The 223705-nt window shown below is 44.2% G+C and overlaps 3 protein-coding genes and 4 non-coding genes across 9 annotated transcripts; 2 read left to right on the forward strand and 5 right to left on the reverse strand.

Annotated features, from left to right (window-relative positions):
• The first annotated feature begins 101616 nt into the window (after window positions 1–101616).
• On the forward strand, window positions 101617–102293 carry Crh (corticotropin releasing hormone). Its single transcript, XM_051197238.1, has one exon. It carries the CDS (start codon window positions 101679–101681, stop codon window positions 102240–102242), a length of 564 nt encoding a protein of 187 aa, XP_051053195.1. The 5' UTR covers window positions 101617–101678; the 3' UTR covers window positions 102243–102293.
• Window positions 102294–104416: 2123 nt separating this feature from the next.
• Window positions 104417–143715, reverse strand: Trim55 (tripartite motif containing 55). 3 transcript variants are annotated; one of them, XM_051197133.1, is made up of 10 exons: window positions 143359–143715; window positions 142638–142810; window positions 135186–135351; window positions 132451–132546; window positions 125247–125480; window positions 124963–124985; window positions 124712–124836; window positions 123560–123801; window positions 122002–122289; window positions 104417–104646 (listed from the first exon to the last, which is right to left on the reverse strand). In XM_051197133.1, the coding sequence occupies exons 1-10, from the start codon at window positions 143524–143526 to the stop codon at window positions 104524–104526; spliced, it is 1638 nt and encodes a 545-aa protein (XP_051053090.1). In that variant the 5' UTR covers window positions 143527–143715; the 3' UTR covers window positions 104417–104523. The 3 variants fall into 3 exon arrangements, with proteins under 3 accessions (XP_051053090.1, XP_051053111.1, XP_051053100.1); XM_051197143.1 differs by having other exon boundaries at window positions 104523–104646; window positions 122037–122289; window positions 143359–143714; XM_051197154.1 differs by lacking the exon at window positions 122002–122289.
• An 11126-nt stretch (window positions 143716–154841) lies between these two features.
• Window positions 154842–154914, reverse strand: Trnaa-agc (transfer RNA alanine (anticodon AGC)). Its single transcript has one exon. It is a non-coding gene; the product is annotated as a tRNA-Ala (tRNA).
• Window positions 154915–155038: 124 nt separating this feature from the next.
• Trnay-gua (transfer RNA tyrosine (anticodon GUA)) lies at window positions 155039–155127 on the reverse strand. Its single transcript is given in 2 exon segments — window positions 155039–155074; window positions 155091–155127. It is a non-coding gene; the product is annotated as a tRNA-Tyr (tRNA).
• A 360-nt stretch (window positions 155128–155487) lies between these two features.
• Window positions 155488–155580, reverse strand: Trnay-gua (transfer RNA tyrosine (anticodon GUA)). The gene is made up of 2 exons: window positions 155544–155580; window positions 155488–155523 (listed from the first exon to the last, which is right to left on the reverse strand). It is a non-coding gene; the product is annotated as a tRNA-Tyr (tRNA).
• A 316-nt stretch (window positions 155581–155896) lies between these two features.
• Trnar-acg (transfer RNA arginine (anticodon ACG)) lies at window positions 155897–155969 on the forward strand. The gene has a single exon. It is a non-coding gene; the product is annotated as a tRNA-Arg (tRNA).
• A 9832-nt stretch (window positions 155970–165801) lies between these two features.
• On the reverse strand, window positions 165802–222750 carry Dnajc5b (DnaJ heat shock protein family (Hsp40) member C5 beta). Its single transcript, XM_051197225.1, has 6 exons — window positions 222627–222750; window positions 204720–204956; window positions 194052–194178; window positions 176363–176576; window positions 173138–173309; window positions 165802–166124 (listed from the first exon to the last, which is right to left on the reverse strand). The coding sequence occupies exons 3-6, from the start codon at window positions 194168–194170 to the stop codon at window positions 166030–166032; spliced, it is 600 nt and encodes a 199-aa protein (XP_051053182.1). The 5' UTR covers window positions 194171–194178; window positions 204720–204956; window positions 222627–222750; the 3' UTR covers window positions 165802–166029.
• Between the last annotated feature and the right edge of the window lie 955 nt (window positions 222751–223705).

Genomic DNA, 223705 nt, shown 5'->3' on the forward strand with positions numbered 1-223705 from the left:
CCCATGTTTGTTAAGAATCCAAGCTCCAGCCTCAAATGTCCAGGCAGGAAACGTTCATGAACCTAGCCAGACCCGCAGTTAGCCATGGATGGGAGGGTACAAAGTACCATTCCCACACCTGCCCAACATGACAGTTCCTGCCAGTTTTCAGGGTAGCTCATTCTGGCTCTTTGTAGTCTTTGGCTTTATAGTTTCCCTCTCAGAAGACTTTAGAAATACTACTTAGTAATTATGGGTTAACCTGAGCCTTAAATAACTTCCTAAGGGATATGCTAATATATTACGACTGTCTTGTGGAACCAGCACTTTCTTGAAAGGAAACCTGGGTAATCCGTCAGTTTTCTGGCGTGTGTGTCTGTCTGAGTAGTCAAAATAGTGTGGCAAGTGAAAAAGAATAGTGAAAGAAACAAAAATCAAAGTTAGAAAGAACGGGGAAGATGTCATGGGAAGCTCGGTTTTTAAATGTTGATGGCTGCAGCCTCAGAGCTGAAAAACAGCGGTGTATCTGGAAAGCCATGGTTTCCCAAACCAAAGATGCTACAATTCGGAGCAATATAGAGCCATCTCAGAGATAAATGAGGAGGGTTGCTTTGGAGATGATGCAGGAAATGATTCAGAAGCTTGTCCAAAAAAATTCCTTTTTAAAATATTCATAAATCCCATTCACATGCATTAGCCCGAGGCTATTATTTGATGGCTTATTTGTGACTTATACTAGTTGTCATGGTACAAACAAGGGAGCTCTGTGCCCAGAGTTATATGTGCATGGTGTGTGTTTTTCAGGTCTGAGTGTACATGGCAATCACTGCCTGCATTTTTTATGATAATATATTTTATTTAATTTGAAACAAGCTTGTTTTACATGTCAATTCCAGTTCCTTCTCCCTTCCCTCGTCCCCTGTTGCCCCCAACCCCCATCCCATCCCCTTTCTGTTCCCCAGGGAGGGTGAGGCCTTCCATGAGGGATCTTCAAAGTCTGTCATATCATTTGGAGCAGGGTCTAGACCCTCCCCCATGTGTCTAGGCTGAGAGAGTATCCCTCTGTTTGGAATGGGCTCCCAAAGTCCATTCGTACACTAGGGATAAATACTGATCCACTACCAGAGGCCCCATAGACTGCTCAGGCCTCCTAACTGACACACATTCAGGGAGTCTGGGTCAGTCCTATGCTGGTTTCCCAGCTATCAGACTGGGGTCCATGAGCTCCCACTTGTTCAGGTCAGCTGTTTCTGACCTGATCTTGATACCTTTGCACATCTCTCCTTCCTTGGTGTTTATCACTGCCTGTATTTTAAGCAAAAGTTGCTTATTCCCTTTTCAAATATCTGCAGGAAATTCTTCAAAATGAGTGGGTGGATGGGCCAGGCAGGTGTTCATGGGTGAAAACATTTGCCACTCAAGCTTGAGGACTTGAGTTCAAATCTCCAGAACTTGTACAGCACTAACATCTCTAGTCACAGGATTCTGTGGGGGGGGGGGAGTGAAGGTTGGAAAATCCCCAGAAGCTTTCAGGCCAGGTAGTTTGGCATCCACAGTGGTGAACAAGGGGCCTTGTCTCAAATAGAGTAGAAGGCAAGAACTCATATGTGAGATTGTCTTCTGACTTGATGTATATGCTATAGTATGCATATACCCACATTCCCACATACAAATGTGTGTGTATACATTCATATCACACACACACACACTCACACACACATACACACACACACACACACACACACACACACACACGTTAAAAACATGAGAGCTGGGCATGGTTGTATATGCCTGTAATCTCAGTACGGGGAAGCCAAGGCAGGAGGGCCACTAATTTTTCTTGACTACCTAGTGAGCTTAGGGCCAGCCTGGTATATATAACAAAATCCTACCTCAAATAAAACAAAATGCACATTCCTTGACAATTCATACAAAACAGTTCTGAGTACTGAGTGTGTTACTACTCTGAGCAGAATGGCAGTTTGGAAGCCAAGAAATACCACAAAGTCACACCACACAACAAATCTCACATGAGAGATTTGTTGGGAGGCAAGAACCCAGGAGAGTGGCAGCTGCCTGTGCTCTGGACAGAAGCAGCAGGAAACTGAGCAGAGGCAGGCTTTATGTAGGGTTTGGGGAGTGGGCAGAGCTTTCCAGAGTGGCCTGGGATTGGTGGGATTTTTGTGACCCATCTTGGGACAAGCTCAGGGTTTGTGGGATTCTGTGGCCTCATCTTGGGCCTTTCCCCTCCCCCCTGTAGGGCAAAGCTTGGTGGCCTGCTTCTTGAGGGGCTAGAAACTGCCCTTATGGCCCTTATGACTGTTAGAGTAGTCAGGGGGCAGGGTCTGTTCACTAGTGTGCCTTGAGGGGCTCACGCTAGACTCAGAAACAGGATGAGGTGATGAACATAATCTCTGTCTTCTCCCTTTGCCAATGGTGAAGGATATTTTTGTCATTACAGTTAGTACAGTTCTTACATTCTATACATATTTAGTAAATAGTTGTTAACTCATTGACTTCGTATATGCTGAATGGTTCTGAAAAAAAATGTATAAATTAATGGATCCCACAGTTTGGGGATCAAATCCAGGGTCTTCTTTATACTGTGCAAGCATTCTACCATTGAGTACTCCCGGAACAATAAAAACATTTTGAGTGCTGGTGTGGTGTCCCAGGGGATCACTGGCTGCTCTTCCAGAAGACCCAGGTTCGATTCCCGGCATCTGCATGGTGGCTCAGTCTTCTGTAACTCCAGTTCCCAGAGTTCCAGTGCCCTCTTTTGGCAGGTACCAGACTTACAGGTGGTACAAGGGCACGGGATAGTCAAAAACACTCATATGCATAAAATAATAAGATAATGATTTAAAAATTAAAACTATCTCAAGTAAGTAGAAGCTCGGTAAGGTTGTGAATCATGCCTTTCTTTTTCATTTTTGTGTTTATTCCAAATAGGATAGTGCTTAGTACACAGTATGCACTCAGCAGTTACCTCTCTTTTTTTCTGTGGGTGTGTTTCTACGTGTGTATATGTATGTGTGAGTTATATCTACCTGTCATCTATCATATACCACCTGAGTCCATTTTGTGTTGTGTATGTACATGTGTTTAGGGCTGACCACTTGGAATTGCATAATCTATGGGAAAAATTCTCTCCTTAAAAGCCACTGATTATCTGTAGCTCTTCAATTAGGGGTACACCCTTGTGAGACCCTCCCCCTTCCCGTTTGCACTGGTATGTTGACCAGTATGACCATTGTGTGGGTCCTGTTTAGGTAATCATACTGGTGAGAATTCAAGTAAGTTCTCTAGGGTTCATGATCTTACCAGCCATGGATAGCTGGCTAGATTTAGAGCGTCAGGCGTGAACCCCATCCTATGCTAGGCTTAGAGCATCAGGCATGAATCCCATCCTGTTGGGTGGGGCTTAAGTCCAGTGAAAAAGCTGTTGGCTACCACCAAGATGAGAGCATCCCTTCTGCACCGCTAGGGTAAGTTGAGGGCTGGCTCTCATAGTATCGGAGGGTGCTAACCCAGCTGCCACACAGAAGAGCAATCGGTCGTAAAGAATCTTATGAAGCACAACAACGCTGTCCTGGCATGCTTGACTTTCTATAATCCGGGTGATAGGGACTGAACTCAAGTCCTCATTGTCCGGCAAGCACTTTGCTGACAGCTCTGTCTCCTAAGCCACCCAATGGTTTTTTAAATGAATAATGATGACATAATTCATTCTAATGACACCTGACAAAGCCAGGCATTAATACCCATATATAATGAGTGGAAAAATCATGGCATTTAAGAAAAGCCAGAAGTCAGTGGCCAAGCCCAGAATAGAACCAAGGTCTCCTGATCTACAATCTGATGCTTTGTGTCCTCGATCACACTAGTGCATTAAAATTAGAACTGATGTCCCACCTTTCTGCGAAAGATGTGAACTTTAATTAGGTGCAGTCGCACATGGTATAGAAAAGGCTTAAGACCATTAAATTTCCTAAAAATGATAATGAATCAGATTCTAAAATAAGCTTGTTAAATGCTGTTCTTAAATTGAAAAGATAGTAGCATATGATGAGTTTCTTTTCTGCCATGGGAGGTGGGTGTCACTTTACCGCGTGCCTGGCAAGGCCTCGCCAGGCCATGCCTTCCTTCACATCGTTCCGTTTCTCTGACTGTCCACTTCAACTCCTTCTTGGCATTTGGAAATTAAATCTAATTCTCAAATGTTAGTGAGTTACTTTGACTTTTTGAGTGTTTTTGAACAAGCTGGTTTGAAAACAACCAATCCCATGACATGCAAGTGTACAATCAGATCATTTTATTTCATTGGAAACACAGGTTAAAATTTTTATGAGTGAGTGGTTGATACCTTTAGTTATTAAAAAGTATTTTTTGGATTACCTATGGATCTTAAAGACAAACTGTACTAAAAATTTCAGATTTTCTAGCTTCAATAAAGCCTTTATTATTTATACTAAAATATAGTAAAACCTAAGTAAAGTATAAACAGAATGACCCAGGAGGGGATAGGCTAAATTTGTGCCTAGTCACAGGTGGTCAGTCTTGGATTCCTCCTTAGTCCCTGACTTTAATTCATAGGGAAAGAGACATGAAGGGCCTGACATCTTATAAAGAAGGAATTAAGCAAGCAGAAATTATCCACTAGAAGGACTTGGAGATGGTTGGAAGGAGACTAAGACTAAAGGTCAGGTGGTCTCCTCGCTGCCCTGTTAGTTCTCAACCTCGCCAGATGATGAGTCTGAGTTTGTCTGTGTGACCACAGGAACCGTTAAGAAGCCTTGGGACACAATGCGCCGCAAGAATGCAGATGACACATCAGTTTTGTTGTTAGTTCATTTTCCACTGTATCTTTTTCTGCTGTCGGGAATAGGGAGGCAGATAGTCAAGTGGCAACCCATGTTATTTCCCCTCCCCTAGCAACCCTATGTGGTTTCCATGAGAGATCAACTACTGTGTGTTGTGACGGGGAGGGTGAGGGCAACAGAGAGGAGACGGATGGAATTAAAGATGAGAAAGTGGACACGAGCCTACTGTGTTGTCTGGGTGATGCAGTCAGTCCCAAGGTGTTGCTTTCATCATCTGTGACTCAGAGAATGGCTGGAGCTGGCCCTACCTCGTGCCATCCTTCTTCCGGACCCAGCCTTATGTGACGAAGGGACAAAGGACCTTCCATAGCAATCAGTTCCTCTGCCGATTCTGCCAGACTGCTGTCCAAGTCTGCAAGAAGATGATGTAGCAGTTTTGTTGTGTGGATCTTCAGGAGTGTTATATTGTTACATGATACATCTGGAGAGGGCGCTGATAGGGAGACAGGCAGAAAGTGAGAGAGAAATAGGAAGATGACTCTACAGCCAAGCATTCTCTCTGTCAAGTAGGACAAAGAACAGGAAGCAAACATATTTGGTGGTCCTTGCCTCTAATAATATAAATGATGTATTGGTCTGTGTACTATGCTAAGCCCTTTAAGGCTTGCATCTCATTAAAATTTTAAGACTCCATGTAGTCATGTAGTAGGTTGTCTTAGGGTTTCTCTTGCTTCAGTGAAATACCATGACCAAAAAAAAAAAAAAAAAAAAAAAAAAAAAAGAAAAAAGAAAAAGTCTAGTTGGGGGGGCAGGGGCAAGTGTTTATTCAGCTTAGGCTGCTATATCATTGTTCATCATCATTTGGCTTCTCTAAGACAAATGGCCATTGCCATGACTTAGATATAAAACGGTCTGAAAGTTCATGTGTTGGAGGTTTGTTCGTGTATAGTTTATTGACTCCTGAGAATGTTGGTCTCGTTTCTAGTTTAATGCATTGATGAGTTTTGGGCTGAGTAGGCTGTTAGACCGGAGGGCCTAAATGGATGAAGTAGACTGTTAGGGGACATATCTTTGAAAGTCTTTTTTGTGCCCTGGCCCTGGCCTGACATACATTCTGTCTTTTTCCCATTTAGTTGCTACAAGACAAGAAATTTCCCCCCACCGTGTCTTCCCACTGTGATGTCCCTGACTCATCAAAGCATTAAAAATGAGGGGAGGGGTCAGTTAGCCATGACTGAAATCCTCCGAACCATGAGCCAAAAGAAAACTTTACTTATCTTGAGTCTCAAGCCATTCTCGATCTTCCAGGGGAATTTGGCAGAGGAGATCCCTAGGTGTGGATTCTGAAGATCTGAATTCATACTTCATGCCACAGGAACTAATTTCCAGAATTAGGACTTTGTTTGCCCAGGGTGGTTGTGGCACTGTTGGAAAATTACCAGGTCTTTATTTTCACACCTCTAGATTGTGTTATGCAGTTGTCATCAAGTTGTTACTTTAATACCACAGTCAATCATATATAATGGCACAGCCAAGCACACCTGACATGCTCATTAAAACAAAGATCACATTTGCATAATCGCTGTCAATAGAAAGGCCCACACTCGAGGCAGCTGGAGAGCTAATGAGGTTTGTTCAGGCAACAGTACCTTCCTCACAGTGCCTGTGTCTCAGGAACCTTCATGGGACTCTACAGCCTCTCCCTGCCCTTCTCGCCTCACTTCTTGTAGAAGCAGCATTTACACTAGAGTAGTTCACTGGAAGGGAAGTTTATGGAGGGGGATGGAAGGAGTAATCAGGGAAAAAAACTGAAGCTCGTGTGAGACAGTGCCGTTACTGAAACAAACAAACAAACAAACAAGAGTATTTAAGTGGCAGTGTTGCTAACTACGGAGACCCGAGGACACATCCCGGAAGGGCTATTATGTGATATAATTTCTGGATTCATGTGTTTGGAGAAGGAGCGATTTACTAAGGGCTGCATTTCAGAGCAGAATGGAGTTCACAGTTCAGGTTCATCACAGTAGAACAGGTGAAATGTCCAAGACCCACACTCTGATGGATGGCTGGGGACAAATAGCATAAGAGGGCCAGGAAATGCTCCCTGGTTTTCAAGACTCCCAGTGGGACATCTCATTTGGTCATCCTCACCCGGATTCTTGTAGATCAGACTCTAAGTCTGTGGTGAGCAACCTGTCTTAGTTCACAGACTAACTAACATCAACATGGAGACCGAGATTCGAGCCTCAGTTCTGAAGACCAAGCAGGCTGATGTTCTAACAGTACATGGGACACTGTCTTACTTTGTGGGGAAGAGAAAAGCTCCAACAGTCAAGGGTAAGACTTGTGGGTAGGTCTTGAATATCTAGTAGGACCCTGAGTGGCACATAAATATTCCAAAATTTCCATAACCAGAAGAATTCAGGTATAAGTCAGGGAGACTGGGAAATCAGACACTTAGTATTATGAATCCCCTGCTGGAAACTTTTAAACTATCCAGTGAAGGTAGGGTCTTCCATTTTAAGAGTTTGGCCTACCCTGGGGCAAGGCTGGCTCTGCTGTGAACGGTAGAGATGTAGATGTGAATTCTCCTGCAATGGGGGCAGGGACATAAACACATCATCCGTGCTCAAGGAGAGGGGTGGGGCAAACTAAACATCTCAACAGTACTGTTCATCAGTGAAATCAACTGCTTTGTAAAACAGGCCAAGTGGAGGGTTGCAATAGAGGCAGCTTTGCTGGAAGGGCATTGAGCATCTTTTTCCCTAGTAGTGGGAGCTACATGTGGTTTCTAGCTTTCTAGATGGCTTTATTTCTTACCTACTGATGCCTTACCACACTTCCCGACAATCCTGCTGCATAGCAACCATCTCCTGGTCTCTCAGAGACTCTCTTGTTCTTCTCCCAAACAGTTCCATCCGAGAAATGATAGCTCTTCATCAGCCATGGCTTCTGACCTCCAAGGTTTGCACAGGTCGAAATGTCTCAAATGGGGGGAGAGAGTCTCTCTCAAGGTCTTCTCAACGGGAGGGCCTGTCCCATCCTGTTCACTGGTGAACTTCCGTTACTAATCACAGAGCTTGTTATGTAAGTAAATGACTAGAGGCTAGTGAATGAGTGAATGAACGAATGTTCAGGAGAACTACCAGGGAAAACAGGAAGGGCAGGGGGTATGATTTCCGAAGTAATTTCATCATGTTCAAGCACCTTTCTAAAGCAAACTACCTCACCAACAGCAACCACAACCATTGCCCATTTGATCCATGTTATGAACTGGAAAAGAGGACCTATAATGCCAAGGAAAGCACCCCCCCCAGCCCTCCACTGTTTGAATGAAACTACTGACCTTCTCTTTGTGAATTTAGTGCAGTCTCTTGGACATAGAATGTGTTCTACAAATGTCACTAAGTAGTAAACATCCTTGTAGTAAGGCAGCTTCATGCAGTTGGTGTTTTGGCTTTTGGCATAGTATATAAAAAGTCCTAGATTGGTTGAGATCATGAATTATGAAGAATAAAGTCTTCACTGAGGGTATTGCCTGTAGATTTTTTTTGACAACTTCTCATTAGGAGATATGATAACAAGACTCCATAGTAGGAAAAAAGACCAGACTATTATCAAACACTAAACTTTCTGGTGCCTTGGTCTTATACTCAGCCTCCAGAACTGTGAGAAATAAAATTGTCCTTTTTATAAATTACCCAGATTCAGGTATTCTATAGTAGTAGCAGCAAAAAAAAAAAAAAAAAAAAAAAAAAAAAAAGCCTAAATCATCACCTGGAATACCACTTAAAGACATCCTAGTCTATTCATCATTATTACTATGCTGTGCATCAAGGCCACTGGTCCATGGACTGACCTCCAAGTCACTGCTCTGATAGTCTAAAGAACTTTTCAAGATATACCACTTGCTTAGATCTCCCAATAGGCTACCTCCTCCTAGGAGTGAATCTTGGAGATGCTTTGGCCAGCCTTGCTTCACCCAACTTCATCTTGTTTTGTACGTAGACTTGAGCCAATGGCTTTCTGTAGTTCAGACCTCGTGTTCAACAGAGTGAGAATGTGGTCCTTTGAAGACTAAAGTAGCCTCCTGTTTCTTAGCACAGTACATTTTCTACCATGCAGTCTTTCTGCCTTGGTTTCTGCTATCTTATTCTGATATGACCCAGAGAGGCCCCTAGGAATGAAAGAAACAAATGGTATGTGACCGCTCATTCAACTCTAACAAAACTAGTTATTTCAATTAATTAAATTCTTTCTAAAAAGATCCAGGGTATAGTCAAAGTCTGGTGAATCCAACAATAGTGTCTCTCTTTAGATAAAAAGCCTTTTGACCATCTTTGGTCCATGGAATCATATTTGAGAAATGCTCATGTATTATCCGTGGCTAATGGTAAGATAGTGCTGTGAAGTGAAGATTAAAGGTCAATTGTCAAATGTACCTGTTTGCTAAAAAGTCTTTTGACTATTTCTGAAACGCTTTGAACCCTGAGAAGTCAGAACTGTGAATCATTAGAAGCTCCTGTTGGATGGTGGCTTCCTTGAGGTACCAGTCTGAATGTACTGAATTCTGACTCGCCACTGTTCCTTTGTTAAACTGTCATTGATGTTGAGAACGACAGTGTTCATTGTGAAGAGCTTTGGGGGCAATTACGGGAAAGTACCAAAATCACCCATGAATTTTGTCACTGCCAAAGAGAGCCAAGTTACTGCTTTCACTGTGTTGGGTAGGTATGGGTAGACTGGGCGATTAGGGGGTGAGGTGATAAAGCCGTCATTGTCAGAAAGGTAATGGATGTCACATTTTGAAGAGCTTGACTTCAGGCGCTGAATCTAAAGTTATATATTGAACAGGAAAGAATTTTCACTTTTTTTTTTTTTGTCCTCCAGGACTTTTTGAAGTTCTAGAATCTTAGAAACGAGCATTAGAAATGACCCATCCAAAGTACTTTTCAAGTTTCCTGAAGATTACCATGGCAACTAAATTACTTCATGACTAAAGGAAGTACGTGTAATGATGTTTTTCCTGCCACTCACAAGTTGCTGTTTATTAACGAGGAAATGCCAGAGGTTGAGACTACCATGCTCTTTGTGAGGGAAGCGCATGAACAGTCTCAGGAGGGGGTGGATGTCCTGAACAAAATGAAGGAAGTTTGTCAAGAGCATCCACGTACTTCTGTAAGTGCCTGGTAATGACAGCATGAAACCGTGGGACGCTATTGCTCTCTGTGAAAGGGACACAAAGGAACAGTTTTACTATGGGCTCAGTTTGGGGATGATTTGGTGACAGCTTCTTTCTATATTAGAAGATTTTGAGTATACTTACGCTGTATCCTTGAATTTTATATCCCACCGGGTGATTTTTTTTTTCATGATCTGAAGGTGGACACAACAGTCTAAGTTAAGCTCTACCCTCCTACTATTCTTTTTCAAAAATTTCTTTTGTTTCATCTATCTGCCAGTTGGATTCATTCTGACAGGAACCACTTGTTGATTATAGAACCCAAGCTCTGTAATGTTTTTGTTGCTTTTTGTAGACAGGGTTTCTTTATGTAACCCTGGCTGTCTGTTGTAGACCAGGCTGGCCTTGAACTGCCTGCCTCTGCCTCTGGAGTGCTAGGATTAAACTGGTGTTTTTATTGTTGAGAGATGTTGGTATTTGAATGTCAGACTGACAAAGTCTGACACCTAAAAGAAACCTTGTGCTTATAGGTAGTAACCCTGTTTGCCCTGACAACTCTTTACCTACTCTTGTCTTCATGCAATCTATTTTAGACTTCATGCATGTCTATTTTAGGCTTCCATAAATGCAAACAAACCTGTTCTTTTGTGACTGGTTTCTTTCATGTTGTAGCATCAATACTGTTTTTTTTAATGAATTTCCATTGTTGTACTATACTACATTTACCTGCTTACAGATTGATGGGCATGTGTACCGCTTCCATAGGTAATGCTGCTATAAACATTTGTGTATAAAAAAAATCTTTTGAGATGTGGATTCCTTCCAGACTAATGTGGTTTGATCAAGCCAGACCGCCTGAAACAGAGTACCAGGTGATTCTACATTCAAATCAGCTGGACAAAGCAGCCTTACAGACTACAGCCAGGATTTCTGAATCTTCTTCGAATCCCCCATGACAGCGCCCCTTACCAGCAGGAAGTAGTTTGGAAAGAACGACGCCCAAATTCCCAAATGTTGTCTATAAATGTTTGTTTTCATTTAATTGGACTTTGTTATATAAAATAATTTAAAAAAATAAAAAAAAAATTCTTTTGATGGTGTTATAGAATTGCATCCTGAGGCTTCACTTGGAGTTTTTTTTTTTTTTTTTTTTTTTAAGTGAAGACTTTTCCTTTGGCATTTATTTGTGTATTCTTGGAAACCCTGTCCATTGATGGATCCATTAGGACTGGGGAGGCCTTGTTAGTGCTTTGTCTGAGTCTGTAATACGGTGACAAACTCTGTAGAAACTTCTGAGTTGTTCTTGTCTTCCTAGATTTCTAAAATTCTTCTTAAGGTATTATAAGAAAATCCAAGAGAGGTAAGATCACTGTTGCATTCTTTTATATGCTATACTTTCCCATAAGAAACTAAAAGTGTAAAGTTCTGCATGGATATACTCAAGTCCTATTTTAAGTAGGCAGAAAAAGCACATGGGCTGGAGAGTGGGTTAGAGAGTTAAGAGTAATAAGTAAATATTTCATCGTCCAAAGTCCAGCAACTGTGCGTAGCAGCTGATGTAGATTATCAGAGAGCCCAGGCTGCCTTCTCCTAAGAATCTGGGCCAAAGCACATACAATCCCGTTTGTGCGTAATAGTTCTACAGATGTTTGGTGTAAGATGAGTATCTGAGGTGAGCTGTACAGTGATGTATAGACATCTTCTGTCCATTGTTCTGTCTGGGAAAAGGAGCAATGCACCAAGAATGAAGATTATGAGGTCAGCTGCCTTGGTTCCAATCTGGATATCATGTGCTTGGGTCTCAGAAGCAGAATTTTTTGTTGTTTGGAGACATGACCTTGTTATATAGCACAGGCCAGCCTCATTTTCCTGCCACCTAGGATTATAGGCAAAGGGTACCACACCTGGCATCAGGACAGGGCTGGGCATACAGAGAGTCTATAGCCATCAGCCTTGTGGACAGGAGAGGCAGGAAGGAGGCTCAGAAGGGGTGGGGGTAGGTAAGGAACTGAAATGTAGGCTCAGAGGTCCAGGGAAGCCTGGGCCCACCCCTTGAGGGACCCTGGTTACAATTGCAATTGTCCCTCAGAGAGACCCCAAATCTAAACCCTTCGAGCTCCATCGTCATCTGCCACTTGTCCAACAGTCCTGAAAGAGGTGTGTGGTCTTCTCAGTCTCTCTGCAGCCAACGGTGACCAAAGTAGCTCCGAATCATTTGGCAGGAGACCATTCCCTCAGGAGGCCTGCTGGGTACATTTTCATATTCCTCACATCCACGTCCCCTTTCAGCATCTAGGGAAACTTGGGTATGTCGGTTGCTTAACCTTCATGAAGGTTCAACTTCTCATCTGTAAAGCAAGCTTATTTCAAAGGGGGTTTTGTCAGGGTTTTGCAAATTGTAATAAAGGCTCTAGTAGGATGCCTGGCACAGAAGAAAGCATATTGTAAATGTTAATATTCCCTTTAGGTAAGCCACAATTACCAGCAGTAGTTCCTTTAGTGGAGAAAGGGAGCTACCATCTTCACTTCATACGGTTAGTTCTCGCTCTAGGAGAAGGTTGTGTCAGCCCTTTTCAAAAGACATCATAATGGAGCTACTTCATGTTCTCCCCCCCCCCCCCCCGTCACTTGGTATTATGTGATCTATACTGCTCGAAGAATGTGCTGATGACCTCTGAGTAATAGGATAATAACAGCCCCTAATAAGCGGAAACCACAGGGAGCGATTACAAAGTGATTTGTAAGTGACAGGATTATGTTCCTACTGCTAGTGCACTCCTCGTGAGATAATATTTAAGGATGATAATTAAGGGACTTGGTCTTTAACCCTTCAGTGATTCATAAATGCTCATCTCTGCTGTTTGGTAAGAGCCCCAGTGGATTTTTTAGGGCCCACTGGAGTATTCAGTTCCGTTAGTTTTGAGTTTTTCAAGTTTTCTTTGAAAACCACTGAATATATCAAAATAAAGTCCTTTAAATTCCATTCATGACTGAATTTGAAAAGACTGCTCTCATCTGAGAAGTGGCAAATTAGTGATGCTAACGCTGCTTCAATTGAATTATCAACCGGGGAGGAATACTGAAGAGAATGGGGTGGGAGGATGGGAAGAAGAGAACTTGCTAGAAATAAGACTGGTTACTTCCATTTGTTCACAGGAAAATAGGAATCTATTGGTACCTATTGTACCCGAGGCAGAATGCTTGTCCTGAGATGAGTAAACCCAAATCTTTGATCTGAAGAGCTTATGGCCTCCTGGGGGCGTGGGAAGGAGGAGGCAGAGTGTGGGGAGAGACAGCCACCACCATGGTGTGTACCAGGACCATTATTACAGGAGTTATAGTAGGAGCCCTGAACTTGCAGCCATGTGAGACACCACAGAAGTCCCTGACCACCACTTATAGAGCCTGCTAAGAACACTGCAGGACAGGTTCCAAATGCACTCAGAGAGGAGACTGGGGCTCTGCTCAGAAAAGCAGATGCTTCATGTGATGCCGGATGCAGGGTTAAAAGAGAGGAAATGCCAATCAGGCAGGGGTCCAGAAACCATGGACCAGACTGGGAATGATAAATAAGTTGAAACCCAGAATAAATTGAGATAAAATGGATAGCCTAAATCTCAAAGTAAAATGTTCACTCTTCTCTCATTTAATACACTGCATTTTATTCCTATAAAAGGGCTGCAATGTAACATAAAATTATGTGCTTAAAGCTTCATTTGCTAGAGTATCTGTGTCTAATTTGCTTAATTTTTCTGTAAGAAATATCTCAAAAGTATGAGGCCAGCTAGTCTTAAAAACCATAAACCATGTGTTTCCATTAGAGCTCCCATGAAAGAAAACTATATAGTGATGAGTGAAGAGCTATGCTGTGCCAGATCCAACCCCGGCCCATTCCCCAGAATTATGAACAGCCCGACATATACTATTCTTGTCTTTTACAAAGACAAGGATATACAAACATAGTTATACATCTGTACATTTTATATAAATGGGAACATCCCAGATATATTGCCCTATACCCTGCTTTTTTTTTTTTTTTTTTTTTTTTTTTAAAGATGGGTCTCTCTGTTATTTAGCTTTGAGATAGTAACCCTGGGACTCTGTGTAGACCAGACTGGCCTCACATTCAGAGAGCCTCCTGAGTGCTGGGACTCTAGTGGTGTCCACCCTGCACGGGGCAGCCAGCAATGTTTACAGAACTCTTTCCTTGGTGACGTGTTCCCTATGCCCTGTACTTTCTGAACAACATGCTCCACTGTGAAGATTAACCACAATTTATTTAGGTGTTCCTCTTGATGCATGTTTACTTTGCCATTTTCCAGATTGCAAATGTCAAATTGCAAAGTGTGTCTGCAATTATACCTGCAGATGCATCTGGACACTTGTGTAGTGAGTGTCCTAGAAAGAAAATTACTAGGTCAAAAGGGACCTGCATTTTAAGTTTTGGTGCATTAAAACAAAATGTATCTGAAGAGACTGTACCAATTTATGCCCTCTTGTAGGTTTCTTTTAAGTTGATTGTCATTTCTTTCTGTCTGCTGCTCCCCAGAGTGTCCCATCTTGGGCGGCTGGAGAAAGCCACCTTAAAGACCCTGTACTGAGTCACTTTCCCAACAAAGCAAGATCGTGTGAGGGCAAGAGCTCATGCCACTGTTGGCCTCACTTCCGGGACTGTCTTCGGCATCTGCTGATGTGGCTCTGTCTGTGGCCATTATAGCGATGTGACAGGCTATCTGCGTCAGACGGACGGAGGAGAGGAAGAGGGCAGACCTGATGGTGGTCCTTGTGCATATTTAAAAGCCATTTAAATAGGTTTCTTTTTATCCCCTTTTCCTATTGATGATAAAGGTGAAACCATTTGTCTCATTTCCAAATCAAAGCTTCCTAAAGTAAAACGGTCAGAAGGGCAAACCGACCTCACAGGGTGGAGTAGGAGCCGAATCTACCTTCCGGGAGGGAAATACTTCAGACTTAAGACTTTCCCACATTCCTCTGGTTCCCTAGCCACAGAATGTGGCTCTGAGAGAGCTTGGTTATATTAATTGAGTTGGGCAAACCTGCCTATGCGGGTAGCACCATTTCTTGGCTGGGATCCTGGACATTATAAACAGAGAAGGAATCGGACAGCAGTATGAATTCATTTCTCTGTTTTCTGAATGTCATCATGATGTGAGCAGCTGCTTTAGCTCTACCACTGGGACACCCCCACCATGATGGCTTAAAATGACCTACCTACCAACTTCTATCTAGGGCTCATCAGTGACAAAGTCGGAGTATACATGATATGCAAAAAGACATCTCAACATCCACAAGTTAAATTAGCTGCCATGCTTTGTTCTTTCTGAGATTCCTGTGTAAATTTGATTCCATATGAGAGGCTAATAAAAGGAGGCATATGGGACCTGTAAGAGTCAATAGGGCTCTGTCTTTGTGAATAGACTGACCATTCATGTGTTTAGTAGAGGAACGAACTAATAGGTTATCTTAATAGTACGGCCACCACAATCCAGTTTAGCTAGACCTCCAGGACACTTTGTCTCTTGCTATGTAATGCCCTCTGCTGCCTCAGAGTGCCACCAGCAGCAAGTACAGGAACAGATGAGCCCCTTCAACTTTGTACTAGAATCTCCAGCTAAAATAAAACTCCTTTATTTATAACATGCCCAGTCTGTGTTACCAACAAGAGGAAAGATCGCTCTTCCTGAACAATCATTTAGAACTTGAATGTGGCTAAGAGGTGTGGAAGGCACAGAGGTCCTTGTGCTCACAGATAAGTACTAAGGGAACCAGGAGAGTTAAACCCACAGGGTTGTCTCCTCAAAGGGAGAGATGCATAACCTGTTTTCTACTTCCTCACCCAGACTCTTATCATGAGCTTATTGTTCTCAATCTATACAGCCCATCTTTATGGAAGGTGTCACATGTAGTCAATCTATAGAACCCATCTTTATGGAAGAGGTCACATGTACTTTACAAAGAGTTTTAGAATAGTCATGTCTTAAGCTTTATTTGCACACAAAATTAAGTTAATTATCATCAGGAAATTTTTTCATCAAACTGAACTCTGATTAAGTTTGCCTAAAACAAACTAGTTAGGGTCAGACTCTCAAATGCATCAATACTGGCTACTGAGTTATATGGAACCGAACTTCCTTCACTGATCAACACTCCTGGTTTTGGTGGCCTCAGAGGGATCCCACTTCCCAAAAAAGAGTGGAGATGTTTATGTATCAAATGTATTTGTGTTTTTTTACAAATTTACAAAACAATGAAAAACTTACATATTATAATCGGTAATGATTACCAAGATTCCTACTATTGCCGTTCTTAAAAGACTGACTTTTGTTGTTTTTAATTAAGTGTATGCTTGTCTACACCTGGGTATGTGCATGTGAGTATAGATGCCTTCAGAGACCAAAGGCATCAGATACCCTGGAGCTAGAGTTACAGATGCTTGTAAGCCACTGGCCATGGTGCTGAGAACCAAACTTGGGGCTTTTGGAAGAGCAGGAAGTGCTCTTAACTGAGCCATCTCTCCAACCCACTACATTTTAATGGAAGCTCTCAATTGTTTATTAGAGTGTAAATTGTATTTTTGCAGGGAAGATAATATTTTTTGGATAGTTAACAATGACTAAAATGTGTAAGATTTGCACTGCTTCTGAAAAAGTTGGCATCAAGAGTCACTGTTGATTCCAGAGGTAGAGGCAGGGGATCTCTGTGAGTTCAAGGCCAGCCCAGTCTACAAAGTGAGCTTCAGGACAGCCACTATCCTATCTTGAAAAAGAAAGGGAAAAAGAAAGGAAAAAGAGTCGCTGTCATTGAACATTTCCTATGACGACCCACACTTGCATAACCCAGTCCCCATCATCCTGATCAGTCAGTTTCTCTGGTCTGAGGTCTCATTGACTTCATGACACCAAGTTTCTCAGTACCTAGATTAGTAGGTAGCCTCAATTTTATAACTTGGGGGGTCCACTAAGAGGGTCCCTTAGAGGAGTCAGATGAAAACAGGAGAAGACACGTTCTACTTTACAAAGATGAAGACAGAAAGATGTAGGCATAGTGAATGGGTGGGTTTAGTACTGAAATGCAGTAGCTATGGTTACAAGAGGGTCCTAGAGGGAATGCTCATGTAAATTGGAATAATTAGCTCTCTGGGCTGTGCCGTTGTATTAAATGGCACAAAGAGAACAAGGATCTCAAGACAAGTGTTACAGGGCTGTCATCAAAGGCCAAGGATAAATCAAGACTGGCCTTTCCAGTCATTTTCCCTTTGGGCACACACCACAGAGGGCTAATGTCCTAAATTATCTATTTCTCGTCACATGGTTTCGCCTGCTGCCAGACTGCATGGTGTGCTCAGAGCAATGACAACTAATTTGGCAGCTCTGACACCTCCCTCCAGAGGACTGCACTGAATGACACAGCAGTGAGAGACTATTGACGATCAAAGTCCAGGAAGTTCAGAAAACTTGCCACGTGCCTGGATGAAATCCCTCCTGTCCCAGAGGCACAGAGCCCTTGTCAGGAGAGCAAGTCACACCAAGTCTCTCTGGGACGACGGCAGGGAGGAATTAAAGACTGCCAGAGTTTGAAGCGTGGAGCCAGGCGATGTGGTATGAAGTCTGAGGACATGGGGGGGGGGCACACTCTTTCGGAGGCTGTCTGTGTGCTGCAGAATAAGGGGTCTCTCGTGTTCACTTTCCCCGACAGCCATTCAGAGGACCACAATTCCCTCACTGCGAAAGGGGGGAGACACAGGCTTCAGAAGAATGGGCAGAAACATGATTTTGCACCAGGTGAATGAAAAGCTAATTGACTTTAGAAGTTTAAAAGTCTAGGCCAGACCTTGCAGGCTCCAGATGATGGAGGACAGAGGTAGTAGACAGAGGGAGAGCTGAAGAGATGTAGAGCGGCTGCCAAGGGCCAAGTCTTGGTCTGTGGTTCTGCTGAAGCTGGGGTCTGTGACTCGTGTTAGCATAGAGGGCCATTGGAACCATGTGTGCTAACCCCACCCTTCACTGTCCCTGGGATAGCTGGTTCTGCCCCTCACTGGATACTGTAGCAGGAGAGCTGGTCCCACCCCTCAGGGGAGAGCTGGGAAAGATGGCCCTACCCTTCACCACAGGCGTAGACCTCACCTGGGCAGCACACTAGAGCTGACCCCGTGGCCATGGTCGGCATGCACATGAGCCAGCACTGAGGGCAAGAGAGCAGGAGAGCTGACCCCACCCCCAGTCTGCCATGTGCTGCCATGGGCCAAAGCTTCCCCACCCCCAATACAACTTGGAGCATGTAAGTAACATGGCCCCAGGATCATGAAAGTCAGAGAACCAGTCCTGACCCTCACACACTCAGAACCCCGTCTTGACAGCACACTAGAGCCAACACTTGCTGCTGGGAAGACCAACCTGCAGTAGCTCAGAGAAGCCAGAAAGGAGGGGTAATGTCGGCAGAGCTGCACACACACCGGAGACTTTTTTCTGAGGGCCAGCACTTCATTCTTCATTTCATTTTTCTCTCTGTTGGATGCTCTTCTGTTGTCTTGCATTTTTCCTTTATCCCCTTTATACCACCCGAGACAAAGATTTCTATGCAAGAAAAGATCACCTCGTAACCACAAATTACACGTTCTCCCAAAACAAAATCTTTATGCAAGGAGAAATCGTGAAGATCACAAGTTTTACTTAGAAAGCCACAAGTAGTTAAGAACACATTTCTTTGTATTAACTTCCCACCATAACATCTCCACCCCAAGGCAATGATTCTTTTATTACTGATTAACAAAGTATTCAGCAAGCTAAGTATATGTGAGCCATTTCCTTTTGTACTGACAAGAGGCTGTTTGCAGCTTCACTGCAGCAGATTTCTGTTCCTAGTGCTACTCAAGAGAAACTTTAAATGAGTGGTCAACTAGCCATCTATTTCTCTTCACACACAATAGGGCCATTTAATTTCCCATTACAACTTTTTTTTTTCAAGGTGCACACTGGGGCCTGTGATTAATTCTGTAAGTTATGTGACCAAGGAACTCAGCCCTAAGCTTGGGTGCAGGGACGTAATTGCTTTCTTTGGTCATCAGTTCTTCCACAGGCAGAATTCACAGGTCTGTCACGCATGAAACTTCTTTGTTCTTATTTTCTAACCTCTGCAAATTTCATGTCTAATGAATGTTCTAGGGGAGACTCTGTCTCAAATCTCCAATCAATCAATCAATCAATCAATCAATCAATCAATCAATCAATCAAAAGAGCAATTGAGAAAGACACTAGAAGACACTAGATGCTGACTTCTGGCCTCCAGATGATTGTCTATACACCAGGCACCATACCACAGATGCACACGTGCACACACATACATACGCATGCGCGCGCGCGTGCGCGCGTGCACACACACACACACACACACACACACACACACACAGAGGCACATGCTTATACTCACAAATACACAAATCGAACCATTTCTGTTCCCAACCATTTCAGATAAGTTATTTTAAACTTGAGAGTGAAGAAGAAACTGCTAGAACCCAACTGAAGACATTTTCCACATACCTGACTTGTTACAGGCTAGCTAATTTTTAAAATGCGCACTTGCAAAGGAAATGGTGGGAGAGGCTCTTCTGTGGACAAAAAGGGGAGAGCTACCAACATTGTTTGTAGGTGTGAAAGTGACACTTGGTGAGTGACTTTCAACTCCCTGTAATACTCATAGGCAACTTTTCAGTAGTCATGTTCGCTGTAGGCAGGAGTTGGCGATGAAAGACAGCCTTGGTATGTGTAACATGGAGAAGCAGGGTGTTTGTATGACCTGAAAGTATTTGGCAAAGGTGTTTCTCATGACCATGGTGTTTTCAGCATATATACAAACATTCTTCCTTCAGGAAGAGCTTAATTCATCTCTACTTTCTGATTTTGAGTTTGATTTAGAAAATTCCCTTTAAAGAATCAACTACCTATGGGGGGGGCGTGCATTTTACAGTGGAGAACAAGGTTCACATCACCAGGAGTGAGTCACAGCACCTGTCAGGATGTGATGGGGTGAGGACGGCACCCCTGGGAATTCTCGTAAGTCAGAGGCAGTCATGAAAGAAATGTCAGATAAGCTGGATGAAGAGACCTTCACAAAATATTTGATCCGTATTCTTCAAAAGTGCCAAGGTTATGAAAAGGAAATGAGAATGGGCTGAGAAATGCACATATTAGTAGAGGTCAAGAAAATGTGATAACCGAGTACAACACAGTACCCTGGATTAGATCCTGGGAAGGAAAGAAAACGACAGAGGAGCCCCGTGAAATGTGCCCAAAGTCATAGTGTCCTTAGTGGTGCCGTCAAAGTTAATTTCTTGATTTGGTAAATGTAATGCGACGTAATGTGTTGTCATCATGGAAAATAGAATGGACAGAAGCTCTCTGGAGTATCCTTGCTAGTCTCCCAGCAATGTAAAAGTGTGCTAAAAGTTTCAAAACTATAGAAAGAAAAAGCTTGCTTTGTCTTCAAGGCCAATGAATGCATCTCCCCAAGCCGTGGTTTTCATAGCCCTTTTGGTTGAGAGTGATGGTTACTTCTGTTCATTCCACACAGAACAGAGTCTGAATGTGATACAACATGCTTGCAGTCCCAACAGTGTGTGGCTGAGGCAGGACGACTCTGAGTTCCAGGTCAGCCTGGGCTATTACACTGACTCTGAGTTCCAGGTCAGCCTGGGCTGTTACACTGAGAAAGTGTCTCAAAAAACTAAGCAATGAACCAACTAAACAAAAGTGTGAGTGGCCCCCCAAGGCCTGATGTCAGCAGGAGTAGCAATAATGAGCCTATGGATGCATTCTATATTCTCTAACTGCCCACCACTCTTCCAAACTAGAAAACAAATGTGTTTTGTTTCATTTTTTCCCCCTTCTATTCAACTTGATTTGCAGGAGATTCTGACGTTTAAAGATTTTGAAATGATTTACATTCTCTATGCAGATGTTTTTGTTTTAAAAACTTGACACTACTTTGATTAAAAGCGAGGAATAATGCCATTTATTGTTGAAGATTACGGTGTGGAATTAGTCCATTCAGCTTTTAAAGAAAGGAACTAGCAGAGTTTGCCCTGGGCCAGAACAATATGTTTTTCTGCTTTTGTCCAAGACTGACAAACACGGCTGGTGTCAGCTGATGAAGCTGCTGCTTCCATCAGCTACTGGAAACATGGTTGGGGGTGGGGGTGGGCTTCAGTGAAAAGCCTTACACTCTTTGATTACAATGGAAAAACTGATTGCAATATATATGAGAATGTGTTTTTAACAGGTGATTGTGGAATTTAATAAAGAGGGAATCGGAGAGACTTATCAACACTGGAATACAAACTAAAGAGCAGATTGGGGCATGTTAAATAAGTTTAGAGAGCCATGTCCCTGTTTTCTACCTCACCCCAAGTAGGCTGATATTTTCCCCCATTACTTCCCGAAAGAAAGATGATCTTAAGCTAAATGAAGAGGATATCAAGATGCCCGTAGGAGCTTATAATAGGTGGCTGAGTGAATTTTAATTCAACTTGAACTTAAAAGTACCATATTAGTTCTTTATAAACAATACCCTTAATAGCACAAAACCTTTTCAGGTTTGGTTTTGGTTATTTTAGACAACTGAGAGTCATGTTTACCACCCACCACCAACAGCGGTAATAAAAACCAGGAAGAGTATGGGAGATGTGTTGGTTCCAGAAATAGAACTGTGGGGCTGGCAAGACGGCTCAGTAGGTAAAGGTGCTTGGGAAAGGTGGTAACTGAAATATGATCCCTGGAATCCTCAGGAAAGTGGGAGAAGGCAACTGACCCCACAGAGCTGTCCTCTGTGTGACTGCCACACTCACACCATGGCGTGAATGCCCGCCATCCTATGTGAGCACACAAACACACTGTGATTGTTGTCTAGAGTTAGTCCGTGTAATTGGGAAAATATTTTCTGTGTGTTAAATGATTCCTGGAGCTAAATGAAAAGGAAAACTTCAACTTCAGCCAGTCTCTGACTGAACATTCTTTCTCAAAGAGGTAGACTTATGTAAAACCTTGATTTCTCTTCATGGTTGCTTTTGTTCTTCAAATTGTTATCACCTTTCTTTGAGAATACATCTTCCTACTAAGGATATGTTGCCCAGAGCTTGGGAACCCGAGTGTCACCCATGGGCACCCAATGCTAGGCAGAGCTTGGGAACCCAAGGGCACCCAACTGGGCCTTTTAGCATTTACTTCTGAGGTGAGGGTTGAGAGCAGGTCCTACTGTGGTTACCTTGCAATCCCCAGGGATTCAGGCCAGGCTCACAGCCCTAATAAACGTTCCCTTGCGGAGAGCGAGCGATGTGGCCAGTACCCTGAGCATCCGGGAGACCCCTTTAAAAGGGCATGCAGGTTGTCAATCACAAGGCTCCTTCCCACAGGGTGGCTGAGCACGATGCCTGGCTTCCATAGCTTGTGGCTGACTTTGCTTTCTGAATCATCAGGCGAGCTTTAATAAATCATAAATAATGGTATTACCATAATTTCAAATTCTAGTTTGCTCAGCATTTCTCTAGGACAGCCATCTTCTGTTTGTCTTCAGACCCCCAGTACTTTTAAAATGTGTTGCCTCTTCCTGCACTGTGTGTATGTATGCATGTATGTATGTGTGGAGATGCACATGCACATTTGTATTTGTATGTCAGAGGCCAATATCATGTCTTCATTAAGTGCTCTCTACCTTCCTTTTAACAGAAAGAGTCTCTCACAGAATCTGGAGCTTTCTGATTTGTTTGAACTGCTCTCTAGCAAGTCCTAGGGGTCCTTCTGCCTCTGCCTCTCAGAGCTGGGATTATTATATGTGCATGCCTGAATAATAAGCACTTACCGAACTGAATCACATTGCCAACTCTGGGTCTCCCTGCTTTTGAAGATGTAATTTGTATTTGTCACACTAGAAACTGTGACAAACAAAAACTCGAAGTTATACAATCATTCATTTCAGCCCAATAATAAATTTTTCATGCCTTATTACAATTAATATTTTAGTGAGTACTTTCCAAAGTATCAAAAACGTCGCATCCTTTGACATCTTGGTTATTTACTTTAGCAGGTGCTTAGGCTTTTCATGTCTGGGCTGCCTTCTGGCTGTACTGTCATGCTCTTGGGACATCTGTGTGTGGAAGACCCCCTGGAGATGCCAGAGCCCCACTGAAACTCTGGCTGCTACCTGCTGGAGTATGGTCTTCCTCCAACTTGGCACACTTTGTCTACCCAGACACAAGTATCTGATGCCTCCCAGAGAGCTTTGGAAGTAACCCTCTCATAGAAACCTATAGGACACCAACTGAAAGCAACCCCAACTTCCATCTCACAAACTCTCATGGTTTTACATAAAAGTCCATGCCACAGTTGGGAGGGCTATAGGTAAATCCACACTGCACTAAAGTAATTTTTATTTTTCTAAGTTTTTACTCCTAATTTTGTCCTTTGAGAGTTTCTACTATTTATCACGCTGTATTTTGATTTACTCTGCTTCTCCTCTCAATTTTAGCTACCTTTGATCTCTAGCAAATCCTCTCTTCCTTGCTAGCCCCTTTCTCAGATTCATGGCTTTGGTTTTGTCTTGCGTTAGCTATAGTCTGTCAGCACACCCTATGTCCTAGAGAGGCAGGGATTCTGATGTTAGAAACTTACATTAGTTCTTAAATGGAGAGACAGTTGCCAAACATCACAGATCTGGTAAGTAAAGAGACTGGGGATGAAGTGCTCTCCCGACCAAACTTAGTAGCATTGCTTGTGATGTCTAAGTCCCTGTGAGTTGTTACTATGTTGCCCTTGCATGTGATGCTATTATGTCTCTCTTGTGAGTTGGTAGTCTGTCCTACTTTGTATGTAACATCTATATCTCTGTGAATTGTTACTCTGCTGTACTTTACATGTGATGTTACTATGTCTCTGTGGTGAGGTATGACTGTTGTACTTGCCTGTGATGTTACTATGTCTCTGCGGTCAGCTGACACTCATAAAGAGAACATTGGAACTATGTGTCTGACATGTTGCTCCATCAGCAGAGGGAAGAAAGGACACTGGGAACTACCCTTGAAGGGATCATGGAGATGGGAAAGGAAAAATAAGGGACAGATACTACAGCGCTGACAGGGGTAGAAGCCAAGGATCTATACCAGGCTTTTTCATTTGGGCCACCAAACAGCTCCCAAATCCCAAAGAGCTTCTTATTGGTTATGATTGCTCTGCCTAGCTTAGGCATGATTCTGGCTGGCTCCCCCTCCCTTCACTTAAATTAACCTGTTCCTCTTTATCTACCTTTGCTTCGGGGCCTTTTACTTTCCTTTCCTTCTGTATATATTACTTTCACTGCTTACCATGCCTGTCTGGCTGGCCCCAAGAATCTCCCCTTTCTCCCTCATTCTCTCCTCTCTTCTTTTCCTTCTTCTTTAGCCTAGAATTCTCCTTCTAGTTATTCTCTCTGCCTGCCAGCCTTGCTTATTCTTTCTCTGCCTAGCTATTTGTTATTCAGTTCTTTACTAGACCAATCAGGTGCCCTAGGCAGGCAAGGTGAACAAGGTTACATAATTAAACAAATGCAGAATAAACAAATGTAGCATTTCTTAAATAAATATGCAAGTAAAATAATATTCTACAACAAGAACCCTCGAGTCAATTTTCTTCACAATTTTAACCAACGTGGTCCTTGTCTATGTGGCAGTTTCTTTAGAAATGTCTGAGCATATCAGCCAAGATACTGCCTCAACACGGTGTGACTGGCTTTGTTGACTCCCCGTGGGAGGCTCATCCTCTCTGAGGAGTAGGTGTGGGGTGGAGTGGGGAGGAGGGGGGAAGAACAGGAGGAGGGGAGGGAGGAGGAACTGGGATTGGTATGTAAAATAAAAAAGATTGTTAAAAGAAAGAAAGAAAGGTCTGGGCATGGACCAAAAGGTACAAAGTAAGCTCATTATTAGACACAACTGTGTGAAGAGCCAAGCAAATCTGGAGATGCTTTCTTTATGCTCAAAATGTCACCTTAAGGTCATGGATCCATCCGTCCATCCATCCATTGAATTGTCATCTAGGTTCAAAACAGTGACAGTCACAAAGGATTGCTTTCTCGGTTTCTGGTTTTGGTTTTTGCTTTTTTTTTTTTTTTTTTTTTAGATGGCTCTTTGTCAGTTTCCTAAATAGCTCTCAGAAGCAACATGGCATCACTAGATGGATTAGCGGCTTCCCAAGAGTGTCTGAATTGACCTTTTGGGAACAAAATTGTGTAAAAGCAAGCTTTGCCCTGGCTTCCCTTAGTCTGCGTGAGCCCTACTCCCTGGGCCCTCCCCTTCTCTCTGATGGTCACTCTCTGGCTAGTTGTTTTGTAGGCTGTTGTTCTTGTCCCTTTGCTTAGGTTCACTCTCCTGGGTTAAGACATCATCCTGTTGCCTTCTACATCTGCTGCAAATCCCACTGGCTGTACAAGGATTCTGACACTAAGCTTCGTGGTTGGAATGTGAGTTCTGCTTACTGGCTGTATGATCTTGGGTGCATTTCCTAGCTCTTCGGTGGCTTCTGATTGACCTGCTCTCACAGTGCTATTGTGCCTGGAAAATATTAAGGATACTAGGAATTAACTTTAAATAAAAGACAGGGAATGAGTGCAGATACTTGCATCTTGTAATCAGTGACAGCTGACGGACAGTGCCTTCTCCTTGGACTGTGGTTCTTACTCCAGAGCATATCAACTCCTGACCCCCTTCCCTTTACAAGATGTCCATCATTGTTTCCCAGATCCAGACTTCTCAGTGGAACGCAGTCTGCTCTGAGGAAGTGCAGTGAGGGACTGCATGAGTTCTGAGGACTTTCAGATCGGGATCACACGATGGCTGGAATTCACGAGGCATTTAACGTGAGTAATGGCAGCTGGTGCAAGAGCGTGGATATGTTTGAAGGGGCCAACCCAGGTGGGTCCTCAGCAGATGCGAGCTTTCTGTCTCCAGCTCGACACACTTTGAGATCAGTTCTGACAGGAGCAAGAGCTACTGACCTTTGCCTAAACTCTTGTCATACTAAGTCTGAAGAAAACGATGACATGTTTAATAACTCAGTTCATTTACCTTGGAAAGCGCAAATGTCCATAATTAGCTCCCAATTATTCAACATGTGGCTTCTCTTTCTCCCCATCCCTTCCTACTGTCTGAGAGTTGATAGCTCTATGCCAGGCAGCCAAAATCAAACACATCTGTCTGTGTTAGTCACCTTGTCTGGTGTTGTGCAAAAAGGCCCAAGGACAGTTTAGATGGAGGAATTATTTGCTCTGACTCACGGATTTGCAGGTTGGACTCTGGTCTTTGGCTATGGTGATTCTGATCTGATGCGGATGCAGAGTATCATGGTGGTGGGGGCATGTGGCTGACGCTACCAAGAAGGACAGGAAGTGAGGGAAGGTGCCGGGATCCAGGCAACAGTATCCGGGATCCAGGCAACAGTTATACTGTAAGTGATCTGCATCCTCCACAGTATATACTGTAAGTGATCTGCATCCTCCAAGAAAGCTGCTCTTCCTGAAGTTTCCACTCTAGCTGGCATTTCTAGCTGGAGACCAAGCATTGCAACGGAGCTGATGGGGAACACTTCATATTTAAGCCACAATCACCACACAGAGAAAGGAGTTTTAAGAAACTGTAGCCACTGAACAAAATAGAGTCTGGTGTGGTGATATATTATTGATGATTTATTAAAGCTTGCCTGAGGATTCAGAAAGCAAAGTCAGCCACAGGCCATAGAAGCCAGGCATACACCTTTAATCTCAGCAGCCAGAAAGTGGGAGGTGGTCCACACCTTTAATCCTCAGGACTCAGGATTAAGAGGTAGATGGATCTCTCTGAGTTCAAGGCCACCCAGGTCTACACAAGATTGAATCAGTCTGAAAGAGTAACAGTGCTCATGTTTTTAATCCCAGGATTCATGAGAGATATTTAAGACAGGAACAGAGTCAGCATGAGGCATGCTGAGGGGAGGTCACAGTCTGAGGCTTGGTGAGAGCTGCTGGAGACAGGATCAGCCCACTCAGCTTGAGGCAGGTGGCAAGAAGCTAGTGGCCAGCTGCTTTGCTTTTCTGAATCCTCAGTCACGCTTTAGTAAATCATAAATAATACATCACTACAGTCTGGGTTGCAGCACCTGAGCTATAGGTGACCACCTTCTTTAGGCCTCCCTGTTGATAGGTAGGAAAGCCACTACAATGGTATTTTGCAGTAGGAGGTAAAATGGGATTAGCTCTGCAAAGGCAATATGCTATCATCAAGGGGGCAGGGTAGGCAATCAATGATGGAAAATTAATAAGGGAGACATCTGGTATAAGGAGGGATTCCAGCTAAAATGACCTGCAGACAGACCAGGGAGATCCTGGGCTATGAGAGAGGGCGAAGGAAACAGGACCACACACAGAGAGCCTGGCATAACTGGGTTTTATAGGGAAGAGCACAGATCGGCTCAGGGAAGGTTTAGTAGGACGTCAACGCGCTGGAAGAGAGCTTCTTGTCCATCTCCCGAACCCCCACCAGTTTGAATGTTCTTAGCCAACATCAAATGAAAATTATCCTTCCAGTATGACAAGCATCCTTAAGGAGGAGCAGTTCCTGGGCTGGTGCCACTTTCCTGCGATCTTGAGCCTCTTCAGGTGCCTGGGATCTTTCAGAGAGGAATCTTAGGCCCCGGTACTTACTGTCAGCTTCACAGATTCTTGCTGATTGCATTGGACTCTGGCAGTGTTTATAATCCGAAATCTTATTTGTTGATGATTCTTATTATCATCGTATTTCTTATGCCAGGCTTCAGCTGTATGATATAATTGCAATTGCAATCTTAAAAATCTTTACTGCTCTATCTTAGTATCTGGACAAAATCGTTTCCATTTCCCCCCAGTCAATGCACCACTGGCTGAGCTTTGCACGACTTGTAACAATCTGCTCTCTTTGTTTCTTGTCTTAACATGAGCTTTCCTAAGATGGTCTTCATTTGATCCTATATTTTTTTACATGCCAACTGAATTATTAATAATTTCATAACCACAACTAACTAATACAGAGACTTCTGTTATTGGTGGTATTTTTTTCTTTTTACTCTTTAGGGTTTTTGGGGGACCCACCTCCCAGCTCTCAGTTAATCACCCATGGAGGCTTAATTCTTATTTATAAACACCCAGCCTTAGCTTGGCTTGTTTCTTGCCAACTTTTCTTAAATTAACCCCATCTACCTTTCGCCTCTGGGCTTTTTCCTCTTCCTACATTTGTATATCTTACTTTCACTCTTACTCCATGGCTGGCTGGGTGGCTGGGTTGCTGGGTGGCTGGGTGGCTGTGTGGCGGGGTGGCTGGGTGGCTGTGTGGCTGGCTGGGTGGCGGGGTGGCTGGCCAGCTGGCCCCCTAGCGTCCTCCTTTGTTTGTTCTCTTCCTCTTTCTTTCTTTGTTCTATCTTTCTCCTTCTCAGGTTTCTCCTCCTTTTTATTCTCTCTGCCTGCCAGCCCTGCCTATCCTTTCTGCTGCCTCGCTATTGGCCATTCAGCTCTTTATTAGACCATCAGGTGTTTTAGACAGATAAAGAATCACAGCTTCACAGAGCAAGAGAAGAGATATCTTAACAGAGGGAGCCAGTATAGGTTTAAAGAGAAATCTGGCACTAGGGAAATGTTCAGAGATCCATAAAGATGACCCCAACTAAGAATCTAAGCAATAGTGGAGAGGCTACCTTAAATGCCATCCTAGAGCCTTCATCCAGTAGCTGATGGAAGCAGAAGCAGACACCCACAGCTAAGCCGTGAGCCGAACTCCTGGAATCCAGTTTTAGAAGGGGAGGAGGGGTGAGCAAAAAAAGTGAAGACAGTGCTGGAGAAACCCATGGAGACAGCTGGCCTGAGCAACTGAGAGCACACAGACCCCAGTCATAAAGCTGGGGAGCCAGCATTGGACCTAACCAAGCCCTCTGAAGGTGGGTACCAGTGAGGAGGCCTGGGCAGTCTATGGGAACTCTGACAGTAGAACCAGGAAGTATCCCTAGTGCACAAATGGACTTTGGGAGTCCATTTCCCATGGAGGGATACTCTCTCAGCCTAGATACACTGAGGAGGGCCTAGGCCCTGTCCCAAATGATGTCACAGACTTTGATGATACCCAGTAGAAGGCCTCACTATGCTTGGGAAGTGGGTGGGGGTGGGTTGGGGGGGTGATGGGGAGCATAGGAGGATGGGAGGGAGAGGGAAGGAGGAAATTGATATGTAAAATAAGATTGCTTCTAAATTAAAAAAAAATGCAGACATGGGGGGTGGCTCAAGGGCCAAGAGCATCTGCTTCTCTTTCAGAGGACCTAGGTTTGACTCCCAGCATTCACATGGCAGTTCACAACTATCTGTAACTTCATTTCCAGGGGATCCAATGTCCACTTCTGACTATAGACATCAGGCACACATGTAGTTCACAGACATACATGTAGGCAAAATGCTCATACACATAAAATTAAATAAATCTAAACCAAGTTGTTTAGTGCAGATATTTTGGAAGGAATGTGACAGCATTTGATGGAGTATGCTACCCAAGATTGGAGAAATACAAAACCAAAGGACACCACAGCCCATGTCAAAGGTCTAGCAAGAAGTTTGATCCTATTTTTAAAAATGAATTTACTTTTATTGATGTGTATAGATGTGGTGGTTTTAAATAAGAGTGGTCCCTGTAGGCTCTTCTATTTGAATGCTTACATCAGGGAGTGACATCATTTGAAAGGATTAGAAGGTTAGGAGGCGTGTTCTCATTGGAGGAAGTGTGTCACTGGACATGGATCTTTGAGGTTTCAAAAACCATACCAGGCCCAGGTTGTCTCTCCCTACTACCTGAGAATCATCTGTTTCTCCAGCACCATGCCTGACTGTGAGCTCTCATGCTCCTTGCCATGATGGTACTAGTCTAAGCCTATGAAACTGGTCCTACATTTAGTCCCTAGTTAAATGCTTTCTTTTTGTGAGTTGCCTTGGTCTCTTCTACACAACAGGACAGTGACTAAGACAATATCTGTGATCAAACTGGTCTGAATGTACACACATTGTACTGAGCCCCTGGAGACCAAGAAAGGACATTAGAATGAGAGTTACAGATGGTTGTGAGCCACCATGTGGGTGCTGGGACTGAACAGAAGTCCGTTCCAGAACAAGAGCTCTTAATTATTGAGCCATCTCTCCAGAGCCAGGACCTCATGCTCTGAACTCTGAGTAGGCTGCTATGACTCAAATGTAGGACCACTCCATTCAGGAAGCCCTCCCTAGCTTTTCCATGACAGCGTTGAGAATCCTTCTTCCCCTGTCTTCCCAGAGTGTCTTAATCGTAATTCTTAGAAGTTGTCATTCATATGACTCATTCTGAGTCCCAGGCAGAATAGCACAAGTGACTCATTTCTCCTAGTTTGAATCCAGCAGGGGAGGCAAATGGGCACTCTTATCAACAGGGGGAGTAGGTTCTAGGTATTAACGACAGAAGACATCAAATGTGCTTCCGATGCTATATGAGTCTGCATCGTTCCTGAAGATATGGTTGGTAGCTGAATATTGTATGGTGTCAATCTTTGAATACTGTTGGGACTCCATCACCCGATGTTTGCAGAAGTGAAGGGTCCCTATGCTCAGTCTTAAAGGTTTATTCTGAGTAGCATTTATTGTCTTTTGCTGACATTTTTTTTTTTTCCTTATTCTATCTGGCCCTCGGGATTCCAAGGACAGAAAAATGTTGACTTCTTTTTAATCAATGGCTTTTTAAATTATTATTAAGCTGAAAGTCTTTTAGACAGTTCATCCTCTCCCTCTGTTCCCCCGAGGAAGGGATGCTAGATGATGTCAGCAATGGGAGGGCCTCAGACTATGTGGCAAGAATTCAAACCCAGCAATTACACAGCTAAGGGCCCCTGGGCTTGCTGGAACTCAGACTAGTGACAAAGAGGAAAAAAGTCTGGGTGAGAGGTACTTGACTCATACTGAATGCCTTGGCTTCACAGGTCACTGTGGGGATGCCAAATACTGCTTTAATCGTGCCCCGTGTGCTGAACTTTCTTCTGAGAATCGAGTTTAAATTGTATTTTTTAGATGGAGGGAGAAAAGACGCTGACAGGCAAGGAAGTTTGTGTTTAAGTGCATTTTAGCAGGCACTCTGTAAATCCTGGGGCAGTTCAAAGTGTCACTTAATGAGCACCAGAGTTTCCCTGGAGAGAGGGATATTTTTCATCAAACGCACTACTCCTTTAGGGGTTGGAGTGGATTTGTTTTTTATGAACAGTTATGACTTTTTCATAAGGTGTGCTTTGCTTTCGCCCAGGATGGCATAATTCATAAAGGAAGGTGTAATTACCTTTTCCAGGAATAAACCCCTTTCCAGGCAGCCACAAGTCCCATGGAAACCAGACTAAGTTCCTGGGCAGAGCTTGTGCGATTGAGTGTTATTTTGTTTATCCGCAGTAAACACCAAAAGTTTCTTCACCGTGGGTGCTGGAAGAGAAGAGGGAGATGAAGGGGAAGGAGTCTGTGGTAGGGTGGCATTAGGTAGCCCTTTCCCAAGATAGCATCTCTGATAGCTACCGATCCTTTGGGGCGGTGGTAGGGTGGCATTACTGATCCTTTGGGGCTTTGGGGAGGCGTGGAGGAGCTGTCTCATCTTTTTATTAGCCAGCCATCTTTATAGAAGCATGTCTATAAAAGTTTGTCTGGAATAGTCAAAGCCCTTGTGTTAGTGTTGATACAATGGACTTAACTCAGTCCCTCCTCTCTCCTCCCCTGCTCCCTTTCCCATCCGCCACAGCTAAGTTAGGCATCTCCACCCATTGTCACTCACTTCTGGACCCTTAGCTTGGTGGAAATGTTGAGTGCTGGAGTTGTCTGTCTTTCATCCACCTTCAGGCGTCTGTGCCGGAGCTCCTGGGCGGCGCTTTCCTGTAGGATAAGGATGCAGGTGACCAGACACCTCCCTTCTCCCCACACTCCTCCCTTCTGAGGTCTGAGGTTGGCTCACAGGAAAGATGGCATGGGACACAAGCAGGCAACGTTAACCAAATGATAGTTGGGGAATGATAGTCTGGCAGCAGAAGCTGAAGGTGGGGAGTGAATTAGCAGCTGATTTGAGCAATTTGGTCCTACACTGGCCTCCACTGGGAAGGTGTTTTGCCAGGACTATTTATTATTCAGAGAGATTGAATGAGAAATACACAGCGAGCCTATTGGGAGTCAAGCCCTGTGCCAGATGTTTTATAAACCTAAACTCACTTAGAACAAAATAATTCCTGTTCTCTCTTGTGACACCCATACTTTCCACAACCAGTCACATTATGTATTTATTACACACACACACACACATTTGTAAAGTTACTTTTTTTGTCTGCATGTTTGTGTTTGAGATAGGGTCTTGCTATGACAATACCAGGAGAGTCTGGAACTCACTATATAGCTCAGGTTGACCTTGAACTCACAATCCTCTTGCCTTAAACTCCTGAGTGCTGGGATTACAGGTATGCACCGTCATGTCGTGGTAACCTCTCTTTACCAAGTGCCTGGACTTCACATTCAAAAAGTCCATTGAATGAACAAATGTTCTAGTTAGGACTCTTATGGGACCTATGTGAGTAAAAAGAAAACTAACAGAACCATAGAAACAATCATGATAGAAAAGGAGGTTGGCTCTGGGATCCTTAGCAGCTGCACTATCACTTTAATGATCAGTTCTCCATGATTCTGCCCTATGCCCTGTGCAGGGTGTTGAGAGATTCCTGTTGGCCACCTTGGATTGGGTGTCCGGTCATAAGCCGCCAATCGGCTATATCCAGAAGGAAGGGTGTTAGTAGTATGTATCTCTCAGGGATCTTTCTTGTGGGCAGTAGGGAACACAGTGCTCAGTGGAAGCAATAACTGGATGGTAACCTAAGTGATGCTTACCACGATCCAGTGTTAGAAGGAATAATGTATGTAGACATGTCTTGGAATCCCAGTCTCAGCATTTACATTTATGTGATCCTGGGCAAATTAATCTCTCTGTACTTCAGTGTCCTCACTTGTAGAGAAAAGATCACATCAATGTTAACCATCTAGACGTATCGTGTTAACATGGCAATGCACGTAAGTCAGGTAACACAGAACCTGGCACCCGGAGCACCCGGGAGTTAGCTGGAAGATGGGGCTGCTGCCAGGACTTACCTTTTCTCCCGGAGTAGAGGAAGGAATCCCATAACGACTCTCAGGATAACTAACTTCTGAGAGAGACCAGGAATGCAAATCATGAAACATTTCAAATTCAGGAAGTCACGATTCCAGTAAATCCAAGGTGTTCATGAAGCCACTGAATCCCTACTTGTAACATGTTACTGAGAGAACAAAGCAAATTTAATGTCAGTGTCCATACGGACATGAAAGAAAAATCACTTCTACTGGGTGTGACAGCAAGAGATTTCATTTCTAGGTCAGTGTCTCTTGACTGCATGCAGTGCTGCAACCTGGTACCCACTGGTCTGTGCTAATAGAACAACAGTGAGTCAAGCCATTCAGCCATTGAAGGGTGCTGCCCCAATGACTATGGACGGGTCTGAAGGATAAGGCGATGCTCTTCTAGTCTTGAGAGAGAGACGTCTGGCAATTAGCTGTGCTTGTGAGCCTCCTTAAACCAAATGTCAATGTCTAAACATAGCTGCCCTTTAAAAGAGAGGTGGCAAATTTGTGGGTGGCCCAGTCCTTTGATGTGGCATTGAGGACTGTTTGGAGGTTCAGCCTAGTCAGTGATTCTCTGAGTGAGCAATGACCTGGGAAACACACCTTTCCGCTTTGCAGGGTGGCGGAGGAAGAGCACAATTGAAAGTCTCACTACAGTGTTTACTACGGTTACCACAATTACTACCACTTGTTAGTGTGAGTTTAGAAAAATGGGATGGGTTAGAATATGGAGCCTCTAGACAAACCAAGACATGGTATGAACAGGTTTTTCTACTGGCCTGGTCCCAGAGCCGGGTCAGCCCCAAATAACACACAGAGACGCTGTATTGGATATAAAGCTGTTGGCCTGACACTAGCATTACTTATTGGCTAGCTCTGTCTTAAATATTAATCCATTTTTATTAATCTAAATATTTCCACATGGTCTTACATGTTGACTCTCCCTCTATCTATCCCTGGATCTTCCTTGTCTCCTAGTCCCACCTATCTCGCTCTCCTATTGGCCAATAGGGCTTTACTCATTAACCAATAAGAGAAATATATTTCCAGAATGACATCTCCCATCAAAGACACATATGGAAGTCTGTTTGAGGACAAAGATAATTAGGGGGAAAAACTTTTTAAATAAATGGGTCTATAACCAGTATAATCTACTGATTATACATATAGAGAAAGAGAATCCTGATCACTAATACTAACCTAAAACCGGAGGAGCCATCCAAGTAAATACGAAGGTATTGTGTAGGAAATGATTTCCTTGGGGCTCCGATAGGAAAGACTTCTTAGCTGGGAACAGTCGTGCTTGCCTATAGTCCCAGCACTTGGGAACCTGAAACAGAGGAATGACATTAAGTTTGAGGCCAGCCTGGGCTACAAAATGAATCCAAGGCTTAGCTTTCAAATGGAAATTTGCCAGTATAGCTCCTAACTAGAGTTACTTCAAGCAAACCGGGAAGATAACATTAGACTCCACAGCTTCCAGACTTTTCACCGAAACTACTCTTTAAAACCGGGGTACTTGTATCACAATCATCGAAAGCAAGTGAACACCCCAGGCTGCCGCTCTCCTACACGGCTCAGTTCCAGTGTCCCCGAGAAGAACGCTGCATGTTGGAACCCTTGCTGTAATGTCTCCAGACAGTAGTCTTGAGGTTTTATTTCCTCGCTGAGATATGTAGAGAGACTTTAGCAGATGTTGGAGTAACAGTTGAACAAGCCAGTTTCTGGAGTACGTTGTGTGAAGTGTTACCCGCGTCCATTCTAATGTGGCAGATCCTATCTACACTCCTGGTAGCAATGTTTGAGAGTATCTGTGGTTTCACACCCTTGCCAATGTTTAGCAATGCTCGGTTTTTATTTGGAAAAGCTATCTTATTATTATTGTAATTAGTAGTTACGTAAATAACAATGATGTTTAGTATGCTTTTACATATATATTATTCATTCAGGTATACTGAGAGTTTTCAGGTAAGTTTATTTTTTCCTGCACTTTTCTATTAGTTTTGTTACTGTTTAGGATTCTCTGTGTACTTGATAATGATACTTTGTTGGCTCTATTTTAATTTTCTGGAAATTACCTTGGCTCCTCTGAGTCTTTGTACTTTTGCTTTTCCACAAAACTTTTATATATATTTATATTCCCACTACAAACCTGCTGTGATTTTTAAAAAAATTTAGTTCATAGATTAAAACTGGAAGTAACTGAAATCTTTACAGCATTTAGTTTTCAAAGCTAAGTATATGATCATTCATTTCATTTACTAGGTTTTTGTTAGCACTTTTCAATAAAATTTACAATTTTATTTATTTTCATAATTTTAGGATGAGATGTAGAAGTGATGAATTTATTTTATATCCAGAAGTACTATTATTAAATGCATTATTATCAGTCTTTTGGACTATTGTGACTTTTATATGAGCACGGTTATATCATTAAATAACAGCCTTTGATTACTTTTCAGTTCACTAACTTTTATTTAGCTGTATCTAATCTGATGTTAAATCTACTCATTGTGATTTTAATTCCAGTTACTTCAATTTTCTTCTTAGAAGTGTCATTTTCAAGTCTGCTGATACCTCATTATAATTTTCATATTCCTTGAAAATATTTTCAGGCTTCATTTTTCACATTTTAAACAGAATGGATTTGGTAATGCATTTATTGGACATTTTTTAGTCTGATTATAATGCTTATTTTTTTATGTTGTATCTGCTCTCACTTAGGTAAAAACATGTCTGGCATTATTTCCAGTAGGAACCTGTTGTATGCTTTATAAGGACTGTTTGTTGGGCTATTTTGCTGTATAATTTCAGGAAATGGGTTCTGTCCTTTCAAAGGGGTCATAAATTACATCTAAGTCCAAGTGAAAATTACCCAGGTAAAATGTATGGCTTTCAGCACACGGGAGGATTCACTCTAATATTGGGTTTTGCTCCGTAATTACTACAGTGACCTATTTTCAAAAATAAGCTAGTCAAAAAAGGTTTTATCAGGTGGAATCAGAGTGGTCCATACCTCCCTACCACTTGGCCATTTCTGGAAACTCCCAAAACATCTGCATACAAATGAAATCAACATAAATGGAGACACTATGTTCATGTGTGTGTGTGTGTGTGTGTGTGTGTGTGTGTGTGTGTGTGTGTGTAGAGAGAGAGAGAGGGAGAGGGATAGAAAGAGGGAGAGAGAGAGAGAGCACAAAGTTTCTACTTGGTGAAAATAACTCTTATTGACCTGGAAAAAAATAATAAATTGCCCCTGGATTTTAATGCTATTGTGCCACGTTTATTACCAGATTGTACTAAAGTTTAATGAAAACTTGCTGATATTTTCCCAATAGTGACATGAAAATTTAATTTTAATCATGAATGAAAATGAAAAGAATTTTATTGTGAATAAAAGTGTGCCTACCACTCAGATCACACATTTATATTTTAGAGACTATTATACAGCCCTCTGTTCCATCCATCTCTTGCTTCACAGTCATAGACCCATCTTAGTTATGATGCCTTTCAAAGTTAACTGAAGACGTTAGTACACTTTACCTCTAAGTAATTCAGTAGGAATATCATTAAACAAAATTCAATATTTACTTCTTGAGGTGAATTTCCAAATCATAACTATGACAGTTAGTGATTGTTTTCTTTGTCTTTGAAGCAGGATATCTCTCTGTATGACCCCAGCTAGTCTGGAAATTAGTAAGTAGTCCAGACTGGACTTGAACTCATGATCCTCTTGCCTTAGTTTGGGATTACAGACTGACGCTATCAGCATGCATTGGAGGAAGAGCATTGCCATGGATTGGAAAATCCTCTGAAAATCCTTTTCCGTCATTTCCTGGGAACCCTCAGAGACAAGTATGCTTTCCATCCTTCCAAAAAGCTTTTACAAATTGTTTCATACTATATAAACTTTTTTCTTTATATATATATATATATATATATATATATATATATATATATATATCCAAGTCCATTTAAATGAAAACAAACATTTATAGACAGTATTTGGGCGTCATTCTTTCCAAACTACTTCCTTCTGGTAAGGGGCGCTGTCATGGAGGATTCTAAGAAGATGCAGAAATCCTGGCCGTAGTCTGTAAGGCTGCTTGGTCCAGCTGTTTTGAATGTAGAATCACCTGGTACTCTGTTTCAGGCGGTCTGGCTTGATCAAACCACATTAGTCTGGAAGGAATCCACAGCTTTTCATTTTCTGTGGAAACTATATAAACTTTTTTTTAAGAAAATATTTTATTTTGGAATAATTACAGATTCTAAGAGGGAAGAAACAACATGGAGAAATTTAGTGTGCAGACGTTCCTTGACTTAGGATGAGATTATCCCAATAAACACACTGTAAATAAGTAAATCTCTATTGGTGTTTTGCCTCTTCTTACAATCAGTGTTTGGCTCTATTATTAAAAACAGAGCCATCCTTCAAGAAGACTGACCTCAGTCTGTGATTCTTCAGATTACATGAAGAATGAGCCTAAACAGGACTTAGAAGATGTGGCTTTTAACAGAAGAAAGAAACCTCCAGAAAACAGTGACAGAAACAGAGAGTGAGGATGGCCAGACAGCGTTGATGCTGGCAAAAAGTGAGCGGAGACAGACAGAGCAGAAGGAGAGGACTTTTTTCAGTGACTTCATCTGTTGTGAAGTCTGGATTCCTGGAGGACAGATAAACTAAATGTCATTCTTATAAACGTGTAGTATGTCAGCTGTAGAAGTTCCTGGGTAAAGTTTTTCAGGTCGTTTATGTAAATTATCACATCACCTGCAAATAGTGACAGTTTGACTTCTTCCTTTCCAATTTGTATCCCCCTGGTCTCCTTTTGTTGTCTTACTGCTCTAGCTAGAACTTCGAGGGCTATGTTGAAGAGATATGGAGAGAGTGATTTTAGTGGAATTGCTTTGACTTTCTCTTTGTTTAATTTGATGTTGGCTGTTGGCTTTCTGTATATTGCTTTTATTATGTTTATGTATGTTCCTTGTATCCCTGATCTCTCTAAGACCTTTATCATAAAGGGGTGTTAAATTTTGTTGAAGGCTTTTTCAGCATCTAGTGAGACGATCATTTATTTGTTTTTCTTTCAGTTTGCTTATATGGTGGATTATTTCCTCCCTTTGGTTATTATAAGCAAGTATTTTGCATGCTTTCTCTGGAGTAGTTATAAATAATATTTACTTTTCTTTTTGGTTATAAGATCTGTCATTTATGTTTATATTATTGAACATCTATCATATATCAGTCATTGTTCCTGCCCTTGAGCCTACATCATGAAAAAAAATGCAGTTATTACTCATATAGATCTTGTATTCTTGTCCTAGAATCATCAATAATCATGTTTTTAATAAAGTTTTATTGAAATATGTACCAGGCTTTTTCTTTAGGCACATCAAGCAGCTCCCAAATCATGACATGGAGATTTCTTATTAGTTGCATGTTTGGCTCAGTTTAGACTCATGTCTGGCCAGCTCTTTAACTTAAATTAACCTGATCTTTTTATGTAACGTTTGCCTTGGGCCTTTTTACTCTCCTTTCCTTCTGTGTGTCTTCCTTTCACTACTTCTCATGTCTGTCCGTCTGGCTGGTGAGCTGCCTGGCTTCCGACCCTTGTTCTTTCCTCCTCCTTCTCTCATTCCTCTCTCAAACTTAGATTTCTCCTCCTACTTAATCTCTCTGCCCCCCAGCTCCACTTATCCTGTCCCTGCCTAGCCAGCTATCAGCCATTCGGTGCTTTGTGAGACCAATCAGGTGCCTTAGGCAGGCAAGGTGAAACAGACGCAACACATCGTTTCAAAATTAAACAAATGCAGGATAAATAAAGATAACACACCTTTACACAGTTAAAGTAATATTCCACAACAGAAATCTTCCTCTGCTGCTTGTTTCCATATTGTCTAAGACTGCTTTGATGGTGCATGGCTGAGTTAAATTATTGTGACAGAGACTGAAAGACTTTCAAAACCTTGGGCATTTTTTTTTTCCTTTGACCATTTACAGAAAGTGATTTCTTGTCCGTTTTATATTATCCCAGAACATTGTATTGAATTTAATAATTTGAATTTTTACATGGTCATATGAATATTAGGAAATACAAGTTATTAAAAGAAAAGTCACATCATAGTATTTTTGTGTTGATGTTATAGGTTAAGGTTGAAAAAATATTTTTCTTTTAGAAGAGCTATTTTAGGTTTGTGATTGAAGATGCTGCTCAAAATCCTACTCATTTATTAATATAAATTCCCCATGATAGTTGGTAGCATTTTGAAAGGAATTAATTTATTGTATTTTGAGGGATGCTGCACAAAGGGGTATGGACAATGCATTGGTCTTCTTCATTTTCTCCTTGGGGCCACTTGAATTTATTTTTTGTTAAGGACAGAGGTCAGGCAGTGGAGCCACGCCAGATTACCATGGAGATGAAAGGGGACTGGGAACAAGGGGATATATATTAGACAGTATGCGCAGGATAACATCCGGTTGCGTATTCTGGAGGAATTAAGTTTCCCCCACTTTTATTAGTGTATATTAATTGCTCAAAAGGAATGGGTTTAGTTATGATGCTTTCCAAAAAGAATTTTAAAATATGTATTAATGTTTTCCTTTTAAAGATACACTACTTCCTGCAGGGACCATGACACAGACAACCGAGGTTTCACCAATCAAAGCTTAATTTGTCAGGTTGTCCAATCAATTCTTCAGTCCTTGTGGGATCTGGGTGCCACTGACACTACCCTGAGTCAGCTATCGGGCATCTGGAAACTGGGCATAATCCTCCTGCCTCCAATTTGCTTCTTACTTTTCAACATAAAATTCAGTTCAGTCTGCTACTACCGCTGGGCGGTACCCTTACGATCAGATCCCCTCTCCCGGTTCTCAGAATAACCCAGTTAGCCATTATGGGCCTCAACTTCCCTCTTGCATTAGCTCTTGGGTGTACCGACCCAACACAAATGTGAGGTGAAGTGCAAGACCAGGAGAGAAGTTGTCTGTGTTCTCATTCTCAGATGGATTTATGTGGTCTAATTGATCAGGAAACAAACAATGTTTTCAATTCCATTTTACTGTACACATCAGAGTAATTTCTTGTCAACTACAGTGATGTTAGTGACTTCACTACATGCCTTAGTATAACTATCCAGGGACAAATGAGACATCTGAGAGACAAATTGTTCATTTCATCTGAATCGGTTTGTGTCTGACTCACTTGCCGTACGTTTCTATTGTATCAAGATAAAGGTTCTTTATTTTAGTAAGACAAAAGTATTCGCTTTAGGGATGCTGATGGGGGGTGCTGATGGGGGATGCTGATGGGGGATGGATGCTGATGGCAGATGCTGATGGGGATGCTGACAGGAGATGCTGATCTACAGGCTGGCTATGGTAGCACCTGTGCTTTGAGTACTTTTTTTTTTTTTTTTTTAACCAAGTAGTAACTGAAGTCCTACTTTGTGGCCTGTTTTAGGCAGCTTGAGAGTAGGCAAATGATACATAGGCTACAGAATTCTTGAGAAGACAGGACATAGGTATCTGCAGCACATTGTAGACAGAGTACCCAAGTCCACTGTATAGGTGCCCAGATGAGCTTGGTCTTCCAAGGGCAGTAACCATGATTGCATACACCGGAAGTCAGGGAGGAAACATAATCCTTTAGAGATAGCATTACCCTTTTCTATTTTCTTCATATCTCTTATTTACTGTCTGAAGTGGGCAATTAAATATTTATTTGTTTCTTGCTCATACTTTTGTCTGTTTTCCTCTAAGAACATGATTTATGAGCGCTTGGGTTTAATGTGAGACTACTTCTCTTCACAGTGACACAGAAGCTCAGTGAAGGGAATACTTGTGTGCTGCAGGGGACAGAGAGAAGTTTCTAGAGAAGGTCTGAGAATTACTGTGCAAGAAGAGAGCGCTGCCATTTATGAGTTTCTACTGATCAAAGGGAAATGCCTATTTAATGCAATGTCTACTTCCATACCTTCAGAATGCTGCTTTGTGTTTTGAAGGTTAGTGGAACGTTACTTGTCATAGACCGATTGGAGGAGAGATGAGATTCGCAGCAGAGGGAGCAGCAGCTACAAAGAACGAGGGCAGGCATGGCATGTGGGAGTGACATTGTAGTGTTGGGAGACCCGGCCAGAAACAGCTGGATGATAGGTGGTACAGGAATTTAGGGATCGTTTAAGAGCCTGGTGAGCTGGAGTCTTCAGGGTAGGTGTCTCAGAGGAATTAATGTGCATCATACTTTGCAGTGGTACAGGACACGAAGGAGGGAGAGTAGGGACCACGGTCTGCTTCGGCCACGGACCTTTCCCAGGCCTCTCCTTGTCTTATTACTTGGTCTGCTTCCCTGCCTTCTCATACTGACCACAACTATGCTCTATTCAGGTATTCAAGGGAGATACATGGTGATTGGGTAAAGAAAGAAGGGAAAAGAATCAGGGAAGGAAAAGGACATCTAGGGGCTGGTGGTACATCTCAGGAAGGTGCTTGCAGGAGGCCCTGAGCTCAATCCCCAGAACCCATACGATAGCCATGTAAGCACACTTGCAGAGGCCACAGGATCCCTGGGAGCCACTGGCAGCCAGGGTAGCCCAATTAGCAACTTTCAAATTAAATGAAAGAGTGTCTCAAAGAAAGTGGATAGTTCCTGAGGTTTACACCAGAGGCTGCCCTTTAGCCTTCATGTGCATGTTGTGCGCACACGCGCAAGCGTGCGCACACACACACACATCCCTGTAACACACACATACCACTATACGCACACATGCACCTGTACACACACACCTGTAAACACACACATACATGTATACACACACCTGTACACACATGCACACACACACCTGTACACACACACATACATGTATACACACACACCTGTACACACACACCTGTACACACACACATACATGTATACACACACACACACACACACACACACACACACCCCTGAAATCCAGAGTGCAGCAACACTATGAGGAAATAATGAACTGAGAGTTGAAGGTGAGCGTTTGGCGGCCAGTGGGGTGGGGAGATGGCCACTTGGGAAGCTGATGCTGCAAAGTCATCGTCAGCTGACACCCTGGCCCCGCCCACAGGTGCAGGGATTTTCACCCGACACAGCAGGGCGCTCCTGCTTGCTCCTGCTTCCTCTTTCTCCCTTTCGCCCTCCCTTCTGTACTGCTGGCTCCTCAGCAAAGGAGCTGGGCTCTACAAGTTTAAGTCCCACATGGGAACGCAGCGCTCAGAAGAACAAAGCCTTAGTTTTGTTAATGAATTCTACTGTCAAAACACCAACTTAGCCTCAAGTTTCTTTTTTCTTGCTTCTGGGGACAGCGGCGTGAAACATGAAACCCTTCTCTCCCACTGAGTGCCTGTAGCACTTCAGTTCCACGCGGGTGGCAGCCACCTCCTTCCATTTGGGTAAGATAAAGGGGCTCTGGTGGAGCTGCTGGTCTCATAATGAGAATTACCAGCAGGCCCAAGGAACGGGCCTACAAATCTTTAATAATTAATGGCGAGGAGGCAGAAGGTATGATACATGTATTTCTTTAATATGGAATGTCCCAGTGGATTTTCAGTGCTCAAATTTAAACTAAACAAGGAAAGAAAGCTATATTGTTTTGGGCTTTTGTGTATATCATGCAATCATTTTAGTTTGGAGGGAGATAATGACTCCTTTGGGACCAGAGGGTTTTGAAAATTATGGCTACATCCTGGCTTTGGAGAAACTGCAGATAGTTTCAATAAGGGCTGATGCTATTCATAAAGGTACTGGGGGGGGGGACAAAAGGAGAGAGACAGAGACGCAGAGACAGACAGAGACAGAGAGAGAACACAAATTGTGTCTGTCTTTACCTATCTTTATCAAAAGGATTTGACTTATGCCATTATGGGAGTCTGAGAGGCCCTTACATCTATAGTTGGCAGACTGGAAACTCAAGAGACCCAAGGATAGAATGCCTCTCAAGTGTCTGAATGCCTGAGAACTTGGAGAACTGATGACATAAGTTCAAGTCCATGTCTGAGTTCAAATGCAGGGAAAGACCAAGGCCCTAGTTGGAACGCAAGGCACAGAGAACGAAAGCTTGTTCATTCTGTCTTTTTGTCCAGTTTGGTCTTTGGCCAACTCAGTGAAGCCCACCCACACTAGGAGGGTTATCCGCTTTCTCTACCTACCTATATATCCTCACAAGTATGGCCAGAACAATGCTTAGCTATCCATGCGCTGCATGGCTCATCCACATCGACACATACAATTGACAATCAGAATAATGTTGGATCACACGCCAAGAGAAGGGCTGGCTGGGGCAATTACTCAGTGGTTAAGAGCACCGACTGTTCCTTCGGAGGACAGGGTTCAATCCCACCTGTAACTACAATTCCAGGGGATCTTCTGGCCACTGTGGACACTGCGTACACAGAGTACACAGACATACATGCAGGCAAAGCACACACATACACAGAGGTAAAAAAAAAAACAAGTAAATCCTAAAAAGGGAAGTAGAATGCCTGGGAGACCAGAGGGCTGCCTCAGCGGTTAGAAGCCTTTGCTGCAGTGAGGACCTCGGTTTGGTTCCCAGTACCCATCCAATCATGGGTAACTCCAGTTCCAAAGGACTTCACACCTTCTTCTGGCCTCTGTGGGCACTGGGCAGACATATAGTATACACACATGCGAAAGGAATCATCCACGTAAAGTAAGAAATAAATCTAAAGAACAAAAGCACATCCTTTGAGAAAAATGATAGCTTTGGTTCTCATGTCAGTTAGCGTTTGGCGAGCTGTCCTGGCGGAGTGTAGTGAATAGAACAGCGCTCATAGTGCGAGCATCTAGAAACAGAACTCTGAGGGGTGGAGGGGCTAGTGAGTGAGCCAGCCTCTTCATCCCACGGACCTGAGTGGTGGAACGAGAGCCATACAGGGCTGGCATGGCCAGGCAGCGGTGGAAGCTTCCTTTCAGCTCACGCCTTTTGACTTGTCCATACTCCCTTACATGGCGTGCATGCGTGTGTGTGTGTGTGTGTGTGTGTGTGTGTGTGTGTGCGCGTGCGCGTGCGCGCGCACTGCCTAGCTGTCATCTCAGCACGCTGCCTCTTGTCCTGGCTCACTCTTAGCATTTGATTTGGTGTCCTTGAACCGCAGTTTATTTGTCTATAAAACACACAGGGTTAGTTGATAGTTCCTGTATTTCTAAGACTCCCCTTTCCAAATTTTCCCATCGACCACGAAGCCCAGTCTGGTCTTGAGCGTATGCCTCAAACTCACAATCTGCCTTTGCCTCCTGAGTGCTATGATGCAGGCAGACACCCAGCTTGGAGGCTCTTTTATAATAAACAGTGGTAGAAAGAATCTGAGGATTTCCCAAGAACTTCTGTCTTGTGCCTCTGTTGTCTCTTTGGTCTCATCCCTTGTCTCTGCCTGTCCATCACTTCTCCTGAAGTACCTACGGTCTCTTGTTGTAGAGTGTGCTCACATGGAGTGTCTTATTTTGCCCTGTAGCTCTTATTTGTACCGTGAGGTTCAATTTGAGGGTCATCTCCTAAGCTTCTCAGAAAGCCCCCGCCCTGCACATGTACATAGTGTGCATGTGTGTATACACATGTGTGCATATGTGTGTGCATGTGTGTTGCATGCACATGAGACAGGGTGGCTCACTGAAGTAGCATTTGCTGTTTTGGTTAGGTTGGCCAGCCAGGGAGCTCTGAATTCTCAAGATTCACTTGTTTCTGCACTGACCCCCCATCCCAGTAGTGGGGTTACAGGCACATGTATCATGCCTGGCTCTGTATGTGGTTGCTAATGACCCAAGCTCAAGTCCTTGGACGACAAGCACTCTTAGCCACCGAGCCATCTCCCCAGTCTCAGGAAGCTTTTCCTGATGCTCAGTTGTAAGCTCTCCTGCTGTCCAGTGCCTCCTGCGATCACAGAGTTGGCTATGCTATGTCGACCTTAGCATGCTCTCCCCCTCAAATCTCTGCAGTGGTCAATCTCAACCCTGAATGCCAGACTGTGTACTGTGCTGGCAACAATGAAGAGGCTCAACAGATGTTCAGTGATAATGTAGCTAGATTGCAGACTGGCTAGTTCTGAGAAATGGTCCCTGTGATTTCTTTTAAAAGATTTTAGAACGTGGCAGGCACAGCCAATTTTTATCTTGAGCAAAATAATGGTGGTGTTCCAATTACTTTCCATGAATCGCCTTTAAATATCATTCCCATGGAGTCCTTGCGTCTCCTTTGCTAGTGGGAAGAACACGTGGTAGATGTATGTATTCATACCTATCAATCTTAGGTCTGAGCCCCTATTTGCAACATTAACTGGCACAGAGTAAACCATCTGTGCTGTGAAATGGAAGAACAGAAACAATGAAAGGGGATGTGTGATCAAAGGGGAGACTGAAATCAAGCCGAGAAAGCATCAAATCCTCTGACTGCATGTTCTAACACCTGAGGCACATAGTGCGATATGATCGTCAAAGGACTTAAGAAGCCCTGTCTCCATGGTCTTACAACTAGCAACTCACATGGTACTTCATTTGAAATAACTCAGTTCACTGCCTGCAGCTTTCCGCGGCAGTAACCCCAACCAGTTCAAGCAGTAAGATGAGTCCCCTTGAATAATGATTACATAAGGCTCTGAGTGTCCACACAACTAAATAAAAAAATTCCCTTCCTTAAGTGGCCCTGTGAACGCAAGGCACTCCGGTTTAGATGAATAATCTTCATTGTCTTGGAGGCCCATGTCTAGGCTAGCTCTTGAGGGCATACCTAAAGAGGTTTTACAGTGGAGATCTATCCTGAACATGGGAAGCAACATCCCATGGATTGGTGTCTCATGCTTAATTAAAAAAAATCTCAACATTAATTAATAGAAAGGTAAAAAAATAAAGCCAGCATTCACTTCTCTGCTTCTTCTTTAAAAGATTTACTTATATTTTATGGGTATAAGTGTTTTATTTGCATGTATGCACGTGCACCACATTCACACCTGGTACCATGGAGGCCAAAGATGAAATTGGATCACCCAGAACTAGAATTACAGATGGTTGTGAGCTTCCATGCAGGTGCTGGGACCTGAACCCGGTCCTCTAGAAAAGCAGCCAGTGCTCTTAACTGCCGGAGCATCTCTCAAACCTCATTTCTCATTTTTATTTACTTAAATATTTTTACTTTACATACCAACCCCAGATCCCCTCCCTCCCCTCCCCCAGGCCCTTCCGCCTTTCCACCCCATCCACTCCTCAGAGGGGGTAAGGTTTCCTTGGGGAGTCCGCAAAGTCTGACATAACAAGTTGGGACAGAACAAAGCCCCTCCGCCCTGTATCAAGGCTTAGCAGCATATCCCATCATAGCTGATGAATCCTAGTTTAAGCCTTCAGAATGACGCACCCTCTGCACGTTGAAGGGCTAGGGAGAAGAATGCTCTGTTCACGTTGTAGCTGATGAGCACAGTGCAAAGGAAAGAAGGAGAGATGGCCCCAGGGAAACAGAAACGAGCTCCATGGACAACAGCAATTGTGAATTTAGAAAGGGAAAAAACGAAGGAAAGTTGTGGGGAGTCACAGGAGGCCCCTGGGTGCAGCAGACCGTAGTAACTCCGCATAGTGTCTCCAGTCGCCTCCACCTCACAGACTGCAGCCATGTTATAATACCTTGCCTTAGGAACGCAACGTGTCCTTCGGAAGTGACCCAGTTAGTCTCACCCTCTTCCAGGCAGCTAGTCTGGTCTCCAAGTCTTCTTTGCGGCTCAGCTCTGTCCCTTTGAGAGGGACTCTCAGCTTTTATTGCTTACCTGGAAGGGAGGGGCCTAATGAGTCTGGTCAGTTTTAGGAACTTCCTGAAGTTATTTTGAGTTGTTTACCTTCCCGCTTAAGGAGTTTCCTGCAGGATGGAATCTTTCAGTCATGGAGGAAACTGTTACACGTTATCCTCAGACATACTTTCTGTCCTTCTTGTTTGTTTTTAAGGCACAGTCTCTCACTGGCTTCGAACTTGGCAAGTGAGCTAGCCACCTGCCAGCTGGCCCCAGTGATCTGCCTGTCACTACCTCCTGAGTACTGGATTTATAAGCAGGTACTTGATGTGGGATGTCCCTTTGTCTGCTTTGAATATGCGTTGCTTTTATTGGTTGATAAATAAAGCCGATTTGACCAACGGCCGGGCAGAATATAGCTAGGCAGGAAATCCAAACACAATTACAGAGAAAAAGGAGGTGAAGCCGGGGAGACACCAAGTAGCCTGCCTAAGGAGTAACATGCTGGAGCATTACTTGTAAGCCACAGCCTTGTGTCAATGTACAGATTAATAGAAATGGGTTAATTTATAAGAGAGGATTAGCCGGTAATATTTCTGAGCCATTGGGCAAACAGTTGTAATTGATATTAAGCCTCGGCGCGTTACTTCATAAGCCGCTGCAGGGACATTGAGGGTGGGAGAGAAATTGGTCCAGTGGGACCAGCAAGACACAAAAACATTCAACTGTACATACTGTTACACCAGGGGTACTGGGTGGTTTATGTGTGTCAACTCGCAAGCTGGAGTCATCAGAGGAAGGAGCCTCAGCTAAGGAAATGCCGCTAGTAGATCCAGCTGTAGGATCATTTAGCGATCAGTGGGGAAGGGACCCGTCCATGGTGGGTGGAGCCATCCCTGAGCTGCTGGTTCTGGGTTCTATTAAGAAGGTGAACTGAGCAAGCCATGATGAGCAAGCCAGTGAGCAGCACGGACCCCTCCATGTCCTCTGCATCAGCTCCTGCCTCCAGCATCCTGCCCTGTCTGAGTTCCTGTCCTGACACTTCCTCCGGTGATGAACAGCAATGCTGAAGTGTAAGCCAAATAAACCCTTTCCTCCCCAACTTGTTTTTTGGTCGTGGTGTTTTGTCTTGGCAATAGAAACCCTAACTGAGACACCAGACCTCTTTTTAATTTAATTTATTGATTGATTGATTAATTAGTTGATTGAGGCAGGAACTTAATATGTAGCTCTGGGTGTCCTGGAACTCATGATACAGACCAGGCTAGTCTCATACTCACAGAGATCTGCCTGCTTCTGCCTCCTAAGTTCTGGGATTAAAAGGTGTGCCAACCCATCCCCTTTATAATAATAATCATATTATTATTATTATTATTAAGTGTAGGTTCTGGGGATAAAACAAATCTTTATACTTGCAAGGAATGTACTTTATAAGCTGAGTCATCTTCTTCATCCTACAATGAACACTCTTCCTTTTTTTCCAATTATGTGTGTGCCTGTGTATGGGTTAGTACATGAGTGCAGGGCCTGAAGGGGGCAGAACAGGGCATCAGATCCCCTAGGGTAGGATGTAAAGGCAGTTGTGACCCTGACATGTGGTTTGGTAATCACACTCTGGTCCTTTGTAAGAGCAGTATACATTCTTAACCAATGAGCCATCTTTCCAGCCCCCTTCAAGACACTCTTAAATGCTCAAGACACAGAGCACATATGTGGCACAAAATACGACAACAGCAGCGTATATTAGGTTACCCCTGAGCACACTGAACTGTTTACGAAGCCCTAGTCCTTAATGTTCTTTCTGGGTTGTGTGTCTGCTGCCCATGAAGCATAAAGAAACTCAGAGCTGTTCATAGCCAACTGGGCAAGTGGTAGCTGAACCTCTGCAATGGACACATCCATTGTGTGCCATGGACCGAGGGCACCTGCTGTTCACGGGTGCTTATAAACATGCCCTCAGAAAGGACGGGTGAGCATTTAGGGTGTAGGACACAGACATCAAGTGACTCCCGACAGTCTGTACCCCACCCTGTCTGTACCCGGCCCTCAGTGTCTTTATCTTAATGCTGGTCCCCTCTTCTTTCAGCGTGATGGATTTATTTTAACAAACTATTTCATGACCTATGGGCAGTAGGTTCGGTGCCCATAATGACATTTAGATAGTCTCCCATATGACAAAGTTAAGCTCAGGGTATCGCGACTAATCAAGTCGCGTGGTCACCACACACAAGGACACACAGAAGCTGGGAGGCAACCTGGACAGCAAAACTCTTGGCTTTCTGCTCGCAGTAGGTGAGGGTCTAGTGCTCAGGAAGGAGGTGTCCATGCCTGCATGATCTTGCCATCTGACATAAAACAGAGGCTTGTCAAAAGGAAAGCTATGCAAACAACGGAAAGCCCTTCATGTTGAGGAGCTTCCTCTCGCTCTGATTCTACACATTAGTCTGGAGGAAATCCATCCCATTTGGGGGAAGGTAATGGGGTACTGGGGTGTGGAAGTTTGGGGATGGGTCTGGGAATGTACTAGGGTAGGGCTTGGAGGTGCACACCAGAGCAAAGGGGAAGCGTGCCGGCCGAGTCTCAGGCACAAGCTAAGGCTGGGAGGGGTGAGGACAGTCCCAGTGTGTGTGGAGGAAGGGGCCAAGAAGCAGGTTCTGGGTGAGGAGCACTGTAGAGTAGGAGGTAAATGAGGCTGTGGGTGCCCGAGTTGAAGGGCCAGGGGTCTCCTTGAGGGATACAAAGGAGCTACCTCCACCCATCCTGGGGATCTCGCCCCAGGGTCTGCGTGTGACAAGTAAGCTGGGGTGGGGGGGGAGGGGTCTCTGTACACTGCTGGCAGGCATATGGGCATGTGTACATCTCAGGAATATTCCAGAAATCCCGACCTTTATGATTCTGATCAATTCTCACTGTGCTTTCTTCTAACTCTGAGTCATCAGGATGTGAGGTTTTGGATGGGGAATTCAGAACGTGGCTGCTGTATTCGTCAATGTTCTCTAAAGAAACAGAACTGATAGAATGACTATATGTATATTAAAAAGGGGTTTATTACACTGGCTTACAGGATGTTGTCTGAGTAGTTCAACAATGGCTGTGTCATGAAAAAAAAAAAAAAGACAGAGAACCTGGGAGCTGTTCAGCCCAAGAGGCTGGATGTCTCTTAAGTCTCAATCTGGCTCTGGAGTCTGGAGGGATTCCTGAATGCTGCCAGCCTTTAGTCTGTGTTGGGTTCGGAGGACCCTGGATTTCACACTGGCCACCACACAGGATACGCTTGCCAGATATGAGGGCTAGGTTACAATGGAAGTTTCCTTCTCTCGTGTCCTTTCACGTGGGTCGTCACCAGAAGGTTAGAGCCCATTGTGAGGATGGGTCTTCCTGCTTCACATAATCCGGTTAAGAAAATCCCCCAGGAACACTCCTCCATTGCTGGAGGGAGTGCAAACTTGTACAGCTACTGTGGAAATCAGTATGGTGATTTCTCAGACAACCTACTTCAAGACCCTGCAATACCACTGTTGGGCATATACCCGAAGGAGACACATTCACACCACAAGCACATTTGCTCAACTATGTTTGTTTGTAATAGCCAGATCTTGGAAACAACCTAGATGTCCCTCAACTGAAGAAAGGATAAAGAAAACGTGGTACATTTACACAATGGAGTACTACTCAGCGGTAAGAAACAATGCATCCTAAAATTCACAGGCAAATGGACAGAACTAGAAAGAACCATCCTGAGTGAGGTAACCCAAAACCAGAAAGACAAATATAGTATGTACTCACTCATAAGAGAATACCAGGAACAAAGCAAAAGATAACCAGTCTACAATCCACAATGCCAGAGTAGCTAGAATCCTCTTCCAGAAACAGATGGAAGCAGATACAGAAATCTACAATTAACCAATGGGCCACACTCCTGGGGTACAATCGAAGTGATTGAGGAGTGATAATATGAACAAAGGAGTCAAGACTGTAATGGGGAAACCCACAGAATCAGCTGACCCGAGCTAGTGAGAGGTCACTGACTCAGGTCTGACATCTTGGGAACCTGAATAAGACAGAACTAGACTCCCTTAATATAGATGACAATGGTGTGACTGGGACAATATATGAGGCCACTGGCAGTGGGTCCAAGATCTAACACTAATGCACAAACTGACTCAGTGGAGCCCATCTTATATAGAGAGATACCTTGCCCAGCCTAGACACAGGGGTGTGTGGGGGGGTGGGGAGGTGCCTTGGTCCTGCCTCAACGAGATGATGGGACACACTTAGTGGACTTCCTAGGGGAGGCCTTACTGTCTCTGAGGAGCAGATGGGAGGTGGGGGGATAAGTGGGAGGACCAGGAGGACAGGAGGGAGGGGGAACTGGGATTGTAATGTAAAAAAAAATGAGTAAAATATTTCAAAAATCCCTCAAGCATCTTTGTTTTTAGAATGTTGAAAATGTGGTCAAAATTGTCATTTTTTTTTTTTCACGCCCAGTTCTGGTATGCTACCGTACATGCAAGAAATAGAAAAATTCGCTGAAAAACAGTTTGTGTTCACTGTTAACATTAACTTGTTCACTCACAGCATTTTGAATTATGAGAGGCTCATCAGGCACAGCTGCCTGATTTATAAGAAATAGGGGTTTGAAGAGATGGCTAGGAGGTTAAGAGCACTTATTGCTCTCACACAGGATCTGTGTTTCGGTCCAAGCACTCACACTGGACAGCTCTCAAAGGCTTGTGTCTCCAGCTCCAGAGGGTCCAACACTTCCTCTGGGCTTTGAGCGCATCCTCACACATGTATGCACACATACGAGAACAAAGACACAAATAACGTAATAGAGAAGTAACAAGAAATAAGTGGTTTTGTATAATTGACTCTATGCGGCACACATCCTGCATGTACATCTTCTCTGTGCCCTGCCTGCACGCCAGCCAAGTCCCAGGCATAATCATTCACAGCTGACAGTGCGTAAGAATTAAATAATTGGTGTCAACTTCAAAAGAACACCTTTATTAATGGCATTGCTTGACAAATAGATTTCCCTGTAAATACCAGGTTTCCATAATGAGATGCTTCAGTAGGCATTATAGTTACTAATTTTTTTTTTTAAAAGAATAAGGTTTCTTCCTTCACAAAAAGGAGTTTCAGAGGACAAACATTCCACCATTTTCTATATCACTATTCGTGTGTGTGTGTGTGTGTGTGTGTGTGTGTGTGTGTGTGTGTGTGCAGGTTGTGTATGTAAGGGTTGTGCATTGTGTGAGCATGTGTGTATGTTAAATCTTTTTTAGTCTAGTTGCGCTTTGGAAAATTGTATTTTCAGGCTGAGAGGAGTATTTTCAAGAACATTAAGAGCTTGAGACTTACGTCTATCAAGAAATTAAGCATCTACAATCAAATGGATGTACATTAATGTTTGTGTCTGGCAGATTTAGGGAGAAAATTATTCATTTGACTACATCTGTGTCTCTTATACATTGATATTATGCATGCCTTTTGTTAATTAACTGATTTGGTGACAGTTTATTTTAAATTGTAGGCATTGTATGCGTCTAGGTTTTGAGGGTAAAGCTACTTAGTTGAGTTTATATTATTGAAAGGAAAAAAGTCATTAACCTATGTCTAACATAGTGCTAGATACTATAACAGCCAAGTGAGGGGAAACATGCTTAGGGTGTTTGTTTGTTTGTTTGTTTTTATTGATTGCTGAGGCAAAGCCCCTTAAAGAGAGTGGATTTCCCTGGGTATCTGACTGGCTGGAGGGAAGGTGTCACTGGACAGCATCTGGGAAGTGAGATACTATAGAGTATGTGCACACGCACACATACATGCACGAATGTGTGCCCCCCCCCACTCATGCACACCTCGTGGATTGGCCAGATTAAGTTAATTATCATATATGCTACTTCACTTAAAATATACTCTCAGAATTTTTCTTGTATACAAAATGTTATTAACTATAGACACCACGATGCATAATAGATTTCTTGAGTTTTTTTCCGGGGACTAGACATTTCCTTCATATTGTAAATGAGTAGATTGGGTTTTAAATTTTATACTGTGGCTTCTAGAAATGGCTTTATTTTTAAGGTAAATGGATGAGGTACTCAGGACTATTTTAGAGATAGTTTCTGTGGTGGTTTGAATAAGAATGCCCCTCCCAGAAGCTCACATATTTGAATGCTTAGTCACCAAGGAGTGGTGTTATTTGAAAGGATTAGAAGGATCAGGAAGTGTGGTCTGTTGGAGGAAGTGTATCACTGGCTTTGAGATTTCCAAAGCCCATGCCAGGCACAGTCAATCTCTCTTCCTGTTGCCTACAGATCAGGATGTAGAACTCTCAGCTCCTTCTCCAGCACCCTGTCTGCCCAAGTGTTGCCATGATCCCCACCAGGATGAGCATGGACTCATCCTCTGAACTGTAAGCCAGCCACCAACTATTTTACTTTATAAGAATTGCCATGGTCATGGTGTCTCCTCACAGCAGTAGAACAGTGACTGAGACACTTTGCATTTGCCATGAGAAGATACAGGACACTAGGAAGACACCTCTCTACACAGGGAGGGTTGGAGCTTCAGGTTTGAATGTGATGTGAGAAGGTTCTGTTTATTTGATACTGACTGAAAGGTTAAATGAATTTTAACTCTAGAATTTATGTTTTTATCCTGAAATTCTTTATGTTTTTAGATATGTAAAATGTAGCCAAAGAAGTTAAAAAGAGCCTGGGCTTCCATCAAGCTAAGGAAGCAGGTTGCCACTGTGATAGCTGATAATGAATGCCTACATCTGTGGGAGAATTTAATCTGAGGCCTGGTTTTCTTGTAACCTGTCAGTCACACACAGAAGCATGTATTTCTAAGTTGGTACAAATATACTGTCAGCAACAGTCATAATATCAAAATTATAACTCAACAGAATTTGAATTTTTAAAACCAACCATTATATGTTATGAGAAAGCTCACATTTGTTGTTGCAATTTTCTATTGTTATATATCAGAATAGTGCAGATTTAACTTGAGATTGTTTTTGTGTGTGATTACTAGTGTATTATTTACCTGACAATATAATCTCTAGCAAGTATGGTGCTGTCACAAATTTCTGGGCCAGTTTTCCTTAAAAATAATGTTTTCTTTCTTTCTTTCTTTCTTTCTTTTTTTTTTTTTGAGACAGGGTTTTACTGGGTAGCCCTAGCTACTCTGAAGACCAGGTTGGCTTTGAACTCAGAAATCTGCCTGCCTCTGCCACCTGAGTGCTGGGATTAAATATGTGGGCCACCACTGCTGGCTCCTTTAAATGGTCTTGATTAAACGGTGAAGGAAGAACTTTTGCTTCTGGCAAACTAGATTCCTTTTATTCTTTCTGCCAATACAACAAGACCGCAAACCTAGGTAACATAAACAAAATAACCTGAGAATTCTGAAGGGTTCAAAGGAGAAGCAAACCAGGTAGAAAGTTGGTACCTAAGGATCAGCAGCATGGAAGGTACTTAGGGGTTTCTTCTTGCCTGACAAGCCCCAAGTTTGAAGCGTCTAAAGTCATCAACCAGGAAATGCCAATAGACAAGGAGCACCAACAGGAGCCCCTTTGGCTAAGTCTGCTGCTTAGCCAAAGGATCAGGAAGTGGGACCACTTAGCAAGAGACAACTACTCCACCAAACACTAGAGGAACACAGTGGCCCACTTCAGCCTATGCCAACTGGTTGACCTTCGCCAGAGTCTAACATGGAAAATACCACACAGGTATCACAGAAACTTGGTAGAGAGTCAGGACTTTTACCAGACTTCATCGGCAACGAGGCTATCTCTCTGACTCCACACTGTCATTTAAGGTGGAAGGTGCAGGATATATATATTCTACAATAATTAGAGCAATCACCAAAACCTATCCAAAGAGGTAGATGCAAAACAATATAGATACACTTCAGTGGAATTCTAAAAAATAGAAAAAATTGTTAAGTGACCAACAGGAAGATAGGAAAGATAAAGGTGAAATGAGAAACTAAGATAAACAATTAAAAAACAAAGATGGCTAGATTTAGTCACCACACATCAGTAATTAATTTAGATGTGACTGGCTTAAAAAGACAAACTAGAAAATTGGCAGAATCGCTAAAAGGCATGATTAAGCTGTATATTGCCTGTAAGAAACTCGTGTGACGTAGACCAAAATAAAAACCTTGAAGGGAAGCAGATGCGAAAAGACAGCATGCCAGCAATCAAAACAAACCAGGAGCGGCTGTATTAGAGACACATGTAGTGACATCAGAGACATTACATAATGACAGAGGTGAGCAACCCAACAAGAGACAGACTGGCTAGAGGCATGCACAGCAAACATCTGAGCTGCAAAACCAGTGAAGCAAAAACCTGAAGGAGAAAACAAACAAATGTGGAGATAGTTCTCTGTCAGTGTTGATAAAAAGAAAGAAAGAAAATGATCAAGGTTATAAAAGAACCCAACAAGATGATCAGCAAGCAGAAACAAATTGATGTTTGCAGAAAGCAACCCCCAGTTGCAGCAGAGTACCTACCCTTCCTCCCAGCTGCCTCTGGAACATGTACTAGCCCGTACCTGTGTTAGTCCATAAATGAAGCCTCAACGTCTAAAAGAGTAGATGTCATTTAGTGCTTTTTTCTCTGGCCACAATAGAACTAATCTAGAAATCACAATAAGATAGCATCAAAATATTCAAGCCCTGGAAGCTATCAGCACATGTCAAAGATATTAAAATTAAAAAAAAAAAAGAATGGCATGCAAAGAATGTATCACATAATAATTTGCGGGACACAGCGAAGGCAGGGTCCAGAGGGATGTCTTTTAGCACAAAGAGCACATGCAAGGAAAAGGGAGAGCCTTACCTGGGCAATCTAAGGTCCAGCTCAAGAACCTAGACAACAAAGTCAACACAGACGGGAGAACCAGAGGTTTGATCACGTGTCTACACACTAGCTTGTGCGTGTTCATCCATAGCAGGCTACTCAGAGTCGGTGAGTAGACGGTTAGTCAAATTGTCCTACCCCTGGCCAGCAGCAGAGAGGCCCAGGCCATCTACACGGACAGCTGCATAGATGAATTTCCACAGAATTACTGTGGCGGCAAAAGTTCCCTATGTTATGTCCTGTGTGATTCTAGCTATACGACAACAGTCTTGAAAATTGAGAAATTAGTGAGCTGACTGATGGCTGTCAGAGTTTAGGGAGGCCGAGGAGACAGGAGATTAAGGTGGGGATGATTGTGACAGGGCAGCGTGGGAGATCTTTGTGTGATGAATTGCTTTTGACCTTGACTGTCAAGGGTGTTACATCTCAGGGGAGTGTATGTATCAAAGGCACGTGGTACCACTCTCCTAACCTCATAACTTCCCATAAATATACAATTATTTCAAAATTTAAAAAAAAAAAAACCAAAGCAAGACTATTGCATCTGGTTTCATTTATATTTTCTAGTTAAAGAGAATATTTTTAAAAATTTGGACTTAAACGTCCCATTTTTAGATGTTGTAGTGTTTCTTTATACCTATGAGGTTATTTCCGTAGCTAGTTTGCATAACCGACTCACGGCCTTTTGCATTTTGCCAGCCCCGTGCCAGTCTCTTCGCCTTGGGAGCCTCTGTGTTCTTCCAGTCTGGTGAGCTGCAGGTTAAGTCATGGTGTCGCTATGATAGCTCTTAGGTGAAGAATGTCATTCTAGCTCCCAAGTATGAGAGAGGGATTAGAACTATAATGGTTACTATTTACTCCCGGGTGAAAGCTATTTGGAGCTACCAGTGACATTTTCCTTAAGTGTGGGAGTCAGGAGGAAGTAGTACCAACCTTCCGCTGCCCGCTTCCGGCTTCCGCTGCCCGCTTCCGGCTTCCGCTGCCCGCTTCCGGCTTCCGCTGCCCGCTTCCGGCTTCCGCTGCCCGCTTCCGGCTTCCGCTGCCCGCTTCCGGCTTGCACTGGGGAAATGCGCTGTGGAGGCATGTGTGCCCAGCTGCCTTCCATCCCCAGACTTAGGAGAAAGGATGGGCGGCTCTTAGTCTCCAGCTGTTTACATAAATGGAGGGGAAGGGAACGGAGGACTAAAGTTCGCTGGGGTGTTTTAGACTGCTTGGTTTCTGAGGGTCTTTCATGTCTGCTCTGCTCATCCCCGAACTCAGTTTTTCCAGGGGTTTCTTGTCTGTTGAAGTGTCATTCTCCATTCTATGTGACCCAGAAACAACTTAATGGGGGAGACACTTGGATTTAATCGACTTTAGTCGAAATCAAGGCTAGAGCATTCAGAGCTCCACATTTGTGCTCCTTTTCATGCCTCTCTGATTGGGGTCTGTATCGGTTAATATTGTCGACTTGACTAGACCCAGAGCCACTTAGCAGGACACCCTCATGTGAGGGAGTCTCTAGGTGGGGTTAATTGAAGAGAGAAGACCCACCCTCCATTTGGGCACACCATGCCATGGATGAAGGTCCTAGATTGAATAAAAGGGAAAGCTAGAGAATGGATCCCCAACACTCCTCTCTGTGGACTGTGGGCACCACGTGATTGGCTTCCTCCCAATCCGACTGCCCTTCCTTCCTCACCATGGCAATGGATCATTCTTTTTAATGATGAGTCTCAATAAACACCTGCTTCCTCAAGTCATATCTGTCAGGGAGTTTGTCACCTCAGCGAGGCAAAAACAGTTGCACAACCACACCCAGGGTATTTAGCACATATGTTTCACCCTTTTCAGTCTTGGGAATCTGATCTCTTGCAAAGCAACCTGGCTGTCCAGTGTGTTAAGTTCCCAGAGTGGGAAACACTGCAGTGGCTTGGGAAGGTGAGCACTGATGTGAGGGAGTCCGCTGTAGCACATCTTGGCCTGATTGACCGCTGCTCTTTCTGCTCACCTCTGCAGCTTCGGCTCACTTAATCTTTGCATCGACAATTCTCCAGTGTACACGGATTTGGAAGGTGGTCTTACAAGGAGTTTTGAACTCCTACTATTTGGGTCTAGCACTATTTGGATAAAGCTAAAATTTTATTTTCCTTTTAGTAGATTTTCCTTCATATCTTTCATATTCTATTATTACTCAAATTTGCTGTGAGTGTGTGTGTGTGTGTGTGTGAAAATGGTTTTGTTTTACAGGAGTCTTCAGGCACAAGTGGCGTTTATCAGTGGTATTTAGCATTCACAGCGTATTGGTGGTGCACACCTTTAGTCCCAGCACTCAGGAGGCAGAAGCAGGTGGATCTCTGTGAGTTCAAGACCAGCCTAGTCTACAAGAGCTAGTTCCAGGACAGTCTCCAAAGACACAGAGAAACCCTGTCTTGAAAAACCAAAAAAAAAAAAAGAAAAGAAAAATTAAAAAGCATTCACAATGTATAATGTATAATGTACACATATTACATATTTACCTAGTAATTTTTGGTTATAAAGTCTTCTAAGATGTGTGATTGTTACAGGAGCTCACAAGAGATGATTACTCAGACATAGTTACAGCCAATTGACAATCTTTATTCCAGTTGGCTGGGACTATACTCAGGTATTTGGGACCCAAGTATAGCCCCAAGCATTTAAAGTCAGAGATTTTTAAAGATAAAACCCACATCCTTTTATTTTGCTCAGGAGCAGGGGGAGGTTTTGCTCAAGGAAGCAGTTTAAAAGAAACTAAGTTGGCTGAGGCATCTTAACCTTGGGTTCCTAGAATAGTTAGGTAATTTTCCATGGCCTTCCCTATCAAGGAGATCAAGTTCTAGTTAAACCTGAAATGGCTTCAGCAAGAATACAGGATAGAGGAACCTCTGCAGCGTCTTCCTCTGTTACAGCAGGACAAAATTGTTCCTAAAGAAGATTTGGCTATGAAAAATAAATTTCACATTTGAGGCAAATAAAACTATCAACAAAGTAGCAAGTTACAATGTTTATTTATAAACCACAGTCCTGTGAGGACCCTGTACTTGAGCAAGGAGAAAAAGTCAGACAAGAGACAAATGAAAAGAAAAACTGGAAGGTGTGTCGTGTACAAGAATTATTATTCACTCTCCATCTCCAGGCCGGAAGCCTCAGCTTTCTATCATGAGGTTTTAGGAGCTCATCCTTTGCATTTCCGGGACGAGCTGTCACTCAGTGACTCACAGAGCAGAGGTGTGCAGGGAAGCCACATGGGGTTGTTCTCACCGAGAACAAGACAGCGTGATGTCAGAGTCAGCCCTGGGTAATGCGTCATTCATGCGCCATCACCAAGCAGCTCCTGCCTTGATTCCGAGTCTCAGAAGACTGTAGGTTTCTGGAGGGGTGAATCTGTCTAACAAGATCGTCTTCTGTAGGCATAAAATGAAAACCAGTGTGATGCATTGGAGGTACCTTTACTCCCCGAAGATCTGGATGTACTCAGCTCCTGCCTCAGGGGGATTAGTCACACGCCTCCAAATGTTGCATCTTCTGTGTCAGAAAAGGCAGGCCCCTATAGGCAGCCCACTTCTGAAACAGCCTGTATTTTGATAGCATTTCTTATTTGAATGGCAGGAGAAATTGTAGGGAAATAAAATGTAATGTCTCTAGCCGGAATTTGACTACGTTATAAAGAATAATTCTTTTTCAGAAGGCTGTGTGATTTAAGGGGGAAAGCCTGTTCTGTACTGCAAAGGAGAGTATGAACTTATGGGTTGTTATATAGTAGCGGGAGGTGGGGGGGTGGGGGGGGGTCACAGCCCTGGTTAGGAAAAGTGTAGACAGAAGCCAATAGAGAGGAAATCAAAGGAAAGGCTAAAGGGATTTGAAAGCTATATGAGAATGCATGCCTAGTGCTTAGAAAGTTTTGTTCAATCTGCCACCAAAGGGCAAAGGGCAAGGTGTGGTTTTTCTGGAAGATTCTCCTTCTGCCTGCCTGCCTGTCTCGTGTGTGTGTGTGTGTGTGTGTGTGCATGTATGGAAGACAGAGGTTGCCACTGGATATATTCCTTAATCACTCTCTGCCTTAGACTGAAGACAGGGTCTCTCACTGCCCTTGTCTGGCTGGCCAGCAAGCCCCAGGGATTCTCTGTCTGTCTCTGCACCGAGGCTTTTTATATGGACCTGCTTTTTATATGGATGCTGGGGCTGAACTCATGTTTCATAATTTCCTGGAAAAGACTTTAATGACTGACCTGTCCTCCCAGAACCCTCTCAAATACCTGTTTTTAAAGGCAGAGGGCCCCTGGAGCTGGGGAAATGGCTCAGAGAGTTAGGAGTACTTCCTATTCTTGCAAATGACCAGAGTTAGGTCCCCAGCAGCTGCATGGGAATCTTCACAACTGCCTGCTACTCTGGCTCCACATGATCTGACACACTCTGCTGGCCTCTGTGGTACTAGCCCATGTGCACACAGAGACACATAAATTAAAAACAAATACAAGGTAAATAGAAGGCCCTCAAAAGCCATGACCAATTGCCTCATCTTCTGTCTTCACACAGAATTGTTTAAAGCCAACACAGAAAACTGAAATGTATCCCATGCGTAACAGAGCTTCAGGTGAGGAATGGCACAGAGGCAGCGTATTATCTGCATATTTCCTAACTCACATTCCTCCGGTTTCATGAAATAGGGCTATTCATATTCTGTTACTTAGAGAAGTAGCTTTCCATTGTGTGAAAATCATTCCTGTACTTGGAAGACTTGTTACGAGACTCTTGTGAGAAACCCAGTAATCCACTCCCTTAAAGGTTCTGAAGTGCTGATGCTGACGAGAGCCTGCGGCTTGCCAGCACTTGGGTTACTTAAAGACTTACTGTTGCATTCATTCTAGGAACTGACAGAGGACACGGTGGCGAGCTGGAGTGCTGACACCAGAGAGAGGAAATGCCAGCTAAGTCCTACAGTTTACACACGTACGACAAGAACCAGTGACGTGATGTAAACTGGTGCTAGAACAGAATGAGGTTTGGTTGAATTGAGCTTCCAGATGCCCACCTGTCAGAAGCGCCTTGGAGAATGACCCTGCAGGGATGCTGGCTAGCACCTGTCACTTTTATCGAGCTACAGGCTGTGAGGGATAAACCCAGTTGCTCCCCTTTTCTCTCAGTTCCCAGGAGTGGTGGGGGTTAGTGGAAATACTGTCATTGCCACTAGGTTTGGTTTGCAAGGACAGTGGTTAACATTGGATTGCCCAGGGCCTGGAGCTGAAGCAGCTGTGGGCTACTCAACATGGGTGCTAGGGACTGAACTCAGTCCCCTGCAGGAGCAGCATATGCTTTGGACTACCGAGCCATAGCTCCTGCCCCTGATCAAAGTTCTTCTAATGTGTTTGCATCACTGGATGCTGTGGTGGGCGAGCTCTTGGCCTCAAGGTTTCTAGTATGACAATCCAGAAACTCTGCCCTTGACTTTAGTGGTAAGTTTACCCAAGTCCACACTCCTTTCATTACTAGGCTACAAAATTTCAGCACGTTTCTCTTCTTTCTCACCGAGAACCTGGGTGAAGTAGCAACCATACCACAGTTTGAATGTGATGCTATGCTGAGACTTCTTCCAAACAATCTGGCTCATTCGGTTTGAATTCAGTCTCTCTCAAATCTTTACAACACAGGAAGAACACAGACACACAGGCACACACACACACACACACACACACACACTTCTCAGAATATACAAGAATGGTCTCTAGTTGAACTCCTCATACAGTCCTGGACTCCCTCTTAAATCTCAGGAACTTGGCCCTCACTGTCCACATCCCTATCATCATTCCCCTGCCTCAGAGCAGTTCCAAAGCCTATGAACCATATGATCAGGTTTATGGCACAACGGCCCATGCATCTATCAGTTTTCTCTGTTAGTTACTGAGATCAAATGCCTAGCAAGAACAGGAGAGGAAGGCTTCATTTGGCTCATGGTTTGAGGATAGAGTCTGTCTTGTTAGGGAAAGCATGGGGGCAGGGAGGGATCACATAGGTAATACTGGGAGTGTTTTCCAGAGGGGTGGCCAGCCCAAAAGTTGCCCTCCCAGGACCACTTTTCTAGAGCCCAGAATTTGGGGGGAGGGTGTCAAGGGCACAAGTCCCTGCGTGTAGTTTGTATGAGGGAGATGCTTGGATTTGGACTCACTAACACAATGAATGGCCTTTTCAGACCAAAACACCAAATGTCTTTTGGTCTAGTCAGGTTATCCTTAATAATAAATAGCTTGAGGAATCCTCTGATGTGAGGAAAGAATTAGTATTGGCTTTCCTACTGCTGAGCAGGCCAATGATAATTAACAGCATGCTTTAATTTGTAAATAAAATTTGGAATATGTTTAATCTAAGTGAAAAGTTAATATATGTCTTAATGACAAGATAACCTATGATGCTGAACATCTGTGGAGTTCCCATCTCCTTGTATGAGAGACCTCTTTATATCCTAGCCACGATACTGGAGTTTCAAGAGGCAATGTTTCAAAGCCCATGAGGTTGCTGGTGTCCTTGAGATGCTGGGCCTGAATCACTCTGCTCATTTCCCGTGTCAGTGGTAAGATCATCCTTGTTATTGATGATGGCAGCTTTGGCCTTTGGTAGCTGATGGATGGAGCCTTGGCGCAGGCTTGTGGATTCTAATTTCAATGGATTCTGAGGTGAATCTTTGGATTGATCCTTCCCAGTTGTACAGGCTTTTCTAGTTGTGAGACCTTTCCAGTGTTGTACAGACCTGAAAAGGAGATGATTGCAAGGTCAAGGGTCCTGTTAAGGGCAGAGGCAACACATCAAACTCATTCACTCATTTACTCATTTACGTCACTCATTCAGCAGGACACATTGTCAACAGGATTGAATTGAGGAAATATTACACACAGCAAGAGCCCATTGGCCTGAGCCCTACTTCCAGGGAAGGCAAGTGTCCACCACTACATTGATGACTTTTGTAGAGGAGCAGAGTTACAGCTGAGAATCTAGGAGCATGCCGCCTTGGACCTCTGGAGAGTCGAGCCGGCTTCCAGGTGGGGAAATCTCAGGATGAGTAGGTGCCAGCTGGTGAGGAAGGCATGGAGATCTTGCCTGAGATCTGAAGATCTAGAGCGACAAGGGCATAGTGTGCTGGATTGGTGGAATTTTTGGAACACAGGCGTGGCAGAGGCAGGGGAAGGAGCAGACGTCGTCGCTCTAGGTCTTCAGATCTTGGGCTAGATCTCCATACCCTCATCCCACCCCTTTTCTGCTCCCCAGGGAGGGTGAGGCCTTCCATGGGGGATCTTCAAAGTCTGTCATATCATTTGGAGCAGGGCCCAGGCCCTCACTCATGTATCTAGGCTGAGAGAGTATCCCTCTATGTGGAATGGTCTCCCAAAGTCCATTCATACACTAGGGATAAATACTGTTCCTCTACCAGAGACCACATAGACTTCCCAGTCCTCTTAAATGACACCCACATTCAGAGGGTCTGGGTCGGTCCTATGCTGGTTTCCCAGCTGTCAGTCTGGGGTTCATGAGCTCCCCCTTGTTCAGGTCAGCTGTCTCTGTGGGTTTCTCCAGCCTGCTCTTGACCCCTTTGCTCATCTCTCTTCCCTCTCTGTAAATGGATTCCAGGAGTTTGGCTTAGTGTTTAGCTGTGGGTGTCTGCTTCTGCTTCCATCAGCTACTGGATGAAGGCTCTAGGATGGCATATAAGGTAGTCATCAATGTTATTATAGGGGAAGGACATTTCAGGTAGCCTCTCCACTATTGCTTAGATTGTTAGTTGGGGTCATCCTTGTAGATCTCTGAACATTTCCCTAGTGCCAGATTTCTCTTTAAACCTATACTGGCTCCCTCTATTACAGTATCTCTTTTCTTGCTCTCCTCTATTCTTCCCCTGACTCAATCTTCCTGCTCCCTCATGTCCTCCTCTCCCCCTCCTCTTTCTCCTCACTCCCCCCTCCCAATTTGCTCAGGAGCTCTTGTCCCTTTCCCCTTCTCCAGGGGACCATGTGTGTCTCTCTTAGGGTCTTCCTTGTTTCCTAGCTTCTCTACTTCCAGAGTAATTTTTAAGTATTTTAATTTTAAAGACAGCAGTTTTAATTTTAAAACTTTCTCCCAGCAGGACATTTGCTACAGATACTAGTTAAGCCTGGAATCAACTTGAATCCAGAACACTCTGGCCATTCCTGAGTGGCTTATGGGGTACATGAATACACAGAATCGATGGGTCTGGCTCAGTCTCACACTTTCCTTGCATTCTGGAAGAGAAGCCAGCTGTACAGTTTGGCTGATCTGAATCTTCCGCCATGATTCTACCACAAGGACTGTCCTCTAGAAGCTTCCCAAGAGGGCACCAACAATGATCATGGGGGAAAGAAAATCTCTGTCCATTTTGGCAACCATCCAAGGCCTGAACTTGAAAGATGACATCCAAGACAATAACTTAGTGTGCCTGAAGCTTTACTTGTAGGTTCTTTTCTCTAAAACTTTCCAGTTGTCAAGGACAGGCTGGCATAAGACAAATGGCCTAGATGTGCTGGCTCATCTGGTCCTGGGCCAGAGTCTGGCCAGAGGTCAATGACCATGTGTTCAGTTGTCATCCCGTGGTGAAGGCAGGTAACAGAGCCAGCCTCACAGCTGGCGACATCCATCACCATCTGCATCCATTCCTCAACAAACTCCTCATATTCAATGTGTCCCTGGGACTGGACTGAAAAAGCTCTGAGGATGTAGAAAAGAGAACTTCCTTCACCCTCCCTGATTTACTGCCAGAAAGGGTTAGCAAGTGGGATCTACAGTGTGGCATGCCAAGGACCCAGCAGCACACTGGTGAAGATCTTTTCCGGTTCTGTGGGCTGCCGTTTTGTTGACTGTGTCCTTTGCCTTGCAGAAGCTTCTCAGTTTCAGGAGGTTCCATTTATTGTCAATTAACTGTCTGTGCTACTGGTGTTGTGTTCAGGAAGTGGTCTCCTGTACCAATTCCTTCAAGAGTACCTCCCACTTCCTCTCCTAAGAGGTTCAGTGAGGCTGGATTTATGTTGAAGTCATTTACCTATTTGGACTTGAGTTTTGTGCATGGTGATAGATATGGGTCTATCTACAATCTTCTACATGTCAGCATCCAGTTATGCCAGCACCATTTGTTGAAGATGCTTTCTTTTTTTCCATTGTATAATTTTAGCTTCTTTGTCAAAAATCAAGTGTCATGGGTGTGTGGATTAATGAGAGTCTGGACCTCAGTCTGACAGCTGAGGAACTAGCATAAGACTGAACCAGGCCCCCTGAACGTGAGTGTTAGTGGGCAGGGGGCTGGGCAGACTATGGGGCCTCTGGCAGTGGAACCAATGTTTATCCCTAGTGAACAAATGGACTTTGAAAGCCCATTCTCTATGGAGGGATCCTCTCTCAGCCCAGAAACATGGGGGAAGCCTGAATCCTGCCCTAAACGGTGTGACAGACTTTGATGATTCCCCCCATGGGAGGCCTCACCCTCCCTGGGGAATGGGTGGGGGTGGGATTGAGGGGCTTGGTGGGGGGAATAGGGTGGGAGGGCGGGGGAACTGGGAGTGGTATATAAAATAAGATCGTTCTTAGTTTAAATAAAAATTAATTAAAAAGTAATCTGGCGGACATTTGGATATAGGTACTTTCCATGTACACATCCCTGAGCCAAGTGGGAGGGCTGGAAGTCAAATGGTCTCTTTCAGCAAGCTCTGAAGCATCGCCCTTGGCCACGGAGCTTTGATTATTGCCACGGCACAAGCACAGCCAGGAAGGGATTACACTTAAGTTTTTCCCAGTGGCAACCGCTAAGCCGAAGGGAAAAGAACATTGGCATTTCTTAAAGAAGTGATTGAGATTCTCAAGCCACACTGGGGAGCACGCAGTAACTGTTGGATGACTTGAAAGCTTTTTCTTGTTGGCCTTGAGGTGCAGACTAGATTCACTTTGCTGGTGACAGTTTTTAATTAGGTATTTTTAATGAGGCACTGATAGTCACTTAAGAGGCCTGCGTGGTCTCTCAGGGAGGAAACATGAAGGAAGGGGAATTCTGGGATTCAAGAGAAGTCAGTGCATAGACAGACTTCAGTGTGCATTTAGGAAAACCCCACAGGAGAACGTGCTTTGTGCACAGAGACTTGTCACACACATTAAAAGTGTATGCCGTGGAAACGTGGGACCACACATAGGCTGAGCATGTTCATTTCTGGTTATCTCTGTGGGAAAGCAGCATCAATACTGATGAAAATATTAGGAATACTTTCAAGTTAATTATCGTATGTTTAATGTTTAGAAACATCGTGTTAAAGTAAATAGCAAATGTGTCCTTAAAGCGACAGACCTGAAGACCAACCGCCATGTAACAGGTGGGTCTGTGCCCCTCTGGGGCCATTAAACTCAACCAGCGGCTCGACACTAGCTCTGCAACGACAGCGTTTGCCAGCTGCACAGTGACTTGTCCCAGATAGACTCACTTGTGTTTTTAATCGAGAAGGAGACGCGTTAAACAGCAGCTAAGTTTTCCCCTTTTTGCTTTTCTCCTCTAAGTGCCTGCTTTTGTACTTCCCGTAGTACCGTTCCTTCTGCCTGTGTTGCTGTCTCTCAAGCAAGGACCTTAAGCCAGGCCTGGTGGCTGTAATCCGTTTGCCCCAGAGGCTGAGGCAAGAAGATCTTCAGTTTGAGGCCAGCCTAGACAACACAGTGAGAACTTGTCTGGAATCTATCCATGGTCCTTGTAAAACAGTTGGTTTTGGTGTACAGTATTTGCTTTCTTTTATACCCAATGTTTACCATTAACAATTTCCGCTCTGGTGGCTGGAGAGGTGGCTCCATGGTTAAGAGCACTGACTGCTCTCCCAGAGGACCCAGGTTCAATTTCCAGCGCCAACACGGCGACTCAAAACTGTAATTCCAGTTCCAGGGAACCCAACACCCATGGCAAAACACCAATGCAGGCAAAATAAAAAATAAATAAACAAACAATTTCAGACCTATGGGTCACTTGATGGTGTTGGTGCAAGTCTCTTCAACTGCCGTCTGTGTTTACGAAAACCTGAGATAAAAAACAAAAACAGACTGAAAGGTACCATTACCTTTTTCTAAAGTCTTTAAACGGACAAGTAAAAATCATATTCGTTTTTATACATATATAGATGGTTACAAACTACCATACGTATGATGCCACTGTGTTAGTCATTTTCTGTCAATAACAAAATGCCTCAAGCAATCAGGTTATAAAGAAGAAGGATCTGGAAATGATGGTACAGTCCCATAGCTCCATGATGTCAGTACTGGGAAGGCAGAATTCTGGAGAAGGACTGTGTTTCAGACCTGGCCTACAGAGTGAGGCCCCATATAAAAATAAAATACAGAGAGTTATTTCGCCTTACGGCTTCAAGTGTCCCAACTATTGTCCTTGAGCCTGTTGCTTTGGGGTTGGAATACAGAAGGAAGTCATGGTCGAAACATATGTTGGAGGAAGTCAGCTTAGGGTAGGCAAGCATAGTAACCTGGGTCACTCTTTGACTTGGGCAATTAAACATGCCTCTCCTAGCATCGCAGTTAACTAACTTAACCTGAGGGTACCCTGGGACTCCCTCCTGGATCAGGTTGCACATAACACATGCTTTAAACAATGAAAATAGATTACTCCCCTTAGCAATGGCTTGATATTATCCCATTTCTATCCAAACATCTGAAATCAAGGGAGCCTGTCCAATCAAGTCTGGACTGGTTTTGCGTGTGCGCATATTACGGCAGCTGTATTCTCTGGGTAAGGTTCCAGGGAAAACCCCCTATTTACTATCTTATGGGTGTGCATGCTTGGGGGTTCATGTGATTAAGCCAGGTTCAGGACGGCAAACAACATTACAGTAGATGCAGCCCTTGTCTGTCGCTCAAAGTCAAGAACCATCCAAGTGTCACCCACAGCACTCGGCCTCTCCTTCCCAGTTCCGTGGAGCCCCAGCAGCGACAAGGCTTCTTGGGTACTCCCGCTCAAGCCTCCCCTTACCTTCTCTGACAGTGGCTCTGACTTGTAGTTTCTCTTGGCTTTTTCACAGACCTTCTTGCCATTTTATTATTTGTGTATGCTTCTTCGATTCTTTCAATAAGAAATCACAAACCCAGAGACAACCAGACGCCAGTGAGGACAGTAGTACCCGGTGGCAGCAGGGGGCAAAAAGAGAGACAGGAAGGAGCTGCAGCCCTGATGTCATCTCCCAGGGCAAACACTCTTTGACCTTTTTTTAAAGTTTTTGTTAAATTTTAAGTGTAAGTTTTTATTAGCCACGTTGGGCGCCATTTGTAACGAATACGGGTTTTTCCTCCTGCAGCCACTGGTCTTGTCCCGTCGCCGCGCCAGCCCCAAGTAATGCACAGAGACTCTGTATTTGATATTATGCTATTGGCCAGGTACTTGTTTCTTACCGGCTAGCTCTGTCTTAATTATTAACCCATTTCTGCTGATCTATGTATTTCCACGTGGTCTTTTCTTACCGGGGAGTGGGGCAGGTGTCTGGTCTCCCCAGTCTCTCCATCTTGACTCCTCTTTCCTACTTCCTCTTTCCTCCTTGTCTCCTAGTCCCTCCTATCTTTCTTTCCTATTGGCCAACAGTGCTTTATTATTACCCAGTATGAGAAACATATAGAATGACATCTCCCATCATTGACCTAATTTCCCTGTCTCACCCTCATGCCTTAACGGGAGGGGATAGAACTTGGGCCTCCAGCCTTTGATACTTGGACTTTGGGGGGGCACTCCACCTCTGACTATAGAAGTAATGCACACTACTTTTTTTGTGTGTGAAGAACATTTAAACTATACTCTTGCAGCAATTTTCAAGCATACAATGCGCTCTGATTAGGATAGTTTGCAATATTTGTCTTTTCATTTTTACCCAGATTGCATATTCTTTGAAAGTTTCACTTTTTAATTTTCAAAAAAGTTACCCGGGTCTAAAGCCCCAGAGTATTGTGTTAAAAATAATCTTTTTATTTTATCTCTGTGCTCTCATTATAACCTGCTCATAAAGAGCAGAGGAAGAGCGAGTTCATTTTCTTCTGCCCTCCCTGTTTTCTTGCTTTCTTTATTGGTTCTGTTTTGTTATGTGTGCCGCATTTCCATGTTTTCGTTTCAATTGCTAATTTTCATATTCTGTTGTCTTCCATTTGATTCATGACATGCTCATATTAGCTCAAATAAAACATATGTTCTCATTATTATTTATGAAAAATGGGGGGCTGGAATAGGCCACCGCATGTATTATGAGCATTTCCTTAATTAATATTTAGTGACTAGTTTATTGAAATTAATGGTGTGACAGACTTTTTTGTTTTATGGCAACTCTTGTATGAAAATTACCTCATATTTCTCAAATTATGGTAAATTTATATTCTTCTGGGTATAAAAGGTATAATCACTATGCAATAGAAACTTCAAATCTTGTTTACTTCAAAAAAAAAATTACATTGTACTCTGAGAGTCTACAGGCAGGTAGGAAACTAAATCAAATGAATATACAAATTTGATGTTCCCTTTGAAGACAAAGAACATTAATGAAAAATATAAAATTAGTTATTGAATTAGTTCAAGAAATCACAGAAAAAACTATAGACTTTTCAAAAGCTATTTAAAAAATTCCAACAAATAGCACAAAATATGGATGACCTGACTGTTATAGTATTATCTCCCTACAATTTGGCTGTAATTTTTGTTGTAGAATATTATTTTAACTAGGCAAAGATGTGTTACATTTGTTTATGCTGCAGAATATTACTTTAACAGTGTAAAGTACATTTGTTTCTGTCTTTGTTTAACTTGTAAGAGTGTGTTTAATTATATCAAGATGTGTTGCATCTGTTTCACCTTGTCTGCATAAGGCACCTGCATAAGGAGCTGAACATCCAATAGCTAGGCAGGAGAAAGGGTAGGCGTGGCTGGTGGGCAGAGAGAATAAATAGGAGGAGAAATCTAGACTCAGAAATGAGAGAATGAGGGACTTACCCAGTGTCAAAGCCAGGCATCCATCAGTCAGACAAACAGAGACAGCAAGAAAGTAAGAAAAGGCAAAAAGTAGATAAAGAGAAACAGGTTAATTTAAGTTAAAAGAGCTAGGCAAAAACATGCCTAAGCTAGGTCGAGCATTCAGAACTAATGATAAGTCTGTGTGTCAAGATTTGGGAGCTGGTTGGTGGCCCAAAAGAAAAAGGCTGGTACAATTTTGTTTTTGTTCTTTGAGACAGGGTATCTCTATGTTGCTTTGGCTGTCCTAGAACTCACTCTGTAGACCAGGGTGGCCTTGAACTCAGAGATCCACCTGCCTCTGCCTCCCTAGTGCTAGAATTAAAAGCATGTGCCACTACCTCTCGACTTTTTATCATCTTTTCCTGGGACAATTTTAAGGTATTTAAATAACAGGGCAGTTCTGTCTTCTCTCTTCCACAGTGGAAGAAAGCATATTATTCCTGTTGTTGGTATCATTATTTCTATTATCATAGCAATCATAGCATATCATAGAAAGACTTTCAAGTGCTTCCACACTGGTTTAAAAAAAATAATTTCTTTGATCAGTCTACTATACTTGGAGCAGCTTACTTTTTAAAGGAGTTTATCCAGCTTTCCTTACAATATGATAAATAAAAGACCCAGAGACAGATACAAGTTGATCAGACTTCAAGCTAAAGATCAGAAAAGCAAAGCAGCCAAGCCACTGGCTCTTACCTCTGTCTCGAGCTGAAAGGGCTGATCCTGTTTCCACGAGCTTTCACCAAGCCTCAGACTGCTGCCTGTCCTCAGTGTGGCTGGAGAATCGATCTCCACATGAGTCCTTTTGCCTTTTATGCCTCCCTAGTGCTGAGATTAAAAGGGTGTGATCCCAAGAGATGAGATCATCTTTGTGTGAGCTGCTTCTTTTTAGGACTGGATCACTTTCGTGGAGCTCAGTGTGGCTTTGAACTAACAGAGATCCATCTTCCTCTACCTCCCAAGTGGTGGGATTAAAGGTGTGTACCACCACTGCTTGACTTCTAAAGCTCACCAGTATGGCTGGCTTTGCTTTCTATATCCTCAGGCAAGCTTTTAATAAATCATAAATAATATATTACCACATTCCTTGATGATTGATGTCTCTTAGACTTCAACGTGTTCAATAAAATCCTCAGAGCCCAATGGATAGACTCTGTGTACAGAAAGAGCATGGAGAAGCCAAGCTGACCTCTCCAAGTTTGGTTCCATCAAATGAACAGAAGGAGGTGCCTTTGCCACTGACTGCAATGCATCTTTTACACAGCAGCATCTCCTTAATAGCCTCCCATAGCTACCTAGTGCGGGGAAACAGTTTTGACAATAGGAACGCATGTTATCGGGATAAATTACCTCCTGGAAGCAATGGTACATATTTGGTCTCTCTTGGTTACCTACAATGAGTGAAAAGTTGGCAGAATCATTTATTGCAACTTTACAACTTTCCTGTCATTAAAACAGTCACCCCACCACGAAGCTTCCAGTGCCAGCTGCGTATGCTATGGGATGAGCAAAGGTTTTGGAATAGGACAGAAGCCGCATAAAATCCTGATTCTGTTGTAACTCCCTGAGTGATATTAGGAAAGGTGTTTGAGCCACTAGAAACCTCAGCTGCCTTATTAGTAGAGTGTGTGGACAGCTGGAAGGCTGGAGTCTTGATGGAAAATCTGAGCAATGTCGCTAGCTAAGTCAGCTGGTACACTCAATGCACTCATGCGACAATTGGAGCTGTGTTGTCATTCACACAAACCTGGAGGACTTCTTCCTTAAACAAACACAGAAAGTGCAGCCGTATGTATTATTATAGTTGCAAAGTAGAACCAGAACAAAGCAAACCATTGGTGTATCTGGTGGGAGAAGAGGCCTATGGAGTTGAGAAGACAAAGATATGATAAAAATTGTATCTATTTGTTAATATACTATCTTGTGGTAGTTAATTTTCTGTACCAACTTGACTAGGTCCATAGTCTTCAGATATTTGGGCAAGCATCAATTTTGATGTTGCAAATGGTTTTGTGTGGCACTACCATTTAAATAAGTAGAATTTGACTGAAGCAGCTTACTCATCACAGTGTACACAGGCCTCGTGGAGTTACAAGAGAACTGACTTCTCGCAGGAAGAAGGACCCCTCCTCGCACTGCCTGTGGTCTTCAGCCACCACGTCAGCATTCTTGGCTCCACAGCTGCTGGTCTGCCCCGTGGAGTCTGCACTTGTCAGCTCCCACAGTTTTGTGAGCCCGTTCCTAAAAATAAATACCAGCCTCGTCCTCACGCCATCTCTCTCTTCATCTTCTGGGCTCTGCTTTCCTGAGAGCCCTGAATGGTAATGCTGATTAACACTAATAAATATTTTGTGCAACAGTGAATATAAATTTGTATGAATGCCCTGTGTTTATACAAAGGCATTCAGTTTGTTTGGAGCCTTGCTCCTCCCTCTCCTCTTCGTGTGTGTGTGTGTGTGTGTGTGTGTGTGTGTGTATACATGTGGGCATGGGTATGTATGCTAGTATCAGTGTATACATGTGCATACTGAGGCTTTGAATTTAATCGTATTTTAAAGAATGGCTCTCTCACTAAGTGAAGGCGCTTACCATGGAAAGTAGCAGCCCCAGGAACTCTCTAGTCTCTGCTTCCAGCACTGGGGTGACAGGCACAAGCAGCTGCCCTGCAGAGATTTCTATATGGACACTGGAGATCCCAACTCAGGTCCCCATACTGATGCCACAAGTGCTTTGTCAAATGAGCCACCTCTTCCGCCCCTACTTTTTCTTCTTTTTGGTTTATATTCTAATATTAGGGGTAACGAGGGTTGAATACTCAATATCTTTGCTTAGTATTTGACCTCTATCTTAAGGAAGATCAATAAAACTCAGAAAATAGGAAGTGTTTGGGTAATGTAGGTACATATAAAATATATTTATATGTGTGAGCTATAGGAACCTTCTAGAATAACTGTCTGCTTTGGGAATGAAAGAGTAACGAGGGAAACAACACCAAGGTTTTATTCATCTGTCCTGGGCACAGCATGTCACAGCATGTATCTCTTATGAGCTCCCCAGCAGCTCATGTGTGGATGTTACCTTTAAATCCTGTTTACAGACCAGCGCTGCATCGAGCATGTCCAACAAGCAGCTAGTCAGAACCTGAACTCTGCTCAGCCGATTCCAAAAAGGCTTACACTTTGTCTCCCATAAAAGTGTGTTTTCTCATCCTCACCCCTGGTGGGCAAGACACCTCTCGGAGCCTTTTGGGGCATGGGTCTTGTGCTAGTGTTGTATTTCTGGAACTCAGCTAAAAGTCTAGGACTCAATTAGGACAGAGACAGATCAAGTGACCAGGCTTCAGAATTAGTGCATTGTCCCTCCTGTGCCAAGAGTCTCATTTATGACTATTAATATTGAAAGGGATGAAATGTATCTTTAAATCAGTCATCAATTTCCCCGTGCCTTCGCATTCACTTCAGAACAACCCCTGGGAACATTTAAGGTAACTGGAAAATTCGGGGAAGGACTGAGGCTCTGTGGGGCTGCTGGAGAACCCCCTTTTCCTGGTCTCATAGAGGAAGCTGAGGCAGGCATTAAGTCATTTGCTCACAGGGCTGTAGGATGCAGAGCATCCGAAGTTTAAGATGCACAAGGCTTCAATGGGAACCTCGCATAGTGAGCAGATTCTGGTTCTGTAGGGTGGACCCAGGTCTGCAGTCTGTATCTTATATGTTGCCATCCTGGGGCTGCACTGGGTATGAAGAAAGAACAAAGCATGTAAGTAGACTATTGGCAAGACTTGAAGCAATATTGGGTTTCTCTATTTTTATTTCTTTTTTTCAAACATGGTCTCGCTATGTAGGCTAGGCTGGCTTTGAACTATCATTCTCTCTGCTTCGGTTGCCCAAGCCCTGGGATTACAACCATATAACCCACTCTTCTTTGACAACCACATCTTATTAGGCCCTAGAGTAGGTAGCAATGGTCTAGATTGTGTTCATTAATACTTAAATGAACTGTCAATGTGTTTATTTGTTGATTACGATATGGTTTTGTAATATTTGCAATAATGTCATCATTAACTAAAATTGAAACCATGTCATGGACATCAAATATTCTGACAGGATCTTTATGGAAGTCAGTGTAGATGTTTCCCCCCAAATATGAGGCAGACCTCCCATATAACCCAGTTATACCACTCCTGGGCATACCTGTAGGACTCTATACCCTACCACAGAAATAATTACATGTCTGTGTCCACTGCTGCCCTGTTCACAACATCAGGGAAATAGGAAAAGGATGGATAATGAAAAGTGGTTGCATATAACACAGCAATAACACAAATTGAAATGGCATTTATAGATCTGGAAATTATTAAGTGAGGTAACCTAGACTTAGAGAGACAAATAGACCATGTTTTTGCTCATATACAGATCCTAGTGCTCTCTCTCTCTCTCTCTGTGTGTGTGTGTGTGTGTGTGTGTGTGAGAGAGAGAGAGAGAGAGAGAGAGAGAGAGAGAGAGAGAGAGAGAGAGAGAGAGATTTGGGCCTTGCCAATTAGGCAAGGTTAGTTAGCTAGTGAGCCTGGGGGGCCCTCCTAACTTCACCTCACAATACATACTGCTCTCTCTCTCTCTCTCTCTCTCTCTCTCTCTCTCTCTGTGTGTGTGTGTGTGTGTTCTGGATATCAAATTTGGGTTCTTATTTGATGGAAAGACACTTATCAATTGATCTATCTCCTCAATCTCCCAATTCAATCACCTTCTAATGCTTCATTAAACTAAAACAGTCAAGCCACATAATGAGGCTACCTCAGAAAGCAGTGAGCTTCCTGTCACTAGGATATATTGTGGAGTAGAATATACTGACCTGTTGGGGACCATCACCATCCTCACTACCTCAGGCCTCTGAGACAGGAAATTACTGCCTCTTAAGAAGTAAGTAGAATGTTCAGCAGAGCATCCCTAGACACAGGCTTGCAGTTTTACAACCAGTTAAAGAATAGCTCAGGATAGTCTTCCTGTTGTAGCTTTACAACCAATTAAAGATAAGGTTTATACCACAATCATTCCTGGCACTGACCTTGAGAACTGGGGTTGAGAATATTTTCATAAGTCTGTCTAACTGCCAAGTAGACCGATACACAGAAAACATGACTGATAAGCCTCCTTCCATTTTGAAGAATCTCTGTAGATGGGTATACCATTTTTCCTCCAGTTATTAAAAGTGCAAGTGGAAAAATTGCTTCGTTCAAGTGTAACTCCACTCACATTTCGATCCAAAAGAGATGGGCAGAGACGGGCTTCCTATTGAGCATTTCATCCCTGATTCCAAAATGGAAAATTTTTTCTTTGAGTTCTAAAGTGGTATGTCTTTCATCAAAAGATAATATCATTCAGAGAGGCTTCACTTCTTGTATGATGTGAAGAAGGAAAAGGAAGACTCAATTGCAGGGAATCATTTTTCCCATTGTTCTTGCTACATGTCTTTAAAAATCCTCTGTCATTGTCCTTCCTGTGTATAGAACTATCAAAGTGAGAATGGGATATGGGACGACTAACATTAAGCCGTTATCAGTACCATTGTCTTGGCCAGACTAAATGTGGACATTAGTGTTGCAGTGCTCATGAGAACACAAGGCTCTGGTCTGCTGCAGCCAGCACCACTGGCTGACACCTTTGGACTCTCCACAGTGTCTCCATCCAGCCCCCATTTCCTGAAAGCCAATGATTAACCATTGCATACTAATAGAGGATTCTGGAGTGGTGCAGGGACCCCTCCTACAGATGGCTGGTAGGTGAGGATTCCCACTATCTAATATTCCTAGAAGCTGGTCTACAGTCCCAGGTACTTCCTCCCCAAGGCCCTTTCCTTCACTTACAGTATCCCATCTGCACGAGGACCCTCTTCTTTACCCTTACAGGTGTGTCTCCTAGTAAGTCTCTTGTGCATCTTCTCTTGGAGGACCCAAGATAACACGGGTGGTGGCAGAAATAGGCTGAGAACGCAAAGGGTGATCCGGAAATGTGAAGCAGGCCTACTGCTAGCTCAGAAGGCTAAGGGGACAACTTCCTGTGGTCACACAGGACATAGGAGGTTCTTGGCCAAGGGTAGAGGCCTGAATACTGAAACTTTCACCTGGAGAGACCTAGAGCAACGAGTAAGTATTTAAAAATACCTATTCACAAGGAAGGAGGCAGGCATCTATGGACAGTACAGTTTACTGGTCACTCCTAGGTTGTATGCAGAGAAGGGTATTGGGACCTCAATGAGAACGTGAGAACTAAATCAATGGTGTACAGAGAACCCTGCTCCTGTGGTAGAAGCTGGATACAGATGAGAGTATGTGACTCTCACATGAGTTGGAGAGAGCTAAGGAGCAAGGCTATTATGCTTTCAGGAGTCTGGATGCCACAGTCTGGAATGCTGGGGCATGGGAAGGAATGTTCTGGGTGGGCATTTATGAAGACTGATCCAAACCCTGTGAATCTGCCAGGGTGTCACACTTTTCCTGAGTATGCCTCTACAGCACACACTTGGAAGACAACTGTAGTGGTCTCAGGTCTCACCACTGCTAAACGGGAGCGCATTCTAATTCCTTACCTTCCAGGTGGATACTTGCTTCCTTTCCAATATTTGGCTGTGGACCTGCTGAGACTAATAAAGGAGAGAAATATTGAAGCAGCTTCAGAATTCACTAGAATATACTTGCCACTGAGGAGGACTCCTAATACTAGATTTTGAGGGGGCTTCATTAAGGGAATGCAATAACATGTGAAACCTGGTTCCATCCCCAGAGCTAAAAAGTATGTGTATGTGTTGAGGTATGTAAGTTACATGCAAATTCTATGTACTATGTATTGTACATTAGGGACTTGGCGCCTGCAGACTGTGGTATCCCTGGCTTTCCTGGAACATAACCTCCCAAGATACTACAGAATGACTGTTCTAATGTGAGACAGCTTGGTGTCACATATTAACACACACAAGCAAGTTTCTGCCCTCTCTCCCAAGCCTTTGAAACACGTAGTAAGGTCCAGCCAGCTGTTGGGGAATACTAAACCAGTTTCTCATTGGAGGAGGAGACACCTGAAGTGTTAAAGGTGATTCTGGAACATTCTATGATGGTGCTGTCAGCAATGACTAGAACCTATTACAGAACCAGAGCCTAAACCTGAGCCAGAACCACGGCAAGAGCCTGTATTTGAAATCCACGAGGAAAATGGGTGCTATTAAAAGTACCCTTGTAGGCCCCTCCCTAGCATCACAGGCACAGACACTGTGCAGGACATGAGAACTTTCCCTGAGGCTTCTGTGACCAGCAAGAACCCCCTTGCTGGCGTAGCTGCCTGATTGCTGGGTGCCACCCCACCACGGTAAAGAGCCAGTTCACACCCTACCTAGTGTCTGAGCCTGGACCTCACTCAGGTCCTATCTCTGAGAACAAACAGTGGGAGAGCAATGAACAAATAATTCAGTCCACAAAGATGCAAAGCAAGGTGACATTGAACCCTGAAGAACTGTGAGGCATCATGACTGTCAAACCTGTCCCATGAGGTAAACAAGTCATGGGAATGAGGTAGAGCGTGTGTTAACAATGGTGGGGAATGACCCAGTTTTGGTTTTGTTGTGATTGTTGACCCTGGGTCTCTTTCAAATGTTTAAGAGTGAAGTCTCCATGTAGAAGAGAAGACTTGAGCCACCAGGGAAGAGATCTGGAGGCCCTCAACGTGGGCCTGGGTGATGGAGCCTCCCCACTGGAGGCACTGTGTAGATACTAGGGTTTGGAATGAGGAGGGAGATTACTCCATCAAAGTTAATTCCTCTCCATTAATCTTTTTTAAAAATAAATTTAAAAAACACTCATTTCTCCAAAGGAATGTCAATCTACTTTCAGTGTTTCATTGTATTATTTCTTACTTTCTATTATTCATTTCAGAGGCTTGGGGGAGGGGGCAGAGAGATGGTTCCATGGTAAAGCACTTGCTATGCAAGTCTGAACACCTGAGTTTGATTCACGGAACCTATAGAAAAAAAAAATGCCGTGGCACCTGTCAATAATCACAGCCCTGTTGCATGAGCCTGAAGCTTAGAGACCAGATAGCGTAGAATACAGATAGTGGCAGAAAGCCTGTGTCAAAGCCTAGGTGGAGTTAACAACTAACACCTGAAAGCTGTCCTCTGATCTCTACATGTATGCTATGGCCTGTATATGAACACACACACACACACACACACACACACACACACACACACACACACATGCACACACGCATGCATGCATGTGCATACACCTGTGAGAAACACTGAATTTGACTAACACTGTAGAAGTAGAAAAAGACTAAATTGTTTCTTGAGAGTTACATTGCAACTCCCCCCCCCCATGGGTAAATTGTACCCTAGAGCTGGGTCAGAGCCCCTGGGAACGGTGTCTCTCCATGGGCTTCATCAAGAGCAACACAAAAATTTTCACCATTTCAAAGCTTCCTAGAGTGGTCATTAGAAACCTTGCTCCATCTTCTGCCCTGAATGAAGTTCTCAGGGCAAAGCCCTAGCAGAGAATCACACACATTTCAGAGTGACAGACAGCTCCCTCAGAGAGGCTGACTGCCTGCAGAACCCAGAGCTTGAAAAGGCAAAGTGTTGCTCCAAAGCCAAGCGTTTCTACAGGTAGCATTGTCTTTTGTGGTGCCATGATGCTCAGAATGAAGGTTCTTTCACCTGGCCCTCCTGTTTTTCCTCATCAATCCATGAGAAAAACATGTTTTTAATGAGGCACAGGCTGGGCTGAGACCAAGATGTGATAGATAGCACATGGTAGCTCACAAGGGTACGCAACTCCAGTTCCAAGGGATCTGAGCTTTTCTGGCCTCTGTGGGTAACAGGCATGCCTATGGTACATGAGCATGTGCACAGGCAAAACACTAAAACAGAAAACTAAACTGCAAATTTAAATTTAAAAAGAATCAACATAGGAAGACAACAGAATACCCAGCCTAGGAGTAGCTTCTGGTCTACAAAGACAGACTTGGAGGGATTGTCAAACGGAAGCATTTGCAACTTTAATACAAGCCTCAAAATCTAAGCTCCATCAATTTCTAGAACTCTCTAGAGATTTGCACTGTGTCTAAATATTCAGGTAGATTCATACTAGAAGACTACATTTAGGGTGCTTTATAAGATGTAATGAGCGAAAGCTTGGAAAAGCACATAGTACATACTATATCTGCTCAGCCCTTCAAATCAAGGTCAGAAGTCTGATGGGCTACACATTGAACGCTTGGGACAGGAACTGAGAGAAAACCCAAAGAGCAAGGATGCATGCTTTTGAGTTGCGTGCATCACTTCATGGCATGTCATAATTGACATTTATCAACAATTTTCTTCATCTCACATCTAAGTGAATGTTGTTACAGCTCATAGAAACCATTAGGTTACCAGAGAAAATAAAGACTAAACACCAAAAACATGCAGAGACCCAAAACCCTTCAAAATCTGTTCATGATCTGCCTTTATAGGCGGCATTTCAAGAGATGCCATTCTTAGTGAATATCCATGTGAGATTGGATTGTCATTTAAATGTACTCTGAGAAAAGTCTCAAGCATAAGTGGAGGCACCTTGAGGCCTTATGTATGTCATGGGTATTAAAGTTGAGCAGTTTAAGCTGTGTTCCCAGAGACCTGTCCATTAGGCAATGGGTTCCCCAAGCAGACTGCCCAGCACCCAAGGCTAACAGCAGCATTCATGACAAACATTTTCAAGATTAAAAGAGATGGGAAAGGAAGTGATCCAGTGTTGCTAAGAGGAATAATTGAAGAGTGGAGCTGAGCTAGAAAGGCCAAGTTTAGGTGAACCAAGAAGCAGAAACCTGAAACCCAGCAGTGACATGGGTTCTGTGAACACGGATAGCTCATCATGTCCTCTTTGCTGAAATAAAACAATGCCTTGCGAGACACTGTGAGCTGATGTCTCAGCTATCATAAAAATTGCTCATCAAATGAGAGAAAATTTCAGTGGAAATTGGAAAGACAATTGTGTTGTGATTATATGCACATGAAGCCTATGCCTGTACAGATCCAGAAATTTCCATAATTGAGAGCTTGAGGTTTTGTGAATAACTAAATACTCATCCATCAAATAGATTAGGTCTCAGAACAAAGTTGTATTTGTCTATCGATATCTATGTATGTCTCTTTCTGATATCTTTGCACTTATATGTCAAGGGAAGTACTTAGAAATCATCCATAATATACCTGTATATGTACACATACACACAGAAAATGCATCATATAATCCATGCATTTAGTTACGTTTAAGCAAGGGTGAAAGGGTGATGTGTGTTAAACATTGTACTACAGGGAAAGGTGCAGCATTTGGTCACACCACCGTGGAAAGCACTACTGGAGTTAGGATGGACCAGGCTCAGAATTGGAGCTAGCTCCTATAGTTCATCCCTCTTACTCACTTCCCACTTACCCTACATCGCCTTGAGCAATTTAACAGGAGGGAAAAGAAAGTCGACTCTATGTAGCTCTTGTTTTTCTTACCAATATTTTTGAGCATAATTCTTGATTATTGACCCCCAGATCATCTCAGGGCAGCTTGTCAACCAGATGCAGAGAACTGGCAGAGGAATGTAGACAGTCATACTCTATGTCATCTTATGGTTCCTGGTGACTCAAGAACAATATGAAGGGCTCCGCTCTGCTGCTGAATGTACTTTGTACATTGTTAGGAGAACCAACATGGGTGTGGATGGTTAAGCAGGATACGAAGGAGCCTTGAGTGCCTGGGATTGGCTTCTATGTTTCAGGGGCTCTGAATCCAATCCCATTGTTTTCCTTTACCCATTCTTTAGCTGCTTTCTTACACTAATATAGCAAACACACTATGACACAGTTACAAAGGGGTCTTTCCTACATTGCTGTGTTCATTAGTCCAGCTCCTTCAGGAGGCAAATGCTATTATTATCCCCATCTTACAAATGAAGAAGTGAGTCTCAAAGAGCAATTGTTCAAAGTCACACAGCTAGTAAACTGAGAGCCTGAGTTCTAAACTACCACCAGGCTTGGTCAAGAGTCCACCTCAACTGCTAAACACATTGCTTTTCACATACCAAAGCTAACTACCGAGAAGTGAAAAGGTTAGGACTTTTCACTCAACTGTTAGGGTCCCCGTGTTGAGTGTGATAGGAAAATATAGGTCTTCTTCTAGATAACTAGAAGAAGTTATCCTTCTAGTTCTATCCTTCTCCAGCTCCAGAAAAAAAAAAACTAGCACTACTAAAGGTGTTCTAGTCCATCTCCTTGGGAACCAGAATTCTGAAACCATGTTGAAGCCTCTTAGGCTGTTTTCCCAGCTTCAGACCTGTAGGCTGCATTGGGTTGGACAGGTGAAGAAAGGCTCTTAAAGGAAGATCCATGTGTTCTTTCAGCAATGAGTCTCTCTCTTGATGGGAGATGTCATTTTGTAAATATGTTTCTCGTATCGGTTAGTGAATAAAGCAACATTGGCCAATAGGAAAGCAAGATAGGCAGGACTAGGAGACAAGGAGGAGTCAGGGAGAGGTAGGAGGAAATTCAACATGTAGGACCTAGATAGAATAACTCCAGACTCTCTCTCTGGTAAGATAAGACCACGTGGAGATACTTATATTAATAGAACTGGGTTAATATTTAAGACAGAGCTAGCCAATAAGAAACACTAGTAACAGGCCAACAGCTTTATATCTAATACAGCATCTCTGTGTATTATTTGGAGGTGGCCGCGGCTGTAGGACCAGGCCAACAGGAAAACTGATCATAACTCTCTTTCTCTCTCTCTTTCTCTCTTTTTCTCTCTCTCTGAAGCCAGTAGATAATGAACTGGCTCCTGGTGAGCAAAAACCAGGACAGTTGGCTATTATTACTTTCATACTTTCCATTGCCCACAGGGTCACAGGTACAGAATATGAAATAAAGTCTTGAGAATTCTGGGGCTCCTGATAGACCTCTTCTTCCCCAAATGGGCATCTTGAGAGATGTCATTCTCTTCTTTTGTTATATTTGTCAGTTTGGTTAGTTAGTTGGTTGGTTGGTTAGTTGGTTAGTTAGCTGTGTCTATGGACCATGTGTCCATGATGCCACAGTGTGCATGTGGAGTGCAAAGTCACCACCACTGTATTAGCTCTTGTGCTCTGTGGGTGCAGGGACCAGGCAGGGTAAGAAACTCCTGAACAGCGTCTGGGGCTAGAATGGAAAGCTTGGCCAGCCGGTGCCTGGACTACGTTTAACATCTGTTGTATAGGTGAATCCTAGAAAATGCATTCCGAAAGAAGCAGGTATCCCATAATCCACAGCCATCCCCAACCCGGGCTAGCCTGCCACACAATCTGTTAGACAGCCACAGGCCACCCTTATTCTTCCTGTGGGTGCTATGTGTGTCAGGGGCCATGTTCTACCCCCACTTTTCATCTCCTGCCACCACCCATGGTGTAAGGATCTGGGAGGAACTAAAAAGCTTAACTCTCTCAGTGCCATTTCCGGTGGTGCCCTGAAGACAGCCAAGCAGCCTGGGGCATCTGTACAGTTTAATTTTCAAATGGCCAGAGAACTTTAAATGGACAAGGAAAAAGTATTTTTTGAGGGGGAAAAAAAGAATTCCATATGAGCTGAGAATAGAGACGGCTGAGGTGACTGTGAGTTGCTGTTGGAGGCAGGAAGGGGGTGTTAGTGAGAAAGCTGGGCCCTCACAGCTATGAGAACCCGAGCTGTGTGGAAGCTCAGTTGCTGCTGCTTGAGTTCGGGGAGCAAACTGCCAAAATATGGTGATGAGATGATATGAATGTCAAATCGTCTTAATTCCTCTCTCGCTTTATTTTCAGATGGATTCCTAAATATGCTCAGAGCACATTTTCTCACCAAGCCTGCTACTGTGGGACCTAGGAAACACACAAACAAACAAAAAATTCATGGTCCCTGCCCTCAGGTCAGGTGTTACTAGTTTTATGACATGCTTCGTGCTTGCCAAAATCATGCATGAAGATGCGTACGGTGTGCATTTGAATTGGCCCCTTGCAGCTGGAAGTTACATGGTACCCTGTACATGAAAATGGACACACTATATATAGTACGTAGTTCTTTGCGGGAACCATACAGTGAGGAGAAAGCTCTGAAGTTACATGCCAACAGTGTGGTGGCTTTCACGAATAGTGTTGAAAGAAAACAGACATAAGGCTGCATTGTTTCAGTCACAAAAGAAACATACAGCAAAATATATTTGCACTATCATAAGGCTAGAAAAAGTTACTCTGGAGGAAGAATGACTGTGGGGGGGGGACAAGAGGAAGAGACTTGTGGTGACTTTCTGTTCTAGAGCTAAGTGCTGTTTGCATGGGTGTGTTGGCATGTTACATTACACACTCAACAAGAGCCTTTTTGCTCATGTGTATTTTGCTTCAGTTAAAAAATGCATACAATAGAGGGAAATGGTCATAAGTTAGACATGGAGCTGGTGATTCTCTGAGTGTAGCCACAGAGAGATGTTCTTCCAGATACCTCAGGAATGTAATCAAGGGCATTGAAGAGGATATGAATAAACCCATTAGTAAAATATATGAAAACAAAAATAGACAGTGCAATTAAATAATGAATACAGTTCAAGATATGAAAGGAAAATGGAGGTAAAACTGGAACTGAAAAAAATTTACAAAAACCCTTAGAGGTAAGGTTCACCAACAGAGCACAAGAAATGGAAGACAGAACCTCAGGCATTGGAGTCAAGGTAGAAGAAATGGGTATCCTTGTCAAAGAGAATGCTAAATCAAAAACAACAACAAAAACAGGAACTAAACCCCTGTCAAAGAGAATTCTAAATCAAAAACAAAACAACAAAAACAGGAACTAAACATACAGGTAATCGGGGACACTATGAACTAGGATTAATAGGAATAGATGTTGGAGAAGAAACCCAGGTAAAGGCATAGAAAATACTTTCAACAAAACCATAGAAGAAAAAAATCCTAACCTAAAGAAGGAGATAGCTGTAAAGTTACAAGAACACCAAATAGATTGGACCAGAAAATAAAGTCCCCTCAGCACATAACAAGAAAAACTCTAAACATACAGAACAAAGAAAGAATATTAAAAGCTGAAATGGAAGAGAGCAAGCAACATATAAAGGCAAACCTATTAGAATTACACCTGACTTCTCAGTGGAGACTCTAGTTTATTCACTGAGTATTTCTTCAAACGTTCTTCTGACTTGGGTAAGCAGACGAATGACTTTTTATTAAGTCTTTCCTCCAGACCAAGCAACTTTCAGTGTCTCAGTTGTGCTCAAAATTGTGTTTATATGTTGGGTTTCTTTTCCAGACTCTGAAATCGCAGCTCAGGGAAGTTAAATTGGTGCTCTGGAAAACACAGCCAGGCAGACCCAATGCTAAGTCATCCGGTGTGAGAATATGAGTAGTAGCTAACATGTCTGCTTATGCTGGTAATGCACACTGAAATTGATTCCATAGTTTTGTAACATGCAAATTAAATTGCATCGGCCAGACTTCCCTACATTAAACATCTGACTGGCTTAGATGAGTTACAGTTAGTTCTTTCCATAAGTCCTTCCAACTTTGAGTGCAAGATCCGCGGAGTGTCCAGGGTTCTCCCTCAGTATTTCTGAGAATGCCCAGAGAGTGCTCCCATGTCCCCTAGATGTGCTCAGCTGGCACATATATCTCCCTGCTCCCAGCCACATCGTGATCATCTCACACTACTCACCTCATGAGAGCTTTTCTGATGTGGTCGTTTAATGTGGTCATAGCCTTTTTAAAAAATCTACTTCCTTTTAAAACATGGACACAATGCCTTCTTTTTATCACTGATTCATATTAACACAGCAACACGATGCAGTGGCATTTTACAAGATTTGCTATGGAGAAAAGGGAAAGCTAAACAATATGTCATATCAATAGTTCTTCTTTACATCATTCTGCCCTGTGATCCTTCTCCACATATCTCTCTAGCCCCCACCCTCCCACTCCTGGAACAACAGCTCTCTTTCATTTACAAGTATATGTGGTCTTTTTCTTCTCAAAATAGTTATTCAAAATGAAGGGGAAACGATTGTCAAAAGAATAGACAATATGTTAGTGGATGTAATTATTTCACCTCATGAAATGATGGAATGCCATTGTTGGAGTAATGGACAGTCTCCATTTGATGCATTTACAGTTAGGACACTCTTTCTATTTGGGGTTCCTGCAGGGTGAATAAGTAGGCACTTCTATATATGTGTGACTGAAAAAGACTCACCAAAACCAACAGCCAAGAATAAACGTTGAAGAATCTACTCCCAAGAATACATTCTAAATTCTACTTCAGGAGCAGATGCTTCCAACAACTCTTTAAAATAAGTCTCTCTTTTTTTTTTTTTTCAACCAAAGATACACAAAGAGTGATATACGATCTCATCCCTGAGCAACAAGACAGTGTCAGAATCTATCAAAAACATTGTTTTCCCATTATATTTCCTTTCTGGTTTACTAATGCAGTATTAGTTGGCCTCACTTTAAATGATTTACTTGTTTTTAATTTATGTATACAATTGCTTTGTCTGCATACATGTATGTGGGTTGTATGCATGCCTAGTGTTCCCAGAGGCCAGAAGAGGGTGTTGGATCCCTTGGAACTGGAGAGAGTTGTAACCCTCCATGTGGGTGCTGGGAACCAAATTTGAGTCCACTTGAAGGACAGCGAGTACTCTTGACTCCTGAGCTATCTCTCTAGCTCCCTACATTTATTTATTTAGTGTGTGTTGTGTATGTATGTATGCACATGTGGCACATACATAGCAGCACATACATATGGCACATACATATGCCAAGGCCCACAAATGTAAAGTCAGAGGACCATCATATATAATTTTTAAGATTATCATATAATTGCATCATTACCCCTTTCCTTTTCCTCCAGTCAGTCCCTTCCATGTACCCACTCTGCTCTTATTCAAATTCATGGCCTCTTTTTCTCGAATTGTTTTGTTTTTGGTGGTGATGTGTGTGCTCATGCGTGTGTGTGTGTGTGTGTTCCTAAATACATAAATAGAACCTGCTCATTCCATACAATGTTACTCGCATATATATGTTTTCAGGGCTGATTACTGGATAATCAATTGGGGTGCTCTCGGCCTCCCTTAGTTGTTTATGGTCCTTTGTCTAGGGTTGAGGTCTCATGAGCTTTCCCCATCCATGCTATCCTGTTTGTTGGTGCTGTCCTTGGTCAGCTCATGTTCCAGCAGCCATGTTGGTGAGACATATCAGCTTCTCTGACATTTCGAGGAGACACAATCTCACAAACTTCCTGATCCTCTGTATAGTCTTTCTGCCTTCTTCAATGATACCTGAGCCTTTGGTACACGCATTGTGTTGTAAAAGTGTCTGTTGGCACTGGGCTCCACAACTCTGCAATTTGATTGGTTATGGTTTTCTGTAATGGTCTCCAACTGTTGCAAAGAGAACTATCCCTGGTGAAGGGCTATAACTGCCTATACCTGTGTATAAGGATACATGTTATGAATGTGGTTAGAGTTTATGCTGGTTTAGTAAGTGGCGGTTGTAGGTTCTACTCCAAGATGCATGACTTCCCTAACCCCGGGTAGTTGGCTAAGTTCCTAATACCAGGTGTTATTTCTTTTTCTTGATGACCAAGTCCTACATCCAATTAGAGAGCTGTTGGTTACCTTCAAGTTACACACAACACTAGTGAACACGTTTAGGCTCATTGTACTATGCTGGTTGTTTTCGTGGTTCATAGACACCTAAGTTGGGTAGGACTATTGGTTGCTTCCTTAATTTGGATGTTTGAGTGTACCTTTTGGTACCATTAAAGCTAGTGCCCAGGGAGAAGGCTTTTAGATCTGGTCCAGCTTAGGTCGGAGGATGACTTTGGAGAGTCAGCTCCCTCTTTCTACCATGTGGGGCATTGACATTGAACTCAGGTAGTTAGACTTTACTACAAGTGCCTTTACCTGAGAATCATTTTGCTAGTCCAAGCGTCCCTTTATTGTTGTACCTGTTTTTGTATGCTTATACAAATAGCAATGTTCTGTAACCCTAATTACAGTATGCCGTTGTTATTCCCTTCGTGCAACTGTCTACTCTGGTAGGCGATAAGGTATCTGAGGGCAAAGAACTCTGCATTCATCCTTCTATACCTAGCACATAGTAGGTGTTCATTGTTGTTGCTGTTGCTGAGTTGAATGAGATTTAGCAAAAGAACAAAATTATTCTCCTCAGTGAGCATTTGTTTTCCAGACTCCATCCCAACATACTTGCAACTCAAAGATGTGATTCGAAAACAAAACAAAACAAAACAAACAAACAAACAAATCAAGCAGTGAATGAATCAAACTGAATGATTCATGAAAATGCTTTCCTGTAAAGGTGGAAATAAAACCAACCACCTTCCCAGGACATTGATAGCATCTATTCTAGATTTCTAGATCTTCTTCTTCTTCTTCTTCTTCTTCTTCTTCTTCTTCTTCTTCTTCTTCTTCTTCTTCTTCTTCTTCTTCTTCTTCTCCTTTTGTTTTTTTGAGACAGGGTTTCTTGTGTAGCTTTGGAGCCTATCCTGGTACTTGCTTTGTAGACCAGGCTGGCCTCAAACTCACAGAGATCCGACTGCCTCTGCCTCCCGAGTGCTGGAATTAAAGGTGTGCACCACCACCACCCAGCTCCTAGGTCTTCTTGAAGCAATGAAATGTATGTCATGATTGGAGAGAACTCTCAGAAAATAAATAAAACTCCAACCCTCCTAACAAAGCCATAAGCACAGAGGGGGATGATGAAGGAGATCGTTATCATCCTGGTATTTTTAGAAGTTCTTTGGTGACAGGTCGGGCTTTAGAGAATCGGAAAATGATAAAAATAATCTTGTTATTCCACAAAGGAGGCTCTATATATATCAGGCCAATTTTGAGCACTGGCTGAGAATGTTGAGAAAATATTTTTAAGTGTTGGTGAAATCATAGGCTTTGGGGGCAGCCCTGCTGTATAAAAGATTCATCTTGAGGGGGACGAGAGAGTTTTTGCAATGTGGGTGTCACATGGCAGCAGCAGGGAGTGGTAACTGGGTTTTGCTTCCCAAATTTTCAAGGTAGGAGTCCATGTGGAAGAATTTCAGGAGATGTAGGTAGCTAAACGTTTCCAGTTAGGCCTTTAGTGATGCTCAGGGAGACCTCCTGCCTCTCGACCTCAGAGGTGCCCTTCTCCCAGCTCCACTGCAGGGCACAGGGGTCTAGGACTGCCTTATCTAGTCCATCAGTAGCTGTTGTAATGGACTCAGGCTTTGGGTTTCAGGCACACGTGACCCTTATTTGACAAGTTTCCTTCTGTATATATCCAGCCATCAGACTCTCTTAATTATTTAGGATTACTCATAAGTTAACTAGGACGAAAATGATGTTATAAATAGTTTATTGCATATCTATTAAAAATTGGGGGCTAAGTTTATATATCTGACCTATGGAAAGGAAGGAGAGGAAGGAGCCCATGATTGTTTGAAGCACGGCAGTTTCTTTCTCAGTCGAAACACAAACCTATTGAGAACGAATCCCAGGAGATTCGTGTCAGCTTCCATTTTCGTAACATTTGTCTTGTTTTCCCTGTCTGAATTTGAGTCTTTAAAAGTATTCTGATTGTGTGGCATTGAGTATTTTTTTAAAACATGAATTAAAAATGTAAATGCACATACTAAAGAGACTTTACATATTTTTAGGGAGGGCATGAGGAGTGATTTCTAGCAATACTGAGCCTGTTTCACTGGCTACTGTAACTATGATAAAGCGGGCCTTACTGAGACCAGTGAGACTCGATTCTAGAGCTGAAGCAATATTAAAACATAAAATTGAGAGACAGGTAGGGAGCTGAGAAAAAAAAAATCCCAGATTTATACAATAGAACGTAGGACTGTAGCCTGCCATGTAGGTCTCACTGTGTGTGAAGGTTTGAAGACTTCTGATTCATTTGTTCTGAAGTAGCTGTGGCATAAGTTTACCTGCCATAGGGTTGACTTAGTCTTTCATCTTTCAGTTGTGTAGACTTAGTCATCAAAGCCTCTTTGCAAAGTGCAAGTGTGAAACTGGAGAAAAACACATCCATATATGCAAATGGTGCTGTCCACTCATTCTATCTTCCAAGTGTGACTTGGAGAGGATGAAGAGGGAAAACCAGTCCTAAAGAGTAGTAATGTTCTTTCTCAACTATGGGAGAAGCCATGGAGCTTATACCTGGGTGGGTGGCTTTGGGGAGGGAAGCCGAGGACACATAAAGATGGAAGGAAGAAGATGGGGACCGAGGTCAAATGAAGGTTTTTTTTTTTAAGGTTGCAATGGCCAATTTGACAGAGTCACTTGCAATAGGCAATATTTTCATCAAGAATTGACATAAGCTTTCTCCAGTGCCCTGTAGAGTTCCTGCAAGCCAAGGATTCTGTTATTGAAAAACACTTTGGTTAAAAATTCTGCAGCCCTATTCTCTGAAAAATGAATTCATTGTAGGCAGACTGTGTGGGCCAGCACTCCCTAGAAAAGGAGACGTTTTCTCTGGCAGGCCTAAGTGGAATCCCATCTAGAAATTTCCCTGGGCTCCCCACTCCCCAAGACTTCTCCCTCTTCCTATAGTGTGGATGAGAACTGCGGGAATCGCTCACCATGATGGGAGACAGATGGGAGGCAGATGCTGCTTTGGGACCTGGATGCTTGTATGCAGTGCCCTTCAGATGCTGTACACTAAGTCAGCACTAATGGGCAGGGTAAGTCTCCTGGGTCCTTTAAAGAGAACCTCAGTGAGTGTCCTCTCAGACCACTGGGATTCATGAGTCCAAGTAGCGAGGGCAGCTCCAGTCCCCAGTCTCCGTCAGAGTCCCCAAAGTGCTAGCCTGTAATGGAAGGCCTGCATTCCTAGACATTTCAGCTCTTGCGGACAGCATCTTCCTTACTTTCCTCTATGCGTCTTCACGCCTTAGCTGCAGGGCAAAAGACTGAATGAGTTACATGTTCAAATGCAGTAATCTAAAGCCCGTGCTAATCAGGACACTTAACTAGTTTCACTGAATCTTGTCTCTGAGACTTGGGTGATTGAAATAATTACTTAATAGGGATTTTGAGAAGACAAAGTAAGGTCAAGAGTGAAAACTTGACATTTATTAAAATGATGTTCAAGCGGTTCCCAGTGGCCTGAACTGGCTGGCTTCTGATAAGACAATAGTTTGGATATGCAAGCAGACTTTCTGGAAGGCAAAGTTCCAGGGCGCTCGCAAGGTGAGATGAGCTTCAGGAGCAATTTATGTGTTTTTTCAGACACGAAGGAAGCCTTTGAAATCACCCTGTCCAGACATATTTTGAACTTCTTTAATAAATAAATTAATAAAGAACAGTTGAGAATGTAGTTTTAAAGTATTTCTGATAGAAAGCATGTTTATTACACAATTGTCCCTCAAATCAAACAAAAGGCGATGACTTGACAAATTCAGTTTTTTTGTTATCTAGCATCTACCACTCATTATTAACATAGACATTTAGTTCATTTCACCTATTCCCTATCTATCCTTCCAAAGTAGTTATCACCATGTTTAGTGCCTTTATGGCATAGCTTGGTGCGCACACACACGCGCGCACGCACACACACACAGACACACGCACACACATGTGCACACACTGGAATCCAGTTGGCTTTGAGCTTGGTGCCCTTTCTGCCAACTCAGATCTTCTGCTTCAGTAAACACGTTGCCATTCTCAGAAAGATTTCCTCTCTTTAAAACAAAAGCACCCTAATTTTTTTTTTTTTTTTTTTTTTTTTTTGTAAATTACAGATTCTAACAATTGTTAGTTTGGGGGATGAATCATTTAAGTCAATTTCCCAGTTTCTTTTTAAAAGTAAACTCCAATATTAATAAATATTTTCTTTAAAACCTCAGACAGGTGAAGATGAATGGCTACCTTGCAATGATTCCCTGGACGTGTGATTCCACTCATTTATTCATTTCTGTCCTTTTTCTCTGTTTCCCCTAGAAGTGTCCATGTGTTCCTGTGTGCCTGCACACACTCATATTTCTCTCTGTCTGTATGTTATGGGGAATGTGACTCCTGAGTATTTCGGAGCTCACTGAATGAGTTTGTTCTAAAAGAAACAAAGAGATTCACCCTGGAAAGATCTAAGCCTGCATACACACACCCAATTTTACTAGCTTTCACCTTCATTTCTTCTAACACCTTGACAGTGGGGATTTGACCCAAGGACCCTTGTCCTAGTTGGGCTGACAGCGCTGGCAGCTTCATGCCTGGAGGGCTCCAGCTGCCCATCAAAAAAACACAAACAAACCTCTCTGCACATATATGCATGCCGGGCTGGTATGAGAGAGTCACTGTTTAAGAGAACATTCCACATTTACTGTCTACATTTTTGTTTCCCAATCTACTGCTAGATGGCTTTCCTCAAAAACATTACAACTAGATTGACCAGACTGACAAATCACTCTGCCTCAAGCTGCCTTTCTAGAGTCCAGGGCAGGAACCTGGAGCCTGGAGTCTACAGTGTTGTATTTCTCTGATGTCATCTGGCCCCCATTGTGTTTTACTGGCAGAGACTGGAAAGCAAGACGGGGTGAGAACAGGCTTCCAGGCTTCTGCTTCCTGTTTGCCTGCTGTGGGTGGCAGCATGACTCAGTACCAAAGCTCCAGCTCCTACCAGCAGCCCCACCCTGCCCCCACCCCCGCTCACAGTGCTCCTGAACTACCTGCAGGTTCAACCCCCTGTTCTTCTGAACTCACCTTCCAAGCTTCCGGGGCAGTAGCTCCACTTGAGCTGAGTTTCCTTCCCTGACACTCAACTCCCTGAGCTGGAGGTGTCAGAATTGATGGGAAGCACCTCCAACCCAGAGGCAAGCCATTCCTGAAACTCCAGCCTCTCCTCTCTGCTTCCTAGCCATCCAGGAAAGTTCCCACAGTTGCTTCTCTCTTCTCTTTCTTTCTTTTCCAGTTCCCAGATTCTACGTTAAATTTTCTCTGTGAAGTTTGCCGTTATCCAGATTGACCTATCACACAATCACCAAGCGTGTATATTGCCAGAGCCAGTGGATATCATCTCTTACACCTCGTTCCACAGCCTCCTATGCTGTTCTCCCATGACCTCATGACTCTGTTCTTTCTCAGTTTTCCTTCTCATTCTCGAGCTATCACAGCTCAGTCTCCCTAGGGCTGACCTCTTCCTTCAGCCACCCCTTAAACCGAGGCTTTCCCCAAACTGCCTCCCTGGTCTTTCTCATCTTTTATTCTGTCTTCCCCGGTCCATCAGAGTCGGCGTTTCAGATGCTTACTGAGAATTCTACTCTTAACTGTTCAGACTAGTCTTTGGGACTCGTGCTCCGGTGGACAGCGGCAAGAAGGATATTTCTCTCTGAATGTTCATTAGGCTTTCCACCTTCAAGAGTCCCGAATAAATCCTATCATCTTCCATACTCGCTGCTCCCCTTCTGTGCTTACCATCTGCCTCATTTCCCAAGATGAAACAATGAGCCCCACCGGGCTCTTGCTCCTGTCCCCTCCATACGAGAGTCCCTGTGAGAATTACCACTTATAAAACGTCTTGACATGTTCCAAAGGCTGTGCTAAGGGCTTTATGTAATCAACTCATTTAACCCTCACAACAATACCTAAGAAGAGGATCCCACCTTGTCTTTTATGAAGAAACCAACAAGCAGAATGTTACAGGGCCTGCCTAGTTACATGCACAATGATTCACAGAGCGGAGATTTGAACCTAGGATGGCAGGTCACAACCTTTTGTCTGACATGTTCTCAAATAGCTTGGTGGCTGCCAGATTGCCTTCATCCACTGAAGATCCTTACTGGGGTTTTTGTTTTTAGGATCCTCGGCCCTTGGCCTCACATAGTCAACCTGGAAGTGTTTATTACCATCACCACTTTACCTGCCATGCATCTCATCTAGTCCAATCAACTTGAACTCACTTCCTGAAGTCTGAATCTGCTGTATCATTCCCACTTAGTCGCCAATGCCTGGGCCCTTTAGAGTTGGCCTCTGAGGACCATTCTAGCTTTGCCTGTCAGTTTTTCCTTCTCTGCACACCTTCACACCTTCGTGTATCACAGGAAACCATGCACAGGTTCTGACAACCTGTCCGATGCAATCAATGTCCCGGACTTGCATCTTCCAATCTGCGGTCGCTTCTCTGGGATACCCTCCTTTCTACTCTTGTCTTTTCCTTCTTTCTGGCTTCATCCTGACCACCACCTTCTCCTCCTACTCCACAGAGCTCTTCTCAGACCTCCTCCCTCTCCTTTGCATGGACAGAAGCTTCTCCTCTCTGCCATATACAGATTGCACATCACAAACATTGCTTTCTAACCCATCCTCCTCCATAAGTAGCGGAGGTTCCTTTTCTTCCTCTTCTTTATCTACAGCATCCAGCACAGGGACTGGGCACAGTAAATATTTCAGCTCTTAGTACTCTCTGTCTGTTGGAGTCCCGTGGTCTGAGCCCGATGTAGGGTATTCAGCCAGGCACATATGTAACAGCCGAAGGGTCCTTTCGAAAGACAACCACACAGGGAATGACCTGTCTCAGACTAGGGCAAAAACAACAGCATCAAAACCTATGGAAAACATTGTGACCTGTAATGTGGCTTCAAGGACCCTACCAAATAGCAGAGGGGAGGAAGAGAAGCCAATCTTTCACCCAAGGCTGGGCACCAATCCGCCCCCCTGCTTCTGTCTTCTAAGATAAAAGAATCACTCCGATGCTGTGTAATTGTTTGCCCTCAATATGCGTACTTGTTTTTTTCTTCCTTGTGCGCAGAATTTACAAGTTGCTTTCTGCTTCCCTTCCATTCCAGATAGTCGATTTGAAATTGTAGCAAAGGTACACATTGATCAGCAGCTTTCGATACAGCAAATATTAATTTAGAAACCAATGTGAAGCACAAACAGTGGCCTTTACCTATGACCCTGCAAGATTTTTGAAGGACAGAGATGTGGACCGGGAGATTGGGATCCATCCTGAGGCTTTCTGTAAGCACATTTGTTAATGGCTTGTAACCATTGCCTCTCAGTGGCTGCTGGAGATGGGCAGAATAAGATGCCCAGTGTGCTTATACAGAAGAGGAAGGGGGTTCAAATTAAAGAAGGGATATGGTTGTGAGCCACAAAACTGATTAAGGAGTGCCTGTGCTAAGCTGGCTGCCCTGTCTTCTCTTGTAGGATGAGCACAAATGCTGTGGCATTTTTCATCATCACACCTTGTGGTTAATGATGAAGAAAGAGACATCCTGGAAGGCTGGCACATCTATAGGGACTGCCATACCCCTACCCAGAGCCCCCGGGAGGCCTGAATGATAGGAAGAGAGATGAGAGAATTCCAGCTCCTTCCACATACCTGCTGGGAGATGTGAAGCAATTCACCTACCCATTCTGGGCCTCTGCTTATTCATCTCTGTGAGGTAGGTAATAACTCCTGCATCCCAGCAGGGTTCTGGGATAAAGGATGGGAGGCACAAAAGCAAGGCTTCTGGAAAAGCACAGACAAAGGAAGCTATTATTGTACTTTCCTTGGCCCCAAAGCAGGGAGCTCAGTGCCCCACATTTCTGAGCAGAAAGGTCTGTGTCCAGCTTCTGAGAAGCTCTTCAGCCCAGGAAATCCCCCATAGAGGGTTCCTGATAGCATTCCAGGGGATACCAAGGTGATCTTTAATATTTCATAACCCCTCCAGCATTGATGTTTGGTTATAGCTCATATTGGTTCACAGACTTATTCTTGACTCTTAGTCTAGTCCTTTCCTCAGGGATGTTCTCTGTGCCAGAGAGAGGCGATGTGGAGTGCAGATCTCTCTCTGTCCTTGCTTTTGGAATGTAACTAAGATCTGGTCTAAGTCACCCGGCTAGAAAGCGACAAAGTCAGAAGTACAGTATGACAGTTGGCAACTGCCTTCTGAGAGCTCCACGCCACTTCAGGAAAGGCTTGCAGAGCTTTTGAAGAGTCTTGTTTCTTAAGAAAATCTTTAAGCAAGGATTATGTAACGACTTCCATAAAAATGTCATTTATTTTAGTGTGTTCTTGGAATAGATGGCTTAGGCGAAGAGTATTGATTGATTCTTTGGCACTAGAGGTTGGGGTGTCCAAGACCAAGGGGATACAGTGACTTCTGAGGCCCCTCTTGCCTCTGATAGCAAAGGGTTGCAGGGAAAGAGAGGCCATCGTGTCCATCTCTTTTAGGAGAGCACTGATCCCACTCGGGGTGTGCGGACAGACACATTCATGCTCTGATCATCTCACATAGGTTCCCTCTCTCAGACCTGTCACAGTGGGAATGAGGCTTTGATGTAGGAATTCGGAGGGCGCCAGATTTTCATTTCATTACGTAGCGAAATTCTCCTTCAAAAGCTGAGCAGCACTTTTTTTTTTCCAGAAGAAACCCCTATCTTGTTATGTAATAATAGTTCTCCATTCAAATAAAAAAAATTTCCCCTTGCAATTACTGTTGTTTCTGGGAAGCTAAAAGTGCCTAATGCACACGGCAGAATTTTAGAGCTATTAAGAATTAAAGGACAAAGAAAACAAGTTGGGAAATTAGGTGCAACTCAAAGATAGCTCTATATTTAACTTCATATGAATAAGACTATTAAACCTGACTGCTGCTTGAGGCCATTAAGTCTTTTCTATTATCCTGGGTATGCTATTGCTCAGATCACTCCTAAGATTTATTAAAAAAACGGAGAGCAAATGTGGCAAATCAGACAGCCTTTACTCTACACATGGGCTCCCCACAACCCCCTTTCAAGTATCCATTGGCTGTCAGAATTACAGAGCCAATGTGACCTTTCTGCTAAAGAGGACACACACAGAGCATTAGGTCTCAGACTGAGGAGGTGGGAGGCAAGTTCCCAATGAAACTAAGAGTCAAAGGGGTGCACATGTGGGAACAGTTGTAGCTTTTGTGATGGAAGTTAATATCAAAGAAGCCTTGGAAAAGGAAAAGAAAAAGCTTGTTCCAAAGTTCAGGACAGTCATGAACCCTGATCTGGGGAAACTTCTCTGGAACCCACGCTCCTGAATGCTGGCTGCCTCATTGATTACTGCCAGTTGGGTAACCGAATTTCCAGAAAAGGAAGACAGTGTCTCTCACTGCAATTGGTTCTGTTCAGATCACTTTCTCTGACAGCCAGGCCCAGAGGTCTGCACCGAGGAACTAACAACCACCTTCACCTGACAAAGGAAGGCACAAATAGGCTTGGTCGCCCATCAGTGGCAAATGAGGATTTGGCAGCCTCTTGCTGTAAGCTAACCCTTTCAAGGGCAAGAAATTCTAAACACCCTAAAACTATATAGGTCACCATACCCCAAGATACTCTTCTAGAGCAAACTATCCCTGCCATTTTCCTCACAGACATGGTAAAAATAGCTAGCAGGTTTAACAGTTGCTTAAATGCTAGGTGCCAGAGAAAAGAAATGCAGGCAGATTCCAGATAGCCGCAGGGATCGCTCTGCCTCCAGTGAGCCTCACCGTAACAGGCTGCGTGGGCAAGTCAGTCTCAAGATTCTGGAGGCTTGGTGGTTTAGGACACTACAGAATAAAAATGTAGAAACGCTGAAAATTCTTTCAAAAATATATGTTCAAATTTGCTTAAAGCTGCCCCTTTCCCTTCTTGTGAAACTAGTAACATCCCTAGGAGCCCTATGGGAGGACTTTTTCTTCAGAGCCCAGTAATGTTTGTGAATATAAATGTCTGTTTGGGATGCTCAGTTGGTGGATTTCATTCTTGTGGCTAACTATTATAAGATGATTAGTTCCTACAAATTGCCATTCTTGACAGGAAGTTCACACATTTCCTCCCCGTACCCTGCATCCATCATCTGAGCCTAGAACAGAAACTTCAATGTATTACGATGTAAACAGAAAGGTCAGTCACGTCTGTTGTCACCAGAGGAACGGGGCTTGTCAGAGAAGCAGATGTGCCCCTTTCCTGACGCTCAGAGCCACCTCACCAGGGTCAGTTACTTCTTAACTTCTGGAAAGACAGAGGGCCGGGCAATAATGGCCTTGCTCTTTTCTGAGGACAGGGACAGGCACCCAGATGCCGGATGCTGAGAGATGGCAGTGGAGACTGAGGTGAAGCCCTGTCCCCACAGAAGTCTGGACAGTGTGGTTTGGCTGTCCACAGGTGAAGTGTACTGGGTCCCATCCCTGCCGTCTGTAATTTCTATCACCCTTCAGTGATGTCATGATGTCAGCTTTGTAGAGGAGCAATCCTAAGCAGCAGAAAGTGTTAGTGTTTGTTTGTTTGTTTTACTCTCTGCCCCCAACCCCAACCTGTTTGTTACACCACATTCAGAATGCATTTGCATTTATCCTCCCCACTAAAATGACAGTGCCATCCCAGTAAGGGATAATATAAGCACAGTCCCTGGTAAAGAGCCATGTATGTGTAGAAAGCTTGACTTGCTTCTGAAACAATATCAGGAAAAAAAAAATGAAGTAATGTCCAAGGAAACAAAATAAGGAGGCAGAGGTGGAGTGTTGCTCAGGGTGTGGGAGTGAGAAGGTGGAGGGTGTCCCCAAAGCAGGCTTTGGCAAAACTGAAGGTGCCCTGGGGGTCTGCTGAAATAGGGCAAAACCTAGGGCAGATAACTGGAATTCTAGGTGTGCAGGATTCAAACCGTCCCATCCTCTGGGAAGGCAAGACATCCAGATGTCTGGATGTTATGCCAAAAGCAAACAAATACGAGTTTATAAAATCTATTGCTAGGGGCTGAGCTGTGTCTTCCCTATACCTATGTATTGAAATACTAACCTCCCCTCCCCACCTGGATCTTGGAATGGATTGAATTCTGAGAAATAGCTTTTAAAGAGGTAATTCAGAAAAATTAGGCCAGATCGAAATGTTTGTGCCATATTTTTTAGGTGGAAAGGGGGAAATATAGAATACAGTTGTGCTGTATAGTTATTTTGGGATGGTAGACTTTTGGATGAACTTTCTGTCCTGTATTCATTCAATGGACTATGGAATGTCTGCTTAGGTTATGGAGGGACCATTGCATTAATTCAACAGGCTACAAAGTATATGCTGAATTCATTCAACAGGCTAAGGAATGTCTACTGCATTAATTAAATAGGGTAGAGAGTGTCCACTGCATTGATTCAAAAGGCAAGGGAGTGTTCACTGAATTTATTCCATAGGCTAAGGAGTGTCCACTGTGTTTTGAGCAGGAAAAGGCAACTTATGCAGAAAACTCATGTCCTTCCACACAGTGTACAGTTGTGACAGTGACTATTAAATGATTAATATACATTGCCAAATAAAAGTTATACACACACACACACACACACCACACAACATCTTTTGGTATGTGTATACACCATGGAACAGGTAAGTGAAACTAGCTTACCTGCATGCCACCTTACACACCAGTTCCTATGGTGAGAACATTAAAAACCTACTTTTTTTGCATTTGGGTTTTTTGAACATAAGTTTTACTTTAAAGTCAAAATCATAGTTTAAAAACACAGTATTAGTTCAGTTGCAAAAAAAAATCTGATCTCATTACAAACAGTTGGGGAGAGATAACAGAATGGTAAATGTGATTAGCTTTAGACTCTGACATGATGAGGGATTTTGTACAGTATTGTTGTTGGCAGAGTCTTACTGTGTAGCCCAGGCTGGCCTCCAGCTGTGCTCCTCCTGCTTGTTGAAGGTGATGGGACCACAGATATATGCCGCCACACTCAGCCTGTATTCTTCAGTGTGTTTTTCAGATGCCTCCATGCTCTCTAGAAAGAGGATGTGTGGCTTTGATACCAGAAGAGACATTGAAAGTTACGGTGTTGTTATGGGGACACTGTAAGATATTTATGTTCTTGAGAGCCTGGGTTCTCATGCTGACCTCATCACCAGCTGGGTGAGTTCAGATAAATCACTTAACCTCTGGTTTTCCTTTAAACCAAGCAATCACTTCTAGCGTGAGCACTGTGGGATTTAACAAGATCTAACTTTGGGTAAATTATGATGCCCCACATTTATATTCCAGTTAAGCCCCCTGGCAAGGACTCAAGAGCAATAATGAGCAAGAGAAAACAGTATTCCCAATGGCCCAATGGGAAGGCATCTTAGAGGGAAGGATGTTAGTCAGAGCCCCTGTACTTGTCCTTTCTTCCCTAAGGAACCTCCCTGACATCCCTTGACAAGCTCATAGGCATTTCCCTTTCTTGCTTCCTCTTCAGGATTGATTGACCTGTTTCCCTCTCCAGAGTGGCATTTAAGCTGAAATTTATGAATGGGCAGGGAGTGGGTTGTGAATGAAAGTTAAAACAAAAATCCCACCCCAAACAAACAAACATTGAGATGAATTCCAATTTCTACAAAGCCCCCAGCAACAATAGTGAAGGTTCTGGAGGCCTCCCTATCAGTGCAAACACAGCTTTTGTCCAAAGTGCTATTTAATCATGATTTATTAACAACCGGCATTTTCCCAGTCGACAGGACTCTTTCTCTGTTCTTTTCTCTCAGAAGTAAATCCCACAGTGCATCCCTCCAGCTATGAGCTGACTTCTCTGGAAACCCTCAGTGTTTTTCTAGAGCAGTTATAGATTAGTACAGGCCCCAGTAAAGGTTGAAATCTGCAGCATTATCTGTCCCATTATTTACAGAGAAAATGGCAAAGGAACAGGAAGTTTTGGATAAACAACAGTGGTGTTTGTGAAGCGATCTCAGACCCACGAGTTTGTAAGAGCATGGTGAATTGCAGGATTAAAGGTAACTGCTTCCCACTTAGTTAAAATACCCACTTAACTCAAAAATTGAGAGTGGATTGGTAGGTACGGCATTCCATTCGGTAATAGTGTCAGGCAGCAATTATTGATGGCACTCCTGGTGCACATTTGAATCTGGGAGAAACACCGAAGAGCTAGGGTGCCTTCCTTAACACACTATCATGATTTCACAGCATGGGGAGGTGAAACAAAACATCTTGTTACAGACTCCGTAACTGATTTCCCCCCCAAGCTCTCAACACACGATTTGGAATGCATGCTCCCTCCTCCCGTTTGTAGTGTAGACTCAGAATAGATTGTTTAGTGCACACAGCTTTCCGTGGTCTTCTCAGGGGGAAAGTCCTGATTAACTTGATTCTGAGAGGAGACCCACAGGAGGCCCGAGATTGAGTTGAACCTGAGGTCTTTATTACAATTGTGTTTGTGCCCTTCGTTGTTAGAATAGCTCTTTTCTCGTTAAGAAAAACACTGAGCTGGGTTTCCAAAAGGAACTGATTGGCCTTTCTTCAGATTCACAATTCCTTTATCTGCTCTTGGGAGGACTAAGTGGTTAAAAGCTAAAACCTGGCTGTCCGTACACCACCCTCCCCTGGCTCTCCATTCTCCTCCAGGAAGAAAGATGGTTGGGGGGCATAGTAAAGATGTATTTCAGATTCTGAGATGTTTCTCGAGAGGACAGCCTGACATAAAAGTTAGGTGGGGGTGGTGAAGCATGCGGGGATGTCCAGGCCTGCCCTCTTAATGGTGGGTATTTTCTTGGCAGCACTGCGTTGATGGACCTCTCTCCCTATCTCTTCTTGTCTCCTCTCCCCGTCTCTGTCCCATTTCTGGTCCTTATCTGGCCTATCATAGTAAGAGGTCAGTATGTTTTCCACACTTGGATCATCTCATTCAAGAATTTTTGTCAATGGACAAGTCATAAGAAGCCCTTCCATTTTAGGGCTCGTTGACGTCACCAAGGAGGCGATAAATATCTGTTGATATAATTGGATGTGAGATTCAGTGTTGAAATAGCAGAACTCTGTCCCTCGCTCCTTGGCAGGGCCCTATGATTTATGCAGGAGCAGAGGCAGCACGCAATCGAGCTGTCAAGAGAGTGTCAGCTTATTAGGCAAATGCTGCGTGCTTTCTGAAGAGGGTCGACGTTATAAAACCTCACTCCAGGCTCTGGTGTGGAGAAACTCAGAGCCCAAGTACGTTGAGAGACTGAAGAGAACGGGAAGAGGCAAAGAAAGGGAGAAGAGAAAGGAGAAGAGGAAGAGATCCTGCAAGAAGCATCCCAGGAGAGGTCCCTCTGCAGAGGCAGCAGCAGCGCGGACTCACCTGCCAAGGGAGGAGAAGGTAGGCAGCTCCTAGACGGGTGCCACCAACTTTGTGCTGCCTGAGCTACTGTGGTGAGCCCCGGAGCCAGTTGTTGCCCCTTTGCCGGAGTGTCTGTGCCTGTGCCTGTGCGTGTGTGTCTCCAACTGCGCCTTAAAATTCCAATGGCAGTGGTGATGTGGCAAAAAGCAAAGTTAGACGGCTGCTCATCCTTATCTACCCAATCTGCCACTTACTGCTCACAGTCTGTGTAAAGAATGGCTCCCCCATCCCATCCCACGCCCATCCGGGACCTGCAGGCAAAGGGAGCGAGGGCAGGGATGGAGACAGGGAGGATGTAGCTCTCAATTTGGAAGAAAAGACTGTCCGAAAGAGGGCGAGCAGGGCGGGCGAGAGCTTAAACCTGTAGCGCTTCTCCAGGCTCAGGGAAGTCCGTTTGGGGAATTCGTTTGGGAGATCCTCAGGAAGGAGTCAGGGGCTGTCCCTCCTAGGTCTCCAAAGACGGGTCACCCGCTGGCTGGCAGATGAGTCTTGCGGGCACCTGGCTTCAGCACCGCGGACAGCGCCACCGATGCAGCGCCTGGCTTGTCTGTGGGTGTCAGACAAAACCTGGGTGCACCTCCCAGCTGAGCTAAACTCTAACCAGTCTGCCCTCTCTTTCCCACCTTCTTTCTCCCGCTTTCCCTCACCTCCGTGCTGCAGCGAGCGCCCCTAACATGCGGCTGCGGCTACTGGTGTCCGCGGGCGTCCTGCTGGTGGCTTTGTCGCCCAGCCCTCCATGCAGGGCCCTGCTGAGCAGGGGACCCGTCCCCGGCGCCCCGCGGTCCCCGCAGCCCCTGAATTTCCTGCAGCCAGAACAGCCCCAGCAGCCTCAGCCGGTTCTGATCCGCATGGGAGAAGAATACTTCCTCCGCCTGGGGAATCTCAACCGGAGCCCCGCTGCTCGGCTGTCGCCCGACTCCTCTGCCCTCTCCGCGGGTCGCGGCAGCCGCCCCTCGCACGACCCGGCAGCCGCTAACTTTTTCCGCGTGTTGCTGCAGCAGCTGCAGACGCCTCAGCGCTCGCTCGACAGCCGCACAGGGCCGGCGGAGCGCGGCGCCGAGGACACCCTCGGCGGCCAGCAGGGGGCGCTGGAGAGGGACAGGCGGTCCGAGGAGCCGCCCATCTCTCTGGATCTCACCTTCCACCTTCTGCGGGAAGTCTTGGAGATGGCCAGGGCAGAGCAGTTAGCACAGCAAGCTCACAGCAACAGGAAACTGATGGAGATTATTGGGAAATGAAATGGTGCGTTTGGCCAAAGCGATTCTGCATTTAGCATAACAGTAAGAATAAAAAAAAAAAGTTTCAAACACAGTATTCTGTACCATACCGCAGCTCTGACATCATTCGTTTATTTTTATATAGCTTGAAGCATAGACTATGTACAGGGAGAGAGTCTATACACCCCTTAGCATGCACAAAGCGTATTTCTGTGCAGTAACAAAACAGTGTTATTTGAATTGTTCATGCTTATTTTCCATGTGCAAATACATGGTCCTTATATCGGTATTTTAAGGAAAATGTGAACCCAAGGAGGAAAGCTTTTTGGAAGGCATATGGAAGTTACCGGTTGTTTGTTTTTGTTTTTTTTTTGGGGGGGGATCACAGCAGAAGAGAATTCATTCTCGAGAGGTGACCAGGAAGAAATGTGTAAGCTCTTCGAATCAACTTTTTCTTGCAAATGTTTCAATAATAAAACATCTTTCCAGTCCTTGGTCAGTTTGGTCGTGTACGAGAACGTTGAATATTTATATTTTTAAATAAAATCTGCAAAGGTCATTGTGATTTTATTTGTCCTCTTCGGTGTGTATGTAGGAATGATCCCAGCACAAGGAAATAAAAACACAACAACAAACCTCCTACATCTTATTTTCTCCTAAAAAACGAAAACGCTTGTCAAGTCGCTCACACAGATTATGGGACTGTCCTGGCCTTTTCTCTGTACCTCAGGTTTCTCTTCTGAGATTGAGTTAAACAATTTTAGAGGTTCCTCCAGCCTGTAAAACCTGATACTTTTGCAACTGGAAGATCAGTCACAGTAGAAATTAACATGCAGGCATAATTAGTTAGTGGGCAGGGATTGGGGGGGGCAGGCATGCATCATGGCAAATGTATGACAGTCAGAGGAGGACTAGGGGAGTCACTTCTCTCCCATCGTGTGAGTCCTAGGGATGGAACACAGGTCCCCAGGCCCAGAGGCAAATGTCTTTGCCCGTTGAAATACCTCACCAGCCTTAGATAGATGAAGCTTAATAACACAAACACTTCAAGTAACTAAACATATTTGCTGAAAAGGGCACTTGGGAAATTTTTCTGAAAAAGAACGTTTTAGTTTTAACAGCTACACAAATGTCCTTCATATTTGTCCCTATTGCAATCCTAATAACTGTGACTTGTAGGACTATGCTATTTGCTTCTAAAATTAAACAGCACATCTAATTAGTTTGACAATGTATTTGCCTTTAGTAATTTACTTACCACTTTAAGCATTTCAGCCCCACGATTAGTACTTTAAAATTAATTAATATGAATGAAGATGGTACTTCTCTGGAGTCCCTTGAAACATGCTTGATGGTTGGCTTAATAACAATATGAGTAATTGAATAAATCATTAGGAAGCTAAGGTTTTTAAAAACAAACATTTATTTAAGAGTCCACAAAGTTACCCTTACGTGAGGAAGGCATATCACAGTGATAGATGATAGATAGCTAATAGACAGATGATTGATAGATGATTGATAGATAATAGAGATGATAGCTGATAGATAGATATGGGGTTGTGTATATATTTAAATACGTGTGCAGTTGCTCCACAGTTTCTCTGCTACGGTGGCCACATTAGAAAGTAGACAGTTCCTCCCAGAAAGTCTTCGATCAAATGCCCAGTATATGAATATAACATTATAAGATAAGTGATTGGGATTAGAAAATGCCAAAAGACATGCCCTAAGCCACTGGCCTTCTGGACTATAGAAGTGTGACCAAATTCAAAGAATACTTCTGACTGCACATCCAGTGACCTCTGTAGAAAGGAGGAAGCTCCGCAGAGCCCTTCTTAGCCTTGGTCAATGACCTATCTTGTGCCTATATTTTGATAAATCGGTCAGTTCTGTACTGATACTGAATGTCACCAACCATCTGCAATGCTAAGGAGAAAAGCAAAAAAACACCTGTGCTAAACTAACAAGAAGCCGGTGCCCACAGGAGATGAGTGTAGTGCCCACTTTGTTAATACTTATCACTTACAGCTGTGCTACACACATGCGCCACACCTACACAACCTTCAGAATGTTTACCACGTAACAAAAGTTTTGCATAAGATCAGGTTTCTTTATACCAGTGTCTTCTGCAATTTTTTTTTTTTTCTCGACAAGTTAGGCAAGTCATCTGGAATTGAAGGTTTATTTTTTCTCTCTCTCTCAGAAATCCTGTCCAGAGGTCCCATTCATATGCATCATGGAAGTTCCCCAAAGCCTGGTGTGCATCTCACCCAGACTGCCAGGGGGCAGCAGCCAGAATAAATCATTCATTCAGGGAATTCAACCAGGAGAAGGAGAAGACATGTCGAGATGGCTCAGAGTCAACCCCACCGCCACTCCCTGAGGCTGATGCCTGTCCCTGGGGAGAAGGGGCCTCAAATCCAATCTGCAAAAGAGAAAATGTGGTTGAGGGAAAGGAAAGAGTAGACCTTTGGGGAGTGGGTCCAGACACCGTTCTATTGAGGACAGAGGATGGCAATAATAATTATACGAAGCATAATTATTATTAGGGACAGAGGACAAGCTCTTGTTATCTTAGCTATGGTCAGGAGCCATGAAAGTGGTTCACACTCATGAATCAAAAGGACTAGCAATAAGACATGCAGTGGAAGGGGAACTCTTGATGGGCGGGGCCAGGCTGCTCTACTGGTTTTCCCAAGTCCTCGTGTGCACGATTTACTGTTGTGACAGTCTCATTCGTACAAACGGGTACCTGGGCTTACAAAAACCTGCAGGACTGATTAAAAATCTTCTGAATTTGTCACGCACAGCTCAGTGGTTGAGTGCTTTCTCAGCATATGTAAGGCCTGAGTTCCATCTCTAATGGTGTAAAAGACAGAGAGGGCAGGGTACGGGCGAGAAGACAGGGAGGGGAGAGGGGACACCCCAAATTTAAATGATGCTGAAGCATCATGATACTGCAGGATGTATTCCTGTTCATAATACTCTCTCCACTGCTGAAGTCAGAAGACCTTACCAGATTACACTCATGTGCCACCTAATGCAGTTAGGTGACATCACTGGTGTTTGAGCAGCAGTGTGCACACAAGCACACATACCAAGATGGGGACAACTCCAGGAAGCCATACTGTTTAAAAGAGTCATACATGGGGATATCACTGACCAAACATTATTATGCATATCTTTACATGTGTATATATCCCTTCAGCTCTGCACACATCCCAACCCAGTTTTTGCCAAGGTAAAGACTGGTCTTGAGCAGATCCTGAAGGGCATTTCTCTAGGCATTACAATCTGATAACATTTACATAAAGCCCAATCTAATATAAAGACCCCTAAAGGGATAATTTTGATGAATATCTGGGTTGTAAATTTGAGTTAACTGACGAGCTCGGTCTTATAAATGAACCTCATATCGTTTTGAGTTTGTAAGGTAAACTTAATGGAATGAACGGCCTGCATGGACAAAGCCCCGCAATTCGATTGTGTTCACTCCAACTGTGAAGGTGCCATGGTGAACCTGGCCCTGCACTGGGGAAATGGTCAAGTATGTTCCCACCCTCCACTTGGAAACTTTGTAGCGCCAAAGGCTTTGAAGCAGTGGGGTAGCACATGCACTCAGTTTTGCAGGGCAGGGGCGTGGCTGCAAGGCCAGACAAAGCAGAACTTTGGTAAGTATTCAAACATTGCCGCTACTCACAGCAGTGTTTAGAGGGAAATGAACGCTTGGCAAGCACTTTCCTGGAGTATATAACCATAAATATAGGTTTGAGGTGACATCCAAAAAACCAGCATAGTCATAGTGCATTGTTTGGTTTTAGGATTCCTCTTCCACACCAAACTGCTTCCTGGAAGGACGTTAGTGAGGGCTGTGAGGTCATATTTGATTAAAAGTAAAGCACACTTCTTTCTGAATTTTTTTTTTTTTTAAAGCTGGGATGTCAAGTGAAGCAGGTTATCTTGGTAATGGGTTAGATATCCCCTGGTACTGAGGCAGGAGGCACATGGTGAAGGCAGGAGTTCAAGGACATCTTAAGCTACATAGTGAGTCAAGGCTAGCCTGGGCTACTTGAGATTCTGACCTCAAAAATGAAAAAGAGATCGAGGTGGAGTAGATGTTATCTTCAGAGTCCCACGGCTGATCACACCAAACATTCCCTTGCTCAGCAGAGTCATCTACCCCTAACGCTAACCCAAAGCATTTTGGGTGAGAAGATGGGGCACTCCGCCTGGAATCCTGTTTCTTTTCTTTGAAGACAGTGCCTGCTCCAGTGAGACCATTTCTGCGACAGCTGGCAAGAGCTAACAGGTGTCACTAATAAGGCTAGCTATTTCCTGCAGACGATTGGTATGTTTAGGCAAGGGTGGGTGGCTGACATGTTGTTTGGGGTTGCTTTTGGAATTTGCTGGCTTATAAAAGCTTTTCTAAAGCAAGTATTAAAATCTACTCCCTGTTTCGATGTCTGGCTGCTGATGCTGGTAGCTGTCAAAACCAGATTTAACCATTTGAGGTCGCTGCTCCTATATCCACCGCAGCGCCAGGCATTTCCCCCTCTCAGAGAGGAAAGTGACAGAAAAGGGGTCAGGAGTGGAGATTATCTGGGGAATCTCCAATGCTCATGCTTTCTCCTTGGGCTGGGGACTTTACTAAGCATCTCAGCAGGAAAGCTGGTGGCCACTCGGCTGAGGTTTAAATCTCAGATGCCATTGTTATCTTCAGCTGTTAACTGGACACACACAGGAGGCTCAGTTAAGGAACTGTTACATCTGATTGGCTCGAGGGCAAACCTGTGGGACATTTTCTCATTGCTCATTGCTGTGCGAGGAACTGGCCCGCTGATGGTGGTGCTGATCTGGGATTTTGTCTGAGTTAGGGTTTTTATTGCTGTGAAGAGACACCCACGGCCGAGGCAAAGGAAAACACTTAATTGAGGATGGCTCATTTACAGTTTCAGAGGTTCAGTCCATTATCATCATGGCAGGGAACATGACAGCATATGGGCAGACGTGGTGCTGGAGCGGAGAGTCCTGCATCTTGCAGGCAACAGGAAGTCTACTGAGACACTGGTGGTACCCTGAGCACTCAAAGCCCACCCCACAGTGACACACTTCCTCCAACAAGGCCACACCCACTCCAACAAAGCCACGCCTCCTAACAGTGCCACTCCATGAGATTATGAGAGCCAATTACATTCACACTACCACAGCTGTGTAAGAAAAATAGCCGAGCTGACCAGTAAGCAGCATCTCCTATGATTCCTGTTTCAAGTTCCTGCACTGGTCTCCAGCTTTGGCTTCCCTGGAGGCTGGAATGTAACTTCTAAGCCAAACAGAACCTTCCCGCCTCAAGTTGCTTTTGGTCAGTGTCTTACCACGGTGACAGAGAAGCTAGGACACCAGACCAAGCACTCACTAGCTGGGCAAGTTACTTCACCGTTCTGAGCTTAGTGTTCTCTCCTGTGAAACGGAATGAGCTCCTCCATCATGAGGCTGGGTTACAGTAGCATGCGTGAAACACTTGCTACACAGCTGCTTCCTAGTCAGACACTCCACCTCTCTATTTCCTTTCTCCTCCTTCTTCTATCCCTCTTCTTCCTTACCACAGTGAGGAGGCTCCCCCACGTCACACAGAATGACTTGGGAACTATTTCTGGTGAAGTGATAAAGAACCAGCGATAAATAACCTCCAGTGAGGAAAAACAATTGTATGGTAATTGTATTTGCGTCTTCGCCTTTCCAGAACCAGAGAAAGAATGACTCTTTCTGCATGTGATAATCACGCGGTCATCTATGATGCTCTTCCGTGTATCTCAAGTGGTCCAGCTCTCTATATAATTATCCCAGGGGGGACAGAAACCACCACCCAGCAACCGAAAGCATATATTCTTCTTGTAGTCTTCCCTTTTAAATGGAACCCTGTGCTTTGTGCTCTCTCAAACTTTTTTTTTTTTTTTTTTGCAAGATGGACGCCATAGAGTAGAACAAAGTGTTAACTGCAGCTAGGTTTGATCTGTTTGACAAGAAAAATGAGGGGCTGCTAGGTTTTATTTCTAGGTTTTAACATTTTCTTTAGGTGGCTGTGATGCGATGCGTAAGCTTCTCCGTCAACTTGACTGAGTTTGGAATTGCCTAGGAGATGCCCAGTGCAGGCCTGTGAGGGCCTTTCCAGAGGGGATCATTGAGGATCGAAGTCCAGCTCAGAATGTGGACAGAGGAGTTTATAAGTTGTGGTCTCAGACTGAATGAAAGCAGGGAAAGGAGGAATCCTGCTGGGTACCAACATCTGCCTCTCTGTTTCTCGACTGAGGACTCGATGTGACCAGCTGTCCTGAATTCCTGACTCCATCCTTCCTTGCCATGATGGACTGTGCCCTCTAACTGTGAGCCACAATGCTCCCTCCCTCCCTCGCTTCTTTCCTCCCTTTCTCCCTCCCTTCCTCCCTCCCCTTTTCCATCCCTCCCTCCTTTCCTCCATGCCTGCCTTTTGTCAAGAATCTGGTCACAGTGATAGGAAAGGCAGCTAACACTGTGGCAAAACTGTACAGCCATCATTCGACCTTGTGCTAGAAAACCACGGGGCTACAGATAATGTGACAAATACAAGTCTTCGTCGTGAAAAGAAACCAAGAACTGGCACAAAGAGGCAGAGTGAACGTTGTCTCAGCTCTTAATGGAATTTGGTCAAAGTTCACACGCACACACATTAGAAAGAAATGGTGTGCTCTCCCTCAAATATGCTCTCCAGGGTTGACGGAGCGTTCTGGATACTCGTAAGACAAGATTCTCGAAGGACAGAGAGTGCTCTCTTTTCCTTTGGTATTGTTTTAACGCTGCTATCAAACTCACTTTGAGAAGGGATACGTGAATGTCTGCTTAGGATGGCACTAGCGAATCACCTCATTGCACTGGAGAGACAATAAAGTGGCATGCTCCCACCCAGGGACATGTGCTATGTAGGCATCAACCCTGACCCGCTGTCACCTAGAGTCACTCCTTGCTGATGGAGATTAAGGAGTACACATCCTGCCAGAGGCTGGTGGGCAGCAGACAGGTTAGTTCCGGGCCATGGACTGAGTAGAGTAGTTTAAGGAAAACACGAATTAGTTGCTAACATCAGAAAATCAGGAGCGAAGGTACAAAGAGATAGCCACTGTTCGTTGCTGGTGGGAATGTACAAGAGTATAGTCATTACGGAACACAATAATAGCAGAGACTCACGGAATTAAACATGGGCCAGCAGGATGGTTCAGGGGGCAAAAGTACCTGACCATCTCAGTTCGATTCTCCAGGTCCCACAGGGCTGAAGGAGAGCTGACTTCCACACGTTGCCACACGTTGACCTCACAAGCATCATTGCAATAAAGCTATTCTGAAAATTAAACAGATACCACGTGGCCCAACAAATCCACATCTGCGTATGCGCCCAAAAGAACTGAGAGAAAGAATTTGTATAGGCTTTCCCCACCATGCCAGAGCAATGTTGCTCATAGCAGCCAAGAAGCAGAAGCAATCCCAGTGTGCTTCCTTGGAGGAGGGAATAAGTAAGCCGTGCCAGGAACATAAGTGAATATTGCTCAGCTTAAAAAAAGTAAGGGACTTGTACAGCAGCCAAATTCATAGAAACAGAGAGCAGTTGCCAAGGCCTGGGGCCAGGGGAGGCAGGGTTGAAAGTTTTTGTTTAACGCGTATTAAATTTCATTTCTACGAGACGAAAACTGCCCAGGATTAGTTACGAAACATGAATATCGCTAATGCTGCTGACGTGTACACTAAGAAATGGTGAAGGTGGTGCATTTTACGTCCTCCCTCATGTCTCCCTGACATGGCCTTTTCCAGAGGTGACTCAATATGAAAATCTGCACTTAGAAGTTCTGTGAACAAAGACGAAATGTGTTGGTATGATCTGCATGGCAAGCTGAGCAGTCCCGGACCCTGGAACGGGTGCGTTCCCTCCCACCAAATGCTTACCACTCACTTCCTCATCTTGCAAAACTGGAGCGCCTTGCCTCCCTGCTTCAATGTGGGCATGGGCGGTGCCTGTCATGGAGCTTGCGCTATAGCTAAGCTTGGAGTGGGATTGAGAGGCCGGGGGACTACATCTTGTATTTATGCTTCTGGCAACATGTGTCTGCCGACAGGGCCTATTTTGTCACTAATACTACTTTGTTGATAAAGGTACACAGCTTGTAGTTGGTTTTGCTGAGTGGGGATGAAGTTAGCACACAGGTCTGTACCCACAGCCCCAGCTCACAGCTCTTATTAGGTTATTTTTTGGTAGGAAATGGTTTTTAAAAAAAAAAAAAAAAAGTAAAAATACTCAGTATGTCTGTGAGTGTTTTGGGTTGATTTCTATGTTCAATGTGATGAATTACGGCCCGGGGGAGCCAAAGTGAATCTGTGGCAAGATTGTTGACAAGGAAATCATGAACTGTTGTCGAATTCACTTGAGAGCAAACCCGTCCCTGGGTGCTGATCTTAGGATTCTAATTGTGTGTATGGATGCAGAGAGTATGCTCCTGGCTGGCTTGAGGAGTTATCAGCAGTTCCCAATACCTACCATGTTCCACTAGATAAATAAGCTGAACAGGTGCTGCCCTGGCTTTCACTTAGACACAAGTGTTGGAAGCCACACTTAGGAGGGACATTCTTTTAAGCTTGCCCAAAGCAGAAAAGTGAACTCATCCCCACTAGCAATGAGCAACTCCAGCTGCCTGTCAGCTTCCCAGGGTGTGTGTAGCATTCCCATACTTGCCCTTTGCCAATGACCATTCTGTGTGCCACTTGCCCTTAGCCAAATGGCCACCCTGTATGCCACTGCAATGAAGACATTAATGGGTGGTGATGACTTAATATGCACCCACCAGATAGCATAGTACATAGGAATGTCAATATCTCACTGTGAGGGATCAGTGATGCCGGGCCATTGAAGGGATGCTGGATTTGAGGGGATTTGAATCCAAGTGCTCACACTCAGACTGCTGCATCTCAGTGTCTGAGAGCTGTAGTGGATGCCAGTGAGAAATTCAACCTGACAGTCTGGTCACTGCTATGTGTTAAATGCCATTCTTTGAAGGTCAGCTCAAAAGAATCCTTGCCAAGCTATAACAAAATCCACTTGCCTTGGGGAATGTGGGTAGGAAGAATACGGCTAGACTTGAGGTTTCCAAATGTACATCCAGCTAAGCTGGATCAACTAGTCAAAGCCAGGCATTTGGAACAGCTGTGAGCAGAAATCCTGAGTATTTAGAATGCTTATTCAAAAGGAACAAAGTCAAGCCTTGGCTTGTTTAGCATTTCTGAACCTTGGGTAGCTGAAACGTTATATACTCTGAGTGGGAAGATAAGGACAGCCCAGATGCCTGTCCAGTTAATTATGAAAGCAATCCAAGTATGTTCTGTGGCTATAAGCCTTGGAAGCATCATTGTACATCTTTCATAATATGGGCATCTCTGTTGAGAACAAAGCAAGGAACATGTGTTATCATGAAGCATGGAGCAGGGAAAATTTTACTTAGTCTTCATGAATGCTAGGGAAGAAAAAACAGAGATTCTCCAAACAGCTCGGGAAGGAACACACACCATGGGTGGTGAGCCAAAGCAGGGGGCCTCTCAGCCACGTGGACCCCGTGAGCAGAGTCATCCACTCTTCTTAAATGCCAGTGTGGTCCCCATGACTGCACACTGCACTCTGGGGCGAAGGGCAGAGACGAAAGCAGGGGGCTCCCAGATGCTGTGTGACCCTAAACAAGTAAGTCCTCAGGGCTCTCACCTCAGTACTGAGCTGATGTGGGAATTAACTAAAGAATCTCCCTGGAAGGCTCTGTGCCCGAAGTGAAGCAATGCTCACACACATTACAGGCCCCAGCGTGAGCCGTGGGGTTTGGGGTGTATTTAGACAATACCCCACTTCACTGATACCATGAGATAAAGGTATTTCATGGAAATCATTGAGATACACAAATGAAGGCAAAATAGCAAGCCGGCTGGACGGTACTAGTAAGGGTCTGAAGTTAAATCCGAACAGCAAAATACCTAAAAGTACAGAAAGAAAACTCAACCACCTCTGTCTTAATAACTCCCCCAGAGTCCTCCCCAGTGCCCAGCTCCCCCCAAGAGTCCTCCCCAGTTCTCATCTCCCCAGAGTCCTCCCCAGAGTCCTCCCCAGTTCTCATCTCCCCAGAGTCCTTCCCAGTGCCCATCTCCCCAGAGTCCTCCCCAGTTCTCATCTCCCCAGAGTCCTTCCCAGTGCCCAGCTCCCCAGAGTCCTTCCCAGTGCCCATCTCCCCAGAGTCCTCCCCAGTTCTCATCTCCCCAGAGTCCTCCCCAGTTCTCATCTCCCCAGAGTCCTCCCAAGTGCCCAGATCCCCAGAGTCCTCCCCAGTGCCCAGCTCCCCCCGAGAGTCCTCCCCAGTGCTCATCTCCCCAGAGTCCTCCCCAGTGCCCACTCACGACACCTGGGGAAAGAAATTCATGACATGGTTGCAAACAGTTTATATGGTGTTTGGCTATTTAAATGGTTGCATCCATTTTATTTCTCTGCTAAAGTGACATTTACTGTTTGCTCCTCTGAAACAGAACCTATAATTTCAGGGTTTGGTTTGTCTATTTAACCTTTCAGTAAAACAACCAAGTTGACAATTATCAGAATGTCACTTTCCCAGCAGAGGGGGAAAGAAGTATGAAAATACGAAGAGTTGCAGTGCTGTAAGACAGCGATGCTAACGCGGGACTAACGGAATGGTCTCATTGAAACTTTCTGGCTAAGAAAAAACTTATTCCCTCTTACAGCATTATTCTATATAAAAGTGACTGCATTTCACCATCATTGCTAGGACTGCTAAATCCTGACAATATTATCCAGTAAATAGAGGCCATTCTGGAACACCATCAGTTTTCATTTTCTTCCTTGCAGTGGGGAATTCAGCACAAGGGCACCCTCAGAACAGTGACATGTAAGCTTGATCTTATAAAACACTGAGCAGTCAATCTCAGTAGGGGCTTCTGCTTGAAAATAATTTGATACCCTGGATCCCTCTATTAAATTTAGGGAACACAGCTAAAGTTTCATTCACTTCTGTTTGTTTTGAAACATTAAACAAATCATTTCAAAGAGCACAGGACATATAGTCATACTCGAGGGTAATTATGTTCTTGGTCTCCTGTCCACTTCCTTTCTCTTTTCAAATGTGAAAATAATCTCACATATATAGAATCCTCACACACATATATTTATGTAGAGAAGAATCTCACCTAGGGAAGCTTCTGGCTCTCTTGCCTCCTGCATTTCTTACTCCCAGTCTCCAGTGGTAGCCGGAGAGATGTTTACTATGAAATCATGGTGGATAGGTTAGTCTCAAAGGCCATTTGTATAAAAATGACTTTTTTCTTTTTTACATGCAGCGCTCGGTGGGCATACAGAGCTTCACACTGGCTGTTGGCTTTGGAACGCTGGCCCATTGCTCACACTGGAATGTAACGTGGGATCACTGGGTGGTGTGGAATGTAACAGGGGTTTGGATCTGCAAACAGATACTGCTCTGAGAGCCTAAGAAATAAAGCACACCTCTAGCACAGCCCTCTAACGGTTCTCATCGTTCTGTGCTTTCTCTCTTCATCCTTCCAGCCCCCCTTCATGTTCTTTCCTCCGCTGGGAGCATCTTCATAACATGTACACTTTTATATCCTGGATGATAATTAAGACAGCGAGGAGCTGCATTTCCTTGCTGACATTTTCCCATTGCTTCTGCCTGCAATAATAAGCCCTGAAATTAACCTGCACACAAATCCCTCCTACATGAGGGTGACGATCCTTGAGGTATGGGGGGCCCTATGTCTGAGACAATGCTGTGACAGGGACCACGGAACTGGGGGCACAGAACAGACAACCGTATCCTCTTTGGGCACCTGGATCAGTCCTTCTCAGCCAACAGAGAACCAGTGCTTGAAGTCCCCCCCCACACACACACATACGGCAGAGTGGCCTCTGCAGTCGGTTCTGTGGCAAACTTCAACATATGTATATAAAACAATGCTAAACAGAATTAACTGACAAGAAATTGGGAGCTAAAACCATAAGAAAGACCACACATTAGAAAGGCTAAAATGTGAAGGACGACGCAACGCCCCATCAGCTAATACATAGAGGAGCTGGACCACCCACATCCTAGGCGGAAGCACAAAATCCATAGACTAAGGAAAACAGATTAACAGTTTCTAGTGAAGTTAGCTACACCACCACAATACAGTCTAACAACTCCTTTGCTAGATACTTCCAAAAAATTACTTAAGGGACAACCTTGGGCATAGGTATGCCATGAAAATGCCCAGAGATGATAGCTGATAAGTCAGCTGAAATCAGAGCCCTACAGAATAGGCCACCAGATTGAAAAGTTCGGCTCAGGGACTCAAGGGTCTCTCAATCGCCCTTGCTGCCCTTGGCCCTGAGTAAGGCTGAGGGAAGAATGGAAGCGAGGGGTGCTGGATCCAGGCTGTGACGCTTTCCCTGAGGGCTGCTGTCAGGAATGATGCCTAAGGGTTGTCAACACCGTTCTCCAAGCTTCTCCCTTGCGCCCACCACCCACAAATCATGGCAGTTATAACCTGCATACACGAATAAGGGCCATCTATATACACCGCAGACTAGTCAGGTATGAGCAGAGAAGACGTAAGTTTTGTTATTAAGAACTACTTCATCTTGGAATCAGCTCTTGAAGAAAACATAACACTGCTAAATATGAATGTATCTAAATAGAGTTTCAAAGTATAAGAGACAAAACCCCCCAATAGGTCTGTAAGGTCTATCTAAGTAAATTCTTAAGTGTAATGAATGGTCTCAAAACTCCTCTCTCCGCCATTAATAGAGCTGATAACAGAAAATCAGAATGAGTACTGCAGACTAGAATGCCATCACCAATCAACTGCTGTAACCAATATTTACAGGAAATGGTAGTCCCAACCCGAGATTCTTGTATTTCCTAGAACTTGTATATATATGTTCTCCAAATTGAGTCACACTCTAGGCTGTAAAACTTAAACTTAGAAGGGTGGGAGTATATACAGTAATTCTGTTTCCATAATAGAATGGAATTAGAAGTCAAGTAGAAAAAGAAAATCTCTGTTGTCCCAAACTCTAGCAGCCCTCATCTAAATAACCCATGCATTAGTGAAGAAATCAGTACCTTAATCAACAAATGTTTTGGATAAAATGAAAGGAAAACACACATACTAAATCTTGTGGGGTCCAGCTAAAGCAATGAACTCTAGGGCCTGCAGCATGCATATTGAAGAACTAGAAAGATAACAAATCCATAACCCAAGCTTTCATCATTTAAAAAAAATAAATAATAAGAAAGATAAGAAGTAGTAAGCCCAAGGAGAGAAACGATAAATAACAGAAATAAGTAAAAATAGAAAACAGACCAAAAAAGAAGAAAACCAATAAAACCCAAAGTTAATCAAAAGATTATGAAAATAATGGGCTGGAGAGATGGCTCAGCAGTTAAGAGCACTGATTGGTCTTCCAGAGGACCCAGGTTCAATTCCTAGCACCCATATGGCAGCTCACAACTGCCTGTAACTCCAGTTCCAGGGTATCTGACAACTTTATGCCAATGAACATAAAATGAAGTTAAGTTATTATAAAAGAAAAAGAGATTAGTAAAAGTAGTAAATGGTAAAAATCACTTTGAAACCAGATCGAAGGTGGCAAGCTTATTCACTTGACGGTTTTATAAAACTATAATAATCTTGGGAGGAAATGCAGAGCAATGGGACAAAGTATAATCAAGAAATGGATGCACACAGGTCCGACCAACCACATTCCTAGAGGGAAGGGGGTGTCTTTTCAACAAAGGAAAGGAAAATGTGTTGGCAGAACAAATGGATGAGTATGTAAGAACCAAGGAAGAGAAACAACACCATCAACACCGTCAGCTGTGCCTTACATATTCAAACTTAACCAACCGTACTAGAGCTTAAGAGCTAAAATGGTTTTGTTTTTGCTCTTGTTTTTAAAGCCATAGCATGTAGGCATAAATCTTCATGATTTAGAATTAAGGAAATATTTCTTAAATAGAACAAAAACCAAAACAAAACAAAACCAGAAATCATAAAGGTGGAGTGATAAATTAGAGTTAATAAAAGCTGAAGATAGATTTACACTTGAAAGCAATACTGTTAAAGAGACTAGGGAAATTTGGGAGGTGATCGAATCCTTTTAAATAACTGTGCTGATAGCTGCAAAATGACATGTATTTGACACAACTCATTAAACTGTTCACTTACATGGGGTGAGTTTTAGTGTTTGTGTAGTCAATAAAGCTGACTTTAAAAGTCATACATCTTCACCCACCTCATGTTAGGACTGCCTCTAATGTGTACATCTTGCCTTTGTTCTACTGGGCCACAGTAAACTGAGTTTACAGCTTCACCAATAGGAGGAACATCTTGCAACTACTGAGCTATACATTAGGTACCCAGGGAGACATTTGTAAATCATCATGGAAAGCAGGGAGGTTCTGTGAGAATTTAGTGACAGCAAAAGCAATTTGAGGAATGCCAAGGGTTGTCTGTTCACTGGGCATCTCATCTCATCGTGTTTCTCTGAATGGCTGTCAGACCCAAGTCTATAGCGCCCCCCCCCCCCCGCCCCATGAAAAGATCCTGAAACACACTCTAAACTTCTCAGTACTAAGGCCCGCGCTTTCTGAAGTTGTCTAAATAAATAAAGCAACTCATTCAGTCACCCTGATTTCCTACTGAGCAAACGGAGATGCACACAAACCGAATACCATGTCAGATGTAGCTAGAAGGGAAGTCCTTTACCTAGTCACATTGATCTTTCCATTCCCAGGAGCCCGGCAGAATTTATACATGATTCGAGCATCTATTCTCAGGCCTGGAGAATGGAAAAGTGGACAGTCTATTCTGGGAACAGCAAATAGCTGTAATACGGTAAAGCTTCATCTCTTGTCAGTGTAGCTTCATCTTTTAGTGAGACAGCTGACGTGAAAAGCAGAAGTTTCTTCATACTTGACTCCTGCTCGTGTGTGTGTGTGTGTGTGTGTGTGTGTGTGTGTGTGTGAGTGTGTGTGTGTGTGTGAGCACACACATATGCAGTAGTGGAAGGGGGGGTCCTCTGACCTTGAAGCACCTGCTGTGTCCAGCTCAAGTATCAGCCAAAGCAGCTGCTGAGTTAATCCATCACAGACAGACATTTTTCTGGAAACTTCTGTTCCCCATACAGCTCCAGTTAAGTGCTGTGGACAGATTCTTCCATGGGAGACCGTCACGTGACACTGAGAAGGGAGGAAGAGGGACAGAGGCAACGTCTGTGGCTGCTGCCGCCACCTCTGTGAAAATCTCTTTGCCAAGAGAGGTGTGGCGGTAAACGTCTTTAACCCCAGCCCCTGGGAAGCACAAGCAGGAGATCACTGTGACAGGCCAACCAGGACTATGGGGAGACCCTCTCTCAAAAAAGTTCAATTGCCACACATATTCACAATAAAATGCTCTCTTGGAGAGGACAAGGATGGGGACAGCCCCATGTTAATACTCCGGGTGTGCGTGCATGCGTGCACTTCTGGCAACTTGTCACAAGGGTGGTGAGTAGAAGTGTGTCAGACCTGGCAATGGCTGCACAAAGGCAAAAATGTGTGATGGGTTGACCACATATAAGATGTTTGACAGGACTGAGGGCAGTTGTTACGATTCTGATGTGGTCCCCAAAGTTCATATGCTGAAACTTAATCTCAAATCTCACATGCTAAATGTTTAGGAACAGGGTCCCGGAAGACTATAAAAGTCTGAGGCATTGGATGACTACAAGGAAACATTCTCTTCAGGACACAGCAGGGCAGCTTCACATAGAAACGCATGGTGGCTGTGATGGCATACACAAAACTGTGCAAACTCAAGCCAGGCCAAATCCCGGCAGGGACAAAGGACTTGGGCGCACAATCCCACCTAAGATTGTAGAGCTGTTGGCAATGCTGGCTGCTAGGAAAAAAGTGTGTGTGTTCCCTAAAAGTATAGGTCCTGTTAAGTTGACCACTCTCCAGCAGAAGACCACACATCCAAGAGCACAAGTTGGGCAGCACAAGTTGGTCATAAAGAATTTATAAAATGGGGGGGGGTGCACAAAGGTGGGTGTGTAGGGTATGGGGTGTGAGCTGGGGTATTGGGGAAGAGCTGAGGGAGTGGTGAACATATTGCATAAAACGCTAAAAATACTCAAACAGTTTTCAAAAAAAATTAAATACATGAAAAGCATCAAATGTTATATCTACCAAATTCTCTTTGCATCTGCTAGGCCTATAATAAATATGATCCAGAAGGGTTGTAGACACAGGGACAATCTGCCTCTGGCATCCTGGACACACTAGGTCTCTGCACAGTTTTTGTTGTTATTGTTTTGGTGTTGGGTATTTTGAGGGGGTGGGGCGGGAATAAGGTTATGAGAAGGTTCAACTAGCAGCGTTTAAGAGATAAACTGACAACTGGGATAAATCCGGATTTTGAAAACCATTATTTTCATAGGATGAGGATGGTGGCAATCCACCTTTGTTCCATTAGAATGTAGCACCTTCATTCCCCAGTACAGAGGAAGGCCGATGTCTGTTTTTCATGCCCAGATTATGGTCAAGGGTAGGTTTTATGTGTTAAAGGATATGTGGGAAACACCTGAGGATCGACCATCCTAAAGGATTTGCAGTTCCTAAGGCAATGCCACCCCCTGACCTGACCTGGAACTGTTTCCTAGTGAGCATCAGTGCATTGGAACAGGCTGGTATCACATACAAGGTGATCAAGGGAAGGATAGTAGTTCAGGGAAACATTACAACATGCTAAACGCACACTGGACAAATAGCTATCTGGTAGCTTGGGCTCTGAATGTTGAAGTTGCACCGGACATAAAAAAATTCACTGAGGCCAGGAATTTTCTACCATTGTGAGGTCTTCATAGATCTTTTTATATGATATTTCAGGGGTTCAAGAATGGTATTCAATATGATCAGGTTAGCTTTGCGGTGTGAAAAGGCCTTTTCTCAAACACAAAAGTACACAATCAAGGTGCTTTTCAACAACAAGTAACAACCCACTACATCAAATCCTGCCCCTCCTGCCTCATTCCCATCCTACCAAGCAGGCAGATGAATGTCAGCATGCAGGGACATGAGCTTGGTGAATGGCAGCCATGAAGCATGACACTCCCCTTACAGCCTCAGAGGATATTGTAAGGCTATATGGAGACAAGGTTCCAAACCCACATTCTTGGAAGGCAAACGGAACTCTTAAGATGGTTATTCAGATCCACAATTAGACCCTGCTTCCAAAAACCATGTTGTTTTCTCTCCCTATTTTTGTCCCTGAGCCCATTTCCCGTGATTTCATTTTTACCACAAACAATGTGGACAGAGGTGTCAGTCAGGCAGCTGAAAATATTCTATGCATGCTCAGGATGTTTGAGTGTGCAAAAGTTCCCAGCTGACAGTTAGACACAAGGGGGTGAGGGTTCTGCTCACACAGTTCTAGACACAGCTGTACACATAGAAATCCTGCAGCCACTGCAGAGCAGATGGCTAATTAGACAGAAAAGAGGCCTATCACGGGAGGTTGGGAAGCCAAAATAGCTGAAGTCTTTTAGCAACAGGGATCCTGGACCGCTTTGGGGCTAAGGGATGGGAGCAAGGGCTTAGGCCAGTAGCACCTTTCACTCAAAACTCATGCACTTGAGTTCATGCACTTCCAATATTGCTAAGTAAATGGGTAACTCTCAAAAGATTATTCGACAGGTATGATGTCCATCCCAAAGCAAACCTCACAGCTTGACTATGAGAAATGTAACATGAAACAGAAGGCAGGGATGATTGAACAAAATAGTGGCTTTTCTTTGATGTAGATTCTTGTGGTTACTATGTGCCCATCAAAGCCTGGCTGTTATTCAATGTTTCTAATGGCTGCTACACTTGTAGCATCTTTGTCTCAGAGACCTCCTCTTCATGGGAAGACCCTGAAGATAATGAAGATGCAAAGAGAACCAAGTCATAGTGTGGTGCAGAGACTGCTCTGGACAGCATTCCTGACAACAGAGGCCCCTCCTAGGCTTCTCTGGGTAAATGCTCTCAAGCCTACAGCAGCCCTGCATGCTCCTGGATAGATTCTTTGCTATGTCTTCCTCTGCTGTAAGAGTCCTTGCAAAGCTGAGCACACCTGTGCAGGCATACTAATGGCCACTTGGATGGTTCACGCCTCCTGGCTTACTGAATAATTGCTCACTGTTCTGGGTCAAGGCTCTCCATGCAGGAATAGATAATAGAATTAGTTTCCTTTGAGAGGTGCATGGGCACCTGTAGAAGGGAGCTTGTGGCCCTGAGTGAACATAGTTTTAGAGGACTGAACTTCAAGGCTTGTGGGAAATGCATTCTCTGGGCCTAGAGAAGAGGAACACTATGGGAGAAAATACATGAGATGTTAGTAAATGGAAAAGAAAACATTTCCTACCCATTAAAGCAAATATCAAACACTGTATCTGACTCCAGATGTAGTGGAGAATAAGAAAAGCCAGAAGTGCTAGGCAGATTGCTAACTCCTGTGAGGAAACAAGAAGAAATCTTCACTGGCATCATCACAAATCATTTCTTCAATATCATTTAGACAAACTTTTCATCTTGAGTGGGAGACCTACTACGTGTTCCTTGTAGGGAAGCTGCACTGTTGCTAAAGAAAATAACTGTTTCTCCTCAAGTATAGACATCTCCATTAAGTTTCTACAATAATTTGTCCATCTCATTGGTTTGTTTTTTTTTTTAACCAAAAAGTGGCTCTGAACAGGTTAGTTTATAAACATTTACTTTTGTCATTTTATAACTGTGAATAAAGATCAGGTATAAAAGCATGGTACTCATAACTCTCCAAAAGGATGTCCTTTTGTTACCTGGAGAGACTGGTATCCACTTGAGCAGATACAATAAAAAAAAAATCATGCTGTTTGCTATCCACTGTCACCTGATGACCCAAGAGTATAGACCCACAGATCTGAATGACAGCTTATTAGCCTCACACCTTATTTAGGAATCCCAAAGCTGGGGTGATTGACATTCTTCCTCAGAAAGAAACTATAGATGTGTTCTATCAGCTTTTGGGGACATGCAAACATCTAACTAAGTGATAGAAGGAAGAACTGAACTTCAAATTTTCTTTATAAAAATAAAAGTCAAGCTATATTATCAATTTTTAAGTTATCAAGAGCCCCTATAAAAATGGGGGAAACTGAGTTTTCCTGCCCCCACGAACACAAGTTTAGGAAGTACAGAATCAAGCCAAGACTATCTAGTCACTGCAAGCACATTCCTGAAATCCCAGATTATTTTACAGAGCAAATTTAAACCAACTCAAATATTGGTGATTGCTAAGAATGACTCCAAAGCAGGTGATTAGTCTTTGGAAGCCCAAGAGGAGATCCTACAGGCTGAGGAAGGGCAAGTGAATTTCACAAAGAACCAGAGACACCAGCCAGCCAGCTACTGCAGATAAAAGAGCTTTGCACAGCATGCCTGAGAGTTACAATTGCTTGTACCCCATTCCCTGGGATGAGGTCACCATGGGCAATGGCAGTTCAGATTGTTTGGTTCTTTGTTTATTCTTGGGTAGGATGCCTAAATGAAGCCAGCATTAGAGGATGAGATATTGTGGCATTTCCCCCAGGCAGTGGCTTCCCTCTGCTCCTTAGGATTGTAGCAGGTGTGGGAAAGCATTCACACAGAAGAGCTTCAACACTAACCTGAGAGGTAGCTGCAGGTGAACTAGATTCCTTACCACTCACTGCTGCCTGCTCATTGGCTGCGGCTTCTGCCACTCCTGCTGACTGCACACTGGAATCCTCAGCACCAGGAGGCCCTATTAGTCCCAGACCTTCACTCCCAGGAGTGCAAGGTGGGTTGGAGATGGTTTTCCGGTTTTGGCCTTTATACCAACTAGGGTAAAACAAGGGATCCGTGGTTTCCGTTGCTGAAGGGCCTGGAGTTTCAGACTGTGTGGTCTGCTGAGAGCCAATGGGCACCACCTCCCCCTTAATCAGAACATGGGGTCACAAGTAAAAAAGAAGAAGAAGAAGAAAAAGCAGTTGGTGTCATGTCCCTTTGGGTTTGAACACCCTGAGCTCTCTGGGGATGCTGGGGCTGAATGTTTGCCATAGCGCTGTGCCTCTGATGGGCACCGATGTGCTTCTGTGCTTGCTTCCCACTAGCCCCGATGGGGGAGAGCAGAAGCCCGGAGTGAAAAGTTGCTTATCAAATACCACACACAGCAAGTTATTGATCAAAATTAATTCTGGCATTATATATGGGTCCCCAAAAATGATTTTTAAAAGCCTAAGTCATCAAACCCAACCCTCATTGATGTCTGTCCTTTTCTCAATGCCAATTGTCACTGGAATGCTCACAAGTTCAAGGTTCTGGGGAATAAAAAGTGTTTTATCTTTTATCCTGGATTCCCAAGGAGACAGAACCCAGAATGCAATTCCATATCTGGGTTCTCTGTGGGTTTTGGCTCTGTCAGTAATCTCAACCCACAAAAGAAGAACCAGGGCCCCTCTATGATGAGCCTGCCTTTCCTACCACACTCAGCAACAGGGATTCTGTGCACTGACATGTCCTGGAAGTTAACGCAAAGCCCCCAAACTGAATGGTGGCCTTCTAGAAGCCTAGGTAAGTGGATCAGACACTAATTTCCTAGAATACCTTTAACCACACTATTTTTTTTTTTTCAAACAACAACCAAATGGAAAACCAAGCTTTATTTGCTTGTCCACAGAAGGAAAGATGAAGTTGTGTTTCAGGGTAAGCTATGTGAATTCTTGTGGTTTCTGTTTTCTTCTATTCTGTACAGGAAGTTCAATGTGCTGAAGTAGAATTATCTTCATTTCTCACCTTGTATAATTTCTGCAATGTAATCTGTTTTCATTGACTATGCCACAAAGGGCAGATATTTCCCATGAGCAGCTCTTATTACACACACACACACACACACACACACACACACACAGGCATTCTTAACAGAGATTGCTTTCCTATGAGCAACTTTTATTTTACAGACAGTATCTCTCTGTGTGTGTCTCTCTCTTTATCTCTCTCTCCCCCAGAGATTGCCTCAGATCTGAGAGCATTATTGGTATAAAAATGGCAAGTCTTGCAAAGCAGCTATAACGGCCATGACCCTGTTGAATCACCTAGAGGGCATTTCTCCCTGGCACTGTGGCTGTCCTGTCTTATAGAAGAATAAGTTGTTTAGAGTATTTGGCAACCAGGTAGTTTGGCAGGGAGGGAGGAGGGAATGCTTACCTGTGTCACCATGACATCTGCAGCAGGTGCCACGGATGAAGGCGGTTCTGGAGAGGACACAAGGACTGGTCCAGGGGCATCCTGGAGTTCTGAGGAGAGCTGAGAGGGCTCTGAGGCTTTTTCCGGGCTTTCTTCTTCCCCTGATGACTCTATTTGAACACTTTCTACCTCTTCTCCTTCTGCTGCATCTGCTCCTTCTCCTTCTTCTTCTATTTCTCCTGCTTCCTCTTCATCTTCCTCTTCTAGTGAGAGAAGATCTTTTTAAACTTTTCATAACTGCCGTGGTAGCCATGGAAACAGTTAGTAACTAGCACACTTGGCAATAGTTCAGGCGGGCCACCTGAAACGTTGTGCTTCTCATGTTCACCATGGCAGGACAAATGTGGAGTCATTGACTTGCTTGCATCCCCAGTACAAAGTTGCCCCCTGCCTCCCATACACCTCACTCACAGAGCCTGCTCATATTTCTGTCATAGCCACCATGTCTGCAAGCTCTTGTACAAAACATAATCCTTCGTTATGAAGGTGTGTCTCTAAACTTGTGTCTGTGGAGCTGGTGCGATCATGGCGTGGCTTGTGGTCTAGCCCACTGCTGTTTTTGTATCTCTTTTATATCTACAATGAGTCAAGGCAGGCAGCATTGGTTATCACCTCCAGAGGTACTGTCTCCCTTTGAAGTGTTTCATCGGAGTGGGGATTCTAAGCCAAGAGTGAAAGACACAGCTATAGCTCATGGACCCTATCCTATTTCCATGTGACTTGTCGCCATCTCATCCTCTGATGTTTGATCAAGCTGATGTGCTGTCATACTGAGCCCAGATGTCTTCTGTGGTTTCTTTTTGACTTATCTTTAACCTTTTCCCTTTACACCGCTATGAGTCATACTCAAGTAGAGCTGAAGTTGAGTTGTCCCCATTTATGCCAGTTATTAAGGATTTCATTACCCAGAGTCAAGACCTTGATAATGACATTAAATTGCTATAAAGATAAACAGCCAAAAGCTATGTGACCCTGTGGTGAGGCTGAGTGTCACATGGTTTGCAATCCCTGCGATCACAGATGTCTGTTCTGTTGGATGTTGCACACCCCATTCCTCTCACTCAACTGCTTTCCCACAATGCAATTCAAAACAGAGTCAAATACGTAACACACCTCTGTAAAAATCAATTTCACGTATAATTTTTTCTTCTCTATTGAGGTTGATGGTGAAGTGGTTCATGATCTCATAACCTTGCTCTACGTTCTCCATCTGAAATGCCTTGGATGCTTCCGAGATCCTGCATCAAAGACACTTGTCATTTTCTGTCACTGTTTAAAGTCTGATAGCCTTGGGCAAAAATGAGAAAAACAAACAAACAAAAAAAAAAAAAAACGTGCTGTTCAATCAAAAAGAAAGTACTCACTTTTGTAACAGGGTCTTGGCATTCTGTGAAAGCAAGAACAATAAGCTTATTTGGCTTCTTTGCATGAAGTTGGTGAGATTTAATCCTTCTCTTTGTGACTCAGAATCTCATAGCTGGATTTATAAATGCCACCCTCTCTATTTAAGCAATACCAAATGGACGGAGCTCTTAGTTAATAAAATAGGTTTTTAAATGAAATGGGAATAAAATACTGAAAATGTGGTCACAGTTAATTCTCAGCATCGATCTTTTGGACTTGTGTCCTTGTTGCCAAAAAGCATTACCTGCAAAAACACCGCCATTTCCGGCTCATCCATGAACTGGATCCCCGACTCCACAAGCTTTGAAACGTTCTCCAGGTGATCAGAATACTTTCTGATAAGAGCTCTGACATGCTCCAGTTTCTCCTCTTGTGTTCGGGTGATGGCTTGGGTCATTTCGGTCTTCCTCTCCTCCAGGATGCCATAGAGATAATCAAACTTCTCACACAGGTCTTGTTTCTGCTTCCTGCAGCATTCCTGTTAGTTGGGTTGGCCAATGTTAGCAACTGCTTGTGAGAAAGTCTAGTGGAAAGATCATCTAGACATCTTAGGAGAGAAGAGCATCTACCTACGGAAGATAACGGAGTTTCTTTTCCCTTCAGCTGTCCCTGTAGGTAGACACTAAAGTCTCCTTTTTAACAGTTTGATATTTGGGTAGACAATTAATACAGAGTCATATTGGCTAAATAAATCAATGATCTCTCTGTGTTTATATGTTCGTATCCATGTGTGTGCTGATGCATGTATAAGTGTGTGGGCATATGTGTCCAATGCAAGTGTAAGTGTGTGAACATATATGTGCCAACACATGTGCAAGTGTGTGCACATGTGTGTGGAAGCCAGAGATCAATGCTTTGTGCTTTTTCTCAATTTCTGTCTACCATATTTTTTTTAGACAGTGTCTCTGCCTCTTCAGTGCTAGGATTACAGGTCCCTTTGCTCTGTTAGACTCTTTTTGTGTGAGGATTTGAACCCAGGTCTTCCTGCTTGCAGAGCAAGCAATTTGGCAGCTGAGCCATTTCTCCAGCCCTGAACTTTTGGAGCATTTCATGGAAATCAGAACAGGTTTTATACTATATTTTATTTACACTGTGCAGACTTCAGGCCATATTTGGTGAGGGAAGGTGAAGAAAGACTGTGCTATGTCTTAATGTGTGCACACTTTCTCTTCTTGCACGTAGATACTAGAGCTTCCCACAGGCCTCTGCATTTGGGATTTCCTTCTCCAAACCAAGCAACTGGATGCAGCCATATTCTCTCTTTTAGACTACATTTCTAGTCATGCTTTTTCTGGTATGGATCCAACGCGTAAACAATAATGCTTAACCTTTGCAACTGGCTTTTTTCCACACTCAGGGTCTAGCTTTTGTTTATATCACTCTGCCTACCACTATCACATAACCTGTAGTTCAGCAAAAATCAACCTCTTCCCTTCCTGTCTCTTGCTCTTTCCTCAGTCTGCAATGTCCTTCCCTACATCACAGTGACAGTGTGACGTCACCTCGAAGGCTTTGTTTGAGTACCAAGTGTGACGTCACCTCGAAGGCTTTGTTGGAGTACCAAGTGTGACATCACCTCGAAGGCTTTGTTGGAGTACCACCTCTTACATAGAACCCCCCTGGCGCTCTAAGGCAGATTGTCATTGCTTAACCTTCTGAAATCCCATAATAGTTGACACCTATGGCATGTCTCTGCATCTGAAGGAGCATCTATTTACCAAGCACTACTAAAGGGAGGCAGACGCTGCAAGAAAAGCCCTCCCTCAAATCTGACTCTCACATGCATTGTGTGGCTGATGCCTCGGAAGTCTCTACTAAATCATAACTAATGAACTCTCTAGCTGGCCCAGGCCTTTGCCTTTGCTTTCTCCAGCTCTAGTAATCTTGGTATGTGTGCCAGGGTCTTAAGAGCTGACTGTCTCTGGGCCCAGGGCTTCAGGACTGAGAGCAGGTTGTGAGACATAGTTACCTCACTTAGCTCTCCTGCCCTGAGAACTCAAGTAATTTATGTCTGACACCTCTGACCTCACTATGACCTCCCTCTCACCTCACTATGACCATGTCTTGTGCTCTTTCAGCTTAGTAAACTCTGTTCCCTTTGTTACCAGGCCTTGCTTTTTTCTTAAGTTTACATAAGTTTATCAACTATTAAAACCATAGCCATCATTGGGAATAGGCCCTGGATCTGCACACATCCATGGAGTAAAAGTATGAGCCACAAATACACAAAAAAGGCCTTTATTCCACACCCCTCAATCCCTTTAGATTTATTGTATGTGTATGAATGCTTTGCCTGTGCCCATGGAAGTCAGAAGAGGACTGGATCCCTTGGGACTAGAGTAACAGATGATTTTGAGCCACCATGTGGGTGCTGGTGATTGAACCTAGGTCTTTTGTAAGACAAACCAGTACCCTTAACTACCAAACCATCTCTTCAGCCCTTGTCTAGTTATTTCTTGGTATATGGGTTGGGTTTTTTTTGTTTGTTTGTTTGTTTGCTTGCTTGTTTGAGATTGGTTTTTAATTTTCTTTTGTTTTGCTAGTTGAGGGCTCACATTGAAGATCAGGCCATCCTGAAGTTCTCTATGAAGCCCAGGCTGGTTTCAGTCTTGTAGTGATCCTCCTGATTCAGTCCCCCAAGTATTAGTATTACAGGCATGCTCAGCTTTTTCATGGGGTGGCCTTCAATGCCCTATGAACTGGCCTCAGACTTCTGTTTCTCTTGCCTATCTCTGAGATGCTGGGTTACATGTACACACCGTCATCACCATTCTGGAGGTTCTTTTCCCTTTCTAACCCAACTGCAATGCATGCAGGAGATAATGTAGTTGGAACTGTTTCAATAACATGGCTGCCATCTACCCACTGGTTCATCCAGCAAACAACTCTTACGTATGTTTTATTCTGTCCTGCAAGTCCAGGGATGCAAAAGCAAAGTAAACATAGTTCCTGTTCTTCAGTAGCTCACAGTTTACTGAAGGGAACTGGGGGCCAATGGTGTGATGTAATATAAGAGGCCGAATAAAGGAAACCCACTAGAGATTCATTGTAAGTGTGGAGCATTTAGTGTAGAGAGGATATTCAAGGGAACAAAAGTATTGACTCAGGGGAAACTCCCTAGAAGTGACATGAGACAAAAGTCATGGTGAGGTCAGAGTAAGGAATGAAGGTGGGGAAGGAGGAGACAAAAATCAGAGTGGTGTCAGTCAGGTGTCCAAGTAATCAGACAAAGGGTCCTCTTAGATGAAGACATTATTGGGCTTGCCAAAGTTGCATTAATTTTTAGTTCCTTAGCTGAAAAATCTGAACTGTTACTATAGTTGGGAACTGAAGCCTACCAGTAGCTTTCCAGTGAGGCCATCTCTTACTATGGTACCGTCCATCCAAAGCTTACAGGCAACATGAATAATACATGTGACACTAAGATATAAAAGCTAGCTAGAAACAAACCATGCTAAGGCCAGGCATTCATAAGTGAGAATAAGTCTCCATGTATTTACTTGGGAGCTGGGTGGCTGATCTCTCTAAGAGGGAAAAACAACTACAGTATCATTTAGTTTAGGATGTATCTATCCCCCAGCACTGTGTGAAGGCAACGCCGAAGCACCCAATAAACTCTTGGGGAATAGCGGTTTGGAAGATGATCAAATGGCTACAATATGATTTGCTTGTATAAATATTTGACTCCACTCAAAAGTATCCATTTTTATCCTGTCCCAGAGAAATAAATACTTAAATGTATGCTTCAAATATCTACTTCATCTGCTCCTCCATAAAAAGATACGGAAAGCACTTTATCTTGGGACAATTTTTAAAAAGATGATGTGTATAGTAGTGACAGCTCGAAGACTCTCAAACTCAGAAATGTGGAGATATTCCTGACGCTTTCCAGGCTACAGCATTCCCTTCTCCATTCCCAGCCAGTTTCAGGGTGTCTTCTACAGAAGCAAGACAAAACATCAGAGCCAGTCTAGCTATGTGCCATAGGCATGACAGGAAAATTCTAGAGTGATTATGACTGCCGCTTTCACCAAGTAAGGAGCATAGCTCTGTGTCCAAAATAGCCTGAAGATAAAGCCTCAGCCTGGCCACTTGTCACTGAGCACCTGTGGCCCTACCAACCATTCATGTCTCCACCACATTCCTCCAGCGTGCTTGTGTGGAAATGCAGCTGCATGCGAGATACAGGACTTCAAAAGTCCCATTCCTCTCTCCACCCAAAAAAGAAACAGAAAAACAGACATCGAGTTAGCAATCCTGACCAGGGAGCCATCTTAAGTGCAATGAGCTCGGTGAGTCCACACATTCACTTTCAAGAGTTCAGTTATAAACGCTTGGAGAAGTCCCACGAGCACAGCCAGAGTGTGTCTAGTAAAGGAAGAAACAGACCATTAGGCACAGGCTGGGCTTCAGGCCCTGCCCTCTCAGCCTCTGCCCTGGCTCATCAAAACAACTCAGTACTGGCCAGGGAGATGGGGGTCTCTCAACTAACTGATTGATGCTAACTCTGTTGAATTGCGATATTCCTTTCTGTGAGGAGGAGGATTAAGTGATGTGTCCCATCTAAATAATGCTTGCTATTGATAGCCTTGGCATCAGGGCTTTTCTGGGTCATAGGTGAACAAGGCGGATGCTTGCCTGATCCCAGGCCGTTTAAAACAGAGCATGGGAATTATAGTTAAAGATCTCGGTGTGGCTCTGAGGCAGCCCCTGCTTCTCCACACCTAAACTGATGAGAAAGGGCCATGCTTATTCACACCACATCTGCTTGCTCACACCTGGTGTTACCACATCTGCTTGTTCACACCTGGTATTGCTAGCCATTAAAAATAGGGGACCCACTTAAAAAGGTGGTAAAGGAGGCACTGGAAATTGCCAGTCCTGATATGATGGTTTACGCCTCTAATCCCAGCATTCAGGAGTCTGAGAAAGGCCATTACCACGAGTTCAAAAGCCAGCCTGGGCTACAGAGTGATAACCTGTCACAAACAAATAAACAACAAACAAAAGCCCCCATGGCTATTTATAGGTCCTAGCCCCTTCGAATTTTCCTCCCAAGAAAGTACTGGTCAGTTATGAATGTAGGCATTCAAAACTGCCAGGTATGAATCTGTATGTCCCACACAGTATGCATGACCCTATGTATGGTACTCATTGTACTTTAAAAAAAAAAAAAGCCCAATGGCTGAAATAAATGTGAACATGAGTAGATTAATTTTTCCTCAAAAGAAATGGGTTTTGGACTCAGAGCCTCTGTGTGCTAGAAAGCCAGCCTTCATCCTCAACCAATTTTTATTTTTATCGTAGTATTTCCATGTTGGCTAGTCTAGAACTTCCAACCCCCTGCCTCACCATCCTGAATAGCTGGGATTATAGGTGTGCATCACCAAGCCTGGCGTGAAGATGAACACTTTAAAGATAACCAATATCTTAATGACTTGGAAAGAGTGACAGCATACTCCGTGGAAATACTTACAGAAGTGTGTCGTGTTGGGTGGTGACAATACCAGTAAGAAGGGTGATGATCCTGACCTCAGCTGCTCTCCATACTGTCCCTGACTAAACCCTTTCTGCTGAATTAGCTTGAAACTGTACTTTGTTGGCTTGTTATCAAGTGTAACTAGAGATGGCCGCTTCCTGCTGAGGCCCTGGCTAGCCTCTGTGACAGATGACCTCTTGTCCTTCCTAAACACAGCCAGACTCAAGACTGCAGTGGTCCACTGGACTTTCCACACATCTTTTGATGTCTTTATCCCAGACAGGAAGCCAGCCCTCTCCACAGAGACATCTCTCGGGAGGCTCCTTATTCCCAGGAGGTGGTCAGAGAGTGTTTCACTCAACAGAAGCCACGGGCTATTTATAGACACCAGACTCAGTGTAGCCCCACATCGCAGTGCTGATTCATTGTAAATAAGTAGAGAGAGAACAGTTTCCATTTCTGCCCATTCCTGAATCTCTTAGGCTCCTCACCAAGAGAAAGTATCTCTTCAGTAAGTGAAGCTCCATGTATCAAAGGTAATATCAGTGATATGAATGTGGAGAAGACAGGAAATCGATTTTTAATGATGTCTAAATCTAAGACGAGGTAATGATAACTAATAAAACCTTGAAACCATCCCCTAAAACATCCTCAGATCTGTAATAATAGACTTCACCTTGGTAATGGGAAAGTAATGCCAGGTAAGCATCTTTGTGCCTGTAAGCTCTGCAGAATAAGGGAGATTGTTCCCTTTCATGCTTATAGTAACATGGATGGATCTTAATAACATAATGTTTGGTTCAAAACACAAAGAAGCTACAACGCAATGGCAATAGCATTTGTAAAATTAAGAGGCATGCATACTGTGATGGTTTGGATGAGAACGACTCCATATGCTCAAATATTTGAATGTGTGGTCCCCAGTTGGGGAAACTGTTTTTGGCAAGGATTAGGAGGTGCAACCTTGTTGGAGTAGTTATTGGGGATAGGCTTTGAAGTTTCAAAGGCCTATAGCAGGCCCAGAATTTCCCTCCCTCCTATTCTTCCTCCCTCCCTCCTGCGTTTACTCCGTCCCTCCCTCCCTCCCTGCCTCCCTCCCTCCCTCTCTCCTTCCCTCCTCTCCTCCTCTCTGCTTCCATCTTGTAGATAAGATGTAGACTCTCATCTGCTTCTGTAGCATCACACCTGTCTGTTGCCATGCTCCTAACGATTATGGTCATGGACTCAATCCCTGAAACTTTAAGCAAGCCCCTACCCAGTTAAACACTTTCTTTTATAAGCTGTTCTGGTCATGGTGTCTCTTCCTAGTAGTAGAACAGCCACTAAGACGCATGCATGAAAGATCGCTACATATTGTATGAGAGTGTTCACAGAGAGTCAGTCCAATGTTAGAACTGTTACCTTTGGGAAATGAGGGGTAAGAGAGACCGAGCACACAGTGATGAGAACCCGGTACTGGAAGCTGAGTGTTAATAGCCCAGCCCGCAGCCACAGCTGGGGAGAACTTCCTCCTCCTCAGTGGCCCCATAACGACTGCTATGAGAATACAGGTGTGCAGGTCATGCTCTCACAAGACTTCCTGGAGCACCATCAGCATTTCTGAAGACTGTTCCAGTTTCCACCAAGAAGTCTCGCTAAATAATAGCAAGTGTGCACTTGTGTTGCTGACAACTGATTTGTCTTGTTGCCAATTTTTCCAAAGGAGTTGACTGAGGAAGAACACACACACACACACACACACACACACAATAACTTCCTGAGCAACTGTGGTAAAAATCCACCTCAGCAAGTTGTGAGGTAAGTTCTCTTAAGTGCCAGGAAGCGTTTCAGAGATTTATCAGGAAGGAGGCCATTCTATAGGGGAAGAACAGAACATTGGGGTGGGGTTTCCAGCATATCCCTGAGACAGCCACTGGCCCCTAGGAGTATCAGGACTGGTTCTGATTTCCCTGTGAGCCCACTGACTTACCTCAATAGTTTTACAGGTATCCTCCAGCTGGCTGATCACTCCCTGGACTCGATCGTTGGTTCCCACAAGTACAGCGATGCCATCACTGAGTTCCGACTAATGAGGGACAACAGGACTCATGATATTATGGGTTTCCTAACCATGTATGATCATGGGCTGGTCACAGCATTATCCACCAGGGGGTATAATCCCTAAGGAGGAAACCAGCCCACAAGCTGGAGTTCTCCTGAGACATGTTCTTATTGTGGGTGAAGAAGCTGCTGGTGACTACATTTCCTTTTTAGGCTGGTGGGGTGGCTCAGTGATGCCCTGTGCCCTGTAGTGAGATATCCACCCTGCCCACACCTGTTGCACTGACCACGCCCATTGGGGGCATGGGGACAGATGCAGATGTGACCTGGGGGGACTAGGTCTCGGGCCCCAGAGTCCAGCTCACTCTATTTCCTGGTCAGAGACAGAGAGCATCTGGATGCATCCTTGGGAGGGGAATTTGCATGGTCAGTGCAACAGGTACGGGTTGGGTGGATATCTCACTACAAAGCCCCTCTGGTCCCAGAAAATCTGGTCTGAGGATGAGGCCAAGGAAAGCCAGAACGTTCTGTCATTGTTAATTTAGGTGTGAATTAAGTTGCTGTAAGAGGTAGGTGTGGGTGTGGCCTCATACAAAATCCAGGAAATGTGATTAACCCATCTAAAGACTGAGGCAAGGCTAGTCATGGGAAACCTGGGAACCTGTTGATATTACAAGCGAACTCTGGCATTGTCTGGGACAAGGTTTCATGGTTTTCATCACATTATTGCTGGAGACCTGGATTCTGCTAAAAATATGGAGAATACCCAATTATAAGCCACCAATAATAGTATATTGAAACCGGAGAATTCTAAATATTGTTCATAAGTGAGACAATGTGACACACTCAAATGTGTGACATTGGGAACTCAAAATGAGTTATCAAGTACAGCTCGGGACCAATTTTACTTGAGCAATAAATGCAGTAAATATTTATCTATAGGCCGTATGTATATATACTACAATCCTACTATGCTAGTACAGTGCAGATACATATAAATGTTCACTAGACTGTCACACAAACTTCAAACCGTAACATGCTGGCTGGACTTAACAGAGATATTATAACTTTAAAATTCCTGTGTTCTTTCACAGAGGGATATTCTTTCAGCGTAGACACATGGGGGAGGGCCCGGGCCCTGCTTCAAATGGGATGACAGACTTTGAAGATCCCCCATGAAAGGCTTCACCCTCCCTGGGGAGCAGAAAGGGGATGGGCTGGGGATTGGTGGGGGGGGGCAGGGGAGGAGGAGAGGGAGAGGGAACTGGGGTTGACATGTAAAACAAGCTTGTTCCAAATTTAAATTTAAAAAAGTATCAAAAAAATTTTTCCTGTATTCTTTTAACCCAAGAAGTATGCTTCTCTTCCTATTTACCCTCCCCCAGATGGGATGCTGAACCCCAAGGAGTGCCAAATAGGGACTTGGAAGACCTAGGTCTAGTTTCCCTTTGGCCTTCTTCAGGTTATTGACCAAGACAGGCAGCCAATTTAAACCTGAATTTTCTCCCATTTAAAAGGAGAGATCTAGGCCAAGAACTGGCAAACCTGGTTATGAAGCGTTTGAAAACTATAGTTGAATCTATGTGAGTTCAAGGCAGCCCGGTCTACAAAGTGAGTTCTAGGACAGCCAGGGCTACACAGTGAAACCCTGTCTCTAAAAACAAAAACAACAACAAAAACCTGCAGTCATGTCTACACATGGAAGTTAACATGGAGACTTATTAGTAAATGTGAAGCCACTCTGACCAAAGAGGAAAGGTGTGGGGTCCCTAGTTCCCCTCCCTCTGCCCATCCCATAGATTTCCATGCCTCTGAGGGAAGTAGCCAAAGCTACTTCTACACACAGCTCTGCCACCCTAGCCCTTGGGGGCATGGACAGAGGAAGAATCTAAGTTGAATTTTTAAAACGTTGAAAATAAACAATAGCAACAAATGTAAATCATGGTTACTGGTTGTGACCGGTGTTGTAAGAGTTTGGCTTCCAAATGGACTCTGATCTTTGAGGTAAAATTGGAATCAATGATTGTAAATGTCAGAAACTGAGAAGAGACTGAGCTGGTGACATGTGTAACCCTTGTATTTTCACAGAAGCATGAGTTCTGGGCTCCTGCTACAGGATGCCGGGTGGATGAGCTGGGGAGGAGACTACATTGAGTCAGAATGAGGAGGCCCCTGGGGTGAGGGGCACGGAACATTCAGAGTCAGGCGACTTGAAGACCAGCAGAAGGCACCAATTTCAAGTTGCTCTGTAACTGTATGCCATGGTTAGGACTCTCCCACACCAGGAGTGGGTGAGGGCAATAGAGCCGTTCATTGATGAACAACACAAAATATTCCGGGACTGGAAGGGAAAGCGAAGGCCATCTAATTCTTGTCTGTACGTGAACTCTGAGTCATCTTTAGCAACTGGCACTTGACTAGCCCCGTAGCGCTACTATATATCTTCAGCAGCCTCCAAAGGTCACAGAAAGTGACCCAGCCCTTAGCGTTCTCCCTCTCTGGCCAACTCCACCACCTTGAGAATCGAACGTGAGACAAACTGCAAGACTGCTTCCTGTGGGGGCCATACGGCCTCCCTCTCGCTGGGCTCCCCTCTTTGGCTACTCGGAGCTGCTTCATTTTTGCTTAGAAGGGGCTGCGGAGGAGGGAAATTGAAGCTCCTACCTTCTGCCTCTGGAACACGTGGGTAAGCGGAGCCACCTGGCAATCCTTATGCGCGCCAAACACTTTGCACAGGGAGCAGGTGGGCACCTCGCAGTTCAGACAGTAGATGTTGATGCGTTCCTCCTCATGCTCTTCACACATGGGCTGCTCGGACTTTTTTTCTGGCCTGGGAGGAGATAGGAAGATAAGTATGTATCAATATTTACCGAACCAGAGAAGAGAGGTGGCAAGCTTTGCAAACACACTGGCCCTGACTCTGCCCTACCCCCACCCCCCACCCCAACCAGAAGACTCCCAGAGCCTTTTGTGTTCAATTTGGTGCTGACAAATCTCCCTCTGCCCTGAGCTGGGACTCAGGACCCCAAACGCCCATGTCTAGCATTCGTCAGTTAGCATTTGTCAGATTTTATGGTACGTTCGCATCAGTTCAAGATTTAAAAACTTCGCTGTGGAATTCCTGAAAGTTCAACACTGGTGTCTGGAGAGCCATTCGGAGCTCGTTCTGGCTCTGTGCCCACAGACAAGCCCACAGGTTTCTGGAAACCTTACTAGGGTGGAGAGGAAGCTGCCGGTGAGCTACATCTCCAGTTGAGGCTGGAGGGGTTGCTCGGTGCTGCCCCTCCAGCCTCTTTCCTACCTACAAGTCAGATGATAGAACCCTGGAGACACAGAACCAGTTTGCTGTGGGCGTAGCCTCCTATATAAAGCCCAGAATATTTGATTTGTCCTATATAAAGATTGAGCCTGGGGCCAGCAACGCAAGGGCATTTGCTACCTTCAATCCAGGACCTACATGGTGGAAAGAGAGAGCTGACTTCTATAAGTTGTCTTCTCCATGAACATACACCATTACCCCCCATACATCATAAATAAATACATGTAAAAGTTTTAAAGTTAATGGTGGGGGGAAGTCCTTCTGTATGCTGTGAATATTGGCTCAATAAAACGCTGATTGGCCAGTAGCCAGGCAGGAAATTTAGGCGTCAGTGGGGCTACCCGACTAGAAGGCTGGGGAGAGGAAGGTAGAGAGGAGCTGCCAGGGAGATGCCATGTAGCTATTGAAGAGGTAGGATTCCAGGCATTCTCTGGTAAGCCAGGACCATGTGGAGATACTAAGATTAATAGAAATGGGTTAACAATTAAGAGAGAGCTAGCCAATAAGAAGCCTGAGCCATTGGCCAAACAGTTTATAATTAATATAAGCTTCTGTGTGTTTATTTGGGACTAAGGGCTGTGGGACCAGGTGGAATAGAAACTCCGTCCACTAGTTAAGACTCAGACTGTTAGAAATATTTGAAAATAAGACCAAATTCAAAAGTTTCTCATATTCTCAAATGTAGTTATTTAGGAACAGCTGACTCTAGCCACTACTTTTTTAACCCCCCCCAATGAAATCCCCTTCTTAAAAATCCCAGGGGTGTATGGACAAGGAACCCATTTAGCAAGTGATGGACAGTAGGAACTACAAGTAGTGAGTGACATGTGAAAGTTTTTTTTCAAATGTATGTGTGGATTACATATGTACAATGAGTAATGTAGACATCATTCAGATGTGTAAAGAGGTAGTGTGATGTAAAACGCACTCTCTGCTGTGAGTCATGCTTGGAGATATTTTAACACCTTGGTATTGGTGTGTGGGATCATGTAGCTGCAGTGCCAGATGCAGAAGGCAGGGGGCGTGGTGGCTCCTCTCTACTGTGCTGGGTAGAAGTCATGTCTGTACTGGACACTGGCGGAAATACAGGGTGGCAGAGTTCGAGGTCTTGTAAGGAAGTTTCATAAGTGATAAGACTTTGGAATCGCTGTCAGGTTCTGACGCCACATACGTTCACAATGTCTACCGCCTCCTGCTTCACCCGTTTGGGACTCACAGGAAACATGGCCATAGCGGGAAGACCTCCCCTTCCCAGGCCTGTCTCCTCCAGCAGAATGTAAGCCACCGTGGCTGGTCTACATTTTTGTTGTATACCTGGTGCCTAGAGCAGTTCTTCACACACACAGGAGTGCTCCTGAACAACTTCTGAATGGGTGATAAAATGAAAATGAAAGTGGGGAATCCAGAGCCAGTTGGGACTCTTTTGGAGACTAGGAGTCCTAAGTTGGCCGTTGCCTGCTCGAAGCTGTCTGCACACTGTGTTAACTTGGGCTTTGCTGGAGCCTGGGACATATCTGCTGGAAAAAAAAAAAAAAGTGCAGCCCAGACATGCTAACGCAGCCTGTCTTCCCTGCGCATGTCCAGAGATACAAGCAGAGGCTGTGTCCCAGAGCTCAGGTAATGGAGGAAACATGGACACTGAACATGTGGGAACAGCCCAAAGGTTATATTTTGTTTTTGTTTGTGATTCAATTTACTCATTTTTTTCCATAATACATTGGAAATTGCTTCTTTTATTTATTAGTAGTTTCTGTTGTTTTGGTTTTGCTTTGTTTAGGAGAAACATGGGCCTAGAGGCACCAATCTCTTCTAAATAAGTGCGTAAGAAAATCCTGTGGAGATGTATCCCTGGTGTATAAAAGGACTTTGGGAGCACATTCCCCATGGAGGCAGACTCCCTTAACCTAGAGACAGGAGGGAGGGTCTAGTCCCTACTCCAAATGACTTGACAGATTTTGTTGACCCCTCCTGGAAGGCATCACCTTACATGTGGAGGGGTTAGGGGAGCATGGGAAGGTGGGAGAGAGGGAAAGAGGGAGGGAGGGACGGATGGAGAGAGGGAGAGGGAACTGGGATCGATATATAAAATGAAAAAAAAAATCTAATGAACAAAACCCTAAATATTAAAAAAAATAGAAGAAAAGAAAATCCTGTGGACAACTTAGTAACAGAGTAATTTAGTAACTTAGTAACAGGCAAGTAACAGAGCTGAAACAAGTCTGGCATAGAGATGTAAACCCTTTGTATTTGGTGAGCGTGGCTGAGCCCACGGTTGTGGTTCAGGGTGCAGTGCTGATTGCTGGAAAGTGATGTTCATTACTGCAGGCACCTATAGCTGGTTCTGTCTGTCTCCTAGGTTGCTGGGGCTACCATAGTGTCTGTCTGTCTCCTAGGTTGCTGGGCTACCATAGTGTTTACTGAGGAGTAAGCAATGGGTCCCGATGAGGAAGTTCAGTTAGTCCCACTGTAGCTAAAGAGATCCGAAAGCTTAATTCCAGCTCAACTTCTGCATGTGTTGATGTGCCTGTGGCCTTAAATATATTACTGAGCCTTCGGCCTCAGCTTTCACCCATCTAGGAATAAGATGAAGGGTCTTCTAATTAAATGTGGCAGAGTGACCGCAGGCAGTTATTTGTTTCCTGTGGGAATCTCCCAAAAGAGATCAAGGAAATAAAAAAAAGCATATAAAAGTAGTAAACACAAAAGGTAAGATAACAAGTAGAAAAGATTTACCAAATGCTGAAAATTGGAAATATCTCGACAACAAGGGAGTGACTTCTGATGGACTGCTGGACAGAAGCCTACAGGAAGCTCAGAGTCCTAGGAAGTTTGGAGAACGGCGGCCAAAATCATTAGTAGCACCTCTGCAGAATACTGTGAAGGTAGGGGTGTGAGGGAGGCTATAAAAAGGGTTCAGTGGACATCTTAAGAGATTACATATGGAGCCGGGCGTTGGTGGCGCACGCCTTTAATCCCAGCGCTTGGGAGGCAGAGGCAGGCAGATCTCTGTGAGTTTGAGGCCAGCCTGGTCTAAAGAGCTAGTTCCAGGACAGGCTCCAAAGCTACAGATAAGCCCTGTCTCAAAAAATTAAGAGAGAGAGAGAGACAGACAGACAGACAGACACACACACAGACACACACACAGAGAGAGAGAGAGAGAGAGAGAGACTGCATATGGAAATGTGGTCCATAAAAGCAACACTGTAAGCCTTCAGATAAGACATGGGTCCAAGGGATTCAACCCATGGGGAGTAAAAAGAATTCCCAATTAGAGAGTAGAACCCGGCACCAAGAGAGCTCACCCTAACCCTAACCCTGAAAAACAAAAACAGGAGACAGAACAATAACAGCATCATACACATGGAGTGGGAGGTTGGCTCTCTGGTTAAAAGTACATGTTGCTCTTGCAGAGGACCAGCGTTTGATTTCCAGCATGCACATGGTGGCTCATAACCATGTATAACTCCAGTTCTAGGGGATTCCGTAACCTCTTCTGACCTTCGCAGGCATCAGGCACACAGTACACATAAATGGATATACACATATGTGCATGCAGGCAAGACACTCGCGTACACAAATAAAGTAGTAAATAAATCTAAAATTCTGTGAGGGAACAAACCAGTAACACGATTATCACTGGTGGTAATTAGGAAGTAGGTAGGAGAATTAAAAGTTATTGCATTTGGAGAGAGACAGTTAAGAGTGTGAGACAGAAGGGTAGGAACAGCCCTTCTTAGTAGAGGCCTTATAGGCCTGCTTAAGATTCTTTTAGAATTACAGTATCTATGTATTTCATTCCCGTCGGAGCACTTTAAAAGGGTTGGGCAAATGTCTTAGTCAGTAAAGTACTTGCCACACAAGCGTGAGGACCTGAATTTGATTCTAAGTATCCTTAAAAACAAACAAAAGTGTGGTGGTGTGTGCTTGTGGTTCTAACCCTGGTGACAGTGAGGACCCCTTGCTTGCTAGCCAGCTGTGCTCCCATTTCAGTGACAGATCCTGCCTTAAAAAAACAAAGTGGAGGACAACAGAGCAAGACATCTGGTTAAACACTGGCCCCCACACACGTGCACATATACCTGCCCACGCATGAACACGCACACATACATCACACGCACGCTCGCGCGCGCACTGTGATAATAAAACCCACCACAGTGGACCATTGGGAACATCAAAGGATCCCACCTGAGGCACAGGCAAAGCATCTGAACAGTGTCCAACACACACTACAAAGCCATATCAACAAATTAGTCAATAATAATATTAATCTTGCCCAGCCCAAACTGTGAATAGTGTGTCACCAAGCAGAACGCTAGCTAAGGCCAGGGTTTGTCACCACTCCAGCTGTTCTGTAAGAGGCCGGAGTTGAGTGATGCTTCAAAGTCCATCACAGCAGTGTTTTCCTTTCTGTTGACACTGCCAAAGACTAGAGCTGGTATTAGCTTATTCTGTACACCCAAGGTTATTCTAAGGTGGCTGAATATATCCCAAAGCTTAGGGCTCAGGTCTGGTATGACTTCCCAACTTCAGGAACACCTAGTTTGATGTGACTAAGCCATTTTTTTAAAAAGCAACTACCATGAGAAAACACCCCAAAATGACTTGAGTTTAAGAAACAATGTGAGAATTTTATAATCACAAAATTATCCCTATTCCTGTTGGCTTTTGCCTTCGTGGTAGCAATTTAGCCCATTATTTTTGTAGAATTTGTTCCCCATCCTCTGAAGGAGTAGCAGGCTGACTTCATGGTTAAGGCAAGGCTATGGCTTTGGAGGCTGTCCTGGAACTCGCTCTGTAGACCAGGCTGGCCTCGAACTCACAGAGAGCCTCCTGCCTCTGCCTCCCGAGTGCTGGGATTAAAGGTGTGCGCCACCAACGCCCGGCAAGGATACGTCTTGTAGTTGTACTAACTGGACAAGTTTCGACAAGTTTCCTGTCCTCTAGCTGTCATAGAAAATGTTATTATGCTGATGTTTGAAGTTCCAACTAGGTGAGTGGTGAGACAGAAAAGCAACTGCACTAACTGGAACCCAGAGCCTGTCGGTGGTGGATTTCTTTGTGCTGTTTAAGGAGCTAGCACTTGGAGCTCCTGTTCTGGAATGGCACTATATATGACACTGAAACCATAGTCAAATAAATGCCTTTTAATAATTGGTTGGTTATTAGTTGCCATGGTGATCTCTTAAGGAGACAATGTGTGGTTGAACGTTTTCTTATTTTTGAGGTTATAATATAGTTACACCACGTCTCCCTTCTCTTTCTTCCCTCCAAAGCCTTTTATCTACCCCTCCTTTCTCTCTTTCAAATTCATGGGCTCTTTATAAATTGTTATTACATGCACATATGTATATGCATATATATTTCTAAATAAAACCTGCTCGATTACTCTTACTATGTTTTCGGGACTGACTATTTGGGATTGGGTAACCAATTTCTGTGCTCTTTGCTGGGAAAGACCTCTCCCCACTCTCAACATCGCTTAGTTGCCTGTAGTTCTTTGTGTTTTGAAGCCTCGGGGGTCCTTCTCCACCCACTTCGGCAATGTCTACCGCCATCCTTGTTCAGCTCACTCTTAGACAATCATGGTGGGGGGCAGTTACGGGTGTAGCTTCCAACACAGTCTTCCAGCAAGCTCCCTGATCGGCTGGCTCTTAGAGTCTTCCTACCTTTTCTTCTGCAATGTTCCCTGAGCCCGGGGTGTGGGAACATTTTGCAGATGTATTCATTTCATTAACACAGTGAAATACAAGGCAGTCAGATCTGTAACTCGGGTAACACTTTCCTTCTTGTCAATAGATTTGGAAGCGAGCGAAACAGGTGGCTGCAACATGTCATCAGCAATACTTCCATCCTCCATCCCATCTCTAGCCTGGCGCTATCTAATTTAGCTCTGAGTCTTGAGCAGAAATTAGTGGGCACAATAATCACAATAATTACATGTTAGATTGGTGGAGCAACCTTTCTGCAAAGAGGGCAAGGCATTCACAGCCCTGCAGATGCTTCATAAACACAGGCCCCATATACTAAGGATCACAGGGTCCATTTCTACACCATCTCCATATGGGTACTAACCGTTTGAACTCAAATGACCTGTGTGCCACATTGAGTTAGGGCACTTCACGCCATGCCTTCTAGGAGTAAACTCTGCAGTTTCATCTCTAGGAAAAGGAGCTGTATAACTTATGTGATGTGACCATAAGAAGCCTTTTAGAATGTTTTAATGAATGGATGCATATGACACACCAATCAATCAGCAAATGGCTGCTAAGAGTAAGCACTAGTAGAGAAACAGCCTGAAATGCATTTCCTCTTCCATGTCTGTAAATGAAGCATTATATCTTGCTTTGAACATTCCATTAGAGTTGGTATTAGGACAAATGATGATGTCGGAGTGTTTTAAAATCATACGTATCACTGTTGTTTAGACCATTTTAAGGCAAGGCACCCAGGAACTGGGTATTTTGAACAGTGATGTTTCTTACTTTATATGCATGTTTGTACTGGAGTTTTTCTATAGCATAGGATCTGGACTTACAAGGAACCTGCCATGTGTCAATGTGTCTGAAGTGAATGTGATACAAGGCCGTGGGTAGCATCACACCTCTTTCAACATGACTACCTTTGATAGCACAGAGGCATGCACACCAGCTCCCTCCACAAACAACTCCATCTCATCAGGAAAGACTGACACCGAAAAGCCTCTTAAGGAACAATTAACTTGTGACTAATAACGGACCTGCACTGCATCAGTAGGCTGAAAGCAAATAGCCAAAGTATCCAGTGGGTCTGGCTCTTACCTGGTGGATTCCTGTTTGTAGATATCAATGATGTTTTCCACGAGCAGGTTCCTCTGAAGCCCATAAACCCCATGTCTGTCTAACACCACCTCGTGTCTGCAGGAGGGACAGCGGAATCGACCCCCTGATGCCACAGTGGTGCCTCCTCGTGTGGGTAAGTATGGGTTAGAGGCCTGTTCTTGCCAAGCGAGAGAGAGAGAGAGAGAGAGAGAGAGAGAGAGAGAGAGAGAGAGAGAGAGAGAGAGAGAATTGAGTAATGCCGCACAGGGAGCTTTTTGGAAAGTATTTTCACTCTCTGACACCATACACTACATTGACTCCTCAGGGCTCACTGCAAGTGGTTCTGAAACATGGGCCTTCCCGGATCCACAGCCAAAGCTACACAGTACACCGTCTTCAGTAAGAAGCATTCTTCCACCTTGTGTTTTCCTAACTCCAAGTTTCAACCAGAAGCTCCAACACTCAAACTCTGACCGGTAGCCCCCTTTGAAATTTTAAACATCGTCAGACCATCTGTTGTGTTTTTACCAACGACAGATACGGTTCTTGGAATGAAAACACAACTGCATTGGGAAGCGAGGAAGAAGGTGACAACCAAATCCGGGGAAATGATTCAAACACGCTGGAAACGGGCTTGGAGAGCTCTCTCTAAGGGGACTGGCTTTGATTTCAAACAGGATGGAGGGACACTCCACACCCTCGAAATTCCAGACACACCTACCTGGAAGACGTCACTGGCACATTTCCTACACAGGTTGTGCTGGCAGGGGAGAATGACGACGGGCTTCGAGAACATCTCCAGGCAGATGGGACAGATCAGTTGCTTTTCCAAGTTATCCATGGTCTGCTGCTCTTTGGAGAAAGACTTGTAATTCAAAGAAGCACTCATTTCCTGGCCGTCCCTGAGCGCGCTGCCAGGGGACTGGTGCTCCCGAAGGGCTCCTCCAAGTGTTTCCTGGAAACAATTCCAAGGACCGTGAGATCAAGTGTCCTTTACGTTCCTCTCTATAGAGGACATTGTTGCAGGCCCTGATTCAGAGCGGGTGATGGAGCTGTTTTTAGCAACCCTTGGTCACGTGACCCTGGACTGCCTTGTCCATATAAGCCAGTGACAGGAGGATGGATTCTGACAGGTGACGGAGAGCAGGAGTCAACATTCTTGGCCTAGGGAGTAAGAGAGTGGGTGAGAAGGGGATTACAAGTCCCTTTTAGCAGGGGCTATGAAGGGAGGGCGGTCTACAGCCCACAGTTGTCAACAACAAATGCAAATGTAGATGCCTGGTCTCTGAGCCATGCCCTCCAGGAGCGCTTGGAAAGAACTTGGTGACAGGCTCCTTCAGAAAGCAGCCCTACAGCGTTACTGTAGGGGAAACATTGTTTCTTCAGACTTCAGGAAACAAGCCACCTGAAGTAACATGATGGCAACTTCTTAGGTTCAAGCAAGCATTCTTCAGATCTCCATCCTGACCTAGCAAGGTAGTTGTGTAAAAAGTAGTCATGTAAAAAGCGGCTCCTAATACTAAGTTTTTTTTTTTATTTATTTTTGTCAAGATTGTGGTGTAGGGGAAATTCCAATTTAAAAGCCGGATTCAAGAGCCTATCACCATTATCTACAAAACCTCTTCCTTTTTGCACAGGTTTATGTGTATGTATACATGGTCACAATGTGTGGGGTGAACATGTTGTGCACATGCATGCGTGGGGAGGCATATGGTTGCTTCCTCCATCCATCGCCATCTTCTCTGTAGAGATGGAATCTCTCAAATGAAGCCAAAACTGGCTGATAGGACTACCCAGGCAAGTCATCTTGCTCAGGAGCTTCCTCTATTTTCCATGGAATTACAGGCGGGCAGCCACATCCAGCAGGCATTACGCTGAGCTCTGAGGATCTGAACTTGCGTAGCAAGTGTTTTATCCACTGAGTCATCAACCCAGACCTCTTAAAAAAAAAAAAAGTTAACCCAACTGTTAAATATGATGCTCTCCTTCCTATTTTATCCTGTACCTCCCATCCCACAGATAGAACAGAACACGAAGAAAATCCGTGACAGCCTTTTAAAATTTTAGCTTAGTTTACCACAATAATCCTCAATGCGATAGCAGCTGGCATATGGATGGCATGCTATAATTGCATTTCACCGTGTGCTGGAGGAAGACGATAGTGCCTTCTATAGCTGGGATGAGGATAGAGTCCTATATGCTGCCCAATCTGCACCTAAAATGCCTGTGTATTTTGCCCTTCACCCAAGGTCCTTTTAAAAATGATAGCATCCCTAATAATTTCTGGTCTGCTCTTGCATTATAAACACAAATTCTGACACTTTCCAGGGATTTGTAAAAGTTATAATTGATATGTATTACACATAAAACATTCAATCAGAAAGAAAATGACCTCCTTAGGCAACCTGGTCCCCGGCTCCCAGGGGTCACCATATTGATCCCGAACTTAGTGCGGACACCCGATCGGCTTAGCACACTACAGCCCAGAACTCCTGGACTCTAGTGATCCTCCTGTCTCAGCCTCCCGAGTAGCTGGGAATACAGAGGGTAAAAGTGAGGGAGGGAGGGAGGGAGGGAGGGGGAACTGGGATCGACATGTAAAATAATAAATTAAATAAAAAAATTAATAAAAAAGAAAGAAAACGAGAGAAAACTTCATGACATTTTTAAGTGACAAATTTTTATCTTATATCTCTATGATTTCAAAAATCCCAAACAAAACGTAAAAATCCCCAGTGTGCACTTAGTTACAACAAAGGGCGGGTCATTGTGGCTGGTTGTGGCCAGCCTTGTTCTATATGCATGGACAGCTTATTTGCAGTTTGTAAGCTTGGTTATGCACAAATGCATAAACATCAGGGGGGGGGATCTTGAAGGATTCCCTCAAACTTTCAATATTTATTTAGCAACTGCAGTGAAGGAGGGAATTCATGCCACTTTCCTGTCAACTCACTTCAGCAGTTAGATTCTGTTTACCATTCATTACCTTGGCTATGGAATTCTGAGCTCAACATGTGAGATGATGTCCAGGGGGAGTGACTACCACAGGCACAAAAGACATTGCTATCTAAAAGCAAGCACTTATTAGACAGGATACAAAGCCTGGCTAATCCCACAATGGCCTTCTAAAGACTAAAGACACACAGAAACCAATAGCTTCTTAATTCAAGAAGCTCTAAGTTTCCGAACAAGAGAGCAACGATATAGTCAGGAAACCTCTGAAATCACTGACATGAGTCCATGTTCTACGGCATGTCTGATGTCTGAGGATAACAGCAGTAAATACTGAACCACTCCCAAAGAGCCCAGTATGCAAACAAATATGCATGCCCTCTTCTTCTCCTTCTCCTCCTCCTTCTCCTCCTCCTTCCTAGCAGAGAGGGTGCTACCTATTCAGTCTGAAGACTGATATATAAGTTGACTCTAGAAATAGCCTCACAACCACACCCAGAAGGTACTTGACAAATTTTCTGGGTGTCTTTAATTGTTAACAACCGAGACTAACCACTACAGTTTTTAAATAATAGCATGATCATGACTCACTCGTCAGCAGAAGCGCATCCTTAGGGAGTTCTATCTGTGTGTGGCCATCAGACTGGGTTTACACAAACTAGCTGCTATAGGTGGCCATGTGCTTGGACTGTTGGACATGTCTTATTGTTCCTAGATTGCAAACCAGAACAGCATGCTCTAGCACACAATGCTGCAGGCAGTTATGGCATAGTAGTAAGCAATAGAGTACAGTGAAAAGAGGAGGTAAAGACAGAAAAGACTGGAAGCTGCTCTGGGAAAGACAGTGAGTTAGGCAAGCCTGGAGCAGGACTGCAGATTGCTGAAGACTGTACCAGAGCTGTGCACAGGATGGTTCAATTTATAAAAATAAAGAAATGAATGAAAAAGTCACTTCTTGAACAATCACTTGACACTAGCTTACTACAGTTCTTTGAGATTTTATTTGTATTTTATATATTTGTATTTTATATATGTGAACATATTTTGCTTACATGTTTGTCTGTGTATCATACGCACATCTGAACTGGAGTTCAGATGATTGTTTACCACCATGTGGTTGCTGGCGACCAACCCTGGATCCTCAGAAGAACGCCAAATTCTCTAACTGTCCGTCCATCTTTCCAGGTCTGTTACTGTGACTTTTTAGCTTGTAAACTTTTAATTGTGGACTTCTGTGTGATGAACATTTATTAAACACAGCTGTACAGCTGTAAACTTTCTTGTTTATATCTTCATCATGTAAGCCTCTTCTGTGTTTATCTTTAAGTTGGGAAGTAAGTACACAACATTGGTCTAGACTCTCCCACAGCATCACTACAAACATCTCTGTAAAAGACTTATGTAGGGCATTATGACCAAAGAGACATCACAAAGGGATATAATCTTACAGGGCCCCCAGTGTGCCTGCCCCTGCCCCACCAGTGACCGAAAAGTTGTTGTGAGGTGCTTGAGCAAACCCTGAGGCAGAACCTTTGGTGGAAAGAACCCATTCCTTCTAAAAGAATCCACTGAGTACTTACCACACATCCCTATTGTAGAAAGCCCTGGGACTCAGAAAACTAATAAAAGATCAGGTTACTGCCCCCAAGAGGTCAGGACAATGGAGATCTTCACATGTAAGAACCACAGTGAGAAAGAGCTAATGAAGAGTTTTAGGAATGAGGAAGGCTTCTGGGGTTGGGGAGCTTTTGAACGGATCCATTCAGGAAAGACATATTTGCAGAGACTTGGAGTAACTGGCTTACAGGGACCCTCAGAGCACTCGGGAGGTTTGGCCTGGAGTGAAGAACACTCTACTGATGCATTAGCATCCCATAAATACTATGCTAAAAGGATGTTTTTTTTTTTTTAAATACTTACTAAATCGGGTACCAGAAAGTCACTAGAAGTTTCTCATAAAAATGTTTCCGTGAGCTCAAGTGTGTGGGTGAGATGGATGATAGAGAAGTGACTTGGCTAGAGGCAAGACTGGAAACTGTTGCCAGTGGTCCGGGAGAGACGTCAGAAAGCCCTGGCATGGGGCAGTAGCACTGGGGAGGGCAGGAGGAAATGGACTCTGTGGTTATGAAAGTAGACTCCATGGAGATGACTCAGATGCCCAGCATGAGGACCAGTGATGCTGCCCCGGATGCTACTGTGAGTCAGCAGGCAGACTCTCCCCGGATTTGTGCTCTTGGGAAATAACCCTCACCTAGCTGGATTTAGGTTCTGTCATCTACAACTGACTAGGGTTCATAAATAACTTGTAGGAGAAAATATCTCAGAAACGATGTTAGTTCTGACTTTTGAAAACCCACTTGCATTTTTTTGGTGTACAATCAATTTCCAGCCTTCTCCCTTTGACCCTCTGCTTCATGGGCTTTCCACCTCTCACTGTTTTCTTGTAGAACACATGGGAAGCCAGCTAGACCCCCATGGCAACACAACCAAGGATTGAATAATCTTCACTTTGCCCTCGCCCTCTTTTTCCTGCTTTCTTTCAGAGATAACCAACTATGTGGCCAATTTGTGTGTTGGAAATGGAACACAGAGGTGTGCTCTAGAGAACAGACAGAACATTTAGCTTACTCCCAAATTCCTCCAAGTTTGGGAGCAGGGACCATGCTGGAACTACAGCTTTAAGGGTTTCACGGAGGTGGACACAGCACACAGTGGCCCTGGGGGCGTCTGGACTGTGTGTATGATGGTCACAACCTCCTCCCCTTCTACCCTCAGCCTCTGCGCACATTAGACAGAGCTCTGCACCCTGCAGAGCAATCACACAGGGCAATGTGGCATGGAAGCCCTCACTGATGGTCATTCCTGAGTCCATTAGGCTGGTGGATTCACATGAGACCTCTAATCTCTGAAGTGAGTCTGGTGGGATTCGAGTTCTCAAAACCCTGGATAAACACCTCTAAGTGCCTCTCACATTAAGAGATGACAACAGAAAGGTTTACGATATTTTCCAACCTCTAGCCACCAGGCTTCAGGGGCCAGGGCAGGGCAATTTTGACACTAGCTGCCTAAAGCTGACATACACTTTACAAATTAAGGGCACAGGGCTCTATTAACTGTCTTCACTGTGGGACTAACTGTCCCACTCTACCGGTGGGTTTCAAGATTCCTGGCACATCTGATGCACTGGATGTATACTCGAGGATTCTTGCTACATCTTCAGTTTGACAACTTGCTAGTGATGCATAATTCAGAAAAGCATTGTAGCTAAGTTTCAGCTCCACACAGTCTGAATGTAAAATGCCCGCCCTGGGCCCATGTGTTTGATGACTCCTGGTGCGTTTTTGGAAAGTTGTGAAACCTTTATGTCTAGGAGACGGAGTCTGGCTGGAGGAAGTGGGCCATAGACTGTGGGCCCAGCTCCAGCCCTACTTCCTGTTTGCTTTCTGCTTCCTGTTCTGCCAGGATGTGAAGAGACAAGGAGTCCCAGCTACACAGCCATATTTTCCCCTCCATGACAAGTGGTATCTTTTAAAACAGTGAGCCTTTGTCAAGAATTTTGTCACATCAATGAGAAAACTAGCGTGTGTGTGTGTGTGTGTGTGTGTGTGTGTGTGTGTGTGTGTGTGTATGTGTTTACCATCTTCCTGGCACATAGACACAAGACCATACTTACAGAGACACCTCACCCTGGGGTGCTCACCCATGCTTCTGTGTACAGATCTATCACACAGGCACGCTGGAGTTGGTTGTTGGTCATGTGACTGAGTATCTGTAGCCCTCCTTGCTTCTCAGAAGCCTGGCTGACATTTACACACTTCAAAACTCCGACATTCTAATCTAATAGGGCCACTCTCTCCCTCCCTTCCTGGGCCATCTGATTAGCAAACGTTATCAAAGACATGCCCACGGCTCAGGAAATTCTAAGAGTAATTTGGAGAAGTTGGGACCAGTGCCAAGTTCTTCATCGCTCACTAAAAAAAAAAAAAAAAACAAACCTCAGGATGATCTTCAGGACTGGGGGTGCGGGGAAGGAGGCCCTAAAATTGCTTTTACTTCTGTTTTAGCATAACAAATAAACACACACCAAGTCCCAGGCACTAATAGCTTCCCATCATAGCTGCTGTTGTCACTTCGTGCCAGCTGTGGCTGAGAGAGGCTTCCAGTGGTGTAGTTGCTAAGCTGAACAGAGAGCTTGTTTCTTTGTGGATCCTGGGGTCTCTCGTCCACTACCCTATGCTACTGTCATGCTCTGGAATGACTCTCGCATCGGGATTCTCTGTGATGATGGAGACACTCTCTGCATGCTGTCCAGCTTTTCTACTGAGCACGGAAAACTCTCCTGGTGTGTACAGCGGTAGTCTGGAATTCAATGCTTTGTATAGATATCAAATAAACTTCAGTCTTTTATGACAAGAAGCCATTTTATCCACCCATATGTTTCACGCTTGGGTGGTTTAGGGTGTACTTCATGTATCAAATTCCTTGTCACAGGCGCATAATGAGTTGTGTCATTGGTAAAGATGGAATTGAGCTGGGTACCGCTCTCCCTCATAACATCTCTTCCCAGTGAGACAGAAGATGCTGGAGCATCAGGAGGCACAAGTGGGGTCTGATGTCTATCTCCTTAGTGACAGTGAGTGGCAAGAGCATAAGAAGAATCTAGAACCCTGAGTGAGGTCTCAGGCCAAAGGTCGCTCGAGATCAGGTTACTCACAGTGGTCTCATCATCTGGCCTCGGCACAGGGGAGCCATGCCATTCCGTCTTTAGTGTACAAGCTACCAGGCTTGCCTACGACATCCTCATACCTGCTTTGGCTGGTCCTCCCCAGTTCCTTTATCTCCCCATCCCCTTTCCTCCCCAAGCATCCCTCTCCCCATCTCATGTAACATGGGTCTCATTATCTCCTGCTCCCATCCTCCGGTCTCTCCTTCCTCCTCTCGTGGGGCTCTTTCCTAGTTTCATGACTTACACTCATCCCCACATTAACACACCTGTGGAACAGTTAGAAGCTAAGACCCACATGGGGTACTTATCTTCTGAGCCTGGGTTGCCTCACTCAACACAAGACTTGGCAGTTTTATTTCCCTCCAAAGTCTTGAACTGAACTGTAAGCTTTATTTAATTTAAGTTTGTATTTAAATGGCCACATGTGGTTAGTGGTTTCTTGTTAGACAAGCAGCCTTTGGACGTGAAATAAAGAGAAACTTGGGGGCAAACTAAAGTGTATATGAAGGATTTGCCAACAGGAGTTGGAGATTCTGTACCTTACAGCTAGGATGGAAACTGCCATCGGCTCCAGATGGTTCGCGGCACAATAGAAACAACCCACCTTCCGGGATAGTCAGAGCGGTCTGGGGACAGGAGGCAACAGCATTAGTCACAATTGGAGTCTTTCTCGGCACTCCAGAGTGCTCCAGGCATTTCATTACTTCTGGTCCCTTCGTCTCGTTGGCACAGATCCTTGAAAATTACAGAGGCTTAGCTTCAACCAATAGATAGTCCTCAAACAAAACAGCAAGATTCAGCTTCTGTTAGTTACTTTTCATATTGTTCTGACCAAATACCTGTAGAGCCGAGTTTAAGGAGGAGGGCCTGTGGCAGGGACAGTCTGAGCGTACAGTCCACCCTGGCAGGGAGGCTGTGGGGGCTGCAGGAGCTCTAGCTGTGGTATCGGGAACTTGGGGAGAGCTGGTCACTGAGTCACAGTGAGGGAGCAGGAGCGTGTAAATGCTGGTGCTCACACTCAAGGGGTATGCGACCCCACCCCAGGGAACGGAACACATCCGGGGTGGGGCTTCATATCTCAGTTAAACCCTTCACAGACAGGCCCACAGGCTTGCTTCCCAGGAAAGTCTAAAACCAATCCAGTTAGCAATTGATTAACACAGCTTGGGAAACAGGAACTGCGAGGCCACTCATGTTTCTGGCTTAATTTCTTGTACCCAATAGAATCAAGGAAGTTGTGGCTGATTCCATCACTGAAACAGAGGAAAGTACAAATAAACCAGGACCATTGGGTGATGCAAATGTTGGAGGCGCTGAAGTGTGCCGGGCAGACTGGGAATCTAGGGCACAAACAGCCCATGATTTGCGGGTTAACCCCAGCATTGATTAAATGTCCCCCAAATTATTTAGTCCCAGGACAAATAAAGCAGCAAATAATTAATCTTGTGTAGACTGTGCACTAGCTCTGCATGTACGTGTATATGAAGGCCAGAAACTGACATTAGTTTTAAGACAGGACAGTTGGCTGGGCTGGCTAGCCAGTGAGCCCCGGGGTTCTACTATTTTCATCTCCCACTTATGAGGGTTATAAGTGTTTTTATGTGGGTGCTTGAGCCAATACCTGAACCAACTAAAACCTCTTTGTAAGAGAGCAAAACTGTTAGCTTTCTGCAAATCACATCCACCCACCCTTCTACCCATCTGCCCCTGCCTCCTTCCCATGGCTATTGTCATATATATAGTACATGCTCCACAAAGAAGGCGCTACTTTATTTGAAATTTAGATGAACTGGTTTTGTCCCAAGTACAAGGCTCTCCTGTGTTCTGCACAACTGGAAACATGATTCAAGGGACACGGATGAAGAAATGACAGACACGGGACATAAAAGCTGTTTGTGTGGTGGCACTTACTATTCAGGAAGCTTATTGTGGAGATCCCAAAGGGAGAGGGCTCGCTACGTTCAGCAGGAGGTCCCGAAGGGGGGGCAGTCTCAGGATTGCTGCAAACAGCCAGGATTAGGAAGCTGTGGTTGATAGCTTCTACACACACTGATCTTAGCTAATGGCCAATCCTTCACTAGGATTTGGACCAGAGGAAGGCTTTGCCATCCCTCTGAGCCTCAGGCGGGGAAGGCTTTGTTACTCCCATGGGTCTGAGGTTCCTGACAAGGACTCCGTGTTAACAATATATGGTTAATCAGAACTTTATCTGCTCCATAGGTCAGGTCTCCCATATGGTTTTGAAAAGCACTTCCTAAAAGCCCACGTGTGATTTGCGAATGCCTGGCTTCCCAGCACTTGGGAGGTGGAGCCCCAGGCAGTACTCCAGTATTCTGTATACCCTATTGAAGGCCAGTCTAGACTACACAAAGCCACACCCCCATGGCAACAACAGAAGCAGCACTTGTAACCTTTATTTGTCTTAAGACAATGTAACAACCCATGTAACAACCTTAAACGTTACTGAGAAATAAAGCACAGCCCCCAGCTTTCTTTCCTGTTAAAGCCTACATCCAGGCCCGACTCTGGAGTAAATAGAGCACCTTCCTCCATTGCCCCTGCCTGTTTGGGTTTTTTTTACGGTTTTTCTTGCTACCTGGCAATAAGAAGTTTGAACACATGGTTTTAGATTTTAAATGAGAAATAACACCTCACGAGGGTGAAAGTCGCAGGGGAGTGACTAGCTTGGATTGATCATGCTTGAACTCCGTAGCATTTCTTTTGTTAGGTCGATTACAAACTTCTCCTTGGAAGCTGTCTTACATCTTGATAATTGCTCCAGCTTCAAAACTGTTCTTTATAAATTTCACTTCATCATAAGGATCTCTGAGGAAATGTGTAAAAATCACATACCGGCACAGCTTCTGTGCTAGAAATAAATAGTGACAGTCCAACAAATGGAACATCCCTGAGGCCTTCACCTGGGTTCCGGGTCCTTTTTAGACCGCCATAGTCACACAGCCTTGCCTCCGTATCCTTACAAGTCCTAGGGAAAATGTCACTAGCAATTATATGGCCATACCACAACGTGTTTAACCATCGTTCTGAATCAGAAGTCTTATGCTACTTCCCTTGCAAGGGAGAGCCAAGCACCCCCTTGCTGCACGCTGTACCTATTTAGACGGTACTCCCACAAACTGAAAATCCTCTGGGCCTTACTGTAGGTGTGGGATGTTTATCAGGTCTCTAGGCGTTGAAATCGGTCTCAATTTCTGCAGCATGTCAGCAAAATGCCAGGCCCTGTTGAAGCCTCTTATTCCCCCTTCCCTTCTGCTCCCTTTCCTCTCCTCACCCCTCCCCCAATCTCCCCTTTCCTAGGAGATAACAGCAGCATGCTTACTGTGAACCAGGCTCAGGCTCGGTACTAAGAGGTTCCAAGTTCTATCTTAATTGAAAGGAAGTGTCGTTATGACCATTGTGTTTCATAAATGATGAAACGGAAATCACCAAGATGCTGAGCAGCCTGTCCAGGGTCCTACAGAACCAGGACAGGCCATGGCTATCATTGCCCACAGGACGATGCTGCCTCCGGATCTACACTCATGAACGCCTGCCTGGGCTGCTGACCTCAGGAAGTGACTTGATTCTGGACCAGATGCTGTCCTTCCTAGTCCTTGACTTGCCCACTCCTTTCTGTTTTCATCACATACAGTTAGGAGGGTTATTGTTAATGTTCACACATAATATTTAAGCGGCAGAGCCCTGTGGTGAACACCAGTTTTCCCGATACTGGGGAAACTGAAGTAGATAATCAAGAGATACAGGCCTGCCGGACATGGTGCCACAGGCCTTCAAGGCCAGCCCGGACTCCTAAAACTTTGTCCCAAGACACTAAAAATAAAAATAGCATAATTGAGATGCAGAAAGATATATTTAAGTGATTCAAGGACTAAATAAAAATCCTTATTGAAAATAACGAAGTGAGATTAAAAATGGAAAGATAGAAGGCAGCTGATGTATGCATTGGAAATAAAAGCACCCAAGTTGCCCTGGAGTCTGAAATGGACGAATGACCTATTGTGATCCCCTGAATGCTGCCATTGGAGAGGGATAACTGATTACCAAAAAGACGTTTGTTATGTCACTATCTAAATGTTTGTTTCAGAGTATGGGAAGTGTATGTGTGTGTGTGTTGACGAGGGGAGCCTAAATCAACTTGCAAATATTTATTTATTTGTTTATGTATGGTTTTCGATTTTTCTTCCGTGCTGGTCCCTAGTAAACGCTACTCAGCACAGTTTCTTCTGGGACACCGGTGTCCCAGCCTCTCCGAAGCTGGTCGCCTCTCAGATCGCTAGGCCTTGCTTCCTGATCAGAGCCTGGGGTTTACCACCGCTCAGCGTCCAGCTCCTGCTTTATCCACAGACCGGTTCCCCTCAGTGAGGGTCGATTTAGCTTCAGGCTCCCCGCTGGGAGTTTCAGACTTCAGACGACAGGTCAAAATGCCATCTGCCTGAGTTCTGCCTAAGTGAAGTAAATGCAAAAAACAGAAAGGAAAAGGTTCCGAAACATGCAGGAAAGAAAACTGGAGGATGCGGGCATCGATCCCGCTACCTCTCGCATGCTAAGCGAGCGCTCTACCATTTGAGCTAATCCCCCACCGCTGGCTGCAGCCGTTTATCTGTTCCTCTAAAGCAGGTACAGAGCACTGCCGGCCAGGGAAATAAGGTTTTGAATATGTTTCGTATCTGAAATTGAAAAACTTAAAAACATATGAGCTCTCTCCTTCGAGCCGGAATCGAACCAGCGACCTAAGGATGACCGCGAACGTGAACCTACAGTCCTCCGCTCTACCAGCTGAGCTATCGAAGGGAGCGGGTGGCCGCCAGGCGGACCGGCTTCATAATGTCGCGTCACGGCCCCGCGCGCCGTCCTTGCGGACCCGGCCGGGCGGCCACACCGGTGTCCCCGGTGCGCGCAGAGGGGAGCTCGCAGGACCGCGAGGCCGAGGCAGCGAGCGGCACACGGCCGAGGGGCGGGCGTCTGAGCACGCTCGCATCCGGGGCGGGAGGGGGTCGCAAAAGGCGGAGCATGCTCGCCTCGGGGGTTGCAAAAAGCCGCGCGAGCGCGGAAGGGGACAGCTCCGATCGTGCGCGGAAGGGGACAGCTCCGATCGTGGCAATGCCAGCTCTGGTAGCTCTCGCTCGGAGCTGCGACGAAAACATTACGTCCTCCTTCGAGCCGGAATCGAACCAGCGACCTAAGGATGTCTCCTGCAGGGGAGTCAGCTACAGTCCTCCGCTCTACCAGCTGAGCTATCGAAGGGACACAAGGCGACGTCCGTGGCCCCTCACTCCGAGCAGTCTGGAGACTTCCGCGAGCGCAAACGGAACCGAGCATGCGCACTTCCCGGGACCGGCGACTTGTCACGGCCGCGCTGTCGTTTTACGCGTGCGCACAACCCCAGCGCGTCCTCCTTGGCCTCCCTGCGCCGTCAAGAAAGGACGGCAGCGCGGTGAGCCCGGAAAGCCCAGGCGCCCGCCCCGTGCTCGCCTGTGGCTCCTTCCCCCTCTCACCCCGCCTGGCCCGGGTGACAGCTCACGGTGTCATCCTCACCGCCCCCACCGCCCTGCCCACCGACGGGCCAGTGGCGCAATGGATAACGCGTCTGACTACGGATCAGAAGATTGTAGGTTCGACTCCTGCCTGGCTCGCGTGGCTTTTGTCGCCTCTAAGACAATGGAACACGGAGTTTGCATTTCTGTGGGACCGTGGAGTTTGCATTTCTGTAGAGCCGTCTGTGCACGGAAGCCCTGGGTCCCTGCTGTCCTTTGCCCCTGCTGTTTGGTCCCTAGACAAGTGAACCCTTTCGCCTCTCCCCTACATTCACAGAGTGCAGGCAAACTCCCCAAGAATCCTGAAACTAAGTTTTCACACAAATGCTCCTCCCAAGTGGGCCATTTCCTGGAAAGTTTTTTGAGTTAGTAAACTGTAGTCTGTGGCCATATTCTCTGATACTGTGCCCACTTCAGTTGTTAGAGATAAACAAAACAAAACAAAAACCTAAACACCCCCCCCCCACCCCCAGCGAGTGACCTGGGTCTTTTCACCAAGCGAGACGTTAGTTTGGCCAAAAGAGCTGCGTGGACGTTACCGAGCGATGACAGCAGCGCCCGCCCTAAAGCCTGGCGTTTGGGAGGTTTGAAGTTAAAACAGAGAGAGGGGTTGGAGGGACTCGTTAGGTCTCAGCCCGGAACGAAGGCTGAGTGAGGTGGCTATGACACATCAAAGCCGACTGTGGCCTGAGACCCGCGGTCAGAGCCCTGGCTCCCGGCTCTTCTCACCCTCAGCCCAGGGTTCAAGGCCCCACCCCTCCTCTCTGTCCTACACAACCCAGCCATTTTGGCTACACCGACCCCTTGGCTTCTGGCTCTCTCCTCTCCTTTCCTCGCATCGCCAGGCATTGCTCACTGTGGCTGTGCTCGCCTTTACAGCTACAATAAAACCCCAACCCTTTAGGCAGTCATGCCTTTCCCTCCCTCCCTCCCTCCCTCCCTCCCTCCTTCCTTCCTTCCTTCCTTCCTTCCTTCCTGTCTTTCTTTTCCTTCCTCCTTTCCTCCCTTCTCCTCCTCCTCCTTCTTCTTCTAAATCAGGACTGGCCATTTTAATTTTTTTAAATGGAAATGCAGCGGCATACTTACAGGTGGTTAAAAGAACCTAAAATATAAGATGATGGGAAAGCATAGACTCTTTCCTCCTTGTCTCCTAGTCCCGCCTATCTTGCTTTCCTATTGGCCAACAGTGTTTTATTCATTAACCAAGTATGAGAAACATATACAGAATGACATCTCCCATCATGCAGGACTATCTTATCTTCCAAGACAAGCTGACACCAGAAGTCCAGCTGGGCCTGCGAACTAAAGATCACAACTGATGACCCCCTTGGACATAGTGAGACAGGTCATGGAACACTGGTCTGAGTATCTAGCTACTTGTATACACTTCTGCCTTAATTACACATGACATCGGAGTCTCTGGGAAGGACAAGAGGACATAAAGACAAGGACTAGGGATCCATCTTTGTGGCTATGGGGAATCCTTAACTCCTGCTGGGTCAAGTGTCCCTATGGCCTAATGTCCTTTAAGGATACCATTAGGCCCACCCTAATGCCTACATTGTAACTTAATTACCTCTTTAAAGGCCAGGCTCCCAATGTCACATTCTGAGGCATGAAAGTCGTCTTCAACAGATGAATTTATGGGAGGGTAACACAGTTCAGCTCATGCCACTTTGTAGCATTGGTTTGTCAGCCCAGCCTGCTTGTAGCCTTTCAGATTCAGGAAGAATGAGGCTCTTGCTCTTGTTTCATTCCTTCTGCATCTTCCTCAGGGTTGACTGGGGCTTGTGAGGAGGCTACTGCCGGGAACCTTTCTCCAGGGATACTTTTCCCGCATACTTACTTGACAGCTGCTGGGCACTATTCAAGAACAACGGGAAGGTGGACACCAACCCTGGCCTGCTGGAGCACACGGGTCTGGAGAGGCAGGTGGACCATACCACTTGTAGTCACCCAACAGAGCTGAGTGACACAGAGCAGGATGAGGACAGGGGACCTGGAGTGTGGAGGGGATGTGCTTATCACAATGGCATGTCAACACAGTTGACCAGCATCTACGTCAGTCTGTGACATGCATACACATTAATGCACACACAGACTCACACACGTTTCTTCTGCTAAGGGGCAGCAAGCATTAAATTAAGAAAAAGTAAAAGTTTGCCAAGCTCTATTCCCTTTGTATTATGAAAAACTAATAAAAGATTACTTATTTGAAAGTTTGACAGGATGATGATATATTTTTACTAATGGAAAGTTCACAATGTGTTCCTTATTTTGTACAATGGAGAAATTGGATTTAATTTCGGTTGTATTATGAATAGATAACATTTAAAGTCATAAAAAGATTTTGCATCCCATTGTATGAGTGGTATTGAAATGCCTTATTTTTACATGTCATAGCAATGTTCTCGTCCCAGTTTTATAAGACTCGGAATAATAGAACAGAATACATTAAGTTAGGTTTTAAGACCTGTGGCAATCTCTTCAAGTTGGGGAGAGAAACATCAGGATGTATTGAATGCACACATTAAGAAGCTGTGTAACATTATTGAATTCACTCTCAGGGAATATTATAATTTAGCAGATAGAACTCCAAGCCTGATTACCTTAGTCCAAACTCCGGCTTTCCTGTTACCCAGGGCTGTCTGCTACCCAGTGTTTTCATCTGTGGAATGGTAGCTACAGTACTCTACTCATAGCTTTACCGTAAGGATTGCATGAGTCAACTCACACAAGACCCTTAGGTAGCCACTGACAAAGCTGAGTGTGCTTGATGGTTGGCAATATCTACTGGTTTTCTTACCGCCCTTTACACATTCTGGAAAACTATGGAAGGAACCTGATAGGGATCTTAAAAATAACAATTGTGGGTTTTGTGTGTGTGTGTGTGTGTGTGTGTGTGTGTGTGTGTGTGTGTGTGTTTGGTTTTGGTTTTTATGGTGCTGGGGACAGGACAAGAATTTTGTGTATACTATGCGTGCACTGAGCCACACCTCTGGGACCGTATTTCTATATAACCAACCACTGCAAACTCTCCTATTTTGAGACAAGGTCCCACTTTGTAGTCTTAGTTGTCCTAGAACTATATAGACCAGGCTGACTGAAAACTCATAGACATCTGCCTGCCTCTACCTCTTGAGTGCTGGGACTAAAGGCATGCATCACCATGCCAGACCCTAAAATAGCCTTTGAAATAAACCATTCCACTCAGAGATTGTTACAGCTATTGGTTGATAAACAGAGAATGTAACAAAGATCTAGCTCCGAGGGGGCCACAAAAACTTCCCAAGAACGAAGGTCCTGTAAGGAGTGGGAGAGAGGGGGAGGAAATAGAGAGGAAGTCTTCAGCGTGCCTCTTGAAGAGGACACAGGAAATAAGGGAGACCCACTACAGTCGTCTCCTGGAGCTGCACAGGGCAGTTGAAGAGAATGGTCAGTGTTAGAGACAGAGACAGGAGAGGAGACGGTAGGGGGAGAGTGGCCCCGAGGGTAGGGCCAATGTAGCTGCAGAGGAACAGTTTAACACAGCAGGCTAGCATAGGCAGGTCAGCTAGCCTTTCCTACCGTTAGCTGGATGGGGCCAAGCTTCCTCTTAGCCTGCCTGTGCTTGATCTGAAGAAAAAGTGATGGTGGTGACTGGTACCTTGTCTCATAGCGCGTTGGGAATTAAATCTTTTCAAAAACATCAGTGTCAGACACCTTACACTATACCATCAGCTATCAAGCAGAAGACTTACTTTGAATGCATGAATCAATTACATTGTGGTCTCTATGCATGGTTGTCAACTTGACCACACCTGGAATTAACTAAAACCCCAAGCAGCCTGGCCCACCTGTCATGGATTTATCTTGATTAGATCATTTGAGGTGGGAAGCTCTACCCTAAATGTGGGCCTCACCTCTTGGCAGCCTAGATAAAGGACGTGGAAGAAAGCAGCGTTTGCTGCCTGCTCGCTCCCATTCTCACTGGCCAGGTTATATGCCAGCTGCTGAGGGTTCGGTCCCTCTGACACATGCTGAAGACCAGCTAAGACAGCCAGCCTTGTGGACTGAACCACCATTGCGTTCTTGAACTTTCTTTCAGGAGATAGCTATTGTGGGACTCACTGGACCATATATTCATTCTTGATGTTCTGTTCCTCTACAGAACCCAAATGTATATGACATTTTTAAATATAAAATAAATTCACCAATGGCCACAAAGCCAACACTTTCAAAGCCCAATTAATTTTTTCTTATATTTTTTTGCATGGAAGGACAGAGAGACTTGGGAGTGGGGAGCATGCGCATGATAGAGGTCAGAGGGCATGCAGGAGTGGGTTCTCACAACGATCCCACACATGGACCTCACTTGGTTTGTGAGGCCTGCCTGGCAAGCATCTTTAGCCGCTGAATCATCTTGTTGGCCCCTCAAACCCTCTGCTTCTTGATGTATTCCTTTTAAACTTAGTCTAACACCAAAGGCTTGCTTCAAAAATAATATTCCTCATTAGTATATTCATATCCAAGCAGATCAATTTTTGGTTGTGAGCCTAGCCTTTAATGTCTGAGCCATCTCTCCAGCCAGCCCTAGCAGGTCAATTTTTTTAATCTAAGAAAATGTCACAGTTGCATTCCAAGAGTGAAAAATCTCTATCAGGAAAAAACAATTGCTCTTCATCAAACTCAAAATGTGGAAATGAAAGAAAACACTGAGAAAATGGTGCTCGGCAACCAGACAGTTGGGAGTGAAGATTTGGTATCTGAGGTGACAACTCAATGGAGAACAGCAAGCCCTTGCTAGGTCTGGACCACTCTTTCTGGCCTGGAAATGAGCCTGTGCCGGGGGTGGGGGGCTGTGGGGGAGGTTAGGCCCTGGAACAGCTAGCTGATGGCCAGATTTTGGCTATTAGGGAGCTCTACTGGCAGGCAGTGGTGAGCAAAATGTGTTAACAGCTGCCTTATAACTTCTGGGATTCATTCTCAGAGTCTTGGGTACAGCCCTGAACCAGCAAGACAATTCCAGAAGGTCGCAGCACGCTTACCCTTTCTCTGGACACCATCCTAGTTAGGCCTCCTTTTAGAGAAAGGCTCTTCTCAGAAATGGCGTGTGCTAGGAGAGGTAACCAATGGGCAGCTATGCATTAGTTCCCACTTCACTCTTGCTGCCATGGGAAATGCAGACATAAACACTGATTTGACCTATGGTGCTGGAAGTCACAGGTGCAACTTGACGGTGGCTTTGCTTAGCAGAGCCTGCTTGTTATTCAGGACTCGGTCTCAACTCTGACCATCTACAGTGGCGAGCCACCCAGGAACTGAACAAAGACAAATGCTTTTCTGGTGTCCGGATCTCTGTGCAGCCTGGAAAGGGTTTGGGGCAGGAGGACTTGGCCTTTCTCAATGGCTTTTCTCTGCTTGGAGAAGAATGGTGTTCTTGAAATGGACATTGCTCGTAGTAGACAGGACCGAGCGAGGTAGGACAGAATGCTCAGGCATAGCTCTATAACTAGGTGACCGGCAGTTGGGTGACAGTGGACATTCCTAGCATGTTTCATTTCAGGAATATATCACAAAACACTAATGTTGAGGGAAAATAGCACGCTAAATTTCCTTAAGAGCAAAGGCTGCAACACCCTTTTTGTTTCTAGGAGACAGATAATACTCCATTCTGCAGTACAGACTCCATCATTTCACAAATGTCCTGGCTAGCTACTATGTGTCAGGCATAAACACAGACACAATCCTCGCCTTCAAAGTGCAGAGAGAGTACATTAGCAGAAGGCACGAAGGAGGAAAGAAACGGGAAAGGAGGGAGGCTCACAGAAGACACTTGGGAAGAGGTCAGAACAGTTGTTCTCAAACTGATGGTTTTGACCCCCTGAAGGAGGGGCCAAGTGACCCTTTGGCAGGTTGATTCATAACAGCAGCAAAATGACAGTTATGAATTAGCACTGAAAAAAATTTAATTTAATTTAAGGGGTCTCCACAGCATGGAAAACTGCATTAAAGGGTGGCAGCATTAGAAAGACTGAGAACCACTGCTCTAGAACATTCATCTTCATCTTCCAAATCCAACTGTGCTATGGTCTGAATCTAACTCTCGGTCAGAGCTGTAGCCTAACAGAATAGACAGCATTTCACTCAGGGGAGCTCCAAGTTCTCCCTGCTGGGATGTGCTCTGCAGAGGTTCGGGTCTTGGTCCTCTGGTGACTGCCCAGTCCTTGTCAGGCTCTAGCCTGGCTGTTTCTGAGGACTTGGTGTCTAAGCCTGTATAATTCTATATGGGGGTCACTTCTTTTGCCAGGACAAGCTGTGACTTACGTTTGTCACTCAGGCATCCAAGTGTCATGCAAACACTGGGCTGGTTCCCTGTAGGATCACAAGTCTGGACTTCTCGGAATGCCCTCCAGTTTCCCCACGTCTGCATTGAGTCGTAAGGACCTTCATGACCCAGCCTCTTTCTACCAGCTCAGGCTCCTAAACAGATGCCTGGGTGGTGCATCTTGCTAGTGAGGTAGGCCAGGCGCAGGTAAGACACAAGATATGTTGGTTGGGTTGGTAGAGTGCTTGCCAAGTACACATGAAAGTCCTGGGTCAACAATCAGTAGCACTGTGGTGTGCATGCATGCCAGAAGGCCAAGCACTTGTTTCCTGGGGGAAGCTCAAGCTAAGGAGCTCAAGGTCATTCTTGGCTAAACATGCCACCGTGGTTGGGGTTGATTCACAACTCTTTGGTGCATCAGGGTAACTAGAAAGTGTGCCGGTACAGAGTGACATGGAAATAAGTAAATGAGCGAAATCTCCCACCGTAGTAGCATGGTACCAGGCTTAGGTAGAAGCCACTGAAGAAGGCTACATGACTCTGAATGACCACTGGCAAAGCTGATGGCTAGCATCTCACTTCTTTTGGACATCTCCCTCTCGGGTGAAGAATCGCCCTTACTTCTCTGTGGCTGAGGCACTTTCTCTAGAACTTGCTTGTCCCTCATTCTGAGGTATTGGTCTCATCATCACTGTGGCCAGAAACAAGCTGGGTTGAGAATATTGGCCAGACACCCTCTGAGAATTTGATTCTGATTCCAAATCATGCCTAGTTCTCACCTTCAGAACCTTTGGACCAAAATGCTCGAGCAAGCTGGAAATGGAAGTTAAAAATTCCACGTGAGAAAGAAAAAGGAGGTCCAAGAGAGAAAGAGGTAAGTTTTGTGATCATAACTTGCATCCAGAATAAGCCTGGCCTTCCGGTAGTCAGAACACAGGAAGGAAATGTCAAGCCCAAATTACCCGCAGATTGGGCTATTAGCCTTTTGTTTCCTCCAAATGCAAAGTAGTATTTATTTGTTGGTCACAGAGTTCCCAGCACTTGCTAGTTATTGGGGCTATTAATACTGGGTGTCTCCATGGGTCTTTTTGGGTGAGAGAGTTTATATGCATAAGAAGCCACGCTGCATTTGTCTGCTTTTGACACATCGTAATTTGTGTAAAACCAGCTCACATTTGCTAAATGCTTAATGTTCCAGAAGCTGCTTTAAGACAGGAGCTGCATCTGGTCCCAGGCAACTTAGAGGTCAGAGGAGACATGAAGTCAGAGAGAGATTTATCATCTTCTTCTCATCTCTCTTGGTCACAAATGAGGCAGGGTAGAAAAACAGCGAATTGTGGTGCCATGGGGACAAAAGGCTGGGAAGGGGGGAGGCTGTGGTCCTGAGATCCCATCTGCTTTTGATGCTCAGAAAGGCAGGAGACCAGGCTTCAGAGGCCACTGAGAGGGTGTCAAATGATCCAGGATGTGTGTGTTTCCCAAAAGGTATCACATAACAAAGGCTATAAATAAAGTGTGCTCGCTTAGGGCCAGGCAGCACGATAAGTTCTCAACGCCTTCTTAATCGAGGGTATAGGGACAGTGATAAGGTTGTGCTAGATTGGGCTAAAATGATGTATAATTGTGTATTAGTCAGGGTTCTCTAGAATTTATAGAATTTATTATAATGACTTACAGGCTGTGGAAAGTTCAAGACTCCAGGAGTTTTTCAGTTCACAGGGCTGGATGTCTCAGCTGGTCTTCAGTATACACTGGAACCCTGAAGAAGTAGGCTCTGATGCTAGGGAAGGAATAGATTTGCCAGCAAGATGAGAGCAAGCTGGCAAAGAGCAAAAACTTCCTTCGTCCATGCCCTTATCTAGGCTTCAAGAAGAATGTGTAGCCCAGATTGGAGGTGAGATTTCCCAGCTCAAAAGATCTGGATTAAAGGTGTGTCTTCTACCTCAAAGATCAGGTTAGAAGTGGATCTTCCTACTCCAGATTTAACAAAGATTCCCTCACAATTGTGCCCCCTCCCACTTTTGAAGTTTGGCTAATTCCAGATGTAGTCAAGTTGACAACCAAGAGCAGCCATCACAAATGTTATGCTCCAAGCTCTGTCCTCTCTTGGACTTAGACGATTGCCCCCATAAATACACAACCTTGTTTACTGGGTGTGATGGTTTGAATGTAACCAGCTCCCAGAGGCTCACAGGAAGTGGCGCTATTAGGAGACTTGACTACTAAGATACTGATTTAGAAAAAACACTTCAGCTTTTAACCCTGTTACTAATTAAGTCTTTGGGCAACGTTAGAGAGGGAGTGCTTTCTTAGCAAGCTCTGTAGATGTAACTTGAGAGCCACCGAAATCCCACACATAACTATTATAAAGAAACCTAATTGCGGCTCTCCCTTAGAGAAGCCTGGCATGTCCTAATCGGTGTGCTTGACTCTCTCCTGGGACACCCTTCTATTTTCAGTCAGTCTGAGTTTGCTTCACACGTGACTCACCCTGAAATCTACTGTCTAAGCCACAGGCCCATTTCATCTGGTTGAAGGTGTTTTGAAAAGAACTCTTCGGGAAGCTCCCAACTTGGTGTGTATCTGTATCCCCGCTGCCAGCGATACAAGGACCAGTCACAACGTAGGTTAGAATTCTTAACGTCCAAATCAAGTCTCATCCTTCTTCTGGGTAGGGGGAGAAATCCCAGTCACTGCACACTTTGAACAGAGTTTCAGCGACTCTAGAGCTGTCAGAGCTGTAACACTAGTTCTCACTTAGGATATATATTTAGCAGCAATTGACTACAATTTGGTGGGGTGGGGAGAAGAAACAAAGGCAAAGAAGATAGCGTTTTATGCAGTGTTCTACAAAAATATAACAAGAACTTGAAAGCGAATATTATATAAAGGATTAAGAAAGGCTCAGGAAAAAAAGCCACAAGTCTCCTGGCTGCTATACCATCTTAGAAATAGCATGTGTTTCCTTCGGCATGGTGAGATAAAGGAATCAAGCATATATAGAGGTGACTTTGAAACTTCAGAGCCCAGCGTGCAGAGCTGTTCAGCATAATGCATTTTATGAAAACGGGCGCTATGCTTTGCAATGTAAATCTGTAGACCTCAGAACCACACCCCTTACTTCATACCCTCTTCCTTATCTGACTCTAAGGGCAGGTTCTACACAGACCATTTTATCAAGATAATGGTCACTGTACTTCGGGGGTTAGGTCAGGCTCATGCTGATTCTCTCCCTCGTTTTTAAGATTTAATCAGGTTGAGCGTCTTAGGTTGAGTGTTTTTGTCATTTTAAGAGCCAGTCTAAAAGCACCAATCCCATCTGTCCCGTTTTTACTCATCAGTGTTCGGTAAGCGCCATTTCTCTTTTAGATCGTATTTCTGAAACCATTTTAAATATCAGCGAAGAGCTCTACAAACACACATTCCTCAACTCCTCTGAGAGTTTTTCTCATGACACGTGTAGCAAGTGTGACTACTGTGTTTAGTGTTTACTTAAGTGCCTGGAAAGTGTCTTTTCTTCTCCATTAGTCTGTGTGGAACACCATCTGGCTCACCTTAAGACGGGACTCACGAAGACTGTCCACTGACAGTCTTAGCTCATGCAAGCAGCATCAATCAATCAACTAACTCTTTGGGCCTTTATTCACCAAACTGAATGCTTTCCATTAGGGAGGAATTCTACTCAAAGAGAAAGTCTGAGAAAATTATGTAGCAATCATCTTCCCCTTGACCTAAAAATAAAATACAAATGTGAACACATTCACAGCATTTCATGTTCCCACCTCCCCCTTAACCACCCAGAGACATGGCTGAACTAAGCAGAGGGGCTGTAAACCCTTCTTGGGCCCATCATCAGGAGTCTGTGCAATAACTTCGAGATTCTTCACTGATTAGCTGTGTCTTCTCATTTGCATTTGTAGGCTGGAGAACAACTGGAAAGTCCATATCTGGTGGGGGGAAGGGGGAGACACAAAGAACCAATAATCAGACGGGTTTCTACCAAGTTCCTTTGATATTGGGGCAAAAGGCAGGTATTTTGTTGAAATGACAAGCAAATCAACTCACAAGACATTGCCTGAATTCTTCGAATTTTGCTAGTTATGGGATGACAACTAAATACAGGTTGGACACTGTACATTCCAGGTTTCATTTCTCATAAAAGCTACATACAACATGTATGAAAAATGTCATTTATATGGAGGATGAGCTCTAGAGTCTTGCAGCCCATGACTGCAAGTGTGGCTTTTGTTGACAAGAGTTCAAGCTCGGAGCTTGCTTTGGTGGAGAACCCCAGAGGAAGCCTAACACAGGAAGCTAGTGTCCAGAGTAGCCACATTTTCTCTCCAGTCTGCATGAAGCTCTTTTCTGGTGCTCGACTGAAAAAGCTTCCTTAAAAATGTATAATGACAACCAATAAGCACACAAGTTGGCAGCCATGTCTTTACAGCACCCATGTCTTGCAGAAGGCACCCAGAAAATCGCTCAGCACAAACACTGTTGGACTCTCAGGACCCAGCAGTAATGGATGACTTCACATTCCACCTAGCACTAAAAAATTCCCATAAGATTGTAAGAAACTTGAGCTTATAGTCAACACGTACACGCACACATACACATCATACTCACAGGAAAAGTGACATAGACACAATATACATGGACTGAAAGCTGATAGTAACAAAATAGGGCCCAGAAGGACTTCAGTCTTTGCATTTATCAAACAGAATTTATGAGAACTGTATATTTAAGGTTATCAGACTTTGAATTCAATACAAAGCCAGTGATTAAAGTACCTGAAGTTACATTTAAAAAAAAAAAAAACTAAAGAGCTTTAAAAAGCTAGAAAGGAAATTCATGAAGCAGAAGACCTATCCAAAGAGATTATTCAGAACTTAACCCAGATGCGAAAAGAAAATATGATACTGCATTAAAAACTATCAAGGGCAGTATGAAGACAATACGCCCTCTCAGGATGAAATTCCAAAAGCTGGAAAGGAGTCTTTGAATCCCCAGATCCAAGAAGCAACCGAATTCTCTCACAAGGTCACACTCCTTTCTTCTCTTGCCTGCTTCTTTCTCTCCTTGGTGGTGGTGTGTTTGTGTGTCCAGGTGTCCGTTTGCGTGGGACAAGTGTACGTGCAGGTATGGACAATGTATGTGGAGGCTGGAAGCAAACCGTAGGTGTTGTTCCCCAGAAGCCATTTACCCGGGTCAGCCTTTGGCCTCCACACACGTGCATACACACATGTACTGACCCTAAACCACACATACACACACCACACGTGCATACAGATGCTCCATCCTACTAGTCGATGAAGAGATACAAACTAGAGCTACGGCACTATGCTGTATCCCTGGCACTACGCCATAACCCACACTCGATTGACACATATTTCCAGTCTGGCAATGTCAAGTGTTGGCAAGGATATGAAGCAACAGAAACTCATGTTAGCTCTTAGTGGGGATGTAAATGAACTCCTCAGCTTTGCAGAACTGCTTGGCGCTGCTTAATACATTGTAGGTGCACATGCCCTGTGCCTAAGGGATTCGGGTGCTGTGTGTAAACACAAATGCCCCTTAGCACTCATTTACCAAGACGTAAGTACAAGATCATTCCTGCCAGCTGTCTGCAATGGCAAACGAGGTAGTTTGCTCATGTTCACTGAGAATGGACACTAAATTATGGATTCTTTCTCGGGATATTACAACAGTGACAATAAACAGATGGAGTCCAGACAAAAGAGGGCCAGTGGCTTAGACAGTGGATTTCAGGGTGAGCCAGATGTGAGGCAGAGTCAGACTGATTGAAGACAGGAAGGCATTCTGGGAAAGAGTGGAGCACATCAGCAAACTGAATCTCAGCCCGTAATGTTGAGGAGAGCAAAGCAAGTTACAGAAAGTGTTACTGTACGGCAAGGCCATTCATTTAAGATCCAAAGACGGGCAAAACCAAGCAGGGTGCTGATTAGGAATATAAATATAATGGTGATACCTAAGTGAGAGTGGGGAACTCAAGGAGGGAAGAGGGAATGCCACAGAGGAGGTAGCACCGTTCTCTGATGGGAAAAGTTAGTCTCAATATTTGCTTGTATCTGTTTAATAAAAGCAGTAACAGTGGAAAGATCTAAGAAGTGAATTAAGTAAGCAACCCTCAGCCGCATTTCACAGAACTGGGACTGGCTCACCCCACTGCCTCAGGCCTCAGCAGCTAGCAGTGTTAGGGCGGGATAACTTCCCCACATCCCAAGCTTAACGAGTATTTTGCTTTGCTTAATTCTATTTCCTCCATCCCTTCCCCCACTCCGTACTTCTAGCCACAGGGGAGCTTTTCAGACCGCACACGCACACGCACGCACGCACGCACGCACGCACTTCCCCACCTCTGTGTAGTTAGTTGCCAGACGTCTCCCTGGACCGAAATGGAAGCCAGTGGGGCTGCCCTTTGCCCTCCCTTTCCCCTCGGTCCTGGTGACCACCAAACTATTGTCTCCTCCACAAATTCAAAGGCCCTGAACATTTTTTCTGTAACCTCCCTATAATCACATCATGCTTAGCTCTTGTGCCTAGCTCCTCTCACTTAGCATCACACCCCTATGTCTGAGACTTTACAGAGTGTTCCGCACTTCCCTGAGTCCCGAGGCTCTCTCCGGGCTCCTTTTCCTCTCTCCTAGCCATTCCTGGCATCCAACTGCTGCCGCTGATTCTGATGCAGAGCCCCTCCTTGTATAAACATTCCGGCCTCATTGCAAATATCACCTTCAGGAAGGGAAGGAAGCCATACTAATTCAGAGGTAAAACTGTCTGGTGGGGCTCCCTGATAGACTTCACCTGCCTTGCCTGGTGTTTACACCATTCACCCTCTTACCCGCAGGGCTTAGGGAAGGACTGTACCAAATAATTCTTGGGTGAAGATTGGCTTCTTTAAAGGTTCCCATCTCCACAGTTCCCTTCTTCGGGAATACCTTCTATATTTCTGCTTTAAATGTCACTGGGGAAGCTGTGCTAGCCTGAATTTAGGTCAAGCTCTTTATTGTTCACTTTGACAGGCCCCATGTTTCTCTCCTGGCTGATTTATTGTGTAAATTGGCTAGCTCTCTGTGTTTCTATGTTTAATATTTGCCTCTAAATCTTACTCGCTAGATTGCAATCCTCAAGATTCCAGGAACCAGGTCTGCTAAGGTACTGTGGGCAGATATCAAGTGCTCAATAAAAAAAGCATCGAAGGTGCACTTTGAGCTGCCTTGTTGGGGACAGTCCTCGGCTGGCTCACCCATCCTACTGCCCTGGCCTTAATGCTCCATGACGTCTTTGTATGGAGCATCACAGATTTCCCTTGTACTGTTCTTAGACACTGGTTCCTCATTGCAGGGAAATGGAGACTAAGTATGGAGCCCAAAAAGAGAGAGGATGAATTTCCATTTCCCTCAGTGCCCTCTCCCTGGACAGGCAGCTGTAATGAATGTTGAGTGATGTTCGATGTGCCATTCATGTCTGTCTATATCTTGGCGGAGACCAAGAGCCATATGGCTGCTTCTGCTCAGTGGTTGTGAATTTGAGTTCTATCCAGGCGAGGGGCAATTACAACTAAGCAATCAACATTTTTTTCTGTGCTCTGAATCATACTCTTTTAGATCCAAGGTCAGTACTACAAACTCTCCTCTCCTTTAGATACCCTACTCCACCTCTTTCCATAGAAAGGAAACCATCAGTTCACAAGGAATTGTTAATATTTGCCTGAACAATCTTGGTTGGATTTCATTCTATTGGCTTTGACATAGAAGAGAAACAAGCAAGCAAACAAACAAAAAGCCTGACTTATCCTTATCTTTTTGATGACTGGTACAATTTAGGCTTTTGTAGCCTTTACTCCTTGTGAGACACAGGGAGGGGGAGGGGAGAGAGGGAGGGAAATGGCATTGTGGAATATGATTCTACCACAGCTGAGAGAATTCAGATTTCCTTGTGGCCTTCAGATGTTAACGGGACACAGCCTGTTTTAATCACGCCTCTCAACATTCCACAGAGTGGAGTTTCTACATGTGAGCATGTGAGAGCAAGGGACATAACGTTTCACTGTTTAGGTTTTAGTTCCTCAAAGACTAAAAATTACCCAAGGTAAGTTCTTTTGATACCGACTGGTTTCCAAGAGCATGACAGTTCTTCTAGGTTTGCATGGGGAGAGAAAGACGGGAGACTCAGTTAGTGAGCTCTCCAGATGGCCCCAAATACTGAAGGGTGACATGAACTGTCTGCTCCTCAGTTTTTAACCATAGCAGCTGGGTAACATTCTTCAACACCGTCTAAAGAAACAGAGCAACTCAAACAACTCTCTTCTGTCAGCAAAAGCCACCCAGCGCCACCACACCTGTGGGTGCACATAAAAGATGGCTGCACTCTATCTTGGCACAAGGACAGAGAGTTCAAAACTGTCCTCAGCAAGTCATAAGACCTAAAGGTCAAAGGTAGGATGTTTGGCTGTGTTATTCTAAGTAACAACAGACCTTAACCTGAGGGGTGGCTACTCCTGACCTCAAGGCTAGGGAACAAGAAATTGGAGCTAAGGTGTGGTTACTGAACCCTTAGAATAACTGAGGAAGAAAAGTCTGTTTGTTCGTATACATGACATTTAAAGCAGAAATATAGAAGGTATTCCCGAAGAAGGGAACTGTGGAGATGGGAACCTTTAAAGAAATGACCTGCCGGGGCTTTTTACCCAGCTTAACAGAGGAAGGGCAGCAAGGGTTCAGGTAAGTGTAGATGCTGGACTCAGTTCACTACTTCAGGTTTTCCTACTACAAATGGAATGTTAGGAAAACAAGAAGTGCCATGACGTGTGTGAAAACACCACAGTGAAGCTCTGCTCTGCATTTTGATTCAGCCTAGAATAAAAAGATAAAGATAGAAAAAAAAAAAGTTAAGACAATGTCAACACAGACACTGTCATTTCCCTGTCCCTCCCTGTACTGTTGGTGGCCGAGCATTGGGCTGACTGACGGGAGTAATGGGGGACAGATCATGTGTCAGGGAGACATGGTGTCATGACTCTGCACACACAGAGACTTCACACCGTACCCCCAGAGACAGCCCACACGCCCCATCTCTTCCCTTGTAGGAATTGACATTTCGGTTCCCTTAAAGGTCAGTGTACTGGTTTTCCTGGTGAGTTACACCCAGAGAAAATGAGTTGTAGCCACAGAAATGAAGTGTGGCATTTTCTTCTTAATTCTTAAGCACCTCCCTCACAAGAGATATGTGACCCGTGTCCTGTAATCGTCATTTGTGAGCAAGTTGTGACACAGACCTCACCACCTTTCCCTAATGAGAAGGCCTTTCCATGCAATCATCACTGCTTAATTCATTTGTTAGTACTCCTGAATGCCTGTTCCTTCTGTACATCCTCATTAAGAGATTTAATATTTGTCACTGTCTATACAAAATAACACCAAGTAATAGTACAACCATTGTATTTCCCCATCCGGCCAGTTTGGTTCCAATATCAGATCAGAATGATCAAAATACTTTTATTTGCTGGATGGCCATACTCATTGCAAGACATCACAGTTTACAACAACAAGAAAAAACCCCAAACAAACAAAAAACCCACAAAAATCCAAACCAAAATAAACAAACCAAAAACCCTCTTTGAGCTCCCAGTTCCGTGAGTCTAGGATTCAGTACTATTGGAGTGATCAAGGACAATCTTTTGCTGGCGTCTGCAGAGTTCATTCCCACAACAGGTTACTTAGCATTACATCTGATGGGAAATGCAGGCATATGGAAGCCTTTACATTGTCCCTGGTGCAGTGTTAGTTAGAGTGACCAGAGAAGTAGGGGGTGCACTGTTCTGGTTCTTTCCGTCATCAAGCAATCCCTTCAGTTGTTTGCGGGGACTTAGGAGCGATGAAGTCTGCACCCCGAGATCATAATGTATTCCACAGGAGAAAACGACCACAAGAATGGCTTCAAGACAAAGCGACAAAGCAATACAAAGGCTGGCTTGATCCTAGATGGCTTAAACAAAGACATTGCCCAGCGACCATAAAATATCTCTGGTGTTTTGAATTCTGTGAGATCTTTCTTTACAGTTTTTTTTTTTCTTTTTGGATAGTATGAACTTGAAAAATATAGCAGAGTTGTATGCAGACAGACAGACAGAGGTGGCTGAGCAGAGTGGAGATGCGTGCTCTATTTTTAAAAAGTGTGTAATATTTGTCTAATGATGCAAAGATGTGTTGCATCCTTTTATGTTGCATTCATTTAGCTCTGTGAAGCTGTGTTACTTTGCCTGTCTAAAACATCTGATTGGTCTAATAAAGAGCTGTCAGTAGCTAGGCAGGAGAGAGTAATGGGTGGGGCTGGCAGGCAAAAAGGGTGGCGGAAGAAAAGGAGGGGGCACCAGCCACTCATCCACACAGCCGGCCATGGAGTAAGAAGTAAAGAAAGGCAGAAGAGAGAAAGGTAAGAGCCCGAGGCAAAGGGTAGACTGGATAATTTAAGAAAAGCTGGCTAGAAACAAGCTAAGCTAAGGCCGGGCATTCATAAGTAAGAATAGGTCTCCATGTATTTATCTGGGAGCTGGGTGGTGGGCTCCGAATAATAAAAAACAAACAAACAAACAAACAAACAAAAAAAACAAAAAATCAACTACGTTAGCTTTCCAGCACTGGGAGCTCTCACCCTAACTTCCCTGAACCAGAGCCCATTTCTCTTGTAAAGGGATGGAGAATGGCTCTTGTTTTACATCAACACCGGCCTTGAGTTATTTCTCTCTAACAGTGTTTAGCCTTTCTCTATGCTCATCAAGGTGATGCCTTTCATCTTCTGGGAAATGCCCACCAAAGCTGATAGTGTTGGGGGAGTGGCCTGTATGGTCCCGCCCTGGACGCGTTACTTTAGGAAGACCCTGGACCCACTCGGATCTCTGACATGACGCCCATTTACCCCTACGCTCAGCTAACCCTACCTTTTTCCATGTCAGTCCTGATCTGTTCCTCAAGGTCCTCTGGTGACACGTAGAAGTCCTCTTCTGGCGCTGATGATTTGGGCCGACAGTGTCCACAGCAGCAGTTGAAGCAGCAGCAAAGGCAGCAGCAAAAATAGCAGCCTGTCAAGAGGCCAATGATGATGAACAGGGTCTAGGGTAAACAGATCAAATTCTGAGTGAGGGGCATGCAGAGGAAGATGAGCCCACAGACGTCTGTAACTATGTACCTCAGAGGCCTGGTGACTCAGTCTCAGCAGGCTGGGCACCCACACACCCTTATCTCCGCAGAAACCATCTTGTACGCTCCTTTTAACTAACTTTTTTTTTTTCTCATAAACGTTTGTACGGATGAGACCTAGAGGAAATTTTTTTTCCACCGGAGTAGGGAAGCTGCCGCTGTTTCTCCTTTTACCTTGGGCCGTTTTGAGTACTGAGAGTGAGAAAGCAAAGCAAAAACCGGACCAACTGCTGGACAGATTACCCACTGGCCAAGTGAAGAAGTTCATAGAGGTCAGTGCTCACCCCAGAGACGCATGCGGCAGGGGAGTGCCCCTGTAATGCCTCCCCTGCAGCCCCAAGTCCCTTAGTACCCGGGTCCCGCGTAGCCTCTCCACGACATGCCCATGCCCTCCCTCTCTTCCCTGTTTGGGTGGGAGGGCTTTGCTGATTCTGCTCAGGGTCTCTGGTGTCACTTCAGGAGCCTCCTGTGGTTGCTTTGCCCTCGCTCACCCTTGCTTCCTCTGACCCCAGCCTGGGCAGGGCCGCCGGAGTGAACTATATGAGACCCTTGTTCTCCGGGGCTCTTGCGGCGGGTTTCCGCCTCTTCTGCCACACAGCTAGACTCTCTGTGTGCATCTGCCAAGACGGCCCTGCCCATTCTTCAGTTTACACCCAGCTGATGTACAAGATCACCTCAAAAACCACCCTTATGATGCCTTTCCTGAGTCCACTCCGATCTAAGAACTGCTTGCCCTTCAGATCCCAGCTGTATGTCAAGCCAACTGAGATCTCTACTCCGTTCTTGCTGACAGCTGGAACACAGGCTGGCTGACAGGTCTGTCTCATTATACCAGGCTGAATGTCTTACAGGCTACAACCAAGACTCATCCTTCAACACCATGGGCCTGGTGGATTAGTACCTGACGCGTTGCAGACACCCAGTTCCTACCGAATTAACGAGTATACAAAACAATAGGCAAACAAATTATTTGTCCCTCCCAGGGAACAACACCAAGATCTCTGCACAAGCACCAACGGCTTACTCATTAAACAGGAGACACTTTCTCTTGACTTCCCCAATCTGAAATTCCAAGAAAACCATTTCTTTTTTTGTTTTGGTCAACTGAGAAAACCTGTATTTATTATGATAAAGAAGTTTGTACATCTTAAATCTTAATTCAGATTTTGTAGAATAAGTGAGTGGGATGGGGCACGGATAAAGTTCACATGTATGCATACACACTTGTCCAGCGACCTTAGAAGAATTCAGTGTTGACATCCCCACGCTCCTTCCCCTCATCACCCATCTACTTATCATGGATCCAAGAATGGGATAGAGCCTGAAGATGGCTCGCAGATGAGGACCAATGGTCATACATTTACAGCCTCTTTGCTATGTGTGTTGCATCATTTCATCACTTTAGGGAAAATTAAAACCCCGCACTTGCCTCCGAGACCAGCCATGGCCCTCAGGGACCACTGTTCTTCCTCGCCTCTACGCACCACAGCTTCCGGACTGTTCTCCGACACTCCCCTTTCAACACTATCCTGTTTCTCCAGGGAAACTGGCCTTTGAGAGAAACAGCCTTACTTCATGCCCTAGCACATCCACGACACTGTTATGGACAAGCAGGCATCTGGTATTTTTAAATGTACATCTTGATGGTCCATCGAGTCACGCATCGTATATGAGGCATATTTGGTGTCATTTTGGCTAGCACCACACAGCAGGAAAGAGAAGCATGTTCCTTTTTACAGAAATGTGCCTGTGAGGCTTGTCCGTAGAAGTTTTCACCACTTTCTTCAGCCTCCTGGACAAGATGATCCAGGACAGACAAGGTACAGTATTCAGCCAGGTAAACGTGCATGTTAGTGTGCCTGCAGATTCTCCTCCCCAATAGTGTCATGCTTGGAGCAAAGGGTCCCAGGCAACCCCACAAACCCATACACGCTTTCTTCTCATCCCAGGCTCCAAATCTACTCAGCACCATCTCGTTCTCCAGTTTCCCACAGAGAAAGGTCAGTGGGATCTAGGAAAGTTAGCAGAAGGCGAGCGTGGCTCTGTGGTAGACTGTGTTTCCATGCCTACCTATAAAAACATACTCTCTCAATTCTCATGTTCAAACAGGAAGGTCAAGTGGGAGAAAACGGCCATCAAAATTCTGCTCAACGTGAATCCTGCCTTTTCCAGAGAGCGGGGTTTTAAAAAGTATTACTTACCACAACTTACATGACTGTCAGCTGCTCACAAGATACATTAATGGATGTATGTTCTATATGTAAAATATTACTTTTATCACAAAGAATATTAAAATTCATAAAATATAAGGCCATCACCAATTGTACATATATTAGTGGTTCCTGAGAAGGGAGATTACTATTAAAATTCTGATTTATTAAGTCTTTATAATGTCTTTTTCTTAACCAGGTATTAATTTCTCTCTCCCTTGCCAGTTCCCTGTCTTCTACTATTTAATTCTTTCCTTTACCCTCAATGTCTTCTCTGCTACTTCAAGGCCAACGCCAGCTGAGCCTGTGACATAATTACCACTCATTCTCTTACGTATTGTTTTTGCTGATGTAGCCTATGCTATAGATAGTAAAGTGCATGGCTAAATTTGTCTTATAATAATTTATTAAGTAGTTGTCACACTAATAAATTATTTTGGGTTTTGAACAATGAGTCAGTTCTTAATTAGTCACCACAGGAGAAGAGAGGAGCGGTTGGAATTAACCTGAAGCTCCAAACTCAAATATAATTAATGTCTAGAAGTCTGTTAAGTCATGTTGGATTTCATAATTAATTGATGGACTGAAGAAACCTGGTCCCCAAATAATAGCTTTCGGTGGAAGTGATGTCTCATTTTATTTACAAGAGTTTAATAGAAGGAAGGTTGGCCTTTCTTTGAGATAGGGTCTAAAAGAATGAATAATACTCTGATCTTCCAGGAAATTGTTTTTGAAAAAAAGAAAAAAGGGATTTACCTTTGCCCACCAGCTTGACAGCATGAAGTATGTGTTAACGTTTTCATCTCCAAATTGCTCAGCCACGTAGAGTCCCAGTGATCCGTACTTGTCATATATGTTTCTCTTTGACGGGTCGGTGAGGATTGTGTGGGCATTGTTGATTTCTTTAAACTTCTCAGAGGCAGATGGATCATCCGGATTCTTGTCTGGATGGTATTTCAGGGCTAATTTTCTTTGTAAGTTAAAAGTTAGGAGGAAAAAGCATTAGCTGTTTATCAAAAAATACATTTTATAAAAGGCAGGGTTCATTTGTACACACTTGCCTAAAAAATAGGTCTTCATTAAATGATGTCATTTGTTCCCAAAATGCAGAAGCAATCAGACTGTTTCTCTCTCCACGTTATCAAAGGAATTCTCATTAGGGGCATAAAGGCTGTGCATACTACTGGCAAATGAAGGTGACTGTAGAGCATCCCAACACATGGAGGTCTTTACGACTTCCAATTTACACTAGAATTCCACTTAGAACCCATAGAGCTATCTAGAGAACTTCACGTTATATAGTCTTAAAGTATAAAATAAAAACTCTTAAGTTTATATTATCATGAACAAATATTAGGATCTCTTCTTAAGTCCCCTCCAACCTTTCATGCTTCTAAACAAAGTCATGGTTCTCTTGATTCCAAGTACACTGTCCAGAGCTCAGAAGGAAGATCCTGTAAGAGACAGATGGGGGTGGGGGGAGTTCTTGCTAGGCAGCTGATATTTACAATCCGGAAGCTGCAAGAGAGTGCAAACAAAGCGGTCCAAGAAGTTCAAAGACAGCTTTGGGCTAGGATTTAAGAAAAACCATCCATGTAGGGTTGGGCACATTTACAATCCCAAGAGGCCAAAGCAGGAGAGCCTTGAGTTGAAAGCCACTGTGTCTCAAAATCAAAAACATCTAAAAACAAACAATTAAAAGCAGGATCAATGAAACAGAAGAAAATATCTGGACAGTGCAGTCTGGGATCCGAGGGAAGAAGGTATTTCAGAGAGGAACACCCCTGGGATGGCTGATTCAGGGAGAGGCTAAGAAAGCTGAGGGCTCATAACTGACCACTGGTGACCCAGATATCCTCGTGACCACACACACACACACACACAATCACACACACACACACGCAATCACACACACACACATACACACACACATACACACACACAATCACAATCACACACACACACACAATCACACACACATACACACACATACACACACGTACACAGAGGGAGAGAGAAAGGGGGGGGGAGAGAGGGGCAAGGTTCTAAAAGGGAGACAGTAGTAAGGGTTAAAGTAGGAAATAGGAAGACTGGAAGCTAACAACCAGAATTGACAGCCTTTATGGCGGTACATAATAATTACAGCTAGTCCTTTGCTTTATTTTTGCTTATTATTAATATGTATATATATTGCTTGTGTTTGCTGAAGCATCTTGAAACTCCAATGACAAAATCTGTTCTATTGGAACATCTGGAAATTCCCGTTTTACAACCTGTTACTGAGCCAGAAGGGGCAGGAGAAGATGAAAGGAACATGCTCAGAGTAAGTTGAATGCTCACTGCCTCAGCCCCTCCGGCGGATTCTTCAAGTCTTAACGGTATAACACTCCTATGTGCAGTGTCTCTCCAGGTTAGCGCTCAAGATACCAAGTGTTTGTTATCCAACCAATCGGAAGAGCTATGACCTCTGTCCAGAAGGGAAAATTTCCCTGGAAAATGGCTCTGATTTGCCTTGCCTACCCAGACTATGCCGGAAGCCCGGCTCCCTGTCATTTTTCACCCTGTTGGATCTTTGTCAGCTCACAAGGGCAGATGCACTCAATCCATTCATCACGCTCCTCTAACAATGCTGTTGGCTGATTCCGAGGGCTGGAACACCTCCATTTGTAGCAATGCCAAGTCCTGGTTGTCAGTGGTGTCTTGACTCCTCTTGGCAGACACTCTTGGCTCTGAGATTCCTTGGCACAGATGGCCAAAGAGGGGCAGCTGCCCAAATTACACAACTGCTCAAGCAGGTGAAGTCACTGAGTGTCCCACCTTCTTGGGGACTGTCCCCAGAGCAAGGAAACGCACAGGGGACGCAAAGGGTTGAGCAAAGCTGGGACTGTATTTACACGGAGCAATCGCCTGTTTGTGCTGAAGGTGTTTCTTGGGCTTTCTAATTTCACACGTTAAGTGGCATAGTATTCGACTAGAACGTAAGTCTTCTTCTCCAAACCTCTCTTGCTTTCCAAAAGTGGCCCATAAGGGAGATAAACAGGACACAGCTAACACTCTCAGATGAGACCTTCCCACTCTCACCTGGGGCAGGGCCTGACTGGTTCACGAAGCTCTACCCCTGTGTTGGAATGTCAGAGGCGAGCTATTGGAGCATCCTCCACAGCCACACTGCATGGTTTTGGGGCGTCCGCTTAAGCCACATTCTGTCTCCAGCTGCTTTTCTCCTGCTCAACCCATGCCTCCCTTTCCTCAAGTCCCTCTTGTTGCTTATCATTTCAAAGATACCTTAATTTCCTCTGGACCATAACCTTGAGCCATTCTGACCTCTCAGGTACCTACTTGCAGGCTACTGAAAGGAAGATGGAGCTACTGATTTCTTCCTGAACTCTAGAACTGTTGAAACTGCCCTCACGGCAGAGCCAGTACTTTTTGTTTCATTTTGATATTTAAAAAAAAAATAATCTTATTGGGTTTTTGTTTGTTCACAGAGCGTGAAAAACGTTTAATTAGAAAAATACAACACCACTGAGCTGTGGTGGTGCACATCTTTAATCCCTGCACTCTGGAGGCAGAGGCAGGCAGGCAGGTCTCTGTGAGTTCCAGGCCAGCCTGGTCTGCAGAGTGAGTTCCAGGACAGCTGGAGCTACACATAGAAACCCTGTCTTGAAAAACAAACAAAGGAAAAGAAACATATAGTCCCAGGCTATAATAAAGAGAGCATTCCCTGGGATCCAGTTAGAAAGAGATCCTTTTTCTAGAGATACGTAGATGAGCTGCCCTAACCAGTTTGCAGAATTAGAACCTGCCAGCTGAGAGACCGTGGAACATCTGAAGCCGTGTGTGACAGGCGAGTGTGACAGGCGAGAGTCTAGATCCCTGTGCCCTCCTGGACTCTGGGGAGGCCCAAACAAAGATACAGGAGACTGATACACTGACATTTGAGGAAAATGAGTACCTTGATGTCTGTCATTCTGAGTCTGAGCATGCCTATGTAAATCGTTTCTCTATATGTATATGTTTTGTGTGCATTTGTATGTTCACCTATGTGCAACAAAATAAAACTGTATATTACATAGGTATAGAAGGAGACTTGGAAGTGCTATCTTTCTGCTTTTATAAGCTCGTAGCTTATGCCGCCTCTGACACTTTTATTGGTTATTTATACTGATACCTCTACTCCCTTTGTTGCATTGTTAATGACGGCATCTTTTGGTGGATAATATTGTTTAAAGATCCTTCCTCTCAACTTACAGAATCTGTTATATTTCATTGGCTGATTTAGTCATCTCTCCGCACCGTAGAGAACAGATCCTTTCATATTGTTCTTTAAAAGTTCTGCTCTAGGTAGGGCAGAGTATATGACAGGTGAGTGATGAATTGTTGGCTCAGCCTCCAACACAGGAACGAAGAGCTCTGGGCAATCTGTGACTTCTACACTTCGGCATAAATGTGACAGAATTGGCTTGCAAATTTATAAACACACATATTCACATACCTCACAGAGACTTGCTGTGAAAATTCTCAACCCTGTCTTCTCATCTTTTTAATCATATTTGTTTTGTAATCCACATCTGACAATTCTACCATCTGGGGTTCCCCTAGTCCTGTTACCTCACTTCTAACTCCAGTGCCATGGCTTTCGTAATCTCTGTATGATAATATTAATTAACTAAATTAATATTAATATCCCTAGAAGCAATTTGAAGATAAAGATGTAATCTCACACCACAGAGCACTTTATTTCCTACTTTTAGATATCTGGGGGAATCATCTTAACCAATATAATGAGCAAAGCTTTTCTTCATTAAACAGGTATCTACAAGGTAAGCGGTTGCCCACAGTTGCTGTTTCAATTGCCTACAAAATTTCTAACAGCCTACAAAAGGGTTTCAAGCTTAATGCCCTTAAAACAATAGCATTTGATGTATTTACTTGGAATATTATAGTCAGACAGGAATACATAGGAACAGTTTTACTTAGCTCTGCTTGTCTTTCTGGGGAAGCTCAGTCCACTAACACTGCCATGTGGTTTCCCCACAAGACTAAAGAGGACGTTCTTGGAGAAGTCAGATTTCTTAAACAGTGGTAATGTAAACCAGATTGCAAAACAGAAAAGGCAGGCCATTTGAAGATTTGGAATAGCATTATGCATTACTTATTTTTAGGTAGGCTCTCTTGTAGCCCAGGCTGATCTTCAACTCAATAGGTAGTCAAAGCTGGCCTTGAATTCCTGATCTACCGGCCCCCACCTTCCAGATTCTGCGATATTAACCTGTACCACCGTCACTTCTGACACATTGGTGAAAAGAACTCATAAACCCGGCCTTGATTCAAGTCACCATCGGGACAGCTTTATTGTGGTCCACCAGTGTCATTCCAACTACAGCTGATTTGCTTCGAGTAGTCTTGGGTCCTGAGTTGTGGTACTCTAGCATCTCAATAAACTTTCAGAATTCCCTTCTTTGGGCCATTTCTACAATCTCTCCCCTTCTCTGCGGAGTTGTTTGTAGACGGCTCAACCATGCAACCTCTCTTCCCTCAGATGGTGGTGTGGTCAGTAGCTCTTCGGTCTCAAATGCTTTTGAGACACTTCCTCTTGTTTTTTTTTTTTTTTTTTTTTTTTTTTTTTTTTTTCTGTTTCTCTCATTGGCAGGGAGAGCTGGGAGGAATCACTCAGCCAGCGATGGTCAGGGACTTCCTGATTATCCTCTTCTAACTCTTTGTTAATCTCTTGGAGCTTCCTAGCCTGTGCAACAAATGAGCTTGCCTGTTCGCCCAGGGCTCTTTCTTCAACTGCAGCTGAGACCCATTAGCTCAGAGCCTGCTAAAGCCAAAGGCAAATTTTGACACATCCAATTATTTTAAAAATAGCCCAAACAAGCCTTCCTATTTTATACATCCTGCAAGAACGCATTGGCATCTGCTGGCCATTGACTCTCCAGGGTTCTGAGTCTCGGCCCTGAGCAGCAAGATCCTGTGGCGTTCTCTGCTGAGGACTGAGTGGTGTCGCTCTTCCTGACCCTCTGCCCTTGGGGTTCCCTAGCCCGTGTCCTTCAGTATGGTGCCCCCTTGAACCTTGTCCGGGAAGGACTGCATCTGGTGCAACCTTGTCTGAGTACCAAACAATCAACTGCTTTTGCTGCCTATCATGGCCACACCTCCCCTGGTTTGGTCCTCAAACTTCCAAAGCCCTGTGTAACCACGTCGTATGCTGCACCTGGTCAGCAGACCTGAACACAAGAATGCCCTGAGTGCTGATAGGAGGCTGGAATGAGAATGTCAGTCGTGTTCGGGAAAGCAGGTAACGTGGGGCCAGAACAGTATAAGGACATGGTAAGGATAAAATAGAAAGACCAGGACACCGTCTGGCTTCATATGGCAGATACAGATGCCAAACCCACCCCTGCTGTGTGATGACTTTGGGAGCATCTGCTACCGTAATGCATGGCTCAAGTGTTTGGACCATCAAGGCGTCTTGGGGACAGGCTAAGAGCCACATTACACAGCCCGTGACTTCCCCACATGTGCAGGCACAAGATCTGGGCAGTCCACCCCACTATTGTTAAAGGAGTTGCAGGATTCACATCCATGTTTGCGATTCACACTTTGTGGTATGAATCCCAGACTTGGTCTCTTCTTGCCTGTAGACCTGCATCAAGAGTCAAGTGCTGCCCTCTGGTGGCAAGTTGAGGTAGTAATGCCCTCACTATGCTGGAGATGTTCATGAATTTGACTTTATCGATTTTTTTTTTTTGAATTATGAGTTTTAAAAATACACCGATACTTAGGCTTTCCAAAACTCAAAATTCCTATTGGTGGCCCTGAGCATCAGTTTTCTTGTTGATGCCATGTTCTTCTATGGCGTTCTCAAATCTAGATCCTTACTTTCCCTGATTACATAGCTTATTAGATACATATACGCCCAACTGTAAGCTTCTTTCTACGCCGGGTGAGGAGCTGCTAACCTGAGAAAGAGGCCCTGAACCCTGATTTGGAAGTGGTCGGCTCAGAGAACTAACTCCTGTAGGAAAACCCAGGCCCATGGGAGCACAGAAGACAGGTTTGCACACTTGGCGTCTGCGCGCTGGTGTGAGACCTGGTGTCCGGCAGTCTCTTTGACTCTTACTTTATCCGTTTCACTTTGGATAACTGTAGCCTGCATTGGAGGTCAGTTAGCATTTCTTTCCCATCTCCAATCTCCCACCGAGCCTTTCTACTGAACTTTTCACAGCACTTAGTGAATTTTCAATGCCAGAATTTCTGATAGATTCCTTCTGTGATTCGTTTCTTTCCTGACATGCTCTACTTGATGATTCATAATAGTCTTGCCCCTCTCTTCCGTTTTTTAGGCACCATTTTCCTTAGCCTTTTTAAATTTGAATTAGCCGATTTAGAGTTTTTATTGTATTGTATGTCCATGGGCAGAGAGAGCTTCTTGGGGTATACTTTCTTTAATTTAAAAAAAAATTAATTTACTCTTGGAAATTTCCATGCATATGTATGCAATGTATTTCAAATATCTCCACGTCTACGACCTTCCTTGACCTCTCCCCAGAACCCTCCACTTCAACCCATCTCTCTCCAAACTTCACATCCTCTGTTTATTATTATTATTATTATTATTATTATTATTAATATTAATATTATTAATGTCTCTGAGTTAACTAGTCTGACTGTATCCAGGGGGGCATGGGTGACCTATTAGTGGCCACCTCTCCAAAGAAAAGTGACCCTTTCTACCTGCAGTCATCATCTAGCAATAGCTCCTGGGATAGGCTGGAACTTAAAAGACCCTTTCCCATGCATGCTGAAATGACGACTGGATTGACCTTGTACAAGTCTTGCGCAGGTAACCACAGCTGCTGTGAGTGTATCTGTGCAGCAGCCACGACATATCTAGCAGACACTACTTCACAGCCCTCCTATATCACAGTCCCCCTTCCTACCCTCTGGCTGGATCCCCCAACCCCGAGAACAAGCCATACTTTCTTACATGCGTGCCTCATTTATTTAGAAAACTGGACATTTCAAACTGGACATTTGCAGCAACTCAACAAACCAGACTCTCTCCTGCCTCCTGATTTTTGTTGTTGTTAAAGTTGTCGGTTAAAGTCAACTTTCTGACTAAATCTGTACAGTTTGTATATGAAGGCTTAATAATCAACTAGAAGATCAGATACAGAATTCTCTATATACCCGGCACGAGAAATTTCCAGGCCTTTGCAAACGGTCTTGCTTATGTCAAGGCAGATCTTTGACACTCATCCAGGCAGCTTACAGCCCCGCCTGTCCTACATGTGCTCACACAGAGCTGGAAACCAGCCAGAAGTGAGTGCTCAAGGCCTCGTGGGTGCAGAGCACAACTTCAGGCGTAGAAGTGGCTTCTGGTTACTGAGGACTGTGACATGACAGGGCTTTCCACACTCTCGCTCCCTAGTCCTTCCATGATTCTTAGTGAGTTATTCCCCATTGGCCAGGGATGCAGTGGGAAATCAGTTGCCTACACACACACACACACACACACACACAGAGAGAGAGAGAGAGAGAGAGAGAGAGAGACAGACAGACACGCACACACATACACACACAGAGAGAGAGACAGAGACAGAATACCGACAGACACACACACATACACATACACACACACAGAAACAGAGAGAGAGAGAGAGAGAGAGAGAGAGAGAGAGAGAGGCCCAGACATGTTACACAGCTCTGAAACTGGACAGCCACTTTGCCTGTCTTTCTAAACTTGTTTATTCATATTAGCAAGGAGGATCAGAAGATATAAAGACAAAATAGAATTATGAACAGAAGTCACAAAGCACAGTGCTTGGCATACCATGAACTTTCCATAACGCTGGTCATTTTTACTAATCTTGATATTAGGGACTGAGTGCAGCTGTGTGTAACCCTTCTGACTTTTCTTTGATTATCCACAATATAAACTTGTGTTTACTGTATTAAAATTAAGATTGAATTCACTTTCATAGGGAAGCTGTCTCTAACCTCTAGTGTAGATTTCTATATTTGTTATATACTCTCCTGACTTAATCAGAAAATCTACTCATTTTTTTCACTACTCAATTGTAGCCACCAGTTATATTTCCTGTAACTTTCTCTCTACAACCTACCAAAATGTTGTGGTGATGTTTTGTTTATGATCTAACAGATAAAGCTTGCATGAAGATCAGAGTGCACAGCTAGCCACACTAATCACCCATAGAGGCCAGGCAGTGGGGGGGGGGGGGAACACACCTTTAATCCCAGCCCTCTGGAGACAGAGGCAGATGGATCTCTGCTAGTTCAAGGCCACCCTGAGCTACACGACACTGATCCAGTGTGAAAGAGAAACAGCTCACACAAAGGTGATCTCAGAGGTTAGGTTCCCATGCCTTCCATCCCAGCATTAGGGAGGATTATAAGGTGGGAGGGGACATGGACGCAGTCCAGTCCAGTCTGAGGAGCAGTGCAGTCTGGGCATGGGTAGAGGCGAGAGCTCTCTATTGGCTGGCCACTTTGCCTCTCTGATCTTCAGCTTTAACCCCAATATCTGACTCTGAGTTTTTTTCTTGCCACAAAGTGTTTAGGATAGGGATGGGTGACGGGAAGCATTTGGTTCTAATTAACACGAACTCAGTTCATCTCCACTGATTGCTAAAGCCTCCCTTGTTTGGTTTGCCATCCAGTATGTAGATACACAGGCTGCCTGTTTAAGAGCTTACTGTACACAGACAAATTTAGCAAGATACATATTCCATGATGAGCAAAATCTAGAGTGAAATCAGTGAGCCCATTATGAGACACAGGGTTCATATTAATGAAGAATTAAATATGTCACCCAGTATAACACAAGTAAGCATGTGACAGGGCCCAATGCTGAGTGAATGGAAGTGCCATTGACTGATGATCCCTGGGCTGAAAGAAGAGCCAAGAGGCCGAAGAAGACAAAGATATTCAGCAGAAGGGAGGTCGTGCAGCCACCGGAACCTGCCTCCAGCATGGCCTTACATACTTCTTAGCGGAAGCGTTTAGAACTCAGGAAACAAATTAGTGCCTGATAGAGATTAATTTCAATTAATCTTGTGAGCTTGAATCATCGCTCTGCCTTGTCAATATTTACAATTCTTCTATTAGCTATGCATTCCCCTGACAGCCTTACTTTATTCAGAAGCAGCCGCTATTTCTACCTGTAATTGCTAATAAAGATGGGTAGAAACACCACACATCGGGGGTTGCCACAGAAATGACACTCTTCCTGCTCCTTGCAAAACCAGCAGTTGCCTCAGCTCGGTCCACTCAGAAGACTCTCAACTTCAAATTTGGGAAAACTTTTCCAGAAAGTTTCATGGGACAGGGAATGACCTAGAAGCATTGTCCGGGTCCCGGGCTGCTTTGTGAGCAAAGCTACTTGATAACCCTGACCACAAGAGGCTAGAGTGGCCCACTAAGAGCAGGCACTTAAGTAATGAGTGAGACCAGTTTCCTTTCATTTGGCAGTTCTCTGGGGAGCTAAGAAAGAGCCAGAGCTCCTGTGATTTCTCAGTCAGTGGGCTGATGTGTTGTTAGGCTCCTGTACCAGACATGCCATGGACAGCTCGTGTTCTAAATTTCTCAGTCTTATTTCTGTATAACTATGAACGTATAAATATTGGTGTAAATATAAAGTAACATTTGTGGCTGGAGAGGTGGCTCATGGTTAAGAGCACTTACTGCAGAAGCCCTGGGTTGGGTTCCCAGCATGAATATGATGGTTCACTACTACCTGTGACTTGAGTTCCAAGAGATCCAGTGCTCTCTTCTGACCTCCACAATCTCCTGCATGCACACGGTGCACATACATACGCTCAGGCACACACAATTACACAAACTAGTTAAATGTTTTAAATGAACATCTATGCAAGATTTTGTTGCCAGAGACTCTCTAGACCAACTTGTGATTTCTAAGTGCATCTTCAGACTTCTTGACGTCTGTTATAATACATGGCAGTATGGGGGCACAGAACAACAATCCAACAGCTTTGGAATAAGGATGCTTATGTACTAACTGATGTCGATGAAAAGAGGGACTCTGATCACACAGGCAATGCATTTCAAGCATCAGCAGCAGCAGTGTTAACATGGTAAATTTGGCAAATTTACCCAGTTCAAGTTACTTAAGGTAGCGTTGCTGCGGAACTATGGGTGGATGACATCTTTGAACCATTGCACACATTCTTGTCACTCGCTGCTGGAAATCTGACATATCAGGGCACGCCTGGAAAGTCGGGGCAGCAGCCTTTGAGGCAGGAATCTAAGTCAACATCATGGCTTCCTTCAAATGAGTTTGTGGAGAGCCAGTGGGACAGCCTTGAAGACACCTATGTGAGTGAGCATGGCATGGGACTGAAGTCCTCTGGAAATGCATCCATCTAAAAGAAGGAATACGGCCCGACGACTTTGACCTAGGAGCAAAGGTTCATGTGTGAGAAAGGACTAGAGTTCTGAAAAGAACATCCCTGCAACTAGTCTCTGGCTTACCCTTGAGCATGCATCTAGGTCCTACAGGAAATGAGAGCTGACCCTTAGGGAGCTCCGCAGAGCTTATGAGAAGAGGAGGGAATCAGCCCTTATGCCCAACTCCATGCCTCCTCGGGTCACAGCCCACCACCAGGGATTAGTGGCTCGAGCAGTTGTCAGAGGACTGGAAGCTTCAGGTGGCTATGAGGCAGCACCTGCCATGCATGGGTAATGCACACAGATGCAGGGCAGATGTGTCTAACTGAGTGGCTGTGGGGTTGCAGTAGCAGACCAGAGCCAGGGTCAGATGCAACAGTGGCCACAGACATGCCCACTGAGCAAAGTGGTGTCACTGGCAGGGTGGAAAGTTGGCTGGGAGGGCACCCCTGAATGGGAATGGCCTGGGTCTTCGGCTCCATACACTTTCTCAGGACCCCGAGAATAACTTAGGTGGTAGAAACTGCAACAAGGGTTCTTGAGTTAGCTGGCAATCCCTGAGTCCCTCATTTTAAGTCCCTATTAAATCCCGGCTGTCTAGACAGCCTACATTTCACTAACTCCTCCCTCCCCTCTTTTGCCAGTTTCATTCAGGAACTTCCCAAGAAGTCTATTGATTCAGAGAAACTAAGTTGTGAAGGCAAAACATGCTAAAGTTAGGACAAATGGGGGGAAGACAGACATTCTGGGCATCAGCATTTTAATAGGGCCTCCTTAAGTAGGTGGTAGGACTTCTGAACAATGGAATAACAAGACATTGTTCATCTCCTGCAAACACTGGTGAGGATGGTGTGATTTTGCCCATCAGTAAGAAGAGTGGATTAAACGAGCCTTGGATAAGAAAGTCTTCGAATGATAAAAGCCCACAGCACTAAAGACAGTTTATTCTTTACCGAGGGTGACAGAAGAGAGGCCACAGATTTCATTTTCTGTAGTGTGTCACTTTAGATAGACTGAACATTCACCTTGTGCTAGCTAGATAAATGGTCTTTGAACAGTCGTGCCAAATGGCAGGCTAATTTTAGACGGAGAAGGATGAGGATGCTCTCTCAATCACAATGGTACCTGGCAATGCTATTCTGCTTTCTCACAAAGAGCTCCACATACTTTGAGAGAGAGAGAGAGAGAGAAAAAAGGCCTCATATCTTTCTACAAAATCTCGACAAGAGCTTAAATGACTGCTAGACTGTCACAGTAAAACCCTTCCTATCACTACCTTTCCCAACTGTCTTTGAGGTGGAGGGAACTCTACTAGATCAGCTACTTAAATGAAGGATTGACTTCCAGAAATTAAAAGGAAACATCATTTTACAGACCCTGACACCGATTTATCCACAGATACGGGAGGGACTTATGGAGGTTTTTGAAGCAGCTACTTATGGTAATTCTCCAAAGGAATAAAGGACCAAAGGTTCCGGAATTTTCCTTCCTAGTTTTGCTCACCCCTCTTAGAGGACGTTTCTCATTCTACCATCCACAGAGTGGGATCCCAGGTCCTTGCTTGTTGGCAGTGGGAATGGTTGTAACTTCCGATCCTTCGTCAGAGACAATCAGGAATGAATACATAAATGGTTTGCCTGGGTCTTTTGGACCCTTGTTTTGGGGATTGGGGGTCAGAACACTCAGTAACTGGGAAGAGAATGGAAAGGAAGATTGTTTTCTTTCTTTCACCCCTCCCTAACTTTCTGGGCAATGGCGTTTCCCTTTAGGAGAAGCTCAAGCACTGTTTAACAAGACAGCCTTGAAGGGTAACCTCCTAATTCGTTGCCTGGTTTTGCTCTTGTGGGCAAATACCTGACAAACAGCAATGTAAGGAAGCAGAAGTTTACTTTGGCTTACACCATGGTAGAAAACAGTCTGTCGGGGCTGGTAATGCATGGTGGCAGGAGTTTGAGGTGGTTGGTTGCATCTGCATCCAGGAAGCAGCGAGTGGACAGGAAGTAGGGCCAGACTGCATAACCTTGAGGCCCACCTCTAATGACCCACTTCTGCTACCCAGGTTCCACCTCCTAAAAGTTCTTTAACCTTCTAAAACAGTACTAACTTTTCAAACATTGAAGCCGTGGGACACAAGTCACACTAAAACCATAATTGTCACCAGAAAACTGATGAGGCCATGGGACATCTGTGTCATGGCAGTTAGCAAAAAGAATCTGATTCCTTTTGAGCTGGTCATTGCTGACCTATATTTAAAATCCAATGGATGGGATGGATAGTTTATTCAAATTTGTTTAAGAAAAGAGATATATGTAATTGACTATTGACAATATACATCTTATGTTAAGGATTAAGTCCAATTTTTTTCTCCTTTGTTTTGTTTCTGCTTGCTACTTCTTCTCCAACTTTCTTTCTTTCTTTCTTTCTTTTTTTTTTTTTTTTTTTTTTGTCTTTCTGTGGGTTATTTGAACATTTTAAAGGATTTCATGTTGATCTATTTGTACTGTTATTACATAGCTTTCTTAGTAGTTTGGGATGGGAGTCCCCAAATACTCTGTAACTGTACTGGTATCAGTGTTTTCTGATCTTAGCAAAGTGTGCAAATCTCACCACCATCCAGGACCATCGAGGGTAACTTGGTGCTGCAACTTTTGATCCAATAACTATTTAGGAAACTCACGAAGACGGTAGTGTCATTTGACCCAGATTCCAACTTTCTCCATTTCCTCTTGACAATATGACATTCATTTTGTTATTTTCAGTATTTTGAAAAACTTGTGGAAGTGATTCTTTTTTAGTTTTGTGTGTGTGGCATGTAGTGTGTGTGTGTGTGTGTGTGTGTGTGTGTTCACACGTGTGTGAGTAGATCTACTAGCGACAAAGTCTTCTGGATGCCTTTTGTCTGAGGATTTCTCGACTTCCTTAACTTCCCCCGATAGCTGAAACACTGTTTCAGGAGATGACATATTTGCCATTCTCCTTCCGCCCTTGAAAAATGCTGTGTCTGCTTCTTCCCAGGGCTTTAGCCCCGTCCCTCAAGTTGCTGTTTCCCCATAGATAATATGTTGTTTCTCTTTACTTCCAAGTCTCTTTCTTGGTCTCAGTTTTTAAAGTTTAATGACATCATCTTTTGGTTAGATTTCTTCTGTTAGCCCATTTGGGTTTACTTGGGTTCTTATAACCATAGTTCTTTTTTTCCCTAAATTTGTGGAGATTCAGCCCCACGGTTACTCAGCTCAACCTCTTAGCATGGTTACTTCTCAGGTGTGTAAATCCATTTGGTCCTTCTGCTTTGAGCTGTCTTTGCTGTGATTTTTACAGTTTCCTTTATTGTACAATAATTTGTAACTTGTTACGTCTTTCCTCTCAGCCCTTATGGTTTTACTTTCAGTTTCTGTCTGCTGTCAGGGTGGGAGCCAGGAGCTGACCTTTCTCGTGTAAGTTGTGACTTTCTTAGTTCTTTTATGGCAGGTGATTTAAATCTCGTCTGGGTGTCTTGACTGCAACTTTAGGAGAATTGGGGTTCTTTTTCTTAATTTTAACAAATAGTCACCTGCTCAGGTTTATTTAACATGTAGGTCTCAGTTCACCTTTGCACATGGTCCCACTGAGAATCTTTCTAGAGCTTTGTGGTGCTATTTTGGTTTACTAGTTTGTCACCTACGGGCCTTTCTTTTGGTTTTTATTTTATGTGTATGTGTATGGGTCTGTATATTTTATGTGTATGTGTGTGTCTGTATATTTTATGTGTATGTGTGTGTCTGTATATTCTATGTGTATGTGTGTCTGTATATTTTATGTGTATGTGTGTGTCTGTATATTTTATGTGTATGTGTGTGTCTGTATATTCTATGTGTATGTGTGTCTGTATATTTTATGTGTATGTGTGTGTCTGTATATTCTATGTGTATGTGTGTGCCTGTATGTCTGTGTACCACATATATGCCTGGTGTGGGTGCTGAAGAGGGCATTGGGTCCCCTGAAAGTAGAGTTACAGTCCGTTGTAAGCACCCACGGTGAATGCTGGAAATCGAGCCTGGGTCTCTGGGAAGAGTAAGCAACGCTCTTAAATGCTGAGACAATTCCCCACCCTCCTATGAGCCTTTTGGCTGGCACCCTCCTTTACAGCGCCTGGGAAGCTGAGAGGGGCTTCACTTAGATGGAGTGCTTTTAGGTGGGGGAAGGGAGTCTCCACGCTCCTCTGACAAAAGCCTTCCAGGACGAGCTGCCCACTCTAGAAACCCTCTTACCGGTGCCCTTTGCCAAATGGAGTCTCCCAGTGGAGGAGGGAGTATCAGGCTATAAGATTGGGAAGTGCTTCTCTATCCTCATGGCCAAGGGACTTTCAGTTGGCAATCTTTCTATGATGCAGGGCTTGTGGAGGGTTATTTGGTGATGTGTTCAAGGTGGGTTACCTGGGTTACTTTCTGATGGTGCACAGTGGGCGAGTGGATGCTCTGTGGCTGTTATTCCTTTGGTCATGAGGCCACCAGCCAGTTTACCCCTCCTAGCTGTCAGAGTTCTCTTAATGTTTCTTGTATCATCCTCAAGAACTTCAGCCACGGCTATCAGAAAAGGCAGAAGGGGATAAGCCTACTCCATCCTGTCCAGTTCTGTCTTATAGCTGAGACTCCATCCTCCACTCAGACACTCCATTTGGCATAGAACACTAGTAAGAGGTGCTCTATAGGAGGCAGTTAGTTCTAGAAGTTCTATGTGCTCATATAGGCATTGGGTCTCTTCAGAAAGGTATGCAAGGGATTAATAGTATTGTTTCCCCTAAGGATGCAACCTTGAACACGCATGCTTTTATTTTTAACTCAATGCATATATTGTTTAATATCTATTCAAAAGTAAGACTAAAGGTAAAAGGAGAAACTTCCTAACTCGATCTTGCTTTCAAGAGGACAACCAGATGTTACACTGGAGGTCAAACAGCTTACGGAACAACAGTCGGTAATTTTATTACATTTCACTGGCCTTTAATTTCACTATGTTGATTGCCACTGCTTCCAACCAGGTCTCTGAGTATAAGAATATTATTCTCAGTGGATTTGCAGCCTGCTCCTACATTTTGAATAACCTGCAGAATACAAATGTCTAATTTAGGTAGAAGTAGATGCTCTGGGCAGCATGCTAGTACCCTAATCAGCTGAAAAATAATATTTGTTTGACATTAAAACCAAATTAATGGTAAGACACTGATTACATGAAAAGACTTTATGCTGTGATTACTAAACTTGCAAGCAGCTCGGCATAATTAATGTCTTAATGAGGATATGACCTGAAATCTCAGCTTCCAAAATTAATAAAGGCAATTAAAAGTCACATTTGTAAATTGAGCTTTAAGAATGGAAAGGAAGTTTGATGTAGATTCTTAACTCCTCATTTCTGTGGTTATTAAACTTAAAATGTGATTGCTCTGACTCCCATCCCCAAGGTCCCCAGCTTAGCCTGAAGCCTTAAGAGAGATTCAGAGATGTTCCCAAGAGGTCACTCATCAGCTGTGGACCGGGCCACAGCTTGGCACACTTCTGAAACTATGGGGCCAAAAGAAATAGTAGAGGCCTTATTTTGGTATAAGGAATGACACAGCATTTCAGACTTGGTTTTACCAAATCACTCGCCCACCAGTATTTATTTATTGGCCTGTCCTATTTTGTCACTAATTAGACCTTCTTTGGCCCTGAGCTTTGCCACATGATGGCCTATGACAACCTCAAGAAGCTTTCTAAGCGATGGTCGTCAGGCTGCCGTGTTTTGAAAATGGCAGCGGCTGATTGAGGCCAGTGCAGCTCTTCTAAGGCAAGTCTGAAATGCTGTGTCATTCCTTATACCAAAATAAGGCCTGAAAGGGTAAAAGATTTAATGTCAAAGCAAAATCATAGACATACTAAAAGGAGAAAGGAGCTGATACTTTTATAATATTGTAATCAAAAGAGGCTTTTTAGCCAAGGCAAGTATGACAAACATAAAACAGAAATGACTAATGATTGGTCTATTTCAATTTTTTAAATTCCATGCATTTAAAAAAGAACTAAGATTTAAAAAACCCAGTTCAAGATAAAACCCATGAAAATGCTAATTAAAATGATCAGGTGTTGCTAATTTTGTCTTTATTCTTCAATTGGGAAACAATGGGAAACAATGGGAAATAGGTACTGTGGTTTACATACAGGATGTTAAACCGAGAAAAATCGAAACGCTTCTGTGTTAAACAATGACTTGTAAAGTGACTAGATACATTGAGAATACCATAGGTTACAGGCGTAAAAGCAGGGTCGTTAATAACATCAAGATGCTTCCATTACTGGGACTTAGGAGAAAGAAAGGTGGGTGGAAACTGTAGACAAATTCAATTTAACCTTTGACTGTCTTATCTAGGCAGGAAAGGATGAAGGAAACAAACTCCCCATGAAAATTATTTTAAGGTAAAAATTACAGGTGCACACTGTCTTCATTTTTGATAGTTAAAAATTAGCGATTTTATACTTCATATGTCTTTTTATTTCTTAGGATTTTAAGTAAAATGGTATTTTGGTATCTCCCTCCATTAGCTATTAGAAGCAAATCAGCTATGAAAAGATCAAAACTAAAGGCCTCAACAGAGTCACTGACAGTATAGCATAAGTGACAAACTTTTCTACCAGATGTAGTGATGGACATCTACCAGATGTCACACGGGCTAAACCTCAGCTCCTGATTTGCTTAGGGTTCCTTCTTCCTTTGTCCTCGATGGCTCCCTCTCCAAGTCTAGAGTACTAACTACCCTTTCTCCAGGCTAGGCATCACACGATAATTCTTTCAGAAATCATTATCTGCTCTGAACTGTTGATGTTACAAGACAGGGAGCATGGGTCCAAAATTAAGATCACTTGGCCTGGGCGAAACCTTATGTCTTTAAGTTGGTACCACCCACCAGAAACTACCAGAAACTACCAGAAACTACCAGAAACTACCAGAAACTACCAGAAACAGGAGCCCAGGACCTGTCCCCACTGAACTGCCATGGTACCTGTAGGTTTTCTTAATTTCTTCGCATGATGCTCCCTTGTGCAGACCAAGAATTTCATATAGAGTTTCTCCTGTTGCTGACATAGTCCGCTGTCTTTGGTTGGGTATGTTACACGCCATTTCTCAAGCTACAAAACCAAAGAGGGGAAAGGGGCCATGAAAGTTATGCACGCTGGGTCCTGCCCCCTTGCAAGGCGGGGAAAAGTGCATTTTTAACACATGGTAAAATGACAGTCAGAAGTGCCCTTGTGTGCTAGGCCCCTATGAGGGGAGAAAATGTTGAGAGCTAAAAGCTGTTACCAGTCAAGGGTTACAAGGAGTCACGCCAAAGGAGCAGGGCTTTCCATGCCTGTCCCAGAAGTGTTGAGGAGCAACTCTCATAGGTTAGAAATGCAAGTGCTCCCTTTTGTTGCGGAAAATGTGTGTCTTTTATTTTTGTACGTTTTCCAAGTTTAGCTAGCCATGGGAACACTCCCTCATGTGATTCCGTCTCTACTGCTTGGTAAGATGGATCAGAAGATAGAGGGTGGCTGACAGCAAACTTGGTGACCCGAGCTTGACCTGAGGGACCCACGTGGTATAAGAAGAGCCATCAGTTAGAGATTACAGCCTGTCCTAGCGATGAAGTCATGGCAGCAGTGTGGGACCCATCTGGTCCTTGGCACCCATAGTCGGGGAAGCAGCTGTAAATGCTAGTATTTACTTCACTTTCTTCCTGTTGCTAAGTCTAGGAATCCAGGACGCCTAGTACTGCTGCCCATCCTCAGGTGGCTCTTCTTGCCTCAATTAACCCAAACTAGAAACACCCTTACTAACACGGATTTGCTTCCCAGCTGACTCTAGGTCCTCTCAAGTTGGTCATCAATAACAACCATCGCCATATGCAAGCCCTTCATTTCCGTCTTCTCCTGCCCACTCCTATCCTTTTTACTCTATAGTTTAGGATTACCTTGGCTTTATTTTTTAATGTTTTATGTTTGGTTTTTCGCTCCAGCATTAACTTTGCTTGTGTATTTTTTATGTTTTATGTTTGGTTTTTCGCTCCAGCATTAACTTTGCTTGTGTATTTTTTATGTTTTATGTTTGGTTTTTCGCTCCAGCATTCACTTTGCTTGTGTATTTTTTCCATTATTGGGCAGTATTTTTTCAAGTTGTTGAACTTTCCTCTCCGTAGCATTCTTCTCTACTCTTCTTCCCCCCCCCTACTTACCCTGCTTCACTATCCCCCCTTCTCCTGCCCCTCCATGTCATCCAGCTAGTATCTCTGCATTTGCCCTCAATGGTATATGACTTTCAGCAAGCCCTGTTTTACTGTTTTACAGTTGCCGCTGGATGACTAGGCTTTAACAAATTGTATGTGCGTTTCCATATTTTGCTTAGTTTGATGTTGCTGCTGTTACAGCAGCTTCCCCCCCCCCCCCCTGTGAATGGTACTGGGAATCAGCACTCAAAAGGAAGCCGCTCACGAATACGCTCCGATAAAAGTGAAAGAGACATCCAAACCCACAGAAGCACAAGTAGGAAAAGGAGAGGCAACGTGACCCATCCAAACCCACAGCCCCTTAAAGCTTAAAGACATTGGAATGGGTCCAATGAGAGATAAATAACTGATATGTTTACTTATAGAAATAATCAATGATGTAGAAGAGGAACTCAAGACTGGAGGAATAGACCCAGAAACATAACTGAGAAAGTTGGCAAACATGGATAAGACATGCAAACTAGAAAACTGAGGCTGGGGAGGGAGGGCAGAAACAGAGAATTTGGAAGTTGAAAACACCTAATCAAATAGAAAGCAAATGGAAAGGGTTCGCCAGGAGACTTGACCAAGCAGAAGAAAACGCACCAGGGCTGGTGGAAAGGGGAGACAGGATAGTGCATTCAAACATCAACTACATAAACATTAGCATGGCTACAAACTCAAAAAACTGCAGAGACCAAATCTACCCTAGACCATATTGTAGACGGAGATTAAACGAAAGGCATAGAGAAATCTAATGAAATCACAGAAAATTCCCCAAATCTAGGGAAAGAAATGGATATATAAGTATAGATAGTTGAAAACTCCAAATAGTCCCGATTGGAGAACCTCTCCAAGTGTTAGCAAACCCCAGTTCAAATAGGGGAGAAAGAAAAGAACAATCATTTAACCATGTTTTAATTACAGGAACTAGAATACCTCTATCGGTAAAAACTGTCAATTTGCATGGTCTTAACTCTCCAATTAAAAGATGAAGACTAGCTGACTGTGTTAAAAGAGAAAAATAAAATTATCCATTGTCTCCTGGTAAAGCAACACACTAGCAAAGACACAGGTTAAGAAGGGAACTGTGGAAGTTAATTTACCAAAGCAAGTGGAAGTTCAAACCCAGCTGGCGTAGACATCTTGATCTGATAAAATGAAGTCAGAACCAAGGTTATCCAGAAGAGATAAAGAAAGCCCCTACACGTTAATAATAGAAACCACCCATGAAGAAATATGACAGAGCCAGACATGGTGGTGCACAGCTGTAATCATCTGTAATTGTGACACTTAGGAGGCAGAGAGAGTAGAATTGGGAGTTTAAGGCCAGTCTCCAGCAAACAGTGAGTTTGAAGTGTATTAGACCCTGTCTCACAGGAAGAACAAAAGCAACTCAAGAAAAGGAAAAAAAAAAAAAAAAAAAAAAACAAGTTTGCGTCGAGCATTGGGCTTCCCAATGTTGAGAAATACCAAGAGGCATAGAAGAAAGGCTGGGTACTGACTCAGTAGTCGTGGTGACGTCTGCATTTTGCTGTCGCCAATGGGCAGATCGTCCAGACCAAAGTGCACCAAGCAATTTGGGAGTTAATCTGCACCATAGATCAAATGGACCCAGCATACATTACAGACTATGCCATCTGACAGCTGTAGGAGAGATTTTTTTTTTTTCCTCAAGAGCATATGGAAAGCCTTCCAAATTAGCCTTCAAGTGATCTCATGTATCAGATTATAATGGAATGAAACTAGAAAGCAATAGAAGGAGAAATCAGATACTAAACAAGTACTTAGAGATTGAACATCAAATTTTTGAATGGTCAATGGGCTGCTTAAAGAAAATGATATCTATCAAGGATATTTTTTTTTAATTCAGCAACAAAACTAAAAAAAAAAACAGAACTTACTAGGACCTCTGAGATGCCACTGAGGCAGTTCTAAGATAAACATTTATAATTGCTCATAATTAAAATGTTAATTGGAGAGATTTCAAAGACTTTAGTAACTTACACTAAAGTCTTAGGGAAACAAGAACCAGCCAAAACCCAAATAAGTAGATAAAAAAAATTAAGGATGAAATTAATGAAATGAGAATCAAAGAACAATACATACAATTTAACAAAAAAAAATTGAAAAAAAATGAACAGGATTGACAAGTTCTTAACCAAAGTTGAGGGGGGGGGAGAGAAATTAGTAAAATTAAAAAAAAATAAGAAACACTACAACAGATAGCAATAATCCACAGGGTAATTAGGAAAAATTGAAAACACATTCAAGTATACTGGAAAATCTGCAACAAATGAGTAAATTTCTAGAAATATGTTACCTACAAAAACTAAATCAAATGGATATAATTAAAATAAATCAATAAAAGGATGCACATTATGCTGTCTTCTCTGCAGAGCTGTAGCCTCCAAAAGAGATGCAGGTCTGGCATTCCTGGTAAGCCAAGACCACGTGAAAATGCTTAGATTAATAGAAAAATGTGTTAATAGTTGAGTCAGAACCAGTCAATGAGAAACCATGGCTAATGGTGAACAGTGTCATAATATAATAATAATAAAAGATATACATTAAGCAATGAGATTAAAATGGTAATGAAGAATCTCACACCCAAGAAAATTCCACAATTCGGGACTTCACTGCCAAATTCTAGCAGAATTTAAAAAGAACCAGTTCTATATAGGAGCCAACACTGCTCCAAAAAAGAAGGGAAGAAAGAAGAAAATGAAAGGAAGAAAGAGAAGAAAGCCAAGGAACACAAATCATCCTACGAACCTGTATTACCTTGACATAAAACTAGAAGGCAAGAGAAGACTTTTGGGGAATATAGAAAAGTTATATAAAATATATTACAGTCAGTATAATCCGTACAGACTGAATCCAAAATCACAGCGGCGAAGTTCTGCACTGTGACAGCTGGTTTCATTCAGGACTCAAGGATGGGTCACCATGCACAAAGCAACAGTACAATATGGGCACACCATCATCTCAAGAGACCCAGACTCTTCCTTGACAAGGTTCATTTTATCCCTTGACAAAGTTCACCATCCTTCATGGGAAAAACCCTGGAGAACATAGGGATATAAGGAATATACCTCAGCGTAGTAAAGGCTCCCTACAGCAAGGCCCACAGGAGCGTACTGAGTAGGAAAAAAAATGTATTCCCTCTAAACCAGGAACTACGGTAGGTGTCCGTTTCCCTCCACCCTTATTCTCCTTGAATCTCAGTCCTTGAATCTTAGCCATGAGGAAAAAATTAAAAGGGACACCAAAGTAAGGAAGTCAAATTATTCTAATTTACAAATGACACCATTCAATATTTTGAAGACATAAACAAATCCGGAAGAAAGCTCTAGGACCCATTAGACACAGCAAAATAGCAGACTATTAAGTCAACAAATGAAAAACTTCCTGGGAGTGGGGGGGGGTCACTGTTGTCAGAAGCTTTAAAAATATAACTCGGAATAAAATTAACCAAGGAAATAAAAATAAATAAATAAATAAATAAATAAATCCCTCTGTGACAAAAACTTTAAAATGCTGAAGAAGACATTATAGTTGGTGGGAAATTTCCCATATTCATTGCTTAGCAAAATGGTTTTAAAAACATCTCTATCATTAAGTATTCTCTATAGATGCAGTACGTTTCCCCCAAAAATTCCAATGGCAGTCTTCACAAAACTAGACAAATAAATCCTGAAATCCATATGCTAGCTAAAGTAATGCTATGCAGAGAGAACAATGTTGGAGGTATTTCAACACTTGATCTCAAATTATACTACTGAGCCATAGTAGCAAAAAGACCATGATACTGGCACAAAACCAGACATAGAAGAATAGAAAACCTAGAAAAACAATTACATAGTTACAAGTTACCTAATTTTTGACAAAGGTGCTCAAAATATAAGTTAAGGAAAAAAGAAAGTGTTCAACAAATAGTGCTTGGAAAATTGTCAACTACATGTAAAATAATGCAACTATGCATCTATTGACCTGTAAGAAACCACCTCAGACAAAAGCAGACGCTACAGACAGTTGCCTGGTTGGTCATAGTGATCTTAGATGCCCCTGAGACTTCAGCAGGAAAGAGGGATACCTGACCGACCTGAAAACAACAGCAAAGTCATTTCAAAAATGTTTTTGTGGACCTTTAATGTCTAAAGAGAAACATGACATGATTCTGCAAAAGTCCTACGGCTCCAAAGGCTCTGAGACTAAAAGCAGCCTACCAGAGGGGAAGACTATGAAGGTCAAGGGCATACCTTGTAACTTGGCACGTACCCCTATCCAATAGAAGTGGAGTCCCTGGGTGTCAGAGGGCATAATTTATCGAGTCTTACACAAAAAAGTCAATCCTGACTGCCCACAACAGAAAATCAAACGTGTTCACCAGCATATCCACACAGTGGAGTAAGATTACTGCACTTTGAAAAGACAGAAATAGTGTCATTTGCAAAGTCATGAATGAACCTGGAGGACATTATGCTAAATGAAATGAAGCAGACACAGAAGAGTAACACATGACCTCATTTATATGTAAATAAATAAATAAATAAATAAATAAATGCCCCCAAACGTGCACTCAGAGTTTTACAGAGAAGAAACTGGTAAAGAGAAGCTGAAGAGATTTTGGTGGAAGGAAATAAGGTTTCAGTAAGACAGAAGAACATACTCGGAAGACTTGAGATACAGCATGGTGACATTAACAAACAGTGGCATACTACATTCTTAAAAATTGCCCACAGCAGAGCTTAGGTGTTCTCACCACAAAAGGAACAGAGAAACACAAGACAATGCATAAGTTAATTAGCTTGTTCTAGCCATTCTACCATGTATGCAAGATTCAAAACATCACGTTGCACATAATAAATGTACAGTGTTTTGCCAAGTTAAACAATTGGTTCATGAGCAAACATAGCAATCCAAATCCTAGAATCTAGAATTAAAGGTCATCTAGGCCTATTATTATCAAGTACACTTTTGGGCCATTCTGGCCAGAAATCTCTATAACTGGTAGCTCTCTTTGTTTTCCTGAGGCATATATAGGTCTCTGGTGAGGCATACACTTTCCCCAAGACCTGCTCCTATTTCAGGTTTCACCTGATAAGGTGAAGAACGCTACCTGATCCAAGCCAGATAGAGTAGCATTCACCCTAGATTATTTTCCAGAGGACGGTGACCCAGTGTGTCTATCAAATGGGCAAACTGAATATTGTGGGCTGCTCTGGAATAGTCTGAAGCTAACAGAAGGGCAGCAACCGCAGGCGGAGGGAGGGAGGAAACCCAGTGGAACCCAGTCCTCCAGCCTAAGATCTTTCTGGGCCTACCTGTATCTCCAACCCTCCTACAGTGGGCCACTCCAACTTTTCCTAGATTGAACCAATACACACCAGTACAGACATTTATAAGCTCCCACCCTCCCTTCTGAGGATGTTTTAGTCAGTGTCAATTAAGCATTCTGTCGTTTTGTCAGAGTTTTATTGATGTGATGAGACTTTTTGAGACAGGGTTTCTGTGGATAACAGCCCTGGCTGTCCTGGACCTGGCTCTGTAGACCAGGCTGGTCTTGAACTCACAGAGATCCTGCTTCTGCCTCTTGAGTGCTGGCATTAAAGGTTATGTGCCACCACACCCAGCACCAAGGCCATTCGTGTAAAGGAAAGCATCTAATTGGGGCTGGCTTATAGTTCAGAGGTTCAGTCCATTACCATCACCGCAAGAAGCATGGCAGTGTGGAGGCAGACATGGTGTTAGAGAGGTAGCTGAAGAAGTTCTACATCTGGATCAGAGTGCCATCGGGCTACTGAAACCCTCAAATCCACTCCCAGTGAAACACTTCCTCCAACAAGGCCACACCTCCTCCACACCTCCCAACAGTGCTGTTCCCAATGAGCCTATGGGGGCCATTTTCATTCAGATCACCACCCCTCCCAAGCATGGCAGGGGGTGGGAGGGGCGTCCAGTTCTACCGCACATGCTTTAGGTGTGATTAACAAGGAAACACAATGGTATAAACCAGGGTGGATGATGGGAGTGAAGAGTACATCTTCAAGCTCTTCTTCAGGTGCAGGGGACGATGACGAGGCCTTGTGGTTGTACAGGTTAGAACCTCCCAACAGAGCAGTATACAAAACAGTGAGGCTCTACCTCCCAAAGGTCCCCCAACCTTCCCAAACAGCACTACCAGCTAGGGACCAGGCAGGCGTTTAATCGTGTGAGCCTATGGGGGACATTTCTCAAAGGGGAAAAGCCAAAGCATTCACGTCTCATTGGCCATGCAACTCTGCTGGAAAGAAACACAGCCAGAGACGATGGTCTGAGGCTCTTGTGCCATGCTTTTTGCACACATGATTCTGACACGCCTCCTTTGTGGGTCTTTATGGCAGAGAATTCACAGCAAACAAATTGGCATCCCAGTGAGACGTTGCTTTTCTCCGAGGTTTGCTCCCAGGGAGGGCATAGATTATTGGTTATATTAACGTGAGTTACCTGACTTAAAGGATAACCGTCTCCCTTTTAAAAATAACAAACACCAAGGGTTTAGTATCACTATGGAAAATGGCGTTACAGGAAGTCTGGCCTCCAGCAACATCTGGTCTCTGGACACTACCCAAGTCAACTGGTCAAACTCACAGTGATGAGGACCTTGGCAGTCTTACTGTTTTAATCATACAAAGTTGGCAATTTATATATTAATGTCACCTTATGAAGCCTTTTAGAATGAGTTGGTAGCTTCCAAGTGGTCACAAGTGTGAATGCCTATGCCATCGTCACAGATTATTATTATTATTATTATTATTATTATTATTATTGGATGGATAACATTTGAGTCCAGTGGAACTAAGGCTGGTCATGTTTACATAGGTGAGTCTTGAGTTTGGATCAACCTGATTCTAAAGCCTGTGTTCTTTTGTGTATCATGTTGGGTAAGCATCTCCACAATTCACAAAATCTTCACAGACAGTGTTTAATTCACTCCTCATAAGAACCTGAATATTTATCCCTACTGTACAAATGGGTTTTGGGAGCCCATTCCACATAGAGGGATACCTTCTCAGCCTAGACACACGAGAGAGGGCCTAGGCCCTGCTCCAAATGACATAACAGACTTTGAAGACTCCCCATGGAAGGCCTCACCCTCCCTGGGGGTGGGGTGGGGGTTTGGTAGGGGGGAGGAGAGGACGGGAGAGAGAAAGAACTGGGATTGGTATGTAAAATAAGGTTGCTTTCAAATTAAATAAAAATTTATTGAAAAAACAACAAAAGAGTTGTGCCCGAATATCATGCTGTTGACAGAGTTCAGCTTTACACTGTACCTGACCGGGCTATGAGGGTCCCTGCAGCGGTGTCCAAGATGAGAGGCCTTGGGCAGGGACGGCAGGATCTAAGGGTTACCATGATAGCATCTTCCCTCAGCTCATAAGTGAGACTGTTTCTAGACTAGGAGGGAGTTCCCAAAGCAAGACAGGAGAGGAGAGACTTAAAAGAAAGGCAAGGGCCACACAAACATTTAGGAACTTCTGCCTGCAGGCCAGTTTGTAAGCCAGGTAAGTAAAAAAGAAGAGTCTCTCCTTGTCAAAACTCTTCGAGGCATCTCCAAATAGTGCCATGGCTGCTCTCAGGGCTCTGGAAGCCACTACCTCCAGCCCTGAGGCCTTCTGGTCTTTGCTAAACTATGACAAGGCAATCTTCACCTTGCATTCCAAAATTCCTGGTTCTCAGTGCTGACCCCTGCTGGCCAGTCTGGGATAGAAGGTGTGTTAGATTCGGTATCCAGGTCACTTTACCAGGTCTAAGATCTCCCAAGGCAAAGCATACTCGCATTAGCATTCACATGTTTTACAGGGGACCTCCAAGCTTCCTAGGGCTGACAGTGCCTGCCTTCTGACTCAGTGTACTTTCCACTGGGAGTAAGGCAGGCCAGGGATCCTTGCAATGTCTTCAGACAGCATTGTAATATTATTTTCTCCTAAAGCTACTGCCTTCAAAATTGTCTCTTGTGTGGAACAGGGAGATTGGGCTATGCCCAAGCCCTACAGAGAAAAGTCCTGGATGCATCACCGTGGGATGGTTCCCTGTCCCCAGGGCCCACGCTTTCCTACATTCCTCTTCCCAATGGAAAAATAAAGGCCGATTTCACTGCCCAGTTTCCTATATGGAAATCTATATCCTGGTAAGCATGGCGACCCTTCAGTTCATGAGGTTTTTCAAATCATCATTTCCTTTAGAAATCTGGGTTATAATTTATTCTTTCTAAGTTAAATACAGTAGCAGACTATTGCCTTTAGGTATAGATTGATTGATTCCCCCAATGGGTGGTGTAAAGTTTACCGTATTTTATGCCCTCTTTGCCTAATGCCCCCAAAGATTTCTCTTTAGACATATAATGTCTCTAAATTAAGGCACTTAAAAATTCTCCGAGGCTTTTGCATTATATGGGAACATAATAAGTTGGCCAATATGGTTATTAATTGGTTCTTGAAGCAGAGATGTTATGGGAGAATTGTCCATTTTCTTTATGTGTAAGCTCAACAATTCATGCTTCATCTCCTCGCGGGGGCTCAAAACCAGGCTCTTCATGTATTATCCAGATGTCATTTCATCTCAGATACATAGGAACCCTTATATGAAAATGAAGATATTATGTCCCAAGAAATGCCAACCATAACTAAAATTGCCTATAAGACATCTTCCTAAACAACCTTAAGTAAATAATGGGCCCATAGCTTTATTTAATCCTGCATGCAAATTTAATTTTCATAAAAATTTAAAATACTTTTATTCTAATATTCCTAAGCAAAACCCCGTAAGCCATACAATGGGGGGGGGGGATGATGTCTTGCAAAATCATTAAGTATTTGACATTTGATCACCCAATACGATAATCTTCTGAACTGGATGACTTTTTGGCTGCATTACAATTCTACTAGCCTCATAATATCTTAAAGCACTGACCACTGTCACCAAACCTGCTTCTGGGTCATAGTTAGAAGTGAAAGAAGGTTCAGTGCTGTGCTGGAGACGGGTACTGCATCACAATAAAACTAACATTCTAAAACCCCTAACTCCAGGGATCGAAAACATTCTTTTGCCATGTTGCTGCACACGGATTATGAAAAATGGGGAAGAAAAAAAAATCAAACCATGCCTTTCTTAGCGTGTTTTTTTCCTAACTAGAAGACAAGAGTGTGTGCCGGGAGCTCAGCTGGCCTTCTGTGCTGTTACTGGGGGAAAGAACAGGCCCTGCCATTTTGTTGGGACTTCTCACAATCTAAAAAAGACGCCATGTTTTAAAGTCACCACTGTCCCCTAGCATGATCATTCATTTGCTGTTTGGACGTAAATGATTCTTAATTGCATCAGTATTTACATAAACAGCAACCTGAAGATGGGGCAATTCACAGGCGGGTTCCCAATACCCCACAGTACCTGTTCCTGTGACTCCAATTCTGACCTCCGACAGGAAGAACTTGCTGTTTTCACCGGGTCTGGAAACAGGTGTGCAGAGAAGCGACGGCGGCAGCGAGCTGAGGAGCTCTACTCCATACCCGGTCCACTGTGGTAGAGCAAAGCGCCAGTCCCTGCCATCCTTCCCTCTGGGGTGCACAGGTCAGTGGAGTCGGGTTACTTTTCATTTGTTACTTTATCAGCCAATTGGTCATCCTTCTGGAAAACATAATAAGGGATGAATAAAACATACATGACCATCCAGTCTGCTATTCCAGAGCATCCTGACACCGAACCTATGCAGCATCCACCCTTCATTAGCCGGTGTGTGGCCCAGCCAGCTCTAAGTGCAACAGCCCCTTGCTTCCAGCAGGACTTCTCTGCGCTCCTCGCCTGTGGAGCAGCTCCCTCCAGATTTCATTATCTTTTCGATAAAAGGGAGACAGGCTTTGGAGCTGTGGGCCTCAAGAGTTAAGACTTCAAGAAGGGACAGTAATCAAGTCAATTGTGGAAATATAAATGTGGATTTCTGGGTAGATGCTACAGCGTCATGTAAAGCAGTAAGCAGACCCAGCAATGACTCCCTGAACAAAAACAACCAAGTAGATCAGGAAAGAACCTCACCGTGAGATTTGGTATATACCCAATGGGTGGACGAAGTAAAGGGGCTTCCTGGTGTATGCTCTCACACATAGGATGCTATTGCACGCCTAGATATAGAGGGTTTCTGAACACATGTCACCAAAAGATACAGCCAGAGCCCAGTGAGACGTCCTAGAAGGAGTTTCAAATGATGCTAGTCAAAGGGAGAACTGATGGATGGCGCATATGCAACTGACCTAAAAAGCATCAGACTGAAGGCGTTGTGAAGTGAACGGCTCACAGTTTGGAAAGCACTTAGAAGGGCCAGGGTGGACCTAAAGGGACCTTTCTTGTGGAGATTGAAACAACCGTACTGGTGATGAGAAGGGTGTGAGATTGTAATTGTCATGGTTTGAATCCAAAACGGCCCACAGGTTCATGTTTTTAGTACTTGTTCCCTGGATGTTGGTGGCATTTGGGAGATTCTGGAAACTCCAGGAGGTATGGGTAAACGGTGGAAGTAGGACACTGTGGATAAGCCTGTGAAGATTATACCCAACCCCTGGTCTGCCCCAATCTACTTCCTGATTAGCCATATTGTAAATAGGCTCTCTACTTCCTCTCTTGTTACCACAGACAAAGTTGCTACCCTCCCCTCTCTACCATGATGGAATGAAACCCTCTGAAATTAGGAGTCAAAATAAACCCTTCCTTGGTTGTCTCTGCTAGGTATTCTGTTCACTGTGATAGAAAAATAAATGAATACCCTAATCCACCCCCCCACACACACCATCTTCTATGAAGGAGTTTCACTGTTCCCTTAGAGGCTCATCAGAACCCTTTCTATCAGAACCTTTTCTACGTCATTCTCAATGAAAACACATGGTTAGGGTTATCTGAAAAAATAATATATTAGCACAGAATCCGCAGTGGCACCCATCAGACAGAGTCCTTGAATGCTCAGCCAAATCAGCAAGTATGAGGGTGCATGGTCTTTCATTTCAATTTCCTATCTCAGAAGGCTCAAATAACACTCTCGTTAAACAAGGGATGTGCAGGGACACACAGCGCTAACAAGCATCTTCATTCAAAGGCTTCCTAACAGCACGAATAAAGGCAGCCTTGCTGTTCCCCTTACATTTTGCGTCACCTGTAGACATCACTGCCGTGTTGTGACTCTGAAATGCACCCACAGTCCCATGTGTTGAACCCTTTGTCTCCAGGCAGTTATGCTCTTTTGAGAAGTGACCTATCGAGAATAAGGAGGTCGCTAGAGGTGTGGCTTTGAAGGTCACATATGATCCTCAGTCCCTTTCCCTGTCTGTTTCCTGTCCACCATGAGGTGAACTGTCCTCAGTGTTGGGCAACAAAGTACATGGAGTCAGAAAACCACAGACAGAAACCCCCAAGACCATGAACCAAATAAACCTTTCCCTCTGTAAGTCCTTTGTCAAATGGGTTGTCACAGAGATAGCAAGTCTGACTAGCAGCTGCTGTTTGGGTAAGATTATTAGCCATCATCATCACTATCATCATTATCATCACTATCATCGTCATCACTACCATCATCATCATCACTATCATCATCATCATCACTATCATCGTCATCACTATCATCATCATCGTCACTATCATCATCATCATCATCATCACTATCATCGTCATCACTACCATCATCATCATCACTATCATCATCATCATCATCACTATCACTGTCATTTATAGAACACAGGCCACTGTGTTAGAACAAATGTGGAAAGGAAAACACAGGTTTGTTTCTTTGGTCCTGTACAATGAAGACACAACAGTGTCTCAGCCATAACTACATGATGACTCTGGCAGCCCTGTAGAATCGAGTTCTATACATCATAGGAAGCAAACAGGTTATTTCCTAGCATGTCTTGTTACTTTTATAAGTTTTCAAAGGAACTTTTGATAACTATCTACAAAGCCCACCATCCTGGTTTCAAAGCTGAGGCCCATTGGTTCCCACCTGGAGATCTTGCAAATTTTTTTTTTAAGTTACAAAGGGGCTGAGATTTAATTTGGCCAAATCTGCAAATCTGTGGAAAGTATGGAACCTTGGAAGGTGAATGAGGAAGGACTAGATCCGGGTGTTAAAAAAAAGAGTGGCTCACAACCCTCCTAAGAACGTTGTGCAGGCTAGGGCCACACGAACTACCCCAAAGCAAGATCCAGCAATGTGGTTGGGCTTGAGGATTTTCAAAGAGCTCCCCAAATGTTTCTAGGGAGACACCCAGCTGAGAGCTTCTGTTGACCCTGTATGAGAGAGAGCAGAGTCAGGAGCTCTTTAGTTAAGTGGAAAACATCTGCCTGCCGAGCGCCCTCTGGAAGACGTTTCCACAGCTCAGGTTTCCTCAGGAAACAGTTGCTGAACATAATGACATCTACGTGATTAAACACAAAGTCAAATTCAGTTTCAGAAAATTTACCCCAAGCTCCAGTATCTGAAACATAATATCCCCATTTTCTTAGGTTTCCAGCAAGTCACTCAGTCTCTTTAAGTATAGAGCACACAGGCTCTTTAATACCTCCCAAGACTATTGTAAACTGTCGACTACAAAATGTCAACAAATGCACTATGGACTTTTATAGCCCATTGCTTTCTGGGATTAGTTTGGACTGATTAAGAAGATGTGTGTGTGTGTGTGTGTGTGTTTCTGAGAGAGAGTGTGTGTGTATGTGTGTGTGAGTGTGTGTGTGTATGTGAGTGTGTATGTGTTTCTTATGTCTTTTTTATTTTAGATTTTTGTTGTTGTTATTGTTTGCTTTCTGAAGAGAGAGAAGCATGCTGTTGGTGAGTGAGGAGGTGGGGAGGGTCTGGGAGGAGTTGAGAGAGAGCAAACTGTGACCAGAATATATTTTATAGAACAAATTTCCAAAAGTATTAGTGTTGGATGTAGTGGTATATGCCTTTAATCCTAGCACTCAGGAAACGGAGGTAGGTAGATCTCTGATGGGACATGTCATCCTGTAAATATGTTTCTCTTTCTGGTTAACTGTTGGCCAATAGGAAAGCAAGATAGGTGGGACTAGGAGACAAGGAGGATTATGGGAGAGGTAGTAGAGGAGATTCAAGATGTAGGGAAGAGATCCGGACTCTCTCTCCGGTAAGATGAGACCATGTGGGAACACTTCGATTAATAGAAATGGGTTAGTATTTAAGACAGAGCTAGTCAATAAGAAACACTAGTAACAGGTTAACAGCTTTATATCGACTACAGCGTCTCTGTGTGTTATTTGGGACTGATGTGGCTGTGGGACCAGGTTGGTGGGAAAACTGCTCATAACAGATCTCTTGTGAGGTCAAAATTAGCCTGGTCTAAATAGTAAGTTCCAGGGTTCCAGAGCTAAGTAGAGAGATCCTGTCTTAAGAAAAGATGGGGGGAGGAGTAGAAGGAGAGACAGAAAGGGAGGGATTGGGTGGGGGCTTATTGTCTCCCTTCCTAAATCAGAACCTGGGACACAGAAGTGCTTTAAGAGTTTGAATGTGCAATCCTGACAGGTTTCATTCCACATCTGTAATTCATCACTAGGCTGAATGACTTCCTGTTACGTCGTGTGAGGCACTTTGCCCAGTGGTGCGGTGATTCAAAGATGGCCGCCATGATGACCGTGATCACACCAGTGCTGGAGATGGGAGCAGCTGACACTAACAAGACTAGCTCACTGAAGCCCTAGAAACAAATAAAGTGGTTAAAAAAAATAATACTTTCTTATTCCTAAAATTCAGTGTTGCTAGCTGACCTGAACAAGGGCTCGTGGACCGCAGACTGATAGCTGGGAAACCAGCATAGGACTGACCCAGACTCCCTGAACGTGTGGGTGTCAGTTAGAGGCCTGGGCAGTCTATGGGGCCTCTGGTAGTGGATCAGTATTTATCCCTAGTGGATGTATGAACTTTGGGAGCCCATTCCACATAGAGGGATGCTCTCTCAGCCTGGGCCCTGTTCCAAATGACATAACAGACTTTTAAGGTCCCCCCATGGCAGGCCTCACCCTCCCTGGGGAGCAGAAAGAGGATGGGATGGGCATTGGTGGGGGGCAGGGCAGGAGGGTAGAGAGAGGGAACTGGGGTTGACATGTAAAACAAGCTTGTTTCTAATTTAAATTTTAAAAGAGGAAAAAAAAATTCGGTGTTGTTAAATGGTCACAGAGTTTGGGATGATAGTGACAAAGACTTTGAATTCTGGTTTTCTCTCTGGAACTCCAGCCTAGTGTGCCTCTCTGTCTGGCCTGCACCACACGGTTTTAGGATGAGTCATAAGAACTCAGTTTATTCTTTTCTTTATTTCACTTATGTGTTTACTTTGTGTGGGTGGGCAGTCGTGTGCCACAGCAAAAATGAGGTGATCACTTTTGGGAGCAGGTTCTCCCTTTCCACCATGTGGGGGTTCAGGGATCAGACTCCAGCCGTGGGGCTTGGCAGCAAGTCCCTGTACCCACTGAGCCATCTTGCCAGCCCCTAAAAGCTTAAAGGAGACTCTCCCACCTGGATGTCTGAGCTCTCAGTATCTTATCAAATTCCCCATTCCTCACACTTGGTACCCTGAACTACTTTCAATAAGAACACTAAGGTCAACTTCGCCAAACTCCTTCCCATCCCTGAAGTTTCCTTTCTAGTAATTTTCCATTCCTTTCTAGTAATTTTACATCCGGTGGTTAAAACTTTGCCTCTGGCCTGTGAATCTTGACGGTCTCTCATTGAACTCAGATAGTGGACCTTGGCTTTGAAAACAGGTTGTCTGGTTCTGAGGCAAAGTTCTAACTGGCTGCAGAGCTTTTCTTCAAAAGCCTGTACTTGGAGGGTTGGGGCTTGCTGTGTCCTTTCTCACCAATCTGTGAGTAAGGTGCGTGACAGAATGAACTGAAGGTTAGAAGTGACGACGCTACCGACGACCATTTTATAGTCTAGTGTCAAGGACAATATCCATTTATTTAAGTGCATCTCTAATCTGGGAACTGCGTTGCTGAGAAAATATTGAAGTCACCTGCTAGGAACACAATATGTATTTCACACGTGTGACGTTTAAACACCTTTGCTATAATAAACCAAGAAGGTTTGAGCCCAACAGGTGCCCCTCTTTGACAGAGTGTTTGACCGGTGACTTCAGAGCCTGTTCAGGCTAGCTTAAGTGACTCACGTTAGTCAACTAAAAACAAAAACAAAAATAAAAAACCAAAACCAACAACAAACAAACAAACAAACAAAAAGAACAATAACAACAAAGAAACCAAACCAAACAAAACAAAAGTCTCTTTTAATAGGGTTTCAGTTACATTGTTCTGCAAATTGTCGTGTGAATGTGGTCAAGCAGCCTACAAAGGGAAATGTGCACAGAAACCGAGATGTGGTATTCGTGGTGGTGGTGTAAAAGGTCTGACCTGAGCTTAGAGAGTTTCCTAGGTAACAGATGTAGCATGCAAAGAGAAGGAAATGCTGAAGGTGAACCGCACATACATACGCCACACTTGGTAATTTCCTAAATGCTTTCACAGCCGCAGACATTTTAGTACTTCATGTCCGTTTAAGAAAGAGATCTGGCTAGTTGTGGTCACATGATCACCCCCCCCCCCAGGACATCGATCACGAAAGGCTAAAAGCTGGAAAAGGGATAGCAATGTTCAGCTACCAAATTGCATTTCTATTCGTGTTCAATTTAAAGAAGCTGAGCTGGACAAGAGAACTTTAAGTGATAAAAGTGTGTCCCTTCTTTGGTATACATGATCCCTAGCTTGCGAGGCTGAGTAGTCTCTGTCTGTCTTAGTACTTAGTGCTTAGCCCACTGCACTAAGACATCAGGGCCTCCATGAATCCCTAATGTCCTCAGAGGATCTTTGCAGCAATGATTTCACCCTGCTCCTGGGAGGAATGGCAGCTGACTTGTAGGCGGGGCCATCTCATTCCAGTTGTGAGAGAGAAATTTCAAAGCAATGGTCAGAACCCCCTGAATTGCAAGCAGCCTGAGGCTGCAGTTCTTGATCCCCCAGCCATGGCTGCCTGCCAATATTTATCTAGCCTCATCTCTGCCCCAGGCTCCTGAAGCCCCAGTACATGAACATCTCTCATCCGGCCTTCTTTGAAACTTTCTTTAAAACTCAAGCAATAACACTCAGTTCAGTCCTAATACAAAGTTGACCACATTCGGTGTGACTGTGTTGCCCTCTAGTGTTCAAGAAGAGCAACTGCAAGCAGCAGTTTCCAGCTTCAAACTACTCCTCACTCTCACCCGTTTTCTACATCCTTAGCTTCTCTCCTGCACCTAGAATAACTGTGTGTGTACTGACCAGTTTATATGTAATTCACATAAAAATTGAAATCTGAGTGTGTATCCAGGCCCCTATGCTGTCTGGGCATCCCTACCCTTCCCCCCTACCTCTTCCGGACACTTTGCAGGCCCTTGGTGACGCTGCGACCTACAGACTCCCACCCTGGTGCAGCCAGCCTCGGGTCTGGTCTTGCATCTTGCCAGGTAACCTTGCTACACAGCTCTCTCTCTCCACCCCATTCGCCAGGCTGGGGGCCTTCCTGCCCACGTGCCCTCCCGGTCATCACCTTCACCCTCTTTACTTTCCCTTGTCGACTCTGGTCTCTTTATCTCCAGCCTCACACCACGCATGCCCCGCCTGTCTTGCCAGCCAACTCCTTTGTAAACCTGATGTTGCATGTACAACTCACTGACGCTTCTGATCGCAAGTCTGCCAACTGCGGGCCTTTTATTGTCAACCACTTTCCTCTAGTTGGAAGTTTCTCTCTGCCTCGCCTGGTCCTACTGGACCATTTTCTCTCCTGCTCACCAGATCCCTATAAAATAATCACTCAGAGGCTAATACAATTGTTTGACCAATGGCTCAGACATATTACTGACTAGCTCTCTCTGGTAGATTAACCCATTTCTATTCATCTATGTATTGCCACGAGGCTGTAGCTTATTGGTAATGCTCTGATACGTTAATCCTTTGCCAGCTACATGGCGGCTCCCAACTCTGCCTTCTTCCCCTCCATAACTCTGGATTTCCCACCTAGCTATATTCTGCCTGAGCCATTGGTTAAAACAGCTTTATTCTTTAACCAATAAGAGCAACACATATTCGCAGCATATAGAAGGACATCCTGTATCACTTTCCTGTTGAGCTAAAACTCTCAGATCAAGTGTAGCTATGCCTTTGTCAACAACCCTAACCCTTCACCCCAACCAACACTTGCCTGTATGAGCCAGTGGAGCATGATGTGAACCACACAAACCTTCCTCTAATCCTAGGAAGAGCTCACACTTTTCCGTTGATCCAAAGGAGGCGCTCGCCACTCTGCATCACTCTCCTGACCATCCCTACCTCGGTTCTATCAGAAGACACTGCCTCTTACAGTGAAAGAAAATGCTGTATTCTATTGTCAACAATTGTATTTTCTGTGGCTATGTCTGTCCAATGTTGTAACTGGGACAAACACAAGGCAGGACACAAGGCCCAGAGCACCTTCCCAGGGAATCAAAGCTGTTAACACAACCTGGGTAGGAATACACCTCCCGAGAATCCCAGTTGTGTGGGAAATGGATTCTCTGTCCACAGGCTCCAGGGAGACCTTGGCTGCCACTGTTGGCAAAGCACATGCAGTCTAGAAGAAAAGAGCGGAACAGCCTGGAAAGCAAGTCTTCTCTCCCTTTCGTTTGAAAACTGTTGCTACGAAGAATGGAGTTTCCATGTGTGCCGATTGCTCTGCCATTTTCAGAGGCCTTGCCTGAGACCTGACTGCCCATTCTCAACAGCCTGGGTCACCTTTGGAACCAGTCCCATCTGGAAAGTCACACCAAGCTCCGGTGGCAGCATCGTGTGTGTCACAGAATCACGACACACGGGGGTAGGCTGTGACAGCGCCACAGATTACTCACTGAGCAAGTGCACTTAAAGATTAGCTCATTTCCTGTAAACATATGATAGAAGCTAAAGCCACTTCTGCTGGGAATAGGGGAGCCTAATGGTCATCCATCAGAATTCCAGGCAGATAGGAGTCTCAGCTCTTTTCTGGGCCTTTCGTTGAAGCACGAAGACCAGGGAGCTCTGCTTCTGTCAGTAAAATGTGTGCTCCTCTGTCCACATCTTTCTTCTAATCTGTCTTTCTTTGTCGTACACCTATTTGGTTGTACACGATACTGACCTCCAACACGGGTATTCCCAAACATGCTGTCCTCGATGTGGCCCCACATTGGGTGGGTCTGGGAGGGTCCCACACATCATCAAAGCTGATACCTACAGGCTACACCAGAAGCCCTGGCCTGGGAGATACGGCTCCTAACTGGACTTGGGTAAAAACCTCACTCTCTTCAGCCTCAGTGTTTCCATCCGTACAATGGGGATGTTTGCTGTTGTGAAAATCAACTCACCAGCACTGTGAGGACTAATTATACCATCATCATAAAAGAAACTCCATGAGCACCCAGGGAAGGCTACAAGGGGAAACTGTATGCAAGATACACTTGTTCAACTATGTTTCCTCATTTCTAAAATATTCAAACACATGGTACAGTAGACAGTATCCATCAGATGGAGACTGGATTACTTTCCACTTGGGGCCATTGTTGCAATTCATTGTTCTCTGGGTGTGACTGCTAACTCTAGGAGCCCACTTGCCTGGGCTACAGGGCACCCAGATACGTGGGCACAACATCACTCTTTTCATGGAACGTGTTTGAGATTCAGGGTAATATTTCAATCAGTAGACCCAAAAAAGCAGATGCCCTCATCTTCAGTTGTAGGCCTGGACAGAACAAAAACTTACCCTCCCCAAGATGAGAGCAAATCGCCTTTGTATAGCTCTCTGAATTTTAAGGGTAATATTACTGATGCTGAGGTGAAATCGCTGAAATGCAAACCTGGTTTGTGAGAGAGTGAAAAATTATTCTGGCTGCCTCTTGCTGCTGTGTGTAAGAGAGTGAAGGGCTGATCTTCATCGGCATTGTTGAAATCGTTATCTCAGAAAGGGAAGAAAAGCCCCATTTCTGTGGCGTTTAATAATGCCTCACAAAGTCTAGGATGGGATGGGTAGGCTGTGACAGTGTTTAGTTCATAATTAAGCCCTTGATGTAACTGGATCCATACAGGAATTTTTGGAGTTTGTCTAGATCCGAAGGTGCCAGGCTCCGTGAGTCCTGAAAAGGCGAGAAATGACAGCATTCTCAAGCTGGGCACAGAACAACTGCAAGGTTTGACGGTCTCGCTCACTGAGTACCAAAACCCAGCCTAGGGAAAGAAATGCTTCAGAGATGGACACACACCCCATAGAACGGAGCTTGCTTCAAGAACCGCAGAGCACAAGCGGTGGTGGTGATGCCTTTAATCCCAGCACTCGGGAGGCAAAAGCAGGTGGATCTCTGTGAGTTCGAGGCCAGCCTGGTCTACAGAGTGAGTTCCAGGACAGCCAGGGCTACACAGAGAAACCCTGTTTTGAAAAACCAACCAACCAACCAACCAAATGAACAAAGAACCAAGAACCACAGAGCACAAGTTTGCTGCAAACACACTCAGGACAGTAAAGAGCATGGTACAGCAGCTGCTGTGGGAGGGATCACCCCGTCCTAAGACAAAGATGCAAGTCTCTCAGTACTGGTGTGCCGAGCCCACAGCACAACTTAGTACAGATGGCCTGCTGCCTTCATTGCAGGGTTTGCCACTTTGTTGCTCACAAAATAGTCTCTTTTGACTGCTGTCAATATCTTTTTGAAATTACGACTTTAGAATTTCCCCCTCTGTTTTCTTTCCTCCAAGCCCTCCATTTAACCTTCCCTTGCTCTATCAAATTCATGGCTTCTATTACACACACACACACACACACACACACACACACCTCTGTACGTATCAGTGTAACCTGCTCAGTCCATACAAAGTTACCTGTTTGCATATTTCAGGCTGACCCCCTGTATTAGCCAATTGGGGCTCTTCCCTGGAGAAGAATAGTTCTCCTACTCGTAACATTCCCCAATTGCCTGTAGCTGTTTGTCTAGGCCTGAGACCCTGAAAGCTTTCCCTGATCCATGTTAGCATGTCCCTGACATATTTTATGTGTATGTGTATGTTTTGACTGCATGCATACATGTGCACCATGTGCGTGCCTGTGTCCATGGAGTTCTGAAGAGGAACTGGAATTAGGAGTTAAGGGTGGTTGTGAACCAACATGCTCATAACCAATGAACCAACTCTTCAGCCTCATGACATCAATATCTTAATACATACCACCTCTATTCCATTTTGAAATTGATGGGAGATGTCATTCTGTATTTGTTTCTCTTATTGGTTAATGAATAAAGCCCTGTTGGCCAATAGGAAAAGAAGATAAGAGGGACAAGGAGACAAGGATGATTCTGGGAGATGTAGTAGGAAGAGTCAAGATTTAAGGACTTAAGTGTGTGTGTGTGTGTGTGTGTGTGTGTGTGTGTATGTTCCATAGAGGTGTATTGGGGCTTGGGGTGGGAGGGAGAATTGCTTTTCATTAGAATAATAGTGCTTTAAAAATGTTCATACAGACTTTTCAACAATATCACAGTCTTTTTCTCTTCATTTAAATGTCTGTGCCCGGACTCCGTAGCTGCAGGTCCGCTGGTTTAAACACTGAGCATTGTCAGCAGTGAGCATCCCATCTCAACAGCCATGATCTCCAGTCTAGCTCCATGACACTTCCAGTGTGTTCTTTAAAAACTGCAGTTTTATAGCACAGTGTGGTGGTGCAGGCCTCTAATTCCAGTAATTGGAAAGCTGAGACAGGATGACAGCTATGATTTAAAGAACAACATTTGCTATGCAGCAAGACCATGTCTCAAAAAAAAAAAAATCCCCCCCACAGATATATAGGTTTGCCTAAGCCAAAAAATTGCTTGTTATTTTCTGTTTCTATAACATAAAAGCCAGTGTCCATTGTAAGCATTAGAGGAAGTGATACTATGCCTGACTATTTTTACTATTTTTTTTCCACGTGTTGTTCTCTCTTCATTTGGCCCATGCTTGATCATTCAGCCAGGCCTGATCATTTGTCCTGACCATGTTCTAAGTCCACGCACGGTCCCACTACCTTCCCGCAGATGCTGCCCTAGACCAGGTACTTTCTCTTAGGTTTGTCCTGTCAGTCTTTAACTCTCCGTTCCCTTCTTTCTTAAGCCCTCACTGTTCTTAAAATGCAAACACCACATTCTCACCATCCTGTTCATAACGTAAGCAGATGATGTGGTCTCTTAGCTCACCTGGCCCTTGGGCTTGACTCCTGCCTCCTCTCCACACCGGCCTCTTGCCAAGTCCTTCCTGTCCACTCAGACTCCTCTGTCCCTTAAACACAGAGTTCTTTCTGCTGGGTCTTTGCACACGCCATCCCATCTTCACACACTCCTCCCTGGGTCCCGTGTCTCCCAAACTCCCTGGCTCAAACTTCACAGCGTGTCTATAAGACTGTCATGACTAAACGGCGGTAAAAGCAGAGAGAAGAAAGTAGGGCAGAGGATATAGCTCCAGAAAAGCTAAAGAAATTGAAGACCTCGGAGGTGAGGAAGTGATGGGTCGACAGGAAGTTGGAGGTAGCAGGATTCATCTGGCTTATGGGGGATGAGGAGAAGAAATGAGGGAATAGGTGGCTGAACAAAGCTGGAAGGATAACCAGCTTTGAAAGTCAAGCAAATGGAGCCCTTACTTTGCAAACGTCTATTTTTAAACCAAGGAGTGACAATCTCCCTGTTTCAGAAAGGAGCGTCCAGTGCATTACAGAGAAGTACAGGGAGGGAGATGTTAGGAAAAGATGGTAAGAACTTGACCAGGCAGCAGTAGGTAGACATTGGTGGAAATGATCAATTGAGGATGCGGAGCACGATGGATGAAGGCAGAGAGACAGATAGACTAGGTGTCCAAGAATATTCCAGATACCCACTAGAGCAACTGGGCATCCAGTATGGTCACTGGTTGAGATGGGGAACTCCAGGGGAGCAGGTTGACAGAAGACAATGAGTTGGATGTGGAGTACGCTGACGTTGGGGTATTTGTTCCCACGTCAGCGTGTACGATTTAGTTCAGACCTGGCCGAGCTTGCACTCAGCTTGCACACAGACACCTACTTGGACCCTTTCGGTGTCTGCATGTTTCTAGAGCTCCTGCTTTCTGTGTCCCAGTAAAGGATGCAAACTGTCTCCTGTGCTTGTGGGGTTGTTAAAGCAAAGGGAGAAAGTGGGAAGGAGACCCGTCCTGCCAGGGTCAAATTTTTCATGAGAAAATGTTTTTATTCCCCAAGCCTGGGCCAGTCAGTCGTATTGTTTATCTTCCTCAAGACTCCTCCCAGGGCTCCATGCTCCCTAAACACTCCAGAACACTTCGCGGGCCTCTTCTGTGCTGCGCCCCAGAGACATATTTTCACATAGTTTGGAGTTCCTTCTTCGCCTTCGAACTCTTTGCAGGTCTACATATCACACCAACTAAATCTTTGAGCTTGGAAAAAGTCCAGCGTAAACAGCATTTCCCTTTCCTGTCACCCCTGCGCTCAGTACAGTCCCAGGCACATACATTTTTTTTCAAAAATTGTGAATTGGATTGAAATCGACAATGAATTCTTTAGGGTGGAAATAGTGACCTTGAGAGGGTGTGATAGTGATTTGATGGGAGACGGCTTATTGGTTAGGAGAGTGAAACCGTACCAGTTCCTAATGCGGGAAGGAACACAACCCTGGGTAAGAAGGAGCCTCTTTTAAATGATGGCTTTTCATTGTAAGCATCTCGCAAAGGAGGAGAATGCTGGGTGTGAGGTGTAGCTCAGTGATCTTGCCTGGTATGTTTGAGACCTGAGGTCAACTCTCTGCTCTAATAAACAGTCAGTCAACCAATTAAACGTTCATTTTCTTCTGAGCTTGCCTTTAGTTTGTGAATACTGGCTCATAAAATGCAACACTTGTTTACAGTAAATGATACCCAGCCGTGCTAACCAGCACCAATGAAAGACTTGGGGTAGATGACTTCCTTTTGGTTAGAGCTCCAGTGGCACGGCCATCGTGACATTTGGGAAATTTAAAGGAAGGGGATTCATGACTCATCTTGTAGCGCCTTTCTCCAGGCAGAAGAGGCGATACAGCCCCCCTGTGGTGGCCAGAATACACCTGTCAAGATAGAGACAGAGGGGCAGACAGGGTTTGTCTTACAAGCCCTGGCCAGCCTTCAACACACAACTTGTAACAGCTGGGAAGCTGAGAGTAGGAAGAGGGGGTTCAAGGCGGGTAACCAGTGGGTCAGGTGTGCCTGAGAGCCATCCTCCCTGAGGTAGAAGGAACAAGGGCCAGGCTCTGCAGCTCTGGCCTCATGGCTCTGCTGAGGGCTTGGTTTTCAGCTTACCTTTCCCCTCCCAAGATTCCCAGGAGACACCGGGTAAACAGCAGGAGAGATCCTTGTGTCCCTAGTGGCACCCACACCCATTGACTCTGGGTCATGGGTCACATTCCTTTCCAGACCTCACCGGTCTCCGGTTACAAAGGCCACATTGCACAATCCTCAGAGGGGCAGGCATGATGGGGCCTGGGTTGGGCAGAAGGGGTGTGCCCTCCGTGTATCAGGGATCTACGTGTGGCCAGATGCCAAGGCACCCAGGTGATGGCAACAAGACTCGCCTTCTATCCTCTTTGGAGAGGTGTCTGTCCCCTCCTGAGGCTTTTAAGTAGCATTGTCAAACTACAAGTTTTGGAGTAATTTTAGGGGGAACATTCCAAAAGTCTACTAGGCATACCTGCACAGCAGTTTATAGGAGAGCAGGGACTTCACAACCACATTGCAGAAGCTGAATCTAAACTCCCTCTCCTCCTGTTTCCCATAATCAGCTTCCTCCAGCCACAGTATATGCAAATTTCTCAATATACTACACAGCTTTTGAAATCGACACGGAAGCAAACAAACAGACCACAGCTCTGCCCAAAGCCTACGTCCCAATGGACTGGTTTTCCCTGAAGGAGCGTGCATACTCTCTTTACCACAGACAAGTCTGCTTGGAAAGCCAGGGATATACGTGAGAGTCTTTTAGGAGTCAGATGTTTCCGTTAAACCAATATGATTCTATAATTAACATAAAGCACCATGTGCATTTACCAATAGCAACAAAAGTATTCACCTCCTACTTCCAATGATAGAGCAAGCTGGCAACCATGACAATTAGGGCATATTATCTGAAATGATTATTTGTTTCACTTCATTTTCTTCCAGAATTTAGTGATGGGAGATATCATTCTGTAAATATGTTTCTCTTATTGGTTAATGAATAAAGTTCTGTTGGCAAGATATGCGGGACTAGGAGACAAGGAGGATTTGGGAAGAGGTAGGAGGAGATTCAAAATGTAGGACCGGGAGAGAAGAATGCCAGGCCCTCTCTCCAGTAAGATGAGACCACATGGAAATACTTAGATTAATAGAAATGGGTTAATATTTAAGACAGAGCTAGCCAATAAGTAATATTAGTAACAGGCCTACAACATTATATCTGATACAGTGTCTGTTTGTGTTATTTGGGGCTGGAGCAGCTGAGGGACCAGACCGGTGGGAAAAAAAAAAAAAACCACTCGTAACAATTTAGAGCTTTAAATAGATATTAATGTATTTGCAAGGAATTTAGTTAGAAACCTGAAGTACTGTCCACAGAGTGCCGAGGCATAAACCTACAAACTGACTGGAGACGTAAGACAGTGCTGTAGAAAAACCCTGGACAAGGCTGATGAAGCACTCCACTTAACAGGATAATTCCAAATAAAATCTGCAATCATAGGGAAAGTCCCAGAAGCCCCGCTTAGCAAATATATTGGGTAATAAGGGTAGGTCACTTAGCACTTATGTGTGAAATAGCTTTGGCTGCCACACAAAGTATTTACCCATACACATGCAGGATACACATATATCCTCATAAATGATCATGGTCTGCTCACACTGGAAAAGGCAGGACCACAGGAAGATCATAATAGTTATAAAGTGAAAGGCTTGTAAATTGTGTAAATGTTTATTAGCGTGTATAGATACTACATGTGCCTGTGCATATGTGTGTGTAGTGCGTATGTGTGTGATTGAATGTGGGGGGGGGTGGGGGAAGAAATCAAATTGGAGTCTGTTCCTCTCCACACCATCATCATCACCATCACCACCATCATCATCAATCATCATTATCAATCAATCATCATCCCCATCATCATCAATCATCATTATCAATCAATCATCATCCCCATCATCATCAATCATCATTATCAATCAATCATCATCCCCATCATCATCAATCATCATTATCAATCAATCATCAACACCATCACTATCATTATCATCATCATGGAGACAACTCTTCAGGAACCTAAAGATCACCGATTAGGCGAGACTAGTTATCCAGTTAATGCCCTCAATCCTTCTGCCTCCATATCCCCAGGTCTGTGTTACAGGCATGTGCCAACTGGCCAGTTTTCCACACGAGCACTGGGGATCCCAACTCTGCCACCATGTTTGCATAGTGAGCACGTTAAGACTGAGCCATTCCCCTGCCCATTTTGCAGACAGCTTCACGACAAGGCAGCTTGCTAACTTTCCTGTTTGTTTTCATTAGTATCTCAACCTTTTGGATGGTTTGAGGTTTTTTTAATGACCTTGACTCCAGCTCTACCAGCCTGGTGGGGGTGTAGAGGTAAAACACCGCATTCACCAATAACCACTGGCCAAAATATTCTAACCTAGAAACACCAAGAGTTAGTTCAAATAGAAACCAATTCAGCGTGAATCAAGGACAGAGTGTACTGGACCAGCTACCTTGCTTCCCGGCCAACACACAATCTCTGCTCAGATGGAGGCACTGGGGTGTTTCCCTAGTCTCCACAACTCCACAATCCCATGCCACATGCCAAAGCCAAAGTTCACAGAGTATCACTGTCAGTAGAATGTAAATGCCGATGAATTAGGAAATGGAAATTAAGTTTTCTCTTTATTAATATAGGTGAGGCCTAAGCCTAATTCTTAAGTGTCTTAAAAAAAAAAAAGAAATCTAAAAAAAAAACTGGCCAATAACAATTTAATTTTCAGAGTCTTAAGAAATTGGACCATATTTTAATTGTGAAAAATCATAGCAACTTTCCAGATGGAAGCTGGATGTGTGCTATACAGTTACATGCGAGCGTATTCCGCTTTGACCTGGGTCCCTCGCTCTGGGTTTTACATGCTGTGGGCAACTGCCACCACCTTAGAGCATCAGGACCCTGTCTCACTACTGTGATATATTTATTCATGCTCTGGTGGGGGCTGAAGGGCGTCAAAACTGTGCCCTGCGTGTATTTGGTCTCTTTCTTGTCTGTTGTGCCTCGTGTGCTCTGTGGGTAACTGGTCTGCAGCGGAGCTCTGGGCTGCGCGGTCGGAGGCCCTCTCTCTGCCTGTGAGCTTGCTGTATCCAAAGACCCAAGAGAGTCCAAGTAGAGATGAGTCAGGACCTGGCCCCACCCCTGAGCTCCACCCTGCTGCTCAACAGAACATCTATTTGTTGTCACTTGGAATCTCTCTGGGCCTACAGGAAAAATCAAATCCTTTAGAAACCAAAACCCCAAGGCAAGGTAAAGAAAACAGGATTGTTCACACGCCCTGTAGCTACTATTTCCCTGTAAGACCCTTAGATGGGGGTGGGGTGGGGGCAACTGTGGATGGCCCCAGCTGAGCTGTAGGCCTTGGCTTCTCAACCATAAGGCCTTTCTCTTTCTCTGTCCCTAGGGGTGGCCTTTTGCTCTTGAAGCCTTGGCATTTCAAAACAGGACTTTGGAGTTAATCTCTATTGTTAACCCATAATACACTTTTCTCCACCTTGTACTGATTTTTGTAGCATTTTGAAAACCATCCCTACTAAAATGATTCTTTCACTTAAATGTTTACAATCTTTACTCATCCCTGTCGTTCTGGGAGAAGCCATTAAAAAGAAAGGCACCCGTGCAGAAGAGCATCATCAAGCGAGATAATTCCTTTAGAAAGTTGCTGGGAACTGGCCAGAGACCCCGTGTCTCCTGCTTTTCCCAGTGATTGGGGAGAGACCAGTGGTGGTGGTGGTGGTGGTGGGGTGGTCTGAGAATTTAGGAAATGCATCACTGCCTCCTGGGTGAGTCTACAGAGGACAGGCATGTGTCTGCTGGGAGCCCCACTGGATTCCTGCCATTCCTTAGAAATGGTGGGTACCATGGCCTCTGTGCCACACTGTTCTTCCTGGAGGCATGTTAACCTGTGGGTATCTCCTTCTCCTCTAGATACTAGCAAGTTCTACCCTTAGCTTAGCAAGTCATGTACCTGCGCTGGAGGCATGGCTGGCTGATCCTTCTGGGTCCTTCCAGTAGTGTTCTGCCTCTGCTCTGTCAATAACTGAACTTCGGTTGCTTTTCCTTCTCAGATGCTAAGATCCAGTCTGTGTTGGGTATTGTGATGTCACAAGTAGAATCCTTACTCCCCCACCCCACTGCCCAGCTGAAACCTTTCTGCCCACATCAATGCTGACCTCTCAATTTCCATTTCCGTTAGCCCCCAGAACCTTGCTGGGACTCACAGGGAAGAAACCTTGAAGGCCACCCAGCTCCATTGCTTTATGCATAATAACATCGAGGCCCTGGATGGTGAACTGCAGGCTAAGTAGAACCCAGAGGCCTTCAGTGATGACCTCTAGCCCTTCTGAACAGGCCATATTTCTACCATGTTCTCCTCTCCCGAGTTGGTCTACACCAAAGGTTTCTGGCAGGCAGCTCAAGAGACCACCTGCCTCTACCCATGGCCAGAAGCCACCCAGACACAGTAATGCAGCAGTCGCCATGGAGACCATTTGTTTTTCTGACAAACTATAGATGCCAGAAAGAGCTCATCTTAACTCATAAATCCTGACCCATCAGACCAATCCCAGAATAGCAAGTCATTTGACTTCTGAGTAATTAAGTCTTCACAGATTTGGAGAGGAGTAACAAAGTAAAAGCTATCCGTCATATTCACTGCAGTTCACTGAGCTCTGAGGGGAGGGGCTTCATGAAGACATCCCATTTAAGATTAAGTGTCCTATGTTCTCTCACCCTGAATACTCCAGTGTGGGTCTCTGTATTAGCTACCATCTACTGCAGAGGAAACTTCTCTGACAATGTCTGAAAAAGACACTGCACTGTGGGTATAGTAGAATGTCATTAGAAGTCATTTAAAAATAGTATGTGGTTCTCCCCATGGCTATGACCTATTTAGTGTAGGTTCCTGGCCACCTGAGCAATGTCAGGCATGGGTTCAATGTCATGCAGTAGGTCTTAATTCCAATCAGATAATGATTACCTCCCACAATGTTTATGCCACTATCACAGCACGGTATCATGCACATAGGCCGCCCGTGTATGATTGCC

The sequence above is a fragment of the Phodopus roborovskii genome, unplaced genomic scaffold (genome assembly GCF_943737965.1).
Source record: "Phodopus roborovskii unplaced genomic scaffold, PHOROB, whole genome shotgun sequence".
Taxonomy (NCBI): Eukaryota; Metazoa; Chordata; class Mammalia; order Rodentia; family Cricetidae; genus Phodopus; species Phodopus roborovskii.

Excerpts from the sequence above, each read along its gene's own strand:
- Crh (XM_051197238.1), top strand. The coding sequence starts at position 101,679 with ATGCGGCTGCGGCTACTGGTGTCCGCGGGCGTCCTGCTGGTGGCTTTG.
- Trim55 (XM_051197133.1), bottom strand. The coding sequence starts at position 143,526 with ATGAGTGCTTCTTTGAATTACAAGTCTTTCTCCAAAGAGCAGCAGACC. Across the intron at positions 142,811-143,358 it reads GTGCCAGTGACGTCTTCCAG|GCCTCTAACCCATACTTACC; the intron begins GTAGGTGTGTCT and ends TGGCAAGAACAG. Across the intron at positions 122,290-123,559 it reads CAGATGTCATGGTGACACAG|GGGGAGGTGGTGCCCATTGG; the intron begins GTAAGCATTCCC and ends GTTCTGATTAAG.
- Dnajc5b (XM_051197225.1), bottom strand. The coding sequence starts at position 194,170 with ATGGCGTGTAACATACCCAACCAAAGACAGCGGACTATGTCAGCAACA. Across the intron at positions 176,577-194,051 it reads GAAATTAAGAAAACCTACAG|AAAATTAGCCCTGAAATACC; the intron begins GTACCATGGCAG and ends TAACTTACAAAG. Across the intron at positions 173,310-176,362 it reads TGTCAAGCTGGTGGGCAAAG|ACCCTGTTCATCATCATTGG; the intron begins GTAAATCCCTTT and ends TGTTTACCCTAG.